At 42.3% G+C, this 254204-nt stretch overlaps 2 protein-coding genes across 6 annotated transcripts; both read right to left on the bottom strand.

The window, feature by feature from the left end:
- Positions 1-58543: 58543 nt before the first annotated feature.
- On the bottom strand, positions 58544-60799 carry LOC148019802 (pentatricopeptide repeat-containing protein At3g09040, mitochondrial-like). Its single transcript, XM_087699622.1, has 2 exons — positions 58790-60799; positions 58544-58681 (listed from the first exon to the last, which is right to left on the bottom strand). Exons 1-2 carry the CDS (start codon positions 60797-60799, stop codon positions 58544-58546), a joined length of 2148 nt encoding a protein of 715 aa, XP_087555748.1.
- A 68526-nt stretch (positions 60800-129325) lies between these two features.
- On the bottom strand, positions 129326-242762 carry LOC148019801 (uncharacterized). 5 transcript variants are annotated; one of them, XM_087699978.1, is made up of 40 exons: positions 242380-242762; positions 230373-230413; positions 229111-229201; positions 228782-228889; positions 227712-227828; positions 227441-227591; positions 223266-223510; positions 222894-223079; positions 212147-212223; positions 177510-177627; positions 177346-177429; positions 166735-166830; positions 166531-166632; positions 166376-166444; positions 152367-152462; positions 152185-152292; positions 151937-152050; positions 151754-151840; positions 151421-151549; positions 150101-150299; positions 149839-149985; positions 149601-149653; positions 149290-149373; positions 148529-148597; positions 147445-147521; positions 147276-147345; positions 146980-147129; positions 140756-140821; positions 140512-140656; positions 140352-140416; positions 139902-139967; positions 139692-139785; positions 131833-131869; positions 131680-131737; positions 131361-131471; positions 131191-131258; positions 131034-131100; positions 130599-130667; positions 130026-130116; positions 129326-129931 (listed from the first exon to the last, which is right to left on the bottom strand). In XM_087699978.1, exons 1-40 carry the CDS (start codon positions 242431-242433, stop codon positions 129927-129929), a joined length of 3864 nt encoding a protein of 1287 aa, XP_087556104.1. In that variant the 5' UTR covers positions 242434-242762; the 3' UTR covers positions 129326-129926. The 5 variants fall into 5 exon arrangements, with proteins under 5 accessions (XP_087556104.1, XP_087556101.1, XP_087556102.1 ...); XM_087699975.1 differs by having other exon boundaries at positions 129326-130116; positions 242380-242464; positions 242553-242762; XM_087699976.1 differs by having other exon boundaries at positions 129326-130116; positions 242380-242464; positions 242612-242762.
- Between the last annotated feature and the right edge of the window lie 11442 nt (positions 242763-254204).

The following is a 254204-nucleotide window of genomic DNA, read 5'->3' as shown; positions in this document are numbered from 1 at the left end:
CTAGGCTTTTATGTAAACCTTCTTCTAAAGTGAACAGAGCTGAAATATTGAAACAACTCGGTTCCAGCTGAGTGTGCAGAGCCCAGATGTGTAAGATGTTATAACTCCTTCACTAAAAGCAGGATACTACTGTGTTGCTTCAGAAAATTTACAATGGCTCTAGGTGGAGTAAGGCACAGCAACGTTAGGAAACCTAAAGCATTTCACTGGTTTACCACCGGCATGTGTAAGTATCTGGTGGGTCTATTTGGGAATGTCCTTCAGATACTGGGTGTATCAGTTGAGATTCTTTTGAGTTGGTTGTCTTCAGTACTATTGATAGCAACAAAATAGAGAGCTGACAACTAACTTTTTGAGGTCCTAATCTAAAGTTTTGGGGATTTCAAGGATGCTTGGTACATGGTGGATAAAACTTCGGTTAAGTATCAAGTCTTGTAGAAAATTCTAACTTTAGATTGTAGTTCCGTAGTGTTGTCATGTGGAATCATCTATATTGCAACGATGAGGAAACACCCTCATGTTTCTTTTCTTCAAAAAAAAAGGACTTGATCTGGATTTGAAACTTGATGCTTACTAGATAATGCATTACTGCAATGAAGCTAGCACTTGGAGAAGGGGTTTCTTTAATGCTGCATGATTTCCATATGTTATTTTATGCTGCCTTGCTTTGGAAGCTAGTGATGAAAAGCTCTTGCATCGTGACTCCCTGTCCCCCCCTTCCCCCTGTGTGATTCCTTGTATCCCTCTTCTTGTGTGATGCAATTCCTCACTTCTCGTATGCTACACAAACCCTTCCTTTACATGGTGGCCAGTTGGCCTAAGTGGGTGTTCATGGGCTACAACCATGTCCTATCTGTGCTGTATGATTCCTTATTGATCCTGTGCAATGTGACCATGGCCACAGTTAATAATAGCTCCTTTGCTACAACTGGGTCACCTAGGTCTTAAATGTCCTACAACTGCAGCAATGGATTAACATGCATCCAAATAAAGTATTTTCAGCAAATTTTGGAAGTACTTTGCTTGACACGTAATAATGATATTCTTTTATTACATAATCTGAATGCTCAAGTACTTTACCAACCCCAAGTATGAAAGTTCAAAAGTAGTGCGAATAAGCTTTAAAGGCTAAAATTTCAGCTTCATTTGGCCTAGTGAGTACCAAATTATCCACATCTAAATTGATGATAAATAGAGCCGCTATATTTTTGCTGTAAGATTATATTCATAGTTAAATTATTGCAAAAACCATGACCCAATAATTATATGTTTTTCTTCTCATACCAAGCCTAAGGTGCTTGTGCAAAACATAAGAAGCCTTTATGTAATTTGCAAACCTTCTCTTGTGCCCCTTTAACATCAAAATCAAGAATTCCCAAAATGCATACGTCCTCTTACAAGTTTCCCTTAGAGGAAATCAATCTTAATGTCTAGTTGACATACATTCTAGCCAATGTACAACCAATGTGATATAACATTGAATGGGTCGATACGTGAAGTAGGTATAAAAGTCTTGTCATAATCAATTTCCTATTGCTAAGCACAACCCTTTGCAATAGGTTGATCCTTGTAGCAATCAATGCTACAATCTACTTTCCTCTAAAAATTGTAGACCACATAGTAATCAATGTCATATAGTCTCCAAAGAATCAACACTTGATTTGAACAAAAGAAAGAATGTACCAAATATATCCATGACTTTAGTGGTTGTTTATATGCTCAAGTCTACGTGTGAGAAAAGGTTAAGATGCTTACTCATAGAAAGACACTAAAAGGTGGTCATATGTCATATAAGAATCGCATCATAATCAATCTCCTAACAAGAATAAACTTTTGCAAAAAGCTGAGCCATGTATCAATCAATTCTACGCTTTACTTTCTCTTAACTTATGGATCCATCTAGGATTGGTGGCCGCCTTTCCTTCAAGAAATTCAACCAAATTCAATGCCAATCTTGAGGATGGAATCATACTCATCTTGCATGGCATGAATCCAATCAACCTTGTCTTGTGCTTCTTTAAGCAAGACACATTTCACTCAATCATAGGTAGAAGCAAGAAAGGCATAGTCATCAACATATGAAGCATGCAAAGAAGTTCCAGCTTATGTCTTGCTATGAAAAGGACAAACTAATTTGCTATATATGATGCGAAGTCCATTTCAGAAACTATATTGTCTCATAAATGTTTGCTCTCTTTAAGTTTTGCCTCATTGAAATCCATTCTATAACTCTAGTAATTAGAGAAAACAATCTGTGGTTGAATATGAGACTGTGTAGATGAGATGCACACAAATTCTCTCCATCTTGATATTTGTACTATCATTGAACAAAGAAGCATTGTATTAAAAATACATTGTATGAATACTTCTTTCCCCTTTTATATAAGAGTGAGGAACAACATACAATTTTAACAAAGGATGCATTCATGCTAATAATCAGTTTCTTTTTAGAAAGATTATAAAGTCCATGCTCACTACATTGATTGCTAGATTTCACAAAAATGCACTTGATGTCCTTTTCGCTCCTTTTCGTTCAACTTATGTGGATTGTCTTTCAGGCAAACAAAATAAGGGAAGGATCCTACCTCATTAATTGCTTGTTTTCTTCTAACTTTGGGGGTACATTAGTATTGAATAAATATGGTATCTCTATCTTTTTTCTCTCTTCCCTTTCCTTTTTCCTTAAATAGTTCCATTCCCAAAAAAATAGTTTGGGACTTCAAAGTTGGTTATTAGAGTTCTAGTTCTCTTTTGTATTTGAGATTTAATTTTCTGAAGGTCTTTATTTTTATTCTTTCATATATTACTTTTGTTGTTTCTTTGTAAGGTTATTTTCTCTTCATCTTCTTTCTCTTCTCACTCTTGCTCTCTCTCTCTCTCTCTCTCTCTCTCTCTCTCTCTCTCTCTCTCTCTCTCTCTCTCTCTCTCTCTCTCTATGTATTCTATTACACCATCAAAAGAAGCTCAAGGTATCATTTAAATTGAAAGGAGTACTTATATGTGCCAAAAGCAAGAAACTCTTCAAGGCATTGTTTTGTCTATGTAATCACATTTGTAATGTGTTTTAGAAGTAGAAATCAACTTGTATTTAAGTATTGCAAGCATTTCTCTCCCCTTTTTACTATCTTTTGTTGTAAGCAAACAACTTGAGGTGTCATTTGGATTATTGGATTACCAAGAGCACTATTTCTTTCTAGATCTAGTAAAGTAAAAAGAAGCTCTCATTTACATTAGAATCTTGTTTTTCTCTTTCTACTTGTGTTTGTGATATGCTTAAAAAGCACTAAGAAGTTGTGTTTTAGGTAGGGAACTCCGAATAGTTAGGTGATGAACTCCGAATAGTCAAACAATGAACTTCAAACCATGAAATGATGAACAATCAAACTCTCTCGATGAATAGCAAAACATTGCTAGCTAAACTCCCTTTGAATAGTCACATGGATAGTTCAGTTTTGCATTTTCAGCCAACCCCCCCAACTCCCCATACCATAAACCATTCCCTTTCCCATTCACATCCTCCACCCCTTCTACATAATTGCATGATGGGTTGAGTTGATTTTAATCACCCTCAACATTTTTCCCTATGGTGCAAGGGTGGTATTTAGGGTTAAGGGTTAGACCTGAGCTCTTACACTAACAACAGGTTAGACCCAAGGCCATAGGTGGAATATTTGCATAAATGAGTTTGTAACTTGGGAACACAAAATGTGGATTTGAAAGACCCATTAATGTGCTTATGTGCTTGGGGTAACTAAAGGAAAAGCTAGTGTCAAAGAAAGACAATTGGGAATAGAAAAATCCTTCCCAAGAACACAAATCTTGAAGGTTTGCCAAAGTGAACTTCACAAGGCATGCTTCTCTAAAGTTCACAATGTCACGTCTCTTTTGCTCTCAACATCTCTTTCCTTAAATCTTTAATCCTCCAACAAACATATTCAACTTTTTGAAGACTTACGGGATCAACTTGTTCATCTTGGTAGGCTAGGAAGCACACCAAGCTTAATAGCATTTTGTATGCAATACACTTTTATTAATGGGTTGGGCAATCCACATAGGGCTTTTGATCTTTTGGGGGTTGAGGTAGCCTTTTCTTGACATTATATGTAGTTTGGGTTTAGATGGATATTAATCCTCACGAGGAAAGCTGCCCAAGGTGGATTAACACAATAAAATTAGAAGCAAGTGGGATTGGAGAACACTTTAAGGGCACAAACAAAAAATTCCATTCAAGATTAATATTTTGAACATATTGAATAGCAATCTAGACACCACATATCCATAAGGTGCTCTTATGCTTTTTGTCAACTTACTATGGATAAATACATATTCATTTTCGTAATAATTTAGTGAGACTAGGGTTCAACCCCATGCAAATTGTATCATCTCCCAAGGTTACATCTAAAAGACATATAATGACTGTGAATGTTGCATGCAATCTCTATTTGATTTTACATAAGTCAAAGCTCATGCAAACAAAATTATTAAATTAGATGAAAAAATTAGGGTTCCCAACTTAAGTGGAAACCCTTAAACAAAACCCTAATGTCTATAATGTTAGAAATTAATTAGAGAGCTCATTCTTGTGAATGCAACTTTTGAGAGAAGCCAAATCTTCTTGCTTCTAGTTTATCCTCTTGTGCACCATTGCTAGAGAGAGAGAGAGAGAGAGAGAGAGAGAGAGAGAGAGAGAGAGTTATATTAACGTCTTCTAAAGACCAAAACTGGCCTATGAGACAAACTGTGATACAACTGATGAGGTCCAGCTATCCAAAATAAAAGTGCTGAATGAAAAGCTAAAAACTGGAAACTGAAAATACGGTGCTGTGAGTGTGATAAGTGTCGTGTATGTGTATGTGCGTATGTAGCTCTGGTACTCCAGATAATGGCTACAAAAGGGGAACAAATGTCGGCTGTGATAGGGGAACAACTGTCGGCTGTGATAAAGTGGTGCGATGTGTATATGTAACAGATGCAGGGAGATATACTATCCTGGGATGTAGTAGCAGTCGTCGAAGTCGCTAATAGCAGGTGATCCCTCCTGGATGCAGGATGTGGTACATCGGCGATGGAGAAAGAGCAAACTGGAGATTTGAGATCCAATGTGTCGAGTGTCGTCGGATCTCAGTCTACTGTCGATGTAGATCAAGAATCCTCCGGATCTCCTGTCGGTGTGGCTGTGGGGTCTGAAACCCACGGATCCTCGTGCGGCGTCGGGTATGCTGGTCCTCAACCTGCTGTAGTGTGAGCCCGGAGGTCTGGCTGGAGGCTGGTACAGTAGCTCTCACTCTGTCTGTCTGAAAGAACTGTGTAATAGTCGTTTGGGTGGGCCCCTCTCTGACTAGGACCCGCTGTGTGCTCTGCTCTCTGATGTGCCATGCCTCTCTTAGAAAACGGCCAAATGATCTCTGATCCATATCAGTCATACATCCCTGAAGTGGGCTGCTCAATGTGTATCTAGATCTCAACTCTGAGTATGCCGGGTATCTGAGAACAAAATGCTCCTCACTCTCCACCTCTGATCTGCAAAGGGGGCATATCCTCTCCTCCCGTGGGATGCCACTGGCTCTGCCACTCTCAATCATAAGCTGATGTGATGATACCCTGAGCTGTCCAATAAGAACTCTCAATCGATGTGGCATATAGATCTGCATATATCTCGGAATCTCTATGAATCCCTGCTTTGATATGCTCAAGAACTGTGTATAATAATGTGCCATCTTCGATGGCAGTGGCTGTGCAGGGCTGACCGATGTCCTCTGTATATAAATATGCCATATCTCCTGTCTGATGACTCTGTTCCTCTCAGAGAGAGAGAGGGTGTAAGTGGGAGCCTGAGTATCATATAGAAGAGGTGGGAGTCTATCAATGTCCAGCCCATGTCTGTCAAACCAAGCTCTAGTCTGTGCATACCATGATGTGGTATCCCCCCGCTCGAGCCATCTCCTGAGATGCCATATATGCTCTGTATGCAATGCGATCTCTGTTCATATCCTGAAATCTGTGTAGGAAGCAGACTGTCTGAAATAATGCCTCGACTAGCATGGGCAGTGTGGCAAGCTCTGCTCGCACAATGTCATGTGGGACTGAGGCCTTGCTGCGAATCAATCTAGATATCATGATCACCTGAGGTCTCTCCATCAATGTCCATACATAATCGGCAAGGCCTGGCCCCCATATAGCTGCTCCATACATCAGTGCTGGAGTGACTAGAGTATCAAAGAGCCACCCCTTGGTGCGGGGCTCCTGAAAATGTGCTTGATGACACTGTCACTCCATAAGAGCCAATGCTGAGTATCCTCTAGTGAGGCGGTCACGAGCTGCCTGTGTCATCGAGAAAATCCCTGAAGTTGTTGTAAATGTGACTCCCAAATATACATATGATCCAGTGACCTCAATACTCCCTCCTGCTGCCATGAAAATACTCTGTCTGCATATCTGAGCTGATGTATGGAATATAAGAACCTTGGTTTTACCAAGGTTCACTGTCATGCCTCTCTGTATGCAAAAATCATCCAATGCTAATAAATGCTGCTGTAATCCCTGAGCTGAATCTGAGACCAACACAATGTCATCTGCATATAGTAAGATATGAACTGTGGCTCCAGTGAGATCTATACCTCCACCGGCTCGCTGTTGAATAAACTCTGCTATCTCATCAATGTATAGCCCAAATAGAGTCGGTGAGAGTGGGCATCCTTGTTTCACACCAATGGTGCTCACAAGGGGATCTGATATACCTCCCGGACATCTGACTCTGCCAGTAACCCTCTCATATAGTGCATAAACAATATCTCTCCTCCTCCCATTCCCGCTTTTTACGGCGGGTCAAGCGGTGCATGCATCTCTGCGCCTGTCTGTGTGTGATCTCTCCTCTTGCCTCCAAATTGCGTAGCTGTCGACGTAGATCTCTGCACTCATCATCATACCACCTATTCTGTGGCATGGTACCGGTCCGAGGGGGGTGCGTGTATGTGTGATGTGGAAAACTGAGTGTAGTAGAATCATGCAGAATGCGTGTGATATCAGTGGTCAGTGTATCAAGGGGTGCGTATGGATCAAGTGACGTGATGTGCTCCTCCAGATACTGTGAGTAAACATGTGAGAGCTCATGAGTGACGTGTATGGTAGTATGCATGTGGGGTATGATATCTGCAGGTGGTGATGGTAATGAGGTGAGGAGTGAGAAACTGAGAAAGGTGTGATCGGCACCGAGTGGAAGTCTCCCAAGGCCGAAGGACTCGATAGTATGCATCCCATCGATCGGTCTGAGTAGATAATCTACAGTACTCTCGCCCCCCCCATGTGGGAAGCATGTAAGACCTCCTGAATATGGCCATTGTGCCATCCCGTTATAAATAACGAGATGATGTCTACTACCTCAAGTAAATGCCCTCCATACCCTGTGGCGTCTGGCCCAGTATCTGCTGACTCATGACTGATCCCCAACTCCTCAGGGTCTAATGCTCTCATGATCTCTGGGAGAGAGGTTGAAGAAGCTCTTCTCCATACATTTCTTCTTCTTCTTCTCTATATTTTCCTCTTATTCTTAGACCCATGCCGGATTGAATCAAGTGCGAAGGAGCAAAGGAAGTAAATTGAGGAGCATCACATGGATCATGAGGCCATCACATGGATCATGAGGAGCATCACATGGATCATGAGGCCATCACTGAATCTTCAATGACATCTAGACAACAAGGCAACAAAGGTAAGTAGGCAAGTTTACTACACCCTCTTGAGTTGTTTTCTTTTCTTGCTTGCATTGGGAGTGCGAGAAGAGAGTAGATGAAGTTAGAGTTCAAGTCAACTAGGTGAGAGATATTTGAGTTGTAAGTGTTGAAAACTTGCAGAAACAAGAGTCTCCATCCAATGTCCCATCGTTGAGCTCTTGTAGATGCCAATATTTTGGTCCCATCGTTGTAGAGACCAAGGAAGGAATTGATGCACTCAAGGTTCTCACATTCTCATCACATAGTGGAAATGGAGGCTTGAGAGTATGTGGGATAGAAGGGTGAGGAACCGATCTTCCATTTCTACATCTTACTTACTTTGAAACACATGCAACTAGCTAGGAATCTACGCTAGTGAGGAATTGGTCTGAGAATAATAAGTACTAGATTAGGAAGAGACTAGAGCATATTAAAGGGAGATAATGGTAGATTAGGAGAATCAAGTAGATATAATAAAACTTAAACCAAAAAAATCTTGACTTATTAGTCTTATGGGAGTGATGTGTACTGGAAGGCTCATTGATGCATTCCTTGACCCCATTGAACTTCATGGATTGAGTATCTCATGATCGTTCATAAATTGATAGAGATGTGGGGTATTGCACATGGGACACAATATCATAAATCAATTGAAACATGGCTTATCAAGTCACAAGTATATAATGCCACTCATTATGGACCCCCACGAGTGTAATTCCATTCTCATTACCATCACCATGCAATCCATTTGCTTTGCCTAGTATCCCCACTTCACAAAAAATCCCTAGATTACTCCTCTTCTTCCACCCCAATACCCACATCCATTGTATATCACACCATAACCCCTTCTCTCTTTCTTCCATGGTCATTCTCTTATATCAATTCCACAAATCTTCTCATCTTTCTATGATCACATAGCCATAGCCACATAGCCCCCTAGCTTCTCCCAACCATAGCGACACAACACCCAACTTCTCTCTTCCATAATCATTCTCTTATCTCCATTCCACAAGTCTTCTTATCTTTCTATGTTCACCACAACCATAGCCATAGAGCCCCCAGCTTCTCCTAGCCATGGTGGCCACATGACACCCGATTTCTCTCTTTCTTCCATCTCCATAACTATCACCATTCTGAAGTGTTACTACTTGCATTCCTCCCATTCTAAGTAGTATTCTTCTAAAATCCATTCTAATGGCATCCACATGTCAAAAAAGGCAACCCCATGATTCCATATGTGCTATTTATGTACACAACACAAAAGATGAGCATGGCAAATGGAAGAGAGCATTGTTCTCGAGAAAGATTCATGGATTTATATGCAGCCTTGAGCAATGGGGCCTCATCGAGTTCATCTTTGTGGTGTATTACAAAATCATTGGAAGGGTTGAGTGGTTGAGGTTCTAAATAGTGGTCAAATTCAACATGTGTATAGTGTGAATGACTTGAAACTTCCTCTTGGGACTATTCGACAATTCTTCTCCTCGAATTCTTAGTCATTACTTTTATGCTCTTAACTTTTCATATGTTAAGGAGGTTTTTACTTCTTCTCTCCTATCAGACATTTTCCCTTCTAATATTGTTGAGGATTAGCCTTTGAAAAGCTTGTTTGGGACATACAAAGCTCTACGTGTGGATGCAGGTGAGACAATCATGATCGAAAAGTCATCGCAATATCTTCTAGATCATAAATTTTTTTTTATACCTTCATGTCTATAGTGCCTATGTCAATTAATTCGTATGGTTCTCTTGAATTAATTCCTTGTCCATCTTTGGGAGAATCCATATCTATAGATAGGAGGCCGCCTAGCCATTTTTTCATATCCTTGTTTTACAAGTTCATCTATTATTGGCATGGTCACCTAACTTTGGGAGGATCCATATCTATAAATAGGAGAATGCCTAGCCACTTGCTCATATCCTTGTTTTGTAGGTTCATCTACTATTGGTACCCTACCCTATTCCACTATTGTCCACAGACCTTGTTGAGGATATCTCAATTGGTGGTGCTATTTACCAACCAAGCACTGTCCAATCTCCATCCACTATTATGTTTGTTGATTACAACCATATATAGCCCGCTCATCATTGATGTCTTCTACCTAGAGACTATATCAAAACCTGTATTTTTTGCACAAACCCTACCACAAAATGCTAATGTCATTCAATTATCTTTCACTTTTACTTTGAATGGATGTGTTTTTTTTCTATAGTTACTTGCCCTAAACCTAATGTGCTTTCAGGAGCCGTCACTTACATCATCGCTACTACGTCATTCACCTATCAATCTACATTAGGTTTAGCCCATGTTTTTGGGACAAATAAATCACTTAGTTGGGGGCTACATGCTACATTTTAGGATTTGTTTAGAGTATAATTCAATACTCACTCTTGTATAGTGTGTTTACTACATTCATTCATTCATTCATTCTCATTTTACTCAAAGCTACTCTTCACCTTCAAGTTCTATAGTTTTGTCATAAAATTTGTGCTATTTTTTGTGCTTGAGTATTTCTTTATGGGACATAGTAGGCACACTAGTCTCTATTATGCTTTAGCTTGATGGTACTATCTTGGTCTTTGGGTCATAGGAACTCCTACAACAACATCTCCACACCCTACATGACCGTTGCACATAGTGTGAATTAAAAATTAATCTTGGGAAAATCGAGATCTCATCTTCAACACATAACTCAAAGGAGATCAATATTTACTCTAAAAGCCAGACATCTGGGGGTTATGGACTCATATATCCAATGAGAGATCTTATTTACTACATTCACTTGGAGCTTCACCAAAGCACAAGTAACTAGAGATTGACTTACACTAAGATAGGCAGCATTGGCCATGTTGGAGAGATAGTGCCATCTCATAGAGTTCCATAAGCCCCACACAAAGGTGGCTAGTCAACATATTGGTCATACAAGCCATGATGTATGCCACACCCATTTGGACCCTTGTCTTGGCTACATATTTATGGACACAGGTTGAGAGACCATAGGTCATGCTCTCACGGATGATTGGCAACAAGCCATTCATACCACATGAGGTCATTCGATAATAGTTTGTTACACCCCCATGATGTTGAAGGCCCTATTTTAGACCATCAACTTCATACATAGAGCACGTGGCATGCACCTAGATGGACTAGTTAGGAGAGCTTTCATGGCTTCCAAGAAATTAGCATAGGTAGGGCACAAGAACTCATGGTAAGCATAGGTCAAGAAGTGGCTCACAAGCTATGAGATTGACATGGACCACCTCCCCTCCTTTCAATATGACCCTTGAATCTCCCTACATACCCCACCCTCACATTGAGAAGAACCTAGTCATGTGGCAGGATCTCTACTAGCTACACATGCAACATACATGGATATCACCCTAGTAGCTTGTCCTCTTAAATATGTTATACTACATGGACCACCTTATGAGGACTAAAACACATGGTTTCATTGTTGAGAGGCTTGGATATCTAGAGATATACATGCCACATGAGATGCAAATAGCCATTGGCCAACTCAAGGCCTCCTCTCACTAGGTCGAGATCAAGACTAGGAGGGTAGCCCACATCCCTAGAGCAAAAAGGATTAGCAAACTGTGCCACTAAGAGGAGGTGGAGAGTCAAGAGTACTTCATCTACATATGCAAGGCCTACATTACAATCCATGCTAGATATCTAATACTATTCAAATGACACATCTCCATCAAACTAGTCATGGTATCCCTAGACCAACACCATGTAGGTTAGTTTCTACTTGAGATTCAAACACTCCACACATCATTACTATAGGCAACCACTTTGTGGGGAGGGGGTCGATATTCATAGCTCATCAATTTCTTCTAGACAATGACCACACATGCTACATGAGAAAAATACCTAACAAAGGTGAGGGATTGGTCTAGATGATACCCTATACTATCTCATCAGGGATATATGTTATACTCTACCCACCACCACAGCAATATTGACTGGGTGGAGCTAGTCGTCATGGTATCATTATTCAACCGCATAGCTAGACATATGTTGCTTCATGTATTAGCTCCATTTCTCATCCCTATATGGGCATCATATTGTACATCACTTTAGCTTCTTTTCACAATACATCACTAATTATCACTTAGCACATCACAATTTGATATCTAGTGACTATTATCATTGTACATTGTTTTGTCTCATAGGTTGTTTTCAACCTCAATAGATGTTAATATAACTCTTTGTGTGTGCGTGTAGAGATTTGGATGTCTTCACTTTGTTGAATTTGGCCATTTTGAATTTTAGCCATCAAACCCTCAAAATTGGAAGGGTAGCCTAGATTTTCATTCAAATGCATAACTTTGGACTATCACTCTATAAACACACACTTTTAAATTATACTATAAGGAAATTTTCTTTTGATGTCAAGAAGGGTGAAAGTCTCGTTAAGAGTCTTACAACTTTCAACATTAAGGATTAGAATTATGGGAAATCAATCAATGCAATCCTTGGTTGGAAATAAGGGTTTAATATTGTTGGCATTTTTGGATAGTCAATCAAGCCATCCTTGCTTTTAAAAAGGAAAGAATGCATCATTAGATCAAAGTTGATGATTTGGAGGTTTGTATAGATCTCTAAAATACGTGCTCTTTTGTAGTTGCAATGGACAATCTTTTCTCAAAACAAGTGGAAAAGACAATGTAAGGCTAAAGGACAAAAGGGAGTTGATGAAGAACACCTCTTAATATGTAATGCAATTCTAGAGAGAGGAGTGTTTAGCACTTATGGGATTTTTATTGGGACATTCAATGTGAGGTCAATGAAGTTGATCACTTGTAAAGTATAGCTTGCTATTGGATTGTCAACATTGATATTTTCGTAATTAAAACTCTTGGATGGATATGGGTAACTTTACTACTATATCCAAGATATCTCAAAATAGGTATGATACATATGCTAAAAAGGTAATGTCTCAAAGTGGGAAAGTCCTAATTGATGATTGTTTCTTAGATTCAAAATATCAATAGTTCCTATTCATGGAGTTGGATTAAATTGTAAATTTTGCATGCAACACTTCATAAAACTATAATAATAAAATCCATTGAGCTTTACTAAATAGATAATATGGGTTTATTATGGGAAAGTTGGAAGTGATAGTTGTTTCTTTAGATTTTACATGTAGTTAGTTCCTATCCATCAAGTTAGATTAAATAATGAGCGAAGCATGAAAAACTTAATGTATTCATCATCACAATAAAATCTTTTGAGCTTTGAAATATTGTTCTCCTATGTATCAACTCCCTTGTAGATTATGTTGTTTGAAAATTTCATTTTTTCTTACAACAAAAAAGATATGCCTTAGTGAATTTGATTATCCTATCATTTGGTCTCTCTTACTAATTGAACGTGCTTCTTTATGACCAATTAGTCTTATAAGTTCATGCTTAAATGTTTGGTGCATGCTTCCTAGTTATACCTTCATGTTTTCTATTTGTTTAATTGTCTTAGACTAGCAAAAAATAAATAATGTCTAATTAAAATTCAACAAATCTAAAATAACAACTGGTCATTTTTTGTGTATTAAGGAAAATAGACAAGCAAGGTTCTACACTTGGAGCACATGAAAATTTGAACTTGTTGTTGTCCATATGCCAAGTCCCATTCTTGCATGTAGGGTGAGCATGCAAGCTCAAGTTCTTAGGGAAAGTGTCTTGATACTATACCTGTGAAGGTTCCCAAAGATAATGAGGAGCATGTCACTTGATAACATTTGAATCCTATGTTGATCCATTCAATTGTTTAGAGGTGGAGTTAGGAGTGGCGTTACAAGCAATGGGTTTAGAATTGTAGAATATTTTTACAACATGGAGTAGGAAGCTTCATTTTCATAAGATGATTATCTCTTTAGCTCGAAGCTCTCAATAATCTCATTAAGTTGATTTTGCTTCTAATCATTGATTTATCTTCTTTATGTGAAGGATTCCTTTATATGGTGAATTCTTGCATTGTTCTTTTGTTTTCTTACCTTTCATATGCACTTGTTACATGTGCAAGAAATTGGATGTTTTGCAAGAAAATTTGGGATAAATGCTTCATCCACTAGCTTACATGAATCCTTCTCTATCTGATGAATAAGGGGAGATGTATCTAGACCCATGTGAAATATGAGTTATATGCATGTGACTATGAGATCATTGCTCATGCAATTGGAAAAGGAACATATGAGGTCATTCATGATGTATGATGACAACTTTTATATATGTATATAAGATGTATCTTTCCCATAATGAATATAAGAAGCATCTTTCTCACAATGAAATAGCAAGAATATGAATCTCTTTTTAATCTATCTTGTGTTTGTCTTGTTCTCTCTTTTCTCATCCACACACACACATGCACATATGCACAGACATACATACACAAAAGGACTCTATCTTGTATTTGTCTTATTCTCTCTTTTCTCATCCACACACACACATGTGCACCTGCATGTGCGCATTGTGAGCACCTTGAACTATCATCCTCCATAGCCACACTCTCAAGCTTAAAGACTCGCGTTGGCTCCAAAATCCACTATGGTATCAAAGCAAATAAGCACTTAGGACCTCATTTCATTGAGCTCATGTTACTACTCACCTTCTTGTTTTAGAAGTCCTAAACTATCATTTTTCGATGGTATCTCTACTCACTTATTTGATCCATGCTCTCTCTCTCTCTCTCTCTCTCTCTCTCTCTCTCTCTCTCTCTCTCTCTCTCTCTCTCTCTCTCTCTCTCTCTCTCTCTCTCTCTCCCCCTAAAGACCTTACAAAGTGGTTCAAATTCAAGCTAAGAGTATTGCATTAAAAATCCTTAAGGCTATTGCCAGGTAGCAACCTATTTATAGATATTTCTCCCAAAGTTTGGGTATTTGCTTATGGGACACAAAATATTTGGTAAATTTTTTTAGGTTTGAGAGGGATTGCAAGCATATCTCACCCCATAATACCTTAAGGCATCCCACCAGCTAGGGTATCTTTCCATGGGTACATGATGGCTATCCAAGACTCTACCAAGAATATGGAGGTGATGGTTATCATAACTCAGGAGCCAAAAGGGCCACCCAAGAGAGGCCAAGGCATCAGATAAAGGGTGCTCGTTGGTTGTCCAGTGGCCTACCAATACCTGCAAAGGTAATGGAATCACTTTGAACCTTTTTACTTTTAAGTATCTATGCCCATGGGGAAAAAGAAGGGATAGACACTTGCCAAAAGAATTCTTTTTCCACAATGACAACACTCCATTCACAAAACCACAATGGCAATGCATGATTTAATGCATTGGCATTAATGTAAGGGGTAGTGGAAACTATCATGCTCAAATAGAATGTTGTGCAACTATGCCACATGGTAAGTATCCATATAGGGGAGTTGTTCACTTGCCCAAGTTTCCTTTTACACATGATCATCAAGATGCAAATGGATGATGAAACAACGTACAAATGTAACTAAAAGATTGGTGATAAAATCCTTTGCAAGCACCAAGAGAAGAAGTTGCCCCCTCTCACCAATAGATGGTGGAAGCAAAATATCTAGGGAATCCCTCTTCCCATCATGTTGATGCCAAAGGGGAGGAAGCCCCCACTCCAATATATGGAAGAAATATTCTAGGATTGGGTGAATGGTGCCTAGCTTCACATGCTCTTGGTAAAATGGTAGTGCGCATCAACATGTTTTATCTTTAGATTGATGATGGGGTCTCCAACCAACTAGTATTATTGCATTCTAGAGTGTTATTGCACTCTAGTTATCATGAGAAAAATATTACACTTGATATGCTACATGAAAAGTGTAGCTTTGATAGTAAGCTCCTCAAATAGATGGTCCCCAGGGCACCATCATAGAGAGCCTAATACTCAACCTTGGCATTGGAGGTGGCCACCATCTCCTATTCACAACTTGACCAAACAATGGGAGTTGTGCCCACCCAAGGAGAAGATGTAGCCACCATGGGAATACCAAGTGTCATGATCTCCTACCCAATCAAAGGTAGTGTATCCATCCAAACAAAATACTTTCAAAATTGTAGGCCACTTTACATATCTCAATACACATAAACAAGCAATCCAATGTGACATCTAGGTGCATTGAAATATTGACATCCAAAGAAACTAAGTACACTAAGTTTGGCCTAGAATGAATTAACCATAAGAGTTTCCTTGCCACATATTGATAGTAAGCTCATCAAAGGATTGGCCATGAGGATACTTGGAAATCCTCATAGTAGAATCAAGTGTTGAGATACAAAGATCCCATCCCATATTAAACAACCTCCATGCCCAATAAATAAAATACCTGATTGAGGTTTGTCATTTCAAATATAGAGTAGAGTTTGACATTTATATCTTCTACGGTCTTAGAATTTTAGCTCGTGATGATCAACATATACTGAGGTACAATTGATTCCCTCTAAATTGTGTTTTCCATATAGCTTTGGGTCATAAAGGACAAAATGGTAACCGTGAGATCTAATGAACTCATCAATTCTATAAAACTAGAAGGGGAAAAATGGTAAACATGAGATCTAAGGAGCTCATTCATTTTATAAAATATCTAAGGAGCTCATCCATTTTATAAAAGATCTAAGTAGCTCACCCATTTTATAAAACTAGGAATATGGTGCTTGCTTTAGCCCATAAAAAGCATTTTGCAAAAAAAAGGACCTTAACTTGTGGTTTGGAAGATAGAATCCAAACGGCTACTCCACATTCCTCCTCCTCTAAATAGACATTAAGGAAGGCACTTTTGACATCCATTGATGGTTAGGCCAACCATGATGGGTAGCCAATGCTATCAAAAGACAATACCATGCTTTTGTTGAAACCATTCTATCATAAGTTGAGCCTTGTACTTATCCAAAGTTCCATTAGCTTTCAATTTAGTCCTAAATATCCACTTTGTCCCAATGACCTTCTTGTGGCCTAGACAATCTACCAAAATTCAATTTTAATTTTTATGAATTCTCTCAATTTCCCTTTCCATGGCCTCTCACTATTGGGGATGCTTTAGAGCCTCCTACCCAACTGTTCGACTTAGAGTGTGCTATGTAAATTGTTGTAAAGACTAATGCAAATAAAGCAACAAGTGCAAGCCTAACAAATATTTTGGTCCCCCAAAGATGGAATCTAGTGAATATTATGTTTTTTTGTACACTTCATGTTATTTTTTGTGCTTGAATGTTTCTCTACATGGTATCAATTAACCTAAGCCTTGATCTAAAAGCTCAAAATCAAGGAGAAGAAAGAACTTGGAAGGGAAGATGACTTCAAACACTTCATCATCATTTCAATCTCAAAATAAGCCTATGTCAAGAATCAAGAGGGGTGGTATTCACAACTAGCTCCCATAGATTGTGATACAAGTGGAGATCCAAGTGACTACTTTGGACATTCCCGTTTATAAGCAATCTCTTGGGCGAAATAGACTTGATTCTCATACATCATTACTCTCCTAAGCCATGCATGCCAGACTTAATAGAATGCTTATTGTTTCAAATACTTTGAGCAACATGGCTATGTTTACCTCTCACATAACCATTTCTCCTTTAAAAATGTAGTGAACTCACCGATTTACCTTCTCGTTTGTAATCTATTTGTAAAAGGGTCATTGGTGGCTCCATGTTTCAAGCGATTTGCCTCAAGTAAGCTCCACCTCCATTATTTTGATAACTTCCAAGTTCTGCAATGGAGACAAAGAAGAAGAAGAAGAAGAAGAAGAGGAAGAAATAAAGGCCAAATAAGAAGAAGAAGAAGAGGACGAGGAGGAAACAAGAGCTCCCACAACAGTTCCTCACTCTATCTAAACCTCTCCCACACACACACACACACACACACACACACACACACACACTCTCTCTCTCTCTCTCTCTCTCTCTCTCTCTCTCTCTCTCTCTCTCTCTCTCTCTCTCTCTCTCTCTCTCTCTCACTCTCACTCACTCACTCACTCACTCACACACACACACACACACACACACACACACACACTCTCTCTCTCTCTCTCTCTCTCTCTCTCTCTCTCTCTCTCTCTCTCTCTCTCTCTCTCTCTAGCAAGATGCAAGCAAAAAAAAGAAGAGAGCTCCATAAGATTGCACACCACAAGAATGATCTTATCCTTTCATTTGTTTGCTTTTATACATGGCCTTGGTTTTCTTGGGCACCCTTCCATATTTCATTGGCTTAAATTGGTCTTCACTTACATTGCATACACTCTTTGATTTTTTACAACTCTTTCCAAATTTTTGGGCCAAGATTTTTATGCTTATGCCTCACGTGTTGGAGAGACACTTTGATTTCTATTTCTCTTTTCATTCTAAAATTTTACCTTTCTTTTTGCACCTCCTTTGTTGTGCCTTCCTAGAAGGGGTTAATATTTGTCCCCTCTTAGACTAGTGCTAGTTCCGTGGTGCTCTTATAATCCAGCGGGCATCCCTATGTAGCTTATATTGGTGGGTCATGTAGAGGGTAACCGCTAATGATGATGTTCCAAAATTTTGGACCCTTGTATGTGTGCATGGGATTAGCTCTTGCTTTGTTATTTAGGGCTCTAGTCATAGACAAAAATGTGTACTTCCTAAGGGTGTGTGTCTATCTTATTGTGCTATGGCTATTATATGTAAGTGCAAGTGCAATTGGGAGATCTGAAAGGTGAGAAGGATCAGAGCTTGCTTGGAAGAGCTATGGCGGGAGAGCAAGAACGAGAGAGAGAGAGAGAGAGAGAGAGAGAGAGAGAGAGAGCAAATGGGAACTCCAACAGTCACAATGTGTGATGGGCCTTCCTTTATTCAAACTGTCACTAAAAGAATAAAGAATAAAGCGATTGTGATGGGCACCTGCCACCTATAGTGTGCAGTGGTGGGTATTTTCAGTGTAGTAATACATGGGTGGCTAGGCGGAGGCACCTTTACCCCCAACAACCTCCCACTTAAAGGTGAATCTGCCCCAATATGAGGAGTGAAAAGAAAAACAAAAGATAGTACAATGTCAAGAGGATGAGGAAAAATGTCATCTCATCCAATGCCCATCAACCTCTTGAGGAAGGCAAAGCGCACAGTACTGAGGCTTTTTGTGAGTAGATTTGCAGGATTTTTGTCAGTGGAGATCTTGACAAGGTCAATAGACTTGTCCTCCATGACCCCACATATGAAGTGATACCTCAGCTCAATGTGTTTTACCTTTGCATGGAAGACTGGATTCTCGGCTAGCTGAATAGCACTCATAGAATCTGAATGCAGCGTAGGTATATCATCAATCCCAAGGTCATGAAATAAATGGCCCAACCATATGGCCTCCTTGCAAGCCTCAGTGTGGCTGCAACATACTCAACCTCAGTGGTAGATAGAGCGGTACACTTCTAAACCTTGGACATCCAAGAGACAGCACCTCCAACATAGGTGAATACATAGCCAGAAGTGGACTTCCTACTATCTGGATGTCCTGCATAATCAGAGTTTGTGTACCCCACAACTCTCGTATCCTGGCTGCCATAGCAAATACACATATCTAATGTGCCCTTCAAGTACCTCATGATACCCTTCATGACATCCCAATGTTTCCTGCTAGGTGTAGCCATATAGCGTGCCACAACACCAAATACAAAGGCAATATTTGGACAAGTGGCTATTATGGCATACATCAAATTGCCCATGATTGATGTGTTGGGGGTAAAGGCGCCTCCGCCGTGCCGCCCCGTGTATTACTACACTAACAGTACCCGCCAATGCACACTGCAGGTGGCGGGCGCCCGTCACGTCACTTTATTCTTTGTTCTTTTAGTGACAGTTTGAATAAAGGAAGGCTCGGTCACACATTGTGACCGTTGGAGTTCCCATTTCTAGTCTCTCTCTTTCTTGCTCTTGCTCTCCCGCCATAGCTCGCGTGCAAGCTTCGATCCTTCTCACCTTTCAACTGGTATCAGAGCTTGGCATTCTCTTGCTCGAGCTCGACTCGGTGCTTCCCGACCTTCGCATCGACTCGCTTCACGCATTGGGTCTCCATCCCGGCAGCCATAGCCGACCTCTTGAGCTCCCGACTCTCCCCGGCTTCCCGAGCTCCATCCTGGCCTTCTTGAGCTTCATCAGGGCCTTGCCCTTGAGGTATTGCTTCAGCATTTGCAGGCATTTGAGTGTATTCTCAGATTGAAACAGGGCAGGAACAAAGGGCAGCCACTCTTCTTGAGCTCCATAGCTCATATCTTCCCTCCCCTTTGCATTGGGCCTTCATGGCTTGGTATGTGCCTACCTTGGGCCATCATTGAGCCCCCCATTACCCCCTTTTCAGCCCATGTGGAGCAACAGTAAGTTCAGCACCAACAGGGCAGATTGCATCATTTTTTCCAGGCTGTGAGCACTCATCTACTTCAGCTCCACACTTGGCCATTGCTTCTTGCTCTCTACCTTGATCAAGAGGGCTATAGACTTCATGTTTGATGTCATTCAAGCTTTGGGTATTGGTCTTGATCTTTCGGGGCTGATTTCTTCAGATTTGGGACTGTCATAAACTGTCATAACAGGCTGAAAACAGGGCAGCACCATTGGCATTAGCATTTGTTGCTTATACTCCATTCCGGTTGTGCTATTTGATGCCCGTATGCGGTCTACATGATGCCTACTGCCTTGGGAATGTATGCACATGATTATGCCATGATTTTGGCTTGAAATATTGGCTGATTTGGGATTGTTATTTACTGTTATACAGTGCTGGAAACAGGGCAGCCACACTTGGCATTGGCATTTAATGCTTATACTCTACTCCGGTTACCTTGTTTGATGCCCGTATGCAGTCTACTTCCTACCCGGATGTATTGGGGATGTATGCATTTGGTTTGACCATGATTTTGGCTTGAATTTGGGGCTGAAATCTACTGTTTAGAACAGTAAATACATGCTGGAATAACAGTGGGCTGAAGGTACTTTACATGCTTTGGCACTTACCTACCGATACCGGATGTATGCTTTGAGCTTTGGCATGATATCTCTGACATTTGGGGACGACTTGGAGCATATGTATGAGATTATGGGATGCTTTTGAGCTTCGCATTAGCTCCGTCTTCACTGGCATTTGGACCGACTCGGCATGCTCGTGGACCGCCTATGCCTCATGTCTCTGCTTGACAGTTAGGCTTTTGCATTACATGCTTTGGTTCGTGACATATGCTATTTGGTTCGTGTATGCCATACCGACATTTGGAGCTTGGATTTGGATGTATTTGAGCATTCCCGGCTTACTTGATCACTGATCTTGGTTGCTATTTGGATGTCATTGAGTTGACCGAGAGCTTATTTGGGCTTATGTATTGCTTCATGGTTAATACGACCGGTGCTTCATGTATGTCATGCTCTCTAGGATGCGCTTGATGCATTGACAGGGTCACTTATCACTGGTGCTTTCTCTTGGGTTGTTTGAGCTTCTGAGCTCGCTTTGTATGCCTTTTGTGCCAGTGGGAGCATTTTACATGCTTTCTTGACCTTTGACAGTTGCATGCTATTGGAGCACTTACATGTATTTGAAGCAGTTTATGTCTTGAGCAGCTACATACACATTGAGACTTTGGGATCATACTCCGATCTTTATGGATATGCATTGATGTACTCTTGGTTCACAGGATGCTTATGAGCTGAGTCTCATATTTGGATCTTTCTCTTTGAGCAGATACCTATTTGTGTCAGGTTTTGGCAGTTACGGGAACACTTTGCCTAGAGTGTCTGGGGGTGTGCCTTTCACTGGCAGATGTTATTTTGACATGCTTGGTGTTGAGCTCATGTTCTTTTCACTGTCATTGGCCTTGCTTATGTCCGTTTCATGCCGGCTTTGGACCTAGCATTGTTTGCTTGACATTGGATCCTATTTTGGGACAGTTTGCTCTCTAGACTGCATACCTGCAATTTATTACAGCAAGCAGTTATTGGTGGACTGAGGTGTACTTTTCATGCTGAAATATCCTGATTTGGTGTACCGCACCTAGTACTAAGTGGGCAGTAACTTTTGGCACACTTTGCTCACCCTTTGGACCCCGTTTTGGTCATTTTTGGGCAGTTTCTGCAGTAAAACAGCAAGCAGTTTTGGACTGTTTGGGCATTTCCAGCCTGCATAATGGCGTCATCTTCGCATGATAGTGCCATCTTTAACATTACAAAGTTGGATGGTACCAACTACTCTTACTGGAAGAGTCAAATATGGCAGGTTTTGGTGCAGAAATCTCAGATTAAGCCACTTCGGTTGAGTGGGGAGCAGCCTGAAACTATGGACATTGACGACTGGCTTGAACTTGATGAGCTATGCAAGTCCACGATTGTATTGTCTCTCACTGAACAGGTACATTATAATGTATTTGAGGAAGCACAGAGTGCATGGGATCTATGGAATAAGATCAAGAATCTTTATGATAAGAAAAGTCCGGCGAGTCAGATGTACTGGTTGAAGCAGCTTATGGATCTGCGCATGAAGGATAATGCGACTATGTCTGCTCACTTGAGCCAGTTCCATGCTATACTGAAGAACCTGACTTCGCAGGATATCACCTTTGGAGAGGAAGTAACTCCTCTTTTCTTGCTTGGAACTCTGAATGAGTCATGGGATGTATTCCGCACTGCTCTTTGTGCCTCTAGTGCTACTCTAAAATTGGCAGATGTTGAGAGTGCTCTTCTTCAGGAAGAGGTGAATCGCAAAAACTTGGATGCCTCTCGTGGTAGTCATGCTTTGACAGTTAGAGGCAGGAATGACAGGTATGACCGTGGTAATGGCCGAGGCCGTGACTCGCAGAAGGGTCGGTCTAAATCTCGTGGTGGCAAGTCGCGTAGTAAGTCGCGTGGACGCAATGCAAATGTCACTTGTCATCATTGTGGGAAAAAGGGCCATATTAGACCACAGTGTCATGAGTTGCGCAATGAGAAGCGCAAGGATAAGGGGAAAGATAAAGTGTAGGAGAAGTCCTCTGATCGCAACATAGTACCTGCGAAGTCCAACGTCAAGATTGAGGAAATTAATGTCACGCAGACTGAAGAGTCCGATGGTGGTGATGAGTTTATACTTGCAGCTAGTTCTTTTGATGCTTCACACTTGACTGAGACACCTAGTTTGTATGCACAGTGCTGGTTATTGGATTCAGGTGCGTCCTTCCATGTGACGCCTTACCGTGAGTGGTTTCACTCTTACCGTACTGTATCTGGATCAGTCAAACTTGGAGATGACAGGTCTCTTGATATTGTGGGCTGTGGAGATATTCAGTTGCAGTTTTCCACTGGCAGTTCCTTTTTGCTCAGGGATGTACGTCATGTACCTGCGCTTACGCGTAGTCTTATGTCTGCAGGACAGTTGGATGATGCAGGATTTCATGTCTGTTTTGGGGATTCTACCTGGAAGATTACCAAAGGCAGACTTGTGCTTGCTAGAGGCGCCAAGGCTGGCAGCCTCTATCCTCTTGTTGTATCTGGGTCTTCTGTAGACCATGTTTTGGCAGTGGGCGCTATCCCACATGTATCACTTTGGCATGCCCGTTTGGGGCATATGTCTTTGAAAGGAATGAAAATGTTATCTGGTTTGCAGTATCTTCCGCCTTTGGATTATGCATGTTTTGACTCGTGTGATCATTGTCTTTATGGTAAGCAGAATAGGTCTACGCATAAGAAATCGGGTAGGCCACGCATGAGTGAGCCCTTGGCATTGGTGCATTCCGATGTTTGTGGGCCTATGCCTTGCATGTCTATGGGTGGCGCGAAGTACTTCGTTACCTTCATTGATGATTTTTCTCGGAAAGTGTGGGCTTATCCCATAAAGCAGAAGTCCGATGTCTTGGCAGTTTTTCAGAGATGGCTTGCTCTTGTTGAGAACCAGACTGGGTATAGGCTGAAATGCCTTAGGACAGATAATGGGGGAGAATATGTCTCGCATGCTTTTGAGCAGTTTTGTGATGACAGGGGTATTAAGCGTCAGTTGACCGCCCCTTACACCCCACCCCAGAATGGTTTGGCTGAGCGCATGAACAGGACTATTCAGGAGCGTGTGCGCTCTATGCTTAGCCATGCAGGCCTACCCCCGAGTTTTTGGGCTGAGGCAGTTAGTACGTCAGTGCATGTCATAAACCGATCGCCTTCCAGTGGATTGGATTTCCAGGTTGCAGAGGAAGTTTGGGCTGGTAAGCCACCCTCTTATGCGCATCTCCGTGTCTTTGGATGTGATGCATTCTGCCATGTGCCCAAGGACAAGAGGAGTAAATTGGATCCAAAGAGCATTAAATGCATATTCCTTGGCTATGGTGAGTCAGGAGAGATGGGCTATCGCCTATGGGATCCGCAGGCGCGGAAAATAGTACGCAGCCATGATGTCGTCTTCCATGAAGACAAAATGCACAGGCAGCCTGAGAAGGTGGTTGAGATCCGCAGAGTGATCTTTCAGGAGGAGCCTAAAGCTCCAGCACAGCCAGTAGTACAGCCTGCAGCAGTTCCTCCACAGGGCCAGGATGTTGGACAAGTAGTTAGACAGGCAGCAGAGCCTGCGGTGAGACGGTCTGCTAGAGATAGACGTCCACCTGACAGATTTCAGCCCTCTATGCATTATGTTTTGGTTACAGATGCAGGAGAGCCTTTCACTTATGATGAGGCTATGCGCAGGGGTGACAGTCACTCCTGGGAGAGGGCTATGCAGTCTGAGATAGACTCCCTGCATAAGAATGAGACTTGGGATTTGGTTGCCTTGCCTAAGGGCAAGAAGGCTTTGCCATGCAAGTGGGTGTACAAGCTGAAAAGTACCCCTGGACACCCCAAGCCGGCATACAAGGCTAGATTGGTAGCAAAGGGTTTTAAGCAGGAACATGGTGTGGACTTTGATGAGGTCTTCTCTCCTGTGGTTAAGATGACCACCCTGCGCTTAGTCTTGGCTTTGGTTGCACAGCTTGACTTAGATCTATATCAGATGTATGTCAAGACGGCTTTTCTACATGGGGACTTGCATGATGAGATCTATATGGATCAGCCTAAGGGCTTTGCAAAACCTGGCAGGGAGCACCTAGTGTGCAAGTTGAAGAAGAGCTTGTATGGCTTGAAGCAGGCACCTAGGGAATGGTATCATAAGTTTGATGCCTTTATGCAGTCACAGGGCTACAGCAGGAGTGCTATGGATCCGTGTCTTTACACGAAGAAAGCCCGTGATGGCAGTTTGCTTATCTTGGTACTCTATGTTGATGATATGCTGATAGTAGGGAAAGCTCATGATGAGCTAGATGCTCTTAAATCTCAGCTAAAGAAGAGCTTTGAGATGAAGGATTTGGGACAGGCCTCACATATACTTGGGATGCGCATTAAGCGGGATAGGCATCAGGGACTTTTGTATCTCTCACAGCGGGAGTACATTCATAAAGTCCTTGAGCGCTTCCGCATGTAGGACGTAAAGCCTATTGGCTGTCCATTACCTTCTTATGTGAAGGTATCACAGGCCGATTGTCCGCAGATAGATGAGCAGAGGGCCGAGATGGCCAAGATCCCTTATGCATCAGCCGTGGGCAGTTTGATGTATGCCATGATAGCCACTCGTCCAGATATTACACATGCAGTTGGTGTTGTGGCACGCTATATGGCTACACCTGGCAGCAGACATTGGGATGTCGTGAAGGGTATCATGAGGTACCTGAAGGGCAAAGCAGATATGTGTATTTGCTATGGCAGCCAGGATACAGGGGTCGTGGGGTACACTGACTCCGATTATGCAGGACATGCAGATAGTAGGAAGTCCACTTCTGGCTATGTATTCACCTATGCTGGAGGGGCTATCTCTTGGATGTCCAGGGTTTAGAAGTGTACGGCTTTGTCTACCACTGAGGCCGAGTATGTTGCAGCCACTGAGGCTTGCAAGGAGGCCATATGGTTAGGCCGTCTAGTTGCTGACCTTGGGATTGATGCTACACCTACACTGCATTCGGATTCTATGAGTGCCATTCAGTTGGCTAAGAATCCGGTCTTCCATGCGAAGACGAAACACATTGAGGTGAGGTATCACTTCATACGTGGTGTCGTGGAGGACAGGTCTGTTGACCTTGTCAAGATCTCCACTGACGAGAATCCTGCAGATTTGCTCACGAAGAGCCTCACTACTGAGCGCTTTGCCTTCCTCAGGAGGTTGATGGGCGTTGGATGAGATGTCACCTTTCCTCACCTATGTACATTTGTACTGTCTTTTCTTTTTCTTTTCTCTCTCACTAGGGCAGATTCGCCTTTAAGTGGGAGGTTGTTGGGGGTAAAGGCGCCTCCGCCGTGCCGCCCCGTGTATTACTACACTGACAGTACCCGCCAATGCACACTGCAGGTGGCGGGCGCCCGTCACGTCACTTTATTCTTTGTTCTTTTAGTGACAGTTTGAATAAAGGAAGGCCCGGTCACACATTGTGACCGTTGGAGTTCCCATTTCTAGTCTCTCTCTTTCTTGCTCTTGCTCTCCCGCCATAGCTCGCGTGCAAGCTTCGATCCTTCTCACCTTTCATGATGCATAAGGGATCTTGGCCATCTTGGCCCTTAGCTCATCTGTCTGTGGACAATCGACCAATGAGACCTTCACATAAGAAGGTAATGGACAACCAATAGGCTTCACATCCTGCATGTGAAAATGCTTAAGGACTTTATGAATGTACTCCCTTTGTGAGAGGTAGAGTAGTCCCTGATGCCTATCGCGCTTAATGCGAATACCAAGAATGTGAGAGGCATGCCCCAAATCCTTCATCTCAAAGCTCTTCTTGAGCTGATATTTAAGAGCATCCAGCTCATCATGAGCTTTTGCTGCTATCATCATATCATCTACATAAAGTACCAAATAAGTAATGAGCCATCACGGGCTTTCTTCGTGTAAAGACATGGATCCATAGCAGCCCTGTTGTAGCCATGTGACTGCATAAAGGCATCAAACTTATGATACCACTCCCTAGGTGCCTTCTTCAAGCCATAAAGACTTTTCTTCAACTTGCACACTAGGTGCTCCCTTCCAGGTTCTGCAAAGCCCTTAGGTTGCTCCATGTAGATTTCATCATGCAAGTCCCCATGTAAGAAAGCCATCTTGACATCCATTTGGTATAAGTCCAAGTCAAGCTGTACAACCAAAGCCAAGACTAAGCGTAGGGTGGTCATCTTAATGACAAGAGAGAAGAGCTTATCAAATTCAACCCCATGCTCTTGCTTAAAACCCTCTGCTACCAATCTAGCCTTGTATACCAGCTTGGGGTGACAAGGGGTACTTTTTAGCTTGTACACCCACTTGCATGGCAGAGCCTTCTTGCCAACAGGTAAGGAAGTCAAATCCCAATTCATATTCTTATTCAAGGAGTCTATCTCAGACTGCATAGCCCTCACCCAGCCTCATCATAGGTGAGAGGATCTCCTACATCTATAACCAATACATAATGCATTGAGGATTCAAATCTATCAGGTGTATGTTTATCTCTAGTAAACAGTCTCACTGTAGGATCTGCTGCCTGTCCAACACCCTGGCTATGTGTATCAACTGTTGCTCTGCAGGTTGACCAACTGACTGTGTAGGAGCACGTGGCTCCTCCTGGAATATAACCTTGCGTATCTCTACCACCTTCCTAGGTTGCCTATGCATATTGTCTTCATGGAAGACTACATCATGGATGCAGATGACTTTCCGCACATGCGGATCCTAGAGGCAGTAACCCATCTCATCTGCATCTCCATAGCCAAGGAAAATGCATTTGACACTCTTAGGATCTAGCTTACTACGATTTTCCTTGGGCACATGGCAGTATGCCTCATATCCAAAGACATGTAGATGCGCATAAGACGGAGGTTTCCCAGTCCATACCTCCTCTACAACCTTGAAATCCAAACTACTGGAAGGTGATCTATTTATGATATGCACAACTGTACTGACTGCCTCAGCCCAAAAGATCTATGGTAGGCCTACATGGCTAAGCATACTACGTACACGCTCCTGGATGGTTCTATTCATCCTCTAAGCCAAACCATTCTTGGGTGGGGTATAGGGGGCGGTCAACTAACACTTAATACCCCTCTCATCACATAGCTGCTCAAAGGCACATGATACATATTTTTCCCCATTGTCAGTCCTAAGGCATTGCCCAATCTGGTTCTCAACTAATGCAAGCCATCTCTGAAACGCAGCCAAGACATCTGACTTAAGCTTAATGGGATGAGGCCAGACTTTACGCGAAAAATCATCAATAAATGTCACAAAGTACTTTACACTTCCCATAGACTAATAATGCATGGGCCCACAAACATCCGAATGTATCAATGCCCAAGGACTCACTCATGCGTGTCTTATCATACTTCTTATGCATATTCCTAGTGTGTCTGCCATAAAGACAATGCTCACATGAATCAAAACGTGCATAGTCAAGGGGCGGTAAGTATTGCAAAAACCAAAAAGCATTTTCATTCCCTTCAAGGACATATGCCCCAAACGAGCATGCCAAAGAGATACATGTGGGATGGAACCCATTGACAAAACATGGTCAATAGAGGACCCATCAACTACAAGAGGATAGAGGTTGCCAGCCTTGGTACCTCTGTCAAGCACAAGTCTACCACGTATGTCAGAATCCCCAAATGAAACATGAAACCCAGCATCATCAAGTTGCCCTACGGACATAAGACTGCATGTAAGCGCAGGTACATGATGTACATCCTATAACAAAAAAATATTGCTAGTAGAGAACTGCAGCCGTACATCCCCAATGTCAACAATAGCAAGTGATGTGTCATCACCCAAGCGAACTAAAGCAAAGACAGTGCGGTAGGAGTGGAACCACTCATGACATGGTGTAACATGAAATGAATCATCATAATCCAAAAGCCAACAGTGTGTATACATAGAGCGAACCTCGGTCAATGGCATAGCAGCACAAGAACTAGCTGCAAGTATGTACTCCCCATCACAGTCATCAGTCTGCATGATATTTATCTCCTTGATTTTCACACTGGATTTTGCAGACATAATGCTGCAATCGGAGGCCTTCTCTTTGCGCTTCTCATTGCGCAACTCATGACACTGTGGGTGTATATGACCCTTCTTGCCGCAATGATGACATGTCACATTAGCATTTCTCCCACGAGACTTGCTGTGCAACTTACCACTCAACTTAGACCTAGACTTCTGCGAGTCTCTACCATGTCCATACCCATGGTCATTCTTTCCATTACCATCTCTGCCTCTAATAGTCAAAGCATGTGACACACGAGAGGCATCCAAGTTCTTACGATTGATCTCTTCCTGCAGAAGAGCACTTTCTATATCAGGCAAGTTCAAAATAGTGGTAGGAGCATATAAGACAGTGCGAAAAACATCCCATGACTCACTAAGAGTCTCAAGAAAAAAAAAAGGAGTAACCTCATTGAAGGTAATGCCCCTGTGAAGTCAAGTTCTTGAGGATAGCATGGAACTAGCTCAAATGAGTAAACATCGTCATACTCTCCTTCATGTGCAGGTCCATAAGTTGCTTCAACCAATACATCTGACTTGCCAAACTCTTCTTGTCATAGAGGGTCTTTATCTTATCCAAAAGCTGCCAAGCACTCTGTGCTTCCTCAACCACATTGTAATGCATCTGTGCAATGAGAGATAAGACTTGCATAACTCATCAACCTCATTCCATTCATCATCACTCATAGTTTCAGGCTGCTTGCCATGCATTCTTAGTGGCTTTATCTACGATTTCTACACTAATACTTGCCAAACTTGGCTCTTCCAATCGGCATAATTCGTACCATTAAGCTTAGTAATGTTGAAGATAGCAATGTTAGTAGATGAAGAAGCCATATTGCAGTTCAAAACGGTGTAGACAGTTCAAAAACTGCTTGTTGTTTTCTATTGTAAACAGCCAAAATACCACCAAAACCAAGGCAAAATGACCACGAACTGATAGCTAATGATGTTGCCCACCAAGTACCATCGAAAGTACATAAAACTAGGATGATTTAGCATGAAAATGCCACATCATTCCATGTGTAACTGCTTGTAATAATTTATAGCAGTCAAGTACAATGAGAGCAAATTGTAGGCAAAATGAATGCACCAAGTCAACCACCGATTGTCAAAGCATAACTAGCATCCAACGGGCATAAATCAACATGTGACAATCATATGGACACCGAGAAAACACCCAAGCATGTGAAATGAATCCATTAGTAAGCTGGCACACCCCCTGTGTAATAGGGCAAAGTGTACACAACACTGGCAAGACCTGACACAAATAGGTGTATGCTCAGGGAGTGCAAAGCCCAAATCAGCCCAAGTACATTTGTGAGGACCATGGCATATCAACCATGCAACATCCAAGTGAAGATCCCAGTCTCAAGTATCCGAATGCGCAAGTAGCATAAACCGCCGGATCAATGTTTTTCAAGTGTGGTCCTCACCCTCACACACTCACTCCAAGATCAAGCATCAATAAGAACTAATGAGCATATAGGCCATGTACTATAGGCCATGTAGCATTTGTACATAGCATCCATAAACCCTCACACACTCACTCCCTCACACTCTCACACTCCTCTCTCAAGCACAAGCACAAGCACAAGCAAGCAAGCAAGCAAGAAGAAGAAGAAGAAGAAGAAGAAGAAGAAGAAGAAGAAGAAGAAGAGAGCTACTTTTGGCCACACACAAGAATGAGCTCTCATTCATCTTTTGAACTTTATATACAAAGCCCTAAATCCCATTTGGGTGGTCATCCCCTTATCCCCTTTTTTACATGGCCGGCCGTCTAGGCCCTGTTTCTCATTGGCCTCACATGCAATTTTTAGGTCTTATTGATGCTTGATCTTGGATCTTCTGGCATATCCACCACAGTCCCTCACCCTCACACAGTCACTCCCTCACACTCTCACACTCCCTCTCTCAAGCACAAGCACAAGCAAGCAAGCAAGAAGAAGAAGAAGAAGAAGAAGAAGAAGAAGAAAAAGAAGAAGAAGAAGAAGAAGAAGAAGAGATCTACTTTTGGCCACACACAAGAATGAGCTCTCATTCATCTTTTGAACTTTATATACAAAGCCCTAAATCCCATTTGGGTGGTCATCCCCTTATCCCCTTTTTTACATGGCCGGCCGTCTAGTCCCTTTTTCTCATTGGCCTCCTATCTTCCTAGCTTCCTTCCTATTGCCATCTACTTTTACAATTTGCACCGGCGCTCTTAAAATAAGTCACGGTGCGCCTTGCGCTCTTTTACAAAAGTATTGACTTGCACTTTTTATTGTGCGCATTTCTCCTTGATTTAGGACTTTTTAACACTTCTTGTGTTTCCATATTTTTCTCGGTGCACCTTCGTCTTCCGTTTCAATTTTGCCTTGGCCTTGTCCTCTACTTTAGTGTTTCCCAAATTTTCACCTTGTTCGTCTGAGGGTTTAACATTACCCTCCTCCTAGACGAGTGCCAGTCCCATGGCACTTGCGCACATGGTGAGGGGGACAGTGTTGGGTGGCTAGGGGGCCTTGAGGTTGTGGACATACCGTGTTGAGGGTGTGTTGGAGGAAAAACTGAAATTGGAAGGTTCTTAATGTTGGAAGCCTAGTATCGGAGGGATTTATGGACCTGTTGGATGGATTTATGGAACTAAAAGGCCCTGCCATTGGTGTTAGATGGATCCGTCATTTAACTCTCTGTGGTTGAGTTTGCCTGCGCTGTTCCAAATGAGCTTCTTCATTCACTTTCTGATCGGGGCTATCACATTTGCCCCTTGCATGGGTGTGCTTTGCCGGATGGCACGGGGTATGGGATGGGGAGTGCATTCCATGGATGATGGGGTCTTTAAAGCTGGTGGTGGGGCCTTTTCTTGTACTTAGAAAGAAAAGAAGGTGTGCTACTTGGGATGTGTCTGCCTAACTGTGGAGTGCGTGGTGTCGATGCATGTGGAACTGGGAGATGGGTCTACCTTGGGCAAGCCCTTGGTGGTATCCTACACTTGAGGGCCCAGTTGGTGTAGACGAAGGGTGCGGTGCATGTAGCTTAGGGTGACATGTCTAACCATAGGCAAGTGGTACCTCCCTAGGTGTGTTCTTCCCTTGTTGTGCCCTAGGCATGTGTCATGGGGGGGTGGGGCCAGGTATGAAAACGCTAGGTGCAGTGATTTGTGGCATGCAAAGTGTTTTTTTTTTTGCACCCGGGGTGCTCTCAGACTCTACCCTGATCTTCCTTAGATGAGTCACGAGGTGGTCTTCGATATTTAGTCAAGAAGATGCAGCTCTGCAGTATTCCTTGACGTTAGCCCTCGCATTGAGAGGTGTGGTTGACAAAAAAGGGTGGTTGCACCTCATAAAGTGGCTATCATTCATGTCTTCAAGGATCCTTATGGAAAATGAGGGAAGCAAGGTTGCCCTCATCATGAGCCTAGCCATAACACAACTATCTATTCCTAGGTGAATGTAAAAAAATAGTGGGGGGAGGTGGGCTTCCTCAGCTAGCTTTTGTTTAAGCAGAAACCTAATGATCCTAAGGTAATTACAAGTGGTTATGAAGGATGGGTCTTGGCAGGAAGAGAAATCTTGGAGGAAACGATTAATAGAAGGGCGCAAGTCCCCTACTCTAAAGGTCATGCATTCCTCGAGAGTTGCTGCATTGACATTGTAGATCTTCATAAATTCATACCTGCCATGCACCCCCTATCATAATCCACTCCGTGTTTGCGAGGATAGGGCATGTAGGCGGGATCATTCCGTTCTTCCTGTAGCGTGCCGCAGAAGGCATCCATGCATCAAAATTGTTGTCCCAAATCCTCCTCCGCCACTTTGGCTGCACCTCATAGCCTTGGATGGTTTTGGGAACCTGATAGACCTTGTCTTGCTAGTAGTGTGTGGGCTCCCGCCTCCATTGTGTGACGATGATGCTCTGCTCCTTGACCCATTGGTTTGCTAGAGTATTACCCAAACAAATGATTCCTTCCACTACTTCTAGGGGTAAGAATCGATTTAAGACCCGTGGGTAGAGGAAGAGGAAATCAAAGGGTCGGGATTGGAGCTCTTGTTGTTGCCAGATTGTCAACTCCTGCGGCCAGTTAATGAGGTGGTGATCCTTGCGTGTGGTGGCATGGGCTCATCAGGAAGTTGTTGTGATTGTGCATGCACCCTCTATACTGGACTTGTTCCACAAGTTCTTTTTTTCTTCTTCTTGCAGCAATAATGCGATCGAGAACCTAGGTACCCTTCGGCTCTTCTGGGGGTAGATTAGGTAAGGGCGGACTAGCCTCTTTGATTTGTGGTTCTTCTTTGAATGCTTGCTCAAGGTCAGGGCCCTTCCTCGGTGTCTTGTTCCATAGAGAGCTGGATTGGGGATGGGTGGGGATGCTCTTGTTCCTCGAATCCAAGTTCGCTGAGCTCATCGGTGGAAAGGTCGGCTTGTCACAAGTAGCTATGTTGCTGCTCCTTGGTTATGCATGTGCTGGTTGGAAGTTTGTGCTTTTGCACGCCATATCTTAAAGCTCTGGTTGTCAATTCTAGCTTCCTCCTCATTCTCTCCACCGATTCCTCGCCTTCAACTTGTGTGACATGAAGCACAGTGCTCAAAAAGGCTTGCCTCCGCTTGTTGGAGCACTCTTCAACGGCCTCAGATTTGGACTTTGTGAGCACCCTCTTACATGATACTGCTAGGCGCTCTATCAGTCCCCGCACTCTTTCAAGGTTGTGTTCCTCCCATTACCGTGTCTTTTCTTCCATGTTCGCCTTACCCCTCTCCATCTCCTGAGACAACATCATTACCATATGTTGTTGCTCGCTCCAGATTTCCATCATCTAGGTCTTCTCTTTATCTTGGTGGTTCATTAGTTGCTCCTCTACTATCCTCCTACCTTGCTCAGCCACACAATACTATTGGTAGGCTTCTGGGATCCATTTTGATAGGTCTTTAGTGGTTTGCGTGCAACTTTCAAGCTCTGCTCGCCGCCGGTGTAGCTTCCTTTTGGTCATGGCCATGGCCATTAGTGCCTCCACCTCCTCCTGGGGCATTCTTCAAGTCATCTTGTAGGCTTCATGTGGCTTTGTCGATGGCCTTGTCCCTCATTTCCGACATGGCTTCTATTTCTCTCTCCAACCTTTCTTGCTCTTCCATTGCCGACCATAGCTGGAATACCCGAGCATCCTCCTGTTCTTGGCGTCGTTCTTTTGGTGCCTGGTCCCCTTCTTGCAAGCTTTCTTGTAGTTTTGCATGCATAGCTTCCACCCTTGCCATTTGCTGCTAAAGCTCAACATATTGCTAGATGAGCCACTTGTGGTCCTGCTACTCTGCCTTCAAGTCTTGGGCTTCATCCTCTAGTCTTTGCCTTAGGCGATCTTCATTTTCTTGAGACTTCTTTTCTTGGGCACCAAGTTGCTCTTTCAAGCTCCAAATTTCTTTTTGATGCTCAGAGGCTTGCCATGCCATTTGTAGTTGAAGCGCTGCGGTGACCTCTCTTTCGGCCTCTAGCTCCATAGCAGCGGCCTACTCTTCCTTGGCCCTCTCTAGTTGGGCTAGGAGTTTAGCCACATAGGCATCATAGTCCGCAACTAGGGGCATCATTGGCAGTGCTGTGGTGGATGCTTCTAGCTTTTGCCACTTGGGGTCCTGCTTGGACTCGTCGTCTGCCATTGATAACCTTTTGGCTCCTGCCCCCTTCGCTTCATTTCTTGTACTTTTGTGACCAGGAATTGCATCATGGACATGAGTTGAGTGGTGTCCATGGCAGATGCTGGCTCCTATGTGGTGGAGGAGATGGTGGTGGTTTGAGGTGTGAGAGTTGAAGGGAGAGGGTGCAACGGGGCCTTGCCCATTCTCGCAATGATTGGGGCTACTTCGGCACTGCCGCTTGGTTTCGCCTTTGTGCCATGGCCTCAAGGTGGCCATTCCTCTGGAACCATAGGCCTCCTCTACAGACCTGTGCATGGCCTCCGCCATGTCTTCATCTTCCTTTCTTTTTAACTCTTCTGCCTCCCTCTTAGCTCCTCTTTCTCTCATCTTCGGCCCTCTTGGACTCTTTTTGGGGCTTCCTCAACTCGTCCCATTCGTCCCTTGTCATTGTTTCTTTTGTCTCCTTCTGCAACTTTGATGGGGTTTCCTTTGTATGTGCCTTTGGCTCTCCTTGGCCGTGGACTGCGTCTCTTGCTCTTTCTTATCACTTATAGTCCTTTCACTTGATTGCACTTATTCACAGTGAGGCAGGAAATCACAGGTTTCCCGTACTCCCTCTCCACCTTCCTCTATATCCATCAAGGCCTCCTGGATGATGGCCATTAGGATCCCACCAAACCTAATGGTGGATTCTTTGGAGGAGGACTTCCTTCAAGCTGATCTTGCTGTGGAGGTTGGGGATTCTCCTCGTGCTACCATTCTACCAGTGGTCAAATCTTTCAATGAGCTTTCAATAGTTTTGCACACGAAGGCATTCCAATCTATTTCGTCTGGGGATCTTGCTGCGATGCTCTCCAACAACGGCACCCCGATTCTGTTCATAAGAGCATTGTACCTTTGACTAGAGAAGAGAGTATGGAACATCTTTGCTTATAGCTTGATCTCATGATTTGAAATATCCGCTAAACTTATCCCATCCATTGTGCACACGGCAGCCTTGTTCATCCCTAGCATGTTGTACACATCCCTCTTTGGGCGTCACTCGATCTTGCTAGTTAAGCCTAGGGCCTTCTCCACCACCTCAGAGCTCAATTCCACCTCTACTTGGTGGGCTTCTTCCCCTTTCGTGATTGTCACCATGCCACAGCTCCTTTTCGCAGTGAAGCTCCTTAGAAACTCTGTGCATTTTTTGTAGTTGACCTCCTGCCCAACCTTTTCTACATACTTCTGTAGGCTGCACTAGTCCACGAGTCATTTTATAGGTGGCTCTTCCATGATGACGTGTTCTAGGTTCACAATGTGCTTGAATGTGAACTGGTTGTAGCCCCTCGTTTCTACTATCAAGCCATACTTAGCTTGCTCTTCCTCCGTGAACATAAGCTTGCTGCCTTTATCTTGCCCTGCCATTTTAGGTTCTTGTCATATATCATGGTTCACCATTAGTATTCCTAAGACATTTTATTGCTGGAAAATAAACATGAATTGATCATGCTTTTATGGCAAGAAGAATCATGCTTTAAAGCAACAAAAAGATTTTTCCCTTTAGCAGTTCTATTCATTTCCAAGATCTTATGACACTTTTTCCTGATTTCACGTTTCTTTACCTTTACCCCCTCCCCCCTTGGGAATGAGAAGAATCCTTTCGAGGATTGGACATGGGAGAGGTAGGATAGTTGAGCATCATAGGGTGCTATTTACTTGGGCATCAGACAATTATAGAATTCAAGGTTGTATTCCAATTGGGCATGATGATCAAGATTACGAGGGCTAATGCATACTTGGGTAATGTAAGTGAAGACATCAGTTAGAGAAAGTCACCCGAGTTGATGAGGCTAGCCACACATAGCTCTTCTTCCATAAGGATACGATCAATGTAAGGATGGGCCAAGACTTGGTCGTCTAGGTGTTTGGATCGAGTGGTGGCCAAGACTCGAAACGAGGTTGGTGCTACGCAAGTCGGGTCATACTCAGTTGTTTTGATGGCACGTCGTTGCTCAACATTAGTTATTATTTGGCAACCTCGTTTCTACCATTGGAGACATAGGTTACCCCATTTTTGTAGGAATGAGGTGTCAGAGTCAGCGAGACAGGTGAGTTCCTCGACCTCAATGGGTGACGCAGGCCTTTGGGTGCTTGTGGTATGATGTTATTAGTCATCTCATGAACGCGTGCCCTTTTGAGATTTCACCGTTATCGATCAACTCCTTTGAGACCTTGGGGGATGTTATGGTCATGAACTCGTATTCTTCCCAAGTGCAGGATAAGCAACGAACCTTACTGGCAAGGGTTTCATCAAGCAAGCCAAGGTCAAGTCTTTTGTAGCTCCTAGCGAATGTGATAAAGGTGTTATCCAAGAGCTTGATGCAAGTCTCCAAGTCATCTCTTGTATTCGCAGCAAGGTCTTTGGCGATCGTCGAGAGGCATGAACGTTGCTCGTAAGAAGGCCTAAGGCCTGCTGGTGGTGGCTGGGGCAGAACTGAGCTAGACAATAATGGTTCGAGGGGCGGCAAACTTGACATTGGTGTGTCTAAGGGTAGTTCCATAGTCCGATCTGTGTGTCTAGTGTTGCTTTGGCATACCGGGTGGATTCAGTGGCACAAATGGTGCATTGCCCTCTTCTTGCGCAGCCATTGGGATGCCAAGCTCTCCGAACTTAGATGATTCCGGGGTATCACACCATTGTTTGGGTTGATAGATTGGTTGGGGTTTTTTTATCACAACTGCTGCAGATTCTATAGTCTTTGCCGCTCGGGTTTTCTGGGTGTTCATTGCCTTAGCGGGAGTGGGGCTTCTTGGAGAAGGGGTGGTAGGCGATGGTCATGGTTGGGCTATGCTTCTAGGATCTCTCTTCTTGGGCACCCATATCCAGGTGTTGCCTTCGTAGTATCCTTGGGCTTGCAACAGATCTTCGTAGAAACACTATATGACTATTTTAAATGAAGAAAACGAAGGTTTTTTGATATTTTATGATAGAAATGATGTTCTTATTCAATGAAAAATTGTTTGAGTGCTAGTTGCATTATGTTTAATTGTTTTTTATCAAAAAATTCTGATTTCGTAATGATTTATATGCGCTAGTTAAATCCCGCACAACCCGAAATGCGATTTTTAAGGGTAAAATGATAGTTTTGTCGTTTCGGGTGGGTAAAATGTGTTCTTATGGGAGCCTGTTTGTACATCTCCTCTTCGTCTGAGAATGAGAGATCGATGGTTGCTAGTATGTGCATCCAATCTTGCTCTTCATCAGGACAAGGGATGTATTTGGTCAGGGGTCCGTGAGACTTCCTTATTGGTGTGTCTCCCTTGAGCATGGCAAAGACGACATCTAGGTCGATAGGGGTTGTCTTCCAAGTGTCCATCTCTACCATTGGTTTCTATCCTAGTGAAGCAACAAGGGTTCGGACAAAAGTATGTACACATATATATACAATGTTTTTTGTATCACAGTGTATAGACATTATCAACACACACAAGCCGTAACAAGTCAAGTGCAGACAGACGAATCGGGGCTGCCAACCTATGCTAGGTCGATTCCACGTTCACCAGATCATGCCCGCCTCTGGGCAAAGAGCATGTGCTCCACATTACCACCATGGTAGCTCTGTCCAACATCCCTAAGGACATAAGCAGGGCGCAGTCTCTCTCTCTCTCTCTGTGCATGATCCCCTCCCCGGCCTATCCTTCCGAGGAGGAGCTTTCCAAACGCAGAACCACCAACAGATCCAACTCGGCGTGAGTCAAGACCTACTCGTAGTCAGCAGCCAGAGGGACACCACTACAAGAGTCCAACATGTTTCGCACTTCCTCTTCTAATCACATACATTTGACAACCCACACCAAGTCCTTCCTATGGGAACGTTCTTATCCCGTATCAAAGCCTAACTCTTGGATTGCATTTTGCAGGTTTCCAGAAGAAAAACATGGAGAACCACGGTCAGCTGGCGTGCAAGGACGCTCTTCGCACACGCTGGGAACATGTGGCACGTGCCCCTCCACCGATGCGCTATGTGCCACCCTCAAGAGGTACGCGAAGAAGCGAGGCCCTAAGCGACACCGTCTCGGACGAAGGCCGAAGAATCCCCGGGCCAAGAAAGTCGAGACTCAAAGAAACGTGTAGCATGCAGCAATGCCTGCTGCACAGACCCCCAACGCATGCTCGGGCACCAAGTGCTCACAAAGTGACAAGGCGGCCTGGGATAGGGAAGAATTTAATGAATTGTTTAAAGACATTATGGAAATGGTAGCAGCCTGGGACTACACCATTCATGTCCCGACCGACATGTTCCCTGCCCACCCTCATGGGAACCCCGCACTAGCACTGCCCCGGTCGCCTAGCCAACCAGACTCACCCTGCCTCGTACCTATCAATTAGCCCCTATGATGTACAAGTAGCTCGACAAGTCAGCATGCCATAACTTTTTGTTTTGATGGGTAAAGGGGCAAGATCCCCACTTGTACACATTTCCGTTACCTCTCGTTAATATATGCGACCTTAACAAGCAATGAAATAGGCATACCAATAGACATCGTAGAATTCTGAAAAATTATGTCTTAACATGATGGCATTTGTTCGATGTACTTAACGCAAGCGAGCATATACTCTCACGAAGTGACAAGTGGATATAGGATGACACAGGTCTTCGTGCAAACGTGTCCAACGACCAGGTCACTGCAAGACCACCAACTGCACACGAACCGCAACACAGCCACGATGGGAAACGTGAAAAATCACCCTTACAAGTACCCACATCGCAGGCCCCAAAGCATATTCATGGGCTACGCTCTCTTTCAAGGTCGAGCTCTATAGTTGGCTCACGGCAGTTGTTACCTCAATTGTACCAACATCGCATGTCGCAAAGAGGTTGCAATATCCCCATCTCAACGACTGCTTCTCTAACAATGAGGCTAAGGCACAATCACCACTGTAATATCCATTTCCTGAGCCTTCGAAGCTTGACATTTTCCAACCCATTGAAAGGCTGATAGCCTCAACATATTGCAATGGTTGTACTCAGGCAAGGCTATTTAAAAAAAAAATTAAAAAAAGAAAAAGAAAAGAAAAGAAAATAAAAAAACAAACGAAACGATAAGAAGCACCCACGATCATAGCACAGCACTAGTGGTCCTCAAATTAGGTACGTCCAATGACCTTGGTCGACTGGCTCCGTCCCTAGTCCCCTAGCCCTTTAGCATCACCCACAATTGTTCAGGGCACATCAAGGGCAGGACATACCTAGGGAGCTTGTCTCGCCTATGGTTAGACCTGTCACCCTGACCCACTTGCACAATTCCCTCTTGCACTCTACCTTAATACCATTGCAATCACTTGTGGTAAGCACCGCACGATTGGCCATGAAAAGTACACCGTCCTCATCAAGCAAGTCCAATAGTTTCCAGCTACCGAAAGTGCGGTGTCCTTGTATTCAATTATGCTACGTCGTGCACTCTCAATGCAAAGGATGTCTCATATACCTTCACGTGTATTTCTTCTCAACATGGACAACTTTGCTTCATCTACACATTGTTACGAGAAACTAGCCTGCGATCTTCTAACTACGTAATATCTAAGTATACACGAGCACTCACATAATATCTGCACCAAAGTATATACACAGTTTGGGTCCTCAAGTGCAGGACAATACTCTCAGCTTGCTTAGAGTTCGACCTGTCTCCCAAACTAATTGCACTATGTCTTGTGCACAATAGAGAAGACTAGCACTACCCCTAGGGAGAGACCACCTATGAGAGGTTTTCAATTGCAGGTATTGAAGACTCCAACAACAATGTCATTCGCTCTTCATCGACACCCAAATCTGAATTCTTATCCTTTATCATCCTGCAGGCCCGCCAAGAATCATCTTGTGCCGAATCCCCAGCAAAGAACAGCCCTACCACCAACTCCAACAACCCTACCACCAACCACCACCGGGGCCACCAACATGCCCCCAACGACCTTCCTCCACACCACCACCAACACTCCTCCATGGCAGACACCAATGTCCCTGCCACCCACGTCCACGTCTTCGGTGCATGCTAAAGCCTGCTACCTACGACAGTGAGTGCCATGGGACTGACACTCATCTAGGAGGGGGGTAATGTTAACCCCAACACGAAGGAAGCAAAAGGAAATAAAAAGGATGCAGGGCAAAGGTAGAAAAAAGACAGCTTGACTGAAGGAAGACAGGAGAAAATGCCAAAATCGCAAGGGCAACCTTAAAAAGTCCAAGGAAAATGCAAAAGGGGAAAGGCACATTTTAAAATACAAAGGCGCACCCTGAAATCTTGTAAAAGAGTGCCAGGCGGTGGAAAATCCGGAAAGCTAAAATGAAAGACAAAGACGCACAAGGAAAAGCGCAAGTCAAACTATTGTAAAAGAGTGCAAGCGCATCATGATTTAAGTCAAGGAGCACTGGGCTCTCAACCGTGCAATTTATAAATGTAGACGAGCGGTGGAAAGGAAGCTAGGAAGATAGAAGGACAATGGGAAAAAGGGCCTAGGCTATGGCCAGCCATGTAAAAAAGGGAAAAAGGGGATGATCGCCCAAAAGGGATTTAGAGTTTTGTATATAAAGTTGAAAAGTGAATGAGAAGCTCATTCTTTGGTGTGTGGCAAAAGGAGTCTTCTTCTTCTTATCTTTTTCTCTCCTTCTTGCTTGTGTGTGCTCTTGAGAGAGGGAGTGTGAGAGTGTGAGGGAGTGAGTGTGTGGGAGTGAGGGATCAAGAGGGTGAAGCTCTTCACCATCTCCTCTTCTCTTCTTCTCTTCTCTTCTCTTCTCTTTTCTCGCGTGCGCAGCTATGGAGGATGGAGCCTGGAGATGGAGGAGGCTTGAGGATGCTTGAGCTAGCATCAAGAATCGTGGAGCTACCGGTGTGCAAGAGAGAGGAGGGTACTCGATCGAGCATCAAGGTAAGCTCACTACACTCGTAGGATCGACGGTGCGTCGGCTAGGTGAGAGATAGCCATTAGAGCTCGCTTGAAACGCTTGAAGCAATAAGCGGTCCGTGGGTCTTGGCGGTTGAGCATGAGCTCCCTCTACAGTAGGCTAGAGTTACCTGCCAAAGCCTTGTACAACTCCTCATTGCTAATTCCGTTCATGAATACGATGGAGACTACTCTTTCATTTGGTCGCTCATTCGTGGGGATTCTCTTGAAGAGGCTGCGCACATGAGTGATGTAGTCTCTTATGTCCTCCTTGTCTTTTGACTGACATTCAATAGTCAAACTATGAGGCTATTAGAGTATCCCACTTCTGAGAATCTCTTAATGAAAATATCTTTTAGTCAAGCAAATTTTGCCCGCTTTGTCGTGTCTAAGCTAGTGTACCATGTCCTACCCTTGTCGACTAAGCAAAGTTCGAAAGCTTTGGAGCGTTGTGTAAGGTGTGTGAGACTGTTGACCTCGCAAACTTGCTCAAAATACTCGACAAAACTGTATGGGTTGCTGCTAGGCTGGTACTTGTCTAGTTGCTTAGCGATCATAGGGATTTTTTATTGGCTCTTTGCCCCTTGAGTAATTCCTAGGCCTGAGAGTAGCGAGGTCGCTAATGCAGCCGCACTCTGTTTAGAAATTGTGTTGTTGACCAGGCACTTGGTCAAAAGCTTGCTTAGCGTGAGGTCTACCTCTAGTGCTCTCTCTCTCTCCACGTTTGGTCTTGCCTTGCTATTGCCAACTAAGGCTAGCAAGCTTCGTGCACCTCTATGTCTTGCTATAGCTTCCTAGTTCTCTGCTCTTGGTTGTAGGCAGCTATGTCCTGCAACGCTTTCCTAACCTCTTTCCTCTCTTCCTCTAGGCTTGCCACCACCTCCTCTATTGGCCTATCATGGATTACTATCATGGTTAGCATGTCATACTCATTGACCATTTTTTGGACTGTGATCGAAAATTCACCCACGTCTAGCTGGTGGTCCTCTCCCCGGTTTGCGTGTGCTCTTGACATCATTCCTGCTTCCTGCTCCACGAGGTTTTCAATCAGTCCTAGAAGCTCTGGTAGCGCTATGCCCCCAATCTTGCTGCCCTTTTGGTCCCTCTATCGTTTTCAATGGTCCTCTTGATGGGGCTCCAAAGCATCCTACTATGTTATGGGGTCTCCTCCAATTGGTGTGTTCCTTGAGTTATTAAGTGCGATTGTATTCCTTGTTATTGAAAACACTCCTCAACTTATGTACACTCAGTGTAGGTGTTCTGTTGTGCACGATGCAAAATCAGGCTTTTTGTCATTTTCTAATGCAATTTTGTGGAAAAAAGTACTATGTGGGGTGCATTGATGAAATGATCATGCAATTCTAGCTACCCCCCTTCTTGTCTACGACCTAGTACAGCTTTGTGCGCAATCTGGTGTTCAAGAATGTGTTCCAATAAGTCCTACCCTGGGGGGGTGGTCCTACTCCTATTTCTTTTGTCTTTTGCTCAATTGGTCCGATTCTAGGTGGTCCCGACTCTCAAAATCGGATGGTTTGACTAGTTTGGCCCGACCCCGAAAGATTGTCCAACTCTTCATGTGGTTTGATTGCAGTTTTTGGTCTGAGCAAGTTACGTGGTTTCCGGTTGGGAAGGTTGTCCAATTGGACAGTTGAGTGTCTGATCGGATGGTTGGTCCAATCGGACCAAAGGGCTTGATCTGACTGTCAAAGAGTGTCTGATTGGACGGGTGGTCCGATTAGACCCAAGGTGGCAGTCCAAATCTTGGAGTCGGATGGTATGATGCTCCCAATCGAATAGTCCGACTGTCCGAATCTAGGAGTCGGGGACCAGGACACAGTGGTCCATTAGCACTACGAACCCGATGGCACAACGTGATGATTTTGGACTGATTTCTCCTAGCACTCGTCATGGCCTCCTGTCATACCTTCCAGATCACATGAATGGCACATAAAGAAGATCCTTACGTACTTGGATTGGTCGCAAATACTAGGATCAAAGCGTGTGATCTCCTTTGTGATCAGCAGGTCCCTCTCTCTCTCACAAGCTCTCTCTTTCAGTCTCAGTGTGCAGAATTGAGCTCCTTCCCCCTATCCTTGGGGTTTTAGGGTCTTGCCTTACTCACTCCTTACCTTCCAACTCACCCTCCTTAGTCATTAGGCCTGGAAGCCTATCTTTTTCCATGTTTTAGTTTGTTATACAGCAGTGGAAACCCAACTGTGTGCTCACATTGTTTTGCTTCTATCCTACCTAAATGCAAACCAAAATTATAAGGCAATATTTCTACTTCTTTAGCCTACTCATCTACACATCAGAAACCCAAAATACTTACTTGCATTGACCATTAAAATGCCTAAATCTCCTATCTACCTCAAGCTCTAGTTTGGGGATGAAACCCTTACTTTGATGTTGGATTTAAAGTGCACAAGCGCTCAAGCTTGAATGCATTGGTCCCAGCAATGGAGCCAAAATGTAGAGGCGATCAACCGCCAAGACCCATGGACTGCTTATTATTTCTAGTGTTCCAAGCCGAGCACTAATGGCTACCTCTCACATACCCAATGCGCTATCCATCTCTACGAGTGTAGTGAGCTTACTTACCTCCATGCGTGATTGAGTTGTCTCATCTCCCGAGCACTCCACTGGCTCCATGATACAAGTGCAAGCTTCAAGCGAGCTCCATCCTCAAGCTCCATACTCCAAGCTCCATTTGCGCGAGCAAGAGAATAGAAGAGAAGAAGAGAGGAAAAGATGGTGAGCTTCTCCCCTACGGTCCCTCACCCTCACACACTCTCACACTCCCTCTCTCAAGCACAAGCTCAAGCAAGCAAGAAGAAGAAGAAAAAGAAGAAGAAGAATAGAGCTACTTTTGGCCACACACAAGAATGAGCTCTCATTCATCTTTTGAACTTTATAAACAAAGCCCTAAATCCCATTTGGGCTATCCCCTTTTTTACATGGCCGGCGGCCCTTTTTCCCATTGTCCTCCTATCTTTCTAGCTTCCTTCCTACTGCCATATCTACTTTTACAATTTGCATAGGTGAGAGCCCAGTGAGAGCCCGGCACTCTTAAAATAAATCATGGTGCACCTTGCGCTCTTTTACAAAAGTATTGACTTGCGTTTTTTCTTGTGCACCTTTCTCCTTGCTTAAGGACTTTTTAGCACTTCTTGTGTTTCCATATTTTTCTTGGCGCACCTTCGTCTTCTGTTTCACTTTTTCCTTGGCCTTGTCCTCTGTTTTAGAGTTTTTTTATTTTCCACCTTGTTTTTCTGAGAGTTAACAGCAAAACACTAGCATTACATCCACCAACAAATAGGCATCGATGGCCTAGTATATGGGCATCAAGTGAAGTGTAGATGAGCTCCAATCTTTATGTAGAGTTCTATGACAGACATAAACAATAGGTTTGCTATATACATAGGCAAATTGGAGCTAAATATCAGTGCCCCAAAGCCTTTACAAGGCTCAAAGCATGTCAGGGACCAATGCAAGTAGTGCCACAATGCCCAAGAGACCAAACTTGATCATCAGCTATTAAAACTTGGATATAGGACATGGCAATGTGGAGGCTATGGAGGTTGAAAGAGAAAATAGAAACTCATGAAGACATTGACCCTGACAAGACAAATTGTCACACAAGTGAATTAGATTCCAAGATTAAGACTTGGAATCATAAACACAATCTTGTGTGTGGACAGTGACATAGACACTTTACTAGAAAGAAAAGAGTACTATCATTGCATTAGAAAAAAAGTGCAAGTACAATGCTTTATAGGAATTGAGTGGTGGCACTTTCTCCTACTATGCATATGGGATTCTAGTCTTGAGCCCTCTCTGCTTCTTAAAAAGGGACTGAAGTAGGTGTGATTGCAAATATCTCAACATCAGCAAGAGTAGGGAGCTATCCATGGGCAATAGGAAATAGGTGCAAATCACGATGATTTACTGATGGCTTCTATTGCTCCTGTTGAGGGTAAACCTGATGAAAAAGGGCTCAATATTGAGCCAATGAAGGCCTAGTACAATCCCAAGCTGGCCTGGAAAGGCTTCAGGCAGGGTGTGATGAGAACAAGCTCCAATGGTGGGAGTTATGGCTGCCCTTGATCTTGCAAACCCTATTGTACCTGTGAACAACAATGAAACCTTGAAATAAATGAAGAAAAAAAACATTTGAGGCAATGCCATGAGGATGCCCAAAGGGTCTAGGTAGGTGCTCGGGAAGCTGGGGAGTGATGAAAGCTCAAGAGAGTCGGCTATGGCTATCGGGAAGGAGACCCAATAAGTGTAGGTAATCAATAGGAAGTTGAAGACGTCATGAACCAAGCTCGAGTAGTCATGAATCCATGCTCTGATACTAGTTGAAAGGTGAGAAGGATCGAAGCTTGCTTGGAAGAGCTATGGAGGGAGAGTAAGAGCAAGAAAGAAAGAGAGACCAAATGGGAACTCCAACAGTCACAATGTGTGTTTGGGCCTTCCTTTATTCAAACTGTCACTAAAAAAATAAAGAATAAAGTGACAATGTGACAGGTGCTCACCACCTACAGTGTATAGTGGCAGGTACTGTCAGTGTAGTAATACATGGGTGGCTAGACGGAGACGCCTTTACCCCCAAAAAGATCAAACCCCAAGTAAGCTTGGAGTGTTGTCCCACACTTGAGAACTCTAGTTGGTGCTATGGGAGATGTTATAGGTAGAACTCAGGGAGACTTGTCTATGGATGTCATTGATATATCTTGCCCTATAGGTGCCTTGAGTTTGTAAAGTGCTAGGGGGTTGGGGGCCCCTCGATGATGTGATTGTGAGTGTTTCTAATGAGGCTTTTGTTTTCTTGTATCATTTTCTTCTTTTTTTGGGATGAAAACTTCATTATGGCTCTCTTTGGCACATCAATGTTGACTGGGGAGTGGTCACAATGATCTTTCAAGGCATGTCATGCTTGTCACGTAGGTCTTCAGCAATGTCCTTGTAGTTAGGGGTGTAGATGGAAGGAAGGAGTGGTTGCAGAGCTAATGAACCTACTAGCATTCATATCCTCCAATACCTTGAAACAACATACCAATAACAATGTAGGCCTAAGGAGGTTTTACCATGGCATACCTATATATTGTAGAGAGGGGATGTCTACCCTCTTCTTTTGCCACATTCATCATCATCTTCTTCTTCATTTGGGATAAAAGCTTCATTGTCGCTCCCTTTGGGGGAATGGTTGTAGTGATCTTTCAAGGCATATTGTGCTCATCATGTAGGTCTTTAGTATTGTCCTTGTAGCTAGGGGTGTAGATGGAAGGAAGTAGTGGTTGCAAAGCTGGTGAGTCTATTGGCATTCATATCCTTTAATATCTCAAAAAAATATACCAATAATAGTGTAGCTCTAACAAGCAATCTTACCATGGCATACCTATATATTTTAGCATTTTGTTTCAAAGAAGAGTGGATGCATATCCTCTTCTTTGACCACCTTCTTTTGATTGAGAAATTGGAGAAGTAACCCTAGGCAATTACACATGTGATGAAAGCATGGTTTGGACAAGTTGAGAAGTTTGCTAGGAGTTTTTTGAAGGGGGAATCAAGTCCTTTTCATGGAACTTGGGGCTCTCTTCTAGCTTATCAATGTTGACCTTGAAGACTAGAGGGAAACCATACCTACCATGCTTTATGTTTCCACTCTTGGTGTTTTTGGTGCCTTTTTTATCAGACTTGGGATTCACAATTACCAATCTCTTGGCTCTAGTGGGATGTGGCCTCTTCTAATCTTGCCTGAGAAAGTGTGGCAACTTGTATCGTGAGCTCCTAGAGCATACTATCTAGCTTTCTTTTAGCCATGTCTTGTACTTGTAGGGACTAAGATAGGAAGTGTGGTTGCCATAATTTGTGGAAGGGGTGTTTCTAGTGGAGCTTCACCTTTGTCTATGATTGGTGGTCTTGTTGAAGGCCTTATTGCATTGGTTAAGGCTCATTAATGCTAGTTCTTTCTCTCTTAAGTGTTGTTCAATTGATCTTATAATGGCCAGGGCTAGTAGGTCCTCCTCTTGTTTTCTGAGTTGCTCCTCCTCCTACTACTACTTTAGCCTCTATTCCTCTTATTCCTTCCTTGATTCTTCCTAGGCTAGTTGTAATTCCTTCTCTTCTTTAGATGTGGCCTTTCCTCATTTGGTTGATACTTTAATGATAAAATTTTCCCTTTCTCTTCCTTGTCACAGAGGTGACTGATTTTGGCTACATTTCTCGTTGCTACCGAGTTTCTAGAACTCATGCATCATGAGTCATGGAATCCTTTGCTTTTTAGTTTTGGTAGTCACTTGAGTGCTTAAGCCTATAAAATAGTTGTTATGGACTCTGGTTGAGTCACTTCCTCTTCTCTGCTTGGGCTTGCCATTGGGATTTAGGATGATGCTTTCATACTAGTACTTGCTGAGTCTTGAGCTTTTATCTCATTTTGCTCTATGAGCGTTCTGGTAGTTTTGTCTACCTCTAGCTGCAAAATCTTTGATTTTGTCTTCCCTTAGGTATATTTAAGGTCATGATTTGGCATTGTTGCATATGTGGATGACACCTCTAGTATTGACATGCTTGGGGGTTTTTGAGATGTTTGTTTCTCTCTTGCTTATGGATCGTTGATGAACTTTTGTATGATTGATGTTACCACACCTTTGAATCCTATTAATGTTGCTTTGGTTGCAACTTTTTCTTGTTTGCTTCTTTGTTTGCTATTGATATGGGTATTGACCTTTTAGAGTCTTCTGCACTAGACCCAAGTGCCTTTGTTGCATCATGGATGGCCTTTATAACAAAAGCATTGAGGGTTCTTATTATCCATTGTTTGTGCAACCACAATTGTAGAGGCGATCAACCGCCAAGACCCACGGGCTACTTATTGCTTCAAGCGTTCCAAGCTGAGCATAATGGCTACCTCTCACATAGCTGACACTCTATCCATCTCTACAGGTGTAGTGAGCCTACCTCCATGCCCGATCAAGTTACCTCCTCTCCCAAGCACTCCGGTAGCTCCATGATCCAAGTGCAAGCTTCAAGCAAGCTCCATCCTCAAGCTCCACACTCCAAGCCTTGTTGCCGCGAGCAAGAGAAGAGAAGAGAAGAGAAGAATATGGAGAGCTTCTCCTCCATGGTCCCTCACCCTCACACACTCACTCCCTCACACTCTCACACTCCCTCTCTCAAGCACAAGCTCAAGCAAGAAGAAGAAGAAGAAGAAGAAGAAGAAGAAGAAGAAGAAGAAGAAGAGAGCTACTTTTGGCCACACACAAGAATGAGCTTCTCATTCACTTTTCAACTTTATATATAAAACCCTAAATCCCTTTCGGGCGGTCATCCCCTTATCCCCTTTTTTACATGGCTGGCCGTTAGGCCCTTTTTCCCATTGTTCTCCTATCTTCCTAGCTTCCCTCCTATCGCCCATCTAACTTTACAAATTACACGGGTGAGAGCCCGACATTCTTAAAATAAATCATGGTGCGCCCTGCACTTTTTTACAAAAGTATCGACTTGTGTTTTTTTCTCGCACACCTTTCTCCTTGATTCAGGACTTTTCTGCACTTCTTGTGTTTCCAAATTCTTCTTGGCACGCCTTTGTCTTTTGTTTCACTTTTGCCTTGGCCTTGTCTTTTGCTTTAGATTTTTTGGCTTTTCCACCTTGTTCGTTTGAGGGTTAACAACACTTTTCAACATTGATGCTTGGATCTTGCTTCTCATGGAATTGTACTGGTTGCTGGAGAACAAAGTGTGTATTAACTTCGCTTGGATTCTCATAGCAAGGTTTGGAATGTCCACTAACCTTGTACCCCATCATTGTTGAGCACCTTCTATTATTTGTCTGTCCCTAGCATTGCATAGATGTCCCTTTTTATTCTATTCTCATTTTTGTTGGAACTTCATCCACTTTTCATAATTTGCCTCTCCTTTAAATTTTTCCATGTAGATGTTTAACTCGCACTGGTCTACTAGATCTCTAGTATATCTAGATCCTTGATTACCACTTCCCTTAGGTTTTTGTGAATCTATCAGTATAGCAAGTGGTGATACCCCTTGACTTGCATTCTCAGATTGTAATCAACTTACTTTTTCTTGATAAATGGTATTAGTGATTTTTTTGTCTTCTCTTTTGTAGATTTTTCTTCTTGGATACCTATATCCAAAATCTTAACAACATCTTCTGGTGAGAATATATGAAACATAGATTAAGAAAAATACATTTACACATCATTATGAAAACTTACACTTATTAAAATAAAAAAAATACATTTGAGTGAGACAATTTGTACTTAAGAAAAACAACTTGCAAGATTCCTACCCCTGTTAATCGATTGCAATACTTCCCAAGACTGTGGAAACAAAATAATGGGGAATGTAGTACATTGTGTATTCTGACTATAACATGGTGTGCATGAGCATTTATTTATATACAGAGGGATATCCAACTACCTTTTAGTAGCCAATTGTAGAAGTGAGGGTTGTATTCAAATGTAGTATAATGATCCATATCTTATGAGCATATGCTGACATGGGTGATGTAGGTGAGGACATAGGTGTGAGGAAGTCACCTAAACCTATTCGACTAGGAAGGTGTAGCTCTTCCTCATTAAGGATTTGATCCATGTGTGTTTGTGGCATGATGTTATGATGAGCTCATCAATGATTGACAAGGCATTATTGAATATGAATTCAAATTCCTCCCATGAGTAGGCTAGAGACTTCACACCTCTTGTAGTGTTCTTGTCCAGGTGACCTAGGTCAAGTTGTTCATAGGTGCAAGAGAAAACAAATTGAAGGTACTATCCAACCTTTGAATACATGTGACTATGTCATCATGAATATCTAGGGCCATGTAGATAGCTAGTTCTTAGGGGGATTTTTGCTAATAAGATAGCTAGGGGTGGATTCAATGCCATTGGGTTGGTTGGGTTGATTAGGAGTAACTAGTTGGGTTTTGCCAATGGCTTGAGATGTGGTACGGATGTTGTTAAAGTTAGATGCATTTCTCATAACCACCTTTTGTGGGTTGGTTTGAGAATTTGGATGGGACACAACAGTGGTAGTCATTGGTTTTAACTCATAGTCAGTGGCAAAACTAGTGCAATGATGGGGCCATTTGAATTGGATGGTAGAGTGGTCTATTGCTCCCTATAGTTAATATGATAGGGTTCAGAGAGTGGACTCTTCATGAGATTAATCATTGACAACTGTGCTTCCTTCCTTTTGTAGACAAGTTGAGATATATCACTTAGTGCTAGTCATTGTAGGACTTGCCCTTCTGACTGTGAGAATCGAGTCCTTTTAACATTAGGAAGTTGGGGGGTTGTGAATGTGGTACATGAGACCTTTGGCAGCCATATCCATTTTTTGCATGTGTAGTAACCCTATGCCTTGAGCAAGGCTTTAGGGACCCATCTAGCTTGGTTGTGGCTACGATGTTGGCATTGCCTACTTGAGTCAATCTTCATGAGTAGTTAGTATGAGACTGGACCTTTCCCTTTTGATGTGGTGTCTTGGGAATCCACTTTTAGTGGTCCACATTTGGTTTAGGTGTATGGATCACTAGCATGCTTTGGGTTGCTTGGGCCTAAAGTAATTCCTCAAGAAGAAGGCTACCCCCTCCTTAGGAGGTGCACTGAAAGATGTTGAAGGCATCAATGTCACTACTTTTGTTGGTGAAGAAAGTTCCCTTGTTGAAGTTGTGATAATCTTAATGTTGAGTAACTCCAAGTGAATGCATTGCATTTCAAAATCGACCACACAGTTGGTTTGATATTTAAATGGACATCCCAATAGTATCTTATCTCCGATTACTTTGGTGTTAGGTGGCACATAGAAGATGATTGACTTTCAATCTTGACGATCAATATGATTTGGCACTTTCACAACAATGCGTGTAGAGTTCCTCCATGTTGATTTACCTTTGAAGTTGTGGGAATTAGGGGAGGTTTCCCAATGCTCATCCAATCATTATATGCCATGACATTACAATTAGCACCTTCATCAATCATGCCATTGATTGTGTGTGATTTCTTTGCCATCAATTTGACCCTAAGGTAAGCAATGGGTATCAAATCTTCATCTTCAAGGTCGAGCTTGGTGATTCTAATGTCCCTTATGGTAATATGTGGTAGCACCATTATGGTTTGTACAATGGGTGCGTTGGTGAGTAGTATCGTTTGACTCGATTTCCATTGAAAAAACTTATACCTCACCATCAAGCATTTGAAGTTCCACATTGCTGGTTTTATTGATTGATTATATGTGGAAAGGCCCTAGGTCCCTAAAATTTAGCTTTTGTTTAGGGTTCTTAATGAAATAAAGCAACATTTTTTCCCTTTTGGAAATCTCTTTGTTTGATATGCTTGTTAAACTAGCCCTTCTGTTGAGTTTTTTCACAAATAAGAGTATGTGTTGCTAGCAATCTAGTTTTGAATAATCATTTGAGCTCCACTAAGTAGTTTCTCCTCTAAGCTTCCTAACCTTCCCATCTCTCATGTGCAACCACTCTTAAACTTGGGACAAAGAATTTAAGCGGCACGATGGGATAAGTGTCGTATGTTAACTTAAACGGAGTTTACCCAATTGCAATCTTGTAGGTTACATGATACACCCACAATGTTACAATGACTTTATTATTCCAATTGCTTCGAGAAGCTGAGACTATTTTGATCAGCACATTGATTAGGGTTTTGTTGGTGGCTTCTACTTGGCCGTTTGCCTATGATGAGTAGTAGGGGGGGAAGATTTTCGATGAATAATCATGAACATGGATAGCAGGTGTGAAATCACCTCATTAATGGAGTATGTGCCTTGGTTGCTCACAATCTCAATGGGGTAGCCAAATAGAGAGACCACCTACTCCCAGAAGAATTTTATTTTCGTCATTGCATTATTTTTTCACATGGCTCCGTCCTCACCCCACTTAGCCAAGTAATTAGTTGCAACATTGATATATTTAGCATGTGAATATTGAGCTATAGGACTTATAGGCCCAAAGTATTTCCCAATTTTCAAAGGGTTGTGCTACTATTGGCATAAGCTCCATTTTTTCCTTACTAATTGGCACTTTTTTGCATTAGCATTCATCACAGTGCTCCACAAAGCAACATCATGAAAAAGGGTAGGCCATCATAACTAAGATTGCACAAGAACTTTTGAGTTGTGGAATCTCCTTTGACATGACTTCTTGCAACTCTTGCATATGCTTCGGCTAAAACTTCATGCATCTCATGCTCATAGACATATCATCTTAGCAATCCAACTTGGCCTAACAAGTACAATTGGCTAGCAATAAGTTGATAGGGTTGCACTTTGATTATGAGATAATAAAGTCGAGTCTTTTCAATTGGGTGATCTGATATCCACTTTTCTAACACTTCAACAATATCATTAGCCCAATAAAGGATAAGGTCTACCTTAAAGATATCCTCTTCTTTAGAAATTATAAATAGGTGTCCATCCAAAACATTATTTGTGATTCCTTTCCATGTAGGGTCTTTGTTAGGTACTTGAGACAAATGATCAACCATGTAGTGCTATTTTCCTTTTCTTACAACAATTGAGAAGTCAAATTTGAGTAGGAGTAGAGACCACCTAGTTATGCATCCTATAGTGCATGCGTATTTACAAGGTACAACAATTGCCTAGTGGTCCATGTAGAAAGTGAATGTTGTTGCTAATAAATAATAGTGAACTTTCTTCATGGCAAACACGGTTGCCAATCCCTCCCTTTTTGTGATAGAGCAAATTCTCTCAGTATCTGTGAGCTGGTAGCTAAGCTTATTAGATAGTCTAGATTGTGTTCTCCTACCCCCATGGAAATTTGAAGCATCGATATGCACATGGAAGTTTGCATTCCAGTCTGGGGTTAGTAAAATTGGTGTTGTCGTAAAAGCCTTTTTTATTGCCTCATAGGCAGGTTGGCATTCCTCAATCCATCTGAAAGCCGTTAATAATTTGTACAAGGGTTAAGTGACTAGTACATAATTTAGCACAAACCTTTGATAATATCTCATATGGCCTAGGAACATTAAACTCCTTTATTTTTCATTGGATGTGGAAAATCAACAATAATCATGACCTTTGATAAGTCAGTTGCAATGCTATTCTTAGAAACTTTGCATCCTAAGATATAATCATATCTAACCTAGAATTGGCACTTCAAGGGATTCAAGGAGAGACTGTATTGCTTACAATGTTCAAAGATAGCTTGAAGCTTTTCCAAGTATTTTATTAAATTTTTTTGTATGCAGAGATCATCCACAAAACCTCTAGCCATTTTCAGGCATGTCCTTGAAGATGCTACACATAAGTTGTTGGAATGTGATAGGAGAATTGGTCAACAGGCCAAAGGGTATCACTATGTATGGAAACACTTCCCATTCATGAGTTGTTGGAATGTGATAGGAGAATTGGTCAATAGGCCAAAGGGTATCACTATGTATGGAAACACTTCCCATTCAGTTGCAAAATTTGTCTTGTCCCTATCATTCAAATGAACTTGCACTTGGTTGTAACCCAAAAATCCATCAAGGGAAGTATAGGGCTCTTTTCCTGCGACCCTCTCCCAACATGTGCTCAGTGTAGGGTAGTGGATAATTCTACTGTTCTTCATGATGATGATAACCTAGTCCGTGTGCTTAATTTCATAAATGAATCCGATGTTTAGGAGTTTGTTGATATCCTCTTTGACAGTGTGAGCATACGTAGGACTCATTGTGTAAGGGCATTATTTAGCTAGCATTGCATCTATCACCATGGGGAATGTATCCCTTTGAGCTCCTTGAGTGACCAGGTAAACATGTCCTTGATCTCACATAAGAGACTTACAAGATTAGTTTCCTTGTCCTTGGTAAGGTCATCAACTATGAAGACTAGTCCAAGCTCTTCACCTTCTTTACTAAATCAACTTTCTTTACTTTGGTTGGCCCTTCAATTGGCTTGCCAATTTTTCATTGTTATGTTGTCCCCAACAACACCAGTATATGATCTCTTTTTTTATTTGCGAATCATTTAGGGAGATCTTGCAAATTTTTTTGTCTCCACATCGGAGTTTTTAGCAGTCTTTTCTCTCTCCTCTAGCCTCTTGCACTATTGCAGGAGGTGGATTGGAAGATCCCCTTGTGTTGGGTCTAGGTTGTGAAGGAATTTTTGGGACACTAGAGCTTGTGTTTAATTTGGAAGAATTAAAGTTGCAACCTTCACTGGACGAGGATGTTTGTCCATGTGGTCATAGCTCATAGGCAATCCCAATTTCATATAATGTTACTAAATTAGCTTGATTGAGTTTTGCTTGCTCATAATCTAGCACTTCTAGATATTCCAACCACGTCTTGTCAGTGTCCATTTTGACTACTCCATTGATGAGCACTACTTGCATTTCCTTGGGTTTGGAGTCGACAATAATTTGTTCTATTTCTTCCCATCAGAGTCATAGTCGATCGTTTCAAGCTCTATGGATGAGACTTTGCCCTCTAATTCACAGTCAGTGTAGGTGCTTTATGTATCCTCTTTTTTTGAAAACTCATTATTTATCATTGCTTGGTAGGTTTGAATTGGCACTCCTCTCATGAATTCCTTAGTTGTAGAGTAAATTCAAATCATGCATCTTCATCCATTTCCATACATGAGCTTCCAAGAGCTCCTCAAGTGGTTTTAGGTTTGCACTTGGGCTGTTTCATAGTTTACTTTTTAAAAATTCCATTATTTTGATCATCTCCATTCTATTTGTAGGCACATGGTAAGTCATGCCAAGAGTTGTGTATATGCTTCTTACCATCTTACAAATTAGAATTGAGGGTAGGTCTTTAAATGTGTATTGTTCACTTTATCAGTTTCCCTCGTGTAGTCATCCTTTCATTTGAGAAGAGCAAGTCAATGGTAGCAAGAATATGCATCCAATCTTGCTCATTGTCAAGAGAGGGGATGTATTTCATAAGAAAACCGTAGCTTGATGTTGCCCTTTAGCAAGGTAGAGATGGCATGCAAGTCGATTGGTGAGGTCTTCCATGTGTCCATTTTGATCCTAACTACTTGCGTGTGATGTTTGAAGAACATTAAGCCATTACCCCAAGCCTTGATTGCTCGTGTGCTTCTCATCCAAGTTGACCAAGTAGTATATCATAGTCCACTCCCTTCAAGACAATGAATTCCATTGAGAAATTGATTCCTACAATTTAAATAGGCTAAATCTTTGACACACCCAATGGCCTCACCTTTGTTCCATTGGCCAATGTAACATTGAAACGCGTGGTTTTGATAGGTATCCCAAGCCTATAGAACTGCATGGATGAGAATTCAAAAGCCTTGAATATCTTGAGTCTTTAAAGACTAGTAAGAGAATTGAGTTGTACATTCATAAGTCAAAAAACCATTGGATTAATGGCTTAGTAGGTGCAACATCCAAGAGGATAGTAAGGTACATCTAGTTTATTACATAATATTAGGCACAAACTAGGAGATTCTTCACCACTGCATGAAAACCAGAATGAATACTAGCTCGTAGAGAATGAAGTACTTGGGAGAGTGACCGTTCGGTCACTTGACTCTCTTGGACTCAATTGTGCATGGCTTGGACCACCTAGTGTATGCCCATCCATTGTTACACATTGGCCATTCTCCTCACCATATGATCACATCCACATGTCAATTGCATATCACTCATGCACATCGGATCACTCATTACGTGGCATATCTCCCCACTTAATAAGTGTTTTCATGCTCAAAAGCCAATTGAGAGTACACTTTTTGAATCACATTCACCCTCTCCTTTGGGCCTATCTCTCCTCTTAATTACACACTCTTGGTCTAGGCGAAAAAGCCTTCCAAAATAGAGTGGCTCCCAAGTCTAGCAAGCTTGGATGTATATAAGATTGTGTTTGATAGTTGGAATTTTGTTGTAGATGTGTCCAAGTTTGGTACATCCATACAACCTTGGAATCTGTGAAGCAAGTAGCTAAGATTTAGGAGGATGCATACCTCTTGTTGTAAGTTGAGATAAACACGAGCACTTGAATAGATTGTCTATTATTGTGCTACTTTACCTTTCTACTTTGTCTTAAAATAGTCCATAGCTCCAAACTTACAAGGTTTGCACAACCACCACTTTGCACTAAAAAAAGCTTATTTGTTGGATGACTCTTAGTTAAGACTACTTGAGTAGTATTAAAATTTAACAATTTTGATGCATTTCTTTGACTTTACATTGGATTGTTTTTGCTTGGATGTGTTGTAAAATAGGCTCACTCTTGTATTAGCCTAGCCTATGACCTAGATAATGCTTAGGGTCTTAGTCATTCGTGTGCAAAAGCAATCTAATTAGAGTGTAGAGACATGGCATTATTGTTCATTTGGTGGATGGTTATTTCTTGCTCTACTTTGTCGTCATATGCAAATGCACTTTCCATTTCTTGTTCTTCACATTTCATGTTTGATTCTCTTCCAATGGTTCCCTTTGGTGGGTAGTCCCCTAGACTCTAGCTTAGTATGTGCTTGAATATTCTTCTGTCATCTATGGTGTTCTCATTTTCTTCTTGTCAAATGATAGCCAACATTTTTACAAATCATGGATAAACATTGAAATATCCTCTTTGAATGTCTTGTATACCTATGAGGCTTTTCCCGATCAGTTCCAAGAGACAGAATATGTCCAAGGCTTTTTGCTTGTTATGACACCCATGAAAGAAGCACGAAGGTTTAAACAAGTATTTGCAACTATGGTTTAAACAAGTATGATAAACATTGAAATATCCTCTTTGAATGTCTTGTATACCTATGAGGCTTTTCCCCATCAGTTCCAAGAGACAGAATATGTCCAAGGCTTTTTGCTTGTTATGACACCCATGAAAGAAGCACGAAGGTTTAAACAAGTATTTGCAACTATGGTTTAAACAAGTATTTGCAAGTAGATTTTTCATTTGTAGGATGGAGCAAGTATACTCGTGAAGGACCGAATACAATATGATCTTCATCAGCTTAAGAATTGGGCTGAAAAGAGTGGTCAATGTACAGAGGATAGGAAATGTGAATATCTCATATAGTCACAAGCAAAAGATGTATGTTCTTTAGTCTCTTTACTTGGGAACTTTGTTTCCGATAAGTTGCTGTTGTCGCCTCTGTTTCATCATTTTCCTAATGTTTGGCCCAGGTATCACCCAAAGTCTTCTCTCATCCATTGCTTGTTTGTTTTTTTCACTAACTTTAGCATAAGTTAGCATACTTGTGAAAGTTCTCCCTTTCACATTTTGAAGAGTGGAGGAGTTTACATGTTTAATACTTTCGAATTGTTCCCTAGCCATTCCCATTTCCTGGTCTTCAGCTGTTTCTGTTTTGGCAGAGTTGACTTGCTGTTGCCATTTCCAGTGGATGTGCTTGTGATAACCCATCCTTAAATAGCGGCTAACTCTGATCTATTAGTAGGGTCCCTTTATGGGGAAAAGACAGCATGAAGCAGCACCCATATACCTAGTACATCTCGGATTCAGCATTGTAAGGTTGTCAATGCTTGACCAACTTCTTAGGAGACGGCATGTGTAGGCTTGGCAGTCAGCAAAGTAGGATGTTCAGTATGAAGGCATAGGGGCAGCAACTTGAGGACACATTGTATCTGTTGGCAGACCTCATTTGGGACCTGATTGTTTAAACTTTACTCGTGTCATATTGTTATGCCATATTGTTAAGTCTCTACTAACTGCAACTTAAGTTGAATGTTTGTTTAGTTAGATCATACAGCCAACAAGGACACCACAATTTATGCAGTTCCCCTGGTTTCCCCTTGTTAAGTAGCCTTCAAACCATCCAAAATTCACCGCATCCGTAACCCATGCCCCTGTTAGTCTCTGGTAACTGGCACTCTAGAGCCTCTGTAGATCACTATTAAAATCCCTTTAACCAAGTGCATGCAGGAATCCATTGGTGCTGACAATATCTTGTTTTTCTAATAATTCTGCAGACACTTTGCTTTTGCCTTTCCTATGCCATGTTTCCATACAAAATGCTGAAGGCTGCTCCTCAGGCACATTCCTTTGATTTCTGAAATGTTCTTCCCATGTTTCATGATCTGCTAAAACCCAAAATTGCTGCCAAACGTAAAAATCATTGTTCAAGTTTCAATTTCAATGTCTCTCTACAGTCAGACAGTTTTGGTGAAGATATTCTGCAGCCATTCCTTCTTGATAGTTAAGACAAAAGTCTCCCAACTCAAAAGGTAATGCTACTCTCTCTTGATCATAGTTATGCCCCAGGACCAGATCTAGAGATGGCACGTGACCTTCAAGCTTAATAGTTCACCTAAACAATTCTACAATCAATGGTATATCCTTGCTTTGTCAAAGTTTAAAACGACAAATTCCTGAAACTTTTCATTCACCTCAATGACTGCACTTGCAGAGTTTTCTCTGCCCTGCATATTTCCTCATCTGTTCTATACTGTTCGCATCATTCAGCCTGCCAGCACTTGCATAAATGTCTGCCATCATCAAATATGCTGTAGCATCTTCTTGATTCAACTGAACAAGATTGTGAAAACATCTCAGTCCAAGGTCAACATTGCCATACATTTTGCTAGAGGTCAAAAGAGCCCTGGAAATTTCTTTACATGGAAGACAACTCATTACTTCTGCAAATCCTTCTGCCTTATTCCCATGTCCTGATCGTGCAAGAAGATCCACCATTAAAACAAAGTGGTCCAATGTCGGTGCAATTTCATGATTTTCCTTCATCAACTTGAAATATTCCTGTCCTTCTGAAATCAGGTTTGCATGGCTGCATGCAGCAAGAAGACAGGTGAATGTGATAGCATCTGGTTTTATGCCCTGCTCCTGCATGCCCTTAAAACAATCTATAGCCATGGTTCCCTCATCATTCTCAGCATATGCTTTTATCAATGCGTTCCATGTTACAACATCCCGAAAATGCATTTTATCAAACACTTCCTGTCCTTCTTTGAGTGAGCCACATTTGCCATACATGTCTACCAACATGTTACCCACAAAAAGATCATTCTCCAGTCCCAACTTCCAGATCTCCTGGTGAATTTCCCGGCCTGTATCCAAGGCTCCAATAACTGCACAAGCTTGCAGACTGCGAACAAATGTGAGGGAGTCCCCTGGAACACCATCCAGTAGCATCAGTTTAAAACAGCTCACGACTTCCTCATGACACTCGTTTTCAGCATATCCTAACATGATTGATCCCCATACTGCTACATCTCGAACAGGCAGCCTATCAAAGACTTCACGCGCTTCCTTTAGGGAATTGCTCTTGGAATACATATTGATAAGCATGGAGGCCACATAAGGATCCCTTTCTAATCCTGATTTTCTGATTTCAGCATGTATTTCTCGGCCCATTTGCAAGGCCCCAGTGCTACCACAAGCTTTCAAGCTGCATGCATACATGACATCATCAGCAGACATGCCCTCCAGCTGTATCTGTTTGAAACAGTTCAACACTTCCTCGTCAAAACCCTGTTCAGCATATTGTGAGATTAATGCAGCCCAGGAGATTGTGTCACGAACTGGAAGTCTTTCGAAAACATGATGCGCTTCCCTAAGTGAGGAGCACTTGGCATACATGTCAACCAATGTTGTACCAATGTACAATTCTCCTTCCCACCCCCTTTTGGTTGCATCAGCATGTATTTCTTGGCCTGTTTCTTTAACTCCTGTAATGGTGCAAGCTTTTAATATGCAAGCAAAAGTTATTGGAACTGGACACATGCCTGTGAGTTGCATTTCTTTGAAACACATCAATGCTTCTTCACCAAGTCCATGTTCGGCATATGCTGTGGTTAATGCATTCCACGAACTTTCAATTTTCATATGAATCCTATCAAACACTTGCTGTGCTTCTGCAAGCAATCCGCATTTACCATACATGTCCACAAGTGTATTGCCAACCAAAGTATCTCTTTCTAGTCCTTTTGCCACAACTTGAACATGTATTCCTCGGCCCCTTTCCAGATCTTTGAACCTAGTACAACCTTTCAAAGTAGAAACAAATGTGACATCATCTGGAGGTATTCCTGATAGCTGCATCTGTCCAAAGCAGTTCAGTGCTTCCTCACCATGCCCACCTTCAGAGTAACTCGTTATGAGCGCATTCCATGAGACAGAATCTCGTACATGAATGTTATCGAACACATGACATGCTTCAGGAAGTAAGCCACACTTTCCATACATATCCACCAAGGTGTTACCAATGAAAGGATCTCTCTCAAAACCCTCTACGATGACCATGGCGTGCATTTCATGGCCTTTTTCTGGATCCTTGAGCACGGCACAAGCTCTAAGGAGGGCCAGGTAAGTGTAATTGCTTGGGGGAATGCACTCCAGTATCATGCTGTGGTAGAGGTCGAGGGCATGCTGCGGGTTGTCGCGGTCAACATAGGCCGTGATGATGGAGGTCCACGAGTGCTCGTTACGGCAGGGCAGGCGGCCGAAGATGTGCTCGGCATCGGGCAGGCTCCCGCAGTCGAGCAGGGCGGGCACGAGGTGGTTGCCGAGGGTTGTGTGCGATTCTAGGTGGTGCTGGCGGATGAAGGCAAGCAAGCGCCTGGCCTGGGCAAGGTCCTTCTCTTGCCTGCATGTCTGCAGCTGACGGATCAGATCCTGGACAGCGGCCATGGCTGTGGCTGCAAGAATCCATTCTAACACAGGACCTCATTGCAGGAGGTGGCTGACTGGCTCCTGCTCAGCCCTCCCCTTGTCTCAATAACCTGTCTGTGTACTACTGTCTGTTCCTTGAGCACACTAGCCCGGTGCTTAAGAAAAACTGAGATTTGATAGAAAATGAATTATCAAAACATTTTTTAAAAAGCTTATTATAAAAACCTTCATTTTTTAAATTTTTTTATAAATTCAAAAGAAAAAACCCCCCTTCCAAATGCCAATGACCTGAAGGGCTTGCTGGCTTATGCCAGCATTGCATGGGTGCCCTCCACCTCAGTTGAGTCCCCCACCAATCTTCATTTGCCTCATCCATGTGGGGGAGCCTTCGCGTCTTAAAAATGTATGACATTAGAAAAAAACCCTCAAATTTCTAAAATACATGGTTTAAAACCTTGAACTTTACAAAACTTTTAGCTATAAAATTGTAAATATGTGTACATGGATTCAAAAATGCATCCAAAGTTTTGAATTAAAAGTTTTTCTATCTACTACCAAAAATGTTTTTCTAGAACACTTTACTAGCCTAAATGCTTTTGTATCTACTATCAAAAGTGTCTTTCTTGAACACTGCGCTAGCCTACGGCCAAGTTTCAGACTTCTCTGGATAGTCACACATCCAAGCATATGTTGTCCATGTGTTCAATGATCATTTGTTGAAAAGACTATCCATACAAATCCAAAGTGACTGGCATTGGCTCATCGCCTAAGCAAATGTTGTGTTTATGGAAAACTAAGGTTTAATGTCGAGTGAATTCTTAAAATTGGAAAATGAACTCTAAAAATATTGAAAAGGGTATTTTGATTAAAAAATCATTTTATTTATAATATGACCAAAAATTTTGGGGTCATTTTAGTTATAACATCACCAAAAAACTTGCAAATTTAGAGGGAAAACTTACAAACTGTCAAGATTGAAGGCTTTTGCATTGAGAGTTGTGCCATGCTCAACTAGGCTCTGATACCATGTCAAAAAACACGGATCTAGAGCATGGCAAGAGCTATGGAGGATGGAAGATGATATATACAACTCATGTTGACATAGACTTAGATAGACTAAGTGTTACACAAGTGAATTAGGTTCCAAAATAGATTGGCTGAGTAAGCTCTCAATATTACTTTTATCAACCTTTAATATATTGAAATTATAATCAACAAACATTTGCATGCATATCTAACTGCCCCTCTGACATAAAAAGGCCCCTGTATATCTCCCTTTCCTAACCTCAAGTCAACTATCTTTTGTGACATGCCCACCCCTACCTAGGCTAGAGGAGGCAATGTTGAGTAGCCACTTGGATACCTCTTTGTAAGTAGCACCATTTGGACCCCATGAGATGCACATACTTAGTTGGTCAAGTACTCTCTAACTCTACCTCACAATGAAACATCAAGGCCTCAAACCAAAGCATCAACTTGAGGGTCCCTAAACTTTTAAGGTCTCCTAAATGATAGTCTAATTCTCATTTACAAAGGATCACTTCACAAGAAGTCAAAGATGAGTGTGGCTGATTTGCACTTGGTTCTCATAGTGAATGGGGCCATATTTTAAACTTCCATATCCATTACGACTAGTACTCAATGATACTTTGTTCCTCTTGAACAGTGTTAGCTTAGGTTCTAACTTATTACTTAGGTGGTCACAATTGATCACCTTTAGCCCCAAATTATTGCATAGAAGGCTATCCAACTAATTGGGTCCACATGTTCTTAGGATAGGGTTTTTGGAACCGTCATCTACCTGCTTTTGACACCACACATTTAACATTCTTTAGTTATCCAATGATAGTGTTAGACATATAAAAACAACTTTCTTTTGTTATCATGCTACACAAGTCCCTTGCGTGTTCCTTTAGCACCATAGATCAACAAATGAACGTTGGAAAATAATTCTTTTTACAATTCATTTCCTTTAATATGATTCTTATAAAGACCCCAACTTCCATGAAGTCGTCATTGTCCCCAGAAGGACACTTGATCCCTCAAGGTCATTCCATCTCTTGTATAGAATGTGAGGTTATTCATCCATGCCTATGAAATGGGAATCACAAAGTTCTACATACCTACCATAGGCCACCACAAGATTTATTGGATCAGAGCCCCTCTAAGCTCCTATGCCTAAGGTGATAAAGCAACAATGTGCTTGGTATCTTTCACCACTTAGCTCTTAGCCTTGGATCCAAGCCGTGCCCTTCTGATTTTATCTCATTCACTTTGCCATTACTGTTAGACCTAGGAGCAAGTCCAACTATTGATGGCTTTCATTGGTCCTATCTATCTAACAACCATATATCCACTTAAATCTTCTTATTAATTCACAAGCATAGTCATAAAGCTAGCACACTAATGCATTGCATAGAATCGTTTCTAAATAATCTTAACTTAATGATTACTATAACGTAATAACCTAGCAACACTAATAAAAACCTAGAGTTTTTTGCTTTACAATGGAAGGTCAACTACTTTCTAGTTACCTATTTCCAAAGTGAAGATGATTGTAGCCTTACTAGCACAGACGTTACCTATATTGCACATTGGTGCTTCCTCCATAACACTACTTCTCTTAGCACTTTAAGGGTTTATGAATAGTGTGTTTGCAATAGCCTTAGATAGAGTAAATGGTGTTTGGAGATCAATGCTCCACCCCTCACGTAACTATGAAGGTAATTGCTAACTTTATCTTTGTGAGGCCCCCATATGAGAAGGCATTTATGAGCTATACATTTATTTAGTAATTCTAGATCTCAATGCCGGATGGTGGGGTTGAGAGTGACTAGATAGCTAGAGACAAACTGGATGGTGGGCAACTAAGTGTGACTAGACAGCTAGAGACAAACCATAGAGGGGGTTGGCACATTGCAAGCATGGCTATATGCATATGTAGAGTCATTAATATACTAGGTCCTTATTTGGAGGGCTTGTTACAATGTAGTTTTTCCCACTAGACTTCTTGGGGAGAGTTGTGGAAGGGGGTCCCCCCTCTCTATGAGATCTAGGGGAAAACGGGAGGGGATAGTCCCACCTCACCCAAAGGGAAGCTACACTAAATACCATGCTAATTCATGGACCTATCAAATAGACATTCAGTTGTCAATTTCATGTTTGAAAAATCATGCATTCAATGCCCTATTTAGCATTTTAGTTTGTGGCTTGTTGTTCAAGCTTATGTTAATCCCAGCTCTCGAGATGGAAGAAAAATAAGTAAAATACGGATGCAATGGAAGAAGCTGAATGAAGAATAAGCAAGGCGCAAGGGCGGCCTCAAAAATCAAGTCAAAGGTAAAAAGCACATTTTTAAATGCAAGGCACCCTAAAAACTATTATAAAAGAGTGCCAGGCTCCCTCTTGTGCAAAATGTAAAAGGTAGGCAGGCATAGGCTAAAGAATAGGGCAAGTAGAATGGAAATGGAAAAGAGGACCTTGCCACAATGGCCGGTCATGTGAAAAAGGGATGGGTGCCCAAGAGATTTTAGGGCATGTATATAAACTCCAAAAAGTGAATGAGAGCTCGTTCTTGGGTGTGTAGCAAAAGTGGACTCATTTTCTTCTCTCCTTCTCTTCTCTTTGTGTGCTTGTGAGTGCTTGAGGGAGGGAGTGTGAGTGAGTGAGGGAGTGAGTGTGTGAGGGTGAGGGATCTTGGAGGTGAAGCTCTCCATCATCTCCTCTCTTCTTCTTCTCTTCTCTTTTCTTCTCTCATCTCACGCATGGCTATGGAGGATGGAGCTTGGAGGAGGAGGCTTGAGGATGCTTGAGCTTGCATCACAAATCGTGGAGCTACCAAAGTGCTTGAGGGAGGAGGCAACTCATTTGGGCATCAAGGTAAGCTCACTACACCCCAGTAGGATTGAAGGCACGTCAGCTAGGTGAGAAATAGCCATAGCTGCTCGCTTGAAACACTTGAAGGAATAAGTGGTCCGTGGGTCTTGGTGGTTGAGCGTGAGCTCCCTCTACATTTTGGTTCCGTTGTCGGGACGAACGAATTCAAGCTTGAGTTCTTGCGTGCCCCAAATCGAGCATCGAAGTAAGGGTTTCATCCTCGAATTGGAGCTTGAGTTAGATAGGAGGTTTTGGGTTTTTAATAAGCACTACAAGTAAGTATTTTTTGTTTTTGATGATTATTTGAGTGGGAGAAATCATTTCAGTACTTTGCTTTTGATTTTTGTTGCATTTAGAGTAGGTTAGGACCGAGAAATTGGAGTGGAAAGCTTAGGGTTTGTTGCTGTAAAATAGGCCCAAACAAGGCATAAACATGGAAAAAATGGGGAAAATGAGTGCTTAGATGTGTTGGAATTGCAAGGGGAGTGACTGAGAAGATTAAGGTTGTGCCCAACAAGTGTTTAAGACCCTGGGAGGCAAGGGAAAGCCTTATTTGCAATCCTAGCTTTGAGAGAGAGAGAGAGAGAGAGAGAGAGAGAGAGAGAGAGAGAGAGAGAGAGAGAGAGAGAGAGAGAGAGAGAGAGAGAGAGAGAGAGAGAGAGAGAGAGAGAGAGAGAGAGAGAGAGAGAGAGAGAGAGAGAGAGCTTGGACGCCACAAGCTTACATCGAATCGATCGAAGCTGCCGGAGTTTTTTGCGAGATTTAGGTATATGAGGCCCTTGCCCTACACCCATAATTGATTTCTGGAAAGTCTTACTAACTATCATAGCTCGAGTTGCTTGATTTGGATCAAATCATAGTCGAAAGTGTGTTTCAGCCATCGAAATCGAACAGGTTTACCAGTGTCTGATTCCCAAAATTAGACACTCAGACCAAATGCCTTGTTCGATTTTGAAAATTAGACGATTAGAATTGGACTTTGCCACGCCACCACTCGGACCACCTCATCATGTCCGATTTCGAGAATCGAACATCGGACCCACTGCCTGCTGTGCCGAGGATGCTCGACCCGTTCGATCCCAGAAATTGGACATATCCAAATCGGACTAGCCAACCTGTCTGATTGTGACAATCGAACATACCTAAGTCAAACAAGACCAAATCGGGCCACTAGTAAATTGGACGTCTGATTTCCAGAATTGAACAAACATACAGTGACAGTCAAATTTGGGAATTTGACACATTCCAGATGATGTAGAGCGCGACCCGCACTAGGAGAATTCACGGAAGGCCTTACAGGCAGTTCCAGACCTAAAAATCATAGCCGAATGGCCAGGAACAGTGCTGATGCACTTAGCAACAAATTCGACACGCTTAGAGCCGTAGACTGACCAGCACACCCCAACTTGACCTTGAACAAACTGAACAACACAGCACGGACCCTAGCAAGCAAAAAGAAAGGCTAGGAACCAAGCTCAGAGCACCATCAGGCCATGAACACAAGCGAGAGTGCGAAAGCTGAATAGTCACCTTGTCTTCGCACTCATATTGTTTTCTAGCACTTAGTACACCTAAGAAAAGCTAAAAGCCTAATTGCGCATAGTGCACGGAAAAGAGTACACACACACACACATAGAGTGACTGTAAATTGAGAATTGCTTATAATTAACAAGGAACTTACTTAGACGTAATAACCTGAAGGAACCCACCAGTAGGAGAAGACCCTGAGACATAGTTGGGTGATTGAAACCCCAAGCGTAGGACCAAGCTGAAAGCGCAATAGAGAAGCCAGGTGCAGCAAGGACAGACACCACCAGAGAAGTGGATCTACCCGACCTAATCAATCTCATTGATAACTTGGTGGAGCACGAGATCGATTGTAGATGCAACGAGGAGCTTGATCTGGGAGGCTTCCCAAAGAAGATCCAGTAAATGGTGAATGAATATGATGCTCAAACTCGGCTAGACCACCATGGCAGACCTAGGGAGGGTGTCATAGCAGATCTCAAAGAGGAAAGGAAGCTAGCACGCAAGGCTTTGTAGGGCATAGTGGCTTATAACCAGGATGAGCAGACTAGGAGCTTATGCCAGAGCATGGAAATGCGAGAGATCTAGCGAGTGCTAGCCCTAGCAAGCAAAAATCGGACAGGACCAGACGCGCATAGAGAGAGAGTGTGCTAGAAGGAGACCTCACGTTGAGCGAGCTTCTAACGAAGCGATTGCTAATTAACTCGACAGTAGAGCAAAGTGCTACGGTACTAGCAATGTCACTACTCATAGGACTAGGAGTTAACCAGGGCTCCAGGAGCTAATCGAAGATCCTCGTTATCGTCCCGAAGCAGCTGGATAAATACCAGTTGAATGATGACTGTACAACTTTGTGGAGTAGTTCGAGCAGGTTTGTAAGGCCAATGGGCTCACCGACCTTACTCAACACTCGCAAGCATTCGGTCTATGCTTAGGCGATAAGGGAAGAACTTGGTACATAAGTCTAGATGTTGCTTAGCGAGCTAACTTCAATAGCCTTTAAAATCTCTTCATTAAGAGATTCTCCAAGCCAGGGTACTTCGATAACCTGCTAGTGCGACTGATGAATGTCAAGCAAAGGGATAAGGAGGATATTCGGAATTACGTGACCCATGTGAGGAGTCTCTTTAAGAGAATCCCAACTGGTGAGCGACCAACCAAAAGAGCGGTGTCCAGAGTATTCATTAATGGAATACCAAGCGAAAAGCTCTACAAGGCCTTGGCAAGCAACTTGACCTTACAAGGAGATGCGCTAACTAGGGTCTTTGAAGAGGCCATTAGAGTGGATGACTAGCTCAAGAAGAGAAGCTCTAGGAGCTCGAATCAAGAGGAGACTACCTCTAGGAATTCGGAGAGAGTTTCAACAACAAGCAAAAGATTAGGCCCAAGTACTTAGGATAAAGGAAAGGGCATTGACTCAAGCCAAGAGCTAGATAAGATGAAGATGGATCTAGCTAGATTACAAGAGATGATGAGACAACCAACACGCCCTCACGTCCAATGCGTGTATTATAGCTGAAACCACGTGCCAGCTAAGTGTCAGGACCCTTGTGCCAATTGTGGTAGGTTCGCCATGATGCCATGCATTGCAGACTACCGAGGAGAATCTTGTACTTGCAACCATACAATCAACCTTACCTAGCGAATAGGCCGCGAACTTCTTCGGAAGGGGAGCCCCATTGGCTCTCCTAGCACCCAATGACACCAAGCCAGCCATTCCTAGGATGGAGACAAACCCTACGGGCATACCTAGACCACTTGGACCCTATGTGACCCATCCACCAATCCACTACATGGAGGAGTCGAACGACGAAGAGCCTTACATGCACCCTTACGTCTCATATGATGAAGAGGGCAATGCAGTTCTTATTGACTACCGACCCCCACTACCAGTGATGGTGTTAGGTAGAGGAAGAGGTAGAGGCTTAGGAAGGCAAACCCAAGAGCCAAACAATCACATGTTGGACTTGCGGTCATCGAGGACATGTCTCTTTGCATTGCCCTGAAAGGGAGAAAGAAAATCTAGACAAGGCTGATCTGAGATGCGCTAAATGCAGAATCACACATCTCTTCATTGATTGCCCTAGACGAAAGCCATCCTCTAATTCGGCAAATGAGCCATCGTCCCCATTGGGGTGGTTCGGTGTCGAGACACTCGATAGGGAGGCCATGCCTATCTCCTTGCATGTCATGACCCGTGCACAGGGACCAAGCAGGCTGGCATATCATTGCCAGGGCCTAGCAACTTAAATGTAGCCTCAATCGGAAAGAAAAGCCACAGGAGAAGAAAGAAGAAACTAGACACAAAGGTCATGCTGAAAATGGAGAGTGCTACAATGCTACCAGTTGGAAAGAAAGTGACAGATGCAGAAGTAGAAACGTCAGCTCCAAGGACGGCTGAGAAGGGAAATGCGAAGGTTGGGGAGTAACCCACAACCCAAAGTGCCAACTCAAAGCCATAAAAAAAGTGAAGGAGTGGGTGAAAGAAGCCCATGAACACTTAAAAGATGCTGAGCCCATATTGGAAGTCGAGATCGATGATCTCCCATGCATAGGCACGCCAACTGTTGCCTCCACAACCAAAATCGAGAGATGTGACTGCACCACAAGTAGTGCCACTAAGACAAAGCCTAAACGCTATAGGCCAACGAATCCGTCAAGGCTATTGGCTAGGAAATGCAGGGATAGGAGAGCGGCAAGCAGCTAGCAACCTCCTCACCACACTGGTGACCATCCCCATGATGCTAAGCCTAGGAGATCTACTTAGGCAATATCTGCCGTTATGGGAAAAGCTGAAACCATGGGTTAAAGGGTCAATGGAGCAAGCTACAGTCACTGACTTGCACGAACATGATACAGAGACACGGATACCGAGTCTGACGCTGCACTCAATGCCAAAATCCTTACACGTCAATGCTTTTTGGGAGGACACTGAAACACATGCTATCTTGCCATCTTAGCTCTAGGTGATACCACAAGGAAAGGAATTGTAGACACGGGAGCGGGAGTTAGTGTGATAAGCCAGGCAGTGCTCCAGACTTGGGGTAACCCACCGGTCGAGATGGCCAGGTTTAATGTCACACTAGCTAATGGGATGAAAGTGAAGCCATTTGGCGTGTTAAAGAATTGGCCAGTAAAGATTGCAAGAATCCAATTCTTGATTGATTATATAGTCATGAAGGGAATGGGCTATGGCATCCTGCTAGGCCGACCCTGGATGCGCAATGTGAGAGTCATAGAAGACTGGGGCAATGGTCTAATCTTCCTAGGCAATCGAATGGAAGACATAAGAGTAGAGATGGCACCTGGAAGACTACACCAATCGACCTAGATGCCATCTCCACTATGTTGAAGGGTGATGGCCAGAATAGAAAATCTTATGGGCCATTGACTAAGTATATCCCTTGCCCTAAGGACAAGTGAGACTAGATGCATGTCCTTGCTACAATCAACCTATTGTTCTCAGACAATGAGGAATACACGCAAGTTGCTAAGGCTTTTGGCAAGACCCGAGGAGAGCCCTCAGTGCCAATCTGCATGATGGCTAGGAGTGTGCAGAGAAGACCCAACCTATCATATTCCAAGTACCAAACAACAAGTGAGAGCTCCATGAGATCTTGGAGCACGTAATAGACAAGTTAGCTGATAACCCATCAACAAACCTTAAACCATTCAAATATCTCTTGAACACCTAAGTGGCGATGGACCAAAGTGCACAACTTAAACTTGATGTACGATTGGGCCTTAGTCACTGTGACAAGAAGGACGAGACATATCAAGACTTGGGAGATGACAAGCAGTTGGATGACAAATATGAGGATTGTTGTTCCTTCAATGATGAGAGTGAAGAGGAAATTGACAAGATAGAATACGACACTGCGGATGGGTGATAGACCAAATACGAGCAGACTCCAAACCACGCAAGGGAAATGCCTTTAGAATCGAAAGAGGAGTCATGCACATGGTTTGCGATCGCACCTGGTTGGAGCACATAGGAGCAATAGACTTTGAGCAAGCAGGCCTAGCCCAACCAAGTGCCATGCCATTGCATAGGACGGATTCACCATCGGATCGGGAGAGACTCCCTCTTCTAGTGAAGACGGAGAGTTCGATTCTGAATCGAAAGTAAGTTTAGACAGTGATCCCGAAATACCTTGACCTTCTAAGACTAGTTGCACCAAAGGGGACTTACCCATTTATCTAAGGTACCGAAGGTTAAAGGAGGAAAGAAGGAAACAGTCTAGGGACGCATAGGCAAAGGAGCACAGAAAACTGCAAGACCTACCAAAGAGATTCACTAACTTCAAAAAAGTTGATAGGGTAGTGATCATGTCGGGAGCCAAATGCCAGGGGCAAGTAAGTGAACTAATAGAAGGACCCTCCAAGGCCAAGGAGTTCAATTTAGCCAAGGAGGGGGAGACACCCTGACCTATCTTTTGTTGGGGTAAAAGGCCCTTGGGCCTACCCATGTACAGTGACCACCCATATTCTTTATTTATATATATGAGATAGTGCAATAAGGCTGTCATATCATTCTTGACAGCACCTACATTGTGTATGCTCTTCTCTCCCGCATCTTCCTCTTCTCCTTCTCCATTTCCATTGCATCCCCTTCAACTGGTATCAGAGCTTTGGATTAGAGCTTGATCGTGAAGCTTGGCCCTTTAGATCGGATTGAAGACCTAGAGCTTGGAGCTTCAATACCAGCCATGGCTTCTTTCCCCCAAGGTAAGATTTCATCTCTCGCCTCTCCCCGGCCCTCATAGGCTCTTTGCAGGTGTTCCTTGGCTTCATTGGGCACCTTGTATGCCCCCATTTGCCCCCTTATCCTCAGCATAACCAGCAAGTCCCGCAGTAGCAACTCATGTTTTTTTTGCACCTGTTTCAAAATTTGGCTCAAAAATTCCATTTTTTCTCATATCTCCGGCATCCGGAACCCAATTTCCGGAACCCGATTTAGGCAAGATCTAAGTTGATTTATAGCAAGAAAATGCCATGCTCTTAGCTTATATGATGCTCTTGAGGCTTGGTATTTGATGTCCAAATGCTTTGGGGATGTTTGCCCAATGTTTTGAGATGCTTTGGGACTTGTTTTGAGCTTCCATAGCTTGATTTATGCAGGGATTTACTGCTGTACATTGTTTAGGCAGCAAGGTTTTATTAGGGACAGCTTATGCATAATGCTCTTTGTTGACATTCAGGTGTCCTGTTGGATGTATTGATGCTTGGTTATCATGGTTTATGCTGAGATATGCTATTTGAGAGCTATTGAGTCTTGATTTGGATGCTGACACTTCATTGTTGGTTGGGATTTATGCTACCTTGGTTGACATGTTAATTTACCTCCAATTTGGTTATGCCTATGGTCTACTGGTGCTCCCGACTACTCGGGATGATATGCTAATGTATTTGGATGATGCCACTTTGATGTTTATGCTCTCTGATGCTTCTTGACCAAAGATTAGAGCTCAATTCTTGGTTCACTCTCATTTTCTTTGCAGCTGGCATTTCACTTGACAAGGTTTATGCCCCGTGCTACCCATTATGGGACTGATGTTTGATGTGGATGATTTTGGGTTCAGATGCAGTATGGCAAATGTTTGGGCTTGAATCGACTTGCATTTGAGAATTTTGTGGAGCATTTTTCATTTGGTTGGCTTATCACTTATGCAGCTTGGAAGCTATTTGGCCCTTAATGCCTTGATTATGTATCTTGGATTTACTTGGGCCTAAGGGCTAGTCTAAAATCCCAATTTTTGCAAAGCAACTCGACAAGTATCAAACCCACGACAATTCATACAGATTTGTAGAGCAATTTGACCAAGTCTGCGAGGCCAATAGCCTCACCGACTTGACTTAACGCTCTCAAGCATTCGGGCTTTGCTTAGGCGACAAGGGTAGGACTTGGTGCACGAGTCTAGATGCTAGAGAATGAGTGGACTTTAATGGCCTCAAAAACCTCTTCATCAAGAGATTCTCCGAGCTTGGATACTTTGACAATCTGATAGTAAGATCGATGAATGTGAAGCAGAAAGAGAAAGATGACATCTGCGACCATGTCACCCATGTGAGGAGCCTCTTCAAGAGAATCCCCATGGGCGAAAGACCTACCAAAAGAGCGGTGTCCACTATGTTTATCAGTGGAATACGAAGTGAGGAGCTATATAAGGCCTTGGCAGGTAACTCAAGCTTGCAGCGAGACTCGCTAGCTAGGGTGTTTGAAGAGGCCATTCAAGCAGACAACCGACTGAAAGAGTGGAGCTCTAGGAGCTTAAATTCAGAAGAGACCAACTTGCAGAGTTTAGAGAGAGCATCAACCTCTAGTGAACGATCAGTTCCAATGGCCCAGGACAAAGGGAAAGCCATTGAGACAAACAAAGACTTGGCTGAGGTAAAAATGGAGATAGCCAAACTGCAGGATATGTTGAGACGACCAATGTGCCCACACGTCCAATGCATGTATGGTGGCGGAAACCACTTGCCGGTCGAGTGCCAAGACTCTAGGTCATGACCTTGCCCTAATTGTGGTAGATTCGGTCACAATGCTACGCATTGCAGATTACCAAGAAGACATCCGTACTCACAACCATATAGCCAGCCATATCTAGCGAGCAGACCCCAACAAATCTTCGGAAGGGGAGCCCCATTGGCCCTTCCTGTGCCTACTAATGACGTTAAACCGGATGTTCCTAGAATGGACATAAACCCTACAGGCATACCTAAACCGCTTGGTCCCTACATGACCCATCCACTGAGTGACGCTCTAGTCCACTATGTGGAGGAGCCAAATGAGGAAGAGACTTACGTATACCCATACGTCTCGCACGACGACGAGGGCAATGCAGTCCTTATGGACTATCGACTAGTACCAGTGATGGCATTAGGAAGAGACCAAGGTAGAGGTCTAGGAGGGTAGATGCAGGATCCAATCATATGTTGGACTTGTGGTCATCCAGTGCACGTCTCATCACATTGTCCTGAAAGGGAGCAACCAAATAGAGACAAGGTGGACTTGAGGTCCCCTGAGTGCGGAATCACTCATCTCTTCATTGACTGTCCCAAGCGAAAACCATCCTCAAGTTTAGCCAATGTGCCATCTGTCCCATTGGGGCTGTTCGGCATTGAGAAACTCAATGGAGAGGCCACACCTATCCCATTGCATGTCATGACCCGAGTGTTAGAAGTCAAGCTCTCCCATCTGTCCATCTTTATGTATGACCGACATCTGTGGCAGCTAATGTGCAACTGTCTGCATGTGACTACATTGAATAAGTCGGTTTAGCTAGTCGATGACCTAACTAGAGTTAGTCAGTGAGTTAGTCAGTCTAGTTACACTTACACAAGGTTACTCTTTGTAGTGTGGGTATTACTCTAGTGTTGAATAATATCAGAGTGGGACTTGGTGGACTCCGTGAAGCTGGAGGAAGTGAAGAGGACCCCTCTTAGGTTTTTCCCTGCATTAAACAAGCTGCCATTGTGGGCTGCAGGTGAGCATTTGTTCATTGCATACTGCAGGGTGAAGATCAGTGCTTCTGCCTTGTTGGGAGCCTTGAGGAGGCCAAGAAGACCACATCAGAGTGTGTATCACTCACTACCATCATCATCATCTTCAGAAGCATGCTGAAATCCAGGTTTGCAGGCAGCGTGAACTGCGCCTGTTTGCTGTCATCATTTGTTGGGCTGCACTTCATCAAATGCTAGTGTCTTTGGTCATCAAATGCTTGGTTATGTCATGTATGAAGTGCTTTGAGATTGCAAGAAGCAAATGCTTGACTTTGAGCTCTGACATGAGCTGAGATCAGAGTGGGCAGATCTAAAAAAAAGGCCTGCACTACTGTATACACAGCATACATGATATATGCAACACATTGAAGAGCTTTGGAAGCTCTCTAACAAGCCCAGAAGCACTCTTGGAGCATAGGTATATGCTGGAGGTCATATGTACCTATTGTGATCCACTGCAAGCTGATTTTGGTAACTGAAATACTCAGATGTGGAGCATTTCAGACAGGCTGAAAACTGTCATTTAACATGGACAGCAAGCATTTGTTCTTTACTGAAGCATAGTGTGACATTTGGTGACATCTATGAGATGTATGTACTGACATATGTATGTCAGAATGTTCGTGGGTTGAGAAAAGCATTAAGTGCTACTGAATGCTGAAATTTTTGGAGCTGAAGTAAATGCAATCTTATCTTTTTGGCTGAATACAAATTGCAAAAGTAATGTATGACTTTGCTCATTAGAGACAGACAGTCTATGGTCACTACATAGTCATGCATTGTCCTTGTCATACTGGAGCAAATGTATGGTTTGGTTTGAAGACACTTTGAAGCGGTTTGAAGACACTTTGAAGAGGTTTGAAGTTGGTTATGCTATTTTTTGGTTGACTGCAACCTGCAAACAAAACTGTTGACACTTGTACTTGCTGATTATGCACTATTTCGTGCTTCTATGCTCATGTCTGGAGTGACATATGTACTTGCAGTCATCTGAGAAGACTTGGGGACATATATGACATGTGTGCATGTTGTAGGAGTTCAATCTGAAGCAAGTACATGGCATATGTATTGATAGTTATTTCTACGAGCTGGACCACTTGATTGTGGACTATTTTGGGCTGATACTGAGCTGAAATTTACTGGTTTTTTACTGCAATTAATTGCAGAAAACTGTCATCAACTGTAGTGGACTAAACTTAGTCAGTCAGACTTATTGACTTGCAGGGAGTCAGGCATTTGACATACAGTCTGTTGCATCATGGCTAATGCACATGGAACTGATAATATCATGCAAATAGTTGGAGAAAAGCTAGACAACAAAAACTTTGCATTATGAAAATTTAGAATGAAAAATTTTCTGGTTGGCAGAGGATATTGGGACTTATGCACAGGAGATGAAGTAGCTCCTAAATTGCCTGAAGCAAATGCAACAAATGAATAGAAGAGAGCTCATAGGTTATGGACTGAAAAAGCATGTAAGGTACTGCATTGGTTTTCACTATGTATATCCGATGCTATGGCTATTCAAATCACTGGCTGTGAGTCTCCGAAGGATGCTTGGGATATACTGATGAGAAATTATGGAACCATGACACATGCATGGAAGATCCAGTTGAAACATCAGTTCAATAATATGTCTAGAAATGGCAGGAGCATCTAGGTGTATACCATGGAGATCAAGACCATAGCTGATCAGTTAGCTACCATTGGTTCAAGGGTATCAAAAGATGATATGATTGTTGTTGCATTGAATGGTTTAGGGAAAGAATACAAAGCATTTGACACTTCCATCTCAGTTAGAGCAGATCCCCCTAATTGGGAAGAACTAGTTGCATTGTTGCTGCATGAGGAGGTCAAACTTGGCCTAAATACAGGTTCCAGTGCCTCTCAGAGCAGAGACACTGTGTTATACTCTAGCCAGTGTGGCAAAGGAGGCAGATGCTGTAGTTCATATCGAGGTCGTGGCGACAAACGTAATGCCTATGGACAGCAGCAGCAGCAGGGAAATTGGCATGGTGCCAATACACAGGGCCAGTGAGGATCTGGTGGTTTTAGAGGCAGGGGGAGATCACCTCGAGGAAGAGGAGGTGGATCTAGATCTTGGTAGTCTTCTGATCAATCCAACAGGGACAAAGATTGCCATTATTGTGGCAAGTATGGGCAGATAGCGAAGGAATGTTACAAAAATCAGAATGACATGAAGGCAAAAGGGAAACAGCATGGGCATTATGCATCCTCTAGTGGTGGTCAGGATGATTAGGTTGATAGACTCTTTGCCATGCAGCATGTGTCCAAGACTGCGTCAAGGCAGAACAGAGATGACATGTGGTACATTGACTCTGGTGCGTTAAACCACATGACTCCGCATGGAGAGTGGTTTGATGAGATGGTTGCAGGTACACATGGTCATGTATGTACTGGGGATGACACCCAACATGACGTAAAGCATAAAGGGATTGTTCCATTGATGATGCCTGATGGCAAGAAGAAAGGTCTGCATGATGTCTTACATGTACCGACCATAACGAAGAATTTGTTGTCTGTGGGTCAAATGGCAAAATAGAATCTGCAAGTGAGGTTTAACAAGGATGAATGTTTCATTGAGGAGTATGGAAATGGCTGCAAGCTAATTGCCAAGGGCAAAAGGGATGGCAGGATGTTTACTTTGGAAGGCAGGATGTTTACTTTGGAAGCGACCATTCCTGAACTTAAAGCAGCTATGTTTGCTCATGATGAGAGTGCCATCAGAGATGTAGAGATTTGGCACAAGAGAATTGGACATGTAAATATACAGAAGCTGAAATCCATGGAGCAGAAGGCAGTCATACTTGGATTACCGAAATTCAAATATAATGACTTTGGGCATGTGTGTCTTGCATGTCAGTTTGGGAAGCATGCAAGATTTCCTTTCATGAGACATGTACAAAACATCACTAGGCCTTTGCAGTTGGTGCACTCTGATGTCTGGGGATCGTCGCATAATGCGTCTTTTGGAGGTGCATGGTACTATGTCTCATTTATTGATGATTTCAGCAGGTACACTTGGCTGTACATTTTGAAGCATAAAGATGAGGTGTTTGAAGTCTTTAGAGACTTTAAAAAACATGCTGAAAATGAACTTGGCTGCTATATATCATGCTTGAGATCAAATGGAGGAGGTGAATATGTATCCAAAGAATTTGACAGATATCTTGCCAAGTATGGGATCAGAAGGCAGCTCACATGTAGCTATACACCACAGCAGAATGGTGTTGCAGAACAGAAGAACATAGTCTTAATGGAGTTAGCAAGAGCTATGCTAAATGAGAAGTGTTTGCCTAATGCCTATTGGGCTGAAGCAGTAATGACTGCAGTTTATGTGCTGAATCGCACTTCTACAGTAGGAATACATGCAGTCACCCCTTATGAGAAACTGTATGGTCATAGACCTGACATCAGGCACTTGAAAGTCTTTGGATGTATTTCGTATGTGTATATACCGGATGAGAAGAGGAAGAAATTGGATCCTAAGGCAGTGAAGAGTGTATTTTTGGGATATGCACATGAAAGCATACAAGTGTTATGTACCTTCTACGCATGAGACACTCATCAGCAGAGATGTAGTCTTTGATGAATTAGCATCGTGGTATGGGAATCAGGTTGTGGTGCCTACTAATGGAGCACCTAGTATGAATCATGCTGAAAATACTCCTGCAGAGAGTACTTCTATGAGTGGTCAGATAGCAGATGTATCTTCCACAGTGAGTCCTTGGTCAGGACGCTTACGGAACCGTAATTCTACGTCCACTGACACGGACATGTCAGTGAGGGGGAGAAATGACAAGGGAAAAGGAAAAGAAAAGGTTTTTGAGGATGACAAGGGAAAAGGAAAAGTAAAGGTTTTTGAGGATGTGACAGGACCACTCACAGCAGGCTACGAGTCATCAAGCAGTGACAGCTTAGACAGCGAACTGGGGATTCCATCTGTTATGATGCGAGGTGCTAGGCAAGAGCCGTTATGTGCCACCTCATGAGAGGCAAGCTCAGAGTGAGCCACAGCTCAGGAGATCAGAGAGGATCAGGAGACCTATTGACAGGTTTACGCATACTAGTTATGCTGCAAAGCACTATGCTTACATGACAAAAGTGATGGAGATCAAAGAATCAGGTACTTATGCTGAAGCAGTAAAGGATGAAAATTGGTGCAATGCTATGGACGAAGAGATGAATGCCTTGGCTGAAAATCAGACTTGGGATACGATTCCACTGCCTGATGGGAAAAAGACCATTGGCTGCAAATGGGTCTATAAAATCAAATGTAAGTCTGATGGTAGTGTGGAAAGATACAAAGCCAGGCTGGTTGCTAAATGATATGCTCAACAGTATGGATTGGATTATGATGAAACATTCAGCCCGGTTGCAAAGATGGCAACCATATGTACAGTAATTGCCTTGGCTGCTGCAAAAGGCTGGAAATTGCAGCAGATGAATGTCAAGAATGCATTCCTCAACGGTGATTTAGCAGAGGATGTATATATGGTTTAGCCGGAAGGGTATGAGCACCTTGTTTTTTAGCATTATGTATGCAGGCCGAAAAAGGCACTGTATGGGCTGAAGCAGGCTCCGAGAGCCTGGCATGCTAGGATCAGTAGCTACTTGTAGAGCCTTGGATTTGTTGTTGGCAGGGCTGATCACAGCCTGTTCACAAAGAAGACTGACAGTGGCTTGGTAGTGCTGGTCATATATGTTGATGACCTGATAATTACTGGAGATGATGACATGAGAATTCAACATGCAATGAAGATGCTGAAATCTGAATTTGACATGAAAGATCTAGGAGATCTGAAGTATTTCTTGGGTATTGAGGTTGTACAAGCTGAAAATGGTTTATGGCTGATACAGAAGCACTATGCCATGGAAATGCTTAAGAAGTATGGCATGGCTGAATGCAAACCACTGGATACACCTCCAGATTAGAATGTAAAGCTAGACATGAACACTGGGGCTGAAGTTGAAGATGTGACTATGTACAGGTAGATGGTTGGCAGTCTGATTTACTTAACCATCACTAGGCCTGACTTGAGCTATGCTGTAGGGCTGATAAGCCAGTTTATGTAGAAGCCGAGGAAGCCGCACTTGGATGCAGTTAGACGCATCATGAGGTATGTTAAGTCCACTGTAGACTATGGGCTGTTCTATGTCAGAGATAAGCCCTTGACACTGATTGGATACACAGATGCAGATTGGGCAGGATGCTCATTTGACAGACGGTCTACGAGTGGCTATGCTTTTGGCTTTGGTAGCGGCATGATCAGCTGGAGCAGCAAGAAGCAGCCTACTGTTGCTTTATCTAGTACTGAGGCTGAGTACAGGGGAGCTGCATTGGCAGCATGTGAGATTGCATGGCTGCTCAAGCTTATGACTGACTTGGATATACATATTGATGCTCCAGTGACACTGTTATGCGACAATCTCAGTAGTGTACTCTTGGCCATGAATCCAGTTTACCATGCCATGACAAAACACATAGCGGTACACTACCACTTCATTCGAGAGATGGTTCTTGCAGGAAAGGTTGATCTCATGCATGTGAGGACTGATGAGCAAGTTGCAGATATCTTTACCAAGTCTCTGGGTAAAGATAAGTTTTGTGGTTTTAGACATCTACTTGGTGTGCAGATGCTGTCTTGAGCTTGAGGGGGAGTGTTAGAAGTCAAGCTCTCCCGTCTGTCCATCTTTATGTATGATCGACATCTGTGACAGCTAGTGTGTAGCTGTCTGCATGTGACTACATTGAATAAGTCAGTTTAGCTAGTCGGTGACTTGACTAGAGTTAGTCAGTCTAGTTACACTTACACAAGGTTACTCTTTGTAGTGTGGGTATTACTCTAGTGTTGAATAATGAAAGAAAAGAAGAAGAACCTGATGGTTCTCTGTTAGCTCCATCCTTGTCTCTCTCTCCCCTCTTTCAACACCGAGCACAGACGAAGCAGGTTGGCATATCATTGCCAGGTCCTGGCAACCTCGATGCAGGCTTGATCGGGAAGAAGAGCCGTAGATGGAGAAAGAAGAAACCCGAAGCTAAGATCACGCTGAAAATTGAGAGTGCCACGACTCTGCCTGCTGGAAAGAAGATCACTCATGCAAAGGCAGAAACCTCGGCTCCTAAGACAGCCAAAAAGGGAGATGCTAAGGTAGGGGAATACCCACATCCCAAGCACCAACTAGACGCTATTGAGAAAGTGAAGGAATGGATAAAAGAGGCCCAAGAGCACCTAAAAGATGCTAAGCACATCCTAGAGGATGAGATCGAAGATCTCTCCAGCATAAGCACACCGGTCTCACCCCCTCAACCAAAATCAAGAGATGCGATTGCGACGCAAGCGGTACCGCTTAGGCGACACTACAGGCCAGCAAATCAATCACGACCATTGGCCACGACAATCTCGAATAGGAAAAAGACAAGCAACCAATGACATCCTTACCACGCTACTGACCATCCCTGTGACACTGAGCCAGGGAGTCCTGCTTAGGTAGCATTCCACCCTATGTCAAGACCTGAAGTAGTGGGTTGAAGGATCACGAGAGCAAGCTATTGCAGACCTGCATGACCATGATGAAGAGACACAAATAGCGAGTCTGATGTTGCACTCTGTGCCTAAGGCCTTGCATGTTAATGCTTTCTGGGAAGGCACAGAGATGCATGCGATCTTACCTGTCTTAGCCCTAGGTGACACAACGAGAAAGGGGATTGTAGACACAGGAGCGAAGGCTAGTATATGAGCCACGCAGTGCTTCAGACTTGGGAAAACCCGTCTGTCGAGACCGCTAGGTTCAACGTCACACTAGCAAATGGTATGAGAGTGAAACCATTCGGAGTACTTAATAATTGGTCGGTGAAAATCGTAGGCATCCAGTTCTAGGTTGACTTTATAGTATTGAAGGGAGTGGACTACGATATTCTATTAGGCCGACCCTGGATGCGCAATGTCAGAGTCATCAAAGATTGGGGTAATGGATTAATCTTCCTTGGCAATAGGACGGAAGCTGTGAGGGTAGAGATGGACACTTGGAAGACCTAACTAGTCAACTTGGATGCCATCTCCACGATGCTTAAAGGTAATGCTCAAGTCAAGAAGTCCTATGGGCCCTTGACCAAGTATATCCCATGCCCGGAGGATGAGCGAGACTGGATGCATGTCCTTGCTACGATTGACTTGCCATTCTCGGATCATGAGACATATGAGCAAGTCATCAAGACAGTTGGCAAGTCAAAAGACACACCCTCCGTACCAGTCTACATGATGGCAGGAACCCTTTGTGGGTAACCTAAACTTGTCACGTTCCAAGTGCCAAATAACAAGAGGGAACTCCAAGAGATTCTAGAGTATTTGATTGGCAAGCTAGCTAGCAATCCAACAGCAAACTTCAAGCCACTCCAAGATTTGTTAGACAAACCAAGGTGGCAATGGACCAGGGTGCATGACTTAAACCTCATGTACAATTGGACCCTAGTCCCCGATCAGAGATAAGAGATATACCAAAACCTAGAAGACGATGTGCAGTTAGACGAAGATGACTCCAATGACGAGTACGAAGACTTTCAATGACGAAAGTGAGGGTGAGATAGACACGGTGGAATATGACACTGAGGGACGAGAAATAAAATAGATATGAGTGGACTCCAAGCCACAGAAAAAGAGTGTCTTTAAGATAGAGTGAGGGGTCATGCGCGTGGATTGTGACCATGCTTGGTTGGAACACATAGGAGCCATAGATTTTGAACAAGCAGGTCTAACCCAACCAGGTATGACACCAGTGCTTAGAACAGAGTCACCCTCTGAGCTGTGACCACCAGAAGAAACCACCTCTTCTTGCAAAAATGGCGAGTTTGATTGTGAGTCGGAAGTAAGCTCAGATAGTGACCCAAAAATACCTAGACCATCCAAGACCAGATGCACCAAGAGGGACCTACTTGCCCACTTGAGGCATAGACGGTTGAAGGAAGAAAGGGCAAAATAGCCTAGGGACACGCAAACGGAAGAGCAAAGAAAACTGCAGGATCTCCCGAAGAGATTTACAAAATTCAAGAAGGGTGACATGGTAGTAATCCTGCTGGGTGCCAAATGCCAAGGGCAAATGAGTGAACCCATCGAGGGACCAGCCAAGGTCAAGGAGGTGAACCTAGCACAGGAAGGGGAGACACCCCGACCGGTCTTTATTGTCGATGACTTGATTGAGGAAGAGGAGACGAGTCTTGTTGCTCTCTTGCGAGAGTATATAGACATATTTGCTTAGTCCTTAGAAGAGCTTAAGCGGGTAGATCCGAGTGTAGTGACTTATAACATACCCATGACGCCAGATGCAACACCAGTCAAGAGCGACCATACCCGATGAATCCAAAACATGCTCATGCAGTCAAAGAGGAGATTGACAGCTGATGAGAGTAGGATTCGTTTACGAAATTGAGCACACAGACTGTCGCCCATAGTCATAGTGATAAAGAAAAACGGAAAGATTAGAGTGTGCATCAATTACAAGGTGAATGCTGCCACTAAGAGAGACAACTACCCATTACCGTACACCACAGCACATGCTCGAAAGAGTGGCGAGCAAAGAGGCCTACAGCTTTCTGGATGGCTTCTTTGGATACAATCAGGTGCAAGTGCATCATGCCGATAGGCATAAGACTACCTTCGCCATTGAGTGGGGAGTCTTTGCTTACATAGTCATGCCCTTCGGGTTGACTAATGCCCTAGCCACCTTTCAATGCCTCATGTGCACCATATTTAAAGACATGATTTGCAAGTAATTGGAAGTCTTCGTGGATGACTTGTGTGTTCACTCAACTTAGAGAGAACACTTAGACAAACTCCAAGCAACTTTTGAGCGGTGTCGCCTATATTGTCTCTCCCTGAACCCCTTAAAGTGCCAGTTCTAGGTGAAACATGGATGCATCCTAGGGCACGTGGTGTCGAAGAATGGCATTGCCACTTGTAAAATATTACATGGCACAGCAAACAGAATCTGAGAAAGAGATAGAGAGTACACAACAGAAAAGAGGAGAATCAGTAAATTATTTAACTCCAAACAACTGATACAAAGATGGCTCTGTCCACCCGTGTGCTTCCACTGTGTGAAGCTTAGATGGCGATCTAGACAGAAGATAGGTGAAGAGCTTAAGGCTAGCTGGAACAACAACTCTGACTGGGTGAAAGATGAGTGATCTATGGTTGTGAAGGGGTTTAGCTTTTATAGCCTACAAAGGCCATGAGGTTGGCCTGACCGACCTACCATATAAGCCTCCACTAGTTGGCCAGGGAATATTCCCTTTACCATCGGCCGCTTCCGCTACCAGGGGCCGCTTCCGCTGCCAGGGGCCGCTTCCGCGGCCCTCGGACCCCACAATAGGGGCCCCTTTTAACTCCCTTACCCCGCAACTCAATGCAATGCGCCTCGAGTTGCTACCAGCTTAACCACTCCGTCTATCCCAAAGATTAGACCCACAACGGTCACCTTTTTGCCATCCGGTCACATAGACCTCATTTGATATACAAGTCACGACTCAACCAATGTCCGGGCTCACATTTGGCTTCTCCTCATAATGGGGGCCTTACAAATTTGAGCACCATGGATCATTGGTAGCACCTAATGAGGGTGGGGCATTGATCATATCTAACACCACTGACTTCTCAAAAGTCAGGATTATTGTTGATTTTCTACCCCCAATAAACTATAAGGGAGTTCAATGCTTCTTAGGCCATACGGGATACTATCGACGGTTTGTGCTGAACTATGCATTGATTTCTAGACCTTTGTACAAGTTGTTGATCATCTTCGAGTGGACTGAAGCATGCCAACGAGCGTATGAGGAATTGAAAAAGGCTCTGACTACTGCACCGATTCTAGGAGCCCTAGATTGGACCATTACCTTCCACATGCATATTGATGCTTCGAAATTCGTCGTGGAGGCAGTGTTGTGCCAACCTGGCGAACACAACCTTGACTATCCAGTGAGCTTTGCTAGCAGACAACTCACTGAGACTGAAATGAATTACTCGATACTAAGAGAGAGGGTTTAGTTATGGTATTTTCTGTAAAGAAGTTTCGACATTATCTGTTGGCTATGCCTTTTACTTTCTTTGTGGACCATCAAGCCTTGCTATATCTAGTAAACAAACCCTGCGCTATAGGACACATAGCTCGATGGCTCCTTTTGCTTTTAGATTTTGACTTCTCCACAGTTGTACGGAAGGGAAAACAGCACTACATGGCTGATCACATGTCATGCATCTCCAAGAGAGAGGCCGCTGGACTAGGCATTGCCAATGAATTGCCAGACACCAATATGTTTAACCTTTACAGCGAGAGAGATTTATTCAAGGCTGATCCAATGCCATATTGGGCAGATGACATCGTCCAAGTGTTGGAGCACGGACTGCCTGAGCGACCGATAGAAAAAGCCTAACTTAGGTGACTTATCCTCAAAATCCAACCCTATCAGTTGATAGTAGGCCAACTATATAGGCTAGCGCAAGACGGGTTGTTGTGTAGATGCGTATGCGAGCATGAGATGCACGATGTGCTCGCAGAGACGCACAATGGAATTGTTGGAGGGCACTTTAGCGAAGACACGACAGCCCACAAGGTGCTGTAGTCTCAATTGTGGTGGCCCACGCTTTTTCACAATACATGGTGTCAGCGGACAAAGGTTCCGATTCGCAATGATCAAATGGAGTTGACCCCAATCATTGCATGGCAACCCTTCAAAAAATGGGGGATCGACTTCATAGGACCCATTAGTCTTCCGGCACAGTATTCGCATGCCAAATATATCGTTATGGCCACAGACTACCTAACGAAATGGGTAGAAGTGAGAGCGACACAAAAGAATGACGTAGAATGACATTCGAGTTCTTATGGAAGCAAGTGATCTCACGATTCGACTGCTCCATCAAACTAGTCAGTGAAGACCAGGGCATGCACTTCATCAATGAAGTGATAGTGCATCTTCTATCCACCTTTCTAATTATCCATCGAAAATCCTCTCCATACTACCCTCAGGCAAATGGGTAGGCAGAATCCACAAATAAGATCCTTGTAAACGTCCTGACCAAAGTAGTCTCTACTTCGCACAGCGACTGGGATAACAAGTTGATGGCAGCCTTGTGGGCTTATCGTACAGCTTATAAAATGGCTATTGGCCAGACTCCCTTTAGGTTCACCTATGGAACTGAGGCAATTCTACTAGTAGAGTTCTTCGTTCCTAGCCTAAGAATAGCACTTCAAGAATGATGGGAAGGGAAGGAGGCATGGATGCAACACCTGATTGAACTTGAACGCCTCTTGGAAACTCGCCTTCTAGCCACTCATGCGCTCATACATATGCAAGAAGGCATGACGCAAGAGCTAGTTTGACAAGCATGTCAAGCATCGCGACTTTGAATAGGGTGACTTAGTATTCCTGTACTCAGTTAAAGGACACAAGCAAAAAATGAAGTTTAGAGGCCTTGGGCCTTTCAAAGTTCGTGCAATCAGCCGAATTGGCAACATTGAGCTCCTCTAGATGGCGAGGGCATAGACTTCTTCAATGGCAGTTGCATTAAGAAGTATTACCTTCCCACGCATCCACTACATGAGCTACCAATGTTAGAACCCCCTGTCAAAGTACGAGTCGGCACAATCATGAAAATTGATGATGAGAATGAGGAAGTCGTAGAACCCGCATACGTCCACATCACGGTCACTGCCAAGCAAACATGCGCTTTCAATGCCTTGATCGACACGAGGGAGCAGACTTCAATGTCTTAACTCATGATCATTGGACCCAACTTGGTAAACCACCACTACAGCCCACTAATGCCAAATTAAGCCCATATGGGGGCCACTCAGATGCACTTCTCGGTAAGTGCAGGGCCACTGTTGCTATCGAGTCTGAGACTGTATCAATGATCTTTTACGTGTTTCCAAACACTTAAGACGGAGGCACGGAGTCACTGCTAGGGCGAACCTTCAAGAAGCAAACTCATTGCAATGTCGATTATGAGTCGCAGCGCATCCATCTCGCCATAGGCAACATCTGCATTGTTACAACCTTCAGCAAGGGGGGCTGCGTGACCTCATCAAAGTTCGCAAGGCCACTGATAGAAATACTCACAGCCAAGTCTACGGAGGGGGGTAGTGCTCGGCCACCATCCACCGAATCTCACGAGCCACTACTCATAGCAGCAAAAGCTAAGGCCCAATAGCCTAAGTTTCAATGGAGGCCTAAACAACTGCAACCGCCACCTAGGAGTAGATGCTTACGTCCTTGTAACACAAGAAACTCTAAACCTAGGAGACCGAGATGCAATTATAGAAATCGAAGCATGATCAAGCCAAGATGGGTTCCTAAAGCCCTCTTGCACGTGCAAGGCTACTATGAGGGAAATGCATGGATATGGATCCCTAAGGCCCAAATGGCCCAAGGCACTACTCACACGCCGCCCTCATGCTTGATCACCCCAAGCCCCATAGAACCTCAGAACCAGAAGCCCAGCACTTCCAAGACTCGCCTCCTACAAGCTCACCCACGCATAAGCCCAGAAGAGTTGAGCAAGCCTATCGGCCCAAACCACAAATGCCTTTACACACTTCAACCCCTGCTAGTGCCTATAAGACTTGCCAAACCCAATCTGAGTGTAGCAGCCCATCCGTAGCAGCTACTACTCCGATGCTCATCCACAAGGCTCAACCACTGCTTCATAAGCAACTGCCACCATCTGCCGCCAAGCCTTCTAGCCCCATCAAACCCCAGCCACTTGCAGGCCTTAAATCCTCCTATGAGCGGAAATCATTCTTAACTCTGGCCATAGATCTAGCCGAAGACATAGGGGATGATGTTATTGCTTGTCTTAGATGCCTAGATGCCATGTTTATGTCGTTGGCTCCAAGTTATGACCGCTTGGACTTAGGCCCGTTGCAAGAGCCTTTAGCAACTGAAGTTCGCACGATGCCTTGTTCCTAGGAAACATTTGAATTCACATTTGTCAAAACACCCCACTCAGCTATAGGAGTTGCTATGCACCGAGATATCAAGAGAACAAGCCATCAAACAATGCCTCATTACGTCCTACGATAAGTGCGTGACTTCTTCCATCATTGACAAAGAAGTTGAGGAGTTGAAAGTGTTAGTTGACACTGACTCTCTATTTTTACGAAATTGGTACACTCTATGATTACAGTGGGAACTCGAAGGATGCCAAATCATGACCAACGCTGAGCAGCGCCGCACAATTAGGACATCGGAGTATGACCCAACCTATGTTGCACCCACCTCATATAGAGTGTTAACCACTCTTTGTGGCTGACCCATGGAAGAGCATGTCAAAGAACACCCATATCTTGATAGTCTCTTGACCAAAGAAGAGCTACACATCGCTAGCCATGTCGATTCTGATGATTTCCTAACAGATGTCCTCACTTACATCACACACGTAAGTACCCGACCCTTCGATTTGGACCGCAAGGCTCAGTTAGAGTATAACCCAAAATTCTATACTTGGCTCATGTGCAAGTAACCCTTATATCTGAATGCTGAATGCCCTTGACCTCCTAACCTTCAATCCTTAGAAGGTTTCTTCTCAATCTGGAAGGGGAGGGGGTAAGGTGAATCAAATTAAAACCAATCAAGATCAAGCAAACACATAAACACATAAGAAACTGGTGATGTAGGAGGAATGTCACAAAAGCTTTGAAATAAAGGCAAAAAGTCTGAAGGGAAGAATCTATGTTGGATCTTAATGCTTTCATTCAACAAATATAAAGCCTTTCTTTTCAGCAAATTATTATTTTTAAAAGCACTAATGGGAATTATGGTTCATGACAGGAATGAAAGATGTCACAACAAGACTGTGCCCACCAACTCCCCTTCACGGAAGAGGAGAGGACCTAGTACGACATCTCCTTGGCAAGCTTTGCCTACAACCAACTAAAATTTCAAATCATCCATAACATCGAGGAAGTAGTGGCCAAGGAGGAGGCAGCCAAGAGGGTTGTAGAGCAGTGCAACCTTGCTAAGTATCTCGAGAAGTTTGCACAAGAGCCTGAGCATACAAAGTGTGTGGACTTCCTCATAACTTACAACCGAGATTAGGAATGTGGAACTGTAATAGTGGGAAGGGGGGAGAAGGCCAAACAGGTACAGGTACCCTTGAACCCAGCCTTGGTGGAGAAGGCACTGGGGTTAGAGCCTAAGGTGGAGAAGAAGCAGAAAAGAGACGTCTATGCCATGCTTAAGATGAAGAGGGAAGAGGTGTTGACCAATGACGGCATCAGCATCCAGGATATCCTTGATGCTAAATCCTGCATGCAGGCAAAACTGGTGCACTCACTGTTCTCCGGCCAATGCTACAATTCCCTCATGCACCGAATCAACGTGCCTGTGTTGGAGAATGTGGCAACTCGCACCCTGGATGAGGGTGACTAGAATGGCTATGTGTGCAAGACCATAGACCAGGCAACAAAAGCACTAGCCTTGGGGAGCAAGCCAGTAGGCGGGGAGTCCCCAGCCTCTAAAAGCACTGAGAGAAAGAAAGCCTCATCCAAAGCCTCTTTCATTGGCTATGGAAGTGTTTTGACGGCCCTCATTTAGGAGGCAATAAAAGAGGCACAGGATGTAGAGGAAGGGGAAGGAAAAACACTCAACAGATTGCCCCCTCACCAGGACCAAGAGTTGTCTAGCGACAGGACCGAAAGTGATGAAGAAGGGGGAGAACAAAAGGAACAATCAAGTAAAAATCAAGCAAAGAAACCTAAGAAGAGGACGACACAAAAGAAGAAGCAGGACAAAGGCCGCAAAAAGGAGGAGGACTTAGAGAGAGCAAAAAGGGAATCCCTCAAAGAGGTGGAAGAAGAAACGAGAGGGAGAAGAAGAAGAAACATGAAGTAGAAAAGTCGAAGGAAGAAACCAAGAAAGCTAAGAAGATGTCAAAATAGGAGGCTGAAGAGAGGAAGAAGAAAGAAAAAGAAGAAGCAGATAAATTGGAGGAAGAATCGAGGAAAGCAAAAGAAGAGAGGGAGAGAAGGGCTGCTAAGGAAGAGTAGGAGCTGAGAAGGAAGGAGGAGGAAGACATGGCCGAAGCCACACGTTGGTTTATAGAGAAACAAAGCATGTCAGATGATTTAGGAGCTCTAAGCCTGCCTAGAGAGGAGGGGCTAGGCTCAAGCACTCAGGTGCCAGAGATCATACCGCCAGGCATCACTGAAGTCAAGGGTAAAGCCCCCATCCATCCTATCCTAACCCTCGTGGTGCCTACCACCAAAGCAGCCACCCTCACCCCAAGCATCCCAACTAGTGCCGATGTCTCAAACTTTGTGGCCTGGATGCAATATTTCATCAATAAAGAATTAGCCGAAGGGAAGAGCATGGAAACCATGGCCATGGGGTAGAAGAGGCCGGCCACAGATGCCGAATCTAGAAAAGATCCAAAACGCCAAAAAGTGGAGGCCTCAACCACTTCGATCCACATGATGATGACGTCACCAGCTAACTATGACGAATACATTGCTGAATTGCTCTCTCAACTAGAGAAAGCTAAAGAGGAGAGAAAGATAGCTGTGGGCCGAGTTAGCTGCGGAAAAAGAGTCGATAGCCCCTTTTCAGCTTGAAAAGACCCGACAGATAGCCATGCAACAAAAGGAGATCTTTGATCTCAAACAGGAGCTGAAGGCTAAGGATGCTAGGGAGGAAAGCTGGAGGTAGCGGCTGGAAGATGAGAACCAAGAGTTGGTAAAAATGCAGAGGGAGTATAAACTCTTGATCATGCAACATGAAGAGCTAACCGCAAAGATTGATCAGATCGAACGAGGCATGGAGCAGTTTGCCACCAAAGAAGAGGAAAGGAAGCAAGAAGAAGAATGACATCACAAGGAGATGGAAACCATGACTAAGAAGCTGAAATTAGAAAGAAAAGAGTAGGAGAGAATGAGCAAAGAATTGAAAGATCAGGAGCAAAGACTCATAGCTCTGGTGCAAAGGCAAGGGGAAGGCATGGAGGAAATGAAGAAGAGAGTGGAAGTATGGGCGGGATAGAATGAATGGAGGATGAAGACATTGGGGCATTGCCTGGCTCTCGTGGAAAAAGAGAAAATCCTCGCAAAGAGCAGAGTAGAGGCCTCCCAAGTATCCTTCAACACTCAACATAAAGCCTTCTTGAATACACTAATGGATACCGCCCACAGGAAGGGGTGTCCCTTGAGGTGGCAAAGAAGAAACTAAGCATAGCCCGTAGGGCCCTGCAAGCAGTACTGCACATGCCACCCCAACCTGATGTCGTGATGATCAACGGAAGTACTTATTGATGGCCGGCCTAACCCCCCAGGAGGTCGATGCACTAGGCTTTGAAGAGGAAAAACAGCAAGTAGACCGACAGAGGGACGAAGCTGAACTCCAATTTGATATGGTCAGATTTAAAGAAGAGATGATCCCACAACCCCCCTCGCCACATTCCCAAGAGCAGCCATCAATTGACACATCTGCGAAAAGACAAACCGCCCTCAGGGAAAGGAGAAAGAAACTGGTGGAAGAAACTAGGAAACAAATGAGAGCCAAGCCGACTGTGCAGCCATCCGCACCCCTACCACCATGCCCAGATGACCTCCTAGTAGGTTTCCACATTGAATTAATTGTTTGGGAGCGACATGAAAGGGACAAAAAACCCTTCTCCTTTAGGTTCATTTTGCCAACAGCCTGAGGAGAGCCATGCCACTTAAAGTAGTGGAGGAAATGATTGCGATTGGAAGCCGACTAGGCCAACAATGGCTGGAAGAGAGAGAAAAGAATCCCACTCTCTGGGGGTCTGAAGAGGCAGACTTTTGGCAGAATAAGGTATTTGAAGTGCCACATTCTGTACAAGGCTATAACTGCCAGCCCATGTGGAGGAGACGAGTGTGCGACATTAGCATGCTCGCCTGGATAGCCTTTTGCAACACCTTACCCTACAAGAGGAACAACCCTACATTTATGGCATACCCTCGTAGGGTAGGAGTGGATTTTGATGCTACCCTCATGGACACTATGACTTCCCCATTATCTATAATCCTAACTGTGCTTCTTTTGAACAAGCTCTCACCTTTACCTTTGAAAGCCTAGACATTTCCATGATCCGCTTCCTCGTCGAATTTTTCTCTTGCCCCGATCTAGCCTTCATAACCACCTGTAACTACCTTAGGCTTCTTAAACTCTTACTTAGGTAGGACCCTACCCCACAAGAACGTGGCCTCCCACCCCTCTTTTTTGATCCTAACGCTATCAATAGCTGCGCCATGATGCGCTTGATGATGAGAGCTAGCCTTTTACCTTCTTTTTGCCTAGCTCTTCTTGAAGATATGAACGATATCCAGTTCACCTGATGTAACCACCCCTTCCTCTCCACCACTTCACTCCATGTTCGCATGAATCTCAAGGGATACATGCAAAGCTAGAAGTTTTTGAGCAAATCTATCTGGCCCCCTTTTTCACCTCACTCTGACGATGAAAGTTAAAAACTGGCTGTCATCCTAGCTTAATAAAAAAATGTTTTAAAAAAAAGAGAAAATAAAAATAAAAGAAAATAAAGATAAAAGAAAGAAAGGAAGGCAAGAGAACACATCACAAAAAGAAAAAGACATGGAAATAAAGACTCACATGAAGACACAACTAGGACCACACAGGACACGATCATTGCACCTAGGGGTCCTCAAGTTAGGCGTCTTCGGTGGCTTCGGTCGGCCAGTTCCACTCCTAACTGCCTAGCCCCTTTTTGACTCCCCACTTCACGCTTAGGGCATATCAAGGGCAGGACATACCTAGGGAGGTAACACTCGCCTATGGTTAGAACTATCACCCTACACTACATACACCACACCTCCCTATAGCACGAATGGGGTCCTCAAGTGTGGGACATCACCCAAGCCTGCCTGTGGTTAGACCCAGCTCCCCGTTCCACTAGCACGAGCACAATGCACCACACAGTAAGGTAGACACTCCCCTTAGGTAGAGCACTGCACCTTCTCCTTTCAGGTACTACAAAATGCAGCAAACCATCAACTTCGGAGGCCCCATCATCCCCTTGACATCTGATTGACTTTTCCATCAACCATCATTGCCAAAGCTTCCAAAGCATCTGAGTCCACATGTGGCCCTATCATCACCTAACCAACAACTTGCCAAATGCCTACCCTTTCCCAACAACCAGGTAGAAGTGCCATGGGACTAGCATGCGTCTCAGAGGGGGGTAATGATAACCTCAATTCGAGATGGCAGAAAAATGAAGGAAAAAGTGAAAAAAGGATGGAAAAAGAGCAAATGCGTAGAGGCGGGTCCTAAAGCTAAGCTGAGGCAAAAAGCACAATTTTAAATGCAAGGTGCCTCAAAAAACTCTTGTAAAAGAGTGCCATGCTCCCTCCTGTGCCATTTGTAAAAGAATAGACGGGTATAGGCTTATGGCATGAAGCAAGAAGAGCGAATTAGAAAAAGGGACCTTGAATGGCCAGTCATGTAAAAAGGGATGGGTGCCCATAGGATTTTAGGGCTTGTATATAAAGTTTAAAAAGTAAATGGAAGCTCATTCTTTGGTGTGTGGCTAATAAGAGTCCTCTCTTCTTCTCTTCTTCTCTTCACCTTGCTTGTGTGTGTGCTCTTGAGAGAGGGAGTGTGAGAGTGTGAGGGAGTGAGGGATCAAGAGAGTGAAGCTCTTCACCATCTCCTCTTCTCTCTTCTTCTCTCTTCTCTTCTCTTCTCTTTTCTCGCACATGCAGTTATGGTGGATGGAGCTTGGAGATGGAGGATGCTTGAGGATTCTTGAGCTAGCATCTAGGATCGTGGAGCTACTAGTTTGTGCGAGAGAGGATGCAACTCATTTTGGCATCAAGGTAAGCTCATTACACCCCGAGAGGATCGACGACGCATCAGCTAGGTGAGAGATAGTCATGAAAGCTCGCTTGAAATAATAAGCGATCCATGGGCCTTGGCGGTTGAGCGTGAGCTCCCACTACAATGTCCTGACCAAGGTAGTCTCTACTTCGGGCACTGACTCTAGGATAACAAACTCATGGTAGCCTTATGGGCCTACCGCACAGCTTATAAAATGGCTGTGGGAAAGACCCCCTTCAGGCTAACCTACCGAACTGAAGCAATTCTATCTGTAGAGTTCTTCGTTCCTAGCCTGAGAATCGCTCATCAAGAGAGATGGGATGGAAAGGAAGCATGGACAGAGTGCCTAGTTGAGCTAGAACACCTATCAGAAACTTGACTTCTAGCCACCCACATGCTAATATGCGTGAGGCAAGATGCAAAAGATGGTTTGTGAAAAGCACGTTAAGAAGCACAATTTCGAACAAGGAGACTTGGTATTGCTATACTTAGTCAAGGGACATAAAGCAAAAAATGAAGTTTAGAGGGCTAGGGCCTTTCAGAGTTTGCACCATTAGTCGAACTACTAGCAATGTAGAACTCAAAACCCTAGAGGGTGAGGGCATAGGCTTCTTCAATTGTAGTGCATAAAGAAGTACTACCCTCCAGCATACCCACTGCATGAGCCGCCAATGCTAGAATCCCCTGTCAATGTGCGAGTGGTCACTATCACAGAGATTGACGATGAGGATGAGGAAGTAGTAGAACCAGCCTACCTAAGCATAACAATCACTACCAAGCAAACACACACCTTCAATGCATTGATCGATGAGTGAGCTAAATGTAATGTCTTAACTCACGATCATTGAACTCACATTAGTAGGTCGCAGTTGCAACCCACAAATGCCAAACTCAGCCCATATGGGGGCCGATCATATGCACTCTTGGGAAAGTGCAAGGCTACAGAATCTATGGAGTTTGAAAGCATACCGATGATCTTCTATGTGTTGCCAAACATCCCAAAATCCAACTCCAGGCCAAGATGGTGCACACATTGTTCTCTAGCCAGAGGTATAACACAATCATGAGCCACATTAATGTCCCCTTGCTAGAGAGCATTACAGCATGATCATCACTGGATGAGGTGAACCTCAATGGCTTTGTGAGAAAGACCATCGAGACCTTGGCAAAGGCTCTGGAACATGAGGACAGCCCATAGGAGGAGTGTCCCCTGCCACCAAGGCTAGAAGAAAAGCTTCATCCTCAAAGGCCTTAACCATTGGATATGTTGGGGTCCTTACAGCCATCATTAGAGAAGCCTTGGGGCAAGGGTAGGGAGAAGGAGAAGGAGTTGATGAAACACCGAGCAGGTTGCCACCTCATCATGAACAAGAGGCACAATCTAGTGAAAGGATGATGAGTGAGGATGAAGAGGAAAGAGAACAGGAAGAGCAATCTAGCCATGGAGAGGCTAAGAAGACAAAGAAGAAAACTGCACAGGAAAAGCAAGAAGAGGATAGAAGGAAAAAAGAAAAAGCAGACTTACAAAAGGTTCGCAGGGATTCTAAGAAGGTCGAGGAGGAAAAAAAGAGAAGGGCGGACGAGGAGGAGGAGGAGTTGAAAATAAAGGAGGATGAAGATATAGCCCTTGCAATGCGCAGATCCATTGAGCAACAGTCCGGGTGGTGGGACAACTGGAGCCCATGAGCCTGCTTAGAGATGAAGGGCCAGGCTCAAGTGCCCATGTACTAGAAATCATGTGCCAGAAATCATACCACCTACAAGAAGGCAAGGTCAAGGCCCCAATCATCCCCATTCCTACTCTTTTGGTGCCCACCACTACCACCACCATATCCACACCTAGCTCTATGACCCAGGTGGATGCCAGCAACCCAATGGCTTGGGTACAATACTTTGTGAATAAGGCAATGAGCCAAGGAACAGGAGAAGGGACCCCTGTGGCAAGAACCAAAAGACCGGCAATAGCATGCTAAGCCTAGACAAGACCCAAAGAAATAGAAGGTGGCAACCTCTACAACTTCTATTCCCACAATAGAGATGCCACCTGCAGAGTACGATGAATATGTCAAGGAGCTTCTCTCTCAACTAGAGAAATCCAAGGAAGAGAAAAAGAATAGCAATGGTAGAGCTAGAAGCAGAAAAAGAGGCCATGGCTGCATTTCAATTGGAGAAAACCTGCCAAATAGCCATGGCCCAAAGGGAAATCAGTGAGCTCAAAGAACAGCTATAGGCTAAAGATTAAGTAGAAGCTGACTGGTAGGCAAGATTGGACGAAGAGACTGAAGCGCTAGTGTGCATGCAAAGCCACAATGATGAAATCATAGGGCTCTATGAAGACTTGCAAGCAGAGGTGGAGAAGATCACTAAAGCCACGGAGGAACTAGAGGTGTTGAGGGAGGAAAGAGCACGTAGGTACGAAGAAGAAGTGGAGAAATTGAAGAAAGAGGTAGCCTCAGAATAGGAAGATCATTAGAGACTGAAAAGAGAAATGGAAGACCAAGAACAGAGGCTAACTGTACTAGTTTAGAGGTAGGAAGAAAGCCTCGAGGAGATGACAAAAAGAGTAGACAAATGGGCAGCTTATAATGAAAGAAGAGTCAAAACCTTGGCGCGCCGCTGGCTCAGGTTGAAAAAGATAAAGTACTAGTTGAAAGCCGAGCAAAGGCCACCTAAGTGGGTTTTGAAACCCAATAATGTGCCTTCCTAAATACACTACTTGATGCCACTCAGACGACAAAGGAAGGGGAGGCCGTTGAAACCATCAAGAAGAAGCTAGGGATTGCACGCATGACCTTGAGAGCAAGCCTACAGATGCCACCACAACCTATGGGAGTTAGCTTGACCCTCAAAGAGCAATGAAGATACCTATGTTTGGCATGCTTGACACCACATGAAATAGATGCAATAGGGTTTGTGGAAAGGGTACAACAGGAAACCCAGCAAGGAGATGAGGTCGACACAAGCTTCGCAATGGGGCCTCATGAAGAAGAGCTAGCCCCCCAGCCTCCTTCCCCACCATGGTCGGAAGACCAGCAACAAGTAGACACATTTGAAGAAAGAAGGGATGCACTTAAGGAAAAGAGAAAACAAATGGTGGAGGAAGCAAGGAGAAGATTGAAGGCTAAACCTGTACTAGTACCACCCGCACCTATCCCATCGAAGCATAATTTCCTATCCCATCGAAGAAAGAAGGGATGCACTTAAGGAAAAGAGAAAACAAATGGTGGAGGAAGCAAGGAGAAGATTGACGGCTAAACCTGTACTAGTACCACCCGCACCTATCCCATCGAGGCATAATTTCCTAGTGAGCTTCCACATTGACTTGGTAATCTAGGAACAACATGAAATTGCCAGACACCCCTTCGATCTTAACTTCCAATTCCTCGCCAATATGTGCAAGTTTTTTCAGATCAAGGTGGTGGAAGAAGTGTTTAACATTGGAAGCATGCTCGGGGAGAAATGGCTGGGTGAGAAAGAATAGAACCCCACCCTCTAGGGCATAGAGGATGCATAATTTTGTCAAAAAAAATAATTTTGAGGTCCCAAGATCAATGCTAGGCTATGAGTGCCAGCCTACATGGAGAAGGCATATCTGTGATGTAAATATGGACACTTGGATGGCTTTCTGAAACACCCTCCCATTCGAATGCAACAACCCAACATTCATGCCATACCCTCGAAGGATGGGAGTGGATTTTGACCCCAATGTCCACGGTCGGTATGACTTTCCTATAATCTACAATGCGAATTGTACTAAGCCTGAAGAGGCCATTGTCTTCACCTTAGAATATCTATATGACTCCATAGTCTGCTTTGTAGATGAATTCTCATCGTGCCCTAACCTTGCATTCATTACTACATGTAATTACCTTAGACTACTTAGAATACTACTTAGGCAAAATCCCACTCCACAAGAATGCGAGGTTGAAGGCCTGAAGGGAGAGGCAACCTCAGTTACCCTCGACTGTTTGCCTGACCCTAACCAAGGGGGTTGTTAACCGCACTGGGAAGGTGGACCGAACCCGCCACGAGAGGTCTCTCCGTTGAGCACTACTTGGGATTGGATCTCGAGGTCCACATGCTAGTCTATGAGTGGAATCTCGGATTAGTAATCCCTGTGGATCGCTGGATAGCCTTCGGGGATTGGCCCCAAGATGCATCAGTAACACATATAACATTTGCACATAACTCCACTCTTTCATAATTCAGTGTCCCAAGAGATTTTGATTTGCCTCACAAAACCTTCCCGAATAGAAGCACCCGTCTAACCTACGACTTAGGTTTCCTGTCCTCTTAGTGTTGGTCAAAGTTTATCAGTCAATTGCAATGCATTTCAAGAGATACCACATGACATGCTTGATGCAAGGTGTATGAAGATTGTGCACAATCATTTTATAATAAAAAAACCAGCCATGTGAGGTGCGAAAAACAACCCTTTCATGAATTTTGACTAGGCGTTACGTGCTGCGCTGCTTTAGGGACCGGAACTTCCGTGCTACTAGTCGCCTATATTTAATTATGGAACGATCCCTAAATGCTATGCACAAAGAGGGAAATCAGAATTTGTATCTTTTCAACAATTAGATCGTCGCACAAACTTCATCCCCCCCTCACCGTTTAGGTATTGCTGCGTTGCATAGGTATAAATGGTTGTTTTGCATCATTTTTGTATGTAAAAAAATAATAAACACGTACTATAACACAAAGGACGAGGCCAAACTGAGGCTTGACATCATGCTTTAACCTCACCAAACATTCACATAGATAAATCTTATTTTTCTATATTTTTTTAGCACAAAAATCCCAATTTTTCCTATTTATTATTCATGAAAAATAGTTATTTTCTGATTTATTTGTGTTGGCTTATTATTTTGACTGAAACTTAACATTTTCTCAGAGTTTATCCCATTTCCACTCCTTTTTCCCAACTCAAAACCAGAAAAAACAACTAATTTTCATTAAAAATGATATTTTATGGGTTTTAAAGAATTAATAACAGCCCTAAATCATTACGGGTTATGCATTTTTGTAGTTACAGCCCTCAAACATGATGCAAACAAGGTTCAAACAAAAATTCATCACATATGAACAACATTTGGACCATGAAACAACAAAAACAAGCAAATTTCTTCACAAAATTGGAGCATACCGTGTGTCTTACGTGTTGCGGGTTTTTTAATAATTATTTTGGGTAGCCCCCAAACCGACCAACAACTATTCTTAGTGCTGAACCTTTTTCCTTAGCCTCCTCTTCATCTTGAAGCAATCCGATCACAGCCGGGACAAGCATCCTTCAGCCCCTCTTCTTCTTGATTTCTTGCACATGAATTGCCTCTATGCAGGAGAGAGACGGAGGAGAGAGAAAGATTGGTTTTTTATCTCTTTGATCAGTGTATCATTCCTTGATCCATTTATGGCGATGAAGGGCGAAGGATAGAAGCATCTCAGGGCCAAGAGGATTCCTCCTGCCTCCACCGATCAGAAAATCCATAAAAAATGGGGCGCAAAAAACTAATGCCCCCCCCCCCCCCCCCCCCCCCCCTCCCCCCAACGTTTCATATCATGAGCTTCTTTTAAGCTCTCAATTAGAGCTTAAGCGAAAAACCCCAATTATCTAGTTCATGCCTTTTACTTTCACACTTTTGGCAAGTGGTTTTTTTTGCTTTTGGAGGGGGAAACGACATCGGATTCGAGATCTGTCTAGACGGGTGGTTCCGTGGCATCGAAATCTACAAAGTTGGCCCCGTCACGCTCTTCTCGAATTCCAAATCCAGTAGCCGCTTCACAACCCTAAACCTTGTAGGGATTAAATGGGGGATCAAACGACCTCGGAATGGAGATCTGAGACTTGCGTTGGATTCCTGACGTCGTTTTGCATCTAGGAAAATTCTAGTTTGGCCATCCGTCATCATTTGATTTTCCATACAAATTAGCACTAGTGCTTTAGGGACTTGCTACTTAAAATCGTATTGCTTGCCACCGTTGCCTTCGACAAAGTCTATTTTTCCCCTGATATTCGTAATTTTTGGCTATTTTTAAGCACTTCTCGGCATAAAAAATCATCTGTCATTGGCGACCATGGGATAGGGCGACTCAGCCAGTCGAATCCCACAAAGAGATCTGCATATACACAACAAAAAGGAGCATCAAGCTGATACAAAAAATACACAACAGAGCACATACCCCGGGACAAAACCAATGCATGAAATCCATGAGGAGTAGGCCTAGCATAATCTGATAGAAGGCCCGAAGCTAGTCACTAACCAACTGCTGCAGCACAGCCAAGATAAAAAGAACTATCAAAGAGGTTGCCCTAAGTGGTGGTCTGAACTACCTACCTAACTAAGGACAACTCAACCAGGAGCTCCTCCTAGGTGAGGACTCCTATAGCTTGATCAAAAGGTATTATCTTTTTTTTAGCACAATTTTCCTTTTAGGTTTTTATTTTGCCATACTTGGGCGTGTAAAAAGGAGGGAGCTGAGCGTAGTGACCCAAGGAGAATAGGGCATCGGCCTCAGGTCCTGTCTCGGTACCCAAGAACCTACCAAGCCCTCACAAGGCGACACTTAATCCTTTTCTAACACTCACTTTTATTTTCGCTCCAACCTTCTTTTATTTTTTTTATTTTTTATGGCAAGATGTCACCCCAAGGAAGGGCAAGGCATTGGCCCCGGGTCTTGCTCGTCCCCAGGAACCTACCAAGCCTTCGCAAGGCGATAAAAAACAGCTTAAGGATTTTTCTTTCTTTTCTTTTCTATTTTTATAGGGGTTAGAACCCCTTTTTACACACCTCCGTATATTCAGAAACTGGCTTTCAGATCTTTAGGGTTTTGTCTCTTTCCATCATTATTTTAGTAGGCTTCTCTAACTGCCTCACAACTAACAGGAACTCCTAAAACGGCCGCCTAGCAGGCCAGCAGAACAGGGTCACTAGAACTGCCTTCTGAAATAGGCCTTTCAATGCCTGACAATGCCTTGCAGGAGGTAAGGACTACTCAGACCTCCCCCAGACATACCTAGCCTAAACCTAGGACTTCATGCCTCGATTGGGCTGGTCCCCAACAAGAAAGAAAACCCTCACCCATACATATATCATTAATTGCTTAAGGGAAAGACTCGAAAAGGGGACGAAACCACCTGGAATGGCCACCACAAGAAGCTTCTTTGCAGCAAAGGCTCCCTCTAGCGACGTCGTCAACGTGTATGGTGCAATCACTAAAACAACAAAGCATTAAACATACCTGCACCAAATAAAGATAGGGCCCTCTTGGCCTTAAGAAATAGCACTTTTCACTGCAAACTAACAGGCCCTCTTGGCCTAAAGAGATAGATTATTAAAACTTGAAAACAAAGGGCCCTCTTGGCCTAAAGAAATCAGACATTAACTACTTAAAGCTACTGGCCCTCTTGGCCTAATGAAACAAACAAACTAGCTCATAGAGATCCCTCCTTGGAAGAAGGCATATATATGCAAATACACTCCATTCCAAGGGGAAAAATAGGGCTCTCAGCCCTAAACTAAGTGCATCAAATTATGGCCCATACCTCTTGCATATATAGCAAGAGGCGTACGAATAACATGTCTTCTGATCAACCTATAGGTCCAAGATAATAATGGTAGATGGGTCTCGGTTGCTCTTTGCATTACCCATATCAACCATCACTTGCCATATAATGCATGGTTTGATAACATCCCCCACAAGCGACCAGGTCCTGTCTCAGTATCAATAGCAACATCCGGACTAGGACCACAGTTGAAAAAGAGGTCCTCTTCATAACAAAAATTAGCTAAGGAATCCGCAAACTGATTCCAATAACGTGGAATCAAATGAAGAGATATGCTCTCAAATTCATCAAGTAGGGTTATAGCAGTTCGATGATATATACATAGGAAAGGATTTCGGACTGTATATGTCCCATTGAGCTGATTTAAGATCAGCGGGGGGAATCCGCTTTTATTAACAACTACCTAATGCCACCTTTCTTGGCAATATTCAGTCTCATAATCAAGGCTTTATACTCGGCCATGTTGTTAGTAAATCCTACCCCGAGATAAGGAGCTAATTTCATTGTAACTCTATGTCAGGAATCTCGGATAACTACTCCAACACTTCCTTTTCTATTAGGGCCCCTGGATGCTCCATCAAAGTATAATGTATACGTCCATAATGGGTTTACATAGCCAACCATCAAGAACTCCCCTATTCGTAATTGTGATAGTCAAAGTTCAACATATTTAGAGAATGAACTGATGGCTCCATCGCACCTTCTTCATTAAACTCAATAGGGATGCTTGTCAAGATTTGTAAGCAGTGATGGCGGAAAAATTTAATTTCCCACACAAAGGTACCGTCTTCTTGCTCAATCACTTTATATCCCTTGCTCCACCAGATAAGCCTCCCCTGATAATATCTTTGCTCGAGATATGGGTGCTCCAAATAAGGGATTAACAGCCCCATCAACCAATTTAAGCTCTCTTGCAGGTCTCAAATCAACCCCAGCATGGACTTGCAATGCATTTAGTGTGTTAGTACACTTAGAAATAATAAGGTTTAATCTTATTAAGATTAACCTTATTCTTAAATTCCACTCCTTGTAGATCAGCTAATAGAACTATGGACTTATTTTTACCAATCCGAACTATCTTGTAAGGGCCATCCCATCGAGGTTCCAACTTTCCTGGAAATAGCTCTCTACGCACATCATAATATAGAACTAACTGCCCCTTTTTAAAAGTATATTTCTTCGCTTTCAAATCATGCAACCGTTTCATCCGACGTTTAGCTACCTCCTGGTGCAACAAACTCTGCAATTTGAGCTCGTCTAAGTGAGCTATAGTCGTAAGCCGCTCAAATAGGGCATCTTCATCACCCAGATAATGATTGATTGCGAATCTAATGGTCGGCAACTCAATTTCTAAGGGCAATACACACTCCTCCTCGTAAACTAATTTGAATGGGGTGTGGCCAGTGGCTCATTTAAACGTCATATTATACGCCCAAACCGCCACATATAATTTTGTATTCCAATCCCACTTCTTTTTGGAGACTATCTTGGATAGGATACCCACAAGCTGCTTATTGGTACTTTTGACTTGCCCATTTGCTTGCGCATTATAGGGGGTTGTCTTGTTATGCTTGATTTTCCAAGCTTCAGTCAAACTTTTAATCACTTTATTTAAAAAGTGAGTTCCACGGTCCGATACTATTTCTTTTGGCGGACCAAAAGGGCAAATGATTTGCTGAAGTAGGAAACTGGCAGTCTCTTTTGCATTGTCCTGCCTCGTCGCCCGTGCTTCTGACCATTTTGTAAAGTAATCAGTTGCTACTATAACATACCACTTCTGAGTAGTAGATGAAGGGTTGATAGGACCCACAAAGTCAATGCCCCACTCCTCAAATGGAAGGATAGCCATAATCGGCATAAGTGGACGCTTCCTATTCTCTCCACTATCATGCCTTTGACATGTATCACATCTCTTGACATGGTCAAATGAATCCTGGAAGATGGATGGCCACCAATAACCAGCTCGTAAAGCCTTCTGTGCCGTTAACTGCCAAGCAAAGTGCCCTCCACAAGCGGAGTCATGACACTCTTCCAAAATAAAGGGAACCTCATCAGGCATCACATGTCGGCGATAGATATCATCAACACCTTGCCGATATAATGTGTCTATGATCAAGGAAAATTTTAATGCCTGCTGTTTAATTTTCCTCTTCTTCGATTTTGATAAAGTAGCTCCAGTCTCCCCCGTAGAAAGATAGTGCATTATAGCAGCATACTAGGAGGGAAATAGACGCCGTATCAATCTTGAACAAAGTTTTCATGTCACTTCCTTCAACCATGATCTCTTTTGGTTCTCCGAAATCCATAAGACACTCTACAATGCCCTGAAGCTTCGGCGGCTTGCTCTTAATCTCATAATCAAATTCTTGCAAAGTGATTAATCACTTTACTAAATGGTCAGGCGGCTATAACTTATTCAACAACAATCAAAGCCCTTCCGCCTTCGTATAAAAAACCACCCTCTCATAAAGAATGTAGTGCCTGAACTTTTTGGTTGTAAATACCATCGCAAGGCACAACTTCTCCATATAGGTGTAGTTAATTTTCGATATGCCCAACTTCCGACTAGCAAAAGCTATCGGATGGTACCACTTTTCCTCCCAAATTTGAGCTAAACAACAACTGATACTATACATGGTTGCTGTTGAAAATATATAGAACATTTCGCCCCTTTTTGGTGCTTTTAAAACATGTGCTTTGGCAAGCTCCTGCTTCACATCATCAAAAGACACTTTGCAAGCATCACTCCATGTAAATTGATAGTTAAAGGACAATAGATTAGTTAGCAGCAACGTTCTTTCTGCCAAGGCATTGATAAACCTCCGATAATACCCTACTGATGACAAAAAACTATACAATTCCTTTGGAGTACATGGTGGACTCATGGCGAGTATGACCTTGATCTTTTCAGGATTAGTCGCAATCCCTACGGAACTAACCACATGGCCTAACAAGAGCCCATAAGGGACTCCGAATATGCACTTTCGTGGGTTAAGAGCTATGCAAAATTATCTACAACACTCAAAACACTTGTGCAAAATGATCAACTGTCTATCCCTTACGGTGGCTACCCCTACATCGTCAATGAATACTTTCAGCTCCTCTAGGGAGATGTCACCAAAGGTCTTGTCGGGGCTGTTCTTTGCCACGAACCAGGTGCATTACACAACCCAAATGCCATCACATGGTACACAAAGGTACCGAAGACTGTAATAAACGTCATTTTTAGCTTGTCTTGCTCAGCGATCGCCATTTGGTTATACCTTGCAAAGCAGTCCATAAACGAATAGATTTCCCTACCCACTAGTTGATCCAAAATTTGGTCAATAATCGACAACGGGTAGTAATCTTTAACAGTTTGATTATTCAACTCTCTAAAATCTACACAAAGACGGATTTGATTATTATTATTCTTCTTCTTGATCACAACTGGTGAACACCATTCTGTATGTTGCAGGGAAGATAAAATCTACTTTACGCAACTTTTGTAGTTCCTTGTACAACCCGTCCTTCCTTTACAGGAATAGTATGCACAGCTAGACTGGGAGGAATACCCCGAAGTTCGTCATAGCTTCAAGCAAAGATATCGCAAAACTCTCAAATTAAGGATACATAATCCTCTCTTTCTTCAAACTGAGCATGGACCCTAATTTAATTGGCCACGAATCATTTAGCGTACCAAGGTCCAGCTCAATAACGTCCGCGTCTCTTATTCGATCATGAGGCTCTATTGGCTCATTCAAGGTTATTTGATAAATATCCTCTGTAGTGGACCCTTCCTTAGATCCATCGCTCGATGGAGTCTCACTACCAGATGGATCATCTACTGTTTCTAGTTCAGTGGAGGATAGTGGAGCTCTCTCACTCTAAGGAGACTCAGGGTAAGCATCCACTATTACATGATGGGCACCTCGACCTAGTATCACTCAACTAGCAGGGATATCGACTTGACAGTCTGTCCGTAGAATCCATGGCCTACCTAGCAAAACTCGATAGCTAGGACGCCCTGCAAACCTTATCACCCTAAAGTCCAGATAGCATTCCACGCTCGCAACTGTAATGTGGACCTTAGTAATGCAACCTTCTGGTTATCTTAGACTATCATCAGCCATCCTAAGAAGTGTGGAGCCATCTTTTTGGATCTCTAAACCTAACCTCTCCATCAAGTCTGAACTTATGATATTGACGGAGGATCCAGTGTCCACGATAGCATACTCCACTAATATTCCATCCACATATGCTGGAACCCTAGGGCAATGCTTTTCAGCATGACCAAACCAATCTTCCCCCACTCTAGCTAAGCCCAAAGGTTCTACTATATAGCCTATACATAGGATTTTCTTGAATTCTTTGCGTACTCTTGGAGAAAGTTTGATCAATTGCAGGAGATTTACGTCTGGTTTGACTTCGCAAAGGGAACTTGCTAGATCAAAGTCGTGGTAATTAGCCAAAGTTCTCTTCTCGCACCAAACCATTCTCTCCTTTGGTCTTTCCATCGGCTTTGGTGCCTCTTTTTTAGCCTTTATCTTCTTTCTTGGCAATCCTTTATCCTCCTTGCGATCAACTTTACTACCAATAGATCTTAACGGTCTACCTTCCATTTCAGGATTCAAGACTCTCTTTTCCCTAGCATCTTATTTAGGGCTTCCCTAGACAGGTTTTACAATTCCCTTGTCACCCTCTTTAATCTTTTGACCTCTTGTTACGGCTCGTAGATTAAAAGTTTCAGTATCATTGACACGTACAACCTCAATAAGGCTGACTCCACTGCCATGAGGTAACTCTTCTACAACAGCCTTTCCTCTTTGCAGTATTTGCCTTGGTCCATCGTCTTGCTAGAGATTATTCCCTTGTGCGCGATGGTTAACTGGACCTAGTTGTTTACTCCCTTGTTGGAGAGAATTGATCTTACTCCAACAGGTACCAGTTAAGTGGCCAGACTTTCTGCAAATATCACATTTGACATTCGGACAATTCCTAGGGAAATGTTGGCCCCCACACCACTTACAGTTGAATCTTGAGGGGCCACCCTCTTCAAGGCTTCGGCTCCCTATCAAATTATGTTGCTTCTTAAGGAAATTGACATCCACAGCTATTTGTCGATACTGTTCAGAGATCATATCGGTGTAGTGCTTCATCATGTCCTTAACTTCACTAAGGACATTAGAAGCACTCGACTCATAACCACGATCGTCAGTTTGTCGCCCCATGGGCCTAACCAGTTGATTAGGAATCGGCCGCTAGCCAACTAGGACAACATTAGGATTCATTGTTTGGTTTCCACCACTATTTAGTGAGGCCGCCTGACTATCCATAGGCATAGTCATGCTAGGAGGAGCTGGTAACATAGACAGGTTTGACATAATATTTCCTCTGCCACTTGTATTTAATATGGGGTCCCCTTGACTCCCATTAGTCAAGGCTAAATTATTATCATTCCAATTTATCTTTGCTGCATAAGTTGCTTGCAAGCGCGACTCTACTCCTTCTGCTTGGGTAATGGTAGTGTCAATCGGCCAAAGCAACACTACTTAGCTACACCTGGATATTAAAATCCAATCCATGTAGAAAATATTGCAATTGTGCAGCCGCTGGAATGGGAATATAAGTGTTAAGTTTGCGAAGAACTTGCTTTAGTTTCTTGGTATATGCCTGGACATTCTCATTTGGCTCTTGGCGTATTACATTCAGAACATGCAACCAATATTGTCCACCCTTCTCACGGGCAAACTCCCTATAGAAAGCCATAAAGAATTAGGCACTGCTAGTTATGGTTCCAGCTTCTAGATCGTGATACCACACAGCTTCTTTTCCTTTTAACGTCATGTTGAAGAAAATCATTAGGTATCCTTCGTCTTGGATTCGATAGTTGAACATGAGCGTTTGAAACTCCTTAATGTGGAGTCCTCCATCTTCTTCTGCTAACCCATGAAAAATGGGCAACGGTGCTCCTAATGCCGGTAAATCCGGTGTACCTGCTGGAATTGCGATAGGCTGTGCCATGGGTGCAACTGGATTGACAACAGGAGTTTGTGTAGGCAACACTACACCCCCACTTGTTGTGGGTTGATTAACTGGAAATAGGGAAGTACCAAGACTTCCTCTTGCACTCGAAGAGCTACTCGTAACACCTAGGTTACTAGAACCACTACCACTTATGCATAACGGGCTGCTCCTTTGAGGAGAATAGCGTCTTACAATCTTCTACCGCTGTCTAGCCCTCTCAGCACATTCTGCTTTTTGTATTTCGGCTTGACGGTCCTTGCCAGAGGACATAAACCAACTATTTGGTCCCTAAAAACCCTAGATTCCAGTACCACCACTTGTTGGTGGCTTCCGATAGACGCGCCATTGATGGGACCTAAAATGGGATGGCACTGGCTATGGCACTAGTCGAACCTCATGCATACGACAGACAACCCCACCACACGGCCTTGCGGGCCAGGAGCGTCTAAAACTCACTTTGCACTAAATGCTTATGACGATTTTGCGTTTGTATCCAATATATAGTCCAACGTTCACTTTCCCTTCTCCTCAGAGGGAGATCCCATTACATATAGGCATAATGCCTCGTAATACACACATAGGGAAGAACCTCTCGGCTCATTGCCGCGGCTCCACTGCGACTCTCCTACACCTCAGGGATTGGCCCCAAGATGCATCGCTAACACATATAACATTCGCACAAACTCCACTCTTTCATAATTCAACGTTCCAGGAGATTTTGATTTGTCTCACAAAACTTTCCCCAACAATAGAAGTGCCCGTCTAACCTATGACTTAGGTTTTCTATCCTCTCAACGTTAGTCAAAGTTTATCAATCAATTGCAATGCATTCCAGGAGATACCACGTGACATGCTTGATGCAAGGTGTATGACGATTGTGCACAACCATTTTATAATTAAAAAAACAGCCATGTGAGGTGCGAAAAATAGCCCTTTCATGAATTTTAACTAAGCATTACATATGCTCCGCTGCTTTAGGGACTAGCACCGGAACTTCCGTGCTACTAGTCACCTATATTTAATTATGGAATGATCCCTAAATGCTATGCACAAAGAGGAAAATCAGAATTTGTATCTTTTCAGCAATTAGATCGTCGCACAAACTTCATCCCCCCCTCACCGTTTAGGTGTTGCTACGTTGCATATGTGTAAATGGTTGTTTTGTATCATTTTTGTATGTAAAAAAATAATAAACACGTACTATAACACAAAGGACGAGGCCAAACTGAGACTTGACCTCATGCTTTAACCTCACCAAACATTCACGCACATAAATCTTATTTTACCATTTTTTTGAGCACGAAAATCTCAATTTTTCCTATTTTTTACTATTTTTTCTATTTATTATTCATGGAAAATAGGTATTTTCTGATTTATTTGTGGTGACTTATTATTTTGACTGAAACTTAATATTTTCTCTGAGTTTATCCCATTTTCACCCCTTTTTTCCAACTCAAAACCGAAAAAAACCACTAATTTCTATTAAAAATAACATTTTGTGGGTTTTAAAGAATTAATACCGGCTCTAAATCATTATGGATTTTGCATTTTTGTAGTTACAACCCTCAAAAAACAAGGTTCAAACAAAAATTCATCTCATATAAACAACATTTGGACCATGAAACAACAAAAACAAGCAAATTTCTTCATAAAATTGGAGCATACCGCATGTCTTGCGTGTTGCGGGTTGTTTAATAATTATTCTGGGCAGTCCACAGACCAATCAGTAACCATTCTTCAGTGCTGAACCTCTTTCCTCATCCTCCTCTTTATCTTGAAGGAATCCGATCACAGCCGGACAAGCATCCTTCAGCCCCTCTTCTTCTTGATTTCTTACACATGAATTGCCTCTGTGCAGGAGAGAGAGAGGGAGGAGAGAGAAATACTGGTTTTTTATCTCTTTTCCCAGTGCATCATTCCTTGATCTGTTTATGGCGATGGAGGGCAAAGGATAGAAGCATCTCAAGGCCAAGAGGATTCCTCCTGCCTCCACTGATCAAAAAATCTATAAAAAATGGGGGAAAAATGGGGCGCAAAAAACTGATGCCTCCCCCCCCCCCCCCCCCCCCCCCCCCCAAAACGTTTCATATCGTGAGCTTCTTTTAAGCTCTCTATTAGAGCTTAAGCTAAAAACCCCAATTATCTAGTTCATACCTTTTGCTTTCACACTTTCGACAAGTGGTTTTTTCGCTTTTGAAGAGGCAAACGACATCGAATTCGAGATCCGTCTAGACGGGTGGTTCCATGGCATCGAAATCTACAAAGCTGGGCCCCATCATGCTCTTCTCGACTTCCAGATCCAATAGCCCTTCACAACCCCGAACCTCGCGGGGATTAAATGGGGGATCAAACGACCTCGGAATTGAGATCTGAGACTTGCATTGGATTCCTGACGTCGTTTTACATCTAGGAAAACTCTAGCTCGGCCATTCGCCATCATTTGATTTTCCATGAAAATTAGCACTAGCGCTTTAGGGACTTGCTGCTTAAAATCGTACTGATTGCCACCGTTGCCTTCGACGAAGTCTATTTTTCCCCTGATATTCGTAATTTTTGGCTATTTTAAGCACTTCTCGGCATGAAAAATCATCTGTCAAATCTGAAAGAAAAAGAAAAAGAAAGAAAAAAAAAAGAAAGAGAAGAAAAGAAAAGAGAGAAATAAATAAATAAGAAAACAAATATAAAAAGAGAAGAAATCACAACGAAAAGTATTTTACCCTACATAGTCCATAGTCATTGCACCTAGGGGTTCTCAAGTTAGGTGCGTTCGGTGGTTTCATTTTGCTGGCTCCATCCCTAATCCCCTAGCCTAATTTTGATTCCCCACTTCACACTTAGAGCACATCAAGGGTAGGACATACATAGGGAGGTAACACTCGTAGACCTATCACCCTAAGCTACACACACCACACCTCCCTTACGTATAAACTAGGTCCTTAAGTGTGGGACAACACCCAGGCTTGCAAAGACCTAGCTCCTAGTTCCACTAGCACGAGCACAATGCACCACATGGTAAGGTAGACACTCCCCCTAGGTAGCACACTTCTTCTCTTTTTAGATAACACCAGATGATGCAAACCACTAATATCGTAGGCCCCACCATCCACTCGACATACCGTCGGCCTCCAACAATGCAATCATTGCCAAGCCTCTCAACCATCAATAATCCACACAAGGCCCCATCAACAACTAGACAACCACCCTTTCAAGAACCAAGCCCTCATCACCAAAGACCCACAAGTGCCGTGGGACTGGCACTCATCTAGGAGGGGGGTAATGTTAACCCCAGCTCGAGATGGAAAAAAAAGAAGTAAAATACGGATGCAATGAAAAAAGTAGAACTGAGAACAAGCAAGGCGCAAGGGCGGCCTTAAAAATCAAGTCAAAGGTAAAAATTGCATTTTTAAATGCAAGGCATTCTAAAAACTATTGTAAAAGAGCGCCAGGCTCCCTCCCATGCAAAATGTAAAAGGTAGGCAGGCATAGGCTAAAGAATAGGGCAAGTAGAATGGAAATGGAAAAGAGAACCTTGCCATAATGGATGGTCATGTAAAAAAGGGGTGGGTACCCAAGGAATTTTAGGGCATGTATATAAACTCCAAAAAGTGAATGAGAGCTCATTCTTGGGCGTGTGGCAAAAGTGGACTCATCTTCTTCTCTCCTTCTCTTCTCTTTACGTGCTTGTGAGTGCTTGAGGGAGGGAGTGTGTGAGAGTGAGGGAATGAGTGTGTGAGGGTGAGGGATCTTGAAGGTGAAGCTCTCCATCATCTCCTCTCTTCTTCTTCTCTTCTCTCGTTCTCACGCGTAGCTATGGAGGATGGAGCTTGGAGGGAGTGAGTGTGTGAGGGTGAGGGATCTTGAAGGTGAAGCTCTCCACCATCTCCTCTCTTCTTCTTCTCTTCTCTCGTCTCGCACATGGCTATGGAGGATGGAGCTTGGAGGAGGAGGCTTGAGGATGCTTGAGCCTGCATCACGAATCGTGGAGCTACTAGAGTGCTTGAAGGAGGAGGCAACTCATTTGGGCATCAAGGTAAGCTCACTACACCCCGATAGGATCGAAGTGCATCGGCTAGGTGAGAGATAGCCATAGGTGCTCACTTGAAACTCTTGAAGGAATAAGTGGTCTGTGGGTCTTGGCGGTTGAGCATGAGATCCCTCTACAGCTTAAGCCACACTTTTTTTCATACACAACCTTTGCCCTCTTCTATTTCCTATGAGCTATTGAAGCGTTCTAACAAAAGCACATAGTTGGGAAGCATCGGTTACTTATTGTAATCATAAGCAATACAATCCCTCTCTCCTTTTCTCACTCCCACCTCCTCGATAGGATAAGGGCCCTAGGAGATAGTCCACCATGCTTGCTCTTAGTCTCTGTATAGATCCTCTAGAGGGGGGCTACTCTTGTATGTCTAGATTCATGCTGATGTGGAAAGCATGTGAGAGCGTATGATCTAGGCCATCTAGCCAAGATGTTAAGGATGGATAATTCATGTGTGCCTCCCAAGGTTATGAGGTGGTCACCATAATCAATGAACTTAGCTATGTCTTTTGATGTCCAACGGATCCCTATCTCCTATGGTGCTATCTCTTTGTCATGTGGTCCTCACTCTTGAAGAAGGGAACCTCTCTCTATGATGTGCAAGCATTGAAGTTCCTACCAACACGATATTCCTAATGTTGGAATAATGCATAATGTCTTCATATAATCATAGATATGGTGACTCTCCCCCTTACGGTGCATATGGAGAATGTGTTGGGGAAAAGCTCGGGGGGTTAACTATAAGTATATTCTCTATATAACGTGCATTCATGGCCTATTTATAAATTTCCTAATCTGTGAATTTTTCTTGAATAAAACACATCCCTTTTCTATTCAATCTATAAGTAGCCCCTTTATATGACACCCTTCTGTATGTAAAAAATGTATAAAAATGGTGTTTTAAAAACCCCTTATTTTGAACTCACGTTATATATACATATATTCATGAGTGACCCCCCCCCCCCCCCGAGGGGAAAAGTAGTACACTACCATGTATATATCACTGGGGTGATCTAAATGTGTCTGGATCCACATGAAGCAAGCCTCCTCATATCTCCGTATGACATATATCATGTGCTATAGCTCCTCGCTATACATCATAGCTACTCCTCCAAAGTCTATGGTCCCCCCTCACGATCAAGCTCTAAGAAGGAGACATGTCATCTCCCATCTATATCCTCTCACCTCTGGTAAGTGTATGCCCAAGCTCTGGTGTATCTTTGTATATATAGGAGGATGCCCCTATTGGTGAAGGTCTCTTGGAATAGCCATGCATCCATCCTCATGGATCCATTATAGTTCCACATTGTGAAATTTAGGTATGTCTCGCAAGCTACCTATGCCCCATCATTGGTACCTATCTATGATAATGATGCACCCATCTCTATGTCCCACCCATTTGCCCATTTTGCAAGCCTCCATAATCTGTGGAATGCACTCCCTGCAGTGGGCTACCTAGGTGGGCGTGAGATCATCCTCAAGTTATACTTTTTCTCATTTGAGAGCCTTTCTTTTGGAGAGAAAGGCTCATTATGACTCCAAATCAATAGATTTGATGATAAGGGGCTGATGCTTTTCTAGATCCTTCCCTACATGCCATGCATTTTCCATCTTGGAGGGGTCCTCCACTCCCATTTTTTAGCATATGCTCTTAGTATTTTCTAGAGGGTTGTCTCACTCTTTCCACCCAACCACTCGAATGTGAAACCCTTGATGAGAGAGAGAGAGAGAGAGAGAGAGAGAGAGAGAGAGATTAGTACTTGAGGTAGTTAAAAGGGGGAAAGAAAGAGACTAATAAGTGTTGGTGGTGCTCTTGGGTACTGATGAAAAGGGAGAGAGTAAGATGTGGTGGTGGTGGCATTGGAGGAATAATAGTGGGCTTGATTTATGCCCACAAGAATAAGAGGACCAAGTGGACTACGTGGAATAAAAATATGAGGTTTCTAAAAAAAGCTCACTCCAAAAGCTCACTTCTCGCACACACTCCCTAAGTGGGTTTCAAACTAGGTAAAAAATTGCATGATACCACATTGGCTACATCATTTGTGCTATGAGGTTATTTACAATATCAGCTTCAAACTTTATAAATCCTTTGCCACAAATATAATTTCACCTTCATAATATGCTCATATCCCTTAACTTAAAAGCTTCTTAATGAGGTTTTGACTTCAATCCCTTTGTTAAAAAATAAAAATAGTTTGAATGACCAGCATCGAAAAAAAGAGAGAATGTTCTTGTGGCTGTAGGAGCTCCTAGTAACCTCTTTCTTTTTTGCTTGCTTCTTATAGTGAAGGGGCTAATAAGGTGACACCCCACCAAATGTCAACCCCCCCCCCCCCCCCCCCCCCCCCCAACACACACACACACGCACACACAAAATTTAGTGATACTTTTGCATAGAAGATGCATCTTTTTTAACCACGTAAAGCTGTGACACCCAAATTTTATCCAATATATATAAGCTTAACATAAGTGAAATACTTGATCCATATAAATTCTTTACATTATGGATTTTGTAAAACCTTGAAGTAATGCATCCACCACAAGTGTTATTCGATTGGCCCCTCATTGTCACTTTTTTTTGTAAACTCTTCATTTATAATGACTCTACTTTATAAAAATATTAAAATTCTCTAATTTCTTTTAATGAATACAGTATCACTTACACAATTAGATGATTAGATTTTTAAATATGTAACTCACCTTATTTTATCAAGATATATTTGGTGTTATAAAAGAAAATACCTTGATACTTTTGCACTTTGGAATCATGCTAATTCCATATCTTGTAATATCCAGCCCTTGTAAATTCAGCCCTTAACTTTCGAGATGAGGAGTTAGGATAAAGAAGGCAAGAGGCTAAGGGAAGACAACTTTTGGTTCATTCACTAAATTGGCTGTTCATTTTTTTCTTGTTAGCTTCCTTCTTGCTAAATGAAGCATCAGCCATGGCTATCATGTATTTCTGGAACTCTCATCATTAATACATGGCAAGATGTCTTGGTGCAATAGTTCTTTTGTTATTTTATGTCAATTTCAGTTTTAGCTAGATTTCTTTTCCTGGTTGAATGCTTCATTACATTGATATCAGAGCATTAGCTTAGATCCTGTCAAAAGTCATTTTCATGCAATAGATTTAGTTGCAGTGACTAGGGAGTGAAAACTGTAGTTAAAATTCAGTCATGAGAGTTAGTTCTTCCATAATCGTGACTAAGATGGAGGTTCTTGGTATGAACCAGTGGACAATGGCGGGCTCCAACCAATTTGGTAACTCGTGACCAAGTTTTGGACCAAAAATTGGGGTAAGTTGGACAAAATGAAGGTTACAAGACTTAGTTTGGTTCAAACTTGAGTTACTTTTGAAGAACAGGGGTTTCTTCCCTTTCACTTCAAGCTTCCCTCAAGAATCTGTGGCCAATGGTTGAGCAAGATCTCTTGCCGTGACTTCTATCATGCAAAAGGACTCCATAGCCTTCTTCCCCACCTCATGAGCTTCAAGCAGAATGGTTAGTTGTCTCCATTAGCCTTCTTCTTCCTCTCTCCAACACGTGGACAGCAGCAGCGTGAATTGTGCCAGCAGCAGCTTCTTGCCTATTTCTTCCAAATGATGAGCTATGGAGCTCAAATCATTCATGAATAATGCTCAAGTACCAATAGCAAGTGATCTCCTTCAAGATATGGTATGATTTCTCTCTATTGTGGACTCTCCTCTCTCCCATGGAACCTTGTTATTGAAAGTTTTGGACAACAAGCTTATTTTCTCAGATTTCTTATCAAGATCATGGGGCTTTTGGTCGATTTCATTTCTTGAAGCCTCTATGGTATGATTTCTCTCTATTGTGGACTTTCCTCTCTCCCATGGAACCTTGTTATTGAAAGTTTTGGACATCAAGCTTATTTTCTCAAATTTCTTATCAAGATCATGGGGCTTTTGGTCAATTTCATTTCCTGAAGCCTCTACTCAAAGGATAGTACCAACATTGCTTGGATTTTCCACCATTGTGGAAGAATGGAGTAGATTCTTGAAGGATTCAAGGAAGGGGCATCCAATGTCAATTGAAGGAAGGGAATTATTGGATTCTCTTTCAAAATTTGAAGTTTCTTTGAAGCCTACTTCATATGATGAAGAGTAATCAACATCTTCAGCTCAAGTGGCATCTTTATTGAAATCTTCTTCATCAAATTTTGGGACCAATGGATCATGGGAGCACTCTTCATAAAGATTCTTGATCAAGAAGCTGTATATTAGCATTGGAAAGCTAAAATGGGGATTTCTTGGATTAATAGAAGCTAAAGTCAAGCTCTACTTGGCTGAAGTCAAGTTCTATTAGTGAGAGGTTCCTTCATCAACAACAACACTCTTCTCCTACAAGCTTAAGAGGTACTCTAATCATTTTTAATCTCTCTTTAAATCATATTGCTGAGATAAGTCCAATTGATGAAAGAGGGATTAAAATGATAAAGAATCCCATCCATTTTATCAGATGTATTTCATGGGAAATCCATAGAGCTATTTCAGTGATTGATCATTGCATAATCACTCTTATTCACTGAAATAATTAGTTCCAAGTGCCTCAAATTCTCATTTCATTTACCTAACCCTGATATTGAATTGTTTACTCTTTTGTTTCATTGACATGAGCAAAATTTTAGCCAATGGTAAGTGAGTCACTGCTGAGTTTATCCCTTACCTATCCCCATTTCAATTTCAGCCTATTCCATTCAAGTTCTTGCATATCATAAAAGAGGCAATCAAATTCTTTTCATTCCATGCATTTCATGCTGATTTTTAGAGCTTAGCATTGAACTACCATGTATATACCCACGAGGAAAAGTGGATGCCGAGTGAGTTGGTAGGACAAAAGAGAGGTGACCCTCCCCTACTAACAAGGACCCTAAAGGGGAGCACAAACCAGCTTGAGAGGGAAATTTGCACACCCCTCAAGTATCGGATCCCACGCATTTAAAGTTCAGGTGCAGGTGTCACTCAAGGGAACAAGAATTTAGTTTTCAGCTTGGTATTTTGATATTGGATCAGTGTTGAGGTTTTGGGATAGAGTATACAAACAGGGTCCCATTAATCTTACATTCTACAATGGATTATTCAACCATTTTGGTTATTGCAAAGGGTATTTTCAGCTTTGGCAGATAGCATTCACATGTTGCAAGAATTTCCAGATAGCTACAATAAACTGTTTACAGAATTTTTTGTACTCAACTACTTTCAACTCTTGATAGTTTGTGTTAGAAAGGGGACTTCTCAAGCTTCAAGAAGAGCTAAAGAGCTTGTTATTTGGAGCACCAAAACTCAAGATATTTGAGTTTTTCTTCTACTGTATATATAGGACAGGAAGCTACTCATGGCAAGGAATAAGAAAAAGGATCCTATTTTGGAGATCTGCAATGAAAAGTTGAGAGAATACCAACATGAACATGAACATGAAGCTATATGCCATAGGCATTATGAGAATGAAGAGGTTGATGTAAGTTCCACTCATTCTCCTATCAATCAACCAATGAATGGAGTTGAGATGTCCCATGCTTCCATGAACTCTAACAGCCTACAACAACTCTCAAATGATATTAAAGAGATGAAATTAGGCTTTGATGGTATGAGGATGGGTATTGACAAGTTAGTGGCTATCTTTAGTGAAAAGATGTTGCCTATAGATGGTCCCAATGTTCCAAACCCTCCTTTGGCTAAAGAGCAACCCAAACCCTCTACTCCAAAGGTGGTAGGACAATTTGAGATTGGGGAATCATCAAAGGCTAAAGATTTTATACAGCCCACTTCATTACAGCCTCAGCCCCATCAATAAAAGGCCTATTCTCAGCCACATGGGCAAGATCCACACAATAGAGTTCAAACAAGCTCTATGCATGAGGAGGACATCCACGATTGCAATCCATTTTATAAACAATTCTATCCTCAACTAAATATTGGTGGGCATGAACAAGAGCATGTGAATTCAGCCCCAAACTCCTATGGATAGCAACAACACAATCCTCATAAGTTCAGCCTAATAAGCCAAGCCCTTTATCCAATCATTGTTGGCCTCAACAAAACAATGGACAGCAACCACCATTTAATACTCCTATGCATGGACAACATCAATGGTACCATGGACAACCTTCCAATATGGGTAACACTCATTTTCAGCCTCAAGAACACTATTTCCAGCCACAAGGTTATGGTATGCAGTATGGACAACAAACCCCATTTGCATAAGGAACTTGGAATAATGAATTCCCTAGGCAAGGCTCATTTGGTAACATTTTTGGATAGCAACACCATAATGGATAGCAGCACCACAATGGGCAGCCACCTCAATATGAGAGAGAGTATAAAGAGAAAATTGTCATCTCGAATTTCAAAGGACAGAATCCTTCACCCATGGAGTTGGAGGAGTGGTTTGACAAATTGGAGATGTAATTTTCCCTTTATCCAAGGCCCAAAATGCCAAAGTGAAGTTTGCACCCCTTCATTTAGAAGGCTATGCACATACTTGGTGGAGATATGTGACAAGAATTGGGCATGACTTCTTATCTTAGGAAGCACTAAAGAATGCTATGATTGAAGTCTTCGTCTCTCCCATTGACAAAGAGCGTTTGGAAAAGAAATGGTACGCCCTTGAGCAACGTGGTCTCTCGGTTAGAGCGTATTCAAATCAGTTTTTAAACCTCTCAATGTATGTTCATGGAGTCTCCGATAGTGCCAAATTGAACAAGTATATATTTGGTTTGGAGGCTACTTTATCATCCAAAGTTGGAGCCATGAAGCCTACATCTTTGCAAGCTGCCATTCAATTGGCTGAGCATTATGGGTAGAAATACAAGAGTTTCCAGCCAAAAACATGGCATTTTTTTCAGCTTACACAGTCCCCAAAGACATCAAGCCAGTATGGGCATGTAAGGACTGATTTTCAACATGGTGGGAAGCCAATAAATGTTCAGAGCAATACCTATAGCAAGATTCCAACTTTTCCCACTGTTTATAGAACAAAGCAGGGCAACAATTTCAGATCTAATGCTGAAAATAAGTTTGATGGAAAAAGGACTGATATTAGTGCCAAAACTTTAGTCCCTATCCAAGGCAAGCATGTGTCTAATGACAAGCTCAAAGAAATGTATGCCAAAGGACTATGTTTCAAGTGCAGGGAGAAATGGTCACCCGACCATAAGTCCAAGTGTAAGGCTAAGAATTTGAAGGTTAGTATGATTTTTGAAGATGATTCTGATGCTAAACCTATTGAGGGAAGTCTAGCACAACTTGAAGGCTCTACTACTCAAGAAGAGATGCATGAAAATGAAGAGAGTATCCATGACGAGTTTTATGACCCAATGGGATGGCTTTCCTTTTGATCCGGGCGGTCATTACATGGATGATTCTTGGACTGATTTACATTCCTCGCTATGTTCTATATCAAATGATGCATGGAGTGGTTCAAGAGGGGACAATAACCTGCGCCTTAAAGGTCAAATCAATGGAAGGACCGCTCACATACTCATTGATACGAGCAGCAAACATAGCTTTATTAATTCCAAATCACTCAATGGGTTGAAATTGAGCACACATGATATGCCTTCTTCCCTCAAAATCCAAGTGGCAAATGGAGATTTTGAAAATAGTAATCAATGCTGTCCAAATGTTCCTATTACTCTATCTCCATTGTGCACTACATCAGTGAGTTTGATCGCATTAGAAATGGGTCCCATTGACATTATACTTGGCTGCAATTGGTTAAAATCTTTGGGCAGATTTACTATGGATCTTAACAAGCTGGAAATGGAATTTCAATTATGTGAACAACAAGTAATTCTACATGGTGTTGAGAAGAAGAAAATAGAGGTGATTAGCCCCAAGAAGATTAAAAAAGAGATAAATGCAAAGGTATGTATGTTCACTATTCTTCTTTCGAAGATTGATGAGGATCAGCCCTCTCCTCCTACCAATGACATAGATCCATGTCTTTGCAAGTTGTTGAAGGATTATGATGACATTTTTTAGGCACCCACTTCTCTTCCTCCCAAAAGAGAAGTGGATCATCCTATAGACTTGCTGTCCAACACCAAGCCTATTAAAAAACCACCATATCGCCTCTCCAAGGTGGAAAGGGAAGAGGTAGAGTGCCGAGTGAAAGAGCTATTAGAAATGGGTCTCATCAAGGCAAGCCAATTGCCTTTTGCCTCTCCGGTCCTTCTTGTAAAGAAGAAAGATGGCTCTTTTCACATGTATATCAACTACCGCGATCTTAACAAGGTCATTATCAAGAATAGGTATCCAATACTTAGAATAGATGACCTCCTAGATGAATTGAAGGATGCTAAGGTGTTCTCCAAGATTGACTTGCGATCAGGGTATCATCAAATACGCATGAAGGAAGGGGATGAGTTTTAAACAGCCTTTAGGACGGAAAGAGGCCTCTATCAATTCATGGTTATGCCTTTTGGTTTATCCAATGCTCCAGCCACATTCCAATCTCTTATGAATAAGATACTTCAGCCCTTGCTATTTCAGATAGTTTTGGTGTTCTTTGATGACATTTTGATCTATAGCAAGAGCAAAGAGGACCATTTACAGCATGTAAAAGAAGTCTTCAATATATTGAGGAAGCACAAACTATTTGCCAAGACAACTAAGTGTTCATTCATGACAAAGGAAGTTGAATACTTGCGTCATATAGTGGGAGAAGATGGAATCAATGTGGATCCTAAGAAGGTGCAATGCGTCAAAGAATCGCCTACCCCAACTACTGCTACTTCTTTAAGAGGTTTTCTTGGATTATCATCTTTTTACTGTAGGTTTATGAAGAATTATGCTCATGTTGCAGCTCCTCTTACCGATCAGCTTAAAAAAGAGGCCTTCTTTTGGGACGAAATTGCCGACAAGAGCTTTAATGAGCTGAAGCAATCGCTTGTTTCAGCACCAATACTAGTTTGCCCTGATTTTTCCAAGACTTTTACCACCTACGCGAATGCTAGTGGTAGAGGTTTAGGGGCTGTTTTGGTTCAAGAGCATAGTGTCATTGCATTTAAGAGCAGAAAATTTGATGATAAAGAGAGGGAGATGCATGTGTACGAGCAAGAGATGCTTGCTATTCTACATGCAATCAAGAAATGGCATCATTATCTCTATGGAACACATTTTAAAGTCAAAAGCAATCATAGGGTGTTGAGGTATTTTCTCTCACAGCCCAACCTTTCTCCCAAGCAAAAGAGATGGCTGGCTACCTTGCAGTCATATGATTTTGAAATAGCATACATGGCTGGAAAGGATAACGTTGTGGCTGATGCATTATCTAGAATGTGGACATGCAGTTTATCTACAGTGTCTACAATTTATAAGGATTGGATAAACGACATCCAAGAATAATATGTGCTAGATGAGCATGCTGTCCAGATTTTACAGAAATTACAGCAAGGACATGATGAAGAATTTCCAAATTTCAAAGTGCATAATGGACACTTATGATTTAAGGGTAAAGTGTACTTGGTTTCTAACAGTAAATTCAAGCTGAAAGTGCTCCATGAGATGCACTCATCACCAATGGTAGCTGGACATTTGGGTCTTTTCAAGACCTTTGACAAGGTCCATAAAAGTTTTTATTGAAAGGGTTTATGAAAGGACGTTAAGGAGCATGTATCCAAGTGTTTAGAGTCCCAACAAAATAAGGACTCCACTCTATTACTAGCCGGACTCCTTCAGCCTTTACCTATTCCTACGGGCAAATGGACCGATATTTCCATGGACTTTATAACGGGATTACCTACTACTAGTCATGGATGGAATAGTATCTATGTGGTTGTTGATAGATTGACTAAATCATCCCACTTTATTCCAACCAAAATACAATATTCAGCAAGGCAAGTGGCTGAGCAATTTATGGAAAGTGTGTTCAAGCTACATGGTATACCAATGAGAATAGTATCGGATAGAGATAAAAAATTCATGGGCAACTTTTGGAAAAGTCTATTCTCTTCTATAGGTACTTTTCTCACTCCTAGTACAACCTATCATACCCAAACCGATGGGCAAATGGAGAGAGTCAATCATTAGGTGAAAGTGTACCTTAGGCATTATTGTCATGACACATAAGCTTTATGGGATCGTTGAATCCACCTTGCTGAATTTTGCTATAACAACACGTATCACATGAGCATAGGTATGTCCCCATTTGAAGCACTTTATGGGTACAAAGTCCAAATCCCATCAATTTTGTTTCATGAAGATGTCAACTCCCAAGCAAAGGAAGAGTTGGAAAGGATGGAGACGCTCATGAGACAATGCAAGGACAGCATAAGGAAAGCACAAGAAGTAATGAAAGCCTATTCTAATGAGAAGAGAAGACATTTGGACTTCAAAGTTGGAGATTGGGTGTTTCTTAAAGTGCCCAAGACACACTACGCTTCATTGAAGGGTGGGAACAATAAGCTTGCTCACATATTTTATGGACCATATTTGATAGTGGACAAAGTTGGAGAGCTGGCTTATAAGCTTCAACTACCTTCTTCCACTAGAATACATGATGTATTTCATGTTTCACAGCTTAAGACGTATGTTGGACTTGAAGTGCAGGTATTGGAAGAGTTGCCACCAATGGATGAAGCAGGACTTATCATATATGAACCTGAAAGTATTATTGGAAAGAGAGAAAAAGTACTCAGAAATCATACTTTTACTGAGTACCTCATTAAGTGGAAGAGCTTACCTATAGAGGAATCTTCTTGGCAACCATCCACTTATGTGAATGTTTTTCCTTGGTTATTGTAGGATGATACATGATAGACTGTGCAGGGACAGCTTGCTATGAGATATTACTGCTAGCAACAAAATTGTCCTGATTTTATCAAAATTTGATTTTGACGTTATGAGGTGATCCTAGGGATTGTATACTTCATTTCTATACCTCAAATGTGTCATTTGAACCATTCTATCAAAAGTTACGACAGTTTTTGTAAATTAGCCATGTTTGGACAACAACTAGTTTACTCACAGTTTGGTATACATCAAGGTCTCTCTTATATGGAAAGTGCTTTCCTATCATATCGGAGCTACATGGACATGATTACTATCATCCTTGGTTTGGATATTTTCCATTTATCCTTGGTTTTGAGGACAAAACGGGATGGTTTGTCATAAAAGAAAATACCTTGATACTTTTGCACTTTGGAATCATGCTAATTCCATATCTTGTAATTTCCAGCCCTTGTAAATTCAACCCTTGCCTATGTAAATGTACCCTTAACTTTGGAGATGAGGAGTTAGGATAAAGAAGGCAAGAGGCTAAGAGAAGACATCTTTTGGTTTATTCACTAAATTGGCTATTCATTTTTTTCTTGTTGGCTTCCTTCTTGCTAGATGAAGCATCAGCCATGGCTGTCATGTATTTCTGGAACTCTCATCATTAATACATGGCAAGATGTCTTGGTGCAATAGTTCTTTTGTTATTCTATGTCAATTTCAGTTTTAGCTAGATTTCTTTTCCTGGTTGAATGCTTCATTCATTTGGGATTTTTTAGTGTTCCAAAAAAACACATTGGTAGCACATACAAAAACCTTTAGCTCAAAATTTTGGAGAGATTTTTAAATCAAATTAATATTTATATAGTTCAAGGGTTTAAAACTTCTTTATATTTTGAAGGTTTTTTTAAAAACTTTGCAATCCATTTTACATCAAACCTTAGCTTTCCGTAAGCTTTGGGATCATTATGTGACACTTTATTGGCCCCTTTCTTCTATTTGTTGTTCTAGCATTGAGCAATAACTTACATGGGTAGGCATGGCATATTTTCTTTTTTGAATACAATTAACTTAATAAGGTGGCAAGACGCCCTATACAAGTGAGGCAAATCAAGATCAAGATGTCCTTGTTGGGAATTGAACTCAACCAAAAGACACACACACTTTGCTAGCTTAAACCCACTTACCCTTCACACCATTGATAGCCATGGAAAATTTAGAAGGATTCCATGTGTGCATATATTCCTCTTCATTTTTTCCTTCTTCAATACTCGATACTCTTCAGAAAATAAGCTTACATTTGATCATCTACTTTAGATGTTTTGGATATATATGTCTATGTTGGTTTAGTAGTAACAACCATTGGATATTGGTTCCAACATTGACAACATAGACACTTTATCAAGTAGCTCTCAACATGTACCACTCAACTAGCCAACTAGTCAATGATATAACATCCACAAGGGAAGAAGAACATCCTAAGTCATAAACTTATTTCAAGTGTTGAGGCACTAGGGTAAGGGGACCAATTACGTGATGGTCCCATGTATTGATTCACCCTTCTGCCCAAATTTTCAAACCAAGCTTGTCAAAGCAGAAAAAGCATATGGCCTAATTAGTGGAGATCACGAGCACTCTCTCCAACCATGAATTACTACACATCATGTCTCTTTACTAGCCTTTGCCTTGCTTCAACAAGCATTATCTAATGATCTAAAATCCATTGAAGATCTTCAACCTTCACATAGAGGTGCATTTGGTAGCTCTTGTTTTTTTTGAAAGTCAAAGATACCAAATGAAGGGCCTGTGCAATGAAAAATTTCACCCATTCACTTGATTGTTGAGATCAAAGGGGGCCAAGTTGTATGCCACTATACTAGTCCCCCTTACCCTAGTGGGACAACCAAACCTTCTTTCTTTATAGTTGCTACTTCACACTCTTGACTTGGATAGTAGGTTACAATTAGTTAAAGTATGAGCTCTATTGTTCTTTTATCTTGTGAGGTATTCTACCTGTGCATAAGAAAAATGCAAATGTGGCTCTTGTTGGCTTGCTTAGCTAATGTTTGGAGGGGAGGCAGATCCCCTTGTGGGTATCCAATGTGTGAGTCTTTGTTTTCTTTAAAAACAGCTCTAAGAAAACATATGATTTATTCTCTCCTCTTATCCTTTTGTAGTTGGCTACTACAGTCTTTATTTGCTTCTATCCATCACTTGAAGGAAATGAACAATTAAGATAGGTCCCAAGCTTAAGGGGATCTTGAAGGGATCTTTAACTCCTTTCCATCACTTGAAGGAAGGCAACATTTAAGATAGGTCACACCCTTGAAGGAGTCATTATGGGCTCTTTTGGTAAGGGGATGCATATCTCTCCTTAGCTCAATTAGTATAGCCAATGGCCCTCCTTTTGCCTCTATATTGAGTTCTTAGATCTCTTTTTGGGGAACACAAACAATGTCTACAAAAAAGGTATTAAGTGTAGAGATTTGATTTGGAAGAAATCTATGAATAATAGAGCAAAAAAAGTGATAGAGCGATAAGAGTTTCTAGAATGTGTACATACAAAATGATATTGTGTAGAGATTTGATTTGGAAGAATGAATAATAGAGCAAAAGTGATAAGAGTTTCTAGAGTGTGAACATAGAAAAAGATATTTAGTTTGTGATAAAGAGTCTCTAGAGTGTGGGCATGACACTAGGCCTTCAGTGGGTACTCCATTTATCCATATGGGAAATTTTGACAATAATTGAGTTAAGAAGTTAACAAATCATAAAGAAATCGATGCATAATTTCCCCCAAGAGCTCAACTTGATTAAGTAATCTAATGTATGAGCCTAGCCCTAATAAGCTCACATAAAACACTAAAAAAAAAATCTATGTCAACCATGGCTAACCATAGTAAACCATAGGTTTAATACCATGTTTGTTAACATTGTGATCTAGGGCTATGCTAAGCTATGGTACTAAATAAAAATGATGCACTTTATGTTGAATTAATAAGCTTTGTAAAATTGAGAAGTTGAAGGATGCAGCTTGTCAAATGTATGTTCATATATTGAACCAAAAATTTGAAGCACCACCTCTTTTGTATGATGTATGGTTAAAACTTTTTTCAAAAGTGGCTTTGACAAGATGAGCACTTGGGAAACTAATACTTTCCTCTTTTTAATGAATTATTGGGCCTTCAATTTAACACTTATTTCATTATAGGACTTCTCTATCCATGTCACACAAATTAGGGAGGCCACTTGCACAATAGAGCACATGTAGTTTGCTCTATTATTAAATCTATGGGAAAAAGCTAGCATGAAGATGCCCTCCTAGTGGGGGGATTGGAATATGACAACCTCTCAAATTGACCGGTCGCACAAAAGGGACACCATGATTGGTGAAGGGATAGATGGAATGAGTTGTATTGACAACATGATTTATTGGATCTTGCCCACATGTGAAGAAAGTGATGTAGGGGCTTTCACTTGGCATAATAAGCATAAGGACATATCCTGGAGAGTAGTAAGAATGGATTGAAGGCTGGATTGAGGCTATGCTTATCAAGAGGGGTGGTGGATTGTACCTCAGCCATCTCTCAAGGTTGTGGTTGATGTCATGGACTTAGACTATAATCCGATTCAAATCAAGTTTAGGCTTATAAGTACTCATGGTTGTGTTGGGGGGCCACCCCAATTTATGTTCAACTCTTCCTTTCTGTAGGATAAGAAATTTGTCAACAAGCTGAGTAAGGATTGGGCAAAGATGATTTAAGACATACATGACCCATGGAAGAAGATTGTGTTGGGGGGCCTCCCCAATTTATGTTCAACTCTCCCTTTCCGCAAGATAAGAAATTTGTGCACAGGCTAAGTAAGGATTGGGCAAAGATGATATAGGTTGGCCTTAGTGTTTTCCTAATGACCAGCATCTTGTTTGGCTCTTACAAAGTACTAAGGATTTTATTAAGATGAAGGAAAGAGATTTTGATGCAATTGTCAAGAGTAGAGCTTATAGGTTAGTGTTTTCCCTAATGATCAGCATCTTGTTTGGCTCTTACAAAGTACTAAGGATTTTATTAAGATGAAGGAAGGGAAGAGAGTTGCATTTATGTATATGCAATTGAGAGGTTCATATTACATTTAGAGAGATGCACCAACATTGGTGGTACTTTAAACCCCTTCAACTTAAACAAAGTAAGGAATTCATATTGGTAATTGAAGATGAGACTAGGGCAAGATGTAATGATGATGTGTCTATCACTAGGGTCTTTGTGCACCATCTATCTAACATTGTAGGGAAGGGCCCTACACATGATTGCAATTACGAAGAGAAGCTCAATTCCTTCCTAGCACATCTTGGAAAAGTTGTTAAGAGTCAATATTGACTTGCTAGGCCCTACTTGGAGGATGAACTACAATATGTAGTGAAGATGATGAAGAGAGGAAAATCACCAAGGCTTGACGGGATCCCAATGGAGGTCTATCAAGCTTTATGGGACACTTGTGGTGGGGATCTAACCAATTTTTCCGACGCACGCATGAGAAGAGGAGAGATTCCACTAGCAATTAGTTTGAGGAGTATCAAGCTCTTGCCTAAAGGAGTGGTGAGAACTAAACCTTCTCAATGGAGGCCTTTCACTATTTTGAATGTGACATATAAGATAATGGCTAAATCATTCGCACTGAGAGTGAAGTTTCTCCTTTGGAAGGGTGTTACACAAAGCACAATATGGCTTTGTGTTTGGGAGAAAGATGTAAGACACTATTCTTAAAATCATGCTAGCTATTCAACATGCAATAGAGATTGGGGGTAACTATGTATCAATTAACATGGAACTTGACAAAGCCTATGATAGGCTTAGATGGGATTTCCTACTTGTAATGGGGAAATCGGGTTTGGGGATAGGTTCTGCAAAATGGTGCCCATGCTATTCTAGAGTACCACTACTAGATTTGGTCTTAATGGCTACATGTCACTCTTCTCACCTTAGAAGGTTGGTGAGGCAAGGCTATCCTCTTGCTTCTTTATTGTTTGCAATTGCAGTAGACCAACACTGCTGAAGGCCTTGCAACATACGCTAGAGACTGAGACACTGAAGGCCTTGCCATTGTCAAATGGATCACAAACGTGTACCCAATTTTTGGCAAATGACAAGTCAAGTATAGTCAATGATGAAAAAGAGAATGTGGATGAGCTTTTGCAAGTCATCGATGATTACTCTCAAGTGTTAGGTATGGTGGTAAGCAAACCCAAGTCTAAAATGTTGTTCTTGGGCCTTGGGGAAGCACATGAATGGATCTAAAATCTAGGTTTCAAAGTAGTCGAACCAAGACAAGTGCTCGAATACTTGAGAGCCCCAATTAGACTATTGTCTCAAGGGTGTAGAAGATGGGATGGATATTAGCGAAATTGCAGTAGAAGATTGCCAAATACGCAAAACTACCCCTTTCTGGTTCTAAACAATATGGTGATCCTGACAATCATGTTCTCAATTGCTATTACCCCCTTCACCAAGTCACAATGTAATAAGTAAACACTTATTATACCTTTTGTTGGGACTTTGGGGGTGAAAAGAAATGGCATGCTATAAATTGGAATACAATCACCCAATCCATTCTTAATAAAGGATTGGGAATGGAGAAGATTTGGGATAGGGCAAGGAGGCTAGCCTTTAAATTATGACTTAGACTCCAGGCCTAAGACCCATAGACTATCATATTCAAATCAATCATGCTTAGGTCAAAATTAGAGGGGAAGAGTTGGGAGATGTTGACTTGGGAGGACAAATTTCATATCATGATGGCTAAGCAATCCTTCAAGGGATATGATATGGTCAAGAGACTGACCATGTGGTGGAAAGAGGTTATCAAAGACCTTAAGTGGAGTAAGGAGCAAAGAAAAGGAGAGTCAATGCTTCTACAATGCTGGTGGACCTTTCCATTGGCCTTTAGAGACAAACAAGCCCCCATTAAATCAAATATGAAGTTAGTAGCATAGATTGCTAGGAAAGGTGTGCTGAGTTCAACAGATGTTTGGGATTCAAATCTGCATAAAGTCTACTCGACCCAAACAATTGCTAATAGATTTCAATTGGTGCTGAAGGAGTGGGACTGGTTGAAGGAAGCAATGTATGGGAAGGATGGCCTCTATCCTCTTAAGATTGGTTCAATCAAGGTTTGGAGGTCATAAGAGAATCACATGATAAAACTTGCAATTAAGATGAGGACAAGGATAGATTTTCAAGGAAAGAAAGTAAATCTATTTATGAAGACACATGGAAAGTGGAAAAGGCATTACCCACATACAAATGTTAACATCTAGAGAATGAGGACAATAAGAGTTTGGAGACCGACACCGAGGAAAGCTCTAAATTCAATGTCATGGAAAATTGCCATAAGAAAGCTACCAACAAAAGGTAAGGTGCCAAGGATGATAGAAATGAATTCTAATTGTGTGTTTTACCCTACCCAAAGAGAAACTATGAAGCACTCTTTTGGTCCTATAGGTAGGCAACATCTATATGGAAAAGCTTGGAGTATTTCAAGAAAGCAAGGCTTAATGAGACGATCAAGATGAGGCCTACTATTTTCAAAGACCAAGGAAGACTAGATGAGGAATCATTGAAGTTGTGGAATGTTATTTGGGCATTACTGATGAAACATGTATGCAATAACATAAGGTTTTGATGAAAAAAGAACATGAAAAATCATGTAATAGATGTATAATGCCAGTAGGCAAGTTAGCTTAGTTATTTTTAAAATGAGGAAAAAAGGGCATACTTTTAAGGTGGCCTTTAGGCTATTGAATAGAGCCTAGAAGATAATTTGTTTTAGCCGATAAGGCAAAGTTTTGAGGCACTTGGCCTATTTATGTAAATAACTTATTTTCCTATTTATTAAAACAATAATCAAGTTACTAAAAAACATTGCATTTAATCACTTTGGAGCATAATAATTCCTATGGGCCCCAAAACCTTTACTTTTTTTGAAGTCCAAAAAAGTCATCGCACATGCCAATGATTCATATCCATTGTAGATAATGTTTCACTAGTTCCATTAAACGCTCTTATCCTTGAAGAAGATTTCATGCTTCTAAACTAATAGGTGAAGGATACAATCAAGCAACACACAGAAACAAAGCCATGAATCCATAGGCATGGTCTAACCACAATACTAGCTTGAGACTCATTATGACGCCATACAACCCATATCTTATTTACATGGTAACACCAAAAGCACTTAAACCCAAGATTTGTCTTAAACTCTCACCCCAATGATTCTTATCCAATCTCCCCTTGTAAATATCTGGTCTTATTAGGCCTTGGAGAGAACAATCCTTATTACCTACACTTTTATAACACATTATGATTAGCTCCAAGTACTCTATTACATGATCTAAAGGGGGACAACTACCCATTAAGGATCATTATAACATCTCCACCTATTCCAAACTAAAATCTATATTAAATCTCATTGGACCCCACAAATATATGGAAGAGATTTGACACTGAGTACCAAAAGATGTACCACAAATGTGCACCCTTAGAACATTCTTCGTACATTTTCTAAGATTTTTCCAAAGTGAATCAAAACATCTTTCAAAATGTTCATATTGGGCATATCTAGAATCCCAATTTTAATACTCTATAATAAATTAGCTAATTCACAAATATTAGACACTAAAATCAAGCAATATCACCTATAACCCAAGTGCAAACATTAGTTTTTATCATGCTAGTCTCATCATGTGATTAGTATGCTTGGTTGTTCAAAGCTCTCTTATGTGCATGCCTTCTACTAGGAAGTCCACTCTTATAAGTAAACTTAGCCTTTGATCAGATGGTGTTACTAACATTAATGCTTTCAACAATTGTTAAACGCTTGATAGTTTTGCAAAGTGTGCAAAACTTTATTTCCAAGATTTCTACTCAAATTACAGTCTTGTGATAACATTTGCTTTGCTCCGTGGAGAATTTCATAGATTCAAAAACAAGCTTTTGATCCCTTTTTGTGATCAGCATCAGAAATTTTCCAATCACATGGAGATCCATCCTTACCAAGAAAGGAAGGTGTAAGTCCAAGCGCATTGGCAGGCACATGCAGACATATGGTAGCAAACTCGCACCAATCAAGCACTTTACAGCTCAACAAAAGGAGAGATCCAAATGAGCTCTTTTGCTTCCATTGCATTGTGTTCCAAGTAGCTCATGACATCATTTTACTAAAATTAGCAAAGTTGATGATTTTGACAAGCACCTAAAAAGCTACCATTCCTTGCTACCGCATACTAAAATCCTATACTATTAAATAGACACACATGCACACTCTATCTCACCATCTTGTAAAACAGATCTTTCAACGCACCAAAATCCAGGCAAATGACTAAAAAGAACCTAAATTGTAGATATTGAAGGAGCAACCACTTTCAATATAAAATACATATATTAAAATCATATATGTTCTGGCATAATAATTAATGCTTGTGGAGCAGGCTCAGGCGATATTCCCTGCAAGTGATACGAAAACCCATGATGTTCCTTGCAACCTTTTGACTCTTGCCTTGCTCTTGCTCTTGGTGAGTTCATTTTGTGCCATACCCAGCATTCCTTCTTGCCTGACTTGCCACCACTGTTTGAAGAGATAATGACTCCTGTTGTGAATATGCTTGCAGGTGCCTTTTTCAGGGAGATGAGAACATGATACAGGCAATTCTGTGTGAACAAGTATATTACAGATGTCTATGCAGGAATTCACTGTGAGGGGCATAAATGCCTTGACTGACATTCTTTACACATTTTGGTAAATTGATGACTTCTACAGTCTACTCTAGCTTGCTGCCTTGTGTCTTCTGAAGATTCTGAGAAATTGATGAATTTTGAGGAATTCTTCATAAATAGCCTGCTGCTTTGAATGTCTTCTGAACATTTTGAGAGATTGGTAATATTTACACTAGCTCTAGGAGCCTTCCATTTTAAAGGCTGCACGAAAACATATGGTACATGTATGTATGCCTCTGAAGAGGCCCTAACCTGTACATTAGAGAATCATACTTTCAACTTAAATCAGCTTCATTCTTTACTTCGATTGAGCTGATATCCAAATCTGATTTTAATACCCCCATACCAAGTGTACTTGAATGGTTATCGACCATTATATTTTCATCATCCATAGAGTGTGAGACTAATGAAGGTGGGCCAAACATACTTAGAAATACCTGAAAGTAAAAACAATAGAAGAATTAACAAAATGATATATATTCAAGATCATTGGATCAGATGCACACAACCATGCACAGAGAGAGAGAGAGAGAGAGAGAGAGAGAGAGAGAGAGAGAGAGAATGACAAAGAGTCAACATCGAGCCAAATTTGACTTATCAGAGACCTAGCAGCATGACAAAGGGTGAACATCAAGCAACATTGACATGCCGGGGGAAGGGAGCTAGTGGCACCACAAAGGCTAAACATCAAGAAAAATTTGACTTGTCATAGAGAACCTTGCAAATAGAGGGAACTGGGGGAACATCAAGCAAAGACTGGCTTATCGTAGCGGACCATGTGTCATGTTGCCTGCACATTGCTCCCACAAGTAGCTACATTGCACAGGTAGGGTGCATGCATACAAGATATTATATGCATATACTATCGTGGTTCAGCTAGAGAGAGGAGGAAAAAAAGAAAGGCATTATGTAAACTCACCGGTAGAAAGACGAGTCCATGTAGGAACCCTAAAAGTACAAGAGCCAGGTACATTCGAAAATAGTACACCTAAAATTTGTAGAAGGCCTGTCAGTATCTTATGCTGCACTTATGAACGTAATATATCAAAAACAGCCTCTTCCGACAGGTGCCTTGCATTCCTGTCTTCTTAGTATCCTCTCTTTCCTCGTCTTTGATGTCCTCCATGTAATCTAGTACTTTTCTTGTTAGCTTTGCACTCTGCTCTCTCCTCCCCTTTGTTATTGCATGTCCTCCTTTCGACTAATTTCTTTGCAACAAAATTATCTAGAAGTTTGTGTGAAGTAATCCCCAACTGTCTACCCATACATGTAATATATTCACAATTTTTGCAAAGCTGATTCCCATACCTTTCTGTTGAAATCTCTAAACAGGCTTTAGAAAATATATACGTACCTCGAAAATTTCTGACCGAGAAAAGAAAAGGACCAAAACACCAATAAGCTTTGTAATAGTTATCCCACTGAACAATCAGAGACAACCATATAGTCTGTCAAAACCAAAGTCTGCAAAAAGCAACCAGCCAATTTTTCAAATAAACCATTAGTAGAACCTGAAAACAGAAGCTCCTATCGTTGCCAAAGCTTTTGCAGCTCTTTCTGATTTATCACCTGACAAGATCTGCAATATTCGTGATGATGAAAAGTCAACCAACCAGACTAAGAAGAGTAAGCTACGTTCCAATTTAAGACTAATTCCTAGTTCAACAAGTTTGACACTTACTGAAAAAGTATGTGTCAGATGAACACAGAACTCCACAGCAATGCCTGTAGCCATGACCAGATTCACAACAGAGATTGCATTCAACTGCACATTCATTATTGACATAAAGCCCTGCAGATAATAGTCCAAGGCATCATTAGTGTCTGAAAATACATATGGCAGAATCATCAACAATCAGCATATGTTTGCAGAACAATTCTTTTTGTTTAAATGGTTGATGCATGGATATACGATCACAATGTATGTTGTTTTGTATGGCAACATGTCTCCATGATGAAGATTTCACTTGAATATGCATGAAAGAGAATAGATATCTTACCAGCATATCTATCACAATCATTGCAAGCACAAGCGTTATGATGCTTGAGAGCCAAAAACTGCAACAGACCAATAAATATCCACAGGAAAATTATTGAGCTTCATGAACACTGGTAATTGATTCATGATACTATAATGAAGCTACAGTATTAACCTGCTATTTATGAGGAGGCATACTGCAAAGACAGCTCCTGTTTCACATGCAATAAAGAACCAGTTAGTCCAGTGACATATTCTGTGATCGTGACATGCATAAAACGACCATAGAGTACATATAGTAAATACATTTCCTAAAATCAAACATGTACAAACTTAAGCCCAGATTTTTCCTTCATAACCAAAATATTTCAGTTTAGATAAAACGAGATGATGAAGCATACCTTCAAGTGGTTGAAAGGCAGCTATACCCTTCCCTACAATGCACACTATGAAAATGGCATTGTGTAACAAAACCTTAAACTACTTAAGGAACCCAGACGAGTTAAGGGAAAAGTTATTATTGAACATCCCCTGTCAACCCTTTGGTTTGGAAATTTTAAGTGCCCTTTGAGATTACCAGTTCAGGCAGAAATTCTGTTTGATGCCAAATTGATTCCCATATTTGAAACAACTCCCTGTTTCTCCTAAACAGACATCTCATAGTTTATGTTGCCCCTATGATTTGGAAATTTTGAAATGTCCGCTTATGACATTACCAGTTTGGGCTGAAATTCTGTTTGAGGTCAAACTGATCCCCATTTTCGAAACAACTTCCTGTTCTCCTAAACAGGTTTAGCTCGTAATTTTTACTCTCTTTTTTTTTGGCAAGTAAAATGTGGCTGATTATATTACTCAAAAACAACTGATTACAATGGACTGCTCATGCTCAACAGACTAGCTGGAGCTGATGAAAGTCACAAGTACATCATGAATACAAGGCGGTCTGGGGGGGATGGGGGCAAGAAGTCATGGAGGGGGGTGTACCACCATCTGGGGCTGCCTGCCTGCATCACGAAAAACAGGTCATGGCCGCCCCAAGTGTGCATGAAATGACATCGGAGCTCTTGACAAGCCCTGGACTCACCCTGCACCTGATCCCATTGGCCGTGGAGGGAGTGGATGATGGAGGTCCAGAGCTCTACTAAGGTCGCCTGTACTCAAAGTCTCTCTCCGCCACAAGCCTCCTGACACCGCGCCTTCCAGATATACCAACCAGTAAGACTCCCTATGATCTCCCATACCTCGGAGCAGTCTGCTATGGGCTCCAGTACCTGGCAGATGGGTAGAGCCTCTAAATCGACCATTGCACACGACCCTACCTCAATAATAAATATCATGTCCTGCATCCTGGGCTCATACAGAAGGTGGCAGCCCTAGCTGAGTGGCAGGCCTGACACCGCGCCTTCCAGATATGCCAACCAGTAAGACTCCCTATGATCTCCCATACCTCGGAGCGGTCTGCTGTGGGCTCCAGTACCTGGCGGATGGGTAGAGCCTCTAAACTGACCACTGCGCACGACCCTACCTCAATAATGAATATCGTGTCCTGCATCCCGGGTTCATACAGAAGGTGGCGGCCCTGGCTAACCGCCTGCCAGCAAAAAGCTCCCCATGAGATGCATCCAAGGCTATGTGCTATACGGCGAAGGATGCGGCATGCTCCTCTAGAGCCACACAAGCTGCGCTGTCTCACACGACCAAAGGTAGTGCTTTGGGGTTTCCAGAGGTTGCTGTGTGCAACGCTTACAACCTCCCTTCTTGTACATCTGGGCAAGCCAGCTTTCCACCGCCAAGCCTCCATGTGCCACCAACCATAAAAAATACGATACCCTCCTCGGCCTCCAACTATCCCATAGGCAGCACTAGAAGGTCCGTCGAAAAGGTTCCGTGATGATGTGCTCCGCCCAGTGCCTGCTACGTGACGGCGCCCAATCCATATCCTCCTGCATCAGTACGTGTCTGCCAATCCTGGCGGTGTACTCCAGGAACCTTGGTGGCTTCTTGGCAACCATAGTGGCCAGCCATAGCCACTCTCCTGGATCCCACTCCAACTCATCAAGTGGCCTGCTCTCCCAGATCCAGAGGTGCCACTCCCTGAGCTCTTGCCAAAAGAAAAAAGGGTCCAGCCGCCATGTCTTCCCCTGAAGGCCAATCACCCAGATCCTCTTTCATGAAAGGACAACTATCTCATCTTGTTGCCCTCTATCAAAACAGCCAAACGCCCCCCCTCCTGTACAGTGTAGAAAGTCCCAGTTGGAGCGCCGCCCACTCTACTTGCCACCTATAGGGGACTACTTGCTGGTGGAAACTTAGCAGCCCATACCTCCCCAAGCTCTATCGGCTCTCGTATCAAGGGAGCAAGCCACTCTTGAGGTATCACTGCATCTATCTCCCTTCTCCTCAACTCCACTCCTCTCTGGCAGCTTCATACTCGCTGCAGCACCTCCTCGTCCACCAACCTGTACACCTCCCACCATGTCTTGATGGTACGAGCCGGGCCAGCCTCCCAACCAACCCACTAGATGTGGGGGCGCAAGTCAATTTGTGCCCCTTCTCGATCCCTAACTTGGTGGTTCCATATCACCAGTTGACGGTCTATCTCCTCCTGGCAGCCTAGGGGGCTTTGGATTAGGGGCTTACGGAGGGCCTGCCACACGTGGAGCAAGCTGTGTAGGAAAGGTGATCTTTTTTTTTTTTTGGGGGGGGCGCGGGGGGGGGGGGGGGGGGGGGGGGGGGGGGGTGTGTGCGCGACGTGTGATCTGGGCTGACATGAAGATCCATCTCAAGGATGGCCTCCACTCACTGGCAAGCCTCAGTCTACAATCTTGAAGACCCTCCTGCAATAGGACCTTCCACGTCTGCCCTCCCGGTGTGAGGCCGTGGATAACTAGCTTGCCCAAGAGGGCCATACTCCCATACTCTGGGTCAATGGTCCCAAGCCCTCCCTCAAACCGATGGCGTATAATGGTGGCCTATGCCACCTTGGCCGTGGAATCCCTAGAGCCGTCTGACTTGGACCAATGACCCGGACCAAAGGAAGCTCCACACTAGTGGCAAAGCTGCACTATGCAGGATGAGGAGAAGCACCAACACGAGGCGATGTACCAGGCCGTCGCTAGGAGGACCTGGATAACAACTAAGGCTCGACCGGCTCGTGAGAGGCAAACCGTGCTCCAATAGGTCAACTTCCTCCGAATAGAATCGAACACTAAAAGAAACTGCTAGGCAGGAGTGATGTTGAGTCCCACTTGAAACCATAGGTACCGGACGGTCTGCCCTTTGCTCACCCATCTAAATCCCAGGTGGACGTCCCACTCCATGCAAGAGTCCGGGTTTGTGAGAAAACCAACCGACTTTCGCCAGTTGATTTTCGCTCCCGTTGCAGCACAGAACACCTCAAGAGCCAGCCTCACTCTCTCCAGCATCAACTCATTGTCCTCTATATAGAGTGTTGCATCATCATCTGTATACTCTAAGTCTAACAACTCAGTCTCCTCTCTTACTAGAAGTCGGAGGCAGCGTAATCCGCTCACATGTGACTTGCGGAAGTGAGACATCGCCTCTGCAAAGAGTAGGAACAGGTACGGGGCCAAGGGGCAGCCCTGCCGGACCGATCTCTCCAACCGAAACTCCTCCCCTCGCCTACCAACTATGAGAGCCCTCCTGGTGGCTGATCTGTAAAGTGTGGAGACCCCGTGAATCCAAGCCTGGGGGAAACCTAACCTCACCATGGTGCCCTCTAGAAAATCCTAGTCCACCCTGTCATAAGCTTTCTCGAAATCCAATAGTAGTACGGCCTGTCTCTACCCACTGTGCTAAGCCCACTTTGTCGCCTCAAAGAAGGTGAATACATTGTCTAGGATGCTCCTATCCTGGGCAAAGCCTGTCTGTGTGTCGTGGATGATATTTGGAAGCATGGGGCGTAGTCGTCTACCAATCATCTTTGCCAATGCCTTATAGGCCACTGACAATAAGGTGATCGGTCTCCACTAGAAAAACTCCAACCAGTCTCCCCTTTGGGGAGAAGACTGATAAGGCCTGCCGAAAGGATCCTTGGCATCTATCCTGAAGTGAAAATCTCCTAGAAGGCCATCAGTAGGGGGTCCTTCACCACTTCATAGTAGATAGTGAAGAAGGCCTTACAGAGGCCATTCTCTCCCGAGCATTTTACCCGTCCTATGTATGGAAAGCCTCCCCTAGTTCCTTCTCTGTTAAGGGGACTAGGAGAGAGCATCCCATATCCCTTGTGACGAGGGACGGGATGTGATCCCAGACCTGTTGTTTACATTTCTGTCCTCTAGTTAAGGCTGTCTCCTGCTGGAAAAGGCATTTGTAGTAGTCGGTGGCAATCTCCATCACTCGTTTGGGCTAGAACAAGTCCTCCCATACTGATCTCGAAGGCTGTGTATCTGCTCTCCTAAGAGGTGCGAGGTTGGTGCACCTGGAAAAACTCCCTGCACATTGTGTCCCCCTTCTGCGCCTAGAAAGCTGCTGAGGTGTGGAAAGAGAACTCCAAGCACCTATCCTCTAGGTCAGCAAATAGCTGCTCACACGCGCACCTCTTGTGTGGAGGGTGGGATCCCCTGGTTACTTCTATAATAATCTCTGCGTGGCTGCAAGGTCCCGTTGGAGTGCTCTCTCCTCCTCCCAGCTCTGCTGCCTGGCCTGTATGGTTGCCTCTTGGTAGATTTTGCTCGACTCGGCTAGGACCTCTGTAACCTTCTCTGCGATCCGGTCCCTTCTGCCCCACTCCCTAGTCCAAATCTGCTCTATCTGTCTCATCACCTCCTCCCTCCTATAGATCGAGTCAGAGATCCAACAGGATCCTATGTCTAGGGCAAATGTTGGGGGATCTAGTGTCAGGAGATCCGAGCAATGATCGAACAACGTGGTGCCCACCAACTGCCCAATCTGGCCTCCACAAGAGCCTCCCCACTCTCCCACATAAAACCTGTCCAACCGCTCCAGTAGGACTCCACCTAGCCGCCTATATCCCCAAGAGAAGTCCAACAACCTCTCCCTCCTGTGGAAGGCAGGATCACTCCAGGCATTGCATGCTCCTACTGCCAGTAGAAAGACCTCCCATGCCTCCTGCTCCTCCCCAACCATGCCCCGGTAGTTTCTGCCTCTGCCCTGCTGGTCCTTCAAAGCCTCCAAGTTGTTGAAGTCTCCTCCAACCATCCAGGAGTCCACCTCTAGGAGTCCATCCACCATCTCCACCCAGAAACTGTTGTGTGCCCTAATCTACGGAGGGGCATAGACATGGACTCCAAGGCATGAGTCCCGAATATCCAATATGATCCATAGAACCCTCTCTGCCACTATCGTCCCGTGGTCTCGTACATAGGTAGTGAGACTCGGGCCAATAGAGGTGCATATGCCTCCACTCCTACCGTGGGCAACTATGGCGTGCTCCCAGTAGGTGTACGAGCTGCCCGGAAGTACCTTCCCTACCCGCTAGGCTTGGATGGAATTGAGCTTGTGCTACTGTAGAAGTAAGATGTCAATCCATCCTACAAGGGAAAGCTCCAGCTCCTGCAAAACAATGAACTTCTTGGAACCACATGCCCCACTATAGTGAAGACTATTCACATTCCAGTATGCAATGTGTAAGCTCATGGGAAAACCTATGACTGACCGAACAGGCATCTGTTCAGTGTGGAGGCTGCTGATGAGGAGGAAAAACTATGGGGCATGCAAATACGCTTTGCCGTAGGTTTGGACGGCGAAACTTGACCGGACCATAGTGATGGTAGATACTCCAGGTGGTACTATCAATGCATCTATCAACCATGCTGAGAGTCGTGACTCTGTACACTAGTAGAAACGGGCCGCCTGTGCCAAGGGCCACTCGATCACATCCCTCGAAGCTCTCCATTCTGGAGGGGCTCGAAAGATAATGCTCAAGTGTGGGACCTGGGGACCAGCCTACCAGTTAATGTCCATCATGCAACCAAGCCACTGTTGTGCAAACAGTGCTAGTCCTTCTTCTCCCATCCACTGGGAGATGTGGTCCGCCACTTGACTCTTCAACTCCTCTATCTGTGTCGTCGTCCAATCCCTTGAGTGAGAGGACTAAAGGAAAAAAACGTAGTTTGCTCCATCCAATGGTGCTAGTAGATGAACCTTGCCCCTCCTTGACTTACGAACCACGAAGATCCCCACCTCTAGAGGTAGTGGGAAATCCCCGCGCTCCGCAACTCTCAGGTAGGACCATGGGCCATTGCGGAAGAACTCTTGTGGCAGCAGTTGTGCCTGTCTTGGAAAAGTGTGACGGGCGACAGGGGCAGATGAGTTGGTGGCTGTGTGGGAGGGGGAAAACTGCTGGTGCGAGGAGGATGTAGGCATGTGTGGCTCATCACCTACCTGAACTAGGTGCGGATCAAGGGGGTGCTCGGCAGGGGAGGTAGTGGGAGGGAAGAGAATCGAGGGATGGTGGGATGGTCGGAGGTATATGGCGGGTGTTTTGGGGGGGGGGGGGGGGGGGGGGGGGGGATGGTGGGTGTGGAAGCTGTGGGATCTCAGGTGAGGTAGTCTGTGGTGCGGGTGGTCTCTATGGGGGACTGCGGTCTTGCCGGGTGGGGCAGGGGCTACGGAGTGCTCTGCTGAGGGGGCGTCGCTCGCCCTCCTGCTCCCTGCAGTCGAGGCTGCGTCATCTGAGGAGCTGGCTATGGCTCCCCTTGCCGTCTCCCTCTCTGTCATCTCTGAACCCGTGTGAAGCTATCAATGTCCACCTGCACGCCTGTTGGCGGAGCCGCCTTGGCTCCGAAACACGTACAATCTGCTGCTTGATGCCCAAAGTCATGGCTGCGCAGGCACTGCCTTGGTTGTCCAATCACAATGACCTGTTGCCTAAAGGGGTGACCTCCTGCCTCAATCTCCAGGAACTTTGGTATACTCTTTGTGTCTTTCACGGCCACTCGTACCTTTGGGATACCTGCAACTGTCATTGCATCCGCGAAGGAGGCAGGAAGAACTGTGTCAAAGAGCCGTCCAAAGTCCACCACTAACTGGCAATACTCTACCGCCAGTCCGAGGAAAAGAAAAGTGACTGGGTATCTGAGAAATATGTTGTGGAGCCCAAATGTCTCCACTGTGAAGCTACGATACTAGGGAACCATGTAAATGACCCCCTTCGTAGAGGCATAGGGCGAACTCTCCACTAACTCACGAGCTGCGTCCGCAAAGGTGAGTCGAACCATGAAGATCCCTCGGCTCATGAGAACTGCCTCCACAATCTGCGTTGTGCCAATGTGTAGCGTGGAGTGGAGCCATCCCGCAGCTGGTGGGCCCTCGATGGGGAGTGTCCAATGACTTGGCCAAAGATCGTTGTTTCTTTCAACTCCAACTCTATGGCACGGACGGCTAAGAGCTGTTCCTCAAAGAGGATGATGAGGAAGGTGTTTGACTGGGAGGCACTTACAGAATGCGCCGGCGTCTAACCAGAGGTTTCCATTGCGCGTCCCTGCTAGGAACCTACCTATCACGCTGCTGTGCTACCGGGGGGCGGGGGGGGTGTGTTGGGTGGGTGCGCTGGCACAGGCGGTGGGAGGGGAGGACTGGCATGGTGGCAGTTCAGTCGGAGACAAGGGAGCAGCGATGCGATGCGATGGCAGGAGCCTTTACCTTCAAGAGTCTAGTAGTCATTGATTGTCGTAATTTTTACATTGGCTGGAAGGCCCTTAATTGGGAGTCATTGCAATTTGACAAAGTTACTTGACTTCAAACTTGGTCTACAGTATTTATTCGGGTTACAGTTAGGTGCCATCTGGTAATCTTCTTGCATAGCACTAATGACTAAACGTAGGTTCTTGCACAGATTTATAGTAGTAGTGGGGTTGATCATCACTATAAGAAATTATAGTAGTAGTGGGGTTGATCATCACTATAAGAAATTATGAGAGTAAGTACTGGCAGCAAAACTGTTGTATCAGCCCATTTTTTATGAAATTAAAGCCTACTCATGATGCTCAATTTTCGTGTGATTAACCAGGAGCAGCAGAAGAGACAGATATGTTGCATTTAGAAACTCACCTAATGCAAGGATGAGGCTCAACACAGTCATTCTCCATATATCCAAGTACTGCTCAAAAAAAATGTATGACACAGAATATGGAAATATGTCCATCTGCGGAGGTAGAACAGCAACTTCCATGAGCTAAGCATCAATAGTAGGTAATATGATATTTTCCTCAATAGTTTAAGAAGTTATTTTTGTTGAGTGAAAACGAACTTCAAGTATACCTGCAATGATTCTGACACTTGCGCAGCAAATTTACGTGCAGACTTCATGGAATTAATGAAGTCACTCTGCATTTCAGAAAAATAAGAGATTGCTAGTAATCTTAACTCTAATCAAAATTAGGCAGCTTATACTATCCTCACCTCCCTCCCTCCATCCTTTGTCCCCTCCCCGCTGCCATCGCCCCACCCTACCATACACCAAAACCCCCACCCCCAGACACCCCACAACACCCAAAACCACAAAAAGAAAACAACAGCATCACATCCCATGATACTCCTTGTACATGCTTTTCATAACAATAATTAATCACTATTACTCTTAAAGAAGGAAAAGCATTGTGACTGCTGAGCTACTTTAGGACATCAAACAGACAAAAGAAAACTCTAGGTTTAGACACCTAATTTTCCCAAGGTTGTTTGATGTTACAAGTGCTAAGGAAAGAACTTCACCTGCTTGTTTAGAGGAGTGTGGTAAGTACGAAATGCAGATGCCTTTATAACACCACTCTCATAACCTATTGGTCAATAGTTTGAAGACAGAATAAGTTTGAATAGTGCTGCATATTTAATATCAAGGAAAGCTACAGTACAAAACAGAAGCATATCATACCATTTAGATGAATACTAGTTGAATATGCACCGCGACCGCCTTTGCTGCAATCAGCGGATGGTAAAGCATTAAGAAACCATGGAAGCTTCTCTTTGAACTGGTCTGTGGATGGCCGCCCTTCTCGTAGCTCCGAATGCAAAAAGCACTGTACATCACACAGGTATTGATTTGAAGAATCAACTTGAAAAGAAGGTCCAGTGTATGGTTACAGGTAGAAACAAAGACCATTGAAAACTTGGCATACCGTTGTACAATCTTGGCATGTCTCACTATCACCACAATAATCCTCATCTTCAGGACAACATGGTGGCTGGCAACAAAATATAGTATTAATATACTGTATGATATGGGTAGACAAAATAAACAATTGAAGTCATTGATTTTTCACAGCAAAAGCTACCCTTAGGATAGTGAACCCGCTAGTGCAAGTTGGTGGATTGTATAGGAACCAAGCCTGGCACATGTTTAGTTTTGTCTATCTCACACAATGTTTTATTGTCAATTACTATGAAAACAACATGCAGATGTCAATAACTATAAAAACAACATGCAAAAAAATGTGAAGGAAAATTTGGTGACATGAACATAATAGAATATCCACTGAAACATGATTATGTGTGGAATGTTAACCAGATAAACTTCAAAGTCCCCTTATTGTGGGTCGAAAATAGATCTTGATAGCTAAAACGTTGCTGACACTTATTGCTAAACCCTCCAATATCAAGCAATGGCAAACCACAAAAGAGCAAAAAGAAAATGAGATACAGATGTAGACATATGTCACTATGTTAAATATCAAGGATGCCAAACACATGAACCACAAGAAGAGAGACCAAAATGCTTATATTCACTTGTACAGAAACACCTATATGTCTACAGGTCTGGTTTCTTAAAGTCTGTATTAAATGAAATTTAAAAATCAAGTGACAAAAGTAAGATCTCAGGTGGATGGGTGTTTTGCTTCACCATTTTCATTGTAAACTTTTCTGCTAAAGCTTTTCTTTGCAAGCATGTCTTGATCACAAGGAGTTTGTAGCTACAGTATCGTTTCTTAACTCCTAATGGGATCTTATCCCTCTTGCATGAAGTAGATCAAGTGCTTAATAGAGCATAAGTACTGAAGTTGCATAAGAGGTCCTCTTACTTTTGAGAAGTATGCACTATTTATCTAATTGTACAATATCACAGTCAAGTAGGTAAATCATCTCGCGGTATCAGGCTGGTGAAGAGCCTTGGATGATGCTCCTCTTCTGCATGTTGATCACAAATTACCACTACAGGCCCCTGGGACTAGGTATTATGAAAAGGTGCTATTTCCTGTTGGGGACTTGGCATTATTGATCTATTTGTGGTATCGGGCAGGAGCCTTGGAAGACCCTCTTCTTCTGCATGTTGATTACAAATTACCACTACAGGCCCTTGGGACTAGGTATTATGAAAAGGTGCTATTTCCTGTTGGGGACTTGGCATTATTGATCTATTTGTGATATCGGGCTGGAGCATTGGAAGACCCTCCTCTTCCTCTGCATGTTGATCACAAATTACTACCACAGGCCCTTGGGAGTAGGTGTTATGAAAAGGTGCTATTTCCTGTTGGGGACTTGGCATTATTGATCTATTTGTGGTATCGGGCTGGTGAAGAGAGTTAAAAGACCCTCTTCTTCTGTAGATTGAACATAAATAACTGATTACTGATATGTGGCCTTGGGAGGCCTCTATACACTAATCTACCACTCATAGTTTTTCCTAGCAGGAAACGAGGGGCAAGGCATGTTCACTAGCGTGCAACACATCACATGAAATAAAATACTGAGAAAGTTAAGCATGCCATGTTGTGCAAGGCACTTACCTATTGCATGTTCAGGGGTACAAAGCTTACATGTCTTAAATTTTCTTGGAGATTTGAGACACCACAGGAAAGCGGAAACTTTCACAAAGCTGCCACCAAGCCATTTAGAGACAGAGACATAAAGTTCCCAGTAAGGGATGCATCATGACCTAGTCAGTGACACAGGCCATTCACCTGGATAGCCATGGAGGGGTTTGTTTACTAAGGGTAATGTGCCACCTGCAGTACTGATGGTACACGTGAGGACACATCCCTCACCTTTACAGTTCAGGATGATGTTGGCCTGGTCGCCTGGTCAACAGGAGATAAGTCACGCAGCAAATTGTCAATTGTCCTAGACAGAGGATTTGGGTGGTGGCCAACAATGACGAGATAGTGGATAAACCCAAATCCATCCGTTATTACTCTTGCCATCAGAGGATTTGGTCGATGGTCAACAGTGATAACAGGTAGATCCTTCACCTTCACCATTCAGGATGATGTTCACCTGGTCAACAGGAGATAGACATGTAGCAATATGTCAAGTGTTCTAGACAGAGGATTTGGTTGAAACTTCATGGCCAACAGTGACAAGGAGTGTATCGAGCCAGATCCATGTGCTATCACTCATACCATAGAAGATTTTGGTTGATAGCCAACAATGACAAGATGTGTTTAGACCCAGACCTGTGCATTATTACCACAATAGAGATTTTGTGCCTGCCACAAGAGAACTCTTTAAAGATCAGAGTGGGACCCAAGGGAGTGGCGGCAGAGAAATCCTTTTGCAGATGGGGAAACTCTGCAGTGATTACAGGGGACACAGGAGAGCGAGTGGGGGGACCCTTTTCAAGATAAGGCTTGAAACACTTTCCTTTTCGATTATACAACCAAATTAGGAGACCTATGTTGAGAAACCCTTCACCCGCAGTTTGCGTTTTTGCTTTTCTGCATTTTACGTTTAGGGTTTGCAGCCCCAAAAAGGGGCACCATCCTAGACCAACTGTGCCTATTTATAGGCCACTCTCTCATTCATTCCCTACGGCTGATTCATTCAGTCTGTCACCTCTTCTCTCTAGCCCCTCCACTACCCTCAAACCCCTTCAGGAGGACATTGCGGTTCGTGGTTCATGGCTGTCTTCATCATCTTCCTTGTGCTACGACACCCTTGTTCCCTTGTATGACATTCACTCCATGATTCCGAACTTCATCATTCCATTCATCAAAGTTTCTTCTCTCTTCTCTTCTCTTCTCCACTCCATGTTTGCGGAGTTCACTCCGTGTTCTTCCCCGCAAACCCTACTGTCTCGCTGGTACATCATCTTCTGACATGGTATCAGAGCCAGATCTGCTCACTTAGCAGCGAAGATCCTCCACTCCAGTGAAGGCAAAGACCGGTGGCAAGTTTGGCATCCACTTCTCTTCTTCTTCCGCTGCATCAAAATCTCGTTTTTGCAGGTTTCATGTGTTTTCAGCTTGCTGCCCATACCCCTTTCGCGGAGGACATTGCAGTCTCAGCTGTCCCTTGCTGTCATCTACAGTCTGGCACATGTTTCCAGCCTTCCACCCGCAATTTGCATCTGTTTACAGCAGAACAACTATTGCTGATCACTCTCCATTCAGAAAACAATCTCGTTTTCGCAAATTTTAGGTATTTCAGCTTGCTGCCCACATCCCAGATGCCAAGGACATTGCGGTCCAAGCTGGCCATTGCTGTCTACAACAATCTGGCGCCTGTTTCCAGCCTATCACACACTGTTCAGAGCTCATTTCAACATATTGGCTGCTGCTGCTGTCATTTTCCTGCGTCTTTAGTCTTTCTCCCTCCTGCAAGCTGTCCTGCCTGCGTTTTTAGTGTTTCTCTCCCCTACTGCTTGCGTTTTTAGTCTTTCTCTCTTCTCACCTACGTTTTTCTATTGATTGCAACCTCTTACTGCTAGTTGCATCCTCCTCCCATTGGCAGCTCACTTCCAGCCCTTCCACTACCCTCCCACCCCTTGATGTGGGCATTGTTGTTCATGCTTCGCACTGTCCTCACACCCCTTGAGGTGGGCATTGCGGTTCTGGTTCATGGTGGTTGATCTCCTCCTCCTTCAACAAGACACACTGGTATCCATGGCTTCTTTACCAACAGATGACCAAAATACTAGGTGCTCCTATTGTGGCATCACCGGACACACCACCGATGCTTGCGGACTTTGACCTTTGCTCCCCACCCCTAGAGTATATGCATCTTCCACCAAGCACTCCTTGTGCCACCTCTCCTTTCTGGGCCACAGAGATCGTTCTACATCGGCTATCAGAGTACTATGCTCAAGGCAATAAGACACATCCAATGTGCACTAAGTCCTTTCGAGCACATGGAGGATCGATTGACGCTACGACCTCCTGGAAATCGTCGCAATGCTAGCAGCAGTATTCTCCCACTTATTTTCAGGTACAGTGGCTTCCACGACCTACGGCTCTGCGGCCCGCTCCATCGAGAGACAGTGATTGTTTGATACCGTCTCCTCATCAACCCACTCCTTCGAGAGACAGTAGCTGCTTGACTCCTTCCTCTACTTCGGCTACCCAGTCTACTCCACTGAGAGACGGCGATTGTTGCCCACCTCTTGCTCATTCTGAGCTCCACCCTTCCCCACCCTCAACTACTCAGGTTTGAGAGGCTACCTCTGGGAGCTCTTCAGCACCCCAGATACCTTCTTCAGTACGACCGGTAGTACTTTCTTCATCATCAGGCATTTCAGAGTCTGTGATCCATGAGTTTTTGGATTCCCTATCTACTTCAAAGGGGGATTCAGAGGGGGATGTTATTTCTTTGCCCTCAGAGGGGGCATCTACTTCTTCGACTTCACCTGGGGCCCCTCCACCTCCCACCTCAGAGGGGGAACCTACTTCACATGAAGTTCTTCACCCATCCTCTACTTTCTTGGGATGGCTATCTTCGACCAGTCATCTCTTCTACTAATACCCAGGATCTTCAGGTATCACCTAGATCGGGACCTTGGAGGTTCAATCGCGACTTGGTGACAAGGCCTTCGTATTCCTTCCAACATGAATGCACGGAGCTAGTAGCTTCTCTCCCGAGGTTGAGTTTTGGTTTTCTCTAGTTCACTCCGTCTACTGTTCTTTACTGCATGTTCCCTTTATGGCGGAAATCTTGGATCTTAGGGATCCTCTACATCTTCTTACTTCTCTTCTTCTTCTTGCCTTGGTCACTTGGTCAGCATGGAGCCACCTCCTGAGATCGAGTACGGGCATATCCTTATGGTTCTCGGTACCACACAAAGTCCGACATTCTTTCTATGCATTGCATGTTTTCATCATCTTTGTACTAGGGCCCTTGGGCAAGTGAACAATTTCCCCATGAAGAACACTGTCTAAGTGACACCTATTGCATGAGCATTCTTCAATATGTAGCATTGCATCTCCACCTCACTCTTCTCTTGTTTTCCTTTTTGGGTCTGAGAGGGGGTGTTGAGAAACCCTTCACCCGCACTTTGCGTTTTTGCGTTTCCGCATTTTGCGTTTAGGGTTTCCAGCCCCAAAAAGGGGTGCCATCCTAGACTAGCTGTGCCTATTTATAGGCCACTCTCTCATTCATTCCCTATAGTTGATTCATTCAGTCCGTCACCTCTTCTCTCTAGACTCTCCACTACCCTCACGCCCCTTCAGGAGGACATTGCAGTTCGTGGTTTGTGGCTGTCTTCGTCATCTTCCTTGTGCTACGGCACCCTCGTTCCCTTGTATCACATTCACTCCATGATTCGGAACTTCATCATTCCATTCATCAGAGTTTCTTCTCTCTTCTTCATGTTTGCCGAGTTCACTCCGTGTTCCTCCCCGCAAACCCTACTGTCTCGCTGCTACGTCATCTTTTGACAACCCAACCTCTCAAGCTGCAGCACCTAATGGGTATAGCCAGAGTACCATTCAGCCATTCCTCAGGGATTTGTAGGCAGAGATTGGAGATAGTTTCCCGCCCCATAAGACATCTTAAATTTTTGGTTGCTGGCTGACAGAAGCCTAGAGGTGGGGGCTTGCAAAAGTTTCACGTACTGTTTTCCAAGTGTAGGCAGCAGAGAAGACTCAAATACATGGACTTCAGGGTTGCCCCACTGCCAGGTGGTCCAAAGGATGGCCCTCTGAATACTGTCCAAACTACAAAGGGACTTGAGGACAAATGATACCGACTTGGGGACCGGTTGCCTGCAACAGTGACAGGGGACTGACTTGTCACTATTAGGACATGGAGCACCTCTTATTTCATTTCAGACAATAGGCCAAGTGTGATTGAAAGTCCGGACTTTTCAGGAACTCACTGGACTAAAGGATATTATCATAGATGGGAGCACATTATGAGCATTTTCTTAGTTTGATGAATTAATAAGCAATTACTCATTATCAGAAAACAAAAGATTTATTAGTGGGATCCTTGAACTCATCCAAGAACTAGAATGCCAAGAACTTAACAGGAAATTGAATACTGCCTACATAATGGAAGTTTCAAATTTTGTCAACTAGCAGCAGAAAACTGCTATACAGAAGTGGTGATGATTGTAACAGAAAACTAGTCTATAATTTCTTCGTGATAATCAGATAAAATACAGTGCAATTGAAGAAGCCTATCAAAAGCTTACCTGATCATCTGGAGGGCAATACTTTCCATCAGGAAATTTTCGGCAACAACCAAATGCATCAGGTGAGATCCAAACAAGAAAATCATCAAGCCAAGAGGCTGCTGGCTTTGCAATGTAGCTGATTTCTGGTGACTCAGCTGCATGAGCTATCTGTGAACAAACACATATCTGGAAGTAATTTTACAGACATAGATATCAAAGCCATTCTAGTCTAGGCTCTGCATTATATGTGCACACACATCAAGTCTTTATTGGCACAATGTCAAATCCACTCAAGATGCACAGACAAGACAAACCTGATTAAGGAGCGATTTAGGATTGCAATGGCTGATTGAGCATAACAAATCCGTCTGGTTGCTCGTAGTACTAGAGCCAGTTTCACAAGATCACAACAATTTCAAGATTTCAAAACATGAAGTGCAAAAGGGTAAATGCAGAAAGAATCTCGAGTAGCATGTTTAGAACCTGTAGTTGTAGTCCTTCACTACAAAATACAGTGGTGGACCAATTCGAAGAAATTCTGTTAAATTACCAAAATAACCCTGCAAATCAATGCAAAACTAACAATATCAATATATATTCTCCATCTCGCCCATTTACATTCTGGCTAAATCCTGTGATGCTACATTAGTCCCTTAGGCTCCCACATTCAAGATCTAAATGTAAAAACGTCACTAATGCAGGAGAATGTAAACACAAATTGTTTTGGAATTTTTACCTCTTTTTTCAAAGAAAAGTTTTGAGTGCTTTTACTCAAGCTAGATGTAAGTGGTAGCTTTATTGTTTCTTTCCTTTTGATTGGATAAAAAGCATATATTTTAAAAATAAAGGTATCACACGATTAAAAGGCAGGTTTTCCAGAACAATTATAACAATGGACTTTGCAGTTTAAGTCATTAAATATGCATCTAGTATCACGGCTTGATTTATTTGGACCTCAGGTGTAATCATATAGATTTACTGGATATATCCAAATCCTAGAGACTCTCTCTAGGATTTGGAGAGCGATTGTCCATACCAGCTACAAGATGACAGAGACTATAAGGAGGAGAGAAGTTTTCCTCATTATCGAGGATTCTGGCACTTTCTCTCATTTTGAGTAACACATGACCTGGTATTATCGACCTCCTAATTTCTTATTCATTGAGGCCTTGTAATAGACTTTCTTTTTGTTTCATACAGAGTCCATACTTTGAGTCCCTTACAGGGCTATTTTGTACTTTGCCAAGGGAAATTTGTCCCAAGGAGATCTATTAAGAGAATCATCCTTTCCTCTGAGAGGAAAGAAAAAACTGCATTGATGCAAGATAAAATGTGCTAATCCTTTGTGCACTACATGATAATCCTAAAAGTACTGTGAGACTGAGTAGGTGGACACAAGCAGAATATATAGCAGTGGTCTTTCTAGCTAAAGCATTATTATTTATCCATACAACTATGGTTAGAACTAGGGAAGATATGATGTCATACTGTACAAATTATCTAGTTACATTTCTGACATTGAGAAAATAGCCTATTTCAACAGAACATGCTCACTCATGCTAGGAACCTGAAGATATGAATCTCGTGGCAGAACAACTTGCTGCTCCAAACCAGGTGAAACCCGTGTTGTTAGTGCCTGCAAAAATGAAAATGTGGACTTGAGTGGTTAAAAATTTTAATCTTACAACAGATTAAGATAGGCATTGTTTATGGATTCATTTGAACCTCATTGATGTGAAAAAAAAGCTGTTAACAATCATTCTAATGAACGAACAGCTTAAACTTTTCAGAAACTGCCAAAACCTTTCTTTTTTCTTGTTTCTTCCAGAAAGGGACAAAAAGGAAGTTCTGTAACTGATCCAAAATAAATGAATGATTTATAGAATTTTAGATTTCTACAATGAGAAGAACATGTTAAGACCATTGATGATTCACAGTAATTCAAGTGTTGAATCAAGATCAAAACAATATGGGAGCATAGAAAGATGGCCAATTAATTGTAAATGCAAGTATTGAATCATTATACAGGCAACACCTACTCCCTCCCATCATAAAAGTCAGTGACAGCCTCATCACAGGAGACATCAGCACATCAGTCTTGAGTGTCAGAATCTTTGAAATTGTGAATATATGGAAGTTCTCGTACAATCAACTAGCCACGTAAATTCAGATATGACCTTTCAATTGTCTACTAGCCAAATGTCAATTCAGATACTATTACATAGTTTTAAGGTAAAACATATGATAATAGGTGGCAACGTGGCAATTCAGGTGTTGTAAAGTCACTACGTGGAAATTTTGACATTAAGTTGAGAAAATTATACTCACAATGCTAGCAAATGTCAACGCAGTAAATCCAGCAAGGACAAGGAGCTTCACAGCAGGTAGTTGCAGAAATGGAGCATGGAACCTCTGCAACATCCCAGATAATAAGTATTACTTGGGTAACGATCTAACTTACACACTGTCTTCCAACATTCCATCAGCTTAGGCCTCTTATATACACACATCAACTTATATGACTACACCAAGTTGTTCCTTAAATATACATCCAAAATGAATACTAACAGACATATGATACTATCGTGTGTGTATGGAATAAATGGCAGTCATAATCACAAGAAGTGCCAAACCCTTACCTCCATATACATGACAAGGAAGCTTGGTTTCTGGCGAGCTCTTTCCAAAGCACCTTCAGTTTTCAAATTGATCAACATTCAATGTTGCTTTGATTTATACCATCTCAACCACAGAATAATTAGCCAATTTACGACCACTTTTTCCAGACATGAACACCAAAGATCATTGAAATCACATTTGACTCCCCTTTGATATAAGACAAAGTCAAGCATTCAGTTTGGAAAATGTTCATAGAACCTGTTAAATCATTGTCTTCATTTTCAGGAGAACATGAGAAGCAAGGGAAGCAGTCAATGCGGCTTTGTTGAGTACGCTTCAGGTCATATGTAAGCAGAGCTACGAACATTGTCAGTTGCAACAAATAGTCTAAAAAAACTGCAGCCGCTGGAATGCAGAAGCACAAAATGAAAAGAAGAATTATGTTAGTGCACACTCCCTTACTATATAGTAAAACAAATATTATCCTATACCACTGCAAGCAGAGGCCAAGAAATCTGACCTGCAAACATTGAAAAGACCCTGCATGCTGGCATGGGAGTGACAATCCCAACAGCAAAAGCAAGGGTCTCTGCCAAGCTTGCAAGTGTAATGGAAGGCCCAACTTCAGCTAAAGCATTGCCAACGCGCATCTCAGGAGACAGTCCTGAGTCTTGCCGTTTCACAGCATGTACTATGATACACATGTTATCAACACCCACCTGCATCATTCTATTTCACATCAGAATGTGGAGAAAGGACTATGAAAACTGATGTCATTTGAGACCACAAAGCTACTTCATCTGAACAGACAACTTAGTAAGTTATAAGCCAGACTTCAATGTATCTGAAGCATAGCACCTGCAAGGCTACGGTAGCTGAAATGAGTTGCAGATATTACAAATGCAAGCATATGCAGATGACTTCCAACAACCCATTTACAAAAAACAAAATGATCAACATCTCTCATCCACATGCAGCTGGAAAACATACTTTCAAGCCCAATAAATCTTCTCATGAACAATGTAAGTACTGGAAATATTTCCCCCCAAAGAAACAAAAAATTGGAAAGTACAACACCTTAACATAAAATTTCCACTTAGGTTAAAAGTACATGAAACCCTAAAATAAGTCCCCAAGGCTGGCCACTATTGATGCAGAATGTTTAATACAGGGATTATGAAGCTGAAAAGGCATCTCTCCCTCCTCATATACTCTGAATTTCCCTGCAGTCTCTTCTATCTGGCTCTGAAGTCTGAGACAGAATAGCCTCTGTCCACATGTGAGAAAGCGTATCAGCCTTCAGGTATCAAAATATGCCGCTGTTCATTAGCCTGACTACATCATAGCTACCATTGTAAGGACATACTGTAGTCCAATACATCTCTGAAAATAGTGCAGTGAGTAGAATGGTAACCTGCTGTCCTGTAATGTGATTACTAACAAGTGGAAATTGCAAATCTTATTAGCATGAAGCATTGTTCATGCCTTTGAAGTGATGGAAAGCTCTGCAGAAAGAGGACAAAAAGTTTTTTTATTTCATCAGGTGATTGACTCTACAATTGTTGTAAATTAGTTGGCACTTTAAGACAAAGGATGATACATAGACAGGACTGGCAGGGCTCTATTAGAAGGGAAATCCAAAATGACAGAAAGAGGTATCTACTTAAAAGCCATGTGCAGTGATTGCAAGTTTCCCATAAGTATATACACTAAAATGTTAAGAATTTACTTACAACTCCACATAACAGCAGGCATGTCTTAAATATATATGGTAAAATGCTAGGAATTTATTGTGTAAAAAAGCAGACAAATAGCCAGAACTGAGCATCTTGGTGCATACTGCCAGAACAAGGAAAGGTATGACTTCAGCAATGATAAGAGTTGATTTTACTCCTAAAGCACTGAATAGCCCCACAGAGCCGAGTACTGATAATGCAACAATCCCCACACCTGCTAAACCCAACAGAACCTGCCAAAAGAAACTAGTTGGTTTCCGTATCTTCAACAATATCCTTGCAAAGAAATTTGCATAAATTCTGTTCTATTGTCTGCAGATTGCAGATTATTTGTTTATTCTCATTATGTTCGTACAGTGTTTTTTATTTATCCAATTATTTCAAGAAGTGATTTTCAAGCATTTAGTTCCACATATTTTGCTCAGCTTCTTCCATACCTTGGAGGTAACATAAACTGGAGCAACCGATGGCACAAAGTCACCCAAAGAGATGGAAACATATGCAAACATTAGGAAGTAGCTTAACTGCAGTCAAGAACAAGTGACTTATTAGTGAGTAGACTGTGCTACAAGGTAGAATATATCAAAATTGAGAGGAACACAATGTTGCAGCTTAATCACCATTATTGTTACAACATCAGCTGTGCTTTCCCTTTTAAGTTCTGCTTCAATAGAGCTTTCAGATGAGAAAGCAAGAGTCAAGTTTTGCTTTGCAGCCATTTGTGTAAGCTCCTCCTGCTTAAATAGGGAAACATTACATCCCCAAACAAATTCTAAAAATTCCAACAATAAAGGGGATTTCATATCATGCTTCCACTTTATTTGTTGACATACAGCAGGTAAAATGAAATTGGGCTACAAGTGTGCACCTTAGCTAAGGTGACAAATGCTTCTTCCCAAGCAAGGGCTGCCTTGTTTGCTTCTGTGGTCTTCCCTAAAGCTTTATCAACAGGGTATGTGACAACAAAGGCCGTCGCCTGGTTTGGACAAAAGCACAAGTTAAAAAGAGATCTGTTTGTCAAAATTCGATCTTAATTCCAGTAGACCAGACCTGTGAATAATTGCTGCCAGTGAAGCCACCAAGTACAGTGCTTGGATCTACAGGTGCTTGATATGTACTGAGACATGGTTCAGATGATGAGAAATGCTGGACACAGAATCAAAAAATACGTCATATTGGACTGTTAATGATTGACATTTGTAGCCTACAAATAGCAAATAAAACAATTTTTGCCTACTATCCATACTGTGGGTCACACATACTACAGCAACTCTAAGTTCAGCAATAAGACTTGCTTGACAGCCCAAAAAAAAGGCAAAATACACGATACTCTTGACTTCAAGCTGGGTGCTACCTCACAATAGACATGATGTGAGAGAATACACAAGATACAATTATTCATGCATAGTGGTGCCTTACATAGGCTGATACAAACCATTGGGCTTACATCATAGACAATATCATGTGTCTACATCGTAGATGACCTCATTTACATAGGGACTATATTTCAAATTAAGACCACATGTATTTTGTCCAGTGTAGAGGCAGCCATCACAGCAATCCCTCCCATGACCCAGATTTGTCTACTCAAAGTACTGTGGAAACTACAAATTGAGTGGAATAAGTTACTCACAAAGAAAATGAATTTTCCACACAAAGGTTTAGCCTCAAAATGCACAACTATCCACATAAGCATGATCTTCAATACTATATTTACTGTCGTTTTGCTGATTGGTAACATTCACCTCTTTATGTTTGATGCAAGTGCTATGACAGATACTTGATAGCCATATATCTGTCTGTTGAGGAAAAAACCGAACTCCGTCCATCGCGTTCGCTGCGCTCCAACCCCCCACTATCGCGCCAGCTCCCCCGCCTCTGTCCCGCTACTCCCCCGTCCGCCTCCGCCCCTAATCGACCCCTCTCCCCTGCTCGACACCCCTTGCATGACCCTACTCGTCGCCGACTCTGCCCATCCAACGCCGCCCCTGCACGACCTCCCACAGCGCCGCCCCGCCTTTGCTCGATGCCTCCGCCCCCGCCTACTTGCCCACGCCACCTGCTCGCCCCCGCTTGGAAAACCCCCCCCTCCCCAAATCCCAATCCCGCCCGGTCCTCCCACTTGAGGAGCTGTCTTCTTGCCCTGAACCCTTGCCTCCCCCCCCCCCCAGTGCGCTGCCCCTTGCCTATTCCACCGTGAGGCCCGGCTAGGCAGACACACCACCTGCTTCGAAAGTAGTAACTTCTGAAACCAGCCTTCCTTCTTGGAATGGGTGGTGATAACCTGATTTAAGAGTTAATTACAGCAATAAATAAATTCACATAAAATGAAATACACACTTTACCATAACATTCTTGGACAGTAGACTCCCTGTTGGCCCCAAAACTGGCGCCCCTTGCGGTATTTCTTTAGCTTTCATTCAAGTGGAAGGAGTACAACTTGAGATTCTTCAATCTCCTCCTACTAACCAATTGCTCTTGCTGTCATAAATGACCAGCAAGCCTTTTGGGTCATTTGCTCCTTGATTCACCCAGGACTTCTTCTCCAACTTGACCCTTGGCTGGCCAAATGCTGCCCCAAATCAATTCGGGATGGGCTGGCTCCTGAAATCCCTTGATAATCTTCAATTATCAGCTGCTGATTTCAGTCCCTTGAGCCTTCAATCTCTGGCACGGATCCCAAGGTGGCTGCTAAACCCTAATTTCTGCTGTAAATTAGGGTTTACTGTAGAAATTACAGATCAACCCACCAAAAATGGCTGAGATCTCCTCCGAATGGCTAAGAATTGCTGAGAATGGCTGAGGATAGGCTGAAGGAGATAAGAGAATGCTGTAGAGAGAGAAAATTTTGAGATTTGTTGCAAAGAACTGATCAAAATCTCCTGCTGCCTTGCTATACCAGCCCCAAACGGATGCACCAATAACAATAGGAGCATCAAAGACTGTGATCTTCAGGAGAAAGTGCATCAGCAGCAATTGCCAGCTTCCCAAGGTCAAGAATATGCAATCTCCATTCACCAAAATGGTCTCCAATGCTGGGAAATGGCCCCAAAAGCTGGCAACAACAATCCAACACCTCTTCCCAACAGCTCCAAAATGAAAAAACGAGATTTCCCTCTCCCTTCAGCCCTATTTAGCCTTTCCCCCACTTGCATGGGAAAGTTTTGCCAAGTGGCAGCTTTCTTAATCCATTTTCAGCAATTTCCAGCCATTTAATTAATTTTCAAAATTAATTAATTCTGAAAATTAATTCAGCCCTTAATCCATGCCCAAAAATTTGACCTTGCCCATCCAAAAATTAATTGGCTAGGCCATTTGCAACTCAAAGTGGTCCCATGAATTAATTGACCCTTGGACAAGCATTAATCCATTAATTAATGCCTAGTCCCTAGTGTCACCACCACTGACACTTAATGGCCAATTAATGGTCCTAGGGGCAAACTGACACCAAAATTCACCTAGAATCTAACAAGTGTAACTTGTTACAACTTTTGCCTTTGACACCCATCGTTTTCACAGGGTCCTTCGGCCTTCAATTGTGAAAAAGTAGCTTGCACCTCACATGTGTAACACGTGCATCTTTTAATTGCACATTTGATTAATCCTTTAATCAAATGTCAATTAAACATAAGCAAAGCATCAAATTTTCACGTCCTCGTGACAACTTCCCTCCCCCTCCCCCCCTTTCCAGTTGCTCCCTCCCTCTGCAGCAACTCCCCCCTCCGATCGCACACCAGCGTGATAGGTAGGTTCCCAATAGGGACGCGCAATGGAAACCTCTGGTCAAACGTTGGCGCATTCTGCGAGTGCCCCCAGTCAAACACCTTGCCCATCATCCTCTCTAAGAAATAGCTTTTAGTCGTCTGTGCCACAGGGCTAGAGTTGAAAGAAACATTGATTTTTGGTAAGGTCGTTGGATATTCCCCATCGAGGGCCCAGCTGCGGGATTGGCTCCACTCCACGCTGCACATTGGCACAGCGCAGATTGTGGAGGCAGTCCTCATGGGCCGAGGGATCTTCATGGTTTGACTCACCTCTGCAGACGCAGCTCGTGAGTTAGTGGAGAGTTCGCTCTATGCCTCCACAAAGGGGGTCATTTACATGGTTTCCTAGTATAGTAGCTTTACAATGGAGACATTTGCACTCCACAACAGATTTCTCAGACACCAGTCACTTTACTTTTCCCCGGACTGGCGGTAGAGTACCGTTAGTTAGTGGAGAACTTTGGACGACTCTTCGGCACAGTTCTTCCTACCTCCTTCGCGGATACAATGACAGCTGCAAGAGTCCCAAAGGTACGAGTGGCCGTGAAAGACACAAAGAGTATACAAAAGTTCCTGGAGATTGAGGCAGGAGATCACTCCTTTAGGCAACAAGTTATTGTGACTAGGCAACTTCGAAGCCAAGGCAGCTCCGTTGACAAGCCCGCAGGTGGACGCTGACGGCTTCACACAGGTCCAGAGATGACAGAGAGAAAGACAGCAAGGGGGCCGCAACCAGCTCCTCAAACGCAGCCTCAACAACAAGGAGCAGGAGGGCGAGCAACGCACCCTCGACAAAGCACTCTACAGCCCCCCCTGCCCGCCCCACCCGGCAGGACCACAGTCCCCCACAGCCACCACTCGCATCACAGACTACCTCACATGAGATCCCACAGCCCCCATACCCACCCCCCAAGCTCCCCCCACTGATCCTGGCCCACAACCCCACACCCACCACGTACCTCTAACCATCCCACCATCCCTCAATCCTCTTTCCCCCTACCACCTCCCCTACCAAGCACCCCCCCTGATCCATACCCAATTCAAGTGATCTCTCCCAGACCCACCCCCCTCCTCCCACAGGATGTGATGAGCCACACACGCCTACATCCTTCTCGCACCAATAGTTTTCCCCCTCCCACACAGCCACCAGCTCATCTGCCCCTACCGCCCGTTACACTTTCCCAAGACAAGCACAGTTGTTGCCACAGGAGTTCTTCCGCAATGGCCCATGGTTCTACCTCAGAATTGCGGAGCACAGAGAGTTCCCACTACCTCTAGAGGTGGGGATCTTCGTGGTTCGCAAGTCAAGAAGGGGCAAGATCCATCTACTAGCACCACCGGATGGACCAAACTACATTTTTTTCCTTCAATCCTCTCACTTAGGGGATTGGATGACGACACAAATAGAGAAGGAGTTGAAGAGTCAGGTGGCGGACCACATCTCCCAATGGATGGAAAAAGAACTAACACTATTTGCATAGCAGTGGCTTGGTTGCATGATGGACATTAACAGGTGGGCTGGTGCCGAGGTCCCACACTTGAGCATTATCTTTCGAGCCCCTCCATAGTGGAGTGCTCCGAGAGATGTGATCGAGTGGCCCCTGGCACAGGCGGCCCGTTTCTACCAGTGTACAGAGTCATGACTCTTAGCATGGTTGATAGATGCATTGATAGTACCACCTGGAACATATATCACCCCTATGGTCCAGCCGAGGGCCACCATGGGGGACTGGAGTTCGCCATCCAAACCTGCGGCAAAGCATACCTGCATGCCCCATAGTTTCTCCTCCTCATCAACAGCCTCCACACCAAACAGATACCTGTTCGATCAGACCATGAGCTTACACCTTGCATCTTGGAATGTGAATAGTCTCCACTACAGTGGGGCACGTGGTTCCAGGAAGTTGATTGTTCGCAGGAGCTACAGCTTGCCCTTGCCGGACGGATCAATATCTTACTACTACAGGAGCATAGGCTTACTCCCACCCAAGCCCAGCAGGTAGGGAAAGTACTCCCGGGCAGCTCGCACACTTACTAGGAGCACGCCATAGGTACCGACGGCAGGAGTGGAGGCATATGCACCTCTATTGGCCCGAGTCTCACCGCCTATGTACGAGATCAGGAGACGATAGTGGCAGGGAGGGGGAGGATTCTATGGATCAGATTGGATATTGGGAATTCGTGCCTTGGAGTCCTCAATGTCTATGCACCTACGTAGATTAGGGCACGCAGTAGGTTCTGGGTGGAGATTGCAGATGGACTCCCAAAGATGGACTCCCTGATCGTTGGAGGAGACTTCAACAACCTAGAGGCTTTGGAGGACCAACAGGGCAAAGGCAAAAACTACCTAGGCATGGCCGGGGAGGAGCAGGAGGCATGGGAGGAATTTCTACTAGCAGTAGGAGCACGCAATGCTTGGAGAGACCCTGCCTTCCACAGGAGGTAGAGGTCACTAGACTTCTCTTGGGGATACACGCGGCTAGGTGGAAACCTGCTGAAGCGGTTGGACAGGTTTTATATGGGAGAGTAGGGAGGCTCTTGTGGAGGACACATTGGGCAGTTGGCAAACACCACGTTGTCCGATCATTGACAGATTCTCCTGACACTAGATCCCCCAGCATCTGCCCTAGAACACAATGTCGGATCCCTAACTTGATCTATAGGAGGGAGGAGGTGACGAGACAGATAGAGCAAATTTGGACCAGGAAGTGGGGCAGGAGGGACCAGATCGCAGAGTAGGTTGCTAAGGTCCTAGCCGAGTCGAGCAGAATCTGCCAAGAGGCAGCTATACATGCGAGGCAGCAGAGCTCGGAGGAGGAGAGAGCACTCTGGCAGGACCTTGCAGCCACGCAGAGATTATTACAGGAGACACCAAGGGATCCCACCCTCCACGCACAGGAGGAGCACGCGCAAGCAGCCATTGCTGGTCTAGAGGACAGGCACTTAGAGTTCTCTTTCCGCACCTCAGCAACTTTCTGGGCGCGGAAGGGGGACACGATGTGTAGGGAGTTTTTCCAGGTGCACCAGCCTCGCACCTCAGGAGAGCAAATATGCAACCTTCGAGATCAGTATGAGAGGACTAGTTCTAGCCCAGACGAGGTGATGGAGATTGCCACCAACTACTACAGATGCATTTTCCAGAGACACCCTCAGCTAGAGGACAACAATGTAGGTAGCAGGTCTAGGATCACATCCCGTCTCTCGTCACAGAGTTGGGACGCTCCCTCCTAGCCCCCTTCACAGAGAAGGAACTAGAGGAGGCTTTCCATACATAGGACGGGCAAAAATGCTCGGGAGAGGATAGCCTCTGTAAGGCCTTTTTCAATACCTACTGGGAAGTGTTGAAGGACCTCCTGCTGATGGCCTTCCAGGAGATTTTCACTTCAGGACAGATGCCAAGGAACCTTTCAACAGGCCTTATCAGTCTTCTCCCCAAAGGGGGAGACCAGTTGGAGCTTTCCAAGTGGAGACCGATCACCTTATTATTAGTGGCCTATAAGGCATTGGCAAAGATGACTGGTAGGCGACTATGCCCCATGCTTCCAAATATCATGTATGACACAGAGACAGGCTTTGTCCAAGATAGGAGCATTATTCACCTTCTTTGAGGCGACAAAGTGGGCTCAGCATAGTGGGCAAAAATTGGCCATATTACTCTTGGATTTCGAGAAAGCTTATGACAAGGTGGACTGGGATTTCCTAGAGGGCACCATGGTGAGGTTGGGTTTCCCCCAGGCTTGGATTTGCGAGGTCTGCGCACTTTATAGATCGGCCACCAGCAGGGTTGTCATAGGTGGTAGCCGAAGGGAGGAGTTTCGGCTGGAGAGATTGGTCTGACAGGGCTGCTCCCTGGCCCCGTACCTGTTCCTACTCTTTGCAAAGGCGATGTCTCACTTCCTCAGGACACGTGTGAGCGGATTACGCAGACTGCGACTTCCAGTGAGAGAGAAGACTGAGTTGTTAGACTCAGAGTATGCAGATGATACGGCACTCTACATAGAGGACGATGAGTTGATACTAGAGAGAATGAGACTAGCTCTTGAGATATTCTGTTCTGCAACGGAAGTGAAAATCAACTGGCGAAAGCCGGTTGGTTTCTTCACAGACCTGGACTCTAGCACCGAATGGGGCATCCACCTGGGATTTAGATGGGTGAGGAGAGGGCACACCGTTCGATACCTAGGGTTCCATGTGGGACTCAACATCACTCCTGCCTAACAGTTTCTTCCAGTCCTCAATTCTATTCGTAGGAAGTTGACCTACTGGAGCACGGCTTGCCTCTCACTAGCCGGCCGATCCCTAGTGGTTAACCAGATCCTCCTAGCGACAGCCTGGTACATCGCCTCGTGTTGGTGCTTCTCATCATCTTGCGTAGCGTAGCTTCGCCACCTAGTGTAGAACTTCCTTTGGTCCGAGTCAGACGGCGCCAAGGATTCCAGGGCCAAGGTGGCGTGGGCAACCATCATACGACATCGGTCAGAGGGAGAGCTTGGGATCATAGACCCATAGTATCAGAGTATGGCCCTCTTGGACAAGCTAGTTGTCTGCAGCCTCACACCGGGAGGACAGACCTGGAAGGTCCTATTGCAAGAGGGTACCCACGATTGTAGACCGAGGCTTAGCAGTGAGTGGAGGCCATCCCTGGGATGGATCTTCACATCAGCCTAGATCACCCCCCCCCCCCCACATCACCTTTCCTATGCAGCTTGCTCCGCGTGTGGCAAGGCCTCCGTAAGGCCCTAATCTAGAGCCCCCCAGGCTGCCAGGATAAGATAGACTGTTAACTGGTGATCTGGAACCCCCAGGTCAGGGAATTGGAAGGGGCACAAATTGGCGAGCGCCCCCACATCCAATGGGCTGGTTGGGAGGCTGGCCCGGCTCGTACCATCAGGACATGGCAGGAGGTGTATAGGATGGTGGACGAGGTGCTACAGCGAGTATCAGTCTACCAGAGAGGAGTGGAATTGAGGAGAAGAGAGATAGATGAAACAATACCTCAGGAGTGGCTTGCTCCCCCAACACAAGAGCTGATAGAGCTCGGGGAGGTATGGACCGCTAGATTTTCACCAGCAAGCATCACCCTACAGGTGGCAGGTAGAGTGGAGAGCGCTCTACCTGGGCTTCACCGTACAGGAGTGGAGGCATCTGGCTCTTGACAGAGGGCAGCAGGATCAGGGGATGGCTGTCCTTTCATGAAAGAAGATCTGGGTGATAAACCTTCAGGGGAAGACATGGCGGCTAGATCCTTTTGTCTTTTGGCAAGAGCTCAAGGAGTGGCGCCTCTAGATCTAGGAGGGCAGGCCACTCGATGAGCTGGAGTGGGATCAAGGAGAGTGACTATGGCCGGCCATTGCGGTCGCCAAGTAGCCACCGAGGTTCCTGGAGTACACCGCCAAGATTGGCAGACACACACTGATGCAGGAGGATATGGATTGGGCGCCGTCACGTAGCAAGCATTGGGCCCGGAGCACAGCATCACCAAGCCTCTCCGACGGACCTTCTGGCGCCGCCTATGGGATAGCTAGAGACAAGGAGGGTATCGTATTTTTTTATGGCTGGTGGCACATGGGAGCTTGGCGGTGGAAAGTTGGCTTGCCCAAATGTAGGAGGAGGGAGATTGTAAGCGTTGCACACAGCAGCCTCTTGAAATCCCAAAGCACTGCCTTTGGTCATGTGAGGCGGCACAACTCATGTGGAGAGGAGCATGCCAGATCCTTCGCCATATAGCACCCAGCCTTGGATGTATCTCATGGGGGACTTTCTGATATCAGGCGGTCAGCCAGGGCCATCACCTTCTATATGAGGCCAAGATGCAGGACACAATATTCATTATCGAGGCAGGGTCGTGCGCAGTGGTCGGTTTAGAGGCTCTACCCATCCGCCAAGTACTAGAGCCCACAGCAGACCGCTCTGAGATATGGAAGATCATAGGGAGTCTTACTAGTTGGCATATCTGAACGGCATGGTGTCAGGAGGCTTTCGGCGGAGAGAGACTTTCAGTACAGGCAACCTTAGCAAAGCTCTTGACCTCCATCATCCACTCCCTTCACGGCCAATGGGATCATGCAAGGCGAGTCCAAGGCTCGTCAGGAGCTCCAATGTAATTTTCTGCATACTTTGGGCGGCCAAGATCTATTTTTCGTGATGTAGGCAGGCAGCCCCAGATGGCAATACACCCCCCCTCCATGGCTTCTTGCCCCCATTCCCCCCCAGACCGCCTTGAGAGGCTTGTATACATGATGTACCTGTGACTTTCATCAACTCCAACTAGTTTGTTGAGCATGAGCACTCCGTTGTAATTAGTTTTTTTTTTTTTAAGTAATATAATCAGCCACATTTTACTTGGAAAAAAAAAAATGTTTGATGCATGGTCTATTATAACAAAGTGCTTGCATAGGCTTTTAAGGTGCCATTGCTCAAAAGAATGATTTGATTTACTGAACTACATAGATGTTTCATCTTTGTATTTGACGATATACATTGGTTCTCCTTATTGGTAGGTCATCATGCTTCGTTCTTCTTCCAAGAGTGGGTTGATCACCCTCTCTATGCTTGGAACAAGGTCTTTCTCCATAGGATTTTGACACATTGGTCAAAAGATTCAGAGGCACACTTTTCAAAATGAGAGCAACTACACCTGATTCTTTAAACGAACTCTTTTTGCATTTGCCAAATGTGTTTTTAGGCTCTTGAAGCAGTTAACAGCAATAGCCACATTTCATTTCTAAACCATAGAGCTTGTTCTTCAAACTAGTAACACAAATTTTACTTGTGCTCCAAATGTAGTTTCCAAAATTTTCTATGCATTATATCCAGAAGTTGCTCCATCCGTATACGATGTACAAGCTCAGGTGTCAAGCTTGTAATCATGATCCCTAGTACTTGATCATCCTTTTTCTTGTTGCCCGAGCATCATGGATTGGGGTTCATATGAATTGAACTTGACCTTAACATTTCATTTTGTGCTTAAGCCATTGAATTATGCTTAAGCCATTGAACTCTTTTCTCTGTGTATGCATGCATACATGTGTGTGTGTGTGTGCGCGCGCGCGCGCACGCGCGCGTGCTTGTAAGAATAAAAGGTTACATGAGCTAGGGTTTAAAAAGTCAATGGGAACAAGCTGACAAGTATAGAGTAATTGGAGGAGATTAACAAATGGCATTTGAATAGGCAAAAACAAGCGTCTGGCACAAAGTTACACTCATCTGTACTATGGACAGGTTTGTAATGTATATAAATATGTATTTAGTAATGTGTGGACTAAGGCTTTGTGGTGTGTATAGACTATGTGAATGTGGGCTTGTGATTTGTGTGTGTGTGTGTGTGTGTGAGTGAAAGAGAATAACTGAGTACATAAACTAGGGCATAAAAGATCAAAGGGAAGGAGACAACAACTATAGCACAATCGGAGGAGATCAACAAATGGTGTTTGAAGAGGCAATAACAAGCATTTGACATAGAGTTATGCTCATATGTAGTATGGATAGGTTTGTAATGTATAGTCCGTATGGTACCATAGCATATAGAAAAATTGTAGCCTCTTTTTCCTTCCCTGCAGTGATGGTTGGGATGCAATTATCACTCTTGACCGTTTAGTGATCAAATTTTGCCCATTTATTCTATTGATTGTTTTACATGTAAGCTCTCTATATGTAAACACCCCGAACAACAAAGTATGCCCAACAATTACAATATTTGTTTGTTTTTAAGACTAAATATTTCAAGAAAATGAAAAAAAATGAATACATAAAAGCTAAATATATCAATTATTCAAAAAATTACAACCATGAGCATTTAAAAGAAACGGAAACAAATTGAGGGTTGAAGATGCTCCCCAAAAGGAACATATTTCTACTCAACCCATGTCCCTAGGAAAAGATCTCAGTCTTCACAATCAACCTGAGAGTAAGGAGAAATATTTCTCACTCCCACAAGATAATGTAAAGATGTATATACACACACACATGACTAATATTGCTTGCTTCTTTGTTCTTGAAATAGAATAAGAGTTCGAGGAGTTACTGAATGAATATATAAGATTGCTATCATGTAAAACAACAACGGAAGAAAAGGGAATATGAAGATATTTGATGATGATGGAGGGGAGAATGATAACGGACATGGATGTGGGGCCAACTTAGGCTATCTTTAACTGTTGTACAATGTAACAATTTACAACCATGAAAATTGATGTAGAATGAGGAAAAACAAGCTATCTTTATATGAGAAATGAGAGAGCTAGTACAAAAAGGAAAAGTAGAGTAGCAAAAATAAGTGTCAAGCCACATGTCATGAGGTGTGACGAGTGGTGGAATACTTGAAAGCTTGTTTGACAAGTGCCAGCATACTTGTCTCTTCTCTATGGCCTTCCTTTTTGGGCTCAATACTATGAAGAATAGAAACAATCCAATTTAGTAAGCACTACCAAAACACAAAAACTTACTATTTTTAGAATGTCATCCCTATTTTTTAGGATGCATATTTAGTTTAATCCAAACCTCCTACAATTTAAGGATCCCTCAATATGGGTGTCATGTGAAAGATCTTTCTAGCACATTACAAATACAGTGTTGGAACCTTCATACGAGTTTTCTATACAAAGATATATATATTTTAAGTTTTTAGCCTACACAAGCACATATTTTATGATCATGCTATCTTATTGATTGTAACTCTCTATTCTAGTAAATCTAGCCCACACTTCAAGGCATTAATTCTTTCTATGTATGAGTTTGACCCTGATATGCTTGAGTTCCGGTCACAGGTTACCAATTGAGTCGTACAAGAGAAAGAGAATACTATCCTTTTTTAAACCAATTATGTAGATCCACCATAACATGTGATCACTCATTAGTGGCCAACTCTAATGCATTTTTCTAGATATCTAGTAATTAATATGAATTCATTTTAACCACCCTTTAATACCAAATCTCAACTTTAAGGAGACCAACATCTCAACAAGTGGTTGTTGACCTTGCAATTATCCCCAAGCCTTTAGTAGTCAGTAACCTCTGAGGTATTGGTTGGCCATCACATCACGTACTATATTAGTCATAACTAGTATCTTTGATTTGTTATCAAAGGCCTTACTTTGCCCTTTATTGACCATTGGTTCACTATGTGCATTGTGGCTTGTTGGTCCCTTCTTACAATATCCTGGAATGGCTTGTCACCATTGTGCTTCCTTTCCCACATCTTAGCATGGTTGATAAGTTCCTTGACACTAGAACAAGGATAGTAATTGGGTGTAATGCAAAGTTAAAATGCAAACCACCTTAGCTCTTAAGAGCTACCGATTTCCTCTAAGCACTCAACCTTCAAGATTAACTCCAAAACATTTTTTACATTTGACAAGTAAACCTAAGAGGAACATCAAGATAACCAGACCCATCATATGTGGTAAATTTAATCTGGTTCTTAGGTTGGAATAGAGACTTAGTCTTCTTATTATTCCTTTGCCCATGTCTAGATCTCAAGGTTAAAGAGAATGCAATCACTTTATAAAAAGAATATGGAAATAAGGTGGAGAACACCGAGGCTTAAGTCAACCATGTGATCTTCCATAAGAAGGGCATGACCCTTCATCAACTTTGTTTGAGCTACACTTACCGGTTCTCCACTACTCTACCCCAATATACTCCAAGTTGCAGCACAGGAAAAAGTATGAATCCTTCTGTCAAAAGCAAGAGAAGGATGAGGGAATTTTCTTCCCTTCACCAATCTATGTAGAGCTTGTTTCTAAGTTTTTATACAGCTTACCACACACGAGAAGTAGAAGAGGGAGGAGAATGTTGATTAGCATAGCCAACCTACTATTTCAAAGCCCCAGGACAAAGAGAAGAGTAAGTCCAGGAGTATTAGGGGGGGACTTTTCCAAGAAAGCAACTGTTGTGAGAAACATGAAAATAAGGAGCTTCATTTGCAAGTACATGATATATGTTTAACATTTTGAAATTCTCTGAAATCCCCATATTTCAGCTTATGAATTTCAAGTACTAGGCCCCAATTTCTGAGCACTCTTCCCAGGCTGGATGGTAAGCCCTAATTTCTGCTGTAAATTAGGGTTTAGTTACAGAAATTCTTCAATTGCACCCTCTTGGGACTGAATTTGGCTGAGATCTCTATAGAATCTGTGAATTGGCTGATAAGATGATTGACAATTGTGCAATGATCTAGAAGGTGAGGCCTCCTTGTGCATCCAGATTAATTGGCTTGATGATGTGAAGTGACTGATTGTGTATCTAGGATGTGAGGATACATTTGCAGAGATAACATAAGAGCATATGAACACAACACAATTAACTTAGAGAAAACGCAAATAATGAAGAGAAAAGAAAAGAATGAATCCTGAAGCCTCAATGAACAAACCAATGCCAGATGTGATATAATGAATGCTCAAGGAGCAGAAGGCTGTTCAATAGCCACTCTCTCATAGAAGTGGGCTGAGGGAGAGTGCCGAAGAGTGTTATTCCAACGAGTGCAGCAAACTACCAAGCTCGACACCGTGTGACGAAGGAAAAGACCAAGCATCTACTGACGCATGAGAGAAGCCAAAACATAGCCATTTCTGGGATGCCAAGGCTGAGAAGATGCTGAAGATGAGCTAAACACAGCAGCAGCACAGACATTTGATGATGGTGATGATGAGGGCAGCAGAAACACTGAGATGGAAGCTCCTGGGCTGTCATGTGCAGGCAGCAAGGGCAGCAGACCTGAAAACACAGGCAGCAGGTGTCCCCCTGGCTGTCATACAGGCTCAGACAGGTGCGGCAGCAGCCACCAGGGTGATGGTGGCAGCTCCTGGACCAAAAACAGGCATGGAGAGGCAAGGTGGCAGCTCCTGGACCAAAAACAGGCATGGACAGGCAAGAAGGCAGATCCTAGCAATGATGAGGATGGTGATGATGACAACAATGGATGGCAGGATGACTGGCAATGATGTTTGGATGACAAGGGCTGAAAGTGGCAATGATCAATGATTCCCTTTTAAAGAACTTTCTGGGTCAGTTGTCCTACCATAATGCTAGATTCTGTATTGAATAAAATAATCCTTTTGGGAATGTGCTAAGAGCCCAAAATGCCAGAAAATTCTTACTAAATAGTGGCAAATTTTAGATAGCTTAACATAGTGTACAGGGAATATGGTGGTCAATGTCTAAAATACACAAACAACCTATGGTAAGAAGACCAAAACAAAGGACCAAAAAGTCAAGCTATGCACCTATTGCAGGCAATACGTTCACATTGATGAGTTTGCTTTTAACATTTCAGTTGATCTCAATGCATTGACAAACCTCAAAGCAGAAAAACGCATGTGAAGCACCCTCAAGGTCCTCGAAGAGTTGTGGATCCATCTTGAAGTACTGTCAATGAATGATTTCTGAGTTAAATAAAATAACAAGAGCTTGAACCCGTTGCAGATAATACCTTGCACTCAGTAAGAACATACTTGTAAAATACTTTGAATTGCACATGCAGAACCAAATGGCTTCATACAAATGTCTCTGAGTGACACTGAAGTCCCGGAATAATTTCCCCTGAGAGAATCAACCTGGCCAATGAGAAAATACCTATTAATACACATCAATTTGATGGGAACTAACAAAACAGCTTCCACAAACTAGCAGCAAAGCAACATGCAGGTCGGCAATACCTTTTTCTGCATCTCAAACATAAGTAAAATATTCTTATCCGTAACAATGCTTGGTGGTTCTTTTTCTCCCACATTTGGAACTGTTGCCAAAATAAGCTGGCATAAAAACACGGCATAAATGAGTCACTTGATTACATCTCCAAATTACATTTCAGGTTAATTGCATAAATAAGGCTGTAAATATGCAGCAAGCATGGTGCCCTCAAATTGAGCTCATCAATGTGTGCTGACTGAATTCCCCTAACAGAAGGTTTGAAAGTCAAGTTTTCAGAGATAACCTTTCAACAGAACTGGCATTACCTATTTAAACATGACATGTCCAAAAATGTGACAAGCTAATAGAATGAAAAAATACAAAGATGCTAAAGGAGATTATGAGAAAAAGTCTAAGAATCCTGTCAAAGAAATTGTTTTTTGTCAACAGTTTAAGACAACAAGACAAAAGTCCTATCTCACATTCCATGCCAATGTATTCAGAGCATAGGCTTGCTTTACACACACTAATTTTTTTAAAGCATTCTAATTTTTTCAAAGTAACGTTGCCAAATCCACATTCAAGTAAAAAGTCCAAAAGTGCATCTTTGAGAAAGGGCAGGGAAAGCATTGCACCTCAAGACAAGCACCAGCAGACATAAATGATCAGAAAACCACGTTCTCTGCATTAGTAATACAAATGCACTGATATACAAGTGCCTGAATATGATAAGATGTCTATTTGAATCAAAAACCAGTCTCTCTCCTAACATGGTCTACTGTCTCTGCCACCTGCTACTCCTGCCTCCTGCCCACTGCCCAGATGTCTTGCATCCCCCGCAACCTGTATCTCTTGCTTGTCTAGCACCTCTCACCCCCTGTTCTCAAGCCTGCCATCCCTGCCTGTAAACCCCCACCACCTGCTTCTTAACTCTCACCACCTACTTGTTAACTACTGCAACCTACCTATAAGCTCCACCCCTGCTCTGAGACCTCTTAACACTAGCTCCCCAAGTGCTTGCCCTTTCTGCCAGCATCACCCACCAGCCTCCTGCCTGCCATCCTCAATGGCTTCCACTCCCCTCACATTAGCAGCCCTCTTCCAAGCAACAGCACCTGTCCTTTCCTCCCAATCCTTCCTTCCCATAGACAATCTCACAAGTTCAGCAAGTCACAAAAACTTAAGAAACACCAGAACCTGTACAGCAGCAAGGAGAAAACTTGATTGGCAAGACAGTAGCCGGCCTTCCATCTTAGGGAACTCCAGCAGTGCTGCCCCCACAGCTTCCAGGGCAGATGCTTTCCCACCAATCAGGTTTGATTGTGATGCAAAGCTGGACATCAGAGACACAGTGTCGAACATGGGAGCATCACCTGTCACTTACTGATTGGTAGGTAATCAACCACCAGTGCACAACTTGAATGACATGATATAGGCAGCTCTACCAAGCACCCTTGCAAGGGTTACAGAAGTAACCCCACTAGTGTAGGGGTATCTTAGGGTCAGCTTTAGCACTCTAGAACAGTCCCAAGCAGTGCTTTGCCACCAGCCCATTGGACATTCAGACTGCACTGCCTTCTTTAATAAGTGGGTCAAGGGCAAGGAATATCCCCCGCTTAGTGATAGTATAATTATCACCAATTCACTTCCCTAACATTGACTCACTACTGTTGAAGATGCAGTAGCCAATCAGTTAGGGCTATGGTCCCTGACAGTGACTTGATTCCCTTCTTTGGGGCATCAAGATCCCCTCTAAAGTCCCTTGCAGCAAATGCAGTCTCTCTTATATATTTTTGCATCCCAATAACTGCACTTAGGGTTTCATAAACATCCATTTGTCAACCCTAAGGTTTATATGAGAAATCCTTGTCATACACTAACAAGACATAATTGATGCGATTAAAAAAATCATTTTTAACATAAACAATGCAATAAAGAAACTATCCATACTCAACATATTTCCAAGTATATTCACTAAATAACCTTCCTCTAGACATGTTCAGGTACTTATATTAAAAACCTCTCCTTGAATGCTTGTATCCTAATTCAACATTAGCTTTGGTTACACAAGGATGCACTCACTTTTAGTTTTCGTTCAACCACCTTCTTCTATAAAAACTAAGTTTAAGTTTGTTAAGTATGCCCAATGTTCTAGTTGTCAGATCACGCAAAAATGTCTTGTACACTAGCTGGAATGTTGTATGGTAGAGAGTATCACTAACTTCTTTTGGGATTTTAGGGAAATCGCAACACTGAAAGAAGCCTTCTTAGATCTACCTTTTGGAACATACACCATATGTGTTCCAATGTTTGGTGTCTTCTATTCAAGAGATGCTTAGCTTTAGATTCAAGCTAAGCAAATCTACCTTGCAAAGGCCTTTCTTCAATGGCTGTCAAATCTTGTTCCATGATTAAATCCTCTAGCAAGCTTAATAATCTTTTGCAAATCACCAAATTGAGTATCACATTCTAATACATGGGCCTAGGATCAACCACAAGTTCAATTAGGGCTGTCCTCTGCACTAAGTTTCACATATGGAGGCAATGGAACCCCAATTGTTTTCCCCCCCTCCATATTGAAACGCTGCAAAACTTTGGAGATATACTCCTACTGAGATAGATAGAGAAAGCCTTTCGATCTATCTCTGAGTATTTGCATGCCAAGAATGTGATTTGCATCACCAAGATCCTTCATGTCAAAGTTGCTATGAAGACTTTGCTTCAATGAATCCAAGGCATGAGTATCCCTGCCAACAATCAACATGTCATCAACATACAAAACCAAGATAATCAGACTGCCATCTGCTGTCTTCTTGGTGTATAAGCAGTGATCCACTTGACTTCTATGAAAGCCTTGGGATTGCATGAATATATCAAACTTATGATACCATTCTCTTGGTGCTTGTTTCAGCCCATACAAACTCCTTTTGAGTTTACATACCATTTTTTCTTTCCCTTGTTCAACAAATCCTTCAGGCTGCTACATATATATGTCTTCATAAATATCACCATGTAAAAACGCAATCTTTACATCCATCTGTATGAGCTCCATATCCTCAACTGCAACCAAGCCCAAAATGGTTCTCAATGTAGTCATCTTGCCTACATGAGAAAAAATCTCATCAAAATCAATTCCATGCTCCTGCTTGTACCCTTTTGCAACCAATCTTGCTTTGTACTTTGGTGAGGAACCCGAAGTGACATTCATCTTGTAAACCCATTTGCATGGAAGGGTTTTCTGCCCTTTAGACAACTGCACCAAGTCCCAAGTGCTATTTTTTTCAAGAGATTTCATCTCTAACAGCATGGCTTTATACCATTTCTTGCTGTCCTGTCTATCCATTGCTTCCTTGAAGCAAGACGGTTCACCACACTCTGTCAACATGACATAATCAGCCACATTAATTGAACCAAGAACAAACTTGTTAGGTTGTCTAGTAGCCCTAGACGATCTCCTAACCCAATGGTCATTGTTTGCTCGCTGTTCCTGCAAATTTCCATATTCAGCATACTGTCCTTGCATTCAGCCTGCAAATCAGCATTAATAGCTTGTTGTCCTGGCTGTTCTTGCCCATGTAATGCCTCATTTTCATGGGCAATAGCTGGCTGATCATTTCCAACATCATTTCCTGCATTTACGGGTTCATTTACAGCAAGTATTTGCTACTGTACAGCGGACACATTTTGTCATCCAAAAGGTATTTTTTCCCGGAATACAATCCTATGGACCTCCTCAGTCTTTTCAAATTGTTTGTGCATGCGATCTTCCCGGAAGATAACATCATTGCTACGTACTACTTTTCTTTTATCGGGATCCCACAATTTATACCCCATTTCACCCTCGTCACCATATCCTAGGAAAATGCATTTGCAGGACTTTGGCTCAAGTTTGCTGCATTTTTCTTTATGAATGTGCACAAAAGCCTCGCAGCCAAACACTTTCAAATGAGCATATGAAGGTGGCTTGCCTGACCGCGCTTCTTGGGAAACTCTCCCCCCCCCCCAAAGACCTGTTTGGTGACCGATTAATCAAGTGAACGGCTGTCATAACAGCCTCTACCCAAAAACCATGGGGTAATGCAGCATGAGATAGCATCGTACGGACCTTACCTTGTATGGTCCGATTCATACGCTCTGCAGCTCCATTTTGGGACAATTAGCTCCCTCTTTATCCCTTTGCTGTCACAAAATGCCTAAAAGACCTTGGACACATACTCCCCACCATTGTCAAAGCGAAGACACTTAAGTGTCTTATCTGTCTAATTTTCAGCCAATGCCAAGAATTTTTTAAACTTATCAAGCACTTCATCCTTGCTACGAATAGAGTAAACCCATACTTTCTGTGTAGCATCGTCGACAAAGGTGACAAAATATTTCTTTCCCCCTAAAGATAATCCTAGCATTTGACATACATCCGAATGTACTAACTCTAGAGGAGAAGATTTCAAAGAAAGAGACTTTTTATATGACGTCTATGCATATTTGCCATAAGTGCAATGATCACAATGCTCAAAATCAACATAACAAAGACAAGGCAAGTCACCCAAACGAGAAAGCACTTGCATTCCTGTTTGACTCATGTGTCCCAACCGGCCATGCCACAAAGAAACGCTTGGCTGCTCAGTCACGGCAACAACATGGTCACGCACACTAGATACATGAAGTGGATACAAAGTATCACTCTTGCAACCTCTGGCAATAACCCTAGATCCCTTACAGATCTTCCATTTTCCATCACCAAAGGTGGTATAAAAACCATCATCATCTAGCTGCCCTATGCTAATCAAGCTCTTCTTGAGCTGAGGTACATGCCGTACATGCTGAAGTATAAAGACAGACCCATGCTGAAACTGTAACTGCACACTGCCAATACCTGTAATCTCATATGCATAGTTGTCCCCAAGAGGAACAACACCATGTCGACCTCCTGTATAGGCGGAAAACCACTCACGATGAGGGGTGATATGAAAGGAAGCACCTGAATCAAGAATCTAGGTATACATGTCATCATTTGTATCTGTAAGTAAAGCATGTGCACGAAAGTGTGAAGAGACAAAGAGTACGTCACTCCCATTGTCACTGTCATGAGTGACCACGTTCACCTCTTCAATTTTTACACTGCTTTTCTTAGGCTGACTATCTTTCTTCTTTTCCTTGCTATCATCTGTCTTCTTGCCTTTTCCTTTCTCTTTCTTCCATTTGTAGCAGTCATGTTTAAAGTGACCCTTCTTGCCACAATAATGCCATTCAACATCTTTGTCACGTGATTTACTGCATCCCTTGCCATCATATTTGCCCTTTTGTTGTGATCTGCCCCTAGTATGCAAAGCACTGGAAGACTTACTGGATGCATTGTCCTGCTAATTCATCTCTTCCATAAGTAGAGCACTCTCTACATCAACATACAAAAGGATCACATTAGAATTGCTCATAGCAGTCCTGAATGTATCCCAACTCTCTGGTAGAGTGCAAAGCAAAAAAGTAGCCTTAAATTCCTCATCAATCATGAACTTCAAGGCAACCAGCTGGCTGAAAATCGAGTTAAACTCACTCAAGTGAGTAGACATTGCTGTACCTTCTTTCATACGCAAATCCATAAGCTTTTTCAGCCAATACACTTTGCTTACAGCACTCTTCTGTGCATACAATTCTTCCAGTCTAGTCCATATAGCATATGCAAAATCCAAACCTTCAATGTTGAAGAGCAAGGCATTAGAAATCGATAGCTCTATGGTTGAGCGTGCAAGCTCATTCAACTCATCCCAATCGTCCTGATCCATGTCTGCAAGCTTTGCCCTTTGGTTTTGATCGGCTTTGCCTACTTCTTTTGTAACAGGATATTGTAGAACTGTTTTTGCCACACTACAAAATAATGTGCGCCTTCAAGCTTCTTTATGTACATCAGATTACTGCTGTCATTGCCGCTAGCCATGATTTTCGGCCCAAATGTGACCAAAAATCCAGCAAATGCAGGCCCAAACTGTCACCCAAGTGACCAAGGTACAAACAAGTACCAATCAGCAATAAATGACCACGCAAAAGTACAGATTTCAGATCTGTAATTAAATTTTCAGAAGCACCAAAACCAAGTGCTACAGCATTATCGAACTGATTACAGCTGTTCCAAGGGCATGTGCATCACATTACATGAGAAATCCCAAAATTTCAGCTGTAATTTCTGTTGTACATGTACCCACGGGCATAAAATTTGACACGAACGGTCAAAAGCCCCAAAATTTTGTGCTCAAAGCATCAAACACACATCTGCATTTCCTCTGTCATGCATAGGACAGTCCAATTTTGCCAAAATAAAGCAATTTCAGCAAAACCCCCAAATTTTACCAAGTGTTGATGTCCAAATAACGCGGAATTCAAACTGCATGTACATAAAATGAACAAATGCTGCACAAATTTTGCCCAAACTGCAAAAGCCCCAAATTGCACAGGGTCCAATGTGCCTCAATGTCGAGAAATTGGGTTAATTTCAGCCCAATTTGTGCATGTACATTCAAAGCCCAAATGTCGGGGACAAAATGTCACAAATTCCTACAATTTCTGAGACAGACATCCTTGTTGCATCTTGTTCGCACCAAATCTGGACAAATCCCCAAATTTTCCAAGTTCTGCGTGTATCAATTTCAGTGAAATTGAAAGAATTTCACTAAAATGTGAAAAGCCCCAAAATTCCCGGGAAAATGTGCACCGACTTTGCAATTTCTGAGTCAGATTGTCCAATTCTGCGTTGAGATCCCCAAATTCGGGAAAAGCCCCAAATTTCTGGGCCAATTTTGCATAGATCTGAGACTTTGTGCTTGCATGCACGAAACCCCCGTCAAGAAAGAGATAGAATCTGAATTTTTCTTTGAAAAAAAAAAAAGGGAAAATTTTGGAACGTGACGGGGGGTCCCTTGAACTTCTGCCCCGTTCGTGTGACGGGATGACCTGTCGCCTGTTGCGTTACGCCTGCTGTCACCCGTCGCATTACGCCTACAGTCGCCGTGGTCCACACTAGACCCCCAACCAGCTGCAGAGCCCGTCACCTGTCACGCAGCTCGGCTCGGCCCCCGACTAGCTGCAGACCACGCCGCCTGCTACTGCCCGTTCTGTCCGACTATTGCCTACCAGCAACCCGCCAGCGACTCCTGCTTGCACCTGACTGCCTCTTGCCGGCTCTGATACCAGTTTGTAGGGGCTGATTGAGCACGATGATCGAGGCAGACTGTCCTACGCACAGTGAGAGACAGAGAGAGAGCGAGAGCGAGCACAGTAGAGAGTGAGCACATTTTTAGGTACAATGACGAGTGTGTACCATTAGGTTTTGAGATAGATATATATGTGTAAGTACAAATGCTAAGGGTGCATTCACACATGAGCACATTTAAAGGCACGAGGCCTTTATTCCCAACAAGTTCTTTAGCAACCACTCTTACCGGTTTTTGAAGGATTTAGTCATAGAGATTGCTGAGTCAATGCCTTAGTTGTTGAAGCAAAAGGTATAAGAATACTTGCATACACAAGGACCAGACTATCTGCAAGCTCTCGACTCCCAAAGAACATCTCAAAGGAACAAGCTTAGGCCATGTTAGATGATACATGAAACCATCAAAGAGAGTGCCATAAGTAAAGATGGTAGGCAAGTAGAAAGCAACAAGCACGAATTACCTTAGACTGCTAGAAGGAGCCTTGGCAGGCAACAAAGAATGTCAATGCACAACACTCATTCAAACTAGGCTACTTGTGCATATACCGCATGAACACACATACTACAAGACCCTCTTTCAGATGCAACAATGATTAAGGATCCCCAATATATGCAAATATGAGAATCTACAAGCTATTGGGGATCCCACACTTGCACAAAGAAACTAGTTGCAAAGATAAAAACATTACTCCAGTTTATCCAAAATAGAAGGGGGACAATGTCTAGTGTCACAACCTTTCAATACCCAACTACCTAAGGCTCCAAAACTCCATACTAGGATCAACACCTATGCCAGGCAACCCTTTTATGGAAACCCAAAGCGAAGAAGAAAATGCACCAAACACGTCTAGCCTTGGTGCCTAGCAAGCTTGCGAAGTCAAAGCTTCCCAAACCACCTAGGATTGATGCCCTTAGTGCGAGAACACCAACAACACACAAAGCACAAGGATCAGCAAGGTATCTCCACCAACACACAAGGTCTCATGCTGCTAGGAGTACCAAAACACAAGTTGTCTAATGGGGATGGAGAGCAAGTTAAGCAAAATATCCTCCATAGAAGAATAGAGAAGAGAAAATGCGAAAAAACACATCATTGCATGCCACTTGGGCTCGTCAAGATCACTCCCCATTCCCATAAAAACATAAAAGCACAAAACACCCAAGCACGAAATATCTAGAGACCTAGACATTTGATACCATGTGAGAATGCACACAAAGTAGAAGTAAAATAGATGTGAGCATATATCATAAGCATAGAGACATGATAGTCCCCAAAAGACATTAAGGTTGGCCCATAAAAGTAAAGTAGGCTTCCCATAATGACTAAGGGAGTCCACCATGAAGAACATGCAAGCCACTAGCATTGCAAGTACAAGCCAGTAGTGCCACAAGTCACCATGTAGGTACAATACAAATGAGATTAGGGTGGTCAAAGAGCCCTATAAAAACGCTCATTTGTGCAGGATTTGAGACACCCCCTAGGAGGCTAGGATCCAACTTGCAAACAAGACATGACAAAAGCTATATCCACTAACATAAAGGGACTGGACATCAAACTCACCTTCTAGCCATAGAGCCAAACATGCTCACCCTCGAGCCTAGGAGCTAGCAGCACACCGGGTCATGACCATGTCCCAAGAATTGGCATCCCATAACCAGTCCATACCGTCTTGTTGTATGGATGCATCAACTTACAGGCCAAGAGTCCAAGAGTGGTGATTACACAATAATGTGCACAATAGGGCCTTAAGTCCTATACAGGAGATTAGCACACTTGTATATACCTATGGGCAGGAGGAGATAGAAAGTGGATTCTTATGCATACCTGGAACTCCTATTCACAAATCCCACTCTCTCTATGAGAGAGGCATAGTACCTTGAAACCGAATTTCCAACCCCCTACTGCTGAGTCCTATTTGCTGGCAAGAGTTGAGAGTCAGTGGTACCTTCTTACTTGTGCAAATCTTTGTATCGCTTCCACCCTCTTACTATAAATAGTTCTAACGAAGAGAAATAGGTGTGCAAACACATGTAATTAAGTGTTTTTGGAAGGCTAGAATTGAAAGTTGAGAACTAGAACACTTTGCATGTCGGCCAAAAAATGAAAACATAGGTGATAAAGTTCAAGGCCTCTCCCTCCTAAACAAAAACGTTTTTTCACCCAAAAAAGAAAAATGATTGATCCCAAAATACATTTTTGCAGATTCGGAATTATGGAAACTTATTGATAATAGCTGCCCTAACCCTGAAGTGCCCTTAGTACATTTGCACGAAGTCACTTCATGACCACTGTGACCAATGCTATTAGCACCCATCCGGATGTCAAGGATGTAACAAGATCTCTCTCACATAATCCACGCTTAAACTCTAGACTCTAGGCAGCTCTATCCACACATCTAGATGGTGTCAACTGATATAGGACATCCACCCTCTTGATAAAGCTTGGCCCAACATGCTGCTGGTTCTAGGCTTGCAGGAGAGTCCGTTTATGTTTTAGGGCTTGGAGGCAAGCTTGATGTCCATCCTATATGTTTCTTGTTATGCATGTGTGGCTTGTGTCATGTCATGTGTGTAGGTTGGAGATCTATAGGGGTGTCTCACTTTGTATAGCGGTCAAACACATTTTGCAGCCTCACAATTATTACATTCATCATCAGAAGGAAATGCTGATCTGCATGCCTTGCCTGCAAGTACAGACTTGTACCACTCCTAGCCTCCATGCCTTCAGTTTGCAACTACAGCACCCTTGTAAAAGTATAACTTGCCATATTTCATGATTCATTTCACTTCTTGTACCACTGGTTTTAAAAGGTTAGACCTAAGGAGGACCAACATATTGCAAAAGGCTACAACCTGCCTTTAAGGCCTCAACTCTACAGCCTAACTGACAATTGACATGCCCAGATCATGCTTACTGTCATAGACATACTACGCAAGCTCAGCATATGGCATCTTACAATCTTTCCTGACTAATTTTCCTCATCCTCCATTAGTTGCAGATGTGCAATTGTAAACATGATCTAATCTAGCAAACAAATGTGTCTGAGAGGAAAAAGCATCTTACGCAATTGTAAACATGATCCAATCTAGCAAACAAATGTGTCTGAGAGGAAAAAGCATCTTTATGATGTTCTTATAGCTGCACATCAGGCATTTACAACAGTTCTAAAATCTGTAATCCTACATACCTCACATGTTGAACATCAAACCTGTCTTGCAAAACATTTAACATAGCTGGTTAATGCACACTACACCATAACACTTCGCTACTTTATGAAGTCCAAAATGTGAAAGTGAGCTTATCAGCCATAGGCATAGGCATGAATTGATGAAAACATGAATGTATCACATTGACCGAGTTTGGAGATTCAAGAAAGGCTTGTTAAAGGAGTTTCCAGTTTGAAAAAGTCAAATCAACAAGATACAAGAGTGTGACCTGTTCAATCCTATAAAAAGGAGCCATATGACTGTCAAAAAATTCCTTTTCTGCTGCAGCCTTGCTACCAGGACCAACCCACAACTGTAACCAAGAAGGCCACCAATTAGCAACTTAAGATTCAGACTTAGGTTCGCATTTGAGTGTTTTGCAGGTTGAAGTACCTTTTCAGGATCAGTTTCAACTTTCAGAAAGATCAAGCCAAAACACATAACCATTACAGCAATTCCTGCTACAGACAACACGAGACCAGGATTCTTTGCAACTCTGATGCCTAGCCACCTAAGCAAGAGAGCAAAAACAATACATGGTTATAAAATAAACTAAATATTGACTTTGTATTTATTGCATTAAGCCTTGCAATGCTAACTCATCTTCTAAAAGTATTTACACTGACGGCATGCCTTGCATTGCTGCCAGCAATCCTCTTTGAACATACCAGATGATGGTGCAAAAAAGTAGAGAAATGGTTTTAAATACAGTGCATAAAAGGAACGAGGCAATACCCAACATTGAAGATACAGTTCATCAACTACACTACTCTCGAGTTTTTTCACTGTTTTCACACTGACACATGTTGAACAGGACGTGTTCATGCCTCAAAAAATTGTGGCTACAAGTATTTCATGGACGCATGACACTAAGGTTGCCCAGGGGACTGCCCTGAATGGACAGCAAGCACTTATTGAGGATTCATGCATGGCAGTGCAGAAGCAACACTTGCTGTTTTGTGGAACAGGGACACGCCATTGTGCAGCCATCTTTCCCTTGTAACAATGTTACTGCTGAAATATATAGGAAGATCACTACTGCATTTGTATTTTGGAATTCTCTTGAAGTTGTGCCTGCTTAGAAAACTAGTGCCTTACAGTTATCAGAGGCAACTCTTGAATACCTGAAAAAGGCAAAGAGGTGTTGGACTCCAAAAAACTCTCTTCTTCCCGTACAGCAATACAGAGGGAGTTTTCTTGGTCATGGTAGACTCATACAAAGAGCGTTGAAAGTGGAGGCAAGAAACATGGAGGTAGGTTTTCTCCACAAAGAGCTCACCATTTTGCAAAGACATAGGACTTCTTCTCAATTGACTGCCTCAAAGCAATGGTTCAAATACCTGGTGATTCCAAACTGAAAAGAAGGCATCCTTTCTACTAGTCACTTCCACTCCTAGCCTTTCAAGTGGCTGCATTTCAGCTGCCAGCTGCTTCACACTCCATCGGAGATTGTTGCCAGGTTTTCAACTGCTGCATTTAGTTGTAACAGCCCTAGAGATTGCTATGTTTTGACCTTCGGCCTACTGCCCTACTGCCCTCAGCTCTCAATATCAAATTTTCACTCTGTCATTGGTGGTTTGCTGCACTGAAGGTCCATTCTCAAAGGACAAATCTCCTCTCTCCAACACTCCCCCTCAATTTGCATCCATGAGAGAGAATGACTATGGACAGTCTCCAATCCTTGAGCATCCTTCATTTGTGCATCATTTCATTCATTCACTCATTATGTTCTTCTTCTTTTCCTTTTTTGTTCTTGTCTAAGTTCGCCGTGTTTTAGGCTTATTGCTACACACACTGTTTTGTTTACAAAAACCGCAATGTATTTTCACATACAATAGTATGTTTTCATCCATTTCAAACGCTCAACGTATGCACACAACGTAAATGCAACGGGAAAATGCATGAGTATGTTCGTGTAGCCAGGTGCCATTTGGACAATGCCCTCATGGGGGAATTATTAACTTGCCCAAGTGCCATTTTACAATGGTGAAAATAATGCAATGCAAAGGATTGACTCTCATGAGGAGATGCATTTTTGAAACCTCACTTAACATGTGGATTAATTTTTAATCACATGATTAAGTGAATGTTGCACATGTGAGGTGCAACTCGGATTAAAGTAAATTTACGAGCCCAGGACCCAAAGAAATCACGGGATGTCAAAGGCAAAGGTTGCTATAAGTTATCCCGCGCAGGTACTTGGTAGTATCTGGTGCTAGTTATTGGCCTAGGTCATTCATTTGGCCATAAGTGTCAGTTGGTGACACTAGAGAAGTGGCATTTAATGGTATCCAATGCCAATCTCATGGTTAAAGATGGCGCAGAGACACTCGGGAATGGAAGTTGGCTAGGCCAGACAGTTTATTTTTCAAGGTACCGAAATAATTATTAGATTAATTTTCAGCATTTAAAGGCTAAAAATTAATATTTAATTATGGAAAATACTAGAAACACCGTTTGGGAAAGCTGCCACTTGTCAAAAATGCCCATGCAAGACTGAAAAACGTCTTTAGAAGATGGAGAGAAGCATTTTATCAATTCAGCCTACAAGAGAGAGGGAGAGGAGGCTACTGGTCTGATTTGCAGCCATTGGAGAACCTTCTAAGACAGCCACGGGCAGAAGAAGACCAATCAACAATAGGTGACAGCATCTACAGGCTGTTGAGACGGGGCAACAGCAGTAAATGACTGATTTTCTTCAATTCTTTGCATGTACATGCTGTTGTAGCAGGGCAGCAGCTGCATTTGACTGATTTTCAATCATTCTTGGCGACAAAACTCTGAATTTTCTCTCTCTACAGCTTTCCCTCTCATCTCCCAGTCATTTCACAGTCTTGCTCCAAAGATCTCAGCATTTAGACCCTTGGAGCTGAGAAATTTCAGATTTCTCTGTTGTAAACCCTAATCTGCAGTTCCCCACTCTATTTTCGACGGGAGGACCTGAGCCACTTAACCATGCCCAAGCATGACGCGCAACAACCCCGCGCCGTGTCACCACCTTGGAGAGCCAAGCCTCGAGTAGGGTACCTCCTATATACCCTCCCCCCTACAAAAAACTCGAAGCCCACTTCGAGTTGGGTGCCTAAAGATGATGATATTTACACTCTTAATCCCAATACTCATAGGAAGTTTGAAAAAGTTGAATATACATATAAAGATGCCCCTACTTAGTTATGCTCTCAAAAGGTATGTACACTTTGTACAAATGGGCTGAGGAGCATGTCTTCAATCCTTGTAGAAGAATTCGAGCAGCAAATCACGCGCCTTCTCCAACACATCCGGTTTCTTGCTCCATGTCGCCTCTTTCAAGGGCCTTCCTTTCCACTTAGCTAGAAATTTAGGCCACCTAGATACAAACCTTGATTGAAAGATTGCCTCATCTTCAAAGGGCAAGTTGGCATGTGAAGCAGGAAGGGGAAGTTACCGCCCAAACTTTGTATCACCGCGAAAGCGCCTCAATAGGGAGACATGGAATGCATCATGAATGCGTACTCCTCGAGGTAGCTAGAGCTTGTAAGTGACATCATTGAGTTGCTCCATTACCTTGTATGGCCCGTAGTATCTGTGATTGAACTTCGGTGTGAGGTTTTTGGGTAGAGCCATATTTTGTGAGCTCACTAGCACGAAGTCGCCTGGAAAGAATTCAAGTTGACGTCGCTTCGTGTTGAAGCGTTTTGCCATGATGATCTTGCTTCCCTTAAGGCTCTCCTAGGCCGCTATCAACCTATCCCTCCACCTGTTACGGAACTCTTCTGCGTCAAGGTCTTCCACGCGTGGAACTTGGTCCGTTGCCAATGCCAAGGGCGTGATTATCTCCTTCCCTATCGCGAGCTCAAAGGGCATGAAACCAGTTGTACTATGAAGTGAGGAGTTGTAATGGTACTCCAACATATCTAAGAACAAGGCCCAATCCTTTTGATCTGCGCGGACATAGGCGCGAATGTAATCCTCAAGGCCCTGATTCACCCATTCAATCTGCCCATCTATTTGCGGGTGATATGCAGAGGAGAACCGAAGTTAAGTGTCTAGCAATTTGAACAACTCCTTCCACATATTGCTCATGAACCAAACATCTCAGTCAGAGACTATGGAGAGAGGCAACCCATGATATTTGAAGACCCAACTAAAAAAGTGTTGTGCCACTGTAGCTGCTATGAGTGGAATGGATGTGGGCACAAAGTGAGCTTGCTTCGAGCAGTAATCTACTACAACGAAGATTGCGTTGTACCCATAGGACTTTGGCAACTCCAAGATAAAGTCCATGTTGATCACGTCCCTTGGGCGTGATGGTACTAGCATGGGTTGTAGTAGACCGGCTGGTTTCAGTCGTTGCGCCTTCACTAGCTGGCAGGTCATATTCTATCACTTCTTCACGTATCCCTGGCCTCCTATCTGGCCTGTATGACCTGCTAGCTTGCAATCATGAGCTTCTTTAAGTAAAGTCTTTTTGAGCTCAATGTCATCTGGAATGTAGAGCCTTTCATGTGTATACAACAATCCATCCTTGATCTCATACATTCCCCACGGTGTTCTGTCCTCTAGTACATCCTCCATGATTTTTTACATTTCATTGTCAGCTTGAGTGGACTGCTTTACCGCAGTCAAGAATTCACTCCGTGTTGAGAAGGTCATAGCTTGCAGCTCGGCCCTGCGGCTCAATGCATCCGTCATCTTATTGGCCGAGCTTGGTTTGTGTAGGATCACCACATCAAAGTCAACCAAAAAATCTTGCCACCTAGCTTGCTTGGGTGACAACTTTGGCTGAGTCTGAAAATATTTCAAAGAGATATTATCAGATGAACCTTGGTGTGCTTATCTTGAACATAGTGTCTCCACTTGCGCAAGCAATCTACCACTGCCAACATCTCTTTTTCATGAGTAGACCATCTTCGTTCAATAGGAGTAAACTTTTTGGATTCGTAGCATACAGGGTGTCCACCTTGGCAAAAATTAGGGTTTAGCAGCAACCTCAGAAATCGTGCCAGAAATTGGAAGCTCTAGGACTTGAATTGAATAGGGTTGAAGTTGTTTTTAGCCTATTTAAGTGGAGAGACCAGCAAATAATTGAATTTGGGGCATTTTCCATCCCCATCAAAGCGGGTGAAGGTCAATTGATTGCCCAAATCAAGGGGCAAATCAAATTAAAGACTTGCTGGTGCTTTTGAACAGTAAGGGGAGTTGAAATACCGAAAGGGATTGGGAGAATCCCATTGTAAATCAACTTCTTCTCAATAAAGCTGAAGAAATACCGAAAGGGGCGCCAATTTTGGGACCAATCGAGTGTACATTGTCCAAGATCAGTAGGTAAATTTGTATTTTTAGATTTGCACTAATTGTTTGCTGCTGTAATTAAGTTGTAATAAGGGATTTACCACCCATCCATAGAATGAAGGCCGGTTGCATGGTTCCATTGCCAGGACCACCACTCAATCCCTTGATTTGGTGGGCCCTAAGCACCTGATTGCAAGCCAAAGCTTTGTGCTAGTGCTGATTTTTACTTTGAGCTAAGAAATTACAGCAATATGTCTTCATACAGTGAGATGGATTCAAGCAATGATGATGCCTCTCAGTATGAACGGTCACATGGGAATGAAGGAAATGCGATGCTTGACCTTGGACAAGGCTCAGACCATAGACAGCAAGCTGAAAATGTTGTTGTTGGGTAAGATCCACGGCCTTCAGGGCATAAGGAGTTTGATGACAAGCAAAGTGAAGAAGAATTTGATGACCAGTTCAAGAATCGGATGAGGACAGCAACAAATCTCTTTGTTGAATTGGCAAAGGATCCTCAATTTACCCGATTTTTGAATGCTCCAAAGAAGGACAGCAAAGGCAAAAAGAAGAAGGCATCTTCTATACCTTCGGGACAGTAAGATGCACCAAAGATAATGCCAAACCCTTCATTTGAAGCTCCCAAAGATGCTAATGAAATAAAACAATTGGTACCTCCAGGGCAAGGAATACAAATGCAAGGCCATCACAAAAGTGCCAATCCAATGACCTCTTGGCTTGAAGACTCCTCTTCTGAAGATGACACATCCAAGAACGTCACATAACAGGGACCCTCTGATGCCTGTTGGTTTTGTGGGACTGGGTGGGGCAGTCAAGATATTTTGGTGGAAGCACGATTTTTCATGCTATGGTTGGACAAGGACCGCATACAGGAATGTATGGCACAAATCCCTATGGTATGCAGCAACCAATGCATGGTGTGCAAGGCCCAATGTATTCGCGTATGGCTGGAAATATGCAAAACCCTATGTATGGCAGCATTGACTTGATGCGTGGGGCACAAAGTAACATGTTTGGTACTATATATGCACCTCCGAATGCTTATGGGGCTCGAGGAATGAATGTTGGTCATGCAAATGCTCCATTTGGCATTGGTTTTGATGTAAATTCAGCAAATGCACCCTTTTTGCAACAGCCAGTGTATGACAACTTGACACCCAAAGGGACAGCAAAAGACTATGATGAGGGTGGAAAAGGAGTAAAGTTTGAGTCCTTCAACGGTATACAAGATAGGCTGAAACCTTTGACTTTCATTCAACAATTTGATGCGGACTATTCAGGGGGGAACTTCACAGAGTCCTCAAAGATTTGAAAGGCATGCACTTTCTTGAAAGAAAATGCATTACAGTGGTGGTCCACTCTTTTGATGCAAGATAGAGCACCATCAATGTGGGTACAATTCAAGCAAATGTTTGCATCAAATTGGTTGACAAGTACCCTTGAGGTGGACATCATGACAGCTTGGAATAAGCTAGATGCTAAGGAATGTAAGAATTTGGAGCAATATAATTAGAATTTTTGGAATGCATTGCTGCCTATTACTTCTTATCGCCCGTACCCCTTCATGAGCAAGTGGAAAATATATATTTGTGGGCTGCCCAGAGGAATCAAGGATTTTTGCATTAAATCCACCGTGTCTAGCATGTCTCAGGTTATAGAGATTGCTGCTACAACCGATGCTTTACTGTGTGGGAAGGATTCGGGCTTCCTAGAGAGTGGGGAAAAGCCGAATAAAAAGTTGCCTGAAAAGAGGCCAAAACAACAAAGAAAGGGCTCGAAAACATTGGCACAACATAGGGAATTGATAGCTGCAAATAAATGTTTTATTTGTGAACAGGAGGGTCACATTGCAAGGGACTGTCCCAATAGGCAATAAGCTAGAAAATCAAAAAATCACCGAGATTCTAAAGGAAAGAAGCCTAAAACATCAATGGGATTGGTGCCTGATGTTGTTAGTGATCAGTCCAATGATGATGCTATTGAGTTGTGAAGAGCATGGGACAAAATTAGGGATCAACATACATTGATTTTCTTTGATAATGGTACATGAGCCAACTTCATCTCTGTTGACATGGCCGCCCGTCTAGGTATCAGGGAAGATGAGATGGGACCCATGGGGAAAGTTGGAATGGCATGTAAAGGCCATGCAAAGCCCGTCACACCACTCATTGGAAAGCTTCCATTGCATATACAAGGATATGTGGACAGCAAAGAGTTCTTCATTACTCCACTTGAGGGTTATGATGTATTGCTTGGTATGCCATGGTGTCACCGTATGCATGCAATGATTAATTCTCGTGTAAAAATATCACTATTCGGCATAAGGAAAAGGTACTCGCACTTGATGTAAAGTTGAAAGGTGAATCTATCCCTGTTGTATCTGCAACTGCCATTTCTAAAGTAATGAAAAATCATCTTTCAGCGTACTTAGTTTTTACTAAGGATAAAGATGATATTGAGAATGTTGGGAACATGTCTAAGTTGAAGAAGGATCGCATGTCATTTCTGAAAATGTATGTTGATTGCTTCTCTCAGTCACTTCCAGGGCAGCTACTGCGCCTGAAAGGCCAAAAGATCGTTGCATAGATCTTATCCTTGAAAGTAGCCCACCTAATAAGCCACCCTACAGAGTCAGTGCAGCCCAACAAGAGGAGATTATGACTCAAGTAAATGAGCTATTAGAAAAAGGGTCAATTCAGCCAGCTCATCTCCTTTTTGTTCTCCAGTGCTTTTGGTGCAGAAAAAGGATGGTTCATGGCGTATGTGTATTGATTATCGTGCTCTAAACAAGATCACAATAAAGAATCGCTTTCCGATTCCTCGGATCGATGATGTTATGGATAGATTGCAAGGGACAGCCATATTTAGCCATATAGATTTGAAAAGTGGATATCATCAGATACGCATTAGACCAGAAGATGTGGCTAAGACAGCTTTTAGAACATCTTTTGGATTGTATGAGTTTCTTGTTATGTTATGCCTTCCTGCCACTTTTAATCAGATGATGGATCGTATCTTCAAGCCACATAGAGGATTTGTGAACACTTTCTTTGATGACATAATTGTCTATTCAAAGAATAAGGCGGAGCATAGAAAACACTTGGATATTGTGTTCAATGAACTGGTGACCATAGGCTAGTCATCAATGACAAGAAAAGTAAATTCTTCTTGTATGAAATCCACTTTTTGGGGCATATTGTATTGGCTGATGGTATTCACATGGAACCAGCAAAGGTTGAAGCAATACAATCATAGCCACCTTTGAGGAATGTGCATGAGATCCGCAACTTTTTGGGTTTATGTCCTTACTATAGAAAGTATGTACGCAGGTTTGCTGAAATTGCATCTCCATTGCATACCTTGCAAAAGAAGGATATGCCATTTAGATGGACAGCAATGGAAATTTCAACATTTGAAAAGTTGAAGGAAAGAGCAATATGTTGCTGATTCAAACTTTGCTAATGTTTATGATCAGCTTTGCAATGGCCAAAGGCATGAACACTTAGTGATAAGAGATGGATTTCTGATGATGCATGGACAACTATGTGTCAAAAAGCAGTTAAGGCCTAGAGTTATCATTGAAAGTCATGCTCCTCCGTATGCAGGACATAGAGGTATTGATGCCACGGTCAAGGCAATGGAGCATTTCTTTTATTGGCCAGCTTTGAGGTATGATATAGAATAGTTTGTTAAGACATGCATTGTATGCCAGAAGGTAAAGCATGATAGGCAAAAGATGTCGGGTTTGTTGCAGCCCTTGCTTATTCTAGATAGGCCTTGGCAAAGCATTGCAATGGACTTTATTTCTGAGCTTCCTAAGACATCTATATGGAATGATGGGATATGATATGGACTATCATTTGCAAGTTTAGCGAACAAGTCCATCTCATTCCAATGAGAAAGAAAATAAAGATTGATCATATGGCACGATTGTTTTTGCAGCACATCTTTAAGTATCATGGTATGCCAAAGTCGAGTGATCAAGAACCCCGGATGACCAGTTTATTTTGGAAGGGCTTGTTTGAGAATATGGGTACCATGCTGAAATTCTCATCATCCTTCAATCCACAAACAAATGGTCAGTTTGAGGAAGCAAATTCCACAATGTTAGATATTTTGAGGTGCTATGTTTCAGACCACAAGACATGGTGGGAGCAGTATTAGCCCTTGGTTGAGTTTGCTTACAACAACACAGTGCATAGTTCTACGCGCAAAGCTCCATTTGAGGTGGTTGAGGGTGGCAAGAAGGTAACACCTATTCTGCAAACTAAGGATAAGATCTTTGAGGCGGATCGTTATGTGAAAAACTTGGATGTAGCCTATGCAAAGATAAAACATGCACTTCAGAGATCGCAAGAAAAGCAAAAGAGAGCAGCTGATCGCCACAGACGTGCTTTGCAGTTTGCAAAGGGTGATTATGTATTGTTGTGTTTTGAAAAGGCAAGGTTGAAAAAGATGAAAAGAAGATAAAGATTGTATCCGAAGTTGAGTATGAGATACTATGGGTCCTTCCAGGTGTTGGAGAATATCAATGATGTGGCATATCGGCTGAAATTACCTCCACATTGGCGGATACACAATGCCTTTCATGCCAATTTGTTGAGGCCTTTTCATGATGATGTGCCGGAGGACTTGTCTGCTGAAATTCAGTGTGAGGTTGAGGAGCTAGATGAGATTTTGGTACCTAAGCAGATTTTGGCACATAAGGAAAGAAAGGTCAAAGGTAAAGTTTCTAGGAGATGGTGAAATTTCAGAATTATTCACCCATAGATGCCAAATGTATGGAAGAGGATGACTTGGCACACCATCCTCAGTTGTTGCAGCTTTACCTGGATGCCTTTCAGTTAGAGCCGACTTTCGGGCTCCGTCAAGTTCAGCAAAGCAAGGGTCTGGAGTATTGCTTGATGCTCAAGGGGGAGGTAGCAATTCCCCTTCTCCAGTTATGGACAGCTCTCATATATAGTAGATCTCGGATGTATTTAGCATGCATCCAAGGTACTACGCTGACAGTATGTTTGCCATGAGATCACTACTTAGTGTACTAGCCACTGTGAGATGTATGCAGATGAGCATGAGTTTCACCCGGGCACTGGTACTATACATTTGCATCAGCTTATGATCAATTTAGCAAGAATTTTGCCTCAATTTTGAGATAAAAATTCTGATCCATTTCAGCTTCGTTTTTTATCAACTTGAGAACCGTTTATAGTGACTTTTTGGATCAGTTGTGCATTAGTTTTTGCATTGATTGTCGGTCAGTTTTTGCAATGAGTTTGTGATCAGTTTGGGGTCTCATTTGCAACAGTTTGTGATCAGTTCTCAGATCAGCAAGTGATCAGTGTATGATCAAATTATGCTCAATTTCAATGGTTTACATCTAGTTCCATGGACAACAACATACGTTATGATACCATTAATGTTTTAGGCATGGTTTATGCTTGGTTTTTGTTGTACTATGGTTGGTTTTGCCAGATGAGTTGAGCTCATGAGAAATGGATATGTCGCATGATAATCTGGCAATGTTTTTGAGATTCTTTGTGAGTCTTATGCTATGTTATGTTGGCTGGTAATTTTCAGCATATATTGGGCATCGGAATGATTGAACAGCAGTACGCAATGTTGTGTTGACTATGCCCTATGGAAATTCCAATGTAGTACTTTGCTTTTGATGCATTTGGCAGTGCAATCGAGGACGATTGCAAGGATTTCAAGGGGGAGGGCTGTCATGAGGACATGTATTTTTGAAACCTCCCTTAACATGTGGATTAATTTTAATCACATGATTAAGTAAATGTCGCACATGTGAGGAGCAACTGGGTTTAAAGTAAATTTACGAGCCTGGAACTCAAAGAAATCATGGGATGTTAAAGGCAAAGGTTGCTATAAGTTATGCCGCACAAGTACTTGGTAGTATCTGGTGCCAGTTATTAGCCTAGGTCATTCATTTGGCCATAAGTGTCAGTTGATGACACTAGAGAAGTGGTGTTTAATGGTTCCTAACACCAATCTGATGGTCAAAGATGACGCAGAGACACTTGGAAATGGAAGTTACCGAACCAATTTAATTATTAGCCAAACAGATTTTTATCAGGGCACCGAAATAATTGTTAGATTAATTTTCAGTATTTAAAGGTTAAAAATTAATATTTAATTATAAAAAATGCTGGAAAAACCATTTGTGAAGGCTGTCACTTGTCAAAAATGCCCATGCAAGACTGAAAAACGTCTTTAGAGGATAGAGAGAAGCATTTTTATAATAAATTCAGCCTGCAAGAGAGAGGAAGAGGAGGCTTCTGGTCTGATTTGCAGTCATTGGAGGACCTTCTGAGGCAGCCAAGGGCAGAAGAAGACCAATCAACAATAGGTAACAACATCTACAAGCTGTTGAGACAGGGCAACAGCAATAAATGACTGATTTTCTTCAATTCTTTGTATCTACATGTTGTTGTGGCAAGGCAACAGCTGCATTTGACTGTTTTTCAATCATTCTTCGCGACAAAACTCTAAGTTTTCTGTCTCTACAGCTTTCCCGCTCATCTCACAACCATTTCACAGCGTTGCTCCGAAGATCTCAGCATTTGGACCCTTAGAGTTGAGAAATTTCAGATTTCTCTGCTGTAAACTCTGATCTACAGCAGAAATTAGGGTTTAACAACAGCCTCAAAAATCATGCTAGAAATTGGAAGCTCCAGGACTTGGATTGAACACAGGGCTGAAGCTGTTTTTAGCCTATTCAAGTGGAGGGACCAGCAAATAATTGAATTTGGGGCATTTTTCATCCCCATCAAAGCAGGTGAAGGCCAATTGATTGCCCAAATCAAGGGGCAAATCAGATTAAAGACTTGCTGGTGCTTTTGAACAGCAAGGGGAGTTGAAATATCGAAAGGGATTGGAAGAATCCCATTGTAAATCAACTTCTTCTCAATAAAGCTGAAGAAATACCGAAAGGGACGCCAATTTTGCACTAGGGGTATCATGACACTCAAAGAGTATCTGGCGCCTTATTTCTGTATCTTTCGGGACACATACCCTACCCTTGTAGAGTAAATAACCATTATCAATGGTAAAATTCTTCCACTTGAATCCAGTTTGAGCAACCCCTGATGCTCCATTTCCTTGTTGAACATCCTCAGATATTCCTTCCTCAGTAGAAGCACTTTCATTTGGATCCCCATTTTTTATTGCTTCCCATATGTTGGAATATGCCGGATCAACCTGGCATTTCCCTTTTAAAGATTCGAGCAAGTTGGAAGTGAACTGAGTAAAACTCAATTCATTAATGATGGGCATTCTGCTAAGTGCATCAGCTACTATATTATACTTTCCTTTTCTATATCTTATCTCATAGTCGAACTCTTGGAGGAGTTCGGCCCATCTGGCTTTACGCCCGTGTAAATCCGGTTGATCATTAAGCCACTTAATGCTTTCATGATCCGATAAAATCAAAAGTTTGGCACCATACAAATAGTGCCTCCATTTCTTCATTGCATGTACTATTGCATACAGCTCCCTCTCATAAACAGAATAATTCTGTTTTGCACGATCTAATTTCTTGCTTTCAAAAGCAACTGGTCGACCTTCTTGCAATAAGACCGCGCCTATTGCCTTATCACTGGCATCAGCTTCAACCACAAATGGTTTATTGGGATCCACTATTAATAATACTGGAGCTGTAGCAATAGCTACCTTAAGTTTTTGAAAACTTTCATTTTGGTCTGTTCCCCAATTAAAACTTTTTCCTTTCCCTTTAAGTTGGTCTATCATTGGAACAGCTATTTTGACATAATCTCAAATGAATCTACGATAAAATCCAGATAAACCTAGGAAGATCTGCAGCTCTTCCAGGTTCCTTGGAGGTGGCCATTCAATAATTGCCCTTACTTTTTCTGGATCCATGTTGATTCCCTCTTTCGAGATAATATGCCCCAAATATTTGACCTCTTGTGCAAAGAATTCACATTTTGTTTTCTTCGCATAAAGGGAATGCGTGCTTAACAGTTGGAATACTAATTGTAAGTGTTCCAAATGTTCTTCTCTTGATTTACTAAAGATCAAGATATCATCCAAGAAGACTACTACAAAATGTCCTAGATAGGGCCGTAAAACACTATTCATCAGCTTCATAAAGGTAGCTGGTGCATTAGTGAGGCCAAAAGGCATCACCAAAAAATCATAATGCCCGTATCTAGTACGAAATGCTGTCTTGGAAACATCTTGTGCTTTAATTCTTACTTGGTGATAACCTGATCTTAAATCTATCTTTGTGAAGAATTTTACCCCTTGTAATTGATCAAAAAGATCTTCCATTTTGGGCATAGGAAATTTATTCTTCACCGTTATTTTATTAAGTGCTTTATAGTCAACACAAAGTCGCATAGAACCGTCTTTTTTCTTTACCAATAAAATTGGTGAAGCCCAAGGTGAATTACTGGGTTGAATAAACCCTTTATTCAGGTAATCCTTAATTTGTCTTTCAACTTCTTGATGCTATGTTTCGCTTAACCTATACGGTGGTTTAGAAATAGGATGTATATCCTTATTTATATCAATTGGGTGATTTATATCACCCCTATCTAGTGGAAGGCCACTTGGTAAATTAGAAGGAAACACATCTTTAAAATCATATAACAAATTACTTAATTTATTATTAACATTCAACTCACAAACATAAGAAAATTGTTGCTTTATATTACAGAAAGTAAAAGTGTTCTGTACAGGAAGAGACCATAACATATATACCTCACAAACTTCCTTTTTTATCAACTTCTGAACTTCAGTAGAACACAGCAAACGATTATCAGATACTTCATGTTCACCTTGAATGACAAAAGTCTTACCATCCCTTTCAAATTCCAGTGTATTATGGTGATAACTACGTTTTAAGGATGGTTCCAATCCCCATAGCCACTCCCTCCCTAGAGCAATATCAGCTCTTTCCATGTTCATTATTTGGAAATCAAGTTTATCTTTATATCCTTGAATCTCAATTTCCAAATTGGATACCATTGTATCCCATATTTTATTGTCTTGGCCTTGCATCATACGAACAACATATTGATGCCCACTCTTTTGTTGGGGAAGTTTCAATTTTTTAACAAGTGCATAATTTATAAAATTATGTGTGGCAGAGTCATCAATCATGACTCTAACCCTTTTTCCAGCTATCAATCCATGTACTCTAAGTAAATCATGTGGCCCAAAAGTAGGCTGCCACATAGAAGTTGACATACAACTTATGTTGTACATCCATGTGCAAGACCTCTAAAGATTTGTGCTTTTCATGGCCCTTTAATTCTAAGGTCTGCACTAAATGGATTTGTTTTTCTTTTCCCTTGCCCTTGTCCTTATCCTTTCCTTTGTCTTCCCCCTTTTTCTTTTGAGGGCAATTCCAAGCAGCATGGTTAGGGGATAGGCAATTGAAACACAACTTTTCTTTTTTGGCCTTATCAAAGTCATCAGGACTTAACTTTGGCCTCATATATGGTTTCTTTTCAAAAGGTTATTTTTTACCTTTAAAGAATGGCATTTTCCTTTTAAATTTGCCCACAAATTTTGAGGTTTCCAATTCCTTAGACTTGGGCTCCGTATCAGTGAGACTAGTGAGTGTACCTGGACGCATACTATCTTCATGAATTAATGCAAATTTAATTGCCTCTTCCAGCGTCTTAGGTAAACTCCGTTTTACTTCCTTTTTACAGGCTTTATCTAGTCCCCTAATGAATTTTCTTGTTTTTTGGAATTCATCTATTCCTTCCAATTTGAGGATTATCTCACGATATTCCTCCAGATATGTCAGCAGAGGTCGTCCCTTTTGTCTGACATAATCCCAATCTTCCCAATTTCTTTCCATTTCATTTTCAGGAAGGAATTCTTTCAAAAAGACGGATTCAAATTGAGCCCAGGTTTCAAGTATTTTATTCGCCTCCTTTAAAGTTCGCCACCACTTATATGCTTTGGGCCCCAAAGTTAAACTAGCCTCCAGTGCTTGGAGATGTGGTGGGGTATTTTTTAATTTATGTAAATCTTCCCATTTTTGGAGGAAATTAAAGATTGTGTCTTTATTCCTATCTTTTTCCTCCCCGTAAAATTGAGGTGGTTTCATATCCTTTAGAACTGGATTATCCCTCAATTTATGGTAAGGTTGGGGTTCCTTAGGATCTCGCATAGTCACATCTAAATCTTTCGATGAAGATGGGACATCCGAGGTTTCTATCTTATTTTTATCTCTTTCCAACAATAAAGTTAATTGAGATTTTATTTCAGTGAGTGTTTGAGTTAAAAATTCCATTTGAACCCCCTAAGCTTGCACACAAGCAGTAAGATCATCGAATTGCTCTCGTGTAGCAAAAAATTCTTCCCATTGTTCTTCTTGTATTTCTGGTTCATGGGGATCTACCATAGGTTGGTCCCCAGAACTAGAGCTTTCCATTACCCTTTCTTTCCCTTTTTATCCCATTAATACACTGGAATTGGAAAGCAAAGATAAGAAATTTGCATACAAAGTAAAGTACTTCCCTGATTTTAATGGCAGGCAGTGGTTGCTGGTTTGGAAAGAAACCCGAAGAGTAAGGAACAAATTTTATCTTCCCGGACTAGAGCAGTGAAGCAGTCATGCTGGAAATTCAATTTCCTGACTTCAGTCGTGTATGACATTTTTCCGTCCGTTCCATGACATTTTCTGTCCCTCTCACAGCAGTCGTAACAACAGTCGTGTCATGTCCGTCTCACAACAGTCGTGGTTTCACGTTTTGCCTCCGTCTCACAACAGTCGTGACAACAGTCGTGACACGTTTCACCTCACGACCACACGCCTGGTCGTTTCGCCTGAACCTTTCTTCTGCCCGTAACGTGTCACATTTACGTGACGTGGCACGTCTCACCTTTTCTTTCCTTCACGGCCTGTCACGCTTTCACGGCGTCTCTTTTCGGCCAGTACTCATCTATGACGGGTGACGCGCGACCTTGCAAATAACTGACGACTTGACAGATGACTGACGACCTGGCGGATGACGGATCTGGCCGTTGAACCATAGGCTCTGATACCAATGAAAGATGGCTCAGGCCAAGACAGAAAACGATGAAGCCAGAAGAGAAAAAAAAATTTTTAGTCCCAATCGGTAAGCACGAGTGAGTATTCTCCTCCCAACCACGCCTAGATAAGTGCTGGCACCTCTCTCCCCGTTTCCTCTGCCAGCCGTCCACTTTTGGTGAGTCCTACTATTCTTGGACTCTCTTACTCTCTAGGCTCCCCTTAACCCCGTTCGGGCGCCCAAGAGCCCGGACGGTCATTCTCATGCATGTTCCCCTAGATTTACCTTAACGTTACATTAAATGTCACTTTTAATGTCACATTAATATCACATCAAGCTTATATGACAATGCATTAGCCACCACATTCTTTTTTCCATCTATGACACAAACTAAAAGTGAACCATAGATAGGAAGTTGACCCATCTCATGTGCTTCTCAAACAACTTAGTCTGAGTCAAAAAGTAGTGCATTAATTGATGATATGTTTGCACTATAAAATCCACCCCTAAGAGAGTGTTTCCATGTTGAAAGTGCATGAATTACAGGAAGCAACTCTTTTTTATAAGCCTGCAAATTCATTTGTGCACCATGGAGAACAAGACTCTCATATGCCACAACTCAACTATTCTACATTAAAACAGCCCCTATATTATTTCCACATGCATCGCACTGAACGACAAACAACTTTCTTAGATCAGGCAACACAAGCATAAGATCTGAAGTCTTCTTTTCTTTTAACTTCAAATATGCTTAAATTTTCACTGTTCCACTTAAAAGGCACACCCTTTTTCTGTAAAGTAAGCAGTCAAAAAAGACAAGGACGCTTGCTTGCTTAAGAGCGATCGTGTCAACAAGTCATTGCCGAAAATCGGCGCTCTTTCATTTATCTCCATATTCTATCCCTGGTAAAGATCATGTTCCATCTTTAGCTAGCTATTTGACAAGTTAATTGGGTTAGATGCTCATGCAAGCAGGGTTATTGTTTAGAAGTTAGGAAATTTCCACCATGCATTTCTAATTTGGCACTTAAGGAATGTTAAAGATGGAAAATGGCAGCTATAAGCTCAACACACAGTGTAGACAGTAGAGAGAGTGAGAGTGTAGACACAGCTCAACACACAATTCATTCACTAGTGTGTAAGACAAGTACAAAGTACAACCCTTAGACCTAAAGGTTGTGTAAGTGTCTTAAGGTGCGTTCACACCCGAAAGTGTAGTAAGTGACCAAATTGTATAACATAAACACATAAAATAGCAAATAATATAACTGGGGAAAAAACCTCCCATAAGGAGAGTAAAAAGTGTCCCAGTGTCCTACTATGGATCACCGACACTCCTCTGTGAGTGTAGGCATGAGTCAAAGCCAACAAACGACCCAGAGTGAAAAGTGATCAACGTACAAGGATCATCTACCAAAGGAGATCAAATTTAAAGCATTGCGAAATGCTTCAAATTTGTCGCAAGGAAGAGCTTTGGTGAAGATGTCTACCACATTGCTAGTGGTAGAATAATAGACAAGGTTGATATCTCCTGCATGTAGCTTCTCTCTGACAAAGTGATAGTGGATCTCTATGTGTTTCGTGCATGCATGAAACATTGGGTTCCGTGCCACTACAATGGAGCTTTGAATATTAGTAAACAAAGGAGTAGGCTCCGTGGTAGATATATCAAGATCAGCCAACAAACATCTCAACCATACACATTCAACTATGGTAGTGAAAGCTGCCTTGTATTCACCTTCACAAGATGATGTGGCAACAATGGATTGTTTCTTGTTAAGCCAAGAGATGCAAGATGAGCCAATAAAGAAACAGTTTCCACTCACAAAGTGACATGAATCAAAATCACCAGCCCAATCTAAATCAGTGTAAGCATGTAATTGTAGTGATCCCCCCTTGGCATAAAGCAATCCAAGAGTCCTAGTACCCTACAAGTAACGAAAAACACGCTTCATCGCTTGCCAATGTGACATGTGTGAACTGTGCATATATCTACGTAGGGCTGAAACTGCAAATTGAATATTTGGCCGTGTGTTGCATAAATAAATAAGACATCCAACTGCTGGAGCATATGTACGAATGTCAAACAAATCACTGTCATCATGCAAAGACAGCTTGACTCCAATCTCCATTGGTGTCCTAACTGGCTTGCAATCCTGGAAGCCAAACCTCTCAAGGAGTCTACCAATATATCTGGACTGTGACAATCCAATGTCCCTAGCATCATGAATGAACTAAATTCCCAAATAGTAATGCAAAGGCCCCAAATCTGACATTTCAAAAGTTTGCTGTAAATTTTCCTTGAATGCTAAAATCTAATTAGCATGTGTCCCTGTGAGCAAAAGATCACCCACATAAAGACAAATGACCACCAAGGATCCCCTTGCATACATAAAGAGTAGACTCTGATGGGTTGCTAATGAACCCTTGGCTGAGTTAAAAGGCATCACTTTTTGCATACCAAGCTCATGGAGCTTACTTCAAACCATACAAAGTTTTTTTCAGCTTGCATACCAAGTGTTCAGATCCTTCAACTGCAAAACCCATGGGCTGCTCAACATACACTTCTTCTAAAGTTTCCCATGTAAAAATGCACTTTTAATGTCAAGCTGGTGCATAATCCAACCATAATGGGCAACCAAAGCAACCATACACCTAATGGTGGTCATATGGAATAAAGGAGCAAATGTCTACTCATAATCAATGCACTTCTTTTATGCATAGCCTTTTGCCACAAGCCAGGTTTGTACTTATCAATGGATCCATCCACTTTTTTTTTCAGCTTATAGACCCATTTAGTACCAATGGCTTTCTTTCCAACATGTAGTGTAACTAAATCCCATGTTTGATTCTTCATGATAGAATCAAATTCAACTTGCATTGCTACTGTCCAATGCACACTCTATTGTGTATCCTCAAAAGAATCAAGCTCCTCATCATCAAGTGTGTTTGCTACCATAAAAAACTCCATTGTACTAGCATGATCATGCAGACGTGCTCGTCTTCAAATATGACCAGCAAGAGGAGCATCCAAATGACTATCTTGTAAAGTCTGCAAGTACCGCCTAGGCATTTGTCTAGCCTTCTGATTATGTACAAGCTCTTGATGAACCTCAAGTTCAGCATCTTGCTGAATATTAGATCAGCCATAGGCTGAATTTCTCCATTGTTTAATGGAGCAACTGGCTGAACATTTTGTTCATTTAATGAAGTTCCAACTGTATCACCAAAAGAAATAGGCAAGAGCTCTTCAAACACATCATTTCCAGCCTGATATGTGTCAAAGACAGCAAGGGATAATTCTGATTTTTCATAAAAAATCACATCCCTATTGACAAAAAACTTTCTTGGAAACAAGATCTACAATCTGTACCCTTTGCTCTCAATGTTGTACCCCACAAATATGCACTTGACAGCCTTGATAGCCTTATTGTCTAACTTCTTTCTCAATACTTTGGGAATATGAACATATGAAAGACACCCAAAAGTACAAAAGTGACCAATTGAAGGTTTACAGTTGTTCCAAGCCTCAAAAGGCATGACATTTTTCAATGCCTTAATAGGGCACCTATTCAAAACGTGACAAGCACACATGATTGCTTCCATCCAAAAACCGTGTGGCAAGTTTTTAGCTTTTAGCATACATCGGGCTATCTCCATGAGTAACCGATTCTTCCTTTCTACCACCCCATTTTGCTATGGAGTATATACAATAGTATACTAATGTGCAATGCCTTTTTGCTTCAAAATTTTATTCAACAAAGAAGACATGTATTTCCCTCCTCGGTCCGAATAGAGAGTCTTAATCTGACAGCCAAATTGATTTTCCACAAGTGCAATAAAAGTCAAAAATGCATCATAGACTTCTGACTTTTCTACCAATGAATAGACCCAACAAAAGCAAATAAAGTCATCAATGAAGGTGATGAAATAATAGCATCCACTCAATGACTTTGTCTGCATGTGTCAACATATATCTAAATGCACAATCTACAACTTGGCCATTGCCTTAAAACCAACATCATGAGAAAAAGGGAACCGATACATTTTTCCCAAAATGCATCCCTCACAAATATACTTAGGAGGTCTCTCTAAGAGAGGTAGGCCATCTAACATCTGAGTATGTTGCAAAAGCATCAAACTACCATAGTTAACATATCCCATGCGAGCATGCCATAACTCTGCCTGTGACATAGCAAGAGTAATAGTAGATGCCAAATTGACTAATTGATCAATCGAATGAGCATCTAACTCATAGAGTCCATGACACATGTGCCAATAAGTACCAAAGTCAAGAATTCTTTCTCTCTCACCTGCATTTGTCATCATCAAATGTGACTTGCATTCCACGTTTTTCCTAAAGAAGAAATGGACAACAAATTCTTCTTTATTCCTCACACATATAATGCATCCTGCAAACAAAGAGTAGGGCCATCAATGGCTTTTAAGACAATCTCTCCAACACCTCTAATAGAATAAGATGCTATGTTGGCACATTGCACAGATTTACCAACAGGAGCTGCAACAAAAAGGTAAACAAATCCCTACGAGATATAATGTGCTTAGAAGCACCATTGTCAAAGAACCAAGTGTTAGCATCCTCTATAGAGTTGAATGCTCTATTTGCCCAAGAAAAATCATAACTGCAAGTGTAAAAACAGTAGTCACTGTCAAGAACAAATGACACGGACTCTGTAGCAATAGCAGTAGAAGGTGCATCGGAAACAGACATCCCTCACTCCTTTTTCTCCTTGGCAATGCATTTCTTGCATTCTGTGATGTAGTGACCTGGCTTTTTACAATAATGGCATTTGCCCTTATTGGCTGACGTGCCCCTTGCTTCTTGTTGTTCTGTGAAGTGCCTGAACTTCTAGAACTCTCTAGAGCATTCCTAGACTGACTGCCCTTACTCTTCTATCTTGCCATAAAAGCCTGTTCTGCCACAATTCTTCCTTGTTTGCTCTTCTTCCAACAACAAACTAACCAACTGAAGAAAGATAAGTGGCTACAGAGGGATTCTCATTGTGAGATTCAATGCCGTGTGAAAGGCCAAGGCAAGGAATTCAAAGTAGTAGAAATCATCTATGCATTGGAATAATACTCATCCACATTCATCAATTGCTCACACAAGTCCTAAATTTTGTTAAGATAATCCTACATAGCATCACCTTCGTCCATCTTCACATTTTCAAGCTCTTTTTTCAAGAAAGAAATGTGTGCCTCATTTTTTCCAGCAAACATTTGCTCAAGTGTAAGCCATGCTACTCACGAACAAGTAGCAGATTATATATGCGGGATTATAGACCATTGAACTACCTATGCAATAAGTGACAATGCTTCGGTATCGTGAGTGTCCCAAGCCTTCTGTGTAGAGCTAGCCTCTGACCACATCCTCCTTGGGGAGGAGTTGCAAGAGCCACAACTCCACGACGGACTTATTCACCACTAACATACTCCCAAAGATTTTTGGCAACGAGCACATTCTTCATCATGAAGGACCGTAGAGAATAGTTATTGCCATCCAATCTATCCTCTTTAGATACATAAGTGAATACATCACTTTATCCTCAATTGGCCATGATAAATGTCACTCTTCTAAAAGGCACAAGAGCAATAACCAAAGCTGGATTAACCTAGAAATCTGCAAATTTCCAGAAATTACAGCAAACACCAAGCTGTAATTAACAAAACTGTGTCACACTTGATCGCTACTATCCAATGTGCTGAATTTCCACAGATTTCAGCAAATAGGACACTATCCAATGCACGAACAATACTCAGCAGCACAAAAAATGCAAAAGCCCAAAAATTAAACTATCCAATGTGCAAAATTTCAGTCAATTTCAGACTAAATCTTCAATATATGTGCCAATATCTACCAGTCATGCAAAAGCCCCAAATTTTCTGACCCAAGTTCCAAGAAATTTTTGTGATTTGTCCCCAAAAGCACTTTCTAGAGCAGAAATGCACAATTCTTACAAAAGCCCCTTGCTGTAGCTCTGATTTCTTGAATAAAATGATAAAATATACATTTCACATCCAAGACAAGCCAAAGATGAGCTGAGTGGATGCTAGAATTGCTCAGACTGGTGGCGGCGACCTAGAGGAGCAGCAGAAGCTGGCATTGGAGCTAGTGGCGGAGTTGGTGGCACAGGAGCTGCAGAGGCGGAGCAGGCACAGGACTAAGCTGGCAGCCACTACAGGACAATGGCCACAGGGGAGGCGGCACTTCTGGCTGTTGACGGGGCAGGCTGCAAGCGGCACAACCTGCAGGGCAGGGTGGCTGGGCGGTGGATGGAGCTATCAGTGCTAGCGGAGCAGTTAGGCAGCGCTGCCTGTAGGCAACAGGTTTGGGGGTGGCCAAAACTAGACAAGCGGCTAGTGCTGCTTAATGAGCTGTGGGTGGCTGCTGCTACAGCTGGCGTGGGAACTGCCTGATCGAACCTCGAGTGGGGCTGACAAGGAGCTTGGCGAACCTTCAGCTCTAATACCACATGTTGAAGATGGAAAATGGCAGCTATCAGCTCAACACACTGTGTAGACAATAGAGAGAGTGAGAGCATAGACATAGCTCGAGACGCAATTCATTCACTAGCGTGTAAGGCAAGTACAAAGTACGACCATTAGACCTTAGGGTTGTGTAAGTGCCTTAAGGTGTGTTCACAACCGAAAGTGTGGTAAGTGACCGATCTGTGTAACATAAACACACAAATAGAGAATGATGTAACTCAAGGAAAAAACCTCACTTATGGAGACTAAAACTGCCCTAGTCTCCTACTACGGATCACCAACACTCAAAAATACTTGCTGAGCTTGATCCTTTCAAATGCAACCTTATATTGAATGATGTTAGTAAATTTATGTCCATAAAAAGATTGACCAATACTGACAAGAGGTTTGTTGGAAGCAATGCGCCAAGGCGCATCATCGTTTTTTTTACTGGTGGAGATGCGATTTCAGCAAAGTTGTACACATTCTTCCTATAATAGGAACATAGATCCAAGAAACTGTGGATCTCGTGTACATTCTTCAAAGGTGGCGCATTGCCTCAACCTTTGCAAGATCCATATGAATGCCATCAGTAACAAAATGTGCCTCAATAAGTGAATCTCATGCAAGAAAAGCTTGGCTTTTTTGTCATCTATAACTAGCCCATGCTAACATAACTCATTTAAAACAATATCCAAATGCTTCCTATACTCTACCTCATTCTTTGAATCAACAATCATGTCATCAAAGAAAGTTCACACAAATCCCCTATGTAGCTTGAAGATGCGATTCATCATCTAATCAAATGTGGCAAGAGCATTCATAAGTCCAAAATCCATGACAAGAAACTCATATAACCTAAAAGATGTCCTAAAAGTTGTCTTAGGAACATCATATCGTCTAATGCGAATCTAATGATATCAACTTTTTAAATCAATACAGTTGAATATGGCTACTCCCTGCAATCTATCCACAACATCATCGATCCAAGGGATCAAAAATTGATTCTTTATCATGATTTTATTCAAAGCACAATAGCCAATGCATGTAAGTCATGATCCATCCTTTTTCTGAACCAAAAGCACTAGAGAACAAAAGGAAGATGAGCTCGGCTGAATCAGCCCTTTTTATAACAACTCGTTCACTTGACTCATTTATCTCCTCTTGTTGGGCTGCACTTACCCTGTAGGGTGGCTTATTAGGACGGTTACTTCCAAGGATAAGATCCATGCCATCATCTTCCAACCTTTTAGGCAATAACTGCCTCAAAAGTGACTAATAAAAGCAGCTAGCATATATTTTCAGAAATGACATGTGATCATTTTCTAACTTAAGACACGTCGATACAACAAGGATAGATTCCTCTTTCAATTTTACATCCAAAGTTTGGGCCTTGCCCTTATGCTAAATAGTTATCACTTTAGCATGCGAATCAATCAGTGCATGCACATAATGACACCAAGGTATACCAAGCAAGATATCACAACTCTCAAGCAGTACATTGAAAAACTCTTCGCTATCCACATATCCCTAAATGTGCAAGTAAACCTTCCCAAATGAGCGGTGTGGCAGGCTCTACATAGCCCTTGCATCCCATACCAACTATCATGTGTCCCATCTCATCCTCTCTTATGCCTAGATGGGTTGCCATGTCCATGGAGAAAAAGTTGGCTCGTGCCCCATTATCAAAGAAGATTAATGCATGCTGATCTCTAATTTTATCTGATGCTCTGCATAACTCAGTAGCATCATCATTACACTGGTCACTAACAACATCAAGCACCAAACCAACAGACGTTTTGGGTTTCTTTTCCTTGGAATCTCCTTCGTTTCTAAGTTTCCAGCTTGTTGCCTATTGGAAAAATCCTTAGCCATGTGACCTTGTTCACAAACAAAGCATTTATTTGCAGCCCTTAATTTCCCACATTGTGTAATTGTTTTTCAAACCCTTGTTATTTTGGCCTCTTTTCAGCCTGATTTTCATATCTGCCTATTTTCTCAACCCTTAAAAATTTCTTATTTGGTTTTTCATCCATGTAACCCAAATCTTTCCCACATAGCAATGCATCAGCTCTACTAGCTGCTGCTATGAGTCGATACATGCTAGATACCGTGGATTTGATACAAAACTAAGAGATTCATTTAGGCCGGCCCATATACATATACTTTTCCACTCTCAAAAAGAGGAACTGGACAATAAGAAGTCACTAGCAGTAAGGCATCCCAAAACTTCTTGTATTGCTCTAGATTTTTGAATTGCATTGCATCAAGCTTATTCCAAGCTGTCATAATGTCCACTTCAAATGTACTAGACAACCAATTTAAAGCAAACATTTGCTTAAATTGTATCCATGTTGATAGTGCTCTACCTTACATCAAGAGCGTGGATCACTATTGCAATGCATTATCCTTCAAGAAAGTAGCTACCTTTTAAAACTTTGAGAATTTAATGAAATTGCCTTCCTAAGATAGTCAGGTACAATCTGTCCGATTTGTCCAGTCCATGGACTTAGTATGATACCAAACATACACAAAAAAATATCGGATAAAATCCGATGTTTCGTACAATCATTAAAAAATGCATAGAAAATTAAGGGATAGTATAGTAAATATTACTTATTTGAACATGAGAGTCTTAATTTTAATCTTTAAAAATCACAAATACACATGAGAGTTCAGTTTCAAGTTTCAACAATACTTCATGAACATAACAAGTGGTTGAGACAAAATGTATACTCCAATTTCATTTATAAGTTTGAAGACATGTACAATAGGTCAAAAAAAGAGTCTTGGGCAAGTCACGAGTGACAACTATCATATGCAAAACTCGTATTCAAAAAAGCAAGAGATACAAATGTCTAAATTGAAAAAGTATCTAGATAGTAAAGACTGTCAAGGGTACTACTCAGATGAATCCTCAAATCCGTCACTCAAATGAGACTCATGGTCATCACTAGTAGATGAGTCTGATGTGTGTGGAACAAAATCCCCATCACTAGGGAGATTGCCATGCTTATCATACTTAGGCTCTCAAACAAGGGTATCCTTTGAAACTCGAGCAATCGGAGTAAAAGAGCTGCCAGAAACATGCCTCACATAGGTTCTAACTGCTACTTGTGTGCACTACCAACTGCAATGCCTCAAGGAGTGACCCACCTTCCCCTACAAGTATGTGATATTCGATGGTCAGTCTCCTCCAACTCCATGTAGAGCTCTTTGAGGATGGCATCTTGCTCTTCATCTCTCTTACTATTCACACTTTTAAGTGTGGTCCTTGTTAACGTGAACTCAGCTATATTCACCTAAAAATTTAAACTTAAGATATATATAAATAAGATAACTTAAAATTTTACATTTATGAATTTAAATTTTAGAATAAGTATGGACTCAAGTTCAAAATTACATGCCGTGCCATCAACATCTTATGCATGTCCCTAAGCATACACAAGTTAGAACGACAATAGATAAGTCATTTTAATTGCCTAGTGCTCAGTTTGTTTCAAATCTTGGTGTGTATAAGAGAATAGGCTGACCAATTTTTCTCACACACCTGATTAACGATCCTATTTAAGTTAATAAAATGACTTCAACTCATTAAAATTGAAAATTTATAAGAAAAGTATATACTAGAACCTTTACTAGAAACAAATGATAAGATTTAAATTTTAATTACATAAGCCAACACTCTTAAAGCCACCTTCTGCGCGTTTAGTAACTAATATCCAAACGACTCCCAAAAAAATAGTGGCTTGACCAAAGAGGCACTTTTCCAACACATGGTGCTAGCAAAGGCTGTTCTCCTTTGGTCTCCATAGTTGATTAGCTCCTAGAGAAATCGACCATGCACATCCTCATGCAAAGCCTTTATGAGATAAGCATCACTATCTGAGGCTAGTTCCTAGTCCATGAAGAGAGAGAGGCTCTTGTAAGCCAAATGCAAGAGAGCTGCTAGACCATGGATAGGCTTATGAGGACGTGAAATTTTGAGATGCTTCAATCTTGCTGATAACATTTGATTAAGTAATAAATCAAATATACAAGGCTGTTTAAGCACATGTGATGCACGTGGCAAATATTCCATAGTAACAAGCCAAGGATCTTGAGGATGCAATGGATGTTAAAGGAAAAAGTTATGATAAGTTATGCCGATTGGGTTTTGTTGGTCACTTGGTATCAGATTGGACCCTAGGGTAGTAGTTTGACCAATAACTGTCAATGGTGACACTAGAGACTAGCAATAATTATTTAATTAATGTCAGTCTAAGGGTCAACAGAAGTTGGGGATCACTCCAAGTTGCAAATGGCCTAGCCAATTTAATTATGGATAGGCATATTTAATTTTGGACAGGGTCAAAAAAACTGAAATTAATTTTCAAGATTATTTAATTTTGAAAATTAATTAAACTTGGGTTTAGAAGACTGCCACTTAGCAAAAATGCCCATGCAAACTGAGAAAAAGTTTTTGGGAGCTAGGTCTCAACCATTCAATCATATTACAACTTGGGAGGGGAAGGGAGAGAGCTGTTGGTCTATTTTCTAATCAAAGAACAGCAATTTGTTGTAGAAGACAACCATCTAGGGGCCTTAATAGGCAAGGGACAGCAAGGAGTCGCCTTCCAGGGACAGGCAACAGCATTGTTCATCAAGTGACAGCATTTTGGAGGTGTCTGGCAACATGTCTAAGGTGACTGCGTTAAGTGTTGTCTAGTACAAGCGGCAATCAAATTTCAAGCTTTTCTCACGAAGAAAATCGGATTTCTCTCTCATATTGCCTTTCTCTCACCTTCTCCAACCCATTCTCAAGGGATCTCAGTTTTTCTCAGTCATTTTGAGCAGATCTCAGTCAAATTTGGTGAATAATAAAAAGATCTCTGCTGTAAACCCTAAATTTTTGCGAAAATTAGAGTTTAACAACCACCTCGGGACCCATGCCAATTGGTGAAGCCATTGCATTGAATTCAGCACTTGAAATTTCTGTAATTGTAAGGGAATTTGGATGCCAAAACATTCATTGTAATTTGGGATAACACTTGGCGAGTTGGCGGTTCCATTTATGCAAGTTCTCGGTGAAACATCAAAGGGCAATTGGCCCAAATAGATTGCTGATTGTTGCTAAAGTAAAGAGACTTTTTCGAATAGCAAAGGAGATTGTGAATCTCAACTTGTACTCATTCCATTAGCAATCAAGTTAAAGAAATACCGAAAGGGACACTAGTTTTAGGCCCAACAGAGTGTCTAATGTCCTAGATTATTAAGGTAATTTGTGCATTTCAAGTTATATTCATTTGTTGATTGCTATAGTTAACTGTTGTAACAAACCTTTCGTATATCAATTGTTACCAAGACATATTGACTCAATGATTTCAATTTAATTTGATACTCAAGTACTTTGAAAGGGCATTTGTATTATTTAAGTGTTTCAAAATATGATTAAATATTCATCTTTATATCTAAGGGTGGCCAATGGCCAGAACGTCTTATAATTATACTTGGGTCGTCATTGACGAGATGCCCAAGAGAAATTAAAAGTTTAGTCGCGTGGTCAAATTGACCAGAAAGCTCAGATGACTAAGACTTTTACACTCAGATAGTCACATTGACTAGAAGCCTATATAATAAGTAGTTTTAAAAAGTGAAACCAAATGCTCATGATCGAAGAAACAAACCATGAACCAATAAACCTATATAATGAAGCTCTCCAAAAGCTAAATTTGGCAACTCCTAAAATTTAGGAGATTACTATTTTTAGAAGTTGCTCAAATGGAAATTATGTTCGCGTCAAAGGCTCCTGAATTTTGCAAGAAACAATTTTGTTTTCAACAACTATCTCAAATTCTTAACCATTTGAGAGGTTTTTAGAGTAGAAGATTTGGAAGCTTCTTTCTCTAAAAAAGTGACATGTGGTATCTAGAAGGGGATATGTGTCATTTTGAAGAGACAAGTGTCCCTACACTTGTCATTTTCAACAAACACTTATCATTTGTAACCTCTACTTTTCACTTTTGAGCACCCATGTCCTACACCTATATATTGGAGGTCTCTCTCTTCATTATTGGCAATTGTTTAGAAAGGGTCTGCAAGGTCAATGCAAGCACATTGAGTGGTTGTTGCGAGATGGCAGAGATTACTAACAAAGAAGCCAGTGGACATAAGACCGAACTTGATACACAACCAATCGGGCCAACCACAAGAGAGACTGTGTCAGAAGGGCGGTACAAGATCCCCACTAAGGACGAAAAGTTCTACTATAGACAAAATAGAAGGAGAACTCGTAAAAATGCCACTCCCACAAGTACCAAGTGATGGACAAAGATGCAAAGGCTGATTGCAACAAATGGTTTGGATGACATGAAAGCCCTCATAAGAGTTGAGATTGCAACAATGTGTATGCCAATGTTTGACGAGGTGACAAGTGACATGAATGCAATGCATAAAAAATGGAGAAAGGAATAAAGTGTGGTCTCTTGATTGAGTTTTTCAAGCTTGAAATGAAGTCCAGTACATCACTTGCCACACATCTAGATTACATGGAAGGACTTCTAACCCAACTTACAAGAATCAACATTAAAATGGAAGAAGATGTTTGCATCGGTGTTCTACTTAAGAGTTCCTCCTAAATATAATAACGTATCAACAACTTTAATCAACATGCCAAACCCTGAACTTGTTGATATCCAAGCATCAATATTAGAGGAGAAAAAGAAGCTAAAAACTAAGGAAGAACCAAGCACCTCTAGAGATGAACATGCATTATATGTTGGCAACAAGTACAAAGGCAAGAAGAATCAGCACTTCTGTGACTTCTGCAAAAGGATCGCACACACCGAGAAGTTCTGCCACGCTAGAAAGAGATCCCAAAAGGCCTACCTAGTTGCAGTCAAAGAATGGAATGCTAAAATGGATGCAAACATGAAAGCATGCCTGAGGGTGTGTGGCAACATGCAGCAAAAAGACATGAATGACATAGATACAAAGCAAAAAGATGTGTATGGAAAATTGTAGGAGACATTCAAGGAAGAACTGAGTGATGTTGTAGAAGCAAATAGGAAATCCTGTTCTAACGACTAGGATGATACAAAATATAAAGAAAACAAGGCTGACTTGCAAATGGATATGATAGATAACTTGAACAAGGTAAGGGACGCTTGGAAAGCAGATATGGATGCATTGAATTCTGACACAAATGCATGCGTAGTAGCCAAGGACATGGAGATAGCTGAACTCAAAAGGCAGTTAGAGCCATATAAGAATGAATTAGTGATATACAAGTCAATGATGGATACACAAACAGCAATTCCAGATGCACCAAAATTAAAGAAAGAGATGGAAAGTTTAAAAAACGGCATGCATACATGGGTGAATGTGGTAGAGGAAGCTCAAAAGAAAGTAAAAAATGTTCAGCAAACAGTGAACGAAAATGCACAATGGATTGAGGTAGTCAGAAGAAGCAAAGGGGTGCCTCAGAACAAAGTAGAAATGATGAACGCAACACTAGAGGAGGAAGCAAAGAGGAAACTCCGTGCATTGCGTGTGCGAGTGGTGGGGTGGGCTAAAAAAGGAAACCCCCAAGAGGACGCTAAAACACTTTGTGCTAAGATGGGTGCAAACAAGATATGCATTATGGATGCTTGGAGGATAAGTGATCCAAATGACCAAAGAGGTCGGATCCTCATGCTGAAATTTGGGGACATGGATAGCAAAAGGGCCTTCTTATCAAAAAGAAAGGCTTTGAAAGGTGAAAAGATTTACCTCGATGAGGATCTTACACCCGCACAGTTAGAGCACAAAAGGGCTTGCATACCAAAAGTGTTGGAGGCACGTAAAGAAGGCAAGTATGCTATGTATAGAGATGGCAGAGTAATCATAGTAGAACAGAGGTCACAATGACGATACAAGGCCTATGAGACATTAAAGATGTCCCTTTGGAATTGTAATGGTTCAATGAGACTCGATGCATGTTATTTTGAGGACACTTTTCATGGGATAGATATGCCTATGTATACATAGACACATCAATGTACAAATTCTAGATTACCGGATGTTGTGGGATACAAATGGGAGAGCGTATACAGACCTCAACCCCGTAGACCAAGAGGAACAAGGGGGTTAGGAGGGGTGGCTATTGTTTATCGTGAGAGCCTCCAAGACATGATTCATGTGGTGTCACGAGATGTGCACGCTAGATACATGTGGGTAAGGCTAAGGATAGGGCACCAGAGGGATCTATATGTTGCGGTATGCTACTTCCCACCTGCCTTTTCAACATTTGCTATTGGGGAGGGATCACCATTTGAAGTACTACATGAAGATATTATGAGATATGCAAGTATGGGGTGGTATGGGAGCCAGCTTGGCTAGGGTATTGATACCAATTTTGTTATATGCTAATGATATGGTGCTTATCTCAAATTCACCAGAGGGACTACAACAACATCTGGATGCATTGCATGTGTTCTGTGAAGATAAAGGTCTCAAGGTTAATCTTGGAAAGACTAAAACCATGGTCTTTAACACCTCAGCAGCTTGGGTGACACGCTCAGAGCACCACTTTATGTATGACGGTCAGCCTGTGGAAATGGTTAGACAATATGTATACCTCAAGGTCACTTTCAAGGGGCCACAGTTTTCATGGAAGGAGACTTCAGAGGCTAGGCTTGCACCGGCATATGCAGCTTTGGGTACTCTAGAGCGGCAATGTGCACACACAGTTTCAAGAGCATTATACCTAGAGCCTTTTCAAAAGTGGGGCATTGATTTTGTGAGTCCAATCAAGCCAATTGCTCGTTAGAGCCAAATCAGTATGGTATGTATACAGATTATTGTACTAAGTGGGTTGAATCTAAAGCTTTGCAGGACAATAAGGTAGCAAGTGTGGCACGGTTTCTCTATTATAATATAATGACTTGGTTTGGTTGCCCCATAGAGTTGGTAAGTGACCGTGGTCTATGTAATGGGCTCGCCAGCATTAATTCCAGAAATTAAGCATTTTGAGATATCTGACAAGCCAATCGGTCTAGCAGCCAACCATGCAATCCTAAAATTCACCCTAGCATGTGGTCAAATACACGAAACATGCACACAGGTACACATATTTCCGCACTATGAGTTTCTAGAGCAAACTTCGCATATCTATAGTGATGCAATATGAGATGGCTTAAGCCAGCTAGACCAACATGAACCATTAGAGGATGTCACTAAATTTGTAGCAAAGGTTTTACATACAGCACCTACAGAGACCTTCCCATGTAAGATGGGCTCTACTACACCATGCAAATGCACTTCCCCTCAAAATGCTTGGTATGATGATGAGTGCACACACAAACTAGGACCCGCCTACAAAGGGATATTACACTAGGGATATGCACACACAAGCATGCACGGAATGTCATCCATCGTCTTGTGCGGAAAAAGAAGAGGGATTATCCAGCCAAACTAGAGTCTCAGATGTATCAGCTCTTTTTTAGCAAGGACAATAAGAAGGCATGGAGGAAATTTCATGGTAGGCAACCCCCAATCCAGTTGACATCACCTATGATATGGCATGAATATGCTGTGCACTGTATGATGTTTCATAACAAGAGCAAATTCCTTGTCCATCAAACTCTAGGCCAACACACAGTGTGGATTCTTTATGGAAAAAATGGTGAGGTATGCCATTTGAAGGTTAAAGAATGGGAGAGCACATGATCAAGATGGCCCTGTGGCAAAACATTTTACACATGCATGTTATGCGTTGGCCCCTATCTTGTCAAATATCTTCAATAGAGTTGTATGTGAGGGGTTTCCAGCAAGTTGGTGTGACCATACAATAGTGCCAATTTTTAAGAGTGGAGATCCATTGGTCGCTAGCAACTACCGCACTATTGTGATTGGCCATATGCCAGCAAAGATATATGCCTCTATGGTGGAGCATGAGTTGAGTTGGTGGGCTGAAACAAAGGGGATACGGTCTACAGGACAAGCTGGCTTCTATCAAGGATACAATACATTAGACCATATATTCATGCTGAGGGCCTTGATTGAGGAGGGACGATCCCAAAGGCAAAAAATCTATTGTTGTTTCGTGGATTTCCGCCAAGCTTTTGATACAGTACCACATGCAAGACTCATGCAAAGGTTGCAAACCATTGGGGTCCCAAAGGATATGCAGTGATGTATTTATACATTGTATGAGATAGTAACAGGTAGAGTACAAGTGCCTGGAGGCACAACAGCCTCAATGTCTAGCACGATTGGTGTAAAGCAAGGCCGTCCGCTCTCTCCTTTGCTATTTGGATTGTACATTGACGAGATTTCAGATTACATACAAAGATGGGGTGGTATGGGAGCCAACTTGGCTGTGGTATTGATACCAATTTTGTTATATGCAAATGATATTGTGCTCATCTCAAATTCACCTGAGGCGCTATAACAACATCTAGATACATTGCACGTGTTTTGTGAAGAGAACGGCCTCAAGGTTAATCTTGGAAAGACTAAACTTATGGTCTTTAACACCTCAGCAGCTTGGGTGGCACGCTCATAGCATCACTTTATGTATGATGGTCAATCTGTGGAAATGATTAGACAATATGTATACCTTGGGGTCACTTTCAAAGGGCCACAATTTTCATGGAAGGAGACTTCAGCAGCTAGGCTTGCACAGGCATATGTAGCTTTGGGTACTCTAGAGCGACAATATGCACACAAACAGTTTCAGGGGCCCCATACCAAATTGTGGCTCTTTGACACTTTAGTTATCCCCACACTACTCTATGGAGCAGCCATTTGGGGCCCGAGCCATTATCATACTAGACAGGCACCTCTCATGGACTGTAACGGACCGGGAACATATGGAGAGACCCTTGGTCATGATGATAGCACATATGATAAGGGCAAAAGCCTCAGTACCACAAGAGATCATCCAAGTAAAGTTGGGTGCAACACCCATGGTAGCGGAGGCACTATTCCAAGCAACCACCTTCCTCTAGAGGATATGGCAACTCCCTAAAGACCGATACCCTAGGCTAGCTTTGGAGTCTTCAAGACAACTTGCAATAGAGGGAGATAGACAATGTTGGTATGCACATATGAGCACGTGTTGCATGGCACGAATATAGACAGATTGCCACTGTTCGATTACAACCTTGATTGTCCCACATTGAGTCTCAGTCGTTCAGAGTTGAATAGAGTGATCAGAGCAGACATCACTAAAGTGGAAACAGAGAGGACTTGGTCCAAGCCCCCTTTTCCATTAGGCACGAAGATGGCACAATACCAATGTCACTTCTTGCAGCTTTCCCATGATGGTTTCATAGTGAGGCCAAGATATATGGATGCTCAACTTTCTCACGGGCTTCGAGTTGCTATTGGACAGATCTGCACCTCATCACATCAGCTAATGAGAGGATGTGCCACCTTTGTGCATAGGAGTCAAAGACGCTACATTTGTAGATGCACTATATAGCTACATTTGTAGATGCACTATATACTATGATATCCGAGGCCACTATCATTGCCTCTTTAAGGAGGGCTTTGGACCATTGAGACAAGTGATGGACTGTGAGGACCAAAGATGTCTGGGCCTCTTCTTATTGGAGCTCCGATGGCATGCAGAGCAGCATTGTTACAAGATTGGAGGCAACCCTAGCCACATCCACCCCTCCAGAGAGCAATTACAGACTTTTTCAGTATAGCTGACCCCCCAGCCGTTGCCACCTTAGACACTACATCTCCTACTGACAGGCATCATCGAGGGACGTCATCAAGTGGCATCACAGTAGACAAAGCTACAGCGTTATGCAAAGCACGACACCCTGGGATACCTACTCGGCAACATAGGCATGCTCATATGCGACACATTCGCATCACGATTGCTCGTTACATACAAAGATTACCACGATGACTCAATCTTGAGAGGTAGCTTGCAAAGTCTTGGTGGATTCCATACACTGAGAGGGAGATACTCTATACTCTTTTCAGCCTTTCAGTTTCCATTTCAATTTATCAGGTAGACCTAGACATAATTTTGTTTTCTTCTCTGATGAGAGATGATGATACCACTTGTATTAGTTATGGTCTCATAGGCCATTCTAGCCTTCTAGAGACATTAATAGATCTCTCTCTCTCTCTCTCTCTCTCTCTCTCTCTCTCCAAAAAAAAAAAAGCTACAAATACAACAGCCAACTCCAACTTGAAATTACAAATTCATCAATCTAATGCAACTTTGGACACAAGTACCTAAAGAATCTGGATAAAGAATCCTGTACAAAAAAGTTTCCAAGCCTGAGCTTCGAGGTGGCCCCATTTTCAAGTACCTACAATAACAACAGAAGATGCTGAAGTTGAATCTAGTGCCACTAAGAATATTTTAGTATTTTAAAACCTTAGGAAGGAAAATCCTCACGCTCAAATCAATGTCTAGCAACAACCTAAACTACCAGCAAGCCCCAAACCCTTCCATAAGCATTTTGCATCAGTTGTAATATTATTCACAGCTATGTTATCAAATAATTTCAATGATTATAAAAGCCTTATCTGCTAGATTTTAGGAATTGATAATTCTGAGAATGAAAGTCAACTCAGAATTCATGCTCATGCATTGACTTCATGAGAAGACAAGTTGGGGAATGCAAACATCCCTCCATTTGAATACAAATTGATGGAAAGTTTTCAGAGAGAGTCAATGTGTGAAAACATATAGCCTAAAAGATGAGGTCATGTGGGACTCCACCGGTTTAATCACCCCTTAAGTCTCATATTTCAATATCGAAAGTGGACATAGCCTCACACTTTCCAGTTCAGCCTTCTGTATCCATTTTCAACCTTGGACTATGAGACTGGAAGACTATAAGGATGTGAAGATTGAGTCAAATGGTCTAACTTGAGAGGCTATGACCGACATGCAATCTCTCTATTCTTTAAGAATTGAGTCTCAGATCAGCAGTGAGCTACTCTTATGCCACTGATTGTAAGTAATTGGCCATTTTAGCACTAGAAAATATTTCAGAAGTTTAAGGATATATAATAGGCAAATGCCTCATACTTGTCTCAAGTCCAATTGCAGACACCCTTAGCATTGAAACCCCTGTTTTCAGCCTCAATTCTCTATCCTTGGCTTAATATAATTTCCAAATTTGTAAGGATGCCTTGAAAGTATCCTACCATGTATTATCAGTATGGGCATATTGCAATTCTAAGAATGCACACAAATAATGCAAATTCTGTCGAGGGCCAACTGATTATACTTCGCATTACTTGTGTTGGCTTTGTTCACTTGGCAAGCAACCTATCTTGACCTACTTGGAACTCCTACCATGACCTTGGTGGTGTCTCCCTGCTACCCATCCTTAGATCTTCAGAAGTATTTTTCTTGTACGAATTTCATTATTTGTGCTTTTTGTTTGGCCTGTGTTCACATTAAGAGAGGGTACTCTTGCCACTTATTGATTCAATAATTCAATTGTATAAGGCATTTGCTTTTTTATCAAAGAGATTAGTGTGCTTTCCTTTGCTTATGCCCTCTTGTCCAAGGTAACATACAATGTATAATTTATTATCCTCATTTCACTTTGTTTATGATCCTATAAATGCACATGTGATTGACAGATCCTCTGTTCTAATGTTTCTCACATGAAATTGTGGTTGAGTGTGATGGTACTTCCAAGTGCTTTCCACATAGGATGTTGTATTGCTCTAGCCTTCACAGGCATCTACCATTTCATCACCATACAGCCAAATGGCCATCTTGCAGGTTAGATGAAGAGGTAGTATGGTGTGACTTGGCATCACTTCTAAAGGGGACAAAGATACAAATGACATTTTGTTGCTAGAGTTTGGCAGCAATGGTGGCCCTTGTAGGGTAAGTGCAAGACCACATGGCAATCCCTATCTTCTTTCAGTCCAGAACTACCAGTACATAACTGCCCCATCTAATGTCACATTCCTACCATTTAAAATATTTACTCTAAATATTTCAAGATAAGGGAAAGAACAAAGCTTGAGGCTGAATATGACAATTATTCCAAAAAAGCAAGTTATAGGCATATATACAACCCAAGTCCCTTAGGGCTAAGTTCGATTACAATCACCTGAGAGCAAGGAGAAGTATTTCTCACTCTCACAAGGTCATGCAAAAGGTGCACACCTGCATCATTTATGCAACAAATAGTTGATTTATTCAAAGTTTGTGAATAGGCAAAGAGAGAAAATGAACCTTTCCTCATGGTTTTCAAAAATACATTGGCATGGCTTTTGTCATAATTCTAAAGTGGAAGAACACCTTCAATAAGACATGCTAAATTGAATTTGCATCTCTATGGACCTTAAAAAAGGTAGTGAGAGAGGAAGGAAATTGAGAGTTTTGATGATGGAGTGGAGGATGATGGTGAATATGGTTGTGAGCGTGAGCAGCTTCAAGACTATCTTCAATTGTCGTACAATAGATTACAAGAAGGAAACTTCTTAATGTGTGTGTGTGTGTGTGTGTGTGTGTGTGTGAGAGAGAGAGAGAGAGGAAGGAAGATATATTAGCATCCAATGAGGCCGAAACGGCTTGTGAGACAAAACTGTGGTATAATGATAATAGTCCCCACATTGATGTCAAAAGATGACGTACTAGCGAGACACTAGGGTTTCCGGGTGGAGAAGAGAAGAGAAGAGAGAAGAAACTCTAATGAATGGAATGATGAAGTTCTGAATCATGGAGTGAATGTGATACAAGGGAACAAGGGTGTCGTAGCACAAGGAAGATGATGAAGACAACCACGAACCATGAACCGCAATGTCCTCCTGAAGGGGTGTGAGGGTAGTGGAGAGACTGGAGAGAAGAGGTGACGGATTGAATGAATCAGCCGTAAGGAATGAATGAGAGAGTGGCCTATAAATAGGCACAGTCAATCTAGGGTAGCGCCCCTTTTTGGGGTTGCAAACCCTAAACGCAAAACGCAAGAGCGCAAACTATGGGTGAAGGGTGAAGGGTTTCTCAACACCCCCTCTCAGGCCCAAAAAGGGGAACAAGAGGAGAGAGATGGAGATGCAATGCTACATGTTGAAGAATGGTCATGCAACAAGTGCCACTTGGACAGTGTCCCTTGTGGGAAAATTGTTCACTTGCCCAAGCGCCCTAGTACAAAGATGATGAAAACATGCAATGCATAGGAGGAATGTCGGACTTTGTGTAGTGCCGAGAACTATAAGGATATGCCCATACTCAATCTTGGGAGTTGACTCCATTCTGACTAAGGGACGAAGAAGATCCACCCTGTAATCTGAGAATACCACTTGAAAGGAGATCTTTGAAGAGAGATAGGAGACTGGATGAGCTCTAGAACCCGAAACTCAACCTCGGGAGAGAAGGTACTAGCTCTGTGACTCCATGTTGGAAGGAATATAAAGGCCTAGCCACCAAGTCGCTGCTAAAGACCCAAGGGCCCTAATCTAAGTAGATCCTCTAGATCCTAGGTATGAGTAGAGGAAATGACTGCTCAAATGAGAGCCACTCCTTGAAAGTGAAAGGTGGGGGGGGGGGGGGGGGAGGGAGGGGGTGTGTGTGAAGAAATTCATGGCACATAGGGACCCCTCTCTAAATCGAAAGGAGTAGAAATAGGAGCCCCCTCTAAAGTCGAAGAAGAACAGAAAGCTCCCTCTAAGGGCGAAGTAAGAAAATCCCCCTCTGAATCCCAGTCTGAGAGAAAAAGAAAAGCCAACCACTCATGGCTCACGGACTATGAAGCATCTGATGACCAAGGAAGTGCCGCTGGTCGTGCCAAAGACGGTATCTGGGACTCGAAAGAAGAAGCCGGAAAGCACCCAAAAGTGGCCTCTCAAACCTGAGTGGAAGAGGGTGCGGAAGAATGAGGCTTAGGATGAGCCAAGGATGGGGAACAGTTGTGGGCTCTCAGGAGAGTGGACTGAGAAGGAGATGTGAGCCGTGGAAGCCACTGTACCTGGAAGTGGCTGGGGGAAACCTCCGCATAGTGGGGTGGTCTCCAAGAAGGCTTATCGCCTCATAAGATCTTAGAGCCTCCGTGTGCTCAAAAGGACTTAGTGTGTGTCAGTTGCGGCTTATTGCCTTGAGCATAATACTCTGATAGCCAATGTAGAGCGATATCTGTGGCCTAGAAAGGAGAGGTGGCACAAGGAGTGCCTAGTGGAAGACACACATACTCCGGAGGGGTGGGGAGCAAAGGTCGAAGTCGACAGTCTTTGGTGGGATGACCATTCATGCCACAGTAGGAACACCCAGTAGACTGGTCATCTGTTGGGGAAGAAGCCATGGGTACCAATGTGCCTTGCTGAAGAAGAAAGAGGTGGAAGAGGTCAGCCACAAACCACGAGCTGCAGAGTCCGCCTCAAGGGGTGTGAGGGCAGTGCAAGGATTGGAAGTGAACTGCCATTGGGAGGAGGATGCTACCAGCAGTAAGAGATTACAACCAGTAAAAAAACACAGAGTACAACAGTATGGTGGAGCTGTCACGTTGTAGAGAATAGCCGCCAACAGACTGGCTGAGCCGCCAAGTTGTAGAGAACAATCACCACCAATAGGGAGGAGCCGCCAGCAGTTTGGCTGAGCCATCAACTGACTAGGAGATGGAGGCAGCAGCAACAGCCCTAAACACAGATTGGAAAACAACAAACGCAAGAGGGAGCAACCGCTAGTTAGGATGTTGATCCAGTGGAAGAAAAAGAGAAGTGGATCCCAAACCCATCGCCGATCTTTACCTTCACTAGATTGGAGAATCTTTGCCACTGTTTGAGCAGATCTAGCTCTGATACCATGTCGAAAGATAGCATACCAGCGAGAACTAGCCTTCCTTCCGTGGATGGGTGGTGAATTCCTTATTACAACTTAATTACAGCAGCAAACAATTAATGCAAATCTAAAAATACAAATTTACCTACTAATCTGGGACAATGCACGCCCGATTGGCCCCAAAATTGGCGACCCTTTCACCATTTCTTTAGCTTTATTGAAGAAGAAGTTGATTTACAATGGGATTCTCTCAATCCCTTTCAATATTCCAACTCCTCTTGCTGTGATGAATCACTAGCAAGTCTTTAATCTGATTTGCCCCTTGATTCGGGCAATCAATTGGCCTTCACCCACTTTGATGGAGATGGAAAAATGCCCCAAATTCAATTATTTGCTAGTCCCTCCACTTGAATAAGCTAAAAACAGCTTCAGCCCTGTTGAATCCAAGTCTTGGAGCTTCCAATTTTTGGCACACTTCTCGAGGCTACTGCTAAACCCTAATTTTTGTTGTATATTAGGGTTTATAGCGGCGAAATTTGCAATTTCTTAATCTCCAAGGGTCCAAATGCTGAGATCTTCAGAGCAAGGTTGTGAATTGGCTAGGAGATCAGAGAGAAAGCTATAGAGAGAGAAAATTCAGAGTTTTGTTATGAAGAATGACTAAAAGTCAGTCAAATGCAGCTGTTGCCGTGCCACAAGAACTTGTAGATGCAAAGAACTGAAGAAAATCAGTCATTTGCTGCTGCTGCCCTATCTCAACAGCCTGTAGATGTTATCACCAGCTGTTGATTGGTCTTCTTCTGCCCCTAGCTGCCTCAAAAGGTCCTCCAATGGCTGCAAATCACACCAACAGCCTCTCCTCCCTCTCTCTTGCAGGCTGAATTTATAAAAATGCTTCTCTCCAACCATTAAGGGACGTTTTTCAGTCTTGCATGGGCATTTTTTACAAGTGGCAACCTTCCCAAATGGTTTTTCCAGCATTTTTCATAATTAAATATTATTTTTCAGTCTTTAAATACTGAAAATTAATCTAATGATTATTTTGGTGCCCTAAAAAATAATCTGACTCGCCAATAATTAAATTGGCTAGGCAACTTCCATTCCCGAGTGTCTATGCGCCATCTTTGACCATCAGATTGGCATTAGGTACCATTAAACGCCACTTCTCTGTGTCACCAACTAACACTTATGGCCAAATGAATGACCTAGACCAATAACTGGCACCAGATACTACCAAGTACCTGTGCGGCATAACTTATAGCAACCTTTGCCTTTCACATCCCCTAATTTCTTCGGGTCCTGGGCTCGTAAATTTACTTTAACCCCAATTGCACCTCACATCTACAATATTTACTTAATCATGTGATTAAAAATTAATCCACATGCTAAGTGAGGTCTCAAAAATACATGTCCTCATGACAACAAACCCTAAACACAAAACGCAAAAATGCAAACTGCAGGTGAAAGGTGACTCAACAATTGAAAGTGTGATGTGTTAAATCATAATCAATGATATATATTATAGAGCGGAGTGTAAAAGGATGCACAATACAACCACCATATAGGGATACACTCCAGAAAAAGGAGCGTGGTATAAAGAAATGCTCGAATACAGAATACAAGCACAATCATACAACAAGCACACAAACTGATAAAGAAACACAGTTAGGGTTAGGGTAACACAAAGACAATAATGAACACACAAGATGAAAGAAATTGAATAATGAATAAATACAATGCTCGATGCAGCAAACACACTATGCAAGGCGAATACTAAACCTTGAACTCCCCTGTCTCAAGGACTAGGGCAAAGAGTGTGAGCTAAAGAGTGTGCCGTACTCTGACGGATCTCGAAACATAGCAACAGCCTCCATAGATGTCATGCAGCAGCAAATGCAGCTCAAGAAGGCTAGATCAGTGTCTCTGAAGCCAGGCAATGCAGAAAACAGCAAAGGCAGCAGTGTATGATGACGAGGTAGCTAGGCAACAGGCTGCAACAGCAAAACACAGCCTGTCAACTGACATGGCAGCTGTCAAGTGGCTGAAAGTAGGTAAATGCAGGCAGAAGTCTACAGAGCAGCTGATGGCAACCGCAGAATCGGCAAACGCAAGGGCTGTCAGCCACATGGCAGGCTGGTGACGGCTGGTTGGGTCCAGACTCCAACGACAGCAACTGATGAAGAATCAACAGCAAACACAGGCTGTAGACAGGTCACCAGCTGATGGAGATCACTGATCAGCATGCACCAAGTGTTGGACAGCAGTAGATAGCAGCTCAAACTGTGATATCCTCCACAAACGGGTGTAGATAACAAAGTAGTACACTAGCAATCTAAAAAACAGGAATAAGGCTGAGCCGTGGGCAACCTGTCTATTTATAGATGGATGGGTCCTCCCAAATTACGATTTGGCTTATGGGATATGGACACTCTCGAGGAACACATTTCTTTTTAATGAAAGTTTGGTAATAGATCAATTAAGCATGTTTTGGAGTTGTTCTAAATGGCTAAGTACTATGTAATGCACTTTTAGCTCAACACCCCTCTCAAGCCCAAAATTGGAACCAAAAAGGAACTGTACTAGCCTATGCCCATATATTTTTCTTTTACCCCAAGGTGTCCCACCCCAAAGCAACCAAGGCATCGGACAAAGGGTGCATGTCGACTGTCCAATGGCCTATCAAGACTACAAAGGCGATGGTTATCTTGACAAGGGAGCCCAAGTAATCATCTTGGAGAGACCAAGGCATCGGATAGAGTGCTTTTCAACTGCCCAATAGCCTACCAAGACCTAGAAAGGCAGATAGAACCACATTGGACTTTTGTGTGTGTGTGTGTATGTGTGTGTGTGTGTGTGTGTGCGCGCGCGCGCGCTTTTAAAGAGCGTTTAATCTTTGAGATGATTAAGCATTAAATACAGATTTTCAATCAATGTTTATCCTATTGAGTAATTTGTGCCTCTAGAGAAGAATAAAAGGAATGGTCGTGTGAGCTACCGCGAATATGGTGGATCCAAAGTTGACCACTATTTGGACAAAAAGGGATAAATGCACACAAATGCATGTTTACAAGAACAAAATGCCAATGCATGAGGTAATGTAAAGAGCAATGTAAATCATCATACTCGTGCAAAATACTATGCAACAATACCACTTGGACGGTGCCCTCGCACGGAAATTGTTCACTTGCCCAAGCACCCTTTTACACTCATACTCATCCAGAGGATGCGAACAATGATACAATGTACAAAAAATAACTGTCTCTGAAGCAATAATTAAAGCAAAAAGGCAAAGCTAGAGGCGAACATCCTCTCTCCGTCAATCTAAAGTAGTAGGGGAGGGTGCACCTGTACCAATCGTGGGTAGAAGATACTACAAAATCAGATGGTTGACCGGTTTGATCAAGATATCTACAAAAATTGTCCAATGAAGGGACAAACTCCAGGTAGATGGTGCCTACCTCAACCTCCACTCTAGTGAAGTGGTAGTGTACACCAATGTATCCCATCTATTGACTAATGATAGGGTTACTAACTAATGCAATAGCACTTTGGTTGTTGCAGTGAAGGACAATCAGTGAAGCACCGCCAGCAAGCTCCTCAGATAAATAGCCTCTATGGTATAGTCAAAGCAGGCCCAATACTCTACCTCGGCCGGCATGGAAGCAACTATCATCTACCTACCTATGGCTTGACCAAGAAATGGGAGCCATGCCCAAAAAGAAGATATAGCCACCATGGGAACATCGGGCATCAATGAGTTTCATTTGGTCCTTCATCACTTGCCACTAGTCCAGGTGAATAGAAGAGAAGGCAACCCCTTCTTTTCAATCACTATAGATGATCAAAGTTGAGTCACACACTCTTAGATAGAGGACCTCATAGGGATTTTCTCCGAGGTGTTATTAATAGAAATGTTGCTCTTCTCTAGGGGGGAAAAAAGATAATTCACTCTCTTTGCTTCTCTTCTTTGAAAAAGACAAAAAAAATTGTGTGTTGTGTAGCAAGCTTTCCCTTTTTCCTAATTTTGAGCATCATCAACATTAAGGTCCTCTACAATCAGAATGGTTTAGGAATTTCCCCTTTTGCTACAACCTTCACCTCCTTCACCTTAGTAAATCCCTCAATGGGTTCACTAGAATCTTCTTGTCTCTTCATACCAAGCATTACTATGACTCAATCTCCTTTCTTGAACTTTGTGAAATTCCTAGGGAGATTCTATGGATTTTTTTAATGCTTGGTTTCAGAGTCTAGGTCTTTTTGAGCATTCTTGAGCTACCTTCTTTGTAAGCATATAAGGAGATTTATCTTCACTTTTCAAGATGTGGTCAATTGAGGAATCTCAAGGTCACCGTCTATGCTTCCTTCAAGCTCTAAACTTGATCCTGCTAACGTCAGTGGAGCATCAAGGACTGTAACTTCTCTTTGTTTAGTCATAAGTACTTTGAGGTTGTCCTTGCAGTAGCTATCCTCTAACTCGTCATACCTTCTACATCAACACCTTGATAGTACTTTTGTACTTCGCCTTCACTTTTGTACGAGTTGATTAGCTAGTTCAAACATTTTAATAGAAAAAAACCTAAGTTCCATAGGAGTTAACTTTGTAATCATTGCACACTATTAGGTAGTAATCCCCCCCCCCTCCAAAACATCTTTCACCATCTCCTCCCAGACTCGGATCATGAACCCACAAGCTACAAGCCCACAAACCTACTTCGCAAGTACATACAACAAGTTACACTTCAAAATCTATCATCCTTTTGCCCTTTGTCCCAATGTCTTGATCCCATTGGGGTCGTCCTCTTGGACAACTCAAAAGAAGGTACCCATCACCTTTGTGATCTTAGTAGGCTCCTAAGCAGTCCGTCACACCCTTGGTCTACTCCCTTGGTCTCTTTCGCATGGGACCTTTTGGATCCACACTAAGAGTTTGTTTCTCATTCCCTTCAATCACCCTTTTTGGGCCTAAGAGGGGATGTTAGGCTATCTAGAAATCCAGAATTAGTTTGTTTTATTAGAAAACTTACAGTCCCAAAAAGCATTATGTCATTAAACATGACATCCTAGAAATTCAGTAGGACAATTGACTCAAAAAGCTTTGTATAAGGAAATCATTCATTGCCACTTTCATCCCTCATAATTCCTTACAAGTGCCAGCTCTCCTACCATTTCTTTGTTGCCTTCATCATCATCTCTAGCCACTGTTGTGCTGTCCCCATCAGTCAGGTGCTGCCATTTGCATCCTGCACCCATGCCAACTCTCTCTGTCATCGCCACTCTTTTTCAGCTGTCACTATCACACCAAACTGCTACATTTTCATCTTTTGGCCCTGTTGCTCGTTGTTATCAATTTTGCAGCTATGTTATCAATTTTTCTGTTACTCTAGGTTGCTATGTTTTCATTCCAGCTTGCTGGCCCTAAGACCCACTCCAGCTGTAGCATTTTGGCCTCTCCAGCCTCCTCCACTGCTGTTCATCAACATTGGTGGCTGCGTTTTGCTGCTGGACTACACTAAGCCAACATATCTGCTGTATTTTGCTGCTGATCAGCATCTCTGCCTCATCAACCCTCTCCACATCATGAACTACTGTGTTTTGGATCTCCTCCTGCCTCCGCACCTTTTTCTCATAATCCAGCGATGACCACTGGTGGTTTGCTACACTCAAGATCTACTTCAGAGGATGGCACTCCCCCTCAACCTGCTCCCACAAGAAAGAAAGGCTGTTGTGCATCCATCATAACACACCTTGCATACTCAGTTTGTTCATTGAGCTTTCAACATTCATTCATTTCCTTCTTTCTTCATTTGTGTTTTGTATGAGTTCATTGTGTCAGTCGTGTTCAGACACTCTGTGTTTCTCTCCAAACCCTAGCATATCCTCAAACTTGTGATGCATTGTTTGTATCTTATGTAATTGCTAGTTAAAGCCCTTTTCCCATTCTCTTGTACCTGTTTGTTCTTATGCATTCTTTCACCATCACGTTTATATTCTATTGCTTCGGTTGTTTTGTGTTATTCTAACAATATCAACTGAACATGTATGTTCAAAATGTAAAAAAGATACAATAGCTGAATTCCAGCAGCTCATGCTCTTTATTGCTTAACAAGATTTACATTTGAATGTCCCCTATTCAAGATGTACATAAAAATATGGAGTAACCATACATATTATCTAAACAACAGCCAGATCTTTTACCGAGCCACAAAGAGAGAGATCACTAAACAGACACTTTACCTGTACATTCTTACTGCCTATTTCACCATCTCTGAGTGACTCCAATTCATTCTCATCATCTAATTTCAACAGTGGTTCCCTCATGCTTTGGCTCTGATCTCTTTTACGGGTGCTGGATAAGAGCCACACTCCAGCAGAAACAATCATAACATAAAGAGTAACCATTGCAATATCTATGCACCTGCCCTGCAATAGATCAAGGTCACAAAACTTAGCACAGCATTTCACCTTTAAACTGACATTTAAATACATCAGACTGCCCAAAAGGAAAAAAAATCACACAGAGAATGAAGAAAATTTTGATAGCATGTACTGATAAATCCAATGTCTTAATTTCAGAATCTTGAGAGAATCGCATTACTTCAGTTCTACCTGCAGGAAGCCGATATGAACCAAACAATAGTTGGTATCACTTGATGGGGAAGGGGGTGTTTCTGAACAAAAGCTTGCTGAAGGGCAGTCTCCACAAGAGCAAGATAATGAAGTATCCCAGCAAGGGACAACCGACACATTAAGAGGCTTCATGGAAGACGAATCAAGTCCTGTCGTGAAGCGAATTCCAAAAGGGGATCCTGGTTGATTAAGCTCTGCCTCTCTTCCTATAAATGAGAACCATTCTGCAGGACAAATATTGGACTTCAGGCAACTTAAGCTCAAGGCAACACGAATATTAAGAGTGAGCTTAAACTTCTGAAGGGAGAGTAAACACAAAAATTGAAAAACATGCAAAGAAAGCATTAAACTTGCCTACAAGCTGCAACTCGTGTTTATAAAGAAGTGTAAAGGACTTAATCCTCCTAAACAATAAGGGTCAAATCAAAGCAACAAGTTCAGAGGTGTTCAAAATCAAAGGGTTGCTCTCTTATTGAAACCAGCCTTCCTTCTTTGGAGAGGGTAGTGTTTCCCTGATCAAGGACTTAATTACCGCAATCAACAAATGAACATAAATTGAAATGCACAATTTACCTTAATAATCATGGACATTGGACACCCTATGGACCCCAAAACTGGCGCCCCTTTTGATATTTCTTTAGATTTAATTGCTAGTGGATTGAGTACAAGCTAAGATTCCACAATCTCCTTTCATGATCCAAAAGGTCATTGCTGTATAAACAATAAGCAAGCAACTCAGGCCAATTGCCTCTTGATTTTCACCCAGGACTTACACAATTGGAACCACCAATTGGCCAAATGCTGCCCGAATTCACAATGGATGGCCTGACATCCAAAACCCCTATCAATTCCACGGATTTCATGTGCTGATTTCAGTGTACGATGCCTTCCTAAGGTGGTTGGTAAACCCTAATTTTTGCAAGAATTTTAAGGTTTACAGTAGAAATCCCTCTATTGTCTACCAAAGCTGACTGAAATCTGCTCCAAATGGCTGAGATCTGCTCAGATAACCTGAGAATGGACTAGAGAAGGTAAGGGAATGCCAGAGAGAGAAAATTCAAGAATTCTTTGTGGAGAAACCCTTCAAAATGGCTGTTGCTTGTCAAAAATTACCCCAAGACTTGTCACCGACTTCTAGAGATGCCAAAAATTGCTGTTGCCAGCTCTTGTAAACTCCAAAATTGTTGTCGCTTACATTAGATGGGGTGATTGCTGATGTCCTCGCCTCCAAAAGATGACCCACTACAAGAAAATTAGACCCATAGCTTGTTCTCTCTCTCTCCCTCAACCTGAATCAACTAAATTCATCTCTCTAGCCTCCAAAAACGATTTTCAATCTTGCATGGGCATTTTTGCGAAGCCGCAGCCTTCTAAATCCATTTTCTAGCATTATCTAGCTATTAAATTAATTTTCAAAATGAAATAATTCTAAAAATTAATTTCAGCCCTTCTGACCCTGCCCAAAATTAAATGTGCCCATCCATATTTAAATTGGCTAGGCCATTTGCAACCTAGGGTGGTCCTCAACCTCTGTTGACCCTTAGACTGACATTAATTTATTAATTAATGCTAGTCCCTAGTGTCACCACTGACGCTTATTGGCCAAACAACTATCCTAGGGTCAAAACTAACACCAATTGACCCCCAAAGCCCAGCTGGCACAACTTATCACAAATATTGCCTTTAACACCGATTACAACCATGGGGTCCTTGGCCTATTACCATGAAATAATTACCATATGCATTACATGTGCCAAACAACCTTGCACATTTGATTAATAACTTAATCAAATGTTATTGGCAAGATTAAAGCATCTCAAAATTTCACGTCACTGTGACACTTATATAATCACACTTGCTATACATCCTAAGCTCAATCAAAGCCTGACACATACCTCTAATTGTAAAATAACACGAGCAAGGCTGAAACTTGAGCAAAAGATCAATGTGAATTTCCAATATTCTATACCACGTTGGGAGTAACAGGGTAAGAACTGAGAATGATACTAACAAAAAGTACAAGAGTAACACAAATGCCAACTTGCCTGTTACATTATACAATGCTGTACCATACATCAGATCATTTTGCTACCATGAAGAACTCTGTTCTTGATGAGAATTGCACATACATATCATTAAAAGATCATGGCAGCACATTGCCTTTTTTCTTGGTCTATTATTGGTTTGATCAATCCAATCTTGTTGTTCACTTTAGCCAAAGACTGATCTTGACCTGTCACTAGGGCTCATCTTCATAATCAACATCATAACTAAGATCATCACAAAAGGTTTTCACAAGTGAGCCATTTCACCCTTGAAATGTTTCATCTCAGACATGGTAACAGCCAGAACAACCAGCAAGTTACAAAAATAAAGCACTAGTGTGCCATTTGTTACTCCCTGTCATCTCACCTTCAAAAGTCCCAAGAATAAGCGTGCTCAATTGCCTATAAAACTGATCCAATGGTTGGGCTAAACTCCCTCCATTCCTCATCACATCAAATTATCCTCTCCCCTGAGTGTGGCAACCACCTCCCACAACCTGGCAACCTGTTTCAGTTGATAGCGACCTGTCTACAACACTCTGACAGTTGCATTTACTGATCAGGGTGACCGCCATATTATCCTGGGTGCCTACTATCAATCCTCAAGCCACATTTTTCTGTTGTTGAGGCTTCCAGCCAGCAGACGTCATCTCTAGGAGCTGCTACATCTACATTTACTGCTGTTGCTGTTCTGAGACAGCCACCCAGCACATCAGCTCTCTTCACAGCAGTCATCTTCAATTCAGCAGCCCACATTTCATTGTTTGGAAGCTCTGATCTGCTGCCACTTATGTGTTTCCTCCTCTAGTTGGCTGCCAGCAATCAGCTTGACAACAGCCATCATTAAAGAGAGATTTCAGCGTCATCTTCCTCACTGACAGCTCTTGAGGAATGTGTTTCACTCCCTCCACTGTCGTCCTTCATCATCCTGTCTTCTTCGACGTCCCCTTGCCCGGAGGACTATGTTACTCCATCATCATCAACATCCCCTTGCCCCGAGGACTGTGTCTTCTTCAACATCCCCTTCATCATCCTCGGTGCCGCCTAATCAACGAGGACAGTGCAGTCATCTCCGAGCTCTGATCAACGTCATCAACTCAACTCTGCTCACCTCAGCAACTGTCCTAGAGGCATGGAACCTTGAGGTTCGTTTCTCCATTCTATCAGCATGATGTGTTACTTCATTCTTCTTCTGTGTTTCTAAGTCCTTTGTCACAACGTTTGTTGTACACACCCTATGCTCCTCCATGCAAACCCTACCATGTCTCCACATGTCAGAACATAGGTATTGACAATAAGTATGACTCAGTCTGACTGTATGCAAAATACAATGCTTGAGGACTGTGAAAGAAACCTCTACCTTCTTGGCATGCTCCATGTTTCTTGCAATGTAAAGAACTATTTCCTTTGGTTGCTGCATAAATGGAAAGCATAACAAGCTCCCATGTACCTACTTTTATCTTAAGGACATATTGCTCTAATGTTTTCTTCACTAAGGAATGCTGAATTGCATGTTTTTTTTTGAGAGAATAGAAAAATCCTTTAGTAACACCTTGTAGAAAATCCCCTCGAGGTAAAATACAAAGTACAAGGAACTCTCTTTTAATAACACCTTGGAGAAAATCCCCTTCAGGTAAAATACAAGTACAAGAAACTCCGTAAAGAGTAACCAAGTGCGTCACAATACAATGGTTATGTGAACAAACAATCAGGTGGGCTATAATGCTAGACCATCTAAGGGGCAGTATGGAAAAAGGTGCCAGAGTCCCAGATCCACAGGAAGGCCTTGCTAAATTGCATCCTCCTTTTCTATAAGTTCTTTTTTCTGCTCAGAGTTTGGGAGGACTCCAAAAACGTCACATAGTAGGTCAGCCTTAATAATCAGATAATACAATCAACGGCCTAAGAGCTGGTTGACCCTCAAATTCCCCAAAAACAAGGAAAGTGGCCTAATGCTGGTCACCCGTCACAGATCCTTACTTTATTTTGCCAAATATCAGGAGAGCCGCTCCCTTTTCAGTGAGTGTGTTGAGCCAGTTAAAACTAGATGTGTTTCAAATGTGCTCTGTACAGTTAAATGCAATTCCCTTTTTTTTGAGCCTGGAGTACCTTCAGAATTCTTAGCACCGCCTCCAATGAAGTCCATGGCTCGAATATTCATGGCACCAAATTTTACATCCTTGCAAGATTCATAGAATAATGCCCCATACTCCTCTGTCACAAAGAAATCAATCCCAGAAACAGTGGAGTTACCAGTTTCCTGCCAACTCACCCAAGCATGAAGACACACAGATCAGGCATATACCAAACAATCTCTACAGAGAAAGAGAAGTATAGATGTCCTTTGTTTTTTTCTTGCTGCAAATTATAAAACATGTACCTCTGTGGTAGATGTGACATTGATAAAGAGGCTCTGGTTTGGAGAACAAGAAAGCTCACAAAACAGGTTGAGAAAGTTTCGTAAACAAGCAGGACAACCAACAAGAAAAGGTACTGCCTGTAAATCACATAATTGAAGAAACAATTGAATCAAGCCAACAGATAGATGTTTTAAAATATGAAAGAAAACAATGACAGGGAAACAATGTAGCACAGTACTCAAGTTGATAATGCAAAAGACACATTACAGTTTTTTGGAACATACAGTAGCGTCAGTCTGTGAACTGGAAAAGTATTAGCTAACCCAAAAATAATTAAATCTTATTAGGTTATTTCAAAGGGTTTCAACTCCAGGAAGACGGGTCGTCAATTGTCAACATCTGGAATGCTATTTATGAGACATATACAAGTCGCAAAAGAGTCAGGCTTCCTCCAAAGACCTTCAATGTCAAGTGGTCAAACTTTAAAACTGCCCTCTTCTCATCAAGTGCAGCTAGGCCTGGCAATCCAATTACCATCGATCAAAAACCCTGCCTAATCTTTGAACTGTCAAAATGCTACAGAAAATATGTTAAGAATTAAACATAGCCCTTGTAGCAGACTTCTGGTATCTTTTCCGTTGATGTGTCACTGGAGTTATATACAGTGCTAAATTTTTGTTTTTACCTAAGGAAGTAGTTCTGACATGTTCATCAGTAGCTCCCTCTCTTTTCCTTGGTCCTTCACACAGAAACAAATGAGCCCCCTAAAGGAGATGGATTCCTCTTACAAGTACCAGCATATGCATCACTAGTAGACACTTCAACGAAGGCCCATATTTTCCTGCACTCATTCAGCATTACATCTCCAGGATATATGCGAGATAGGCAAGCAAGCATTGTTCATTTGATTATAAATTATTTTCTGCCCCTGCCCTCTGAGAACATTCCAGTATTATTTGTGGATTATTCACTTTCCAATAGAGCTACAAAAGATGGCTAACTAGTAGAAGCATAACGAAAAGCAAAGTGAGAGAAAACTGTCAACATTCTTTACGATGTAATAAAAGTCATGATAACCAGAGATGCTTACCTGCTGTACTTGGCTGCGCAAAACATTGAATTGATCAGCCGTGCAGCAAACATTCCCAGTGAGAGTTGGACAAAGGCTTTGAATTTTTGCAGAGAGCAAGCTGTCAGGCTGAGCCAGGGATCAAAAGAGAAATTACTTGGTTATAAGCTCTGAACAAAATCAAGCCACGACACTTAAAAGGGAACTGACAAAGAAAGAACTAGCAAGGACTTTTCAGCATACTTAACCAAATATACAAAGCAACTGAAATTGTCACTTTAAAAATTCTGCCCAACAAGCTTACCAAAATGTTTTGACCTGACTGGTTCATACATATAAAGGAGGTTTACCTGTACAGCCGGTATAGAATCTGGACAGTTCAAGAACTTTCCATCTTGTCTAGCTCCACATATGCCATACATAGCACAATAGTTCTCTGCCCTGTTCAGATAAGATGAAGCACAAAAAAGCACTTGATAAACATGATGCTAATGAGCACCATGATAGCACTAGTGATCTCACATTAGCTTGAAGGACAATAAAATGCATGAAGCTTTATCTGCCAACAAGCTACTTGGTATTTATTGTGTCATCTCACACCAGAATAGTATGGGCCATGACGTTCATAGGACCATAAGACATGTGAACCTGGCCTATTAGCTGGTAAGTTGGTGCATAACAAGGAAATTAAGCTGGTTTGTGGCCAGTCAAACTGACATGAGTTGCTGTGTAGAGGCCAACGGTCAGAGAAAATCTAACCAATCAAATGCCATTGCCAACAATAAAGTTAAACCCATAATTGTAAGCTGGCATGAGTCACTCTTCTCATGAGATCATCACCCTAATGTGTAGAGGCCAAAGGTCAGCAGAAATCCAACCAATCAAAAGTCATTGCACATTTGAGGATTTCCTGTTCATAGAAGCAAGCTGAAGCCCAGCTCAACTACTCCCTAAAACTAGAGCACTATTGGCACCCATTTGGGAAAGTCAGGAGTTACGCATTTTTTATTTCGATAGGCACAGCTATTGCTGTATTTAATCATTTGAACAACCAAAATCAGCAGAATTCCTCCGGTTACAGAAAAGAAAATGCATATCCATATGTTAACCTTGTATGTTGACTTTCATAAACAATATCCAAACCTCTATCACCACATATTTTAGCCATTGCTAGGCAAAACTTAAGCACCACTGTCTCATCAGACCATTTTATGCACACACTCAACTTGCCCTTCTTCCCTTGTTTTCTTGTTTGTCCTCAAATGCAGGTATATGCTGACATTAATGCTCGTCCAGTTCTTGGAGGAATTAACTGCATGATCATGTCCTAGGAGCATCCCTCAATTGTCATAAATTTGATATATGAACAGCTTAAGGACCATTAGGTGAAAATTTCTAAGCAACAATTATCATCAAACGTATGGAGCTAAAATCTAGTCACTTGGAATCTACACCTAATCCACAAAATATGCATGTGCACGGACTACTTCAAGGAGTTAATTCATTGGCTGGCAGCAGTAAAATACAAAATCTAAAGCTTGCACGAATCAAAAGGCAGCTCCTTTTTGTTTATTTTCACATGTGATAAAACATGGAATATTTAAGCACTCACCCTGATGTCAGTTCTGCAATTGCTAATCCAGAAATACTTGCCTGAAAACCAGAAACTCAGTTAGACTACTGTACAACAGCAATAAAGAAAAATCTGTGACTAAGTGAGAAATATAAACATTATTGTTTAAGTCCCTACTTCAGATGACTTGAAGGTACAATAGCTATCCCACAACAAAATTTGCTTGAAAGGCCTCCAAACATAGTTGAGCATCAGCATTAGATTGGGATTGAGTCAGTGGTTCAACCATTTTAGTCAATCACACATTATTCCCATATGGTATTTTTCCCCAGATGTAAACACCGTTAAGCGATAGAAGAATTACTAAAATATTAGGGTTTTGAATCCAGGTTGAAAATTAGAATTTTCTCATTGCCTAGCAGTGCACATGCCTCATGCAAACCATTTCCAAGAGTTGAATGCAATGTTGGAGCACATTAACGCCAATTTGAAGCAGCTCCAGCTTCCATAGGACAGATCATCCCTGTCCACAGATATTCATGCCACAATGAGGCAGTTAAAGGATAGCTGGGGGCACTTTAGATCATATTTGCAGTTTCTGTTTGATTTGCAAATCTGTGTTTTAAGCAGCAAGAACCACTTGGCCACTATTTTCATCAAGAGTAGTTAGAGGTAACATTGGGGAACATAAGTTCCAGGTCCAGACTTCACTGAGCAGTTTATCTCTGTTTGTGCCACCATGAGGCAATTGAAAAATAGTGGTAGCAGTTCACATTTCAAGAGGAGTGCTTATCCTCTTTGAGAAGAAACATAGGTACTTTCTTCCACCTCCACGATGGAAGCAGCTCATGGCAGTTTGGATCAGACCTGCAGCAAGGCACGTATCATAATTGCTAAATCTTCAGAAGACAGACTAGTGTGCAAGAGACTGGAGAATCTTGCGAGTTGAGCAGCTCTTTCCTATTTAGACAGACATCATCCATCTTCTTAGAGAGTAATGGGAGTGGCAGCATGCTTCAAAAAGTCAGCAAAGCCGTCTATAGATGGGACCTTTGTTCTTTGACATCTTGTCCTTACTCCAACAAGGTGCCATTGATTCAGCAATACTCCTATTGCTCCAGCAATGCTCCAGTGCCTCTACATAGGAACACACTTGAAGGCCTCTGCATGGCTGACCACTCCTCCCAATCTCTTTTTGGCTACTCCTCTTGGTTCAATCTTGGTTCAGCCACAAGATCTAGCTCAGTGGCATCCTAATATATACCTAGCAATATAGTCTGTTTGTTGACCTTTTAAAATGCATTATATACTCAATTAGCTCTTTATTACAGCCCTAAAACAAGCTTATTACCAGAAGTTATCATTAAATAAAAGCTTTCTTAGAGAGCGTCTTTGTCCCATAAGCAAGCCCTAATTTGGGAGGATCAACTCATCTATAAATAGACACGCTTCCCACCACTCTGTTGGGTTTGACTCTCATGCCTACACTCATAGAGGAGTGTCGGTGATCCGCAATAGGACACTGGGGCACTTTTTACTCTCCTTACAAGAGGTTTTCTCCCCCAGTTACATTATTTCCTATTTTACATGTTTATGTTATACAGTTCGCTCACTTACTGTGTTTTATGCCTTTCAAGTGTGAACACATATTAACAACCCTAAGGTCTAAGGGTTGTACTTTGTACTTTCATTACACAATTTGGAATTAGTATTGGGAGTCATGTTGTGTCTTCACTCTCACTCACTCTACTGTCAATTGTGTACTCTCAGCTGAGAGCTTCCATCTCCATTCTCACATTTGGTATCAAAGTTGGGGCCTCGCACTGTCCATCCCAGCCTCTCGGAGATCTCAGTCAGCTCCAGCTTCAGCTTCCAGCCAACCAGCACGCCAGCCACCCTGCTAACCAGCAGCCCATCAGCTGCCGCCAGCAATACCACCACGGCCATCCAGTTGCTGTCCGCCTGCATGCCACCTGCTGCAGTTCCCCCACCCTTGTCCAGTCCAAGCCTACCAACCACCAGCGGCAGTGTTGGTGCAGAAGGTGGTTCTCCAACGCAGCCCCTTGTTTATTCTGCACTGCCAGTGCCACCTAAGCTCCGCTCCGCCAATGGTTTTTCCAGCTCCTCCACCAGCGCCTCTTCCAGCTCCTCTACCATCACCTCTTCCAGCTCCTCTAGCTGTCGCACAGCTCCACCGGGCCTGTGGCAGCCAGCATCAGAGGTAAAAGAGAGATTTATTCAAAATTTTGAATTACAGCAAGGGGCTTTTGCCCAAGGTGTGCATCTCTACTCCTGGTCATGCTTTCGGGCACACACATTGCAGAAATTTCTTGGGAAGCGGGTCAAAAAATTTGGTGCTTTTGGGTATTGAGCAAACATTGGCACATATACCGAAGATTCAATCTGAAATAGACTGAAATTGTGCAGCTTAGATAGGAAAATTTTGGGGCATGCAGTTTGGACAGCAAAATTTTGGGGATTTTGCATTTATTGTGCTGCTGAGCATTGTTTGTGCATTGGACAACGTGTACATTGGATAGTTGTGATCAATTGTCACACAATTTTGCTAATTACAGCTTCATGTATGCTGTAATTTCTGGAAATTAGTAGATTTCCAAGTTGTTCCAGCTTTGGTTCTTGCTTTTGTGCTCTTTGAAACAATAGCATTTACCATGGCCAATCCGGGAGAGAATGATAGATTCACATATGTATCCAAGGAGGATAGATTGGACAACGATCAGCAACACAAAAGGCTTGGAACACATGGGATGCTCAAGCATTGTCACTGATTGCATTGGCAGTTCAGTGGTCCATAATACCACATATAAGGTCTCTTGCTTCTTCACGAGAAGCATGGCTTACACTTGAGCAAATGTTTGCTGGAAAAAATGAAACACGCATCTCTTTCTTGAAAAAGGAGCTTGAGAATGTGAAGATGGATGAAGGTGATGCCGTGCAAGATCATATTAACAAAATTCCGGATTTGCGTGAGGAGTTAATGAATGTAGATGAGTATTATTCTAATGCACAAATGATCTCTACTACTCTTCTTTGCCGCCCTCTTATCTGGCCTTTCATATGGCCTTGAATCTCACTATGAGAATTTCTTCGCAGCCACTTACCTTTCTTCGGTTCGTTAGTTTGCTCCTAGAAGAAGACCAAACAAGAAAGAACAGTGGGGTGGATGTTATAGCCTTTGAACAGGCTTTTATGGCAAGACAAAAGGGCAAGGACAGCCAGTCTAGAAATGCTCCACAGAGTTCTGGAAGTTCAGGTACTTCACAAAGCAATAAGAAGCAGGGGGGCACACAAGCTAAGAAGGGAATGTGCCATTACTGTAAGAAGCTAGGTCACTACATCACGAAATGTAAGAAGCGCATTGCCAAGGAGAAGAAGAAGTCAAGGATATATGTTTCTAATGCACCTTCTATTGCTACATCTTTTGTTGTAGACCAAGACTACTATTTTTACACTTGCAATTATGATTCTTCTTGGGCTGATAGAACATTTAGCTCTACTAAGGATCCTAGCACTTGATTCTTTGATAGTGGTGCTTCTAAGCACATTACATCCCGCAAGGATTTGTTTTCCTCCATTATTGCAACTCCTGTTGGCAAATCTATGCAATGTGCCAACAATCCATCTTACCTTGTTAGAAGTGTTGAGAAAATTGCCTTGAAAGCCATTGATGGCTCTACTCTCTGTTTACAGGATGCATTTTATGTGCCAGGAATAAAGAAAATTTTGTTGACCATTTTTTCTTTAGCAAAGTGTGGTATGCAAGTCACATTTAATAATGACAAATGCATAGTCAAGGATAAGAAATTCTTGACTTTGGTATTGACTGGCACATTATATTATGGACTCCATGAGTTAGATGCTTATTCGATTGATCAGCCGGTCTATTTAGCATCTACTCTTACTCCTACTATGTCACAGGTAGATTTGTGGCATGTTCACATGGGGCATGTTAACTATGGCAGTTTGATGCTTATGCGGTGTACTCAAATGCTAGATGGTTTCTCTCTCTTGGAGAGACCTCCTAAGGCAATAGCCAGATTACAAATTGTTCATTTGGATGTATGTGGACCTATGTAGACAAAGTCATTGGATGGATGTTATTACTTCGCCACCTTCATTGATGATGACTTTACTCGTTTTTGTTGTGTCTACTCATTGGTAAAAAAGTCAAGAGGTATATGATGCATTTTTTACTTTTGTTGCACTTGTTAAAAATCAATCTAACTGCAGGATTAAGACCCTCTATTCGGATTGGGGGGGGAATACATGTCTTCCTTGCTGAATAATTTTTTAAAGCAGAAGACATTGCCCATCAGTATACTACTACATATACTCCACAACACAATGGGATTGCAAAAAGGAAGAATCAGTCATTCGTGGAGATGGGCAAATGTATGCTGAAAGCTAAGAATTTGCCACATGGCTTTTGGATGGAAGCAGTTAGGTGTGCTTGTCACGTTTTGAATAGGTACCCTACCAAGGCATTGAAAAATACCTTTTGAGGCTTGGAACAACCGGAACTTAGCCACTTTCTTTCTTTTGGGTATCTTGTGTATGCTCATATTCCCAAAGTACTAAGAAAGAAGTTGGACAACAAGGCTATCAAATGCATTTTTGTAGAATACAGCAATGAGAGCAAAGGATACCAACTATATGATCCTATTTCCAAGAAAGTCTTTGTTAGTAGGGATGTGATTTTTTATGAAAATTCAGAATTATCCCTTGCTGGTTTTGATACATATCAGGCTGCAAATGATATGTTTGAAGGGTTGCTGCCCATTTCTTTTGGTGATACAGCTGGAGTTTTAGTAAACGAACAAAATGTTCAGCCAGCTACTCCATTGAGCAATGCATTTTTGTAGAATACAGCAATGACAGCAAAGAATACAAACTATATGATCCTATTTCCAAGAAAGTTGGACAACAAGGCTATCAAATGCATTTTTGTAGAATACAGCAATGAGAGCAAAGGATACAAACTATATGATCCTATTTCCAAGAAAGTCTTTGTTAGTAGGGATGTGATTTTTTATGAAAATTCAGAATTATCCCTTGCTGGTTTTGATACATATCAGGCTACAAATGATATGTTTGAAGGGTTGCTACCCATTTCTTTTGGTGATGCAGCTGGAGTTTTAGTAAATGAACAAAATGTTCAGCCAGCTACTCCATTGAGCCATGCAGAAATTCAGCCTATGGCTGATCTGAATACTCAGCAAGATGTTGAATTTGAGGTTCAGCAAGAGCTTGTACATAATCAAGAAGCTGGAGTTTTAGTAAATGAACAAAATGTTCAGCCAGCTACTCCATTGAGCAATGCAGAAATTTAGCCTATGGTTGATCTGAATACTCAGCAAGATGTTGAATTTGAGGTTCAGCAAGAGCTTGTACATAATCAAGAAGCTAGGCCATAGTTACCTGGAACGGGGAACGGGAACAGGAACGAGAACGGAACCCCCTGGAACGAGGGGAACGTCCAAGGTCGGGGAACAGGAACGGGGGGAACAGTACATGTCTTAAGTGCCCCAAATATGCCCTACATGACCCAAATTGCCCCAAAGAATGTCCTTCTAATTGCCCCAATACCCATCAATGCATGAAATTGACCCAAATGTCCCAAAATTGACTCGATTACCCCCATAGCTCCAAATTGCCTTGAATTGCCCCGATTATCCCAATTTCCCTTGAAATTAGACAATATAAATGGATGAATACCTTGGAATTGAGGATCGGCTGAAATTTGATTCTAATTTGCAAGAGTTGATAATGCATCAAATTTGAACTTTGCATGGACTCCTAATTAGCTTGCGGGTTATCTTGACACTTTGAATCTTCAACCCGAGAGAGAGAGAGAGAGAGAGAGAGAGAGAGAGAGAGATTAGTGTGTACACATTAAGCAATGAAGATGGGTGAATATGTGGTAGAAGGACTATGACCCAAGCAAAAAAAAAAAGGGAAAAAACGTCAATTTTCAGTCAATAGGCCTGGAACGGCCGTTCCAAACAGGAAACGGCAAGGGGAACGGCAGGGAACGTTTCCTGGCGGTTTCACCTCCTTGGAGGGTTTGGAACGCGTTAGGCCGTTCCTATAGGCCGGAACGGCCGTTCCCTATTTCTATGAGCTAGGCAAATGCCTAGATGGTACTTGTAGACTATGAAAGATAGTCATTTAGATACTCCTATTGCTGGTTGTACTAGAAGACAAGCACGTCTGCATGATCATGCTAACACAATGGAGTTTGTTATGGCAACACACACACTTGATGATGAGGAGCCTGATGTTTTGAGAATGCACAACAGAGTGTGTACTAGATGGCAACAATGCAAGCTGAATTTGATTCTATCATAAAGAATCAAACATGGGATTTAGTAACATTGCCAGTTGGAAAGAAAGCCATTGGTACTAAATGGGTCTATACGCTGAAAAGAAAAGCGGATGTCCATTGATAAGTATAAAGACAGGCTTGTGGCAAAAGGCCATGCGTAAAGGGTTGTCCACAATCCACTCACAAGGCCAAGGAGCCATCAACACTACAAATGTAGAAGGTATTTCCAGTACCTCTAAATCAAGAAATGTAAATGAAGATGGAGGCAGCAAAGACTACTCTTGATGATGCAATCCTGCTCCCAATGACCTACTTATTTATAGCAAGTGTTATCCTTTTCCTTCTTAGCCTTGTCATCCTTTTTTCCTCCTCACTCTTCTTTTTATCTTTTGCATTTTGACCTATAAGAGCGTCCGAATTTTCTCTCTGAGGATTCTAGACCTTCAATTTGTTCTCTTAGTCCGAAACCATGGGAACTAGCTCTTCTCGTTTGATGGTGTCAATGCACCCAAAGGTGATCAAAGAAGAGAAACCACCGTATCAGGGTGGCAAATATGACAAAGAGTCATGCTATGTCCTTTGTCACTAGGACTGAATTTTTTATGCTTTGTTTGGCATTCCGACTGCTTAGGGCAGTCCAAACTGCTTCCCCTGCAATCTACTCGACCTGCATGTTGCCCTGCCCATGCTGCCTAAATGTTGTTGGAACTTGCGGACATTGCCCTACTTGCCTACCTACCCTACCTTGCATGTTCAAGAGGTGACTACTAATAAAACTTTCATTAAATTCAAAGTTTGAAACTTAAAATCAAGTTAACCAAAGTTTGATCTAGTGAGCAGCTCACGTAAGTTGAATCAAGTGGCCCTACTGCTTAGGAGCAGCTTGTGTGATTTTCACCTATAGAGAGCTTTTGGAATGAAAAACTTGCTATTATTCAACTTCATCTCTCTCCTTTCAACTCTCACAAGTTGGCTGCAACAGAAATTCTAGGTTTTAGGGCTGTCTATATTTTCAGCTATCAAGAAAGCTTGGACATCAACCATGTCAAGGTGGGACTGGCAAGTCAATGAAGCTTATGGGAATAGTAGATCGACAGGAATGCATAGGGATCAGCTGGCATATGCTGTTTGCACCTTCCTACTGTGAAGATTGACCAAGTTTCATCATGAGCATTTGTCAAGGTTAGTTGGCCATTGAGGTCAACAAGCACAAGCTTTTGGAATTTTGTATCTGTTAGTCTGCCTATTTCAGTTTGTCAGTCTATCATCTCCCAGTTATAAGCTCCATCAGAGTCTGATGGAGACATAGGAACTTGTCATGCAGTTTTGAGTTTGTGCAGCCTTTTCTTGTCAGTTTTCAGCCCTTGGATGGCCACGTCAGTATTATCACTGCTACGTCAGCTGCCACATCAGCTGCCATATCAGCACCACATCATCTGCCACATCAGTATGCAGTTGGACTGCACAATCAGCCATATTCTAGCAGCAGTCGGCCATTTGTGTGGCTTCTCAGCTATTTATAGCTGATGTTTGGGCTGAGGCAAATCACTTCTTCTTTTGCCCGTACAAGTGCTACGTTAGTGGCTGCAGTCTCCTCCATCTCCGGCGTGGACAAGAAGCTACACACTGTCTATCACCGTCACCATCAATGCTGCTGTCATTGTTTTGGCCTGATCTAGTGCCCTCAGTGACACCTTGGGCTGCATGCATGGACTAATCAGTCCTCTCCTTTATATTCAGCATTCTTTTTCGGTCAGCTCTCTTTCTCTCCATGTTCGTGGTTTTGCTTCCATTGTGCACTCTCACATAGTATCATCACCGAAGTGAGTACATGGAGTTACCCCATTGAGAGGAGGACCCCCGGGCTGAAAACACAGATTTTCAGTCATCTGCTCCTTGCTGGAAATGCAGATTTTCTGCCTTGTACTCATTCATATGACTCAAGCGGGGCATCTACAATCCTTCCTTTGTGGAGATGTAGCTGATTTCCACTATTTGGGACCGTCTATAGCAAAACACAGATTTTTGTGGGTGTTTGCAGTGTTGAAGATGTCTTATCACTGGTTCAATGGCTTTGATGACTCTGATGAGGAGATCTCTCATCAGTCCTCTAAACGACGGCAGGATCATCGTGAAGAACGAAGGTCTCCAAGCCCTCTTGTGCAGTCTCATCATTCAAATCACCATTCTTCTACTCCTCCCTCTCTCCATGTTTCCCCTAGAGTCCATTCTATTGGCTTTAAATTGCCTCACATAGCACCATTGGTTCAAGTGCCTATTCCCCCTTCTTTGCCCAAAGGACTAGTTTGATGGTTCTAACTATTTGCTTTGGTCATGCAGCTTATTAACCTACCTATACCCCATCCCCTGAAGAATCCCCACGTGGGAACAACAATGGATCGTGTAGCCCTCTAGTATCAGCTCAATTCTCGAGCCTAAGGATCGTGTGGCCCTCTAGGATCAGCTCAATCCTATCCTAGTGCATGTTCACAAGTTGAAGACAGTGGCAGATGTATTATCAAATCTTGCATCCTTGTGTCATAAAAAGGCATTTGCTCATAGGATTTCTCTTGAGAAGAAACTTCGAATGCTTAGTGTTGATGACTCTCCTTCCATGAAAGATCATATCAACAAACTAAAGGACATGAGGGATGATCTTGCATCCCTCGGGAGGACTATCTCTTCAGAGGATATGGCAATGATTCTCTTAACTCAATTGCCATCTCCAAAGTTCGATATGTTCTACACTAGCCTTCTAACATGGAGGACCCAAGAGACTATTCTTTGGGAGAAGATTGCCCCATTAGTCTTGGAGCATGACAAGCCGCTCAAAGAGGTTGGTGCTAAAACCAACCTTCCTTCTCAGATAGGGTGATAAAAATTAAGCACTTAATTATAGCAATAAATAAATTCACAAAAATAAAAATATAAACTTTACCATACAATCTTAGACATTGGACGCCTTGTTGGCTCTAAAACTAACACCCCTTGCAATATTTCTTCATCTTATATTACAAATGGAAGGAGTACAACTGAGATCCTCTAATCTCCTCCGCTAATCCAAGTACCTCTTGCTATCAAAACTGACCAGCAAGCATCCAAACCAATTTGCCCCTTGGTTTGCTTAGGGATTGGCCTTCACCCTACTCCTTGAAAGACAAATTCAGCCCCAAATCTGATATTGGTTGGCTAGCCTCTTGAATCTCCCTGAAATTCCCCAATTTCAACTGATAGAATTCGAGTCCTAGGTCCCCAATTTTGAGCACACATCCTAAGGTGGCTGTTAAACCCTAATCTCTATTGTAAATTAGAGTTTATATAAGAATTTTCCCAATATCTCCACCTCTGATGACTCACTGGATTTTGCTGAGATCATTGAAGAGATGGCTGGGGGATGAGAGAAAATGTAGTAGAGAGAGAAATTTCAGAGTTTCATGATAAGAAATGTTGAAAAATTGTTGTTGCCCTACTCAAACAGCCATGCAAGCTGTCATCACCTATAGCTTAGAACCACCGGAAAGACTACTGCCCACTCTTGTATGCTGTCACTTGCAACAAAAAGACCTTAGGCTGTTGTCACCTGCACCTAGACGGCTCCAAACTATTGTCACCTGCAGTAGGACTGATCCCTATTGGCTACAAATCACATCAACAACATCTTTTTGCTCTCAAATAGCCTCCTTCTTTCTCACAATGGCTGGGATAATCTTCCACCAACTCCCAAAAACGTTTTTCCCACTGCCTTTGTGGTGGCATTGTTGTCTTCTTTCATGAAGACTCCTACACAGGCTCCCTAGAGAGCCACTTTGCATGTTCTATGCTATTTACACAGGACTCAATTGTATGGAATCATATACATAAAGGAGGGCCACTCTTTCTAGATGGAATGACTTGGATTAGGCAGGTGATGCGGATTCATAATGATCCACTACAAGTTATGCTTTCTCCCTTGGATCGGGAGCTCTCTTGTGGAGCAATAAGGCTGAGTATCACACCCTTTATTCCACAGCCGTGAAGGCAATTTGGCTCTACCAGATGTTGGTAGAGATTGGCTTTCCACGGATAGGTCCCACTCAGCTACGCCTAGATAACCAAAGTGCCTTAGCTCTCACCAAGAATCCCATGTTTCATGCTCGCACAAAGCACAAAGAGGTTCAATATCATTATGTACAGGAGCGGATCGTGGATTTTGAGTTTACGGTAGTCTATTATCCTACAACGGACAATGCCGCAAACCTCTTCACAAAGCCTTTGCCTAAGGCTGCTTCATCATATGCGATTGTTGGGTTTTCAGACTCTCCCAAGATCTAAGAGGGGATGCTAGCCTACCTATCTTAGTCTTTTAGTCTGTCATTTCCTGGTTGTGAGCTCCGTCAAAGTCTGACGGAGACATAGGAGCTCTGACTGTATTTCCTTAGGATTATCAAGCAGTTTTGAGTTTGTGTAGTCTTTTCTTGTCAGTTTCCAGTCCCCCGGAGCTATTTATAACTGATGTTTGAGCTGAGGCAGATCACTTCTTCTTTTGCCCCTGCAGGTGCTCCATTGGTGGCAGCAGTCTCCTCCATCTCCGGCATGGACAGCACGCTGCATACTCTCCGTCACAGTCACTGTCAGTGCTGTTGTCATTATTTCGGCCTGATCCAGTGCCCTCACTGATGACTTGGGCTGCATGCAGGGACTGATCAGTCCTCTCCTTTGTATTCAGACAGTGCAGATTTCTTTCCTTCATCTCTAGCTGTCTTTCTCTCCATGTTCGTAGTTCTCTTCCATTGTGCATTCTCACAGTATCTTCTCAGGCATGCACAATGGTATCTCAGTAAATTTGGGTATGAACTGGAAGTTGGGTAGCATCTCAACTCCAAGGAAGCTTAACTTTGACAGGAAGGCTGGATAGGGATTTAAATTATGTGCTGGAAAGCAGGCTCTGAAAATGGACCAACAACTACCAATTAAAAGTAAACATGATGATCTTCAAACTTCCGTCCTTTAAATGACTGCAATGCCCATCTCCTCTGGCAATACAGCACAAATAATTCATTGCCCAACCATATGATCTATTGAAAGCTGCAGCGTGACTACTAAGACAGAGATGATGAACTCGAAGCAGGCATTTGGGTGTATGATCACTACTCATCAACCTCTTCTGCCCAATACATCTTCTTCGGTCCTTTAAATGAGTCCAATGCCTATCTCTTCTGGCATTACTGCATCAAAAAATCATTTTCCGACCACAGAATCTTTTGAAAGCCATGGCATGAGCACCAATAGAGAGATGGTGAACTCACAGCAGGCTTTTGGGAGTGTCATCACAACCCGCCAACATCTTCTGCCTAAGACGTGTGAACAACTCACTGTTCAACCATACGACCTGTCATTTCGCATTACCAGAGATGATGAATTCAAACTATGTGTGGACAGTTGATCGCAACCCACTATCATCTTCTTGCTTCCCCAGATATATAAATTTTATCCTCTTTCCCAGATATGTAAATTCTATCATGAGATCCAAAGCATCATCTTGTTGCTTCCCCATATAAATAAATCGTATCCTCTTCCCCAGATATGTAATTTGATCATTGACAAGAGTTGTGAGATTTAAAGCACCACAAGTAACCATTTTCAAGTATTTTTTGAGAAATGTATATACATGTATTTATACAGACATGTAAAATACTAAGTAGATGTAGTGCCGCCACTTGCCTGAAAGCCCAACAGCACCATGGCTGTGAAGGCGAAGAAGGCAGACATGACCATTGTCCCTGAGCTCCGATTTACGCATAACAATCTGATTAGAAAAATCACAATTTTGAGAAGCAATGACAAGAATTGGCGTCAAGAGCTCTTCTTTCACATTGGCCGGTTGAGATGCCTACAAACAAAGAGAAAAGCAAGGGGAAATCGAGTCTTTGAAGGAAGGCACGCTTATACAGACAGGTAAAGAGAGAGGCCTGTCACCGCGCTAGGAAAGATGCTTCAGTAACAAAAAACCATGATGATGATACTCATAAGGGAGCGAAAGGAATTTGATGCGATCGATGTTCTCCCAGAAAACCAGGTTTCCCAAAGACTAGCCCCAAGTTCTTTTTCCCTCTCAAAAAAAACAAATTCGGTGTGTAGGTTTAAACACACTGAAAAATCTGATTTTCCATGATTTGCCACGTGGCTTCTGGCATGCCACGTGGCTGGCTTGTGGCTTGCCACGTGGCTGCTTACTTCTACTCAATTCTTTTCTGCTTGCACAAATGAACTCATCGTCGATGGACATCCTACTGTATTTTTTTTTAATATGACAGTATATTAGATGAGGGTAGTCCTTTGACAGAGGCTAAATTTGAACGCACACACCCATGCTCATTGTCACTCGGCTAGGGCCCTAACCTCGTCCTAGGGTATTTGTGTGAGCTCGAATTCTAAATCAACAGCTTAAGTTTTTTCGCACCTTTGAAACACGAGTGTGTCTTTCAAATATCTTTGTTATTCCATTAAAAACTTGCTAAATTTGGAAGCCTTCTTCATTGGTCAATGAAGGAAGCATTCTAGTAGCACCACCATACCCATAAGATGTCTAGTTGTAACCGCATTCATGAATTTTTATTTAGGTATACATGTAACATGGTGTTCCTGCTAACATAGTTAAACATCATGATAGGAACCATTTTTAGAGGGCTGCATCTGTAAAATTAAACAAAGAGAGTCTTTGCTACTCCATGTCATGCAAGTGTTAACTTCAAGTGAGTCTTGGTATACCTAAGATAGATTGGCAGATGCCTCCCAAACTAGAGGGAATACAAATTATAGTAGGCATGTATCTATATAAGACTCTAGGCCCCGTCACTACAAGGTCCTCATCAAGATGGTAAGGTTTTAATAAGAGAATGCACACAACTTATGAAGCAAATGACCTACAAATTACTTTTCAGACCTATGCTCTTACCAATACTAATTGTGATCATGCTTATGATTCAAATGATTTCTTATCAATGCTACTTTTTATTTAAGATCTCGCATTTTGCTCAACAAATGTCACATAATCATTAAAACTAAAGGGTAACAACTGAGATCTCAAAAGAACATGGATTAGAGTCGATTGCCTTAGGTTGAAAATGTCGTAAATCAAATTTCCATGCAATACAAGAAGCCACACATCTTTTCTTGCTAACATCCCATTAAATTTATCACAAATCAATAGAAAATGATGAAGAACTAAAGTAACTAGTAGTAGAAAAAATAAATATGAAATGCAAATATCAAGGATATGAGGACAGGTTGTGTTAAAACACTAAATCCATTTGCCATTTTGAAAGAAGGAAAATCTAACACTTTGTGACATCAATACAAGCAAAACTTTCAAGATATTGATGTGTAAGAACATGAATGTAACCACCCAAAAAGTGTCATACAATTAGCATGTAACACTTGGCCCATTATAAAATCCATGTATTTGTTAGAGATACCTTGCCTCCATAATGTTATGATATGGTCAAGTAACTTTTCAAGTTAAAAGAGTAAAATGCTATGAAGAACTTTTCAGCTTCCTTTCAACAGTAACAGCATCAAAAGCAATGTTATTTGATGTAAGAGTTGATATAAACAAGGGTTTCTATTTGGCTTGTTTTTATTTAACAACATTTAGAGCTTTATGAAGTACCCATTTTATATCAAAGGCAAGGATTCCTCTTGTGTAGTGATTACATTAATCAATTCCTAGTATCATCAAAATATAATCTTTTGATGTTGATTCAAGCAAGGGATTCCTCTTATGTAATCCTCACATTTATTAACTCCGAGTCTCATCAACAAGGAATCTTTCACCTTCTTGCTTTTACTACAACTCACGAGGAGCCATCAAGAAATTGTGAGTTTTTTGTTATTGTATATCTATAAAGTGCTATTTTACCTAAGAATCCTTGAATCCTATGGTGCAACACATAATAATCCCAAAGTGCTCCTCTTCTTCCCTCAATTTCCCGATAGTTTAACAACATAAAGCATTTATGAATTTCAAAAAAAAAAGTTTGCATGGTCTTAATGAGGCAATTTTTGTTGCTTAAAGCTTGTGTGTGTATAAGTGTTATGTGCACATGCACATGTCTGTACACATGCAAGTGTGCATGGGACTATGCATACTTATCCATTAACACTTGTAGTAGGTTATTGATGTAATGTCAATAATGCTTTGATAGTCCATGAATGAAATGAATGTTTAAAGAAAATGCTTTCAAGTTCACATGCCCTTAGAAGAGGATGGTGATGCAACTAAGAGGTAGTTCAATTATAAAATGATCATAACTCTTATACAAATATAATTTAAAACAACATCTACTTGTGTTGACATCATGATGCAACTACAATAAACTTTGGTAATCCATGAAATATCTAGAAAATAAATGACAAATTGCAAATTTAGATGTCTCCTTTCCCATGAACTCATAATGTAGTTCTTTTAATCTAGAGTCAAGAAGAACAAAAGTAAAAGCAAGACTATTCACATGTTTTAACTCAACCTATAAAATACTTGCCAAAGCAATGTCACATTGTCTTACCCTACATATGGATGAATGGGTTTGCAAGGAGCATAAAGGGTTCATTAAAGGAAGATATATCCTATATATGCTATTATAAATCTATGAGAGGGCCATAATTATGCTCAAAAATAGAATTGAGATTATATGTTCTTGAAGATCAACTTTGATAAAGCATACGACTCACTTGAGTGGGATTTTATCTTAAAGTCCCTCTTGGATATGGGCTTGACACATAACAACACCATTCCCTCTCTGCATATCCATAAGACAAGGATGCCCCTTGCTCCTCTATTGTTTGCAATTGTAGTAGATGGGTTGGGCTAGCTCATTAAGGAACAAGTTAGACTCAATAGAATTAAGGACATCAACCTCCCTAAGGGGCCCAAGGAAATGCTTGACAAGAGAGTGGCAAAATGGGTGTTGAGATGATGGTAACAGCTTGAAGAAACTTGGGCCCTCATTTTCTTCTCCAATTTCTCTTATTTTAGAGCCTTAAAATGTCCCAAATTAACCAAGCTACCAACCCACACTATTATAGTCTCGAGAGCCCTCTTTGCCCAAGGGGGATCCTTCCCCCTCATAAAATGCATTTGGGAGGCTTGGCAAAAGTACAAACCTTGGATTAAATTCCTTGTTAAACTCAAAGATATGGTGTGGGCAGTAAAAGATTTAGTTTGGTGTAGCATCATAGTTTCCCTAATAGAAGAGGAAGTTATGAAGGTAGTATCTTGGATAAACCGAAAAGGTTTATGTGCTTGGGGGGATTTGTGGGACTTTAAAAACAAATGTTGGTTTCAAGTTGTTATAATGTTTAGACTCAATGATATGGACCTTCAAGTGCGTCAGGCAAGGAAAGATTGTTGGTTTGAGTCCAACTTGAGAATTATTCGGTGAAACCTAGAGATTGATACTAATATGGTTGTTATTAGCACCTTCTATTCAAATCAATACTCATTTGATTGAATATTTGATGGGTCTTGTGTGTCTATGTTTGAGTTTTCTCATCCACCTCTATGAATGTGTGTACACATGTCTTATTCCTCTCTCTCTCTCTCTCTCTCTCTCTCTCTCTCTCTCTCTCTCTCTCTCTCTCTCTCTCTCTCTCTCTCTCTCTAGCTCTCATTATTTATATATAATAACTACAATAATATATTGTAGTCCTTTGAAATTTTATTTAGCAAGTATCCCAACTATGTCCATGCTCTTTGCTCTAGAGTACTTTTCTTAGATTCAATGGAAAGCAAGAGAGGAGTGATGATTCCATTTTATAAGAAAAATAAATAAATCATCTATCGTATACTAGCCAGCTCTAGCTTCTCTACATAGAAGTGAAGAAACCTAGAAATATTTCTGCCATCAAAAATTTTCATATTTACAATCATTTCTTATAGAGTCTTGGTAATAGCCCCTTCATGTTTAATCAATTCATATGTCTTTATGAAATCTCTTATATCTTTTGTCTTGACAAAAACTTCATCTTCAACTAGTTTTCCCATCTTATAGACTTTTAGGTGGGCCTTTCATGTCAAATTCACCAAATATTGGGGGTTGGAAAGGCCTAGGCCTAAATCTACGAGGGATCAAATAAAAGAGAAGATAAATGAAAAAAAGAAATACTAGAATAAGAATTAGTATCATATTGCATGCTATTTTAGGTGGTTGCATAATTGGGGTTATGGGGAGGGTTGTACTTCCAAATATGAAATGCAAGTTATTCTATAAACATAAGAGGTGTACATCATCCATTCCAAACACATAGTCATATACATACTATAAGTGCATGCATGCAAGGTATACCTTGGCTTTTACAATATGATCCACAACATCATGACAACTACATATTGGATTCTTTGCTATAACACTCATCTATCACACTTGAGTTGGTTATCTCTATTTTTATGAGCACCTCATGTTTTAGGGATTTGTGGTCCTTCTCACTTGTTGCGAGAGCTAGGGTAGAATTGAATTTTTTTTTCTACAACTTGCAAGACATCTTGCTAATATCTATATGTGCCCTCATTTTCCCCTACCTCCTATGTTACCTTTTATAAAACAAACCCCCTAGTCTCTAACTGCTTGACTTTGTCCACTCAGATTTGTGCCATGACCTACTAGGTATACTTGCAGGACTCTAACAATTGAACATTTGATATATAAAGATATGCTCCAAGTGTGTTCCGCACTTTTCTTAAAAGCCACATGTATTGCCTATGTTTCCTAGCTTATTGCTACAATCCCTTTGCAAGTTGGACCACTCTATCTCATCCTAGAATGATAGCATGGTTGTCCCCTGTGTTGTGTTTTATGTTGGTTGTTTGCATCAGTGTGGGCTCCTAACCACCAACCTTGGGATTGGACTCAATTGCAGGTTGGAATCCTTCTAATTGTCCATATGGTCTCACATAGATCAATCTCTATCAGGACTTATTGGATGAATTAAGAGATGTTGCCTCCCTTTGGATTAATTCTAGTAGGCCCTAAAAATTGAGTTGACTTACTCCCTTTCCTCGAGGCTGGTTTAAGCTATATACTTGAGTCTATGAGTGGCATTAGCTTCCTCTATTCTCATATGTCCATTGCTCTTGCATTTCATTGCCATTATAATGAAGTCACATTTGAAGTTTGGCTAATTGAGTGCCTTTGAAGCCTATTGATGCTAGCCAACTAGGGTCCATTGACTTTTCCAAGTTTGTGGTTGGCATATGACACATGCCAACTACTACCTATGGAAAAAAAAACTAAATGTGTATTAGATTGAGATGCATAAAACATACACAAAAGCATTAGGAATACCATGCAACTCATCCTAGTAAAATGTTTTCATTAGCATGGATATTAAACATTGCCACCAACTAAGCTAGCAATCCATCACACAAATGTTACAATCTATAAACCTTTCATGTTTCCTACCATGCCTAAGTGAACATGTATGAAGTTGGTTGCATCATCTTCAGTTGATATACATCTCCAAAAAAATCATAGATGCTTATGCTCGATCTAGAAGTTCACATGCATGTACTGGAATGTGTATATTTGCATGCTCTACTTTAATGAAATAAGCAAGGCCTCTCCCTACCATTCATGATGTTCTTTACTCCATTATTGGACACAATGCAGATGATTCTCCAATTGGCAACTAGCCTTGTCTACCATAAAACCTTTAGAAACTAGCTTTAGGGTGCTCACACTTCTCTACCTTATCATTGAGCTTCAATAAGGTGTGTGCATTGATGTCTTTTTTTGTTCATCTCACAAATGGTCATGGTCATCAATTCTTAGACAATGTAGTAGCAAACTAGCAATGTAAGATCTAATTTTATAGCAATACAATGTGATTACATCAGGTCAAACACACATCTTGCCATGGTACTCAATTCATTGACATGTTGCACATTTGCTTGGTGCAAAGAGAGAAGGCGAGTCCAACGAACCCATTAAGGGGCCTAAAAAGGTGAAGGAGATGAACCTTGTAATTGTAAATGATCTCAATGCTAAGGATGAAGATAACCTCATTAGCTTACTTAAAGGATGTTGCAATATGTTTTCTGGAACTACAATGACCTGAAAGGAATACCTTCCTAATTTGCATACAATCCCATTAAACCCTAATGCAAAGCTAACAATGGCCTTACCTCTCACTATCCTCACCATGTTCGAGAAGAGCTAGAAAAACTATAAAAAGAAAGGTTCATTTACAAGATCAAGGATACAAATTATGTATCACCCATTGTCATGGTATTCAAGAAGGACCAGGGATTAGAGCATGCATCAATTATAAGAAAATAAATGCCACAACCAAGAGAGACCATTGTCTACTTTTATTTGGATCAGATGATTGAATAAGTGATAGGCAACAATGCTTATGTCTTCCTTGATTTCTTTTCAAGATATAGCCAAGTACAAGTCCACCCAAACAATAGTCACAAAATAGCCTTTCCCTCCAAGTGGGTAGTATTTGCCCACATAGTCATGTTGCTCAGTTTAACCAATATTTTAGCCACTTTCCAAAGGTTAACAAATGTTTTCTTCAAAGTACATGCTCAGAAAATGGCTCAAGGTGTTTGTAGATGACCTCTCTATCCACTTAACTTAAAATAAACATCTTGAAAAGCTTCGACTAGTCTTTAAATGATTATGGTAGTATGAACTATCCCTAAATTCATTTGTTCAACTCTTCAAATCCAAAGATGTTCAATGAATGCATTGATGAAATGAGTCCCTTGGCCCCTTTAAATCTTGATGGTGTAGCCAAACCAATAATATTTTGCTTCCATAAGAAGTTAGATTTTGTTTGGGCATCATTCTTGTGAGTGTCTCTAGCCTTTATCCATTTTGTTATCCAATGAGTGGTGGCTATGATGATGTAGCATGCTTATGAACATTGAGTAGTTTGGCCAATATGGCCCACAAAATTGATCCCCTATATCTTGAAGGGTTGACAATAAATCACTAGAAAGAGCTCCATCTTATGTTTTCAAATTGGTAATTTTGTTTGTTGGCACTCATCATAGTGTTTGACAAAGTGTGCCATGTCATTGAATAGGGTTATGAATATAAAATCTTGTTGATCATGGCATACATCAAAGTGACTACCTACTATTCCTTCGCATGCTTCCTATGATAAATCCTCAAGTTCACCGCATTCAAAAACACAAATTCTGAGGTCTCAAACCTTATCACACTCCCACCATAAGTAGTAAAGAAAATGTGGAGCTAGAAAACCTATATGGAAAAGTTATTGAACATTTTAGTGGGAGTCACATTATTGGATGCCTGCTCAACATTAGGGGCAACCCATGAATAGCTCCCATGCTAGACCATTGTCTCATAAAGTAACTTACTTATCACATAAAATACTAGTTTGGCCAAAAGGAACATATGAATGCCTCATACATCACACCATGGGTATCCAAGGTCCTCCTTGAGATGCAATGATACTATCAAGACTATTGCTATCTTTGGATTTCAAAATGCACAATACTGATTAGCCATACCACCCACATAGTCATAGGTAAATTAGGAAGCCTTCCACACCCAAGTCTCAACAAACATGGAAACCATGAGAGTAGTAGCTCAGTGCAATTGCCCAAAATACAAAAGCTAAACTTAAAAGAAAAGCAAAGGTAACATCGAAGAATGGACAATTTCCATCAATGAACATTGTCAAAATCAAACTTGAGCCTTCCAAGCTTTCTATTAGGACTTAGACAAATCACTCCACAAAATCTCTAGACCAAAGGGACCTTGTTTTACCTCTACTCTCTCCCTAACCGAAAAACCAAGTCAATCTTTAGCACTCAAAAGCAAAAATGTCGCCCTTAAAATACCCATTCTTAGGAAAAAGATACATGAGAACTTGAATTCTAAATTAGTGTGATGATGCTAATCATTATTGAACCTAACCACTACTCAAGCCAATCTACACCAAATAACTCCACTAAACTTGAGAGGCCCTAAACAAAGCCTCCTCTTGACTAACAACACCAAGTCATTAGCTCATGCAGGCCTCAAACTTGATCACAATTACCGATCAAATTGCAAGATGGCCATAGATCTAGCAAAAGACGCAAATTTCATAAAATGTTTTATCTAGTTGGACTTGACATTCAGAATCTTTGTTAGCATTTTTTGCGATAGTTCACATGAGTCTCACCGATCACGATATGGGCAAACTTGTTTCCTATTGGCAACCACATGGGAAGAAAATGAGCATCTCTTTTGCAAACACACTCTAATGGGAATAATTATTAAAGAACTTTCATACAAAGTAAGTACATATCTTGAAATTTGGTATTGTCATATGAAATATTAACAAAGCAACTAAAAATACAAAACCGAGAAGCTCAAAGAGAGATACAAATCATCAAAATAATTTCTCAAGAAATGCTATGTGCTTAGGGTCAAGATCACTTGCAATGACAGTCACTTTATGATAATAGCTTAGCAGTGCTCAATTGTGAGTATAATTTAATATGATCTTACATATAGTGAGGCTAGATCTCTTACGTCCATCATTCTTGCATGGAACATTGGTTCACCACTTGAGTTGAAATGTCACCCACTTTTAGATAAAATCCTCACTCCAATTGAGTTGCAATATTACCCACTCTTAAATAAAATCCCAACTTTAGAAGATTTGCACATTGTTAGCCATTTTGAAGGACCTTTTTGGCTATGCAACATAACTTCTTATCTTTGCACAATCACCATAAGACCATTTGACTTAGATGCCTTAATAGAGTTGGAATATAATCCCAAAATTTAATTAATGGTGGATACCTCAAATTTAACAAGTTAATATTGTACAGAACTAGCCCCAAGTAAAAACGTATACAAAAATTAATGATGGTGCATGAAATGTTGTACACACCAATATCATTGTCCTTTATTTATAATGCCAGCAACGTTAGAAAGCTTTGCATCTTCCTTTTGGAGGGGGTGTAATACATGATAGTAATTTTGGTAATAGGTAAAGGTAGCAAGTGATCTATTAGTTTTTATTATCCTTTGGCTACTTGACATTCTCACAATTCTTCTTTTGTTTTACATATAGATGGTAGAGTCCCAAGCATGATAGGTAAGGGCAATAGAGCCCTAGTACCAATTTCTATTAGAGATCCTTGCAACAAGGATAAGGTTGTATTCACTACGAAGTAATAAAACGAGTTAGCCATGTGGGGCATAAACAATCTTAAGTTTTTGTTGTTTACTAGTTTGGAGATGTCTAGTTGACAAATATGATCTAACAAGGAAGACAATGGAAGAATGGAGACTCAAATCATACACCAAGGTGAGGAGCAAAGTTGTCCATATTAGAAGATGTGTAGACTTTATCAATAATTATAGCCCTAAGACTAGAACTAGTGTCATTAGAGAATGGGTCAAAAATGAGAAAAAAACTCCACATAGTCACACTAGCCTCACAAATAGTAGAACATGCCCTAGGTAGTAGGCAAGGGATGGAAAATACAAGTTGAAGAAAGCTAGTGTTATCACAAAAGAATGGGGTGACAAACTAGGAGTCATCAATGATTGGGTATTATTTAGTATAATACCTGCGAAAGGCTTACAAGTCACCATCATCCAAGAGCTCCACTACTTATTTTCTTACCCACTACATGCATTGCTAGGATCCTCAAAGAGTTGATGGAACATGTGATGACATGTTGCATAGCTAAATAAAACATGAATGACCTATGGTTGGACATAATAAGAGAGGCAGTCTCACGAAGGCCCAATAAATATCACAAAAACCAACCCATGCAAAACCCACTACTACCGATATAAAGAAGAGTGTTGTTCACTTTGCACTCGTAAGGCTTATCAATATGACCCTAGGTGCCTCCAATAGTTCATGTATTGTCTTAGACGTGCCATACCGATCAACCCCTCAAGGAAAGGATCACCTCTAAGGAACCCATTGTGTAATGTGCCACAAATAGAAGAGGAAGGGATAAACTACAACAAGTGGAAGGGAGAGAGGCCAAGACAAGAGAATGATGAGACATAGTCCTCTTTATATGAAGGGGATCAAGAGAAAAAGAAACATAGCAAAATGAAAAATGCAACAATAGGAGGACTGATAAATTAGGAAAAGGTTGCAATCAACATTGCAATAAAAACATCCACAAAGGAAATGATGGAACGAGAAGCTATATGTGCCAGGGAGCAAGAGGAAACCATTATAATCATGTGCTTGTCTTAGGAAGAAGAAATGCACAAAAGGGAAGATATCATAACACAAAAAGTAAAGTGGAATTGACTTGAAGTAGCAAAACAAAATGTAGTAGAGGGATCCACATTTAGGCATACTTCGAGGTGACATGCAACAACTAGCGATGGTAGTAATGATAAGCTTGGTGCTACATAGTGATTGCCAAATCTTTAGGGCCAGCATTAACATAAGAAAAAACCATTGTTAATATATGATAATAAAAATAAAAAAACCATATTACTTTTTTATGCCTTTGTGACCATGATTTTAATATTTATTAGTATAGCCATATGTGATGGAAAATCTGTCCATTCCATCTCCCTTCTCATCCTTAATTCTTGCAACACTTCTATTTACTACTTTTGTCAAGCCTTGAGTTCTTTGCTATAATCTTTTTAATAGTTTATACAGGTGCTATTGTTGTATCATTTTTATTTATACTAATGATGTTAGACCTTAAAATAGTAGAAATTCATGAAAATATATTGTGCTATTTACTGGTATAGGTGGTACTGTTGGATTGATTTCTTGGTTAGAAATATTTTTCATCCTAGATAATCAACAAGAAATAAAGTGGGTTGAATCTTAAGATGAAAGCAGGAAACTTTGATAGAATCTCAATTGGCTGACATCAACCCAAACAAAAATATGCAAAGAAAACCAACACATAAATAGTCTAGGTTCCCACTTGTTGGTCCTCTGAAACTTCATAGGAAATCCTTCTCATAGCTATAAGCTAGCTCATTGACCCCATAATGACTAATTTGAAAGATGAGCGCATGATTGTTAATGCTAATGCATTGATTCTCACCCCAACCAAATCCATCCTAAAACTTTGGTTCTCCAACCATATGCACTAGTATATATTGTTGACAATAACCTGCTAAGTCGACCATTGATTCTTGAAAGTGATCGAGTTGGATGACTTAGGTAGTAGGAAGCCAATCCACCTTGAAGCTTTTAAGCAAGGACTCAAGAGGGATAAGGCACTAGTAGTTAAGGAAAGGCAAGAGCTACAATTGAGACTATATGAGGAGAAGGACGCACATCAAGAGTTCCTACGTTATGTTCAATAGTTTAAATATCTCCAAGCTCAAATGGAAGCACATGATGAGGAAATGAGATCCAAAATGTAAGAATTGGAAAAAATGTAGATGCAAAATGAGGGAGCTAAAGCACAAATGACAAAACTCACAATTCAAGCAGACTAGAAAATGATGAAGTTTAACACTATTACAAAGGAGTGAGAACACATTAGGAAAAATCATAATTGAGGGTACCCTTTG

This window comes from Lygodium microphyllum, chromosome 19, assembly GCF_053477565.2.
Source record: "Lygodium microphyllum isolate KBCC chromosome 19, Lygodium_microphyllum_v1.1.10, whole genome shotgun sequence".
Taxonomy (NCBI): Eukaryota; Viridiplantae; Streptophyta; class Polypodiopsida; order Schizaeales; family Lygodiaceae; genus Lygodium; species Lygodium microphyllum.
This window is presented reverse-complemented; position numbering and strand designations above follow the sequence as displayed.

Excerpts from the sequence above, each read along its gene's own strand:
- LOC148019801 (XM_087699974.1), bottom strand. The coding sequence starts at position 242,433 with ATGGTCATGTCTGCCTTCTTCGCCTTCACAGCCATGGTGCTGTTGGGC. Across the intron at positions 229,202-230,372 it reads ATTGCAGAACTGACATCAGG|GGCAGAGAACTATTGTGCTA; the intron begins GTGAGTGCTTAA and ends TTATCTGAACAG. Across the intron at positions 130,117-130,598 it reads ATGGACTCGTCTTTCTACCG|GTATTTCTAAGTATGTTTGG; the intron begins GTGAGTTTACAT and ends TTTTACTTTCAG.
- LOC148019802 (XM_087699622.1), bottom strand. The coding sequence starts at position 60,799 with ATGGCCGCTGTCCAGGATCTGATCCGTCAGCTGCAGACATGCAGGCAA. Across the intron at positions 58,682-58,789 it reads AGGCAGAAGGATTTGCAGAA|TTGAATCAAGAAGATGCTAC; the intron begins GTAATGAGTTGT and ends AATCTTGTTCAG.